The sequence below is a fragment of the Mus musculus genome, chromosome 10 (genome assembly GCF_000001635.26).
Source record: "Mus musculus strain C57BL/6J chromosome 10, GRCm38.p6 C57BL/6J".
NCBI lineage: Eukaryota > Metazoa > Chordata > Mammalia > Rodentia > Muridae > Mus > Mus musculus.
The window spans coordinates 127,377,845-127,634,249 of NC_000076.6; the positions used below are offsets into that span (position 1 = coordinate 127,377,845).

General features: G+C 48.9%; 6 protein-coding genes, 2 long non-coding RNA genes and 1 other non-coding gene across 46 annotated transcripts; 5 read left to right on the forward strand and 4 right to left on the reverse strand.

Annotated features, from left to right (window-relative positions):
• Positions 1–2,487: 2,487 nt before the first annotated feature.
• R3hdm2 (R3H domain containing 2) lies at positions 2,488–121,540 on the forward strand. 29 transcript variants are annotated; one of them, XM_006514153.2, is made up of 27 exons: positions 2,488–2,588; positions 12,467–12,583; positions 22,282–22,349; positions 66,432–66,631; positions 74,148–74,189; positions 74,848–74,934; positions 76,786–76,912; positions 79,806–79,884; positions 80,295–80,354; positions 80,966–81,106; positions 81,623–81,731; positions 84,344–84,439; positions 87,138–87,169; positions 87,287–87,340; positions 93,924–94,156; positions 98,676–98,854; positions 103,849–103,950; positions 106,132–106,374; positions 106,662–106,788; positions 107,018–107,178; positions 107,572–107,726; positions 109,931–110,031; positions 114,725–114,894; positions 117,177–117,324; positions 119,318–119,415; positions 119,697–119,781; positions 120,525–121,535. In XM_006514153.2, the coding sequence occupies exons 4-27, from the start codon at positions 66,467–66,469 to the stop codon at positions 120,863–120,865; spliced, it is 3,135 nt and encodes a 1,044-aa protein (XP_006514216.1). In that variant the 5' UTR covers positions 2,488–2,588; positions 12,467–12,583; positions 22,282–22,349; positions 66,432–66,466; the 3' UTR covers positions 120,866–121,535. The 29 variants fall into 29 exon arrangements, with proteins under 29 accessions (XP_006514216.1, XP_006514223.1, XP_006514221.1 ...); XM_006514152.3 differs by lacking the exon at positions 2,488–2,588 and adding an exon at positions 2,993–3,092 and having other exon boundaries at positions 120,525–121,540; XM_006514160.3 differs by lacking the exons at positions 2,488–2,588; positions 103,849–103,950 and adding an exon at positions 2,721–3,092 and having other exon boundaries at positions 120,525–121,527.
• On the reverse strand, positions 26,440–26,548 carry Gm23819. The gene has a single exon (XR_003949064.1). It is a non-coding gene; the product is annotated as a U6 spliceosomal RNA (small nuclear RNA).
• Positions 121,541–123,772: 2,232 nt separating the features above from the next.
• Positions 123,773–130,979, forward strand: Stac3 (SH3 and cysteine rich domain 3). Of its 7 annotated transcripts, none has more exons than XM_006513640.2 (12): positions 123,773–124,065; positions 124,838–125,005; positions 125,246–125,510; positions 125,724–125,821; positions 126,012–126,072; positions 127,014–127,111; positions 129,382–129,448; positions 129,617–129,669; positions 129,855–129,940; positions 130,102–130,153; positions 130,237–130,374; positions 130,536–130,979. In XM_006513640.2, exons 2-12 carry the CDS (start codon positions 124,940–124,942, stop codon positions 130,632–130,634), a joined length of 1,083 nt encoding a protein of 360 aa, XP_006513703.1. In that variant the 5' UTR covers positions 123,773–124,065; positions 124,838–124,939; the 3' UTR covers positions 130,635–130,979. The 7 variants fall into 7 exon arrangements, 4 of the variants coding, with proteins under 4 accessions (XP_006513703.1, XP_017169429.1, NP_001346680.1 ...); NM_001359751.1 differs by having other exon boundaries at positions 123,842–123,892; positions 130,536–130,974; NM_177707.4 differs by having other exon boundaries at positions 123,873–124,140; positions 130,536–130,974.
• Positions 130,980–131,429: 450 nt separating this feature from the next.
• Positions 131,430–139,310, forward strand: Ndufa4l2 (Ndufa4, mitochondrial complex associated like 2). 3 transcript variants are annotated; one of them, XM_030245154.1, is made up of 4 exons: positions 131,430–131,521; positions 137,555–137,643; positions 138,421–138,481; positions 138,599–139,310. In XM_030245154.1, exons 2-4 carry the CDS (start codon positions 137,564–137,566, stop codon positions 138,653–138,655), a joined length of 198 nt encoding a protein of 65 aa, XP_030101014.1. In that variant the 5' UTR covers positions 131,430–131,521; positions 137,555–137,563; the 3' UTR covers positions 138,656–139,310. The 3 variants fall into 3 exon arrangements, with proteins under 3 accessions (XP_030101014.1, NP_001092259.1, XP_006513897.1); NM_001098789.1 differs by lacking the exon at positions 131,430–131,521 and adding an exon at positions 137,095–137,194; XM_006513834.3 differs by lacking the exon at positions 131,430–131,521 and adding an exon at positions 137,290–137,387.
• Shmt2 (serine hydroxymethyltransferase 2 (mitochondrial)) lies at positions 139,279–144,600 on the reverse strand. Of its 2 annotated transcripts, none has more exons than NM_001252316.1 (12): positions 144,444–144,600; positions 143,074–143,262; positions 142,494–142,573; positions 142,127–142,327; positions 141,786–141,867; positions 141,545–141,667; positions 141,277–141,416; positions 140,948–141,113; positions 140,627–140,726; positions 140,381–140,536; positions 140,181–140,288; positions 139,279–140,072 (listed from the first exon to the last, which is right to left on the reverse strand). In NM_001252316.1, exons 1-12 carry the CDS (start codon positions 144,474–144,476, stop codon positions 139,945–139,947), a joined length of 1,506 nt encoding a protein of 501 aa, NP_001239245.1. In that variant the 5' UTR covers positions 144,477–144,600; the 3' UTR covers positions 139,279–139,944. The 2 variants fall into 2 exon arrangements, with proteins under 2 accessions (NP_001239245.1, NP_082506.1); NM_028230.4 differs by having other exon boundaries at positions 143,074–143,271.
• Positions 144,601–147,628: 3,028 nt separating this feature from the next.
• Positions 147,629–156,715, reverse strand: Nxph4 (neurexophilin 4). Its single transcript, NM_183297.2, has 2 exons — positions 156,532–156,715; positions 147,629–149,119 (listed from the first exon to the last, which is right to left on the reverse strand). Exons 1-2 carry the CDS (start codon positions 156,586–156,588, stop codon positions 148,262–148,264), a joined length of 915 nt encoding a protein of 304 aa, NP_899120.2. The 5' UTR covers positions 156,589–156,715; the 3' UTR covers positions 147,629–148,261.
• A 3,597-nt stretch (positions 156,716–160,312) lies between these two features.
• Positions 160,313–243,304, reverse strand: Lrp1 (low density lipoprotein receptor-related protein 1). Its single transcript, NM_008512.2, has 89 exons — positions 242,774–243,304; positions 234,813–234,935; positions 232,499–232,636; positions 230,102–230,221; positions 227,942–228,070; positions 227,565–227,828; positions 217,441–217,603; positions 217,105–217,327; positions 215,936–216,125; positions 215,509–215,652; positions 214,058–214,294; positions 212,713–212,893; positions 211,711–211,933; positions 210,565–210,766; positions 210,225–210,350; positions 206,769–206,909; positions 206,469–206,594; positions 205,978–206,094; positions 205,537–205,617; positions 203,878–204,045; positions 200,688–200,870; positions 200,144–200,344; positions 198,966–199,211; positions 198,596–198,793; positions 197,440–197,644; positions 197,110–197,274; positions 196,423–196,667; positions 196,128–196,259; positions 195,436–195,663; positions 195,084–195,258; positions 194,905–194,999; positions 194,573–194,722; positions 194,045–194,185; positions 193,562–193,696; positions 191,440–191,571; positions 191,055–191,189; positions 190,745–190,874; positions 190,509–190,635; positions 189,518–189,669; positions 189,304–189,428; positions 188,613–188,990; positions 185,760–185,949; positions 182,611–182,815; positions 182,124–182,316; positions 181,253–181,378; positions 180,987–181,115; positions 180,692–180,811; positions 180,230–180,343; positions 179,568–179,717; positions 179,350–179,472; positions 179,040–179,156; positions 178,764–178,892; positions 178,366–178,488; positions 178,147–178,287; positions 177,810–178,000; positions 177,104–177,287; positions 176,737–176,822; positions 176,420–176,539; positions 175,848–176,035; positions 175,523–175,728; positions 174,867–175,055; positions 174,317–174,465; positions 173,825–173,918; positions 173,101–173,217; positions 172,763–172,882; positions 172,341–172,463; positions 172,064–172,189; positions 171,473–171,589; positions 170,694–170,800; positions 170,471–170,603; positions 168,993–169,112; positions 168,550–168,672; positions 168,156–168,296; positions 167,887–168,021; positions 167,691–167,810; positions 166,575–166,843; positions 165,243–165,421; positions 164,723–164,829; positions 164,341–164,457; positions 163,795–163,971; positions 163,390–163,530; positions 163,106–163,279; positions 162,775–162,936; positions 162,309–162,483; positions 162,014–162,115; positions 161,823–161,887; positions 161,628–161,718; positions 161,389–161,533; positions 160,313–161,246 (listed from the first exon to the last, which is right to left on the reverse strand). The coding sequence occupies exons 1-89, from the start codon at positions 242,841–242,843 to the stop codon at positions 161,106–161,108; spliced, it is 13,638 nt and encodes a 4,545-aa protein (NP_032538.2). The 5' UTR covers positions 242,844–243,304; the 3' UTR covers positions 160,313–161,105.
• On the forward strand, positions 218,370–220,353 carry Gm16217. Its single transcript, XR_003949047.1, has 3 exons — positions 218,370–218,551; positions 218,730–218,829; positions 219,577–220,353. It is a non-coding gene; the product is annotated as a predicted gene 16217 (long non-coding RNA).
• On the forward strand, positions 221,148–228,295 carry Gm51820. The gene is made up of 2 exons (XR_003949046.1): positions 221,148–225,657; positions 226,955–228,295. It is a non-coding gene; the product is annotated as a predicted gene, 51820 (long non-coding RNA).
• Positions 243,305–256,405: the final 13,101 nt, after the last annotated feature.

The window sequence follows — 256,405 nt, forward strand, 5'->3', positions numbered from 1 at the left end:
CACAGGGTATTTACTGACCAGGCCACTATTGAACTTCTGGGCTTTACGAGTACTGTGTGCACAGCCTCCTGAATAGTGTAGCCTGCGGGTGCCTGATACCATGCCTGGCTTCTTCCTGTTATACTTCCCACTAGTCCATTTTTGAGACAGGGCCTCTCTGTGTATCCCTGGCTGTACCAGAACTTGCCATGTCAACCAGGCTGGCTTTTGACTGGCATTGGACTTCCTGCCTGTAGTGGCTATTCCTGGTTGTCAACTTGACTACATTTGGAATGAATTACAATCCAGAATTGGAAGGCTCACCAGTGACCCTTATCTGGAGGCTTGGAGATCCTTATCTGGATCTTAGTTTGGAGATCTTGAGCCATAGTGGCTATGGATTCCAGAAGATTGAATCTCCGAGTTTAAGGAACACACCTTTAATCTGGGCTACCCCTTTTGCTGGAGACAATATAAGGACATTGGAAGAAGGGAGTCTAGCTCTTGCTCCTTCGCCTGCTTGCTGTGTGAGACTGAGTAACTGCTAAATCCTTGGACTTCCATTCACAGCTGCGACTGAACCATTGTTGGGAATTGGGCTGCCGACTGTAAGTCATCAATAAATTCCTTTACTATCTAGAGACTGTCCATAAGTTCTGTGACTCTAGAGAACCCTGAGTAATACACTGCCTCTGTCCATTCAGTACTGGGACTAGTGGCGTGAGCCATCACTCCCCAGCTGCCGCTGTTCAGCTCTGTGAGTGCCCCGGCTAAGAGCAGGCTCTGAAGACAAACTCAGTTTGGTAGCAGAGACTTTGAATTACTCAGCCTCAGGTTCCCCCATCTATTAAACAGATGTGCTAACGGTACATCAGTAATGTTTGAGGGCAACAGAAATGTTAGACACAGAGAGGTACATAGTCTACATTTCCAACGCTGCCTCCTGCCATCAACTTGACAAGCTGGTACTCGATGGGCTTTGAAAAAAAGATAAATTGCCTACCTTTTCACTGCATATAGTGCAGTGGCAGAGCCTTACCTAGCATGTACACATCTCCATACTTAGACTTTGAGAATCCTCGCCACCCCCTACCCGCATCCCCTACACACCTCTGACTCCGCTGAATCGCCTCCATTCTTCCCTGTTCAACAAACGACAAACCCTTTCTTTCTTTCTCTCTCTTTCTCTCTCTCTTTCTTTCTTTCTTTCTTTCTTTCTTTCTTTCTTTCTTCTTTCTTTCTCTCTTTCTTGGGTTTTTTTGAGACAGGGTTTCTCTGTATAGCCCTGGGGCTGTCCTGGAACTCACTTTGTAGACCAGGCTGGCCTTGAACTCAGAAATCTGCCTGTCTCTGTCTCCCGAGTGCTGGGATTAAAGGCATGCGCCACCACGCCCGGCTTCAAAACACTATTTATATTTTTTAAGGCTAGCTGAAAGTTCGCCTGTGGTTTTTCTGAAGTTTGACAATTTTTACCTCGAAGAACGAATTGCTCTTTCTTTCCCCACAGAGCACCAATAATCACTTACAGTGGATTGTAATTTGCCCCCCTCCCCTCGTTCTTGTCACTATCGGTAGAATTCCACCGAGTAAAGACTACATTAAAAAAAAAAAGATTTATTTATTTGTAAGAGTGTCCTGACTCTATGAATGTATGTGCATTACGGATGGTTATGAGCTGCCATGTGGGTGCTGGGAGCCAACCCATTTCTTATGAGCAACAGCGCTGTTAACTGCTCAGCAGGGTCTCCTCCAGCCCCCTCCCCTCCTTCCTTAAGGTTCATAAACCAACACAAAGTACCTAACACACAATCACTAAGTAGATTGATTCTACCTAGAATAGACAAAATGGGGGTGGGTGCATAGTTCTGGCTGTCCTGGAGCTCACTTTGTAGACCAGGCTGGCCTCGAACTCAGAAATCCGCCTGCCTCTGCCTCCCCAGTGCTGGGATTAAAGGCATGCGCCACCACGCCCGGCAAGTAGAGCTTTTTTTAAAAAAAAAAAAAAAAAAAAAAAGCCCCGGCTGTCCTGGAACTTGCTTTTGCAGAGTGCGTTAGGGGAGGATAGAAATTTAAGATGACTGTTCCAAATAAAAGAACTGCATCTTTGAAAGGACATAGGAATGTGATTTCTGACTGATAAATTCGCAAAACAACTTTAATCCCAGCACTGAGGAGGCAGAGGCAGGAGGATCTCATGAGTTCAAGGCCAGCCTGGTCTACAAACACTGTGCGTTCCAATACAGTGAGGGCTACCTAGAGACTCCTCAAGACCAAAACAAAAACCATGAGCTTTATTTGGGGTGCAGGAGTTGCAGTCCTAGCTAGCGGTGGAGGAACCCATCAGAGATCCCAGTCGCAACAGGACTGAGGGGAAAGGACTGGAGAGTCAAGGCTCATCTGGGCTACATAGCGAAGCCAGCCTGGGCTACCCAGTAAGCCCTCCTCGCCCCCTGCCCCTCCCAAGTTACCGCCCTAATTAAAGTCCTTGGAGTGCTGTGCACATGAAGGCTGCAGAGTACACAGCTGGCCTCGGCCAGGAGCTAAGTCTAGAGTGGCTTTGAGAGCGACCTCGGGACAAGCGGGGATTCCGGGGCCCCAGAGGGAACGCGGTGAGCGGGGCAGCGGGCTACGCGCGGGAGCGCGCGCCGAGGGGAGCCGAGGCGGGATCGCGCGCGCCTAAGGGGAGGCGAGGGCGCGCGCCGGCGAGCGAGCGCCCGCGGTCCCCGGGAGGCGCACACAGGAAGCAGGGACGCGAGCGGCGCAGGACGCGCTGACGACCACGCCGGACGTGGTGACGTAGCGCGCAGGCCGCAGCGGGGGGCGGACTCCGGGCCTTTCTTCCCCTTCTGCTTCTCCCCCTCCCCCCTTTTCTCCCTCTCCGGGTTTGGGCCCCTTCTCTTCCCCTCTCCCCCCTCCTTCCCGAGCCCCCTTCCCCTCCCCCGCCCTGCTCCCCTGCCTCCCCGCCCCGGGCCCGGGGAGACCCCCTCCGAGGAGAGCCCGCCCCCAGAAGCGCGCCGCCGCCGCCGGCCGTCGGGGCCGAGCCGCAGCCGAGCGGCCGTGGGCCCGGGCGGCGGGCGGACACCGGGCGCCCTCCCCGCGCTGGCCCCCGTGAGGTGAGGCCACCTCGGGCCGGGGGGGCGGGCGGCGCGCGGGCTGGGGGCGTGGCGGGTGGCGGGCCGGGCCGGGCCGGGCCGCGGCGCCCGGGAAGGGTCGGGCCGCGGGAGCGCGCGGAGCTGGGGCCGCGGGCGGCGGGGAGGGGGCGGCGCCACCTGTGGCCGAGCGAGGGGCCGGGCGGTGTGGTGGCCCTGGGGGCGCCGGAGAGCAGCGGCGCTCGGCGCTGGTCCCTGCCCGTTTGGAGTTCGTGGCTGGACGCAGCTTTGAGTTGGCTCCTGCGGGCAGATGTCCTGGAGCTCCAAGAAGTTGGGCCTGTGCTAAGTTCAAACTGGTGCTTTCTCGTAGGGCTAAACAGCCTTCAACGTCTGTCACCATTAGCCTAGTAACCCGCAGAGACTAGTAACTCTGCCCTAACAAAGTGAACTGTTTTTGCATAATGGTGAGGAGCGACCCAACCACACACCCAGAACCTGCATTAAAACCGAGTGAAGGGGTGGCCTTGTATTCCCCCCCTCCCCCCCTAAAAGGACTTGAGAAGTTGCAGCCCTAGCTCATGTTTGTAGGCAACTTGAAGGCTCCAGGGATGTGACAAGAACCACCATCACAGATTCCTAGCATTTTATTCTATTTCCAGATAGTTAGATCGACAGGCCGGTCACTTGCAGCCTCTTTTCCCAAAGCACTTTTCCTCTCTTCAGTAAAACCCCCACTCCACAAGACGCGGACATTAAGATAAAAGTTGGAGTAGATGTGGAAAGTTGTGAATTAGGTTATTTTATTTCACTTTTTAGATGTAGTTTTCCTCTCCAGAAGCTAATTTCCACAGTGATTTTTAGAACAGAGAACCTTGCTGATGAAATGTCAGCAAAAAATAAACTTAAGAGTTGCAATTCCAGTCTGCTGGTGGTGGTGGTGGTGGTGGTACACTCCTTTAATCCCAGCACTCATGGTGGAGACAGGAGGATCTCTGGGTTTGAGGCCGACCTGGTCTAGGACAGCCAGGGATCACAGCACTAGTGACCCTGAGTTTGAGGCCAACCAGGAGTATAGGGTAGAACTCAAGGTTAACTTGGGTTCTGACACAGTATCCTGTCTCAAAAATAACATCAACAGTAGCAAAAATGAATAAATAAGTAAATAAGCCTTGTGTTCAAATTATAGCGGAGTTCAAATTATAGCAGTGTTTACCTAGTCTGCACAAAGACCTGGGCTGTGGTACTAACACTCTGGAGGTAGAGGCAGGGGGGATCAGAAATTTAAGATCTTCCTTCACTACAGATAGAATTTAAGGACAGCCTGCAATATCCTGTCTCAAAAAACCAAACCAAACCACCAACAAAAAAGAAAACAATTCTTTTTTTTTTTTTTTTTAGTGGAAAGAAATCGGAAGAGGGGATGGCTTCCTGATTCAGGGTTAACCTGCTTGTCCTTGTCTTTGTTAAATTAATAACCTTGAGACAGAGTCTTATTCTAGCCCAGGCTGGCCTCAAGCTCAGCAGTCTTCCTAACCTCAGTGTCTTGAGCTCTGGGATTACATGTGTGCCCTGCTGAAATATACATTATGTCCTGCTGAAAACTGAGTTTGGTTTTTTTTTTTTTTTTTTTTTTTTTGGGTTTTCAAGACAGGGTCTCTCTGTGTATCCCTGGCTGTCCTGGAACTCACTCTGTAGACCAGGCTGGCCTCGAACTCAGAAATTCGCTTGCCTCTGCCTCTTAAGTGCAGGGATTAAAGGTGTGTGCCACTACCCATGAGCCTGTAACACTGCGGTTCTGCAGCACCAGTGTCCCCTGAAGTACACACTGACCACCTGGTTATTGCTAGAACACTCTGGCATGCTTTTGCCCAGAGGCTGCACTTGCTTTGTGTTCTTGGATCACCTCTCCCTTATAAAGTTGCATACCCTGTTCTCTTACCTCTATCAGGGGTTGCTCAAGGGGCCCTCACTTGACATTTCCTTAGCTATCTGCATTGCAAAGGATTTGTGTGATTCCTACTAATTTTTCTGCTGACCTCTTGTCACCTGTCCACTTTCTGTGAGTTTTAGTCTTTTTTTTTTTTAAGAAGGACAGGTTTGTTTTTTTGTTTTGCTAATCGCCGTGTCCTTATCACGTTGGTGCATCACTGTTCAACAGATTCAGTGTTTATCAACTGACTTGGTAAGAGGGCCTTTTGGTGCCCAGTCTGCCCAGGAACTCTAGACTCCTTTGAATCTCGGGTGCTGGCAAGGACTACTCAGCCCGGCTGTGTTCTTGAGTTCTTTCCTTTTAGTGAACTTCTGGCAGGGTTTTGTAAGGTACTCATTGGAAGATAATATTTTCCCACTTCTTGGGATGTTTTCTGAGGAAAAGGAGAAGGGAAAACAAGATCTTTTGTGTGGTTAGTCTCTCTCTTTTCGACAGATTTACTTTATTTTATACGCATGTATTTGTGTCATTACATGCCTGGTGCCTGCAGAGGCCACAAGGGCATAGGATCACCTGGACCTGAAGTTGAGGCAGTTACGAGTTGTCATGTGGGTGCTAAGAACCAAACCCAGTCCTCTTCAAGAGCAACAAGTGCTCTTACTGTCTCTAGGCTGCATGCATGGTCTTTGATCTCCTGTGAGACTCATTCATAACATGCTTTGGTGTCAGAGAGCAGGCTGGTCTCAGTGTGAGTATTCAGTTGATGGGAGGTAATGGTCCTCTGTCTGTGTAGATAACAGTTGAGTTTAAAACTATAAAAGTAGCTTCCTTTAACAGTGGAGGATTTGGTCTTAGAGAGCATTTGGTACCCCCCCCCCACGCCCGCCCCATTCCCCGTCATTGAGTTTGAGAATACAAGAAGCAGGCTCTCTATCTAAGTGCTTTGGGATATGCAGAGCACTTGCCCTATCTCTCTGCTGAAGGTACTCTGTCCATTCTTTCTATTATCTGTGACTTTATTTTTACAAGCAGATAGGAAATTTTCTTAATTTGGTCTTTGTTTTGAGATTCCTTGACATTTTTCTCTTAGGCTTAAAGAAAATCAGACAATGTTGAGATTTGTTAATTATGGAAATAGTAATGTAACTCAGATTTATTTATACTCTGTATAGCCCCGACCAGCCTTGGTCCCTTTTCCTCAGCCTCCTGGGTTCTGGGATTAGGCCTGTATGTATGCCACCATATCTGGCTAGTTTTAATATAATGTAATAAGCTGTTTTATCTTTACTATCTGGTTTGGATGTGCCACTTTGGGTATATTGGTATATTTCATGTCATACATCATTTTGCTGCAGTTTGTCATTACTTATTGTATGTTTATATTATTGTATGTATAGGGTGTGTGGTTGTGGATGCATGTATGGTTGTATGTGGAAGTTAGAGAATAACTGGAGGAGTTGGTTAGTGGGTTCTGGGGATCCAACTAAGACTGTTAAATGCATTTACTGCTAAGTCATCTTGCTGGTCTCCTTCATTATTATATTTTGGACAGTATATCCTGTAGCCCAGACAAACCTCATATTTGCTATGTAGCCGGGGATAATCCTTCAACCTGCATTTCCTTCTCAAGTACTGATGTTATAGCCATGTGCTACTATTACTATGCCCATTTCCTCCCTCCTTCCCTCCCTCCCTCCCTCCCTCCCTCCCTCCCCTCCCTCCCTCCTTCCCTTCCTCCCTCCCTCCCTTCCTTCTGGGCCTTGAACCCAGGGCTTCAAACATGCTAGGCAAGAACTCTGCCAACTGACCTGAGATTTATTGTTAGCAATGATCAAAACCTGCCTTTCATAATCTTCAAAGCACCTTTGTCTTTTCTAAAAGTTTGGTTAGGGCAAGCAAGCTGGATCATTAGGTAAAGGCATTGGCTACAGTTACTCAGGTCTGGGAACCTGAGTGTGATTCCTGGAGTTCACCTAATGGTAGAGAAAGATGACTCTAAGGTGTTGTGCGTCCATCCTCCTGCTGTTAAAAAAAAACAAAACAAAACCAGAAACCAAAAACATTAATGTCATATCACTGTTTATATTAGAAAGAGTAAGTTTGAGGCAGCCACGATAGGACTTTAATATCAGCAGTCCGGAGACAGAGGCAGTGAGACATCTGTGAATTCAAGGCCACCAGGGCTACACAGTGAGACCCAGTTTAAAAACAAAACAAAAAGCACTAAGTTTTTCAAGTGTACAGTTGGTGTTTTTGTTGGGACTGCCTCCTATGGTGCTTGTAAGTGTGTTAGTGTTGCCTCAAGGCAATCCTTGGTGCCTGGAAGGGTGGTTCAGACTCAGGGAAGCTTGAGTAAAAAGGCTTAATAACTAGGGGGAAAGCAATTGAGAGGGAGTTTGAATACGAATTCAATGTTGGTACAATCCTAGGGTAGCTCGCAGCTCACTGTGCAGCAGGCTGGCCTCATACTTAATGTACCTGCTGCAGTTCCCAACACCAGCTTTTCAAATGACCTTGTTTGATTTCTTCTCTGGAATCTTGCTTATGCCGGCACTCTAATACCTACGAGAACTGGTATCTTCCGTATTTTATGGACTGCTGCGTCCCTCATGTCCAAGACTGTTCCTCATACACACTGACTAGATACACGTGGGCATGAGTGAATGAAGGGATGCATACATGCTTGCAATTTGACTGTTTTTTTTAAAAGATTTATGTATATGGATGGGTCTTGTCTGCATGTACATCTGTGTACTAGAAGAGGGCATCGGCTCCCATTACAGATGGTTGTGAGCTGCCTTGTGGTTGCTGGGACCTGAACCCAGGACCTCTGGAAGAGCAGCCAGTGCTTTTAACTGCTGAGTGTTCTCTCCAGCCCTGCAGTTTGGGTCTTCCTGAATCGATTTAGTATACAGCCAGTGATTTGTATTTTAGCAGAGGTCCACATGTTTCTGGTGTCTCTGGTTAGTTGTCTTGGATGACATTTCAGAAACAGCACATGCAGTGGGTCAGTCCCACTGCCCTGATGACCTGACTTAGCAGCTGGATGATACGCTGATATTTGTGTTTTTGTCTTCAGTTCCGACCATGCAGTCTGAGCTCTAGACTCATTTAGTCCTTGGTATTTTAAACATCTCCATTTGACCCTCACATAGTACCTCAGAGTGCGCTATGACCAAAGCAAAAATGCTTTGAAGAAACTAGGGGTGTAGCTCACTTGGGTAGAGCCCTGAGGAAGCCTTGGGTTTGACTTTGATTCATGCAAACAAAACAAATATTAAAAATAGAGTAATAACTTTTGCTGGATGGTGGTGGTGTGGCACATGCTTTTAATCCCAGCTCTTAGGAGGCAGATGTAAAAATATAAAAGTATAATTTTTTTTTTTTTAAATCACTGAGTTTTGTGATTTTTCGGCATGTTGTTTATCTGAGAGAGCTTGGCATGCATGAGGCCCAGCATTCCGTCCTAGGCACCACTGGCAGGAAATGTCAAGATTCTGCTCCCAAGGCAGGGTAGGTGTGTTTCTGGTATCGAACTGGGAGCTTTTCAGGAAGGAGCAAAGGTAAGCCGGGAAGCTTTCCCCATCCTTTCTCTCTTTCTTCCAATGCGTTAGCTCTCGGTTATCTGTGACAGTGGAGGATTAATTAGTACAAGTCTTGTATAAAACAATTTAAATGTTTTGCTTACTTAAGACTGGTTCTTGGTGTGTAGGCATGGGTGACCTGGATGGAGCCCTCTGAATAGACCAGGGTGGTCTATACCTCCTGAATGCTGGGGTTAAAGGCATGTGTCCCCTTCCTGGACCTCTGCTAGATTTTTGTTGTTATTGTTTAAAGGTACATCCTTTTTCTTCATAAGCTGGGCACCGTGGCACTCACCTATAGCTCCCACTACTTAGGATTTAAGACCAGTTTGGGCAACAGATTGAGGCTCTTGTCTTGGAATGAAGGGGGGGTGGATGGAGGGGGGAGGGAGAGGTGGGGGTCATTTTATTTTTATTTTAAAAATTTTCTTCTTTCCTCTCTTCCTTCCATCCTTCCTTCTTTTTCAAGGGGTTGGGGCCAGTGGAGGGGGGAAGAGGGGAGTCAGGATCTCAAAAAGTAAAAAATGTAGCCCTGGCTGTTCTGGAACTCTCAATTTAGACCAGACTGGCCTTGAACTAACAGAAGTTTTCTGCCTCTGCCTTTCATGTGCTAGGATTAAAGGTGTACAACACACCACCTGACCTACTTGGTTTTGTTTGTTTGCTTTTTTGTATTTTTTCTGACAGTTTCATGTAGCCCAGGTTGGCTTGGATCTTGATATGTGGCTGAGGATGACCTTAAATTATAGATCCTCCTGCCTTTCTGCCGTTGGAGTTGTGGGGTTATAGGTATGTGCTGTCACTATTGCTTTTCTTTAGTGCAAAGGAGAAACCTGGGCTACTAAATGAAATAACCAGATATGGTGGCTTACATAGTGAAATCCTATTAGGGAGGAAGATAAATATGAATAAATACATAGGAGCTAGCAATATAGGTCAGTCAGTACAGAGTTTACCTAAAATACTATAATCCTAGCTCTTACAATCTAGAATAAAGTCATATTCTTTCTTAATAGGATTTCACTGTATAAAGCCACCCTGTTAGCTATTTTAAGGTTTATGATTTTTTTTTTTTTTTTTTTTGGTTTTTTTTTGAGACAGGGTTTCTCTGTGTAGCCCTGGCTGTCCTGGAACTCACTCTGTAGACCAGGCTGGCCTTGAACTCAGAAATTTGCCTGCCTCTGACTCAGGGTTTATGATTCTTGTTTCCTCGATAACTTTTTGTTGTTTTGAGACAGGGTTTCATATAGTAGCCCAGATTGCCCTCAGTCTTACTGTGTAATAGAGGATGACTGTGAACTCAGAATTCTCCTGTCTCTGCCTCCAAGTACAGGAATAACCAGTACCTTTATCCCGTGTCCTCAGCATCCATTGATAAGTCTTATTTGAGACTTTTATTAAATTGGTGATTTCAGGAAGTTGATTTTCATATTGTCTCATTCCCTTTACATTTACTAGCTAGAATTGTTTTGTAGGATACCCCTTCTCTGTTTGTTTTGGTGAGTACTCTAGGGTTGATATTTTACTATTATTTTTCTTACTCCATGTGTGTAGTATATGTATGTGTATGCAAGTGTATATAGGAGAGACGATGCCTGGAAAAGATAGCCATGGCCAGTGGCTATACGCCTAAGGTCGTTCTATAGGCCTCTATTCACATGCATACATGTGTCTAATTCCACCAACTGCACACACATCTTAGTGTATGCAGACACCTTATTCCCTTCCCAAATTCAATGTTTTGTAGTCACTAGTGTCAGCATTAAAAGTACTAACAGTATTGACATTTAGAGCTGAAGAGATGGCTTATCAGTTAAGAACGAATATTGTGGGATTGTTGAGATGGCTTAATGGCTAAGAGCGCTGATTGCTCTTGCAGTGGACCCAGGTTCAATTCCCAGCACCCACATGGCATCTCACAAATGTCTGTAACTTCAGATCCAGAGGATCTGGTACCCTTACATAACATGCAGGCAGAACACCAGTACACATAAAAATAAATCTTTTTTAAAAAAGGATGAGAATGTTAAATTCTTCTCAGTTTAGTTAATGGGAGCCTCCTTGGCTTCTCTGTCCTCTTGGCAGCATCAGGCTCTCAGCACCTCCACAGGCACAGACAGCGTGTTTGCCCATTGTTACCTCTGTACTTCACCTGCCCTGGGCCGGCAGTTAATCACTTCTGAAAGAGTCCTGATCTTTTAGTGGGGAGTAGTTCCTTCACAGGGAGATTACTTCCTTTTCTTTTTAACTATAGATGCTGTAGCTCTATAGCACTGGCTATTTATTTATTTCACGTACATTGGTGTTTTGTCTGCACGTATGTCTGTGCAAGGGTGTCAGTTCCTTTGGAACTGGAGTTACAGTTGTGACCCACCATGTGGGAATTGAACCTGGATTCTCTGGAACAGTAGTTAGTCAGTGCTTTTAACCAGGAAGCCATCTCTCCACCCCCTACTTCTTATTCTTAGCTGCCTATCTATTCTTACTGTTTTCATTTGATAACCCACACATTTGTGTGTATGTGTGTGTGTGTGTGTGTGTATCTCAAAACTGCATATTCTGAGATGTACTCAGGCAGTATAGTATCTCAACTAAATTCCTTCATCAGAGGAAGTGAGTTCTAGGTAGTGCTGATGACTTCTTGGGGATGAGCTGTGTAGGGAAGAGGCCTTGTAGTGTTTTCCCATAAGTGGCTTTTGTGGATGGTGTTTTGTCACAGCAACAGAAAATAACCAGTACTTATTTATATGGTGACATATAAGGTAGGCATAAAGTACCGTGTTCCTACTCTTGGTTTTTTGAGACAGAGGCTGTCCTGAAACTCTCCGTATAGACCAGGCTGGCCTCAAACTCCGAGATCTGCCTGTCTCTGCCTCCTAAATGTTGGGGTTAAAGGCGTGCACCATCACCACCACCATCTGACTGTAGATAGCATTTTCTTTTAGGTTTTATTTTAATTTTATGTGTCTGGGTATTTCACCTACTTGTGTGTCTGTGCACCACTTGTGTGCCTGGTCCCTATGGAGACTAGAGAGCATCAGATGCCCTGAAACTAGAGCTAGAGATGGTTGTAAGCTGCCATGTGAGGGCTAGGAATCAAATCTGGGTCCTCTGGATGAGTGGTGGGTTCTCTTAGCACCTGAGCCATCTTTGCAGCATCCCATCTAGACAGTGCTGGTCTTGAACTCCTGATGTTCCTGCCTCAGCTTCCCAAGCACTGGGATTTTGGTTTACTCAGTTCCACACCTGGCTCAGAAAATATCTCAGTTACCACAGTTACTAACCTGTCAGTTGTATGTATTTCTTCCTTTTATATGGTTGGGTGCACTAAGATTACTGAAGAAATAGCTGCCTGGCAACATAAAAGCACAGATATTAAAAGGAATTACATATCTTCCAACTGTTTCTATTGCTTGGTTAAATTTAGAACCATACAGGGCTTTTGTAGAATTAAAATCCCTGGGGATTTTATAGTTAATAGACAGTATTCAGCTTTTCAGAGTTAGGAATAATATATGTAGCTTCAAAATGATTTTTGTACCGTCACTCACACCATTTAATTAAAACACAGAGACCAAAGCTGGGCGTGGTGGTGCACGCCTTTAATCCCAGCACTGGGGGGGGGGGGGGGGGCAGAGGCAGGCGGATTTCTGAGTTTAAGGCCAGCCTGGTCTACAAAGTGAGTTCCAGGACAGCCAGGGCTACACAGAGAAACCCTGTCTCAAAAAACCAAAAACCCAAAAAAAAAAAAAAAAAAAAAAAAAAAAACCACAGAGACCAGTAAAAAGTCAGAACTGTTCTAAGAATTTTAGTTCACTGCCATGTTGCTGAAAGTGGATTAGAGCCTGGATTTGATGTAGTGAAGGATTCTTTTTCTTTCTCAGGTGCATTGCAAGAGGCGACCCTGTCCTTCCTCAGTGTCTCTCAGCAGTAAACCTGATACAGTTCCTAAGATCCCGCCTGGATGGAGGAGCCAGCACCATATCTGTGCTAGAAATCAGGTAAGCATCACACTGGGGCTTACAGGTAACGCTTGTGATGCTTGGATTGTTTTCGGAGTTCATACAGTTTGAGCAGCAAATAACCTGTGTACCTGTACGGACCATCAACATAAGGAAAGGTAGACTTAAGGAGGGGTACTTTGTTTTTTTTTTCTTTTTGTTTTTTTTTTTTTTTAATATTTATTATATGTAAGTACACTGTAGCTGAACTCAGACACCCAGAAGAGGGCATCAGATCTCATTATGGATGGTTGTGAGCCACCATGTGGTTGCTGGGATTTGAACTCAGGACCTTCAGACAAGCAGTCAGTGCTCTTAGCCACTGAGCCATCTTTCCAGCCGAGGAGGGGTACTTTGAGTACATAATTTAGATTAAGTAGAATTTAAAATAGAAAACTATTCTATAGTAAATATCTTTAGTGCATCATTTGGTAGCAGGGAAAGTAATGCTATTATTGCATAGTAAGACATTCTGGGGATGTTTGAAAGTATAAAACTTCATCATAGATTGAGGAGAAAAATTAATGTAAATAGAATGTTCAATAACATGGTAAAAGTAAAAAAAATAAAATAAGGCTACTTTTTGCTCTTTTAAAAGTTGTTATGGGAATGGAGAGATGGTTCAATGGTTCAAGAGCTAGTTGCTCTTCCAGAGGACCCAGGTTCAATTCCCAGTACCCACACTGCAGTTCACAAATGTCTGTAACAGTTCCAGGGAATCCTACATCTTCACACAGACAGACATATATGCATGTAAATTAAAAATAAATAAGTTATTTTTAAAAAAGTTATAGGGTTTGAATGAATATCACAGCAATTAAGATCACTGTCTATTCCTTAAGACCCAGGCTGCTCACAAAGGTCTATAACTCCAGTTCCAGTGGGTCTGACTCCTTCTTGCCCCTGAAGGCAGTAGTGCATGGACAGGGTGCACAGACACACATGTGGCAAACCATGTGTATACATGAAAAGAATAACAATTTTGGAGGAAAGAAACTGAAGTCCAACTAGAAAACAAAACCTATTATGGACAGTAAGAAACTTTTGCTTGAGCTGGGTGTGGTGGTGCACACCTGTCTCGGGAGGCAGAGGCAGGCGGATTTCTGAGTTTGAGGCCAGCCTGGTCTACAGAGTGAGCTCCAGGACAGCCAGGGCTACACAGAGAAACCCTGTCTCGAAAAACCGAAAAAAAAACAAAACAAAACAAAACAAAAACAAAAAAAAAAAAAGGAAACTTTTGCTTATGTGTATTATATTTATCAATATTGAACCCTATTATGGATTAAAACTAAGAAAAAAATTTTAAATATTGATTCATCAAATGTAACATTCTTCTTATATATTGATAATGTCTGTAACTTTGTGTATACATATATGCATAAGAGTGCATGTGCCTGTGCTCACATGTCTGGAAGCCGGAGGTCAACATTGAGTGTTCGATGTCCTATCCTCCTTCCCTCCCTTTCTGTCTGTCTGTCTTTTTTAGGAATTGTATTTACCAGTGCTTGTGTATGTGTACAAACACGTGTAGGAACTTGGGTTGGCCGGCAGAGGGTGGTAGATTCTCTGGAGCTGGAGTGCGTGCTGTTGTGAGGCACCTGATGTGGATGCTAAACAACAGACTTGCATCCTCTGCAAGAACAACAAGCGTCCTTAGTGGGTGAACCACCTCTCCAGCTCCCCTCTACTCACTCTCTCTCTCTCTCTCTCTCTCTCTCTCTCTCTCTCTCTGTTTTTATGTATGAATACACTGTTGCTGTCTTCAGACACATCAGAAGAGGGCATCAGATCCTGTTATAAGATGGCTGTGAGCCACCACGTGGTTGCTGGGATTTGAACTCAGGACCTTTGGAAGAGCAGTCAGTGCTCTTAGCTGCTGAGCCATCTCTCCAGCCCCTCTATTTTTTAAAATTTATTTTTATTGTTTTCAACCTTATTTTTGAGACAAGCTAGGGCTCAGTGTTCGAGCTAGGTTGGCTGCTCAGCTGGTGCCCCGTGTCTGCCTGTCTCTGCCTGGTCAGCTGGTGCCCCGTGTCTGCCTGTCTCTGCCTGGTCAGCTGGTGCCCCGTGTCTGCCTGTCTCTGCCTGGTCAGCTGGTGCCCCGTGTCTGCCTGTCTCTGCCTGGTCAGCTGGTGCCCCGTGTCTGCCTGTCTCTGCCTGGTCAGCTGGTGCCCCGTGTCTGCCTGTCTCTGCCTGGTCAGCTGGTGCCCAGTGTCTGCCTGTCTCTGCCTGGTCAGCTGGTGCCCAGTGTCTGCCTGTCTCTGCCTGGTCAGCTGGTGCCCCGTGTCTGCCTGTCTCTGCCTGGTCAGCTGGTGCCCAGTGTCTGCCTGTCTCTGCCTGGTCAGCTGGTGCCCCGTGTCTGCCTGTCTCTGCCTGGTCAGCTGGTGCCCCGTGTCTGCCTGTCTCTGCCTGGTCAGCTGGTGCCCCGTGTCTGCCTGTTGACTCCAGCACTGAGGCTTCAGAATGAAACACTGTGCCCATATTTATGTAGCTGGTGAACTTGCAACCTCATTCCTCATGTGTGTGCAGTAGGTATGTACCCACTGAATTACCTCCCCAGTTCCTATACCTAAAACAAACAAACAAACAACCCCAAAACCTAACACCAAACAACCAAACAACTTTAAACACAATTCAGTGAGAAAGGTGGGCATTATTTTGTTTATTTTAATTTTTAAAAAAATTATTTATTTATTAGCACTAAGAATCAAACTTAGGGCCTTTTATGTACTAGGAAAACACTACAACTGAGATATCTTCCTAGCCATGTTTTGAATTTTTGCAAATCTCTAATATCTAACCTAACAGACGACATTTGGATTCTCTTGTTACAGTTTGCCTTCAGTTTATTAAGATGCCTTGTTTGGTTCAAGTATATGAAGAAAAGCCAGCCCCAAAGACATGTAGTTGGGGGAAGTCATAGTATTTTAATATCCCCTTCATTAATTAGGAATATTCTTCTTTGATACTGAACCCACAGTCAAGTGGATGAATGGCACTTCTCTTCTTTTTCCCTTCAGTCCCCCCCCTCCCTTCTTCCTTTCCTCCCTTCTGTTGTTTTGAGAGACAAGGTTATGCTGTTGGCCTTAGATTTGTGTAGCTCGCACTTAAGGTCGTCCTGCTTTGGCCTCGAGTTGGGTAATGGCGTGGGCCTGAGGCACATTGTTGGGTCTGAAAGCATTAGTGCAGTTTGGTCCTTGATGACACTGAGGTTTATTTGTCTATCTGGGGATATAGTTCTACAGGTACAGGGTTCTGCTTTACTCAATCTAGGCACTATAGTGATTCATCAAGTAGACTGAATTAATTAGGAATATTCTAATATTCCTGGAATTTGCTGTGTAGACCAACCAGGCTGGTCTCAGAGTCACAGAGATCAGCCTGCCTCTACTTCATAGGTGCTGGGATTAGAAGTGGGCATCAGCACAACTGGCCCACAGCACAGTATTGATTCACTTAATGATTCAGACCTTCCAAGTGTTTGTCCCAATTCACGTGTGTATCTGTGGAGTGGAAGGGTTGGTGTGAATGTGTACATAGGCAGTAGAAGTATTTTCTTTTCTTTATGAGGCCCCCCAACACACATACAGTAGAGGACTGCTGGGTCTGTGTTCATTCAGATGAAGCACCTAACCCTCAAGAGACTGGAGGCCCAGGGAGTTTAGAGGTCAGGTGGGGTGGGGGGTGGGGACGTCCACATGGAGATGGGATGGGGTGGGGAAGGTGGGTGGGGAGGGGTGGGGAATGGAATATGGAGTGTAAAAAATGAATTACAAATAAAATTAAATTAAAAATTAAAAAGATTTATTTTTTATGTATATGAGTACACTGCAGCTGTCTTCAGACACACCAGAAGAGGGCATCTAGTCCCATTAAAGATGGTTGTGAACTATCACATGGTTGCTGGAAATTGAACTTATTAGGACCTTTGGCAGAGCACTCAGTGCTCTTAACCACTGAGCCATCTCTCCAGCCCAGAAGTAGAAGTATTTTATACTTACTCTCGCTCTCTTTTTTAAAAAAGATTTATTTATTTATTTATTTTATGTATACGGGTACACTGTAGTTGTACAGATGGTTATGAGCCTTCATGTGCTTGTTAGGAATTGAATTTTTAGGACCTCTGCTCGCTCCAGTTGACCCTGCTTGCTCTGGCCCAAAGATTTACTTATAAGTACACTGTAGCTGTCTTCAGACATAGCAGAAGAGAGCGTCAGATCTCATTCCAGATGGGTTGTGAGCTACCATGTGGTTGCTGAGATTTGAACTCAGGACCTCTGGAAGAGCAGTCAGTGCTCTTACCTGCTGAGCCATCTCTCCAGCCCTATACTTACTCCTCTGCCAAGTAGAATATTAAAAAGACATGAGTGTGAGCTAGAGCACGGCTGTGGGGTGAAGAGCACGTGTTCATGAGTGTGAGCTGGAGCACGGCTGTGGGTGAAGAGCACGTGTTCTTGCAGAACCTGGATCTGATTCCCAGGGCCCACATGGAAGTTTACAGCTATCCATAACTCTAGCTCCATGGCGCCTACATTCTCTTCTGCTTTCTATAAGCACCAGGCATGCACATTCACAGACTTACACTTAAGCAGAACACCCATACATTAAGTAAACAAGCAAACAAAGAAGCAGTGCTTCTTAAAGAAAGGTGTGAATATGTTTGATGTGATGGTTTATGTCTGTAATCACGCTGCTTGAGAGGCTGAGGCAGGAGGATTACTGTGCATTCCAGGATAGCTTGGGTAACTGTTTCAAACAGTCAGAGGGGGTAAAAAAAAAAAAAAAAGAGCTGAGGGACAGAAATTGCAGCCAGATCTCCTTAGCTGTAAGTTCCATGTTTGCGGGTTTAGCCAAACACAGTTAAACTGCATTCGGAAAATAGACCAGACACAGTTCACCCCAGAGCTTGGGAGACTGAGCCAGGTGGATGGTCCTGAGTTTGCCACCCTAGTCTACATCTAGATGGGATGATGACACGCCCGCTGTCTGCAAAAAAAGCCGAACAAACAAAAAACCAAATGCTTCAGAAAAACAAGTGTACCAAATGTATACAGAATTCCCTCATTATCCTGTAATCAATACAGCATAACAACTAACTGTCTGCATAGTATTAGAAATGATTACAGTTACATAGGAAAGCCGAGTGAGGTGGTACATATCCCAGCATTTAGGAGAATGTAAAGCCAGTCTGGGTTATACAGCAAGACCTTATGTCTCTGCACCCCTCACCCTCTTTTGGTCTATAAAAAGTATAGACCAAAGAGTATGTGTAAATATTAGACTATTTATAGAAAGGTTTTGGTATTTGTAGGAGTTGGAGGTGTTGAAGTGGAGGGTGGAGTATACTGAGAAGCGACTGTGAAATTAATTTTTACTGTTTCATTATGGATACTTTCTTTTCTTTTTATAGTCTGTTGTGTTAGGAATTGATCTGAGAGTCTTCCAATTGCTATCGGGTGCTCTAATACTGAGATAGGCCCCAATGCCAATCCTCGTTTACTTTTTATTTTTTATTAAGAATTTTTTGTTTTGTTTTGTTTTTCAAGACAGGATTTTCGCTGTGTTGCCTTGACTGTCCTGTAGATAGACTGGCCTTGTTCTCACAGATCTGCCTGCCTTTGCCTCCCAAATTGTTTAGGTAGGCCTTGAACTTGCTATTTTTCCTGTTATACCCTTCCAAGTAGTTGGGATTGCAAGCCCAGCTTTGTCGAAGACATTCTAAATTCAATTTCGGTTTGTTTTTTCTTTGTTTGGTTGACTTTTTATTGAAAGTGTAAAAGGATGACAGTATTACTAGTAGGTTTTTTTAAAGACAATGTCTCATGTAGCTGAGGCTAGGTCTCATGTAGCTCAGGCTAGGTCGTCTTGAATTTTTTCTATGTATCTGAGGATGACCTTGAGCCTCTGATTGTCCTGCTTGCACCTCCCCATCCCCAGTACCGCGGTGACCGATGCCCACCGCCATGCCAGGCTTTGCCCAGTGTGGAGCAGACCCAGGCTTGTGGCAAGGAAGCACCTGGCAGCCAAGCTGCATTCCCAGCTCTATACCACGCTGTTGGAGGTGGTCTTGTTATGTAGCCCAGGCTGGCCAGCACCAGTTATCCCCCAGCTTTCAGCTGCAGTGCTTGGGTTACAGGCTAGGCCACCAGGGCTGTTCAGTTTTGGTTTCGGTGCTCATGGGACGCCTGGGGTCTTGCACTTGGTTTAGTGCTAAGCTACTTCCCCGTTAAATTTTGATTAATGTTCCTGCTTTACTTCAGTGAATGAGCCAGCAATGTTACCTATTGTTGCTTTTGTCTATGTGAAAAAGGCAAATAGAAGTGGGCCTATAATTCCAGTGCCTGGGGAGGTTGAAGTAGGAGGATGGCAGGATCAGGGCCAGGGAGGCCAATTTACATAGAGCCTGTCTCAGCATAAAATAGAAAGAGAGCTGGTGAGCTACCCCAATGTGGGTCTGCAGACATGGTTCAGCAATTAAGAACATTTATTCCTCTCTTCAGGCACCAGACACACATGGTGTACGTACATACTCACAGGCCAAACACACATATACATAAAATAAATAAATCTAAAACCAAATACAGCAGTAAAGTGTTTGTATAGTGTATACAAGGCTTTAGAATCAATCCCTAATTCCATCAAGACACAATAAGTGCAAATAACATCGTAGTGTTGATATGAAACTGGTTTGATCTCTTAGGTCTCCTGAGACCTCATCTTTCAAACTATTGTTCTAGAGAGATGTATTGTGTATTCAGAGATACTGAGGTGAGAGAGGAAAAGGCATAGTTTTATTTTATTCTTTTTTTTTTTTTTTGCTTTGTTTTTGTTTTTGTTGTTTTGAGACAGTGTTTCACTATGTAGCCTTGGCTGTCCTGGAACTCTCATTCTTTAGACCAGGCTGGCCTTGAACTCACAGAGATCTTCCTGCCTCTGCATACTGAGTGCTGGGATTAAAGGTGTGTGCCACTATGCTCTGCATAAATTCATACTTTGCAAGTTGGCTGCACATGTTAGTCAGGTGAGAGCATAAGAACACTTGCTGAGCAACATACAATCCCTTCGCTGGCCAGCGAGAAAGCACTGAGTAACTTTAAAGTGTATATAGTGGGGTGTAGCCTTCAGAGACTATAACACATGTATATTTTGCATGGACATTCTTGGCTTTCTGGTGGTGAGGAGGCCAGTGGGAAGTGCTGAGGTTGAGCACTGACTTGGTCATGTAGGCATAAAAGGCTAAGCTGCATGGAGCAGTGCCCGTGGCTGACATGGCCTTCCTGAAGCAGTGCTGACTGCAGTCATCTGTGTGTTGCAGATGCAGGCTGCAACACAGCCACTGTCTCCCCTGAGACAGCCACAGCTGTCTCCTCAGGGAATGCTGACAAGCCAAACATTAGGAATGCTCTAGACTCTTGGGCATGAAGGCACAGGACCATATAATCCAAGCACTTGGAAGGTAGAGATAGGAGGAACGTGAGTTTGAGGCTAGTCTGGTGTGTTTCTCAAAATCCACAGTAGTAAAAACAAAAACAAATAGGAAAAAGATTGTTAACTTCTAGTACCACAGATTAGTATCACCTGCTTGTAAGTTTCACACTAACAGAGTCATTTGTGTATTGTTTGTTCAACCTTGTCTTTGAGATTAATAAATATAGTTTCATATAGCAATGGTGTTTTCCTTATCATTGCTTTATAATAGTTCATTGCATACCCCTACCATATTTTTTTATTTAGTTGTTTCTAATTTGGATTATAATGAATAATATTACTAGGAATATTGTTGTACATGTTGTATAACATTCTTGTTATGTGAGACAAACTCACTTCCAATGGCTATGTAGGCCTTGGAGTATTGTTAGGTTAGTAAGTATTGCCACTTTTCCAGCCATGGTAGTATAGACCTTTAATTCCAGGCGGCAAAGACAAGCAGATCTCTGAGTTCAGGGCCAGCCTAGAACAGAGAAAGTTCTAAGTGAAGAAAACTTAAAACCCAGGCACGGTGGACCATACCTTTAATCCCAGTGCTCAGGAGACAGACATGCAGATCTCTGAGTTCAAAGTCTGTCTACAGAGCAAGATCCAGGACAGCCAAGCTTAGGCAGTGAAGGAATTGGAAAACAGAAAGCTGATGATAATGTAATAGAACAAGGGGGCCATAGGTCCAGCCCTGGCAAGCAGCAGAACTTGGCAGTTTTTGCCATGTGTTTCTGGCTTCAGACTCCAGAATAAAAGGGACTACTGGGACAATTGATCCTGGTTAGCTGGAGCTAAGAAATTAGTGGTAATTAAGAAAAGATCCGCATCATTGAGGTAAAAATCTTCTAGGAAGTGATTTCTGAGAGCACAAAGAAGCTGTGTTCCAGAGTTAGCTAAGGTTGAACCTTATAACGCAGCTGGACTTGCTAATGTATAAATATCACCCAGGTGGTACTGGCTTTGTAGGAATGAAGGGCCATGGAGAGCAGCTGAGGCTCGGCACTGTGAGAGGGCAGGGAAGGCCATTGGTGAAGGTACAGCCTCAGTTGTAAGTTGATGGCCCAGGGCTTAAGGGATCATGCAAAAGAGTTGAGGCTTGGCACCATGAAGAGAGCCTATGAGAGTCTACTGGTGAAACCTGCTTGCAGTGGAAGACCCCAGCATATCAGAGACGCCAGTACTATGGGATGATCACCAAGAACAGCGAGAGCAGTGGAGTGGATCAACCTGAGCTTAGAGAGCCACGGGGGCAAAGCTGGAGAAGTGATACCAGCCCTTTGGAGGAGCCCAGAAGATGGTGTGTGAATCCCAGACATTGAAACTAGCTGTAACATTGAAGTTGCCTTGGAGACAGACCCCAGGATGTTAAAGATGCCAGAGCCATGGGATATCTGCCAAGGAATGCTGCTAACAGAGAATGGAACCAGCCCAGGAAAAGATGTTTGTTGCTGTCAACATAGATGGAAAAGGATCTGAAGGACACTTTGGCAACAGACATGGAGATGCAGAGTTTAGAGTTTGCCCAGCTGATTTCTTGTCTTGCTGTGGGGATTACAGTTAAGTGATTAGATGGATCTCAGAAGAGACTTTGAACTTTGGACTTTTACATTGTTGAGACTGCTACAGACTGGGGGGGGGGGGGCTTTTGAAGTTGGACTAAATGTATTTTGCATTGTGCTTTGGCTATATATGGCCCCCGTAGACTCGTGTGTTTGAACAGCCTGTGGGGGCCAGGGAGTAGAATGTGATGCTTTGTATGTGCTTGGCCCAGGGAGTGGCACTATTTGGAGGTGTGGCCCTGTTGGAGTAGGTGTGTCACTGTGGGTGTGGGTTTAAGACCCTCACTCTCGCTATCTGGAAGTCAATCTTCCATTAGCAGCCTTCAGATGAAGATATAGATCTCTCAGCTCCTCCTGCATCATGCCTGCCTAGATGCTGCCCTGCTCCCACCTTGATGGTAATGGACTGAACCTGTAAGCCAGCTCCAATTAAATGTTGTCCTTTATAAGACTTGCCTTGGTCATGGTGTCTGTTCACAGCAGTAAAACCCTAAGACATACGACTTTTAGAGAAATTCAGGACTAGGATCTAGGCTGTAAGAAATGCAAGCAAAAGAAACTGGGCGGAGGTCCGAGAGGTGCTACTGTGGGTCTCTATTGTTCATGCTAGTCTCAGTGTATTAATATTTAAAGTTGGTTTTAACTTTTTTTTTTTTTTTTGAGGTTAAACTTGTTTCTTAAATGAGATGCCATACCAGCACTGGACTCATGGAGACTGAGCATTTATTCAGGTAATAATACTTAACATTTTTGAGGAAGTTTTTATGTGCCAGGCCGCAAACTAAGTGTTATATTGTCTTTCTCACCTAGTCATCTCATAGCCCTATGAGGCTGGAAATTGTACTGTATCCATTTAATAGACGAAGAATTTTAAATTCAAGCAGTATAACAAATTAGTTCAACTGAGTTTTAAAAAAAATCCTTTGCTACTTCCCAGTGAGAGACAGAGATGACTTGGGGTAGATGAAGTTATTTGTTCACACAGTAAGTACATGAACATATAGTGGTTTCCATTGAACTATTGAGCTTTCTTAACGTTTTCCACTAGTAAATGTGTCATACTTTAATTTCTTAAGAATTTTATTTTTTATGTGTACAAGTGTTTGCCTGCATGTATGCATATGTGTACCATGGATGTGCCTGGTGCCTTTGAAGGCTGAAGAAGGAATCGCTTTCCTTCTTCAGAGTTAAAGATGGCTGTGAGCCATGTGGGTGCTGGGAACCAAACCCAGGTCTTACAGAAGAGCAGTCAGTGTTCTTAAGCACTGAGCCATCTTTGCAGCATTTTAGCTGGTGTTTATAGCCACCTTCCTCTCCTACCACTCTGTGTTTATATGTATTAAGTGCAGGTTTTGCAAGCTGCCCTGTCTGTCCTCCACAGCCTAGGCGGTGTGTGAAGTTTCCATGGTTGAGGGTTGCTTCCAGAGACTTGAAACTATCCTTTGATACGAAAGATTAGAGTTTTTATGAAGTCTTCATTCATTTCCTTTTCCATTTCCACGTTATGTACATGAGTGTCTTGCCCTGTGTCTGTCTGTGCTTCACACGCATACAGTGCTTGAGTAAGGCCAGAAAACAGGGTTGGATTCCCTGGGACCGGAGTTACTGATGGTTGTGAGCCACTATGTGGGTGCTCGGAATCAAACATGGTCCTCAGAAAGAGCATCCAGCGCACTTAACCACTGAGCCACCTCTCCAGGTCCCTCCCCACCTTTTTTGAACTAATTTCCCCACGCAGCTCTTGTCTAGCCTGGATTCAATATACAGATCAGTCTGGCCTCTGACTCACACACCTGCTCTTGCTTCTGCGATTAAAGGCGGGTGCTTTGTTTCTTTTCTTCTTTTTTTCATTGATGACTCTTTTGTATGAAGTCTTAGAATCCATGAGGAATTCTCTTATTCTTTTAAATTTTTATGCATGTATTTGTGTGTGTGTAGGTACATACATGTGTGAAAGTGCATGAGTGTGGAGGTCAGAGACCAGCTTGCAGGCGTGCATAAGTTGCCTGTGGTTTCTGTGGCAGGAGCTCAGGTGGTCAGGACAGTGGGTACCGTAGACTTGGATGTGCCAGCATCCCAGCAGTCTGCTGGGTTTCCCTCTAAGGAGTTTCCTCGCTTAGGTCCCCCATGCTGTGCGTGGAAGGAACAGAGAGAGGGTCTTGCAGTGTTGGTCTAGGGTGTTGTTCCTTAGCACTACTTGGGGAAGACATGGTTCCATGTTGAGTGACTTTACTGTCCTTGTCAAAAACACATTGCCATAGATGTTTGGGTTTTTGTTTCTTTGCTTTCATTTTTTGATTCTTGTTTCTATTGGTCTTTTTTAACAAAAGCAGATCGGTTTTTTTCAAGACAGGGTTTCTCTGTGTAGCCCTGGCTGTCCTGGAACTCACTCTGTAGACCAGGCTGGTCCAAAACTCAGAAATCCGCCTGCCTCTGCCTCCCAAGTGCTGGGATTAAAGGCGTGCACCATCACCACCCAGTCAAAAACAGATATTAATATTTCAAAAATTTTTGTATATATATGTTTGTGTCTCTGTGTGGTTATGTGTACATGAGTGCAGATTCACAAAGAGGCCAGAAGAGAATGTCAAATCCCCAGGAGCTGGAGTTAGAGACATTTGTGAGCTCTCAGCTGTGAGTGCCGGGAACAGGCCTCAGGTCCTCTGCAGGAGCTGTAGATGCTCTGAATCACTGAGCCATCTCCCCAGTCATAGTCTTTGTATGTGTTATATACATACATACATATGTTAATGTATATGTGTACTTTGTGTATGTATGGGCTGTTTGAGTGTATGTGCTATGTGCTCTGTATGTGTATGTTCCTCTGGAAGAGCAGGAAATATTCTTAACCACTGGGTTATCTTTCCAGCCCCTTTCTTTGTTCTCTTGTCTGTCCTGAAAGCCAGTGTCACATTGTTTAGATTGCTGTAGCTTTGTAGTTGTGAAGTCACACAACATGAGTCTCTCTGCTTTGTCTATTAAGGACCCTTGCAGGTGCACATGAATAATTGTAAACATTGTCATTAAAGAAGGAAGATTATATAGAAATATTGGTTTAAGTTCATTTGTGGCTTATAACAATGTGCTGGGTGTGATTGTGCATGCCCATAGGCTAGCCTGAGCCACAAGTTCATTAACGTATAACAATGTATTTGAAAAGTACCAACTCAATAATAGCATTCAGAACCAGTTCAGTTTCCTCTCCTTTTTAAAAATTTTTTTAAAAATTTATTTTTAGTTTTAAATTTCTTTTCAAGACAGAGTTTCTCTGTGTAGCCCTGGGTGCCCTGGAAATCTCTCTGTAGGCCAGGCTGGCCTTGAACCCACAGTGATCCACCTTCTTCACTTCTCAGGTAATGAGGTTAAAGATGTGCACCACCACCACCTGGGTTTCTTCTCTTTGGTTTTGTACTTTTCTTATCATAGATATTATATATTTACATATCCTGTCCTTATTGAAACATGCACAACTATAGCCTTATATAGTTTGGTTTTTTATATAGGGTTGTATTGTATAACTTATGCTTGACTGCTATACTTCTCCTGCATCAGTTCCCAAGTGTTAGGATTATCTGGCTCTAGATGTTGTTGGTGTGTATGTGTGTGTGTATGTATGTATTTTTGGCAGGGTCCTAAGCACTTTGGGTATAGCTTTGTAATGACTTGGCCTCAAAGGTTTCTTGAGCATGCAATGAGATGCTTTTTCTTGCTGTTTCTAAGATTCTCTCCTTGCCTCTGACTTTGGACAGCTTGACAGTATTTATATGCGGGGACCAGTTTTTATTAGCTGGAACTTAGGAAGCTTGCTAGGTATGAGGATTTTTTTCATAAACTTTGATGTGTTTGGATATTTCATTAAATATTCTTTTTGTTACTTTTTCCCCTTCATCATTCTTAGAATTGAACCCAAGGTCTCGCACGTGACAAGACAGCGTTCTGCTGCTGAGCCTGCCCCTGTCCTCTTCTCTGTCCCTGTGGCTCTGTCAGTGTATTTGATGCTTTTCATGGCCTGCCAAGGTTACTCATTTGTCTCTGTTCTTTTTTCTTTCTTTTCTGGAGTTTGATAATCTTTAATTCACGTAGCTCAAGTCCATTGAGTTGTGTTTGTTTAGTTTTGTTTTGTGTGCTTAAATCTGCTGTTGCTTCCCCATCAATGATTTTCTTCATTTCTGTTACTGTATCAGCCCTGGTCTTTGTTGATGGTCTCACTCTGTCATGCAGGCTGGCCCAGAATGTGCTGTGTAGCCTATACCCTGCCTCCCTAGGGTTAAAGTTTGGATTATAGGGATGATGCCATGCTTGCTGCTGCTGCTGCTGCTGCTGCTGCTGCTGCTTCTTCTTCTCTAAGATTATTTATTTATTTATTTAATGTATATACGAGTACACTATAGCTGTACAGATGGTTGTGAGCCTTCATGTGGTTGTTGGAAATTTAACTTAGGACCTCTACTTGCTCTGGTCGGCCCCACTTCACTCAGTCCCTGCTCATTCCAGCCCAGAGATTTATTTATTATTATACATAAGTACACTGTAGCTGTCTTCAGACACACCAGAAGAAGAGGGCATCAGATCTCATTACGGGTGGTTGTGAGCCACCATGTGGTTGCTGGGATTTGAACTCAGGACCTTCGGAAGAGCAGTCAGTGAGTGCTCTTAACTGCTGAGCCATCTCTCCAGCCTCATCATGCCTGCTTCTTACTGTACTCTGTGTGTATGCTCTATATGTTCACCTGTGTGGGTTGTATGTGTGAAGACAGGAGGACCTTGGGTCTCCTCTTTATCACTCACCATCTTGTTCTCTTTGAGCCAGGGATTCTGACTGAACCTGGAACCTATTTCTGTACCCTTTGTGTGTCATACTTGCATAGGGGCCATGGCAGTTTTTCTCTGTATTGTTCTAATTTTAGTATATGTGCTGTGAAGTAAGCACCTATTACTGTACTTATTTTATTTTATTTTATTTTATTTTTTTTTACATTTGTGTGTGTGTGCACAGTGTGCCTGTATGGCATGGCATGTATGTGGAAAAGAGAGGGACATTGTGAAGGAAGGAGTTCTCTCCTTCCAGCATGTGGGTCTCAGGGATCAGATTCTGCTTGTCAGGTGTGGTGTCAGGTGTGGTGTCAGGTGTCAGGTGTGGTGTCAGGTGTCAGGTGTCAGGTGTGGTGGCAGTGCCTTTATCCATTGAGCATCTGCGTGGTCTGTTTCTATATTTTCTAACTCCAAAAATTCAATTGGGTTCTGATTCCTTTTTATAATTCTAACATCATTTTTATTTATTTTATTTAAAAATGTGTATAATGTTTTGCCTATACATGTAGGTCTGTGTACCACTTGCATGACTGATGCCTGTGAGGGCCAAAAGAGGGAGTTGGCTCACCTGTAATTGGAGTTACAGATAGTAGCCAACTGCCATGTGGGTGCTGGGAATTGAGCCCAGATTCTCTGGAAGAGGAGCCAGTGCTCTTAACTGCTGAGCCATCTTATTTACTGTGTTTATTATTGATTGATTGATTCATTCATTTATTTATCTTCTGTGTGTGTGTATGGGGGGGGGCGGCGGGAGGGAGCACACTGTCATAGTCTAGTTAAGTGTTACATCATCGAGTTACATCTTCATCCCTTGTATTCTTTGAGATAGGGTTTCACTATGTAACCTGGGCTGGCCAGGAACTGTCTGTATAGACCAGGCTAGTTTAACCACACACACACAGGGGTGGGGGATAAACTTGTCACATGGCCTTTTTTGAATTTATTTGAAATGCCTGGGCTTCCTTGAATTTGTGGGGTTTTTTAGTTTTATTTTTTGTTTTTATTTGTTTTTTTGGCTAGATGCCGTAATTCTACTTTAGGATAGTATTATATTATTACATTATTTTATGTGTTATGGTGGCTAGTCTTCATTATCAGCTTTTCTGAATTTAGAATCGGCTAAGAAACAGGTGCACCTTGCTGTGTCTCTTAGGTGTTTGTAGAGAGGATTAACTGACAGCAAGACCTGTGCTGAGTGTGGGTGGCGCTCACCTGTAGGCTGGGGCTGAGGAAGAAAAGGAAGATACCAGCCTGAGTGCTGGGAATTCCTTTTTATGTCCTTTTCTCTGTGAGTGAACTAAACTGTTCACCATGGCTTCCTTCCTGACTTAGACCGAATCCTTTGAGACTGTGAGCCAAAATGAACCCTTGCTGGGGCTGGGGATGTAGCTCACTTGGTAGATTGCCTACCTGTGGCATGTGTGAGGCCACCTGGGTTTGGTCTCAGCATGATATAAACAGGTATGACTGGTGCTAGCTCTTGGGAAGTAGAGACATTCAACATCATCCTTGAGAACTTGGAGAATTTGAAGTCAGTCTTGGCTACCTGAAGTTCTGTTTCAAAAACAACAAAACAAACACCCAGTTATATCATTTATGTCAGATAATTTGATCACAGTGATGTGAAGTGACTAATACAGGTACAGTAATATAAAAGAAAACCTTACAGCAGTATCCTATTCTCTCCTAGCTATTGTCCTGTTCTGATCAGACATTTGTACATACCAATTGTATAATAGGATTTAACTAATTTCCCATAAGTAGTTGATTGCCTTTTAAACATATTTAAGTACTGAACCAAAGAAAGGTTTTGTATTTGCTAACGTAAGTATCATTTCTGATATTCTTGATTCTTTTGTATAGATCTGATTTGATATTTATTTAGCCTGTACAGGTCTTGTGCTACTGAATTTTCTGTGCTTTTGTGTGTCTGGCAGGTAGTAAGTATGTATGTATTTATGTATTTTTGAGACAGGATCTCTCTGTAGCACTGGCTGCAATGCTAGGAATGGAACCTAGGGCTCTATGTGTGCCCTAGGTTCTTCCCCCAACACCTCATTATCCTGTATTTTTTCTTGTGAAATAAGTATGTATTTATAGGAAGTTGGAAAAAAAAAACAGTATCCCATGAACCTTTAGTTTCTCCCAGTGTACCATTGCATAACTATAGTTCAATATTAAAACCAGGGAATTGACATTGGTAAACTCTCCAGATCTCCAGAGTTCTTTTAGTTTTTCTTTCTGGAACCATGTGCTGTGTGTGTGTGTGTGTGTGTGTGTGTGTTGCACGCGCGTGTGTTGCATGCACAGAATTTGCAGGTGTGTATGTGCTCATGAACCTTCATACTGAGGCTAGAGGAGAATGCTGGGTGTCTTTTTCTGTTGCTCTCCACTTTATTTATTTATTTATTTATTTATTTATTTATTTATTTATTTAAGACATCTCTCATTGAACCCAAAACCCCATATTTTGGCTGGGCTGGCCAGCAGTGCTCCCAGAATCTATTTGTCTGTCTGTCACAATGCTAGATGGAGTTAGAGGCACACATGACTATATCTAACTTTCATGGATGGTAGGTATTCCAAGTCAGGTTTTCTTGCTTGCACAGCAAATATGTCTAATTACTGAACCATATTCTCAGCTCACAAACTTAGAATTTTGTAAACATTAATTCATGTAACAATGACAGTTAGCATGTGTTGAAGCTTTGGGCTTGGTCCTTAGTACCACAAAAAGAAGACAAAGCTTATTAATAATAATGGTTTTATTACCATTACATAATAACCTGAAAGCAAATTATAGGGGTAAGTGACCTACAAGACAGCAACAACAGAAATCCTTGTGAAGCAAGGCATTATCTCCTACTTTTGCAAATTTCCTTAATGACAAATAGCGTGCAAATTTTCTAAATAACAAAAGCAGCAGTCAGCACTTATTTAAGTGTTTCTAACACTGAAGCATTATACCTATTTTTACACCCCACATGATGGTTACTGTTTGTTTTACAGGAAAAGGAAACTGAGGCACTGCATGGTTAAATGACTTGCTTCACAAGAAAATGTTGGCTGTCACTTTAGTTACTTAATGTTTACAAGCAGCACAAGACCTGGGTCACCAATTGTATCCTACTAACCCTGTTTTTAAGGACATTTGCTAAAGTAATAAGGCTTAGGGTAGCTATTTGAAACTTCACTGAGAGTTTTTAAGTTGTATTTGTGTGGGAAGAGGAACACATGTGCCAGGTGCCTGTGGAGATTGGGCAACTTGCTGAAGTCGTCAGCTCTCTCCTGCCACGTGGGCCAGATACTGACCTTGGCTACAAGGCTGGTGAAAAGTGCCCTTACCAGCTGAGCCCTAAAACTGGACTTCTTTTAAAACGACCTTTGAATCTAATGAAAAGAGCTTTATGTGTCTTCTGTCATTGTCACCATTCTGAGCTTCCAGTCAGTTCCCAGTGAAGAAACCAGGCTGAGAAAGCTCCGCCCTGGAGCTGTGACTGAGGAGGTCATTTCCTTCTCCTGCCGAGTTGGAGACCTCTTCTCTTCTTACCAGGGAAATAGACCTCAAGTTTATTTCTGTTGGTGTTCAAGTTGCCTTCTATCTTAACTCTCACTCCTGAACGTAGCTTTCATGTTTGATTTGAGGGAGTGCTAGTAGACTTCAGTAATTGTACACCTTGAAGCATTTTAGACATTTATATCTATTTCTGGTACATTGGAGCTTCTTAGATTTTGTGTCTCTGTTTGTTTGTTTGAGATGGGATCTCATTATGTAACCCTAGCTGGCCTGCAGCATATATGTATCCACTAACGTCCTCTGTGTATGCACTGTGGCATACACCAAAACAAAACAAAAGCCACCGCCACCAACAAAAGCACCAAACCAGAGCTTCAGTACAGTCTGGCTAGTTGTTATCTTGGGAATCGTTGCTGCTGCTTATACATTAGAACATCAGATAGTCATTCCGTATCGCTTCTCTATTCATGACACACCTAACTACATTTACACTGTGTGTATTACATGCATGTGCCTATATGCTGACACTAGAACATCAGCTAGTCACTGCAGCCTTGCACTTTTGTAGCTAATGATTTAGTAATACTTATCTTGGCAAGACCTAATAGCAGTGGATATAGTTGTTTTATTTGTGTGTTTTGAGGCAGAATCCCATGAAGCCTGGTTTGGCTTCACATCCACTCGAGCCCAGCGTTTTGCACTCTTGGGCCTCCTGCTCTTACTTCCCAAGTGCCGGAGTTGTAAGTGTGCATGCTTGGTTTTGTTTTTCTTATTGTGCCTCACGTGATGTTCTTAAGGTTCACCTTAAGCATATTGCTGCTGACAGAATTTCTTTGTTAAGGCTCCGTGGTATTCCACTGCAGCTATGTGCTACCTTTTGCTTATTCATTTCTCCTTGATGGACACTTTGGATTGCTTCCACTTTTTAGGTATCATGAATAATAGTGCTTGCAAATGGATATACAAATACCTGTCATATCCTGTTTTAAGTTATTTTAAATATATTCCCAGAAGTGGAATTAGGGTTAGAACATGGCTTTGAATAGGAAGAATTGGATGATGATGATGATAACAATGATGATGACAGTGGTGAGGATGAGGCGGCAGCTGCTGCTGCTGTTGCTGCTATTAGACTTCCATGGAGTCCGTGAAGGAAGTCCTAAAATGGGATTCATGGACAGCTGTGTTTGGTTTTAGTTTCTTAAAATTGGCCCTACTTTGGTGTCACCTTTCTGCCTGTAAGAGAGGAGCAGAGTGATTGCAGAGCATAGGATAGCATTGCTTTATCATAGATTCGATGTGAACCAGGCATCCTGCAAACACTTTGGAAATTATTTAATCTCATTAACATGCTATGAAGGAGATTTTTGGCATGCTGCTTTATAGCTCAGTACAATGAGGCATGAGGAGTTACTTGAAATCCTAGAACTGGTATGTGATGGTGTTGGGTAGGCGTCATCCTAATGATTTAAGTTCTGAGCCGGCTGAGGCAGTGCAGTGAGTAGATGTGCTTGCTATAAAGCCTGACTACCTGAGGTAGATCCTTGGTGCTCCTGTGATGGAAGGAGAGAATTAAGTCCCACAGGTTCTCCTCTGACCCCCTTTATAACTGAACGTAATGCTATAACAGCATGCATGCAAACCTACACTGTGCCTTAAGTTTTATCACAAATATGGATATAGATGTCTCCTTCCCTCCTGCCATGGTAAATGTGCTTTCATAGTGACCTAGATGATCAAGTTGGAGTTGTGAAGAGTCTCCAGAATTGTGAGGTACAAAGGGATCCTTGAGGGACACCCACACATTTTGTTTTATCTGTACACCATCCATTATTATTATTACTATTACTGTAGTGGCTATTCCTGGTTGTCAACTTGACAATATTTGGAATGAACTACAATCCGGAATTGGAAGGCTCACCAGTGACCCTTATCTTGAGGCTTGGAGATCCTTATCTGGATCTTGGTTTGGAGATCTTGAGCCATAGTGGCTATGGATTCCAGAAGATTGAATCTCCGAGTTTAAGGAACACACCTTTAATCTGGGCTACACCTTTTCATCTGGGATTAAGGGTGTGGTGTAACACACCTTTAATCTGGGCTACACCTTCTGCTGGAGACAATATAAGGACATTGGAAGAAGGGAGTCTAGCTCTAGCTCTTGCTCCTTTGCCTGCTTGCTGTGTGAGACTGAGTAACTGCTAGATCCTTGAACTTCCATTCACAGCTGTGACTGAACAATTGTTGGGAATTGGGCTGCCAACTGTAAGTCATCAATAAATTCCTTTACTATCTAGAGAGACTATCCATAAGTTCTGTGACTCTAGAGAACCCTGACTAATACAATTACTATTATTATTATTACTATTATACTCACCATTCAGGCTGTGAAAGGTATAGCACAGTGGATATGATTTGAGCAGAGACCCACTGAGGACCCTGGGCTCCTTGGGCAGGGACTTCTGCACTTGCCATAGGAAGGGGAGTCAGCCTTTCTAGGATCTGTCCTTTGGTTCCATTGACATCTTGATCTGTGGTGATGGGCAAGTGAGAGGAGCATCTGTACTGCCTACCGGAGTGGAACAGGGCTCGTTTGCTCTGACAGAGAAGGGTACTAATGCCAGGACTCAAGTCCAGGCCTGTCTGACCACATTGTCCCTTGTCACACTGAGAGAGCTAAGGTTTGTAGAATAGAAAGCTGAGGTCTCCTCTATATGTTGGCAGGCAGGAATGGAGAACAGCTGGCCAGACATTGCCATGCCAAGTGAGCTAAACAGAACATTTTAAAAATCACAGCTTTTACCTTTAAAAATGCTGTTATTTTTTGAGCATTTCCATTTAGTACTTAAAAGAGTTTAAGAATTGAAAGTAAAGCAAAACAAAAAATTCAGTGCATCTTAGCCCAAATCCAACTGGCCTTTGTGTAGTTTAAGTGGAAAGGCACAGTTGTAAACGGATTCAGCCCAATTTCCTTCTAAAGATATGTGAGTATCGTGCTTATTGATCTGTTGGAATAATTATGTATTGGCCTGTGATTTAGGAAGTTTCTTTGGTGCCATTTATTTTGCTTAATTAAAATAAAGTAACATAAGAGAACCAGGTTATTGTTTCTTTCCTATTCTATATTATACTTTTATTGGTAGACTAGTGATCAGTAAGGGTTATCTTGGCTGAGTATGGTGGTGCATAGCTGAAATTCCATTACTTAGAGGCAGAAGGATTGGGAGTTCAGAGTCAGTCTTAGCTATAGTCTGAGTTTGACGCTAGCCCGGACTATATGAAACCCTTTTATAAAATCGAAAAATAGATAAAAAAAAAGTTATCTTAAACAGTCATATAATTTTGGCTGTTTGGGATTGGTTTCATACTTACAATGACTATGTGTACATGTGTGTATATCTAACCTCACATGCATGTTTTATATCTTTTCAAAATTACATTACTACTGTGTTATATCTTTTACATTAGTGTTATGTGTGTGTACGTGGATGGAGGTCAGAGGGCATCTTTTGGAAGTTGCTTTTCTTCTTTCCTATGTGGGTCCTAGGAATTGAGCTCGGGTCATCAGGCTTAGCAGCAAGCACCAGTACTTGCAGAGCCATCTGCCTGGTCCTGAGAAATCAAATGCAGGATGTTTTCTTTGCCATATGTAGGTTTACAAGTGCATTGCAATTCTGCTGCTTTGAGTGGCAGTTTCACCAGCCTCCATTTATTTCAAAGGGCTTGGGAACTTGTTGACATAAAACCATTTTCCTGTGACTCCCGATGCTCCCACCTCGTCTCTTGAACCTCTGGTCTATTTTTAAATCCTGCTGCTGTGTGCTGTATTGCAGCAGTTTTCCTGAATTATTTATCATTGTTTCGAACTGAATGGAGCAGTATAGTTTGATTTTATTTGTTTTCTCTTTTTTCACCACTGCTCATTAGAATCTACATGTCTGTCTTTACCACGGTTGATAGATTTGGTTCATGTTAAACCCCACTTGGCCCAATCCTGTGAAGGTCTCACGTACTGTAGGAAGAGGCCACAGCACGTGTCACACGTGAATGAGCTTGGGTTAGTACTGTGTTCTGCTGGGCCACAGAAGTAGAGACTGTTACACTTAGTTCTCTTCTGGTGATGTTTTTGCTTCTGTAGTTCTTACTTTGATAGTGTTTATTTAAGAGCAGTGGAGAGAAATCTCTATGAAATGCACAGCAGGGAGCTGAGATTCCTTTTTGTTACAGATGTGACCTGGGTGTTTGTAGACCTTGAAATTCCCTGGTGTAGAGATACGGGTTGTGGAAGATTGTTTTGTTTTGTTTGGAAGTGTTGTTTGTGGGCCTGGAAGAAAGATGGGCCTAAAAGTAAGGCCACGGCTCTGGGAGGTGTGGCTCTGAGAGGCGCTTCTGTCTGTCTCTGTCTGAGCCCATCAGAGCTGCTTTTGCACTTTGTCTTCAGTGTGGGTTTCTCCCTGGATCTCGTTTAAGGAAAGGATCATTTTCCTCTGTTTGTACATATTGCTGTTGAGTATTGTGTACTTTTTACAACAGGAACCGGTTGAGCTTTGTAAGCAGAGGGCAGGTCAGTCACTGAACTGTGTGAGACCTTCAAGCCGCTGCTTTATCAGCCTTTGGTGCCTTAAAACAACTTCTGGGACAGTGGGGAATGACCTTTTTTTTAATCTACTGAACCAGAAGAACCCTTTGGGCCTTCTGTTGTTGCTTCTGGTCAGTTGTACTGACCAAGAAACTAGGACCTTACTGCCCTTTACTCCCTGCTGTTAGGCAGCGGTGGCCCTCAGATGTGGATATCCCATACTGCTTGGCAGGACTGAGGATGGCTCTGCTGCCTGCTCACAGATGCCACATTTCTTTGGACCTGTCAGACAAGTTGAACTCACCTTGTTTTCTATTTTCTCTTGTTCCCATTCATTTTCCCTTTGCCCAGACATTTCTATGGCTTCTTAAAAACCAGTTTAGAATCACTTTTATTTTATTTTATTTTATTTTTTGAGCTGTGTAGCTTGAACTTGTGATCTGCCTTAGTCTTCCCAGTACTGCAGTTACAGGTGTATGTACCATGTGATTCAGAATTGCATCTTGTTGTTGTTGTTGTTGTTGTTGAGTGGCCCACGATTCATGCTGCCCAGCAGCTGTTAGTCTCTACATACTCCTCTCCTCTCCTCGAACTCACAGTGCTTGGCCTCATTCCCAGGTTAGAGTCAGCAGAACCAAGATCATAGTTAAACCCTCCTAGTAAAGAAGTTTCTTCAGTCAAATACTGATGTCCACAGTACAGTAAAAAGAAAAACCAAACAGTGAGGTCAAAGTAGGAAACAAAAGTTAAGGTTCTAATTTGAATAAGTATATTAATCAGACTACTTATTCTGGAGTATCATTGTAGTGGAACGAGTAGTTACCTTTCTTTCCTGGTCTAGCCAGTATTACCCATCCTGGCTTGCCCTTTCCAGAATTGAGAAATGAGAATTTGAATGGCTTCAGGCAAGACCAAAGATCATCACAAATGGTATTTACAGAAATGATACAATGTTCATTACTTTAGACATGTATTGGTCATGAAAAAAATATAGCATGTAGCCATATAAGCAAATGACTATTTTATTTTTTTTTATTTTTTTATTTTTTTGAGACAGGGTTTCTTTCTATAGCCCTGGCTATCCTGGAACTCACTCTGTAGACCAGGCTGCCTCAGCCTCAGAACCCTCCTGCTTTAGTTTCCTGAATACTGGAATTATAGAACTGTTCCATGTCTCTCACCACATTTGTCACTCAGAGTGTTAGGTTGGTCTCTTTACAAAAGCTAGGTTGCTGTGCTTTCTCTGAAGGCATTAGAGATGTGCTCTTTGGAAGTATAAATATATTTTGAAGGTCTGAGCAATTTTTTGATCTAGATACCAAAGGACTATTTGTAAGAGTTCAGTGGCCTTCTGTTAATATGGAATTCCACAGAGTGACACAGTATCAGGTCTGTAATCAGTTCCTCATTCTTTAAGTAAACAGTGTGTTCTTGTTTGTTTATTTGAGACAGGGTTTCTCTGTATAGCCCTGGCTGTCCAGGAACTCACTCTGTAGACCAGGCTGGCCTCAAGCCCACAACGATCCACCTGCCTCTGCCTCCTCAGTGCTGGGATTAAAGGCATTTAATCTGTTTAGGTGACTAACTGGTATCCTTGCTAGCAGTTTTTGTAGCCAGTTGATTCTTGTTCACTTTACTACTGGTCAGTTTGTGAGTATAAAGTGGTTAGTCTGAATAAACCATGATACACACTAGAGATTGCACTGGCATTTGATAGCAACATGGTGTGAGAACACAAGTTGGAATGATTTCCCCCTTTTCTAATCTGTGTGTTGCTATGTATGAGCATGATGTAGATGTATGTGCAGATGCATGAACACAATGCAGTGTCCATGTGCAGTTCATGGGATGACTGGAAGGGTCTGACCTCTCTTTTATAAGGAGTCTCGCTTGCTGCTCTGTATGCTGGTCTAGCGGGCCTGTGACCTTCCAGGCAGTCTCCTGTCACTCCCCTTTCATCAGAGGGTCACCATGGTTACACATGTGCTGCCTGACTCACACCTGCATGACAAGTCCTTCACTGTCTCCCCAGCCTCAGAGCTGGACTATGTCCATGTGGCATTTCACCTGGACGAGCTTCAGTAATATCTGTAACCATAGGATTTTAAAGTCTAAGTGCCATCTCATTATGATTTTATAAAGAATTGGTTCTGAGTCATGTGATAATAAGTTCATGTTCAGTTTTCCCCAATTGTGAGCTGTCTTTTCTTTTTTTTTTTTTTTTTTTTTTTTTTTTTTTTTTTAAAGATTTATTTATTTATTATATGTAAGTACACTGTAGCTGTCCTCAGACACTCCAGAAGAGGGCATCAGATCTCATTACGGGTGGTTGTGAGCCACCATGTGGTTGCTGGGATTTGAACTTCGGACCTTCGGAAGAGCAGTCGGGTGCTCTTACCCACTGAGCCATCTCACCAGCCCGAGCTGTCTTTTCTTACTGTTGTGTTCATATGATTTCAAAGATAGTGTCTTAGTTAGGGTTTCTGTTGTGAGAAGACATCGCAAGGCAACTCCTCTAAAGGAAAACATTTCACGGGTGCTGGCTTACAGTCCAGGGTTTATCCATTATCATCATGTTGGGAGTGTGATGGCACACAGGTGGTCATGGTGCAGAAGGAGGAGCTGAGAGTTCCACATCTGGATCCATAGACAGCAGGAAGAGAGTGAATCACACTGGGCCTGTCTTGAGCATCTGAGACCTCTGATCGCACACCCAGTGACAGTTCCTCCAGTCAGGCCTCATGCGCTCCAACAAGGCTGCTCCTCCTGAGAGTGTCATTCCCTATAGGTATATTTTTTATTTAATAGTTTTTATTATAGGAGAGTAGAGTTTTCTTCTTTCTCTCTGTGAGAGCAGGGCAGGGCGTGGAGGTCGTGCTGTGAGTTGAACCACAGAGTAGCATCCTCAGTCCTTTACTTGTGAGTTTGAGATAGGCTCTTGCTAATTTCCTAGACCTTGAACTCACCATGGAACTGTTGGTAGGTGTTGAACCTTTGATACTTTTTGCCTCAGCCTTCTGAGTAGCTGGGATTACCAACAGATTTAGGAAGACTAGAATTCCAGTGTTAAAAAAACAAAAACAAAAACAGTTGGGCATAGTGGTGCTCACCGCTAATCTCAGCACTGGAAAGGATATGTCTGAAGCCAGCCTCAATTTCATAGTGAGACTTTGTCTCAGAAACAAAAACAAAAGAAAACAAAACCCATCAAACAACAATAACAAATGCTGTTTGAAGTGCCCATAATTGCCTATAATTCAGCACTCTCTAGGTGAAAGCAGGATTGCCAGTTTAAAAACAGCTTGAGTGAGCTACATACTAAATTGTAGGCCAGCCTGGATGATAGAGTGTGATTCTATCAAAATAAAGACCCCAAAGAGTTTAAAATATTGCATGGGGCAGGGATGGTGATGCACACCTTTAATCCCAGCATCTGGGAGGCAGAGACAGATGAATCTCTGTGAGTTTGAGGCTAGCCTGGTCTATGTAGAGAGTTCTGGGCTAGACAAGGCCTGGCTCAATCAAAATAAAGAAATAAAACAAAATTTTGTTCAGACTAAATAAAATGTTCGCAAATGATAAATCCAGCTTGTTTTTCACATTTATTTTGTGTGTATATTACATGGGCCTTGCACATGCCGTGGCACTTGTGTGAGGTTGGAGGACAGCCTGTGGAATGTCACTTGGGCTTGGCTGCAGACCTTTACCTGCTGAGCCATCTTGCCAGCACCATAACTTGCTTTGAAATCTTGTAATCTTGCAGGTCTTTATATTCCATATGGGTTTAACAAATTATTCTTTTTTTTTTTTTACAATTTATTTTTACTATTTTATTGTATGAGTGTTTTGTCTATGTGTACATACATATTTGCTTCCTGAGGAGGTGGTAAGCCTCTATGTGGATGCTGGGAATGAAACCTGGGTCTTTTCCAACAACAACAAATGCCCCTAACCACTGAGCCAACTCTCCAGGCCCAAAAATGGTTCTTAAAGAAAGGCACATCATTCAAATATACTGCAGTAGTTCTGTCTTCATAAGGAAGTACTTTGAAAGGAGTGCTCAGACTTGCTGTCTCTGGCCCCTTCCCTTCAGTTGTCACTGTTCGCCTTTGTAAAGCCCTGGTAGTTTCTCTTAGTGTACCCTTGGGGGAGTCAGCCCCCCAAACCCAGATGTGCTTCAGTCCTACAATGTCTAATAGAATGTAAGTGCTCTGGAAGCCTCACATTGTTTAGGAACTGAGGACAAGAACAGCCTCCCTATGTGCAGAGCTCTAGTGTTTTGTTTGGAGACAGGGTTTCACTGTAGCCCAGGCTTTCCCAGAACACATTGGGTAGCATATAGGCTGGTCCTGAGCTCTCCATCTTTCCGCCTCAGCACCCTACCCGTGTTTTCTTTTGGATCCGCAGTTGGATGTGGTCAGATGGAGGTTCTCCTCTCATCTGACCTGTCAGTGACCTGTCAGTTCTTACAACAGTGGGTCTTTTTCATCTCTGAAGCACTTTCTTACTTGGCTTGTAAAACAAGTTTTCTGCTTACATTGAATATTTCTTGGCCGTTCCTGGTTCTTGTAAAACCCCTGCCTTGCTATAGTCCCAGTCTAGCCTCAAACTTGGAATTCTCCTGGCATGGATGTCTACTCTCTATTAGTGAAAACTACCAGACTTACAAAGTAAAATAGGATATTTCAAACTAGCATACCATGTACCCTTTAATAATTATCAATAATCTAATTTTTATTTTATTTATTAATTTATTTTTTGTTTTATTTTGACAGTCTCACTATGCAACCCTGGCTATCCTAGAACTCTCTGTAGACCAAAATGTCCTTTTACTCACAGAGATCTTCCTTTCCTCTGCCTCCCAAGTTATTTTATTTTTTTAGTTCTGTATTTATGTAATGAAGGCTGGACTCAAAGTCTGTATAGCCAAGGATGACCTTGAATTTGGGATCTTCCTAGTGCTGAGATTGCATCATGCCTGTACCACCACACATAGTGTGTACAGTGCTGAGGACGAACCTCGGTGTGTGCACTGCAGGCAGGCGCTCCACCAACCGAGCAGCATTTCAGCTGCAGTTCATGGTTAGTCTAGGATTCCCACACTAGTCTTACGCAGCCTTAATTTTTTTCTTTCTAAAGTTTTCTTTTTTGATGCTTACCCACAGTAGGTGAATTACTTTCTAAAAAGAAATTTTTTTTTTCAGTGCTGGGGATAGAGCCTAGCTTTCAAACATACTAAACAAGCACCCTGCCATGGAACTATATACCCTCAGTCTCTACCACAAAGTCCACGTAACATTTGTATCTCTTCTGGTGGCTCTGGTTTGTAGTCAGTCTTCTCTCTCCTCCTAGATCTTGGCAACCACCAAGTGTATCTGTTGTTTCTATAATTGTTGCTTTTCCAGAAAATCATGTAAATATAATCATATGATATGTTACATTTTCAGACTAGTGTCTGTCATCCAGTATGTCTTTGAGATTCATATACATTGTTACATATCTTAGTAGTTAATTTATTGTTTTATCACTGAGTAAATTTCCATTTTATGAATCACATTTGCTAACTTACTGAAGACTAGGTCTTTTTTTTCAATTATAAATAGAGTAGTTCAAAGCATTGACATACAAGTCTTGCATATGCGCAAGGAGTAGGGTATTTGGTCTGGTTAAGTTCAGAGCGACGGTGCCAGCACAGGAGACTCCAGTCCTCGCTTCACTTGTCTTGTCAGTCTCTACCCAAGGTTTCTGGCCTTTTCAGAACTGAACGCTGTTTTCTTAAATGCTGTTGAGGGCTGTTGCTTTGTTTTAAATTGAGGTGTAGGGGTAATAAGAATGTGCTTGGCATACATACGAAGGTTAGAAAACAACATTTCAGAAATTTGTTCTTTTGCTTCTCCCTTGTTTGAACACGGTTTCCCTTGTGTCCACCTTTCTGTTGCATAGCAGTCCACCACCTTCTGGATGACTCTCCCATAAGAATGCTGGGATTACAGGTGTGAACCGCCATGCCCGTGGGAGTGCTGGGTTTATAGGTGTGAACCGCCATGCCTGTGGGAGTGCTGGGATTACAGGTGTGAACCGCCATGCCTGTGGGAGTGCTGGGATTATAGGTGTGAACATGCCTACCTGGTGCCTTTCAGAGACCGGAGAACATGTTGGATCTCTTAGAACTGGAGTTATTTATTTTATGTATATGAGTACACTGTAGCTGTCTTTGGACACACCAGAAGAAGGCACTGGATCCCATTATGGATGGTTGTGAGCCACCATGTGGTTGCTGGGAATTGAACTCAGGATCCCTGGAAGAGCAGTTAGTGCTCTTAACCGCTGAGCCATGTCTCCAGTCCCAGGTGAGTGTTTCTTAGCTTCTCTTGCCATCTTGACTTTAGCCATAGTAATTTTATGTTGTGACAGATTTTGCTATCTCTAAGGTATACTGCCTCCTGTAGATCAGATATTATTACCACTTTTCTTTAGGCACTTCAAAAGTAGGCCCTAGGGCTGGAGGTGTATAGCTCAGTGAGTACATTCTTAGAGTGTGCAGGGTATGGAGTTAATCCTCTATGATTGAAAGGAAGGGACCAAAGAGGGAGGAGAGAGACTTTGAAGGGCACATTTAGACCTGTTAAACTTGGAGTCACACTTACTTTGTTTATTGGAGGCAGGGTTCTGTAACCCAGGCAGACGTTGAACTGTTTCAGTCTTTAAGAGTACCGGGATTATGGGTGTGAGCCACTGTACAGGATTTAAATTAGAAGTTCCAAGGGTGGATCCCTGGAGATGATGTTCAGGCTCAGGGATTTCCCAAGATGGAGTCTTTACTGGATATGTGGATGTGGTGCCTCACACTTTTGATCCCAATACTTGGGGAGCAGAATTAGGGTGATATCTGCGAGTTCCAGGCCAGCCAAGGCTACATAGTGAGACCCTGTTTCAACAACAGAAACAGCAAAGCAGTTTTTTCTCTGTAGATAGACTGTCCTTGAATCAAAGCACACCTCCTGCCTCCCACAGGTGTAAGCCGCCATTGCTGGCTCTCACTATGTACACTTTATCCTTTCCGTAGTTATTGCTCTTTCCTTGTGGTCTCCTGAGAATTTACTCCTTTATTGTAATATGTTTATCCTTATCCCCTAATAGTCGTTCCTGCCCCCCACCCTTCCTCATTTTATACCTGCAATTTTCTGCTTGGTCTTTTGGGGGGCAATATGGGAGGAGAAACAGATAGCTCCTAGTGTTCCATGCTGCTTATCTTCTGCCTCCAAGTAAAAAATTATTTTACTAAATATAGCTTGCTGGAAAGACAATTCTCTGTAACTGTGTTTGGTCTTTGTTTTACATTTTTAAAGCTGAGCCTGGTAGCTTTTAGGTAAAAAGCATTTCTTTGACCTCAATTATTTTGCAGGTGAGAAAAAGGCAGGATAAATTTAAAAGTGAACTTTTACATCCCCAAATCATTATTCTTCACTAAAAAGTCTATTTTGGCAGCTGAACATATGCAGCAAAAAGGAGCTGCTGCTGCTGTATCTTTAAAAGCTGTCCTCAGAGCAGTGTGGAGGCAGGCATTCCACAGAAGTACCTGAATGAAAGCAGGAAGAGGAGGTGGGGGGGGGGGGGCTCTCCTCTCCTCTCCTCTCCTCTCCTCTCCTCTCCTCTCCTCTCCTCTCCTCTCCTCTCCTCTCCTCTCCTCTCCGTGTGTGTGTGTGTGTGTGTGTGTGTGTGTGTGTGTGTGTGTGTGTGTGTCTGTCTGCCTGCCTGTCTGTCTGTCTGTCTGTCTGTCTGTCTGTCTGTCAGAGCTCTGAGTGACATTCTTAAAACAGCTGGGCCATGGTGCGCTTCAGAACATCTCATAGCAATTAGCTGCAGAAGCAGCAACAAGGATCAGTAGCATTTCATTCAAGGGTGGGGGGGGGGGGCTGGCTGGGGACTGTGGGCGGGGGAAGAGGCACAGGTTTCCCAGAAGGAATTTCTTCCGGCAAAATTCCGGCAGGCAGAACAGATCCTTACAATGAGGTCTCCATTAATAATGTGAGCTCGCTGCTGGTGTAAGTGCAGATCCATCCGGGGTGAGTTTTGGATAATTTTCTTTCTTTAAATAAAAGTCCTTGGACTTCACAGGCTGAGAGAGGAGAGGTGACAAAAATTGGCATTTTAAAATAGCACTGTTGATTTCTCTGTACAATATACACTATGGAAATTCAGTTTTCAAATGTTAAATATTGTGGGGGTTTTCTGGACATTTTCAGAGGCTGTTTTTATCTTTAAAATATTTTAAATATTAGGTTTGCTAGAACTTGTACTGTTTGCTGATTTCTACTTCTTCCATGATTATTTTAAGCAATGCCTCATTCAGATTTTGCTTATGAGAATCACTGTGATTTCTGTTCTCTTTGGTGATGCTGTTGACGCACATTGCAGGAAGCAGGGAATCCCCTATAAATATCCTTCACTGTGTCATTACCCAGCTCTCCCTCCATGCCCGACTGGTGACTGTGCCTCTGTGTCCTGTGTCTTTATGTAACTGTCCCTACTCATCAGATGTGTTAAGGAGAAATATGTCGCCTTTGTCGCATCTCCAGAGCCTTTGTGTTTACAAGCATCTGGGAGAATTTTGCTAAACTGTTTTCCTACAAATGCTGTTTGATGTATTCTCTGGGTTTGCCACTGTTAATTTTGGGTGGCTTGTTTGTTCCTTATAATTGGCTTGTTTTTGTTTGCTGGCTCTGGTTTCTAAAGAGTGCAGAGATGGGATTCCCTCTGCCTCCAGTGACGTATTATTTTGTTTGCAGTCTTTTTCTTCTGTGAGGGAGGGGTCAGAGAGAAGGAAGAAGAAAAATGGATCTGAAGTCTTTGTGACTCGCTGCCGGCTGGGCACCACTGACTGGAGCTGAGGCTGGAGTGGGATGTTTAGCCATAGGGTACCTGTGCTTGTTTCTCCTCACAGCAGGCTTAGACCAGAGTCGGATCGCTGAAGCAAGGTGCTTGAATTTAACCCCGTGAGTGCTGATGCTAATGAATTTTACCTAATTGCTATTTCTAAATGTAGAAGGAAAACGAGCTCATGAAGGTTTTAGAACCCAGAAGCTGTTAATTTAAATTTGAGTTTTGGAGTGTGGGATTTTTCTGTATTTATACTGGTCCTGGTCACTTTGTGTGCTGTTTTCCAGACCTCAAAATAGGCAGTTATATAAAAGTCCTTGCCATTGTAGTTCAGAGTAAAATTTAATTTTGAATCTGTATAGCTAAAGCAAAGGTTAGGAAGGATTTGCGAGGTATAAACCTAGTTGTGAGCTTTAACAGCCCTAGATGGTTAGTTTTGGATTCTATTTGTGCTTTCAGTTCCTTTTAAGCCTGTCCATTTTAATATAGATGATCTCTGAAGGGACCTGCGGAGGTCAGTTTGAAGAACTCAGTAGACTAGAGCCTAGGAAAAGCTAAAGCCGCCTTGTGTATAAAGCATGCATATTTGGATAGCACATGCCAACTTGTTCCTTTAACAACATGCCTGTTTATTTTCTGTCTTGATTTATTTCTTGTTTTGTACTGCCATTATTCAGAATTCTTCGTAAGAAGTGAAAAAAAAACCTAGATTGGGCTGTTTTGCTTAGATATGCAGTTCTATTTTCTGTGGTACCTCAGTAATTTATTATATCCATAAATGTTTCAGACTAACAATTTAACTTTATTTAGCCGGAAGTAGGGTGGAGGAGACAAGGGTAGCTGTAGAGTAAATGAAGAGCAATGGATGCTCTCTCTTCACTGGAGACAGAGGCAGGGCTGCAAGTGTGGTGGTAAGCATGGTTCCACTGCGGCTCTGCATCTTGATATTTCAGCAAATATGTGGGTAATTTCTCATTAGCTTTTCAGGAAACCCCTGTGGTGGACAGCCCTCCTCAGCCGTTGCTGGGAGACTGCTCTGACGTCACTGTCTGCAGCCAGAGCAGGAATAGCCTGTGAGAGGAAGAACTGCTGGGAAATTAAAAGATGACAGTTTTTTAAAACGTGGTTTTCATTTGATTTAGGGGTGGGTAGGATATATCTAAAGCCTTTTTTTTTTAACCGTTTCAGTCATTTCCAAGCTCCCTAAAAAATACCAAAAGATTATTTTCTTTCAACTAAAAGTGTCTTTTTAATTTTGTTTTCTAATTATCAGGGCTTTAGTAAAGGTCAAGGAAAAAAGCTCTTAAAGGTGTTAGAAAAGTAAGATTACAGTTTCTTTTTATCATTCGTGTTCTTTCACTCTCTCCCTTTTGGAGGATTAGGGAAAGATCAAAGCTTTTGTAGAGGGTGATTTAGCATAATTTAAGAATAATTAAAAACACATGTTGGGAAGACATTTTGGCAACACTGACTGTATTGTTTTATATGATTTATTTACTTATCTAATTGCTGAAAAGAGGGTCTCGCACAGCTGGGGACAACCTCAGACTTGCCGATAGCCAACAATGACCTTGAGTTCCTCATCCTCCTGCCTCTGCCCCTGCAGCCCTGGTGCTGCCGGAGTGAGTTCTGGTGATGCTGACAGGAGACCGTTTCTGAACACCTCTTTCTCCTAGCCTCTCCCCTTTGTTAATAGCCTGTTATTAGTTTCACTTTAAGAAAGGGGTTCCTCTGGGTGTGGTCCACCCCACCCCCCAAGTGGATTTCTGAGTTTGAGTCCAGACTGATATACAGATTGAATTCCAGGAGAGCCAGGGCTACACAGAAAAACACTGTCTTGACAAAAAAACAAAATAAAGAGCAAAAAGCATTCTTGTTGAATGTTTGCTCTACCAATTGCTGATAGTTATCAACTATTTTTTTTTCATGTGTAAAATGAGTATAATAGTACCCACTCCCTAGATATTTTTAAGGGTCATAGGGATATGGGCCTTTTCTGTTTGTGAGCTAAGGCTCTAAGGTGGCTCAGTAGGTTAGGGTTTAGGGAGGGCACTTAACTGTCAAATCTGATGGATAAACTAAATTCTAAATTCAGTCCCTGGAACCCATGTGGTGAAAAGAGAAGTCACTTCCACAAGTTACCTTCTGAGTTGCCTACCTAGACACACACACACATTCTCTCTCTCTCTCTCTCTCTCTCTCTGTCACTCACACACACATTCTCTCTCTCTGTCACTCACACACACACACACACACTATAAAGCAAACAAAAAAGACAGTCCTATAACACTTTTTAAAAATTTATATGTGTATAAATACATATACAGAGATATACACTGGGAGTCTTCCATGATCACTTTCTACCTTAAAATATTTTTATTATATTTAAATTTTATGGGCCTGGAGAGATGGTTAAGAGGTGGTTAAGAGCACTGGCTGCTGTTGCAGAGGATCTGAGTTCAGTTCCCAGGACCCACCTGGCAGGTCATAACTATCAGTAACTCTAGTTCTAGGGGAACTGATGCCCTCTTCCGTCCCCCACGGGTAACAGGCACAGGCACATACATAAGTGAATCTTTCTCTCCCTTCCCTTTTCTCCCTCTAAACCCTAATCGTTTTTAAGATAATTTTTATTATGTATATGAGTGTTTTGCCTGCATGTACAACTCTCTACCTCATGCATCCCTGGTTCTGGAGGAGCTTAGGTGAGGTAACTGCAGTTGGAGTTACTGATGGCGGTGGGCTGGGAATGGAGCCCTAGCTGTGTAAGAGCAGCCAGTGCATTTAACCACTGAGCTTTTTTATACATAACATTTACCAGGTCTTATTTATGGACCACCTGTCTAGGGATGGTGCTCCCCATGGGGGGCTAGGCCCTCCCACATCAGGGCAGTTTTTCACTGGCCAATCTGATTTTATGTTATTTTGTGTCTTGTGTGTGTGTGTGTATGAGCACATCTATGCCATTGCATGTGTGAGGTGGTCAGGACAAGCTGTAGAAATCTGCTCTTTCCTTCCTTCTACTATGTTGTCCCAAGGTGCCCTTTTCCAATGAGCTATTTTGCCAGTCTTCTTTTCTTTTCTTTTTTTAATTTATCTTTGTGCACATGTGTGTGTGTGTGTGGTATATGTATGTGTACATGTTCAGACCCACATAATATGCCTGTGGAGCAAAAGGTCCAGATTGTCATATCCTCCTCTGTAGGGATCCATGGTTTGTTTGTTTGAGACTGGTTGTCCATTCCATTTTGTTTTTCTGTTGCTGCGATAAATAACTCTGACCTAAAAGCAGCTTGGAGAGGAAAAGGTTGCTCTCTTCTTACAGTTTACAGTCCATCATCGAGGAAAGTCAGGCTGAAACTCAAGGCAGGGATCTTAGAAGAGACCCATGAGGAAGCGCTGATGACGGCTCATCCGCAAGCTGACTCTTGGGCTCATGCTTAGCTGTCATTTGTATGTAGCCCAGGATCACCTGCCTCGGGATGGTGCTCCCCATGGTGGGCTGGGTCCTCCCACAGCAGTCAGCAATCAGGACAGTTTTTCACTGGCTCATCTGATCTGGGCAGTTCCCCAGTTGAAACTCCTTCAGCTCTGGGCTGTTGTCAAGCTAACTGGAACAGTCTCTCGCTTACTGATTGGGCAGACTGGCTGGTCTGTGAACCCCAGGGTCCTTCTGTCTTCTCCCTGTCTTCTACTTCCCAGTGCAAGGATCATAGGCCCAGCTTTTTTGCATGGGTGCTAGGGATCCAAACTCACATCCTCATGCTTTCCTGACTCAAGCATCTCCTTATGCCTCGGTTCCCAGGTATTTTAAAGACTGAGTTAGCGTTAGCCATCATTCATGATATTTAGAAATCAAATAGGGTAATGCTACCTGCGTTTCCACGTTACTGGGAACTTATTTGTTTCTATGTGAAGCACATATGGAAGTCAGGACAACTTTTGAGGAGTTGGAGTTGGTTCTTTTCTTTCACCTTGTTTGAGGCAGGGTATCTTATTTCTGCTGAACTGTATCAAGCGAGGCTAGCTGGCCCACAAGCTTCTTGAGACCTCTCCTTCTCTGCCTCCCATTTACCTAGAGTATTAGGATTACAGATGTGAGCACACATGTGGTCATCAGGCTTGCACGTCAAAAGCTTTTATCTGCTGAGTCATCTGGTCAGTCATCCTCCCTTTTGGGGGTGGTATGAGGATCATACCTAGAGCTTTCTGCATGTTATGTGAGCTACATCTCAGCCTTCACGTGCAAGCTTTGAGGAAACAGATTTTCAAGCCATGTAAAGAATGCGTTTCTAAAGTAAATTATAAGTATAGAGTGAGCATTTCAGACATGCGTCTTAAGCATCATTGCCAGGTTCTGAGGCACACACCTTTAATCCCAGCATTCCAGAAGTAATCTCAAAGGCCAGTCTATGAACATGCACTCTGAAAGATTATCTTTTCTCCTTTTTGACCATCATTTATCTTTTGGTTGGTTTGGGTTTGTTATTTCTGGTTTTGTAGAGAAACTCACTACATAAGCCTCAGATTTACTGTGTAGCCACCCCAACCTTAAATTCTAAGTCCTCCGACTCCAGCCACCTAAGGGCTAAGGCCAGGTGTCTGTTAGTAGGGAATGCCTAATTAACTTATCAGAGTGGACCAGGCCTCCATGTTCTCCCAGCATTCCGCTGTCCTACTGTTAAAGAGCATGGTTGGCACACCCTGTCCTCTACTCTGAACTCTCCAGTCCAGGGGCTGGGCTGCCCTTCCTTTGACCTTTGGCCTCCTGGCTGCTGTACCTGATCCCTCCCTCTCTCTTCCCTTCCTCTCCTCCTCTCCCCATATGGTTCAGGGTAGTGACCACTCTGAACTCTCTTAGATGTTTGTCCCTCTGGTTAGGTCTCCCTTATATTGATAATAAACTTTCTCCTCCACCATACTTAGGAGCAGCAGCCCTCCCATCCCCTCCTCTCCCTCTCCCTCTCCCTCTCCCCCCTCTCCCCCCTCTCCCCCCTCTCCCTCTCCTCTCCCTCTCCCTCTCCCTCTCCCTCTCCCTCTCCCTCTCCCTCTCCCTCTCCCTCTCCCTCTCCCTCTCCCTCTCCCTCTCCCTCTCCCTCTCCCTCTCCCTCTCCCTCTCCCTCTCCCTCTCCCTCTCCCTCTCCCTCTCCCTCTCCCTCTCCTCTATCTCTTTTTCATCCAGTGTGCACAACCATGCCTGTTTGGGCTTTTGTTGTAGTTTGATTGCTTTATTTTCAGACTCTGACTCGTGGCCTCCTCCTGCCTTAGCCTCCAGAGTGCTGGAGTTCTAGGCATGGGCTCCCTACCATTGTTCTGATTTACATGTTCTGCCTTAGCTCTCCATGTTGTGGGGGTCTTTGACTGTGATAGAGCTATCTCCTTGCTCAGGTGGGCTTAATTCTAGAGAAAATATGGCCATAGAAATGCAGCAGCCACTGAATCACTCTGAGTGGCCCCAGGATCTTGTCTTAAAAACAGTGAAGAATAATGAGCCAGGACAGCAGAGGAGCCAGAGCTTTACTGAGGTGGAGAGGAAGTCTGGCCTCCTGCCTGGGCCCTTTTTATGCCCAATACTTGGTCCTGATTGGCTTATGTAAACAAAGGGTTGTGCTGAGAGCCTTCAGCTTTGCTGAATTGGATGGCTGTGGAGGACTGAGATAGCTCAGGAAGAGCCTGCCATCCACAGAAGAAGTTACTAGGAGGGGGAAGAACCAGGAAGTGAGGAGTTGCTGATCAGCTTAAAGGCCCGTGGTCTTGTTATGTTAATATGTCACAGCCATTTAAAATCTACAGCTCCTGCCTAGCGTGTTGGCACACATTTAAATTCCAGCCCTGAGGCTGAAGCAGAAGGACCTGTATGAGTTCATGCAGGCCTACATAAGTGAGACCCTGTCTCAGACCACAGCACCATTCACAGCTTCTTAGGGAAATCCATGGAGTATGAACTTTATTCTACAGACTCTGCTCTCAAGGCCCAATCTAATATTTATATGCAGAAGGACTTCTGAGCTAAACTTAGAACTTTGGAGCTAAATTTGGCAAGATGTGCAGTTTGGGGCCAGCTGCTGCACCCACTGCAGTGCTGTCTGGGGAACTGGTGCTGCTGGTTGGCAGGTATTTCTCCTGAGGTCAGCCTAGAGCTTCTGCCTACACAGTACTCATCAAGAAGACAGACAACCTGCCAGTTTGTAACGCTTCTTCTTATCCTTATCTGTCTGAAAGAACCTACCTTACTCCTGTCTCTGTCATTTGGACATTTGCCTCTGGTGTCCACCTCTGGAAAGCCATTCCTTCCTTACTCTTCCGGTTGGGTGCTGTGCTCATGGTACTCCTCTTCCTCTGGATATCTGTGAGTGTACTCACTCATAGATATGGCATCCTGTGTATGGTGAGTCCTTAAAATACTGCCACATTTCTTAATACTGCCACATTTCTTAAAATAAACTGATTTGCAGGCTGGGTGGTAGTGCCTAGCATTGACGTGAAGGCTTTGTGTTCACTAAGTATGTACTGTGCCATTGAGGTGCCTTGACCTTCCCTCCCCAAATCCAGAATTTTAAATGGGCCAAATATCGAGCAAAAAATACTAAGCAATCCAACATCCTGTTACCCTTTATCTTCTTTTAGTTTTATGCTGTAACATATTTTAGAAGGAGAGCCTAGCCTTTAATGGCTGAGCCATCTCACCAGCCCACTATTATAACTTAGAGTCTTATTCTTTTGTATCTTTTGAAGTTTTTCTTTTTTTGTATTGCTTACTAACCTATCATAGTGCATTGACAAGAGCCAGCAATGTGTGTAACACTCATAACAAACTCTCTCTGCTTGGAGATTTTAATCTTCCCTGTACCTTCTCTAGTATATATGGAGAAAGAAGAGTTAATTTTTTTAAAAAGGGAAATGAACTGCAGAAAAGCAGGAAGTGGGCAAGTTCATAACTCAGTGGGCAAAAGAGATGCTCACCATTCTGACAGCCTAAGTCCAGTCCTTAGGACCTACATAGTTGAAGGAGACAGTTCTGCCAAGTGCGTGTTCACTTGCACACACACACAAAGATATAGACTAGATGTAGAAGAAAACTTGATTTATAAAAGAGAGAGAGCATGTAGTATTGCCCATGTGTGTTCTGAAAGTTTGAGACCCACTGTAAGGCCTGAGAGATGGGCTTGACCCGGAACAGGTGAAAACATTAGTTCACTAAAGAAGCTGTGTCAAAGTAACTTTTATTCTCCTGATGTAATTGTTGTCTCCAAGGCTTACTGCCTCAGTCTGCTGAGCTAGGCCTGGTCCTGCAAGCTTCTAGCCTCTGTACAATCTTATCTAGGCCTAGAGTGTTTTCATCCTTGGAGACTTAAGGCTGAATAAGCTCACCCTTTCTAGCTCTTTCTGAACTCTGACTGGCGAGTTCAACCCAGTTCTGGCTCAGACTCCTCTTCGAGGCGACAGACTCAATCTGGTTTTTGTTGGTTTCTCCTGAAGTGCTCTGCTTGGCCTCATACTAACTTTGGCAGTCTGTTCTAATCTTCTGGCTCCTTCTCATTCTCTGGCTCCTGTCTTCACCTGTGTTGGGCTTGTTCTCTCTCTGCAACCTGTCTCTGTACAACTGTCCCAGTAAAACTGCCTCCTTCCTTTCCTCCTTCTCTGTCTGCACTGCTCTCTTAAGTAGTCTCTCTTTCCTCTCTCTCCTCATGAGAGTTGGGCAGATCCTATTCTGTGAGATCGATCATTCTTTACCTTGTCTGCCACTCAATTAAACATCACTTTCAAACATGGGTAATTTCCTTCTACAAAACAACTTTTTACCTTTATTGTTTGTCATTAAAGGTGTAAGGCCTGGAGAGATGGCTAAGTGGTTACAAGCACTGGCTGCTCTTCCAAAGGACCAGAGTTCAGTTCCCAGCACCCATATGGCAACTCACAACTGTCTGTAACTCCAGTTTCAGGGGACCTGACATCCTCACATAAAATTAAACTAGAAAGAAAGAAAGAAAAGGAGAGAGAGCATATGCATGAACGAGCGAGAGGGAGGGATGGAGGAAGGAAGGAAGAAAGAAAGAAGTATACTAAGGGCAGGTCTGTGTTCCAACCAAAGGGATTAAAGGTAAGAGCTGAGCCACACCACAACTAGAAACATGTTTTTTGGTTTTTGTTTCCAGTATGTAACACATTCTTGGGGTTCACAGTGTGATCAAATATCCTCAACAACTATGCATCCTTTTTTTTTTCTTAAATGAGTGAAGGAAAACCATTCTATCTCTAAATTTCTTGAATACATTTATCCTAAGCAGTCAGTGAGAATTGCTAATAAAGATTCAAAGGTGTTCATCAAAGAATATTTTACTGTAAAATTGATAGCTGCCTGAATTCACAATATTGAGGAATGGTTAAATAAATTATGGTCCATGTTTTGTGTTGTTTTTTAAGATTTATTTATTTATGTATGTGAGTACACTGTTGCTCTTTTCAGACACGCCAGAAGAGGGCATTAGATCCTATTACATTACAGATGGTTGTGAGCCATCAGGACCTCTGGAAAGGCAGTCAGTGCTCTTATCCAAGGAGTCATCTCTCCAGCCCCCAGTTAACCTTTAGTTAAAGGTAATTTAAACCACTGTGGTGTTTTACATCTATAATTTTAGCACTGAAGAGGCTGAAACAGGAAGATTGCTAGTTCAAGACCAATTTCATCTGCATAGTAGGGCCATAGCTAGCCTTGAATACATAAGATCCTGTCTTTGAAAAATTACAAGCAGCAGATGTAGTGCCTCATGGCAGTAATTTCATGCCAAAAACATGCTTGATGTACCATATAATTACATAAAAAATACAGGATATGAAATCATCCAATATGGATGTCAATTATATATAAATATGGGAATAAAAGCCAGATTATACCTCACTATGTTGCTATTAATAATGGCAATAATAGCTGAATTACAGATTATGGTTGATTTTCACTGCATTTTCTGTACTTGTGTTGATGAAACCGTAGCTAGGTGTGATGCTTCTTGTCTGTGATGCTAGGTCTGGGGAGGCTAAAGCAGGAGAGTTGCAAGTTGAGATCAGCTTGAACTTTATAGTGAGACCCTGCCTCAGGAACCCAAAGGGGCAGTGGCAGTGGTGGTGGTGGTGGTGGTGGTGGTGGTGGTGGTGGTGGTGGTGGTGGCAGTGGTACACACCTTTAATCCCAGAACTTGGGAGGCAGAGGCAAGTGGATCTCTGAGTCTGAGACCAGTCGGGTCTGTAGAGTGAGTTCAGAACAGCCAGGACAACATAGAGAAACTCTGTCTTGGGGGAAAATACACCCAAACCAAATAAACCCAAAGGAGGAAGGAGAATCTTGCTTTCCTTTTTAAAAAATGGTTTTATTATACTTCTTAATTCAATGGATATGTGTGCCGATGGGTGTGTACAGATGAGACAGCCAGCTTGTTGTCAGCTAGTCCTCTCCTCTCATGCAGGGCCATAGATCCAGTCATCGCTAATGAAGTGACTCAGTGCTGTCTGGCCAGCCCTTCCTCCTGATTTTAAGTCAACATCTCTGCATATACATTTTTAGTGTTAAATTGAGGCAAAGGTAATAGTCTGTGTAAATCGAGAGTGCTGGAAATAATAAGTAATAGCTATGTCTTTTTTCTTTTCTCTTCTTCTTTCTTTCTTTCTTTTTTTTTTTTTTTTTTGAGACAGGCTTTGATTTACCCTAGGCTCGCCTTCAACTTGTCCTGAAATTCTGATCCTCCTGCCACAGCTCCCGAGTGTTAGACTAGCGGGTGTCCTGACTTGCCTGGGCTGTGTGGTGCTGCAGTAGAGGGGAACCAGACTCCCTGTGTGCCAGGCCAGGCCAGGCCAGCAGCGTATCAGTGGCTTAGCTGCACTTCTAGGCCTGCTGCCTCTGTCACCTTTGTTATTGTTTTAGCAAAACAGCTGCATGGTCTCAGGAGTAAAGGACAGATAGGATACGAGGTACTATGTTGCTGAGTTGTGCCCAGTAAATTAGGTATATGTGTACTAATGCATTTAGTGACTGAAGAGGCCATAAGAAGGTGTTGGATCCCTCTGGAACTGGAGTTACATTCTGTTGTGAGTCTTAGAAAACAAACCCAGGTCCCCTGCGAGAGTAGCAAGTGCTCTTAACTACAGAACCATCTCTCCAGCTCCTGATTTAGTATTTCAACTAGAGCAAGTTTATTATGAGGTAACCCTATTGTAATCTGAGGAGTATCTCTACATTTTTATATGTTCATTAAATATCAGTCAAAAGAACAACTAGAGGATCTTTTTTTCTTTAGAATTATTTCTTTATTTTATGTACATCTACACAGTATCTGTTCTTCAGACACACCAGAAGAGGACACCAGATCCCATTACAGATGGTTGTGAGCCACTATGGTTGCTGGGAACTGAACCCAGGGCCTCTGGAAGAGCAGTCCTTGCTCTTAACCGCTGAGCCGTCTCTCCAGCCCTAGAGTATCTTAATATAATCTTTGTGCCAAGATAACTTTTTGCTTTTATAACAGTATCGGTGTACTTGACATTGGAGTCTATACTGAAAACCTGTTAAAATAGGGACTGGAAAGGAATTTGCTGCTCTCACAAAGGACCCATATTTGGTTCTTAGCACCCATGTCTAAAGCTCTAGTTCCAAGGGCTGTGATGTTCTCTTCTGGTCTCTGAGAGAACCTGTACTCATGAGCACATAAACCTCATCCACACATAATTAAAACTAAAATAGAGCTTTCTAAATACATAGTTAAAATAGGACTGGAGAGAGAGTTTGGTTGACGAAGTTGTTAACACGCTAGCACCAGAACACACATTAGATCTCCAACACTCACGTCAAAGCTGGTGGAATGGTCACGGGCACACCTGCCTCCTCCGTGCTGGACACAGGAGAAGATCTGGGCTTCACTGGCTGAACTGAATGGAATTTGTGAGATCCAGGCTCACAGAGACTCTGACACAAAAACAAACACAAAAAAGTGGCGAACAATTAGGAATACATCTTATGTCAACCTCTGGCTTCAACATGCATGTTCAACACACATGCATACATGTATTCCTATGCATATGTGCACACAAACAAGTATTACGCACAAAGAGTGTTAAGATAAAAAGATTAATATTTTAATTAAATAAAATTAAGTTTAAAAATTAAATAAAAATTAATACATGTTGTACTATAGTTAAAGAACACATAAAGAACAGTGTGAACTTGCTGAAAATCCGTAAGTTCCAGCTAATTTTAACCCTGACCTGATTCTGTCTAGTTCTCAGCACTCTTGTGACACCAGAAGGCCAAGGGTAAAACCAAATTCTGTTTATTGCACTCTGAGATATTTCACCAATTACTGGTTAATGGCATCTAAGAAACAGGAATGCCTTATAGAATATGCCAGATGAATTATAAACTGTATGCCAGTGAGAGATGTTGGCTTGGCCGGCCGACCGGCCTGCCTGCTTGCCTGCCTGCTTGCCTGCCTGCCTGCCTGTCTTCCTTCCTTCATTCCTTCTTTCCTTCTTTCCCTCCAATCTCCCCTCCTCCTCATGGGATATCTGCAGGTCAAGGAGAAGGCATGGAGTCATATGAAATCTGAAGAGCAAATATGTTATTTTGGCACTGGGCATAGCAGTTTTTGTTTTTTCCCTTTAGAGTAGTGGAGGGTGGTGTAGAAGATCCGGATATACAGAAAAAAAAGATAGATATAATAGAATTCTAAAGACTATAAGAACTGTATTTGAAAATTCGACGGTAAAGGCTTAGGATATGTCAGTTTCAGTTGGAGGCCAGCCTGGTCTACAGAGTGAGATCCAGGACAGCCAGGGCTATACAAAGCAGCCTTGTCTCAAAAACCTCCCTCCCACAAGAGATATGTCAGTTTCCATGCCTGTTACAACATTTAAAAAAAAAGAGAGAGAGAGAACATAAAAAGATAGTAGTCTTAAGTTTATCTTCATGTTGGTTTTCTGACCAATTAGATGCCTGGAATTCTGTCCTGAAACTGAGCAAGGAGAAAACATTTGGGGACTCCAGTGTTGCTTCCATAGAGCACTGCCATTGCTGTCATCCCCCCTGCCCCAAACTGAACTGTTAGGATGCTAGAATGGCAGTGTTTCTTATTTATCAGCAGAGTCCATCACTCAGCATTTGCAGCAGTGTTTGTGGAAACTGGTTTTATTTAAGAGGGGAGGGTAAGCTCATTTTTTAGCTCTTAGTGATAGAGACTGTTGCCATGGAGTCCTGAATCGGATTGGCTGACCTAAGGGCCAATGAAAAGAGAGAACATAAAACGTACCATCATTTAACCTTGAAGAATTTCTTTATTAGGTGATTTATAACATTAATATTGACAAAATGTAGAGTCATGAAATAAGATGTTTCAAAAATGATAAAAAGGTGCTTTTCTCAAACTTTGTTGTTAAATCTGAGTGTTTTACCTGTATATCTTCAGTGTGATCTGATTGGGAGATGAAATCCTTACCTCCCATTTGTAAATTGCACTCCTGCTACAGCCAGAGGCATGTGACAGGGTTATGAGGTTTGGTTTTTTGTGACAGCATTGGTTTGGTTTGCTTTTTCGAGACAGGGTTTCTCTGTGTAAAAGCTCTGCCTGTCTTGGAACTCACAGTGACCCACCTGGCCCCAGGTGCTGGGATTAAAGGGGTATCCCTTTCACCCAGCTGACAAGTTTTAATTCTAAGCATGGCCATGATAGAGCAGAGGTGATTTTTCTCTATATACACTATAATGTTGCTACTGGTATGAGTCATAAAGTAAATATTTGTGTTTTTCCAATGGTTTTAGACCAAAATCAACTTGGGAAGAAAAAGGTTTATTTTATTTTTCTGCTTGCAGTTATCACCCAGAAAAATTGGTCAGGAATTCAAGCAGGCCAGGACCTGGATTCAAAAACTGAAGCAAAGGGCATGGAGGAGTGCTGTTTTCTGGCTTCCTCGCTGTGGGACCATCTGCCCAGGAATGGCACTGCCCACAGTGAACTGGGCCCTTTTGTATCATTAATCAATAAAGATAATACCCTACAAGCTTGCCTACAGGCCAGTCTTAAGGGGGTATTTTCTCAGTTGAAGTTCTCTCTTCCCAAATGACTCTGGCCTTTGTCAAGTTTATCTAATAACTAACCAGCACACTCAGAAGCTTAAATAAAAATCATGAGAAATGGACTTAGATTGAAGAGAAAGATAGGAGACTTTATAAACTTGATTGTCAAGTCTTTAGGTATAGCCTGCATTGACTAAAATGAAGAAAAGGCCTGAAATCTAGGTACCTTTCTGTTCAATACCTTGGTAAGTAAGAACTGAAGTGCATAAAGCAGTGGGCCCAAAATTCTAGAATGTTCCTCAATGGTCACTTTGGAGCACCTAGAACTTGGTTAAGGGATCAGAGTAGCTCGTTAAATTCTTGCATTTGCCCCTCTAATGTTGATTTCTCTGACTGTTAGTTTTCTCATCTGAAAAATACCCTAGTAAAGAGTTAGTTATGTTACAGTGGTATAATCTTTTTAGTAATAATAAACAGAAGGGCTGGAGAGATGGCTCAGTGGTTAAGAGCACTGACTGCTCTTCCAGAGGTCCTGAGGTCAAATCCCAGCAACCACATGGTGGCTCACAACCATCTGTAATGGGATCTGATGCCCTCTTGTAATGTGTCAGTAACATCTTATTAATATACATAAAATAAACAAATATTTTTAAGGAAATGAAAAATATCAAAGTCATAGAACAAATGTAGACTTTGCTTTGTTTTGTTATTTTAAAAATGTAGACATTAAGAGAGAGGGCTCAGCAGTTAAGAGTGCATACTGCTCTTGCAGAAGGCCTGAGTTCAGTTCCTAGCACCCATGTGAGGTGGCTCCTGAACCCCTGTACTCCAGCTGCAGGGATAAGATACCTCTGGGCTCCTCAGGCACCTGTACTCAAACACACACACACACACACACACACACACACACACACACACACACACACACACAATTTTTACAATTAGCTTTTAAAAAATCTTTTAGAAAGTCACTGTAGACATTGAACAGTGTGGACATTGAAGTCAGACAGCGTTGAGGTTCTGGTCTCCTTCCGCTTCCTTATGATGTGCCCTGATCAGGGCTGATGAGTCGGTAGCTGTGGTCGGTAGGTAAGAACTCAAGTGCATAAAGCAGTGGGCCCATAGTCCTGCTCAGTTAGTATGGACATCATTTTCTTTCCTAATTCTGTCAGAAAACATAAGAGTTTGCTGGATATTGTGGCATACACTTTTAATTTCAGCACTAAGAAAGCAGAAAAAAAACCAGCCAAACAACAACAGAAACAAAACTAAACAAAAAGAAGACAGAGGCAGGTAGTGTTCCGTGAGTTCAAGGCTGACCTAATCTACATAGCAAGTTCCAGACCAGCAGGACTCTGAAGTATACTTTACTCCTCTTAACCCCAAAGAAAGAGAATAGAAAGAGAAAGGAAGAAAGAAAATAAGATGGTTGTTGGTGCATGGGCCTCTACTGTTTTATTATTTTAATATCTTTCATTTGTTCTCTATAAAATTCAGACATGTATGCAATGTTTCTTAATAATTTTCACCCCAATTCCCCTCTCTCATTGTACCCCAAGAATCCCCAGCATGTCTTTCCACCTTGTCCCCTCCCCTCCCTACTTGGGGCACCTCCTGAGTCCAGTTAGCGCTGCCTGCTAGAATGCTGACTGACCTTGCTGGCTTGGTCTTTTGTGTGTCTTATGCAGGTAATCACAGCAGCTATGAGCTTGTAGTGCAGGTATCGTGTCCTCAAGGCAGCATTCATAGCCCGCAGCACCTGGATCTCACCTTCCTTCCCGTCTTCAGCAGCGTACCTGACCCTGTGGGAGAGTTGGCAGACGTGTTCCGTTTAGGGCTGAGCGCTCTGTTGGATCTAGAGTTACAGATTGTTATAAATGTCATATAAGTGCTAGGAATCGAACCTGAGTCCTCTGTATGAGCAGCCAGTGCTCTTAACCTCTGAGCCTCTCAGCTGCCTTTTGTTAGATTTGTAAGTTATATTGCAAAGTAGTGGCTTCATAAGTCGGGGTGGGGGGGATGTACATGTGTGTGTACATGCACATATACATACATATATATCCATATGTGTACATATTTAATTTTAGTTAACCACCTCCCACGCCGCCTTCTCCTCCATCCCAACCCCTAAGTCTCTTAACTCCTAGTATCCCACACACACTTTATTTTTTTAATCCTTTGTTCTTATTAATTCCTGAAAGTGTTTCTTTTAAGTTTTCATTTTCTTTCTTTTTCTGGCTTTCTTTGTTTATTGTGGGGGCAGAGGTTTGTGGAGCTCAGGGGAGAGTTTTGCACAAGTTGGTTTTCTGTCTATCATGCAGGTTCAGTACCTTTCTTTACCCATTGAGCTATCTTGCTGGCTTCTTAAGGTTTTTGTTTGTTTGTTTGTTTGTTTTTGTTGTTGTTGTTTTGTGTGTATGTGGGTGTAACGGGAAAATACACAGATCTTAAATTTTCTGTTAATGAGTTTTGGAAGTTATATACTGCAGCTATAAAACCACACTGCAGAGTCTGGAAAACTGTCTCAGTAATTAAGATCTCTTTCTCTCTCCTCTTACAAAGGACCAGGGTTCAGTTTCCAAGACCCCACATGGCTGTACACATCCATCTGTTACCTCCATTTCCAGGGGATCCAGCAACCTCTTCTGGCCACACAGACACAAGACACACTTGTCTTTGTGTTAAACAATGATTTACTTATTTATTTAGTGTGCCTTGGTGCTCTATGTGCATGTCAGATCTCCTGGAACTGGAGTTGCAGACAGTTGTGAGCTGCCATGTGGGTGCTAGGAATTGAACCTGGGTCTTCTAAAAGATTAACTGGTACTCTTTACCACTGAGCCATCTCTCCAGCACAAAAATAGATCTTAATGGGGCTGGAGAGATGGCTTAGCAGCTAAGGGCACTGACAGCTCTTCCACAGGTTCTTCCAGAGTTCAATTCCCAGCAAGCATATGGTGGCTTACAACTGTATGTAATGGGATCTGGTACCCTCTTCTGGTGTCTGAAGAGAACAACAGTGTACTCCATACATACATACAAAAATCTTTAAAAAAACAAAACAAAAAACAACCAAAATCTTAAAAAAAGAAAAAAAAATTACTGCAAACAAAATAGATTTTTTTTGTTGTTGTTGTTTATTTTGGGTTTGATTGCTTTTGTTTTGGAGGCAGGGTTTCACTCCGTAGCCCAGATGGGCCTGAAACTCATGGCAACTGTCTTGTCTTAACCTCCCAAGTGTTCTAGGAATGAGCCACCATATCCAGCAAGATTGTCTGGTTATCAGTCATTATCTGCCTTGCTCTTGCCCCTCATTAAAGCAACTACTTTCTGACCTAATCACCACAGATTAATTTTACTTACTTTTTTCTTTGTTTTTTTTCTTTAGATTTAGATTTTTTATTATTTGTGTTATAAATTTAGATTATTTTATTATTTATTTTTATGAGTGTTTTACCTGAATGTATGTATATGTGTGTATATATACATATAAAATATATATAAATATTTGTATAAACACACACACACAAACACACACATATACACGTACGTGCACACCATGTCAAAGACAGCATCCAGTCTCCTGGAAATGGAGTTACATATGGTAGTAAGAATAGCAAGTGCTCTTATCTGCTGAGCCATTTTCCAGCCCCTCCCTTGTTTGTGGTTTTTTTTTTTTTTTTTAAAGATTTATTTATTTATTATATGTAAGTACACTGTAGCTGTCTTCAGACACTCCAGAAGAGGGAGTCAGATCTTGTTACGGATGGTTGTGAGCCACCATGTGGTTGCCGGGATTTGAACCCCTGACCTTCGGAAGAGCAGTCGGGTGCTCTCACCCACTGAGCCATTTCACCAGCCCCCGTTTGTGGTTTTTTTGAGACAGGGTCTCACAGCACAGCTCAGGTTTACCAGCCTGTTGCTCTGAGACTATAGTTACATGTTTCTTTTACAGCTTTGAAAGAATAATCCTTTCATAGTATTTTCAAAAGATTTTATTTAAATTTTTAAAAATTGTGTGTGTGTGTGTGTGTGTGTGTGCGCGCGCGCGCGCGCATGTTAGCGCAGTGCCTGAGGAGGCCAAGAGAGTTTTCCAGTTCCCTGGAGTTGTAGTTCCAAGCACATGTGAGCTGCCAGGGGCCCGTGCAAAAGCAGCACGTGCTCTTACACAGCCACTGCCCATCTCCACCCCTTAACGTCTTGTTGTTATCGCTGTTGTTTAGATTGCTGTTGTTTATGTATTTGGGTGGGTAGATGTGTCTCACCATATGTACATAGAAGTCAGAGGACAACTTTTCTGGAAATTAGTTCTCCGTTTCTACCTTACTGAGGCAGGATCTTTCTTGTTTCTATTTCTGCACTGCATACTTTAGGCTAGATGGCCTAGGAGCCCCTGACTAATTCTCATGTCTCTTCCTTCCATCTTGCTGTAGGAGTGTTGGATTTACATATATGCATGCCATATCTGTCTATTTTTACATTGGTTCCAGGGGTTCTAGCCTAGAATATGCAGTGCAGCAGGAAAAAACCAGGAAACGGACTATGCCTCAACAGTTGAAAGAGAAGAAAGTTGTGCCTACCCCCAACATAATTTTGTTTGTTTGTTTGCCAACACAGGGTTTCTTTGTGTCACCCTTGATATCCTGGAACTGGCTCTGTAGACCAGGCTGGCCTGAAACTCAGAGATCCACCTATCTCAGCCTCCCGAGTGCTGGGGTTAAAGGCATGCATCCCCATGCCTAGTTCTCTACATAATTATTAAATACTTTGTTATGATCTGGGGAGGGGTCCCCAGGAAATGAACTCATGATGTCACGTTTGACAACGTGAACCTTTCCCTGCTGAGCCATCTCACTGGCTCAATAAAACATTTTTAAATCTATTACTTTGCAGCAGTTTGCTCTTCATATGTGAATGAGTGAAGGACTAGAAAACTTACATGGATTTATAACAGGGGAAGGCAGGATCCTCAGTACCTTGGGCTGTCTTATTTACACACACTTCTCTATTGGACATTGACTATAAAGGAGACAACGAAAGCTAAGCTGATGTGTCCGACAGTACTGCACTCAGGAGGCCAAGGTAGGGCTCACTCCAGGTTCCAGGCCAGGCTTAGGTGCATAGCAGACCCTGTCTCAGAAAAAGAGGCCAAGAAGAGAATAGAAGTGAGTCTGGCTTTCTCTCTGGGTATCCCTATGCAGTGTATTCCCTTTGCATATACAAATAGTTTACAGGGAAGTGCTTGTATGGGCCCTCCTGGGAGCTTCATGTCTTTGGTTTGTTTTAGTTACTGTTACTTATGAGTTAGCCACTTTTTGTTTCTCCTGCCAAAAGTAAAATCTCCTAACTCCTTAATTTTTTGTTTATGTCAAACAAACCATCAAAACTATTTCTGTGCCTCCTATTGGCTTTACAGCACTCTCATTTTAAACACTGTGTTTAATTTGGTGTGTTTGTTTGTGTGCAAGGGACTAAGGACAAGTGCATTTGCACCTGACTGTGCGGATAGAGTGTGAAGGCCAGAGGACATCTCTACCTCCATTCTCTACCCTTTATACCTTTAAGACAGGGTTTCCCATTGGGCATGGCTGTACACACCTTTAATCCACGCCAGACAGATTTATAAAGTGACAACTTGTCTCAAAAAAAAAAAAAATCAGAGAGAGAGAGAGAGAAGAAGGCAGGTTTTCTCACTGAACCCAAAGCTTGCAATTTTGACTTTTGTTGAGTAGCCCCGTGAGCTCAAGGAATATGCCTGTCTCTGCCCCCTCAACACTAAGACATATAGGCATATGCAACCATGTGTCTGGTTTTGTTTTTTTTTCTTTGTGTTGTTTAGTTTTGTTTGAGATATGGTCTAACAAGCACTCTGGCTAGAGTAGCACTTATTGTGTAAACCAGGTTGATTTCAAACTCATACAGACCTGTCTCTGCCTCCCGAGTGCTGGGATTAAAGACTAAAGACATAGGTCACCACAAAACACCTTGCTCATGCCTGTGTTTTGTTGATGTTTGTTTGTTTTTTATGTGGGTTCTGAGTATTTGAAATCAGAACTTACACAGTAAGTACTTATATTCTCTAAGCCATGCTATGTTTCTGCCCCTGTTCTTTCATTTTTAGCCTTTAAAAAAAAGTTAATAAGTTGACTTACCCTTAAGCTGTGACTTTCACTCCCCCGCCCCAAGATTTATTACTAGGAATTCTTATTTGTCAAGAGTATACAGAGACTTCTACACAGAATTACAGGACAAAAATTACCTTCATTAAAGGTTATTTTGGAGAGTAAAAGAATGCCTTACCCTAAGAAATAGTTTTATTGAAGATACTGAGAGAAATATTTTACAATATTATGCCATGCACATTCTTATAATCACGGCACTCACAAGGCTGACACATGAAAACTGCTGCAAGTTCAAGTCCAGCCTGGGCAAGAGAAAGCAGGGCCATGGGCAGGTACAGTGCTGCCCCCTGTAATGGTAGCTCTTAGGAAGTAGGGCAGGTCATCCTTGGCTACATAGAGATTCCCAAGCCCACCTAAGCTAAGCTTTCTAAGTCTTTCAAAAGGAGACAAACTATAAAAGCCGCCCACAGATGGTGGGAGAAGGGAGGAAGTAGATGATGACCCCAAAATTAGTAACTCTTTCAGATATGTCATGGCTAGCACATCGTGTGTCCTCATGGTGGGGTGTGTGTGTGTGTGTGTGTGTGTGTGTGTGTGCACCTGTTCACATAGTCAGGACAAGGTTCTTATTGTAGTTTTTGAAGCAATGAGCATGCATGGGAAATGATAAGAACTGAAACAGTGGTAGTTGAAGACCTGTCTTTAAGAAGCAAGGAATGCTTAAATAAGGAGATAAGATAAAACTGTCTGTTGTAAGGGGTTGACATGGAGGGATAGTTATTCTTGTTCAACACATGCATGTCCTGCTCTGGAGCTGCCGTACCTGTCCAGGGCCAACAGGACACTCAGTCACAATAAATAAGATTTTATTAGTCTGTGTAAATGAGTTGCTCTTTATATTGTGTGTCATCAGACAAGATAGTTATTTAATAACTGTGAGGAATACAGACATGACTGTTGGCAGCATTACTTATGGTGTGCTTTTTTGCTACTTAAGTTGGATATTCATCTACATTCCTGAAACAGTTTTTAGAGGCTTGTGTTGTTCTGATTTGTCCTGGAAAATACATGAATGCCTGTTTTCACAGAAGTGACTATAAAGTGACTTGGAATAGAACAAATGAGGACGTGCATGGCCTTCCAGTAAAGGATATTTGAAGACTGAAAATGTATATTTTCCTTGTTGTTGTTGTTTTGAGACAGGGTCTCACTGTGTAGGTAGCCCTGACTATCCTGGAACTTTTGTAGAGATCTGTCTTGAGTGCCGGGGTTAACGTCATGTACTACTAATGTCCAGCCCTGCATTTGTTTTTTTATCTCTGGCATAGAAAGCTAAATTGGGGCTGATAGGAGAGAATAACAGGAAGATTAATTTTGTCTGCTTTTTAAGGAACGTTTTTCTCAAAAGGAATAGTTTATACTTGAAGGTAAATACTTTGACTTTGCAGAAGGTGAATTAAGCCAACTGCCAGCCTATGTGCTGAGTGTTACTAGAACTTCAGAGACTTCCCTGACAGACGGGGTAATCCGTTCGCCCATCCAGGGCCAGCAGACGACCCAGTTGGCTCAGTAGGAAAGGCACTGCTGCCAGGAAGGGTGACCTGCTTTCTACCCCTCGACCCCACATGGTGAAAGGAGAGAACCAACTTTCACAAGTTATCCTCTGGCTTTCACCAACATTCTGTGGTACGAATACTACACACATACACAAACACATACACACAATAAATTTTAAAAATTTTTTAAGTTAATCATATATAAATATGGCATGATAGAAACAGACAGATAAAATCTCATAGATAGCCAGTGATCAAGAAATACCTTGAGGGTTATAACTTTTTCTACAGAAGCCTGTAACAGTATATCAATGTATATATAGAATATTTTATTTTACCCATTTAGATGAGATTGAGCACATTCAAGGTGGTATGACCATAAACAGTACCTTCCTCCTCTCCCTATCTTGCTCATTGTAAACTTAAAGGTTAAGAAACCCTCCTTCCTCAGCGTCTGGCCTCCCTGGTGCTGAGGATACAGGAACACCATAGTGTATAGCTGTTAACCATTTATTTTCTGAGACGGAGTCTATCTATGTATCCCTGCTGTCCTGGAACTAGCTGTGTAGAGCAAGCTGGCCTCTGCCTTTCAAGTGCTAGGATTGTAGATGTGTACCACTACACTCAGCATCAAAGAGAAATTTTCTGTTCCTAGGCAAACAGCTGTGCAAGCAGACAAACAGTAATCTTGCAGGCGGTTGAAGTTGTATTGGATGAGGCTACCTGTGCTTCTTGAGAACCTTTGGTGTCTGGCCTTTTAAATTGTTTGAAGGACAAGAAACTGACTGGTTGACAACTGTGAAGCATTGCTGAGCATTTGTTCATTTAGTTCAAACTGTACAGCTACACTGGGAGTGTGAGTGGGTTAGGGAAAAACAAAACTACTCAGGATCAAAGTACGCTTCGTGGTCCCTGTAAGGAAGAGCTAAGTGGCTGACCTCAGCAGTTAAGGACATCTGAGCTGTTTGTAGAACACTAGCTTGGGTAACTTTGGGGATCTATAGGAATCCAGTATTTCCCAGACTGTGACAGTAAGTGATAAGATACCACCCCAGACATTTGTAATCTGTGTTGTTGGGAGGCAGTCGATTGAGTGAACCCAAATACTGAACAGAAAAACAAACTAAGATCCTCTCCCACTCCAGGAAGGTCTTTAGTCTGTTTGGATGACACGTGGCTAAAAGGGTCTTCTCTCTGTGCTTACTTTCAACTGCTTAAAAGACACAGGTAAGATACTGTAACTTGTATCATTTAGCTGCTTTTTCACAGTATGTAACTTGAAACTGCTAAGGATTTGTAGTTTGTAGTAGCTATGGCAGTTCTCCCTTTTGTTAAAGAAGGATATTTCTTGGGTAAGTGGAGCTTTGTGATACATTTTTTTCTTCTTTAGAGAGAATCCAGTGATTTAAATAATATAGCTGAAAACGTGAGCACATTTCTGTAGGTAACAGCATACATACAAGGTGCCAAGAACTCGAGGGAATCTCAAAATAATTATGCTGAGGAAGATTGTCTATAGACAGTGCAATTTCATTTCTGTGAAATTTGGGAAAATGTGTGTGGCTACTGATGTTGCTTAGTAGTGAACTATGTACTGGTGAGGCCTGAGTTGGGTCCACAGCACCCCATTGCCAGTATCTAGAAAAGACAGATTAATTTGAAGTGACAGAAAGCAGACCAGATTTGGCCAGGAGTGATGGAAGAGAGGGAGACCTGTGACAGGAGCCATGAACAGTAGTAACAGGGCTTATGTGATCCTGATGGGGTCACAGGTTTTACAGTAGTAAGAGTCCTTATGTCGTCCTGAGTGGTTCACAGGTGTGTTACAATTGTAACAGTGCTTACTGGCTCCGTCATCCTGATGGTTCACAGGTGTGTCAGTATTACAACTCATCAAATTTTTGTTTCAGTTCACATAGGTATCTAGACATGGTAGCACATGCTTGTAACTCCAGCACTTAGAAGGCAGATTTCTCTGAGTCCCAGGGCCGCCTGATGTACAAAGTGAGTTCCAGGACAGCCAGGGTGACCTACACAGTGTGATCTTGTCTTAGAAAAACAGAAAATAAAAGCATAAATAAAAATGAATGAATGAATGAATAAAAGAAATTAATCCAAGGGCAGCATTTACAAAAGGACTTTTTTTTCTAGGTGGTAGAGAGACTCTTGGCAGTGTGTGTATGTCTCTGTGTGGGTCTCTGTGTGTATGTCTATGTGTGTGTTTTAAAAACAAATCTTGCGTGTGCACCCAAGGCTGTAACTCTCATTGCTTGCCTTTCCTGTTTCTCAGAAATCCATAAAAGCTGCTGTACCCTGCTGCAGAACATGTCTAACAGTAACACTACTCAGGAGACTCTGGAAATAATGAAAGAATCAGAAAAAAAACTGGTGGAAGAATCTGTAAACAAAAATAAATTTATATCCAAAACTCCAAGTAAGGAAGACGTCGAGAAGGAGGGTGAAGAGAATGGTCTGCGTCAGGAGACACAGGTAAGGGTTAAGTGTGCCGTGTTCACAGTCCTTGAAGAGACAGAACTGTCAGGATCTGCTGGTGACTGATGTCACCTCTCCCCAGCTTCCCCCAGAGCCAGGCACAGCAGTGCACTCGTGTCCTAGTTTGCTTGTCTTTTGCTGTGGGAAAACACTGAGGAGAAGCAGTTGGGGAGGAAAGGGTTCATCTCAGCTCACAGGTCACAGCTTATTTTCCAGGGAGGCCCGAGCAGGGGCTCATACAGAAACCATGGGATCATTATAGAAGGCTGGCTCTTCCAGCTAGCTTTCTTATATATATATCCCAGGCCCGCCTGCCTAAGGATGCCATCATCCACAGTGTGCTGGGCCCTCCTACATCAATTAAAGCAATTAAGTAAGAAAGCACCTTTAATACCAACACTGGGGAGGCAGAGGCAGCTGGAGGCCAGCATGGTCTATGTAGAGAGTTTCAGGACTGGCAGTGCTACACGAAGAAATACTGTCTTGAAAAAAACAAAGACAAAACACAATAGAAGAAAACAAAAGAGTTCCTCAGACATACCACATACCTCACACCACAGGTCAGTCTGATTAAGGTAACTCTTTAGTTAACGTTGCCTCTTCCCAAGTGATTGTAAGTTTGCGTCAGTTGACAACTGATGCCCACTGTAACGGCTTGCAGTCCCTCAGCAAGCAAAGGCAGAAAAGTCAGGTCAGTCATCTTTGGCTTGCAGCAAGGTCAGGGCCAGGCTACCTGCCCTTTTAGTCACAGAGTCCAAGATGAAGACAAAGAAGACAGTGGAATCTGCCTCCCGCAGGCTCGGACCTGAGCTCGCAGGTTCTCACTGCAGTTGCTGCACTTTGCTCTGATTCTGCCTGAGCCTTTACTGTACATGAGGAAGGGAAGCTCCGCGGCTTTCTTGAGGCACATTGTTAGATATTCATTTTAGTATAATTTGGATTGCTTCCTTCTACACAAAAAGGAATAGATTCTAAAATGGTTTATGAAAAACAGTAACATCACCTACCATAAACTGTATATGGATATAACATTTTTAAATGACCAGGATAGCATCATTTTACATCAAAATGTCTTGAACAAAGACAAGTATGTTTTCTGAGCCTAGTCAGGCAAACCCATTCTTTTCTTTTTTGGGATCCAAAAAGAAGGTTCCTCTATCTAATCCAGGGGGTCCTGTGCTCACAACTAAGTGGCAGGGTTTAGTTTGGTTCCGTCTGTCTAGCAGGAGTCCCTGCTGTAGGGAAGCGGATGCTCATGTGTTTGCTGTGGGGGTAGCACAGCTCGCCTTGGGGCAGTCGGTCAGCATTCTCTTTGCCTTTGTGTAGTCCTGGCTGTAGCCTGCTCTGAGGTCCTGGCTGCTAAACTTCCTTCTGTCAGAAGCACATTGAGCTCAGTGCTGGGAACCTGGTGGGAAGAAGGCAAAGGAAGGGAGTGGACACGGGGAGGTGTTGCCTCCCTTCTCTCTGCTGACTGGCAGAGCCAAGGTCCTGGAGCCCCAGGCAGCATTGCTTGCCTCTGTCCAAAAGGGAGGGGTCTACAGCGTTTCTGGCAGCATCTCCTACCAGTGAGAAGACAGGTGTTTTCTCCATCACTCAATTACTTTGCGACTCAGGGCTGCAACTGAGACATACACTGCACTATACTGGGCTAGACCATAGGGACATCCACTGTAGTGTCCTGGGCCAGACCATGGGGTGGCTATGCTGTACTGAGCACAAGGGAGAACTTACACTTGCACTTTTTATTTGTGTATTTACTCTTTAGTGTTTTTAAGACAGGCATTCATGTAGTTAAAGCTAACCCTGAAGTATGCCCCCCAAAATGCTAGGATTACAGTGCCCAGAACCATCTTGACAGACAGACGGACAGGCAGACAGGGAGACAGACAGACAGACAGACAGACTGAATGAATGAATGAATGAATGAATGAGTGTTTTGTCTGCATGAATAGCTGTGTGTCATCTGCATATCATGTTGTGTATGCAGTGCATGCAGTGCCTACAGAGGCCAGTAGCGGCTGCTTGGATCCACTGGGACTAGAGTTAAACAGTTGTTAGCCACCGTGTGGGAGGTGGGAACTGAATCTGTCCTTTACAAGAGTAGCCAGTGCTCTTAACTACTGACCCATCTCTTTAGTCCCACCAGTGATATTGATTTTTTTTGAGATTTTTATTTATTTTATGTGTATGAGTGTTTTACCTGTCTGTCTGTCTGTCTGTGTACCATGTGTTCTGCAGTGCCTGAAGTGTTGGATCCATTGGAGGTGCAGCATTTGTGAGTTACTCTCTATGTGGGTGCTAGGGACTGAACTCTAGGGAATAGCACCCAGTGCTTTTAACCAGTGAATCATGTCCCCAGCCCTACCAGTGATTTTTTTAAAAATTTATTTTATTGATATGAGTACACTGTAGCTATCTTCAGACACACCAGAAGAGGGCATCAGATCTCATTACGGGGGTTGTGAGCCACCATGTGGTTTCTGGAATTTGAAGTCAGGACCTTTGGAAGAGCAGTCAGTGCTCTTACCTTCTGAGCCATTTTGCCAGCCCCCAGCCTGATATTTTTTAACTATCAAAAAATAAACTGCTGCTGGCTATGGTAGCACATGCCTTAGTCCCAGCATTTAGGAAGCAAAGGAGTCAGATCTTTGTGAGTTCAAGGCCAGCCTAATCTATATACTGAGTTCCAGCCTAGCCAGTGCTATATAGTCTCAAACTGCTAACTGAATGTAGTGAGTTATGCACACCTGTATTTCTAGCATTTGGAAGGTAGAGACTGAACAATCAGCCCAGCCCAGCCCAGCCCAGGCTACATAAGTCACTGCCTTAAACAAAACAAAACAAAACAAACTTTGCATATAAACACATATTTAGCAAGTAATAATTAGCTCAGTGGCTAAAAAGACATTTGACACAAAGCTTGAATTCAGTCACCACTACCCAGAGGATAGTTCTCTAGTGCCCAGTTATGCAGACTGTGCCTTTTCTAGCTAAGCTAGTAGAGGCTTCTTTCTGTGTGGTTACGCTAGTTCTCTTTGGTTACACAAGCCCAGTTTCTATAAATCCTTCATTTTGTGCCTAAGGGTGAGATTGGTCTTTATTATAAGCCTGGGAGATAGAACATTAACTCCAGCAAGAGTCAGATTAGAAGCAGGAGCAAGGTCAATATGGAAGGTCTAGAAACTTGAAGCATAATTTTACAGGACAACTTAATTCACTTAAGCCTTGTCTTCTTTAAAGATTGAAGCAACAACATAGAGAGATGTATTAAAGTTAGACAGCTCCCTCAGATATGTGTTCTGCAGCTGTCTGCTCTTCTCCTGTCTTCCTCATACAGTGTGCCAGGTCTTTCCTGGATGCTTTCCTCTCCATTGTCTTCTACATGTGAATTGTCATTCCCCGCCCATCCTTCCAGAGTATGTGGAGACAGTTTGCCACAGCTCCAAATATACTTCCAGCCTCTAGTGATACCAAGAATGAATTTTAAATACTCAAGACAGATAAGTGATGAATGTTTAATTATATGTTGTCAAGATTACATGAAAGATAATTAAGTGAACTTTTAGATCCAAATTATTTGTTCTCAGGAGACAATTATCTTCTGAAGTCCTGTTGTGTGTATTTCTTAAAGATAGGCAGTAAAGAAAGAAAATTTATAGGTTTTATATTTCATATGAAGCACTCATCTGGTTAAAAAAAAACTTTATCGCAGTAGACAAATAATTTGTAGGTAGTGTTGGAGAAAACCTTCTTACCCACTCTCCTGACTCCTTTTGCTCTGACCAGAGGAGCAGGAGTCACTGTTGCCATCTTTTGGAGGTCTTGTTCCTTTTACAGTCTTTGATCTGGTTACTGACCTTGGGTCCCCTAGCAATTCCTTAGGACGCCTCTGTCCTCTTGTGTTTCTCAACATAGAGAGACCCCTTCCTCTGCTCAGCTTCTGTGTCCCTCTCACTGCAGTCTTCCCAACAGTCTGACTTGTGCCGTCAGGGAAGTCTCTGTACAGAGTTGAAGCTGAAGAGATCGAAAGAGAGGAGGTGTTTTTACTAGGGCCATGTGATGTGCATTTTGGGAATGAGTTATTCAGAAAAGTTTTTACAGGGAGATTTAGTGATGCAAATTGCAGACTCTGAGATTCTTTTTAGAATGAGCAAGCCATCAATGTAACACATACTAAACTCAAGTGTTAATAACCATTAATAACTAGCCAATTATGGCCTCCTGATTGGGCTATCTGCCTTTATATTTATAATATCTTTGGATCCATCTGTTCTGTTGCCTGACACTAGGTCTCGTCTTCTCCATCATGTGACCCAGGCCCTAACTCCACCATTGCTCCTGTATTTTATGCTTCAGGATTATCTGGTGCCTTTTTTCCTGTTATAAATGAGAGTTGAAAAGTCTGAGAAAAGCGTGATGGTGCATATGCCTTCTGCCTGGTACCTAGTACCTGATAAGTGTTAGGCTTTAACCTAACTATTGGCTATTCTGTGAAAACTATGCATTATGAGAAGTAAACAGAGTCACACATTGTTAGTAGAGAATCCATGCACTTTGAGAGGCAGTTAGCTGCACTACTGTATAAAGAGTATAAGATGAACTGTAGATATACTATACTTATAGATATACTTAGTGACATGGTTACTGTCTATACTTTTAAAGATTTAGAAGCATCCTAATGGTATGTATAATTAAAAGGTTGCTGAAAATGAACTGTAGCATAGCCACACAATGGAGTGCTATGTATCAGTTACAAAAACAGTACATCTTCTGTGGAATGATATCTCTGAAAATTAGTTTATTCATAAAGCTCAGTATAGTGTATACAATTGATTTTTTTTCAGTGTACATATTTATAGTAAGCTTATATGCATAAAAGTCTATGAATAAATTTTTAAAAATCCATACTGATTGACTAGGAAGGAGCCAGGTCAGCTATATATGGGACAGATTTGAAACTACTCAGTGTATAACTCTGTTACATCTTTTGAACGTTTGTACCGTCTATGTGTATTGCCTGTTTGGAAAGGCAGTAGACAGCACTGCTTTGTGTGTGTGGACACCCCATCCTCTCTTGTTGCCACAGGCTTTGCCACTGATCAGTTCTACCTCATTTCTTACCTTTTCCATTCACCTACCTAATTCTCCATTTTGTGGCAAGTTGCTTAACTTGTAAAAACAAAGAGAAGAGAAATCCTTACCTTACCAAGAGCACGCTGATGAGGACACTTCTCTCTTCTCTCTCCTCCCCAGCCTCCAGCCTCAGTTTTTTCTATACCGCAGCCTCTTCCTCGGAGCCGGAATTCTCGTGTGCTCAGGAATCTTAACAAGGGCTTAGTTGTTTGCACTGCATCCTGCCTCAGGGTTCTTCCTCTTCCTCAGCAGATGTTCTGCACAACGCTGTCTCCCCTGTGTTCTGTATCCTATCACTCACTACCCCCCATGCTCTTAGCTCTTCTTCCTGTCTCATTCCTTCTCTTATCCAAAGAAGCTATGTGACCATCACTGGACACGTAGCACTAGGAGAATTCTCTTGTTTTAAGAAGGGAAGCATTGCTCAGGTGGCAGAGGCAGGGGGATCTTTGAGTTGGAGGCTAGTGAGTTCTAGGACAGCCATAGAGAAACTATTAAAAAAAAATAGCCAAAACCAGGGCAGTGGAGGGAAGAAGCATTTGGAGAGAAGACTCCCCATTTTATTCCTTCCTTCTTCCTTCCTTCCTTCCTTCCTTCTTCCTTCCTTCCTTCCTTCCTTCCTTCTTCCTTCCTTCCTTCCTTCCTTCCTTCCTCCTTCCTTCCTTCCTTCCTTCCTCCTTCCTTCCTTCCTTCCTTCCTTCTTCCTTCCTTCCTTCCTTCCTTCCTTCCTTCCTTCCTCCTTCCTTCCTTCCTTCCTTCCTTCCTTCCTTCCTTCCTTCCTTCCTTCTTCCTTCCTTCCTTCCTTCCTTCCTTCCTTCCTTCCTTCCTTCCTTCCTTCCTCCCTCCCTCCCTCCCTCCCTCCCTCCTTCCTTCCTTCCTTCCTTCCTTCCTTCCAAGATTTATTGATTATATGTAAGTACACTGTAGCTGTCTTCAGACATTCCAGAAGAGGGAATCAGATCTTGTTATGGATGGTTGTGAGCCACTATGTGGTTGCTGGGAATTGAACTCAGGACCTTCGAAAGAGCAGTCAGTGCTCTTAACCATCTCTCTCTCCATCTCTCCAGTCCTCCCCATTCCATTTCTACAGCTAGAGATAGGACAAGTGTTCTGGACACAGCTCAGAAGGCGAAGGTGGGGCTGGAGAAATGGCTCAGCGGTTAAGAGCACTGACTGCTCTTCCAGAGGTCCTGAGTTCAATTCCCAGCAACCACATGGTGGCTCACATCCATCTGTAGTGAGATCTGATGCCCTCTTCTGGTGTGTCTGAGGACAGCTACAGTGTACTCACATTCATAAAATAAATAAATATTAAAAAAAAAAAAAAAGGCGGCGAAGGTGCTTGAGGGGAAACTTGTTGCCAAGTGTGACACCCTGATTTTGATCCCTGAAATTCAAGTGGTGGAAAACCACAGACAACTCTGGCAAGTTATCCACTTACTGCCACTATATTCCACACACACGTGCACATACACACAAAATATAATTAAAATAATGTTATTGAGACTGGAGGTAAGAGAACTAGATGATTTTCCAGAGGACCTGGGTTTGATTTTCAGAACCTACATGCTGCTCACAGCTGTCTACAATTACAGTTCCAAGGGATCTGATGCCCTCTTCTGATGCCCATTCATACCCAGGCACGTGTGCACAGATGTACATGCAGGCAAAACACATATACAAATAACAAATAAAGTAACTGGATTTAGTTGCATGCAACTGTGACTCCAGGGCTTGAGAGGTTGAAGCAGGAGAGTTGCAAGTTCAAGGGTAGCCTAGGCTACTTAGAGACCCTGTCAAATGAGGAAGCAAAAGAAGGAACTCACTTGGTCCAGTGCCTGACTAGCATGCACTTAGTCCTGAGTTTGATCCCTAGCACAAAATAAACCAGGTATGGTAATGGATGCCTGTAGGATTCAGACATTCAAGGTCATCCTCACATATATTGTGGGTTCAAAGCCAGCTGGAACACATGAGAGAGAGGCATGAGGGATCATGTTTCACTTCCGCTATAGAGTAAATAGACTGCTTTGAGCAATCTTATGAGGAAAAAGTGCTCCATGCTCTGGCAGTGAGTACAGTCAGGAGAGGATCCCATGCTTTGTCTAAAGCTTTTATCAATATGTAAAACCTTGGAAATTATTTTCTTCTGATTCTTCATCTTCTTGATGAATGGTGCTTCGACAGTAGATATATAGGATCTATTCTATATGACAGTTGCTGGAGTTGGAACGGGGCGGTACCACTCCAATCCACTTTCGACTTCCTGTGGTGGCATTTAAAGCCAGTTAGTAATTAGTGTGTGGTTGTTAGCATGCGTTGCTTATAAATATTGATTATCTGCACCTTTCCTATTTTCTAATTAATCCTCTTCCAACAGAGACGGACATCCAGTCATGGCCATGCCAGGAAAAGAGCCAAGGTGAGCATTCTTCCTCTGTCACTTACTTTCTGACATGATCCATTCTGCAGTTCAGAAGTGTGTGTCATTGGAGCCTGGCTTGTTCAGGTTAAATAGAAGAAAAGCTTTCTTGCTGCCTTTTGTATCTCAATCTCAAGGGTACATCACACAGAGTATGTGAATGCTGTTACATGCACATGTACATACATACATCTCCTACTGGAGAGTCTGGTTTGTTCTCTCCCATTCAGGCAGTCTATATCTGAGCCTGAAATGACACCTGACAGACCCCAGGGAGCCCGAGAGTGTTTGGTATTGTTCATACTGAGCTGCTGGCTTCTCTGTGCACTCAGGGCTTCTATAGAATGGCTGTTTGTATGAGTATTAATATTCACCAAATTCTCCCCCATGCTAACCTGGTCTACATAATGAGTTTCAGGGCAGCGAGAGCCACAAGGCTAGACCCTGTTTCAATTTTAAAAAAATAAAAGAAAAAAAGAACAACAACAACAACACTACTTAATAGAAACTGCAACTAATAGAGTCTAAGAAAGTGTTTTCTAAACATTCACCAAAGGGGTGTGTGTGTTTGTGTGTGTGTGTGTGTGTGTGTGTGTGTGTGTATGAGGTGTAGTTTTTGATGTTTTGTGCTGTTTTGTTTGTTTTGTTTTTTTTTCAGTCTAATTCCAAACTCAAGTTGGTGCGCAGTCTGGCAGTCTGTGAGGAATCCTCCACTCCATTTGTCGATGGGCCACTAGACACCCAGGTAGGTCCTCTACAAGCCTGTGTGCTGTTTATTCTGAGCATGACAGTGGTTGGGTAAAGCATGGTAGCAGCCCCAGCATGGACACTGGACCTAGAAATCAAGAAACAAAGTGTTATTTTATTTTGAGACATGGTCTTATGTATCTCAGATTAGCCTCAAACTCTATATGTAGCCAAAGATGACTTTGAACTTTAGATACTCCAGCCTCTGCATCCCAAGTGTTAGGATTATAGACCTGGACCACCAAGACTTACATGGAGGGACTGGAGAGATGGCTCAGTAATTAGGAGCACTGGCTGCTCTCCCAGAGAAACTTTACAGTTGTGATTCTCAGCACCCACAGGACAGGTCAGAACTATTTGTAACTCCAGTTAAATACAGATAGTCCAGAGGATCCAACACCCTCACATACATACACACACAGGCTAAACCAATGCACTTAAAATAAGAATAAATACATCATTAACAAAGAAACAAAGAAAAAGGCTCCTGTGGTAATCTACCATGGTGACAGTGGGGATTTTGAGTCTTCATGTCTTGCTCCCGGGGCAGAGGACCTGGGGCTGAACACATCCTTCCTGACACTCCCTTCCCACCCTGTTCTTGCAAGGAGAGCCAGAGAGCTTCAGCTGTGACTTCTTTTCTCTTTCTTTCTTTTTTTTTTTTTCCAAGACAGGGTTTCTCTGTGTAGCCCTGGCTGTCCTGGAACTCACTCTGTAGACCAGGCTGGCCTCGAACTCAGAAATCCTCCTGCCTCTGCCTCCCGCGTGCTGGGATTAAAGGTGTGTGCCACCACGCCCAGCTCCAGCTGTGACTTCTGACAGGAAAAGGTTGCCCTCTGCTGTCAGTGGAACAACAACAACAACAACAGCAACAACAAAAAAACCCAAAGTAATTAACAATAGACAATAGACACTCTTGTATAAGATAAAGTTAGGGCGGGGGAGATGATCCAGTAGGTATCTTAGTTGCACAGCAACTCTTACAAAGCAAAGCATGTAATTTGGACTGGCTTACAGTTCAGAGGGCTAGTCCACTGTCACAGTGGCAGGAAGCATAGCAGCATGCATGCATTCAGGGAGCTGAGAGTGCTACATCAGGATCCAAAGACAGCAGGAAGTGAGCCACTCACTGGGCCTGGCTTGGTTCTTTGAAAACTCAGAGCCTACCCCTAGTGACACACTTCCTCCAACAAGACCACACCTTCTCATCCTTTCAAATAGTGCCACTCCCTGGTGACTATGAGCCTATGGTGGCCATTTTTACAGTACAGTGGGTAAAGCCTTGTCATGTAGGTATGAGGAGCTGAGTTCATATGCCTACCATATGTGCTTCTATAGTAAGAGGCAAAGACAAGAGTCTCTGCAAGGCAAAGGCTAACTAGCCTGGGACAGACTACTACACACAGCACCCTATCTCAGGCAAGGTTCTCTGACCTTCACAAGTTTACGGACACACACAAACATGAACACACATATGCACACACACATATATACACACACTTTTTTTTAATGAAGTAAAGATAAATCTTTCCTCCCAAGATTTACTAACTAGATTTTGAGGGAAACACAAAAAGAGTTTGTTTGTACAAAGATTGATTTATTTTACGTGTGTGAACATTTTGCCTGAATGTCTGTCTGTGTGTCATGTGCGTGCCTGATGCCTGCAGATGTCAGAAGAGCCGTCAGATCCTCTGGAAGTAGCATTACTGATGTTCTGAGCTGCCCTGAGAGCCCGGGAAATGCACACGGGCTTCGCCATCAGAGCAACGGCTGCTCTTAGTTAAGCCGAGCCGGAGAGCTTCAATCTGTTTCCCAGCTTTGATTCTATGCCTCTTTCCTTTTGTTTAAGGATATAATTCAACTGCACATCAGCTGCCCCTCTGACAAGGAGGAAGAAAAGTCCACAAAAGATGTCTCTGAAAAGGAAGACAAGGACAAAAGCAAAGAAAAGGTCCCAAGGAAGATGCTATCCAGAGGTGAGGGCTGTCCTTTCATCCAGCTTAGCTTTGGCCCACAGTGTGCTGTCTTGACTGTCTGTGTGTCTCTCCCCTCCTTATTTGTTTGTTTGTTTGTCTGGGGGGAAGGTGTCTTATTTTATTTTTATTTTGTTATTTATTTTTGATAGACTAGCTCTTGCTGGCTTGGAATTTACTATGTAGACCAAGCTTGCCTTGAACTCATAGATATCCTCCTGCCTCTGACTCCCAGTGCTGAATTAAAGGCATGCACCACCACTGCCAACATCTCAATTTCTTTTAAAGATTTATTTTATTTTATTTTATTTTATTTTATTTTATTTTATTTTATCTTATGTGCATAGATGTTTTGCCTGCATGTGTATCTGTGCACTATGTACATACCTGGCACCCAGGCAGCCCAGAAGAGGGTGCCAGTTCTCCAGGGGCTGGAGTTACAGACTGTAAAGAACCACATGTCGTATGCTGGGAGTCAAACCCAGGGCCTCTGGAAGAGCATGCAGTGTAACTGCTAAGCCATCCCTCCAGATCCTTCTCTTTAGTTTTGAGTCAGGGTCTCATGTAGGCTACCTGGCCTATAACTTGCTCATTAGGTGAAGATGACCTTGAACTTATGATTTTCCTGCCTCTACCTCCTGAGTCCTAGGATTACAGGGGTGTGCCACTGTGCCTGGTTTTAATGTGGTGCCCTCTACCAGCTAAGCTACACCCACAGCTCACTCTCTCCTCTGCTCTCCTTTTGTGCTAGGGGTTGAACCTAGCCCTGGCACATGTTAGGCAAGCAAGCACTCTACCACTAAGCTAGATCTCCACCCATCTATTACTTTGAGGCCTAATCTCACTAAGTTTCCCAGGCTGTCTTTGAATTTAGTTTTTAGTCCAGACAGGCCTTGAATTCTCCTGTCTAGCCTCTGGAACAGCTAGCACTTAAAATCTACAGTGTTCTTTCTTTCTGTCTTGACACCCTGAACCTACTGCAGTTCTGTGTCTCCTTCCTGCATGGTTACCTGGAGGAGTCACTAACTATATTAAGTACTTTTTTGCTTCTTTAACCAGTCTTGCTCAGGGCCTTACATAGCACGGCGAGGTCTGTCAGGACTGACACGTCCTAGAATAGGGCAGCGTTGTCAGTGCTGGCTGTTTATGCTCCAGGACAGACGGCGGTGTGAGTAATCACACTATCTATCTATCTATCTATCTATCTATCTATCTATCTATCTATCTATCTATCTATCTATCTATCTATCACACTATCTATCTATCTATCTATCTATCTATCTATCACACTATCTATCTATCTATCTATCTATCTATCCATCCATCCATCCATCCATCCCATCCATCCATCCATCCATCCATCTTCCTTCCTTCCTTCCTTCCTTCCTTCCTTCCTTCCTTCCTTCCTTCCTTCCTTCCTTCCTTCCGGAGCAGGGTCTCATGTACTTTGGGCTGGCTTTGACACTCTCTCCTTCTGCCTCTATCTCCTGAGTACTGGGAAAACTGTGCCAGTTTAAGGGTGTTGAGATCAATCCAGGGCTTCATTTAGGTTAAGTAAGCACTCTAACAACTGAACAGCACCCTGCCCTGTCATGTTATGGTTTATAATACAGATCCTCTTTTGCTTATTAGACTCTGGTTTTAAAGATACAGTCTATAAAAATTATCATATTTGAGGTGGTGTAGCAAAATAGCTCCGTGGTAAAAATGTTTGCACTGCAAGCCTAACAACCTGAATTCAATCCCTGGAATCCATGCAAAGATATAAGGAAAAAAGTGACTACACAGTTGTGGTCTGACCTCTCCCTGTACCAGGGCTTGTGTATCTACATAACCCCCCAAACACACACACACACACACACTAACCATAAACCACACATGCTATACACCACACATCACACACCACACATACACTCAAAATTTTTTAGTCTTTGAAAAATTGTATTTGACAAAGCAACTAAAGCTGCTGACAAATTTCCTGAGATTTTGGAAAGTTCAGCTGTGATTTCCCTTAGCTGTTTCCATTAGTAATACAACCTGCTTCATCCTGACCAGGACACTCAGTAAATACTTACTAATGTGAAATAGCATTTACTGTCATATTGACATAGTACTGTAGCCCAAATAGACATCCTTCTGTTGTTGGACTGTGTGTGTGTGTGCATGTGTGTGGTGTGTGTGTACATGTTCATATGTGTGGAGGCCAGAGGTTGAAGTCCGGTGTCCTTCTTTTGCCCTCTACCTTATTATATTTTTTTACACATATTTCTGTGTTTGTTTATTTTTTGTTTGTGTGATATCTATTGTGTGGAGATCAGAGACAACTCTCAGGAGTTAGTTCTCTCCTTCCACTGAGTAAGTTCTGGGAATCAAGTTCAGCTCACCAGCTGTGGCAATAAGCACCTCCAGCCCTGAGCACCTCCCCAGATTCTCCACCTTCTTTTTTGAGACAGTTTCTACACTGAACCTAGAACTGATTGAACCAAACTTACTGGGTAGTGGGTTCCACAGAGCTGCCTGTCTTCACCTCTGTTCCCAGTGCTGGCTCAGCTCTCATGAGGGTGCTTGGGGTCTGACTGTGCCCACCAAGCTGTTCCCTCAGCCCATAGCTTCTCCTTTTGTTGTTTTGTTTTTTTTTTTTTTTTTTTTTTTAGCAATACTTGGGATTGAACCTCAGACAGTACACATGCTAGATCAGTGGTTTATCACAGCCCAGTCCTTGATGGGAGCCTCACAGAGCTGACAGTAAATGCCATTCAGGGTTTCATGCTGAGACCTTTAGTTTAGTTCTAGTGTCCTAGTTTCATAACATCTGTGTAGACAGTGTCTTTTGTTTAAAATTAGATACCATGAAAGCAGTTTCATTTCTTTTAAATTTCTTTTGTTTTGGTTCTAGACTCCAGCCAAGAATATACCGACTCCACTGGAATAGATCTACATGAATTTCTTGTAAATACACTGAAAAAGAACCCAAGGTAATAACATGATTGGTGTGTGGGGAAGGGGGTGGGGGCAGCGGGACTCTGAAGCCAAACAGATTCCCTCCAGCATGTGCTATTATTAGAATATAGAATGCCCACTGCTTCTTAATTCTTCTAAAGTATTGTTTTTTATTTTTGAAGTATTTGGAATATTGTCACATTGAGATTTCTGTGTTTTGACGAGTTGACAACAGTGTTGTAGAAGAAGAGTATAATGACTTAGAGCGTAATGCTTACGTGCTCACTGGTTAAAGTTCTACAGGAGCAAGCGAGTGACTGGTGGATGAACAAAGTCATAGCTGCATTAGAGCCCTCTGAGTCCTGGGTGGGATGAGAATAATGTACACATTCACAAGCATAGAGTGTGTTTATATGAATTGCTTGTTTTAATCTTGTTTAAACAGGGACAGAATGATGCTGCTAAAGTTAGAGCAAGAGATTCTGGACTTCATCAATGACAACAAGTAGGTTTCTCTGATGAACTAAATGCACTTGGGAGGAAGTGGGGACAGCCTAGGGCATCAGTCTTTCCTCAAAGGAAGAATGTATGGAAGTAATTACTCCCTGGGAGAAAGAATTTGGGAGAGGGGCTGGAGAGATGGCTCAGAGGTTAAGAGCACCAACTGCTCTTCCAGAGGTCCTGAGTTCAATTCCCAGCAACCACGTGGTGGCTCACAACCATCTGTAATGGGATCTGATGCCCTCTTCTGGTGTGTCTGAAGACAGCAACAGTGTACTCATTATATATATAAAATAAATGATTCTTTAAAAAAAAAAAAAAGACAGAGAAAGAAACAATCTTGAAAATTTAAACTTGAGCCAACAAGAGTTTATATTGTTTTTAGCAGCTAGGTTTTTGCCCCAGATATACTCTTCCCCCATTTTCCTTTAGCTGACAACATTCAGATGGGTGGAAGCGAGGCCTTAGGTAGCACCACGCAATGGGAACAAGCAGTGTTGCTAGGGGCTGGAACACATTCATGTACAAAATATGGTCTTCCACTACTAAGAAGAATTAGTTGGCTTCTGTTGTTGCTGTCTTCTTTTACTTTTCATTACCCTGCTATCCCTTCAGCAACCAGTTCAAGAAGTTCCCTCAGATGACCTCATATCACCGGATGCTATTACATCGGGTAGCTGCCTACTTTGGGATGGACCACAATGTTGATCAAACAGGGAAAGCTGTCATCATCAACAAAACCAGCAGCACGAGGATGTAAGGAGAGACCATTGATTGGACAGTTCTCGTGGGATAACCAGCAAGGATAGAAGAGGAAGATAGAGAATCCGAGGAAGGGGGAGGGTATCTCATCAATTCCTACTTCTGTGAGATATTAGAGATAGATTCTGATTAGAGATAGTTCATGAAGACTGGCCCTAGCTTCTGTGCACCTTGCATAGGCCAGACACAACCTTGAATGAAGAGGTGTTACACCAAAGAACAGACATCATGTAGTGGTGTGCACCTGCAATCCTAGCACTCAGATCGAGGCAGAAGACTCAGGAGTTGAGAGCTACTATACAAGTTGCTGTCTCAATAAAGGGGAGGGAACGTCACACAAAGATTTCACTTGAACCTTCATGTGACCTTTTCACTTTTGTGGTGATTCCTAACAGCAAAAATTCTCTTGAATAGAGATAAGGAATTTAGGAGAAGTGTGTGTAGAAGTTCTTCTCCCTAACAAAAAGGTCTTTTTCCTTCCTTCTTTTCACATTTCTTTACAAATCTTAGCCCTGAACAGAGGTTCTCAGAACATATAAAAGATGAAAAGAACACGGAATTTCAACAGAGGTTCATTCTCAAGAGAGATGATGCCAGTATGGACCGAGATGATAACCAGGTGAAGAATGGAAGAGGGTGGGCCTATAAAGAGAGAAACTGGGAAGGGAGAAGGATTTGGGGGAATGGAAAAAATTGAAAATATCTTAAAATGGAAAACTACACAGCGCTGTTCTCCTGAGTTGTTGGGGCTTCCCACTGAGGACTGGCTACAGTTGCCGTGCTCAAGGCCCCAGAGAGACAGGGTGCTGAGGTCTCATTTGGCCCACAGCTCTTTAGGTTTGCCTCTAACTTGTAACTACGTTTCATTTTGGACAAACAAGGTTTCTCCCTGTGTCAGCCTTGATGTAGCTGACTTCAGTGTCATCTCTTTGCTCAACCCCTCCCTGTCTTGCAGAATTTACACTGGGAGCTACCAAAATAACCAAAAGTTACTTTATCCCATTTCCACTCTTCTAGCCAAGGGCTGGCCTTAAACTGGCAAAGTTATGGTCTAATTTAACCAGTTACAGAGGTGTGTCTTTGATCCCCTTTGATAAACTACTTCATCTTTCCCAGCTCCTTTCACCATGGTGAGTTAATCTGACTTTGAGTGCTGGGAACTCAGGTCCCTTTGGATCCACTCCTGTGGAACTAAGCAGTAAACATGCTACACTGTCCTATCCCCTCACTTACGGTGGGGCTGGCTGCTGTGCTGACCTTTGTCCCTTTAGGTAGCAAATGATTGAGGATTAGCTTTCTTAGCTAAGTGGGGAGCTTAGAGTTATCCTACATCTGCTTGGCTGCCAAAGGGAATTAGATTTGAAGAGTGTGGTCAGGTAGAACCAGTGTGAGTCTTGGTGAGGAGTAGTAACCATATAACAGTACCTCATGTCTACAGTCACACTTGGGTTTCATGAGATTCTATGTGGTCTTGAGACCAGGACCTTGTTGCTTGCTACTTGAATATGAAAGGGAGTCCTTTTAAGAAAGACACCACTATCTAATGTGGACAAACACGCTGGGTCTGAATGAAAGCAAAGAAAACTACAAAAGACAAATTTTTGTAAAACAAGAAAAAGCCTTTCCATCCTGATGCCCTTCTCTACATTTCCCCAAAGCCCCTCTTCATGGATCAGGAAGTACTCAGGCCCACAGGCGCATTGGAATGGAATGGAATCTGTTTCTACTGTGAACTTTTCCTCTCACAGCTTCAAGCTTGGTCCCTAGTAGAGTAGATTCTGTGTGCTTTCTGGCTGTGGTATTAGTAACAAACATAGTATTATTATTTTATTGTTTTCCCTGAGCTGAGCTTTGGTTTAAACATATATGTTATCTCTTTTAATCCTTTCCACAACCCAATGTAAATGGGGTTACTAACCCCACTTTACACATAAAAATGTTGAGTCTACCAGATGTTACGTTACTTGCCTGAAGTAAGTTTACTGGGAGTCTGCAGCGGGATTCACCTTGATGCCCAGTTATGCTTTCTACCCTGCCATGGGTATGCTGTGCTCGAAGCTGGGCAGCTTGTCGAGGGCCTTGTGTCTCCTTGTAATACAGCTGATAAACACATTAGTAGAATACAGGATCCAAAGTGTGTGGAGGACAGTATCTTATCTAATTAGATCTAAGACCCTAGAAGTCTGGAGCTGCCTTTAGAAACAGGTAAAGAGAGAGAGAGTTTTGGCCTAGAACAGTGGGTTCCTCAGAGATTCATCTGGAGCCTCTGACTGAAGGTCAGAGTTGCCTGTAGTGTGATGACATTGAGTAATGGGTTCCCTCTTGGAGCTCCTTGCCTTTGTGGTCACGTAGAGAAGGGTTCTGTTACACTGGCCCAGGACAGGGTTCACAAAGAGCATCAAGAGGAAAAATGGTGGTGGGAAGCTAGGTGGTGGCTAGCCAGAGTGGTCATTTGCCCATCCAACATTGGTCTGTCACTCTGTCAGAGAACATGAACGTCTCTCTGTCCCCCGTCTCCTCCTCTACCCTTGCTGTCTTCCTCTCCTCTTTTCACTGTGCCTCATTTATCTGTTCCTTTCTCTGCTCATTTCTTTCCATTTGTTCTCTCTTTCTCTCCTGTGTTGCGCTGTTCTCTTCGTATTTCTGTCTCCTCAACTCCCCTCAATTGCTGTAATTAAGATGAGAACAATGCTTAGTCTTTGAGTGAGTGAGAATCTCACTCTGGAGATTCTACTAAGTCCTGCTTGACTTGGGTTGCTAGGATGTGGCAGTAGTGACTGAAGAAGGGTCCTGCTCAGTGTAGTTCTGTAACCCTCCTCTGTGTTCAGCTGTGCTAAACACTTACATCTGTGCCCTTTCAGCGTCCTTCTTCCCCTCACTTGCCCTCTAAAGCACTGTTGTTTATTTTCCCAGGCTGTTTTCTTGATCTTTACTGACTGAGCAGTACCTGAGTACCCCAAGGAATCGACCCAATCCTTATACATAGTTGTTGTTCTTGATATTTGGGGTTTGGGGGAGGGTGGGAAAAGTCCTCTACCATCCAGAAAAGCTGATCTCCCAAACTGCATGGTCAGATGTGCCCAGTGGAAATTTTACTTTATTTCTTTATTTTCCTTTTTTTTTTTTTTTTATGGCAACTGTAAACTTTCCCAGTTTCTCTTCCTTGCTGGTGTGCAGTGAGCTTGCAGTACGAGGAGAACTTAACTAGCTTAATTCTGCTCACCGATCTAGATGAGAGTTCCATTGCAGGATGGAAGGAGGAGCAAGTCAATAGAAGAGAGAGAGGAGGAATATCAAAGGGTCCGAGAGAGAATATTTGCCCGAGAGGTAAGTGTAGCTTCTGAGAGTTGTCAGACCATAGCTTTTAGCTCTTAATCTCTGGCACTGTGAATGGAATGAACCCTCCATAAATGTTGCTGGGTCTTTTGTTTCTTTTTCTTTTCTTTTCACCAACATCGGTCAGTCCAAGATTTGACCTCTAACCCTGAGCGTGGCTTCTTGAGAAGCTGCAGGGTTTCACTTGTGTTGGAATACATTCTGCTGTGTGCTATACAAAGAGAGCCAAGACTTGGAGTGGCTGAATTTGGTAACTATGACTAGACTGGAAAGGGAATTGGTTTTGGCAGAGCTGATGAAGGGCCCTAAGTCTCTCCTGCCCACTCTCCTCCCACTCGCCCTTCCAACTCCTGCTGTCTGTTCTACACATCTTTGCTTCTCAGGAGAAGACTCAGATTCCATACAGGCTCAACACACATCTTGTTTGGCCAGTTTGTTTTTAGGATATATTGATGCTTTCTTTATTAAAGGGCTGTTCTGGCGGCATCCTCTACAGGTCCCACAGTCCCCAAGCACAGGACACTACTGGGACAGGAAGCCCCCTCTTCCTGTATTTCTTACCTTGCTCCTAGAACAGGAGTGGCTTTATGGTCCAAAGGGCAACAGTCAGCCAGCTTAGGTAACTTTATCTTTAAGAACTGTGGGCCATATCAAATGCACTTGTGACCCTGTGTCTAGTTGCCTTTGCCTGTTAGTCTAAGAGATGTAGAGCAGGATTGCAGGGACAAGTTAGATTAGCAACAGAAGAACAGATCTTCAAAACACGTGGACCCAGACAGAGTAATATCTTAGCAACAAAGGAGGTTTAAATCATGTGGATGGACACTGCTCTCCCACCGTTCCTCTGTTCTTCTTCTTTCATCAAGACACCGCTCCCATTTTTATATCACACACAAACGCACACAAAACAATGTGTGTGTCTTTTCATCATCACCTCACTCAGAAAAATAATGGTCTCCACTCCAGAAAAAATGTTTGTTCGTTGTCTAGACAGAGAGCCAAGTGCTTTTAAGAATCCTTATGGAAAGTGGCACACAACAAGCTTTCTGGCCTAGGATTCAAGAGGCAGTCTTCTTACCTTCTATTATATAGATTTCCATTATGAGTCAGAAAAGTCTGTCCTCCAAATTATTCCTACTCAAGAGACTTCAGCACATTACCTGCAAACCAGGTGGGTAGAATGAGAGGAGAGATGTCACGGTTATGGCCAGGATGACCCTAAATTGTGAATAGAAATGCTTATGTCGTACTTGCTATCTTTTAGGCATTTCTTGTAGGTTAACTTATGTCATCTTCACAACAGGTCTGTAAAGTAATTTTAATTATTTCTCTCACTTTATAAAGAAGAATCTAAGACACAGAGATTTGGTAACAGCCTAGCATAACAATGCTAGTTAACCAGAGTGCTGGTGTTTGCTGTAGACTCTGGCGCTAGTGTCCATGGTCACAGCCTAATGGAAGCTACCTCTTGATAGCGTGCTCTGCTCTGGACTCTTAGATGAGGTAGTACAGCAGTGACAGCATAGCTGACTGTGTGTGTACTCCCCAGCCTCACTGTGTCAGGCCCTGGCAGAGCCCTGTTGTCTGAAAGCACAGATGGCTTCTTTCAGGGCATTGAGCTGGTTGTCACCGTAATGGGACGTAGCTACCTACAGCCATAGCAAAGGCAAAGTTAGTGCTTCTCTCCCTTTTCTTCCTGATTTCTAGTCTCTCAAGCCTCTGCTAATACATGTATTCTTTGTTAAATCCTTGTGGATTTATCACTTTTGTTTCAGTATTTCCTAGCTCTTGTAGTAGAGGCCTCGGGAATGTCAGAAGATCTAGATGAGGAGAAATGGCCAAAGCCCACCACCCTCCAAAGACTCCTGTGGAGAGGAGCCCGCCCAGTCAGAGGGAATGAGGAAGGGTAGAGTGAGGAGGACAAGGACAGGCCCGGAAGAACGGGAAGTGCCAAGAAGGGTGTTCGGATGGAAATGCTGCTGCTGCAGCCTTCTCTAGAGCCTGCGCTGCCCTGTGCAGAGCCTGCTGTGCTCAACAGCTGGACGCCCATCCTCAGTGCCTTTCCGAAGGTTTGGGGTCCACCACGGGGCTCACTTCACTCAGCTCAGTGGCTTTGTCAGAAAATGATCCTGGTGGAACTGTCTCAGACTTCAATGTCCTCCTTTTTTTAGGCCCTAAAAAGTATCTGCATCCCCAATATCTCACCTATGATGGGACTCAAGGCACAGCGCCTTTCATGTGGCCAAACAAAGGGCAGAAAGAGAAACAGCCACTGAGGTTAATTTCCAAAAAATGAAGTTTCCTTTTCATGCCCCCTTCCTTTGACCGTGCTTGAGATAACGTATGGCAATCATCACACTCAGTTCACTGCTAGAGCAATGAATGTAGAGCTGGGGTAGGGGGGGTAATGAGGCTTGTGGCTTTCCTGTCCCTCCTCTGACACTTCTCCCCTTACCCACCTGCATTTTAAATGCTGTGGAAAGGCTAAACCTGCCAAATGTTTTCACACGACAGGTGAGAAACTGGTCTGGGGTAAGGCGGTGTGGGTCACCCTAGCCTTGCTCCCTCCCTGTTGATGGGTGAGAGTTTGGGTTTGAAGAGTATGAGTGTTCATAGCATCGTGGACATCCTTTTCTGTTGTGCCTTATTATTTTCTTATGAGTTATTTTCCGTTTTCTCCTCTATCTAGACCGGCCAGAATGGATATCTGAATGACATCAGGTTAGTACAGTCACTCAGCTTGCTTTCTGCCTGCTGCTTGGCTCTATCAGGGAGGCTAATAGAATCCTATAATGATGCTACTCTTGTTTTGTTTTGTTTTTTGATGTTAACCAACAGACTCTCCAAAGAAGCCTTTTCTTCTAGCTCTCACAAGAGAAGGCAGATTTTTAGGTACCTGTGTGTGATCTATATCTCTCCTTTTTATTTTTAATTTTGTTTTGCTGTAATCTTTTCAGTGGAGTGAGTGAGTTTGCTCCATGCATGGCTGCTTGTGGAATAATTAAATTTGTAAGTTTTGCAATACTGGATTCTTTTTTTCCTTTTGGGAGAAAAAGGCTCCACCTCAGTGACTTTATTGTTGCCAGTGTCACTGGGTCTGGAGTAGACGGGGAAGGGGACACCAGCTGTGTGAGACAGGCCGGGCCAGGCAGGTGCTGCTCCCCACCCCCTCCACACTCACTCACACACACACACACACACACACACACACACACACATATGGGGTAGAACTCGGCACTTTCAAGAGGTTCAAACATACACATAAGGTAAAGGATGGTTCTGTAGATTGCCTTTGCTTAGTCTGTGGAAAGCTGTGGACAGCTGATATCTGAACCTAGAACAGGGACTGTTTTGTGTCTCTAGGAAAGATAATATATGCACATATATAAATACATATATGAATCTGTGTGTGTGTGTGTGTGTGTGGTTTTACCTTGAGACAGTATAATGTCCCAGAGAGAATAGGTGTGCATTAGAGTGGACCTAGAGAATGTCCTTTACTGTCTGTTGCTTACCCTTCGTCATGAGGAGAGCTCCTGTTCCTCGCTGTACTAACTTCTCCAGTACCCAATACTCTTACTTTTTAAACAAAACAAACATCATAAAATCTTGCATTTTAACCTCTCATTCCCGTTCTGAGGGATAATATAGGATGGATGTGAGAGGAATACTTTATGCTGGCACCAACTCACTGTAAATCTGTTCTCCTGATTTACCAACAGGAAAGCTGCAGAGTGCAGAGGGCCTGAGTGTTTAACACCATATCTCAGTACTAACTGAGTGCGATAGGAGACTCAGAATATAGGTCTCACTTTAAAGCTCTAGTTGTCCTCACCTGTTGGCCTTGCTGAAGCTGAGATGCTCAGTGGTTGCCAGTGTGCGCCACTCCTACAGAAGGCCTTAGCTCCTTTGCAACATTCACATCAGGCGAATCGCAGGGGATCGGATGACCCCTGGCCTCCACAAGCAGTGACACTCCACACAAAGATACACACATACGTATCAATAAAAATAAATCTTAAAAGGAAGTGGAAAAAGGAGAAAGACATCCCCCACTGTTAGCAAGGATAGAGAATTTACATTTTTAAAAAATTTTTAAGATTTATTTTGTGTGTGTAAGTGTCTATGCACCACATCCGGGCAGTGCCCACAGAGGCTAAAAGAGGGCATTGAATTCTCTGGAAGACATTACAGACACTTGTGAGCTGCCATGAGGTCCTCGGAATCAAACTCAGGTGTTGTGGGAGAGCATCCAGTGTTCTTAACCACTGAGCCATCTCTCCATCCCCCTCTGACTCTTCTTTTTAGACAGTGCCACCTTGAAGTCCGTCTGAAAACCAGAGGCTGAGTGGGCTTTGCACTGTTGATAGTACCAAAGATATGTACAATTGTCACATTTAAGAAAACACAAAATTCTGCTAGATAGTATATACTGTGTAGTCATAATTATCCCCGAGAACAGTGCCTTTCTTAGATCTGCTCAGCTCTGTCTTACCCGGTTCAACTTTCTCAGTGTATTGACCTGATGAACTGGTTTTTATCAGAAGAAACCGAAGGTAGAGATGGAGTAGTGAGCCCCAGTTTCTGTGGCTGTAAGTGGCGAGGCCGAGGCTGATTCTGTCCACTGTTCTTTTATTGTCCCACACCAGCTCCTTTCAGACAGCCCTTCTTCCTCTCAGTTCTATTTGAAGCCTAATTCAGATTCACTGCTAAGAGTGATGTTTCCTGGGAGCATCAGGCTACACCAAACTGTGCAGATAATAGCTTGAAGAATTGGGTAAGCAGGTGCAGCCCTCACCTCTCCGAATATTTTTTTCAAAGCCTGAAAAATCAGACTGTGTTTTTGATTAAAGACCTAGGTGAAGACCAGTGAGATGGCTCAGCAGGCAAATGCAGCTGCCACCAACCCTGGTGACCTGAGTTCAGCCCCAGGAGTCAGGTGGTGGAGGAGAGAACTAGCCCCTGGGGGTATCCTCTGACCTTCACACACAGATATAAAAAATGACTAGCAATTACAAATAGAAGTGGGACTAGAACAATGCCCAGCAGTTAAAAGCACATAGTGGGGGCTGGTGAGATGGCTCAGTGGGTAAGAGCACCCGACTGCTCTTCCGAAGGTCCGAAGTTCAAATCCCAGCAACCACATGGTGGCTCACAACCATCCGTAACGAGATCTGACGCCCTCTTCTGGAGTGTCTGAGGACAGCTACAGTGTACTTACATATAATAAATAAATAAATCTTTAAAAAAAAAAAAAAAAAAAAAAACAATGGAGGAGCTGCTTTAATTCTCCTCCTTTTAAAAAAAAAAAAAAAAAAAAAAAAAAAAAAGCACATAGTGATCTTGCACAGGTCCCGAGTTCAGTTCCCAGCACTTACATTAGGAAGCTCAGAAATGCTTATCGTTACACCTTCTTCTGGGCACATAGCAAGCAAAGGCTCCCTGCTGACACCCACATATACACATAACTTAAACAACTGGGTATGGTGGTGCACACCTTTGATCCCATTATTGGGGAAGAGATAGAGTCATGGCCAACATGGTCTGTCTACATAGTGAGTCCTAGGACAGCCAGGGCTGTAGTGAGACCCTGTTTCACATAAATGAATAAATTAAAAGAAGAAACAAAGATGTACGAACAAGAGAATTTTTAAACCTGGGTTAGGTGCTGGTGATGTGATTGAGCTGGGGAGGACATACTCAGTATACCAAGGACCTAGGGTCAGGAGCAGTGCAAGAATGTGGGGATCGTGGTACACACCTGGAATCCCAGCACTCAGGACGGGGAGGCAGGGTGGTCAGAAGGTCAGGGTCATCCTTGGCTGCCTAGGTGGTTTGAGGCAAGCTTGAGCTGCATAACCCCCTGTCTCAAAGAAGAAGAAATGTAATTTAAAATGCAGATCCTGGACTGACTGCTTACCCTGTTTTGGATCATAGTCCAGAATATTACTAGTAAAACACCATACATTTCTGTCTATTTTATGTTTTTGAAAATACATAATACACCAAATTTTATCATCTACACTGGCAATAACTAGCAACTCCCCAGTTTTTTGGAAGTCTTAGTCCATTGATAAATAGGCCACCATTATCAAATGCTGCCCCTTCTATAACTCCACCATTTCTCAGACCCAACAAACTGGACTTCTTCCTATAAAAAAGTAAATTAAATCTACTTTAAAACTAAATCAGAGAAGCTCAGTTGGTAGTATGAACCTACATGTTGGTTCCTAAGATGTATGTATGAAGCCCTGGATTTGATCCTCATGCTACATGAGCTGGGTCTAGTGCCACACATAGCTGAATCCCAGCTCTAAGGAAGCAGGCAGGAGAATCCTTGGCACATAGCAGGCTTGGGGCCTGACTGGACTACATACCACCCGTCTTGAAACAGCGACAGAGATCGGGGCTGTGTTGGCCTAAATTAGCTCTGGTTCTATAACACATGGAGTGTGAGTGTGTTCTTTATCCTTATCCCATCTCTAACATACACCCAGCCCAGTCACTCCTCACAAGGGAATTTTAGTGGTTCTCCCAGGTTGCCATATATTTAGTGATATGATTATTTATAGAGAAGGAAACCGATCTGTTTTCTCTCTAGCTTCTCTATCAAGAGAATAATGTATTAAACCATCAGACAATCCACGTTTGAGTGTTTGGTGTAGGAACTGCTGTGGGAACTGGATAGGTCCAGAAGCTACTTCCTAAGGCACGTAGTTTAAAGATGCCTCATTATCCACCTGCCGCAGGTACCAAGAGAAAGTAAAGGACAAGTTATCCTGATAAATGCAGTCTTTTAGTTGAGAAGAGCAATAGAGTCCATGCTCTAGTGTCTAATGAGCAGCTTCATCCATTGGCACTGCCAGTGACCTACACACACATTGTTGAGATAGCTACTGGCTCTTGCTTCAATCCTGCTTCTATTTTGAACAGTCTCTGATTTATGTTTGCTTCCTTTTTTGCTCTTGGCATCCCGAGAATAAAGATGAAGCTTTAGAGAAAACAAGACTATGGTACAGTCCCTTATTCTAGCTCCATATAGAGAAGCATGAGACTCTGTATACTTGGGGTAGCAAAGAAGAATTGGTATATTGCTAATCAGTCGTGCCAGCATGTTGTTAGATCTCCATGGCATGGTTAATAGAAACCAGAAATGTGACCGCCAGCCACTTGTGGCACTCATCTGCAGTCCCAGCTCTTGGGAGGCAGAGGCAGGCGGTCTACAGAGTGAGTTCCAGGGCAGCCAAGGCAGGATGGTGGGATCCTGTCTGGTGGAAGAGACGGGGCAGGCAGGAAACAAGCTAGCTCACTCTCAAAATAACTGTGCAAAGGGCCTTTGGAGCTAAAGCGACTGGGATAGCATTTTCTATTTGGTTTTGGTGGGATAATGATGAAAAGAAGGAAATCAAAACTACTATGATTTACTCACCAGTATATATACCAAAATCTTGGTGATTGTTGTCATGTGATTCCCCCTGTAGTAGTTGCTGGGATGAAACTAAAATGAAGGAAATTGCTGAGCCTTGCATGCTTTTAGTAAGAAGCAGTAAGTGCTCTGGAGAGGGGCTAAGGGGATGGTTCCGTCTGTACAGTGACTGTGCAGTCATGGAGATCTGACTGTAGAACCCCACACCTTTGCAAGAACTGGCCATGACAACACACCTGTAGCCCGTCCTAGGAGTGGGCTGGAGACAGGCAGAGCGGCCATGGGGCTTATTGGCCAGCAGTCTAATGGAGTGCATTAGTTATCCAGGTTTGCTGAGAGCCATTGTCTCAGAAAATGAGGCAGAAGGTGGGGAGATGATCAGTGAGGAAAGACATCAGCCACCAAGCCTGAGAGCCCGATCCCAGGATTCACATGGTAGGAGAGAGGCACCCACACCTCAAGGTGTCCTCTGACCTACACACACACGGATACATGGACACACGGACACACGGACACAAAATAATTGAGTAAAATGTAATGAAAACATTTCAAAAATACTAGAACCTGATCAAGAAAACTACACATGTACTGCACACATGTTCATACATACCCACATGCATGCACACATACACACACACATGTACACACAAACACAAAACTCTATACAACTCACAAGAACAACAAAGAAAAATCAAAATTTGATTCCCAGCATCCGCACGTGTTGGCTCACAGCTGCCTACTCCAGGAGATCCTCTCTTGTTGGCCTTGGACGTCTGTACACGCACAGACAGGAGCACAGATACACAAAAATGAATCTTTAGGGGCTGGAGAGATGATTCAGCACTTAGGAGCACTGGTTGCTCTAGTAGAGGACCTGAATTCAGTTCCCAGCACCCCGATGGCTGCATATGACCATCCTTAGCTACAGTTCCAGGGGATCTGATGCCCTCTTTGGGCTTTGTGGACACCAGGCTCATATGTTGTATACATACATTTATACAACCAAAACATTTTATACACACTTAAGTACGTATCTTTTTAAAGGCAAGATAAAAGTTTTCAGGTCGACAATGAGGCATACTGCCATTTCTAATCACAGGCAATCTTTTTTTGAGATAGGGTTTCTGTTTATAGCCCTGGCTGTCCTGGAACTTTCTCTATAGACCAAGTTATCCTCAAACTCAGAGAGCCACCTGCCTTGACCTCCTGGGTGCTGGGGTTAAAGGCATACACAACCAATACCCAGTGCAGACAATGCTTTTAATGTTGGGATAAGCCTGCATTCTACAACAAACGAGCAGAAGAACCCCTTTCTCAGTAGCTCTGTGCCTTACTCAAGGCAGTAAGGCCGTAAGTTAAGTGCGGTCAAGCCCCTGTCCCTTTCTACCAAGTCCCAAGCATATTTGATCTTCCTGACATCAGTCCTTAGCAACTGTGGCATCTGTTGTTCTCAGAAACCAAGATAAAATTTCCACAAAACAATTTGGACAGTCAGACTGCTCACTGTAATCTTCCGACCCCTGGAAAGATACCACAAGTAGTTCCTCTGCTGGCTTAGATGCATGCTGTTTGGAAGGTCTGTGGGATTTATCCATGTCACTGGCTACTCCCACTTTCTACCAACAGTTAACTTCTAGGAGTCCTCTCATTTTAAGAAGTCCCAGAAGTTGCTGCCACCCTTCTGTTCCCCCCCACCCCCATTTCCTGCATGTGTGAGGTCCCTGCGGGGTGTGGAAAAGAAACCACAGTCAGTCTTAGTACTGTGTATGTCGCTTCCCATTTGCCTCGGGTCACTGTGTTGAAGTAGCTGCCAGTGCGCTGTCTCTCAGATTTGCCTCTGTGCTCTTTGTTACTGCACTGGACCTTGTTCTGTCGCTCCCATCAGATCTTAGTTGGCCAACCAGCAAACATGAAGTCAGTGTTCACACCCCTTCCCCTCTTCTTTAATAGCAAGAGAATAAAAAAGGAACTCTCTCTCTCTCTCTCTTGGCCCTTCTGCTGAATTGGGGGGCTGGGGGGGAGGTCCTCTGACCACTGTGGTTTCTGCAGGGGAAACCGGGAAGGGCTGAGCCGTACCTCAAGCAGCCGACAGAGCAGCACAGACAGCGAGCTCAAGTCCCTGGAGCCACGGCCTTGGAGCAGCACAGACTCAGATGGCTCTGTCCGCAGCATGCGACCTCCTGTCACCAAAGCCAGCAGCTTCAGTGGAATCTCCATCCTCACCCGAGGCGACAGCATTGGCAGCAGTAAAGGCGGCAGTGCAGGCAGGCTCTCCAGGCCAGGTACCACAGCGGCTCACCTTTCATGTCACACCCTCCCTTCTTGCTTGTCTTTTGCAAAGTATCTAGTAACAACTGTAGGTGAAACATCTGGTGCACTGTAGTCACTTGGAAACTTAGCAGCATTACCAGAAGACAGGAAATCTGACTTCCTGGATCCCATTTTTTTTTAAATCTGTCCATCTGTCTGTCTGTTAGGTTTTTGTGGGTTGGTTGTTTGTTTGAGACAGGGTTTCTCTATGAAGCCCTGCCTATCCTGGAACTCACTCTGTAAACCTGTTGTCCTGAGTGCTGGGGTTAGAGGCATAAGCCACCATGCTTGATGCCATTACTCATTCTTTTTTCTTTTTCTTTCTTCTTTCTTTTTTTTTTTTTTTTTTTTTTTAATGTATATGAGTACACCATTACTCTCTTCAGACACACCAGAAGAGGGCATCAGATCCCATTACAGATGGTTGTGAGCCACCATGTGGTTGCTGGGAATTGAATTCAGGATCTCTAGAAGAGCAGCTGGTGCTCTTAACCACCTAACCATTTCTCCAGCCCGCCATTACTCATTCTTAAATCTAGTTGCTTCTTTGATTTTTTTCTTTCAGACTTTGGAGGTTTTTTGTTTGTTTGTTTGTTTGGTTTGTTTTGTTTTTTGTTTTGGGGGGTTTTTGGAAGGAAAAAAGGAAGGAAGGAAGGTTAGTTGGAGTTTAGTTATTTTGTGTATTTTCTGACATAGATTTTAGCCCAGAGCAAGGTTACATGGTAAGATGTACTTTGATTCTGTGCCCCATGGAAAGAGAAAGTGTAACAGTTTATAACCAATCAGCAGTAGCTAGCATGCCAGAACTTACTGGACACATCCTGCTACCCCTGCTTTTTTGGAATGTAGTCGCTAGGAAGAAGTGGAGCTTCAGGGTGAGAATGACAGCCTGTCGCCACCGCTCAGTGCGCCGGGTTGCCCTCTGTGCCTGCTGTGGTCTTACCATGTGACTTCGGCAACCTCGACATCATTGCCCCTGAAAGAAAGTCATGAGTCCCACACCACAAGAACTATAGGTCTCACCTCCAGCAGGCACCCGTCGTGGTGAAGCCTTTTGCTTCTGTTAGATTTCTCTGCCCATCTCTGTTATCCCCTTTTCTAATACCACTGCCTCTGCTTTAACTAGGCCCTCATTTTATTAAATTATGATATTAGCTCCATGACTATCTCTCCGCTCTGTTCTAAGCCATTTTCAGAGCAAATTTACTAATCTAAAACACAGATGTAATCACTTTCAGTCCCCTCCTAAAACTGTTCATGTTAGAGCCGAGTAGATAACTCAGAAGGTAAAACTCCCACTGTGTAAGCAATGATCACCTGAGTTTCCTCTCCAGCATCTGTAAGAGCATGCTCTTAACTTTTTCTTTTTCTTTTCTTTTTTTCCTCCAATAATTTAATTTTATATTCACTTTATATCCCGATTGCAGCCCCCCTCCTTCCAGTCCCACCTTTATAAGTCCTTTCCCCCATTGCCCCTCCCCTTTTCCTCGGGGAGTGCCCCTTGGGTATCACCCCATCCTAGGACATCTAGCTGCAGCAGGACTAGGCACATCCTCTCCCACTGAGGCCCAACCAGGCAGTTTAGTTAGAGAAAAGGGATCTAATGGCAGGGAACAGAGTCAGAAACAGCCCCTGTTCCAGTTGTGAGGAGAAACCACACGAACACCAATCTGCACATTGCTACAAATATGTAGGTGGTCTCGGTCCAGCTCCTGCATGCTTTCTGGGCCCAGATTAGTTGATCCTGTAGGTCTTCTTGTGATGTCTTTGACCCTTCTGGCTTGTTCAATTCTATCCTCAACTCTAGAGTCCCCAAGCTCTGCCTGATGTTTGACTGTAGGCTTCTGTACCTGTTCCATCTGCTGCTGGATGAAGCCTCTCAGGAGACAGCTATGCTAGGCTCCTGTCTGCAGACAGAGTAGAGTGTCATTAATAGTGTCAGGGGTTGGCTCTCTTATACGGGAAGAGTCTCAAGTCGGGGTATTCATTGGTTGACTATCCCTGCACATCTTGTTAGGCAAGACAAGTTTTGGGTTGAAGGTTTTGTGGGTGAATTAATGTCCCCCTCACTCCTCTGGAAGTCCCACCTGGCTCTGGTAGGAATCTCAGCTAGGATTACCCCTATAGGCTCCCCATACTCCCCTCCCAGAGATGCCCCCCACTGATTTCCATTCTCACTCCCAGCCCTGGCTGTGCTCCCTCCCCGTAACTGATTGCCATCCCTGTTCCCCTCCTCATTCCCTCTCCTACTCAGTTCCTTCTCTCCATCCACCTCTCCTGAGTGAGATTCTTGCATCCTCCCTCAAGATCTCCTTATTACTTAGTTTCTTTGAGTCTATGGAATGTAGCATGGTTATCCTGCCCTTTATGGCTAATGTCCACTTATAAGTGAGTACATACCATACATGTCTTTCTGGCTCTGGGTTCGATTCTAAGCAAGCACCCACATGGTGACTCACAAACATCTATAAATCCAGTTTTGTTTTGTTTTGTTTTTTTAAGATTTATTTATTTATTATATGTAAGTACACTGTAGCTGTCTTCAGACACACCAGAAGAGGGAGTCAGATCTCATTAGGGATGGTTGTGAGCCACCATGTGGTTGCTGGAATTTGAACTCAGGACCTTCGGAAGAGCAGTTGGGTGCTCTTACCTGCTGAGCCATCTCTCCAGCCTATAAATCCAGTTCTAGGGAATCAGATGCTCTCATTTAGTCTCTTTTGGCTCTAGACACAATGTATGGCACAGATAAATAATGTTCAGGCAAAACAGTCACACATAAAATACAATTACTTACAAAAAATTTTTTAAAAGTGAGCCGGCCGTGGTGGCGCGCGTCTTTAATCCCAGCACTTGGGAGGCAGAGGCAGGCGGATATCTGAGTTCGAGGCCAGCCTGGTCTACAGAGTGAGTTCCAGGACAGCCAGGGCTACACAGAGAAACCCTGTCTCGAAAAACAAAAAAAGAACAACAAAAAAAAATTTTAAAAAGCTAAGCATGATGGTGTGCACTTAACAATCCCAGCACTGGGAAGAGAGAGACAGGGGGCTCTCCAAGGCTCACTGATGAACCAACATAGCTGAGCCAACAAACCCATAAAGCAAGGTGAGTGGTTCCTGAAAAGCAGCATCCATTGCTGACCTTGGGGACACACACTCTGGCACGTACATGCGCACACATTCTTGAGTTCATGGTTCTACATCACCGATAAAAACGGCATGGTGGAAGCTTGGGAAGCTGAGGCTAGCTTTTAAAAACACATTCTTCTCCAACTTGCCAGCCATTTCTTGAATATGACATTAGCTTTGTCCCCTTTCAACCTGATAAGCTTTTAGTTATCACTCAAATACACCCCATCTCCTAACTTCCCTTCCTCTACCCTCTGGGGGACTCCTGCTTCCTCAGCTCCTCTCTCAGTCTCTCACTCAGCTTTGGTGATGGCACTACCAGTTCTCTATCTTCTTACCAGATTTTAGGAGCTAGCCAAGGGCCATACCATAGCTCATTACAGAATCCCTCTTGCATAGTATATAGTTGGTAAAAGTATGTGGTATGCTGAGCCAGAATAAACCCTATTCTCTTTAAATGTGTTGTGTGACTATGCAGATGCCTTAGTGAGCCTGGAAATGGGAAAACCTCCTGGGTAAAGGTGGTGTTTGTGGGGTGGGTATGGATGCTGGAGGATGGAAGTTGTTTTCTTAGCAGCTTTCATAAAGGATGGTGTCACACAAGTGGGGAGGCAGTAAGGAGAAGGCAAGGTCCCATAGTGGACAGGAATCTCTGAAGCCCCATGTTTTAAGCCATCCTGTTACGAGACACAGACTGACTTTAGACACCGCAGGGGAGGTGCTTCGGCAGCTTCACATATGTGAGCAGTCATTTGGTTGGTTGGTTTTTGTTTTTATTGTTTTTGTTTGTTTGTTTTTGAGACAGGGTTTCTCTATATAGCCCTGGCTGTCCTAGAACTTACTATGTAGACCAGGCAGGCCTCTAACTCAACAGAGATCTGCCTGCCTCTATCTTGTGAACAGATTTCTCAACCTTTCTAATGCTGTGACCCCCTTAATACAGTTCCTCATGTTGTGATGACCCCCATCCATAAAATTATTTTTGTTGCTATTTTATAACCATAATTTTGCTAGTTATGAATTGTAGTTTAAATAGCTGATATGTAGATAGTAACTTCTGTGAAAGGGTCGCTTGATACCACCCCCAAAAGGGCTTGCGATCCACAAGTTGAGAACTGCTGCTCCAGAACATTTTGTTCAGTTCTCAAACCAGCCGTTAACATTCAAGGTGTTTTCTAAGCGGTCAGCAGAAAAGCTGCAATACAGCTCTATCCTTGCGTGGATCTGTGGCAACTGTGGGGAACTGGGAAAGAAAGTGAACAGAAAGAAAGGGCAAAGAAAAGTAAAATCCTGCAGCTGGGCCCTCAGAATTCCATTTGCGCATTGTATTTACAACTTGGGGCGGGTCTCCTCTTTGCCTTAGGCATGGCACTAGGTGCCCCAGAAGTGTGCAACCAGGTCACCTCACCCCAGTCTGTCCGGGGCCTTCTTCCTTGTACTGCCCAGCAGCAGCAGCAGCAACAACAACAACAACAACAACTTCCTGCTCTCCCACCCACTCCTCAACACCAGCCACCCTTGAATAATCACATGATTTCACAGGTGAGTTACTGCTCAAGTGTCCAGCACCCTTTGTTCCAAGTCAGTGACGCTCAGGCCACCATGTCCCTCATGGAAGCAGCCTACGCCTGCCTCCATTTCTTATTTGTTAATTGTTGGGAGGGCAGGACAGGGGCAAGTGTTTTGTTTGGCTGAGACATTCCTTTTGTTGTTGTGTTCTGTTGAGACAAGATGTCATGAAGCCTACATTAGCTATAAAGTTTAGGCTGGGGGCAGCCTAAGCTGATGTCCTGATGTCCTCCCCTAACTTCTCAGATGCTGGATTGCAGATGTGCACTGTCACACTTGGCTAACCTGAGAACTCTGTTGTATATTTATTTCTTCCTCTTCTAATGAGACAGGGTCTGTCTGTGTAATCCTGGCTGGCCAGGAACCGAGTCTACCTGCCTTTGCCTTCTAAGTGCTGAGAATTGAAAGGTGTGTGCCTGGCAGTTGACCTCTGGTTATCTGAGAATTTGTGGCTCTTTTACTCCAAGTTGTGTTTCTGCTGCACCCTTTAAAATCCTCTGTAAATTAACAAAGTCATTCTGCTCACTGTATCTATGTTGAAACTTAAAATATCACAGGTCCAGGCCTCTCAAAGGCAGAGACCAGCCAGGTGGCATGGCACATGCTGTAAGTCCAGTCCTGGCGAAGCTGAGGTAGGGGCGTAGGCAGGGCTGCAGAGTGAGTCTGAGCTCCGTGAGCTGGAGAGCAAGAGCTTCCTTTAAAGGCAAAACTTGCTGGGCAGCGGTGGCAATTGCCTTTAGTCACAGCACTCAGGACACAGAAGTAGGCAGATCTCTGTGATCAAGGCCACCGTGGTCTTCAGAGTGAGTTCCAGGACAGCTGGAGCTACACAGAGAGACCTTGGTTGATGTTGCTGTTAACCAAGGTTTGAGAAATCTTGTGCTTCCGTGCAGACCGTGAAAGCCATCAGCCTGAGTCAGCTTTTCTGTCAATTGAATCTTAATATTCTGAGCAGAGCACTGTCCTGTAAGCAGAGCTCTTCATGATTAGAGTCCCATATCTAACCTCATATCCTTTGTAGTCAGAAGCCCTTTCATGTCTACTCTTCACTCCGTCTTTACGTTGTTTTACCTGCCAGGCTGCTTCCCTCCCTGCCCAGTCCAGCATGGCATCTCTAGGGCAGGAACCCTGCCTGCAACTCTTACTGCAACCTGATATGCTGTGTTTGGTTGATATCCATGGGAGGTCTGCCCTTTTCTGAAGAGAATTGGAGGAGGAATGGATGGGGAGGGGTAGTGGGGAGGTTGGGAGTAGGGACTGGGAGGAGAGGAGGGAGGGGAAACTGCAGATGGGATATAATAATAATAATTAATAATACTAATAATATTTATTATTGTTGTTTTGTTTTGTTTTGTTTTTTAAAGAACCTGGTCAGTATGAACTGGAAACTCAACTGGGAGGATCCCAGGATGCCCTGTTAGGTCTTGTTCATACTAGCTTAGGTCTCTGCTAAGATGTGCACTTGGGTCCGTTGCTCTGCCTGTGAGTGGGTAAAGTGCTCCTCTTCCAGCTGCCCTGCCCCCAGCCTTCCATGGTGTTTTGTATGTCCATCTCACTTGCTAAGGTCCCAGCGTTCTGTAGTCTTTTTCTCTGAAATGTGTATATTTTAATAGTCTTGCTCCCCCTTTTCCCTCTTAGTCTTTTGTCTTTTCCTTCTATCTGACATCTACACTTAAAACACAGCAAGAATTGAGAAGGGGTAAAGAGATAGAAGAATGACCATTTGGGACTCATGTTTTGAAGTAAATGGCAAGTGATAGGCTCTAAATTCCAGCCTTCTCCTCCCCCTGCTCCTGGATTCTGCTGTTCAGTGGAAGGGCTGTTGGTATGGAGTGTGGTGTTGGGTTCGATGCTATAGATTGGGGATTCAAAGGTTTCTGTTCTCTCTGGAGGTCAATCATAATCACAGACTCCCAAACAGTCTGACCCTGGGGAAGTTGGGGGTATTTATTTATGGGAGCTGTTAACCTTACCATCATCTAATATTTGTTCCTACTTTACCTTTTCTTCCCACAACCTCTCCTACTTCAGTTCTTTTCTTCGTCCTGTTGTGGTGTTGACTTCACCCCGAGGCCTCTCCTTCCTCACCTCCATCCCTGCCTTCCTGTTCTCCTTGTCATTTTGTTCTCATGGCTGTCTGCACTGTGAGGCTATGAAGTTGCACAGAAATAATCACTGTTTGGTTCCTCAAGTAATATAGCAGTGTAGAAATGAAGGAAGAGACCAAATCAGTATATGCTACTGTGTTCTAAAGCTTTTAGAAAACTTTGGGAAAGGGATCAAAAGGCATTTGCCCAGTCCCAGACATAGTGCTGGCAAAACAAGACTCTCACTCTTCTTGGGACACTTCCTCTCACTAAGCAGAAATGACCCTCCTGCACCAGCGATGCAGGTGACACCAGGGGGGGGGGGCAGTGAAGGCTCAGTGGCTGGGTTTTGTTGAGTTTAGACTGGAATGAATGTTATAAAGGAGCCCTGTTAACTCTGTAGCTATAGTGTCTCTCTACACATCCCAGAGCTATCATGTATCCCAGAATTCACCAGTAGGTGGCAACAGATGTCCTTTTGGTTTCTGAGACCAACCAAGAAAATAATGGTAGAATAACCCAAACCAAACTAAACCAAACCACCAACAACAACAACAAAATAGCAATGGCAATATTGGAGAGACAGTTCAGTGGGAACGAGCACTAGCTGTTCTTACAGAGGACCCAGATTTGATTCCTCCCACCTACATCGTGGCTCACAACCATCTGTCGTTCTGGTACCACGGGAACAGGTACACTCCTCTGGTCTCTATAGTCACTAGAGACACAACTGGTACATGTTACCCAGGCAGGCAAACATTCATACACATTTAAAAAGAAGTGAGAGGGGCTGGAGAGATGGCTCAGTGGTTAAGAGCACCGACGGCTCTTCCGAAGGTCCTGAGTTCAAATCCCAGCAACCACATGGTGGCTCACAACCATCCATAATGAGACCTGATGCCCACTTCTGGTGCATCTGAAGACAGCTACAGTGTACTTAGATATAATAATAAATAAATCTTTAAAAAAAAAAAAAAAAAGAAGTGAGGGCCGGGCAGTGGAGGCGCACGCCTTTAATCCCAGCACTCGGGAGGCAGAGGCAGGTGGATTTCTGAGTTGGAGGCCAGCCTGGTCTACAGAGTGAGTTCCAGGACAACCAGGGCCACACAGAGAAACCCTGTCTTGGAAAAAAGAAAACAAACAAACAAACAAAACAGTGAGGTCCTCCTTTACCGTGGCATTTCCTGTTTAAAGGAGTCAGAAGAACATTGGCCCCCACTTCCTTCTCCTCACACCCTCCCCAGCCCCACAGAGCATCTTTATTATGTAACTCTGGCTGTCCTGAACTCCTGTACAGACCAAACTAGCCTCCAACTCAGGCTGCCTCTGGCTCCCAAGTGCTGCAGTTAAGGTGTGTGCCACCATTCCTGGCTCACTCTCCATTTACAACGCACACATGTGTGGAAAATGAGCTGGGGTTTTTTGTTTGTTTTTTGTTTTATTTTGTTTTGTAATTACTATTGTTATATACTATTCAGTTTAGAACTTTTCACATGTCAAATTCCCTTATTTACTGAAGCACAATTAATCCAAAATACAAAGAATTATGGTCACACATATCTATAGTGTGGTTTCTGAAGTTTGCAATGAAAACATGCTTTATTCACACTTTGAAATAAGCATTCCTCCTAGAACAGCAGTGTAGCATAACAAATTGTTTGCAGTTTAGTGAAAATGAGCTGCTCTGCCACTTCACTGTTCAAAAGGCCCGACCCAGGGTAAGTCCTCCCCCAAGAGGTCTAAGAAAATAGAACCTGCAGCGTTTGCAGCTCACGTTGGGCAGCTTGAACAGCAGTTACCTTTAGAATGCCGTTGGCTTATAGGGTGTCCGTGGGCTGAGCTAACTTTCCAGGCTACAGCAATGTCCCTCTCCAGGACACCCGGGATTCTCAGTAACTCTTTAAAACTCTAGATGTCAGATCCTCTGCCAAGGTCCCCAGTCCGTCCCCTCTGGGTTCCAAGCCATAGCTTTGATTTCGATGGGCCATTTGATTTCTCTGTGGCTTGGGGTTGAACCAGAGCCTTGCAGTGCCAGGCAAGTACTCTGCTCAGCTGCACCCCAGCTCCACCCTTACTCTCACTGCTGTAATTAGAAGTTACCCTATCTCTAGGAATTCTGTCATGAAGCAGCGTCTCCATGTTCCTTCCCTCTCCCTCCTGACCACTCTCCTAGCTCACCCTCCTGCACCAGGGGCTCCAGCTGGAGAAGTGATGAAGTGATCCAAAGGACTGGACAGGAAGACGGAAGGAAAATAGTTAGTTGATCTAGAACCCTGTGTGTTCTCAGTAGACAGTCTCCTTCCTGAGGCCAGTGAAGGGATTAAGGGATAAAAACCGCGGGCTTCTGGTTGTGCTTTCCTCCGAGTTTGCCCCATTCGCTCATGAGGGCATTTTCATGTTGCCCTCACAACTTGAAGGAACACAGAAAATCATGACTCAAGAATCTACTGGTGGTTTGTTCCTCTTCCTCCCTATAGAGGGAGATGTCACTTCCTCAAGGAGAACTAACTGCCCTTGGGTGTACACAGTAGACCTCAAGTGGGCATTTAGGGGATGTTGGCGGAGCTCCTTAGTGATTGTGTGCTCAGCACAGAATACACCCTGGGAAGGCTGTGCTTGAACTCACGTTTAGACCTTGCCCCTGAGAGCCCCGAGATAACTCACAGTTGCAGAGTTTAAGTGGCAAATGGGGCAGGGGGTATACTGGGTCTCTTTTGAGAGAGATGTGGAAGTCACAAGCTATCCCGGGCTTGGCGGGCAGCCTGCTCAACGGCCACGTGATTCATAAGTATGTCTTGTATGACTAATGTGTTCCTCCCTTCCCTCCGCCTCCCTTTATGCTTTTCTCTTCCTCTCCACATGCCGCTGTGCTGCCCACAGCCAGTCCCGGCCCTGCAGCCCTCTCCACAGCCGGTTCAGTTTTCTCCAAGCTCCTGTCCCCAGGTCCTTCTGCCAGTCTCTCCGCCCCAGCAGTACAACATGGTATAACGACCATTTGCCATTTTGTCTTGTCCCTGTGTGGCCTGTATCTGTGGGATGTCTGGGTCAGTCTTTGGTGGCCTTGCAAGCATGTGGTGCTTTTGGAAGAGACATAGAAAGCTGTTTCTTGAGGGACCAGCACAGCATGCAAAAGCTATTAGTGAGTATAGGACAGGGATGGCGAGCTCCTGAGTGTGCGGAGGGATCTCACTAACCCAGGCCCTCAGCTCAGCTCTCTGTGTCCTTCATGTCGCTTTCTCCCAGTTTATTCTGTACAGAATTTTTCTCTCTGATTTCCTTCATTGCAGACTTCTCAGGTACCAGTTTTAAAATGTTTACATCCTACCTGTCTCACCGTATGTTTATGTTCTCTTCAGATGCATATACATGCTGTGTAGATTGTTTGTAAAGTAACTATAGTGGTGCACGCCTTTAATCTCAGCCCTTAAGAGGATGAGGCAGAAGGACTGCCCTGAGTGCAAGGCCAGCCTAGGCTACATAGTGAATTACAGTCCAGCCTGGGTGAGAGTCATATCCTGTCTCAAAAATAGCAAAGATAAATTTTTAAAAATTAAAATAAATTGTTTGCATACTAAATACAAATCCTTTGCAAATCTTATTTCCCTCATAGTTGATTACTTCACGGTGCTGATGAACCCTTCCTTTTTTTACTTTATATTAATCACACCTCTCTGCTTTTTCACTAGAATCCCCTTTTTTCTCCTACCTCTTATCTCCATTCTGAAAAGTGCTGGAATATGGACCTCAAATTAATCTGCAGTCTAGTCCTCTTGTCATCTATTCCTGACCACGAAGGTAGCAAAACAGTTCCTGAGAGCAGAGTGGAGCTCAAGGGCCGCATTGTCTTTTGGTTTCTAATATTTTCTTTTGGAAAAGAACTACTCTGATGTGTGTGCTTGTGTGTTTGTGTGTGAATTACTGTTCAGAGCACAGGAATCAGAACAGGAAGCTAAGAAACTAACCTGTCACCACGAGTGAGACACACACCCTCACTCTCTCGTGCTTAGGGAAGGCAGCTGAGAGAAAAGGCAATTACAGCCCAGCCAGCCAGCCTCTCCCTCTAGTTCAACCACTCACCCTGGCCTCCTTTCTGAGGTGAGAATTGGAAGTCGTTTTTTAAAGGGCAGGAGAACTCTAGGCTAGTGTCAAAGAACAAAGGTGGAAATGACCTGGGAAGGGAGTATGGAGACAAGCAGCAGGAGCGAGCCCACAGTTCTTGGCTGTGGAGTTACAAGAGCCTTGCTGTCTGTCCGTGGTCTGTGAGGGTGTGTTCTATAAGAACAGGATTTGTGGCAAGGCAGAAGCATGAGGAATACTGGAAACAGAAAGAGTTGTATACCTAATTCTTGCTTGTCCTATATTCCTTTTGGTAGGTGCCCCTATCTCCTGAGGAATAACTCTAGTAACAGCTTTGATCAGAACAGCCATTGTTACCATTTCACAGAGAAACTGTTTCTAATAACCATAGTAACTAACAGCTGTGATCAGGGTAGGCATTGTTAACATTTCACAGAGATACTGTATTTCTGGGTTTAGGCTTCCCACAGCTATCAGTTTAAAATACCATGTCATAGTCTTGAGGCATGTATTTCTCACAGTACAGAAACCAGACTATCCACAAATGGTATAAGGAATGCTGTAGAACAGTGGTTCTCAACCTGTGGGTTGCAACCCCTTTTGGGGGTGATGTCAAATGACCCTTTCTCAGCGGTTGCCTAAGACCATTGGAAAACTTGCATTGTAATATACTTGTATTACAATTCATAACAGTAGTAAATTTTACTTGCAAAATTATGAGGTAGCAATGAAAGTAATTTCATAGTTGGGGGTGGTCACTACACCATGACAAAATGTTGTTATTAAAGGGTAGCAGCATTAGGAAAGTTGAGAACCTCTGCTGTAGAGCATGGTGTTTCTGTCTTTCTGTTCTTGGTTTTGTTTATTAGTATATTTGAGACAAGGCCTATGTAGCCCAGGCTGGCATAGAACTTACTATGTAGCTGAAGCTAATCTTGAACTCATGATCCTCCAACCTCTACTTCCCAAGTGCTGAGATTACAAGCGTGTGCCACCCCATCTAGCTCTGTCTGTCTTTCTGTATTGAAGCCAAATGCATGAGGTTTAACACAGCCTCGGTCCTTAAGTCCCCTACTCTCTCAACAGGCAGAAGACCTCAGCAACCCCTTTGGACAAATGAGCCTTAGCCGCCAAGGTTCTACTGAAGCAGCTGACCCCTCCTCGGCTTTGTTCCAGCCCCCACTTATCTCCCAGCATCCTCAGCAAGCTAGTTTCATCATGGCTTCTGCAGGACAGCCCCTTCCCACTTCCAATTATTCCACTTCTAGCCATGCTCCACCTACCCAGCAAGTCCTGCCACCCCAAGGCTACATGCAGCCCCCTCAACAGGTAAAGAGCCCTCTCCCCAGCTGTTAGTCAGTGCATCAGTTGTCCCACATCAGCCCTTTCTTGCTCTGGTCTAGACAACTGGAAGCATGCTGCCCTCGTTGTCTGCTCTGCAGTCTCCTTTCTGCACAGCAGTGGTGGTTTATTTCAGACCTGTACAGTCACCCTATACTTGTGAACCCAAACTATCTCCATTTATAAGTTTCTGATTATCAGCCCTTGAGGCATTTAGTAAATTTGGAAGTGTTGCAGCTGGATTAGAGACCTCTTACATCTGTTTCCTCTCAAAGATCCAGGTTTCTTACTACCCTCCTGGACAGTATCCTAATTCCAACCAGCAATATCGACCTCTGTCTCACCCGGTGGCCTATAGCCCCCAGCGTGGTCAACAGCTGCCTCAAGCATCCCAGCAGCCTGGTAAGGAGGGTGCTGTTGTAAGACTGCAGTGCCCAAGGGGAACAGGCCTGGGGAGAGAGGCTTCCCATCTGCGGAGTTAAGGGGAGCCAGGGAGTAGAACTATTAACTTTCTAAGAAGGGGCCGGAATCTATGGGGTAGAGCAGGGGTGGAAAAGGAATGGCAGTGAGAGCTGTGGGTTGGCCGCCTACACATTCACGCTGACGTCTTCTGTGCCTTGACCGTCCTTAGGCTTACAGCCCATGATGTCTAACCAGCAGCAGACGGCTTACCAAGGCATGCTTGGGGTCCAGCAGCCTCAGAACCAGGGCCTACTCAGCAACCAGAGGAGCAGCATGGGAGGCCAGATGCAAGGCCTGGTGGTGCAGTACACTCCACTGCCTTCTTACCAAGTGGGTGCATTCTGTGTTTGCAGAGATCACTGAGTCCTTGTGAAGCGGAAAGGACAGGCTCCCCCTGTCATGCAGGCTTAAGACTCCAGTACTGAGATGTCATCTATTTCCCTTCTCAAAGCAAGCCCAGAGAGTCTGGAAGGATTTAAATTGTGGTTTTTATGCAGTCATATAAGTGACTGTGTGCTCAGGAAACAGTTGAGAGGAAGTCAGAGCTCCTTCATTGTGTCTGATATCTCAGGGTGTTGTTTAGGGAGAGAGATTGGGGTGGCTTTGTGAGTGTTTGGCAGATGAGGTCTGCTGGAGGGGACTCCTGAGCCGTGTGCTGGCCCAGTGATGAACACCCGTGGACGAGCTCAGTGAGATGACCCTGATTACACTTTTCTCCACCAGGTCCCTGTGGGCAGTGACTCACAAAACGTGGTCCAGCCATCCTTCCAGCAGCCCATGCTGGTTCCTGCCAGCCAGTCTGTGCAAGGAGGCCTCCCAACAGGAGGTGTGCCTGTGTACTACAGCATGATCCCACCAGCTCAGCAGAACGGAACGAGGTAAGGACTGCTGGAGAGCCGGGGCGCATTTCCCATTGACCTTTACCAGTCGCCATGCCATCCGTTCGTCTCCACTGGTCTAAGAAACCCAGTGTTAACCTCAGCCAGTCTCCTGGACAGTGCATATATACAATCTCAGTAGCACTTGAGAGGCTAAGACATGAGGGTCACAACTCTAAGATCAGCCTGGACTGCCTGGTGAAACCCAGTCTCAAAAGTGTGTGTGTAGGGGTCAGTCTCTTTCTCCTCACTGATTTACATAGAGCTTTGCAGCAAGAACTGCCTGCTTCTAAGACACCAGTTAGAATGACCCCAGTATTTGTTAGTTAGCCAGACTCAGAACTGCAAGATGGGGACTGATCATCAATAAAACAGCAAATTTTACAATATACATATATAATCTTACTATAGAAAGAATGAAGATAGGTCATGGCTAATAAGATCATTGGAGTAGAAGAGACATCCTGGAAATAACCTAGTATACTACTCTAGTTTTCTAAAACTGTTTCTTTTTTTTGGTTTGGTTTGGTTTGGTTTGGGTTTTTTTTTTTTTTTTTTTGGAGTTTCTGTTTCTTTGTGAGACTTTTTGGTTCTACTACACAAGCTAGGCTGACCCTGAAGTGCATCTTTCTACCTCAGCCTCTTGAGTGCTACTGAGATTATAGTGTGTAGCACCATTACTGTTTTCTTTGTTTTGTTTTGTTTTGTTTTTCTTGATTTATTTTTAGAAACAGGGTCTTTGCTCAGGCTGGCCTCAGATTCATGGCCCCTGATTTATGTTTGCATAAGTCACCATGCCCTGGCATTTGCATACTCACACTTGTTCTCTCTGTCTGTCTCTCTCTGTCTCTGTCTCTCTCTCTCTCTCTTGTGTGTGTGTATGTGTTCATTCATGTGAGTATATGCCATGGTGGGGTGGTATACTCAAAAGGCAGAAGTGAACGTTGGGCCCTATAGAACTAGAGTGGCAGGTGGGTGAGCTGCCTCAAGTGGAGCTGAGAGTTGAACTTTGCTCTTTTGCTCTTCTGAAAGACCAAAGAGGTTTTTTGTTTTGTTTTGTTTTTTGGGTTTGTTTGTTTGTTTGTTTTTGGTTTTTTGGGTTTTTTTTTTTTTTCTTTTCTTTTTTTTTGGTTTTTCAAGACAGGGTTTCTCTGTGTAGCCCTGGCTGTCCTGTCCTGGAACTCACTTTGTAGACCAGGCTGGCCTCGAACTCAGAAATCCGCCTGCCTCTGCCTCCTGGGTGCTGGGATTAAAGGCATTTATAACCACACCCACTTCTTTTTTTTAAGATTTATTTTATGTATGTGAGTACACTGTAGCTGTACAGATGGTTGTGAGCCTTCATGTGGTTGTTGGGAATTGAATTTAGGACCTCTGCTAGCTTTGGCCCAAAGATTTATTTATTATTATAAATAAGTACACTGTAGCTGTCTTCAGACGCCCCAGAAGAGGGCATCAGATCTCATTATGGATGGTTGTGACCCACTATGTGGTTGCTGGGATTTGAACTCAGGACCTTCAGAAGAGCAGTCAGTGCTCTTTAACCTCTCAGCCATCTCTCCAGCCCCCCACTTCTTTTTTTTTTAAGTGAAGAAATCCAAGCTAGGAATCTTAACACACCTACATAAAGTCACAGAGCTTGATAGAAGTACACCTGAACTACAGTTAATGTAGATCTATTGCATCTCTGTGTGTGCATCTCCAGTGTCATCTGTCTACTTGTGTGTGTATCCATGTTGTTTTGAATGTTGCAGTGTTTTTCTCCTGCCTGTCTTGAGGGCATCCCCAGTGCTGACCACTGTGTATGCACCCTCAGGCATTCACCCTTTAGTTCCTTCTACTCCTTCCTTCTAGTACTGTGGTTTGGCCCTGACTTGATTTAGTACTTCTTTGTTTTTAAAACATCTGTATATGTACACACATATGTATGTTTGGTGTTCCATATTGTTAGGAAGAGCAAGTGCTGCTAACATTCCATATTTAGTGCAGATTAGCAGCTTCCTAATTGAAAGATGATCAAGTACAAATATATATAATTAAGTTTCAACTGATGAGTGATTTTAGAAATTGCCTGGTAAATTGGTCTGGGAATGGCTTGTGGCTGCCTCTGCTCCCCACAGGGAGGCCGGGGCAGCAGCAGCTGTCTGTCAGGAGCTGTGTTCCCCTCCGTTCGTTACACTCCTCTCTTCTCCCTCCCTTCCCAGCCCTTCTGTGGGCTTTCTGCAGCCTCCTGGCTCTGAGCAGTACCAGATGCCTCAGTCTCCCTCTCCCTGCAGCCCACCACAGATGTCACAGCAGTACTCAGGTAAGAGCACAAAGAATCTGGGGTGGGCAGGGGCACTACTGCAGAAGAATTCAAAGGTGGGCTGTGATCTCATCACAGAGGCCTAAGTCTTCACTACACAGTGGAGTGCACACCTTGATCCTGCCATTCAGAAGGTAGAGACAGGACGGCCATGGCTCCTTGTGCCTTTGCTGATGTGTATGTGCATATACTCACTGTCAGGAAAACCTCTGTCTCTTTAGACAGGTTGTCTCTTTCTCTTGGGAATGTAAAAACAAACCTGAGAAACGTTTTTTAAAGCATCGTAGATCGGTTCAACAGATTTCAGTGAGTGCTCACATGCACTGTGGTGTCTTTATTCTGACTACAATCTATTACAAACTTTAAGACTTGAGAGTGAATTTGTACTGGAGATTACCATGGTCCATGGTCCCAGGTCTGGAACTTCAGGCTTTTGACTTTGTGCACCCTGTAAGCCACATCGTCAGTCACAGGTCTTCAGGAGACTCCGAGTTCTGTCCCTTTCTGTTCAGGAAGGAAATGGCTTTAATTTAAACAGCTATAGGACTATTCAAAAGAGCAGGCTATGCCATGTGAATACATATGGCATGTGACCCCCTAAGCTGTCTGCCCCCAGCACACCAAGGGCAGTTGCCCTTGTCTGTTTCTCTCTCAGCACTCCTACACAGCCACACAGCACAGTTAAAGAAACTTCAGGACTTTGGAGAAGAAATCTAAATTCATCCTCGGGGCATCCCCATTCCGCTCTGTTGGATATGGGGGATGTGGATAGATCTTCTCCTCTTTTGGTGACAGGGAGCCACTGGCTGGTTTTCCCATTTAGAATGAAATGCTTTCACCTAAGATGTTTTGTGCTTTGCTCTTAGATGCTTTGGGGCAATTACAGAATTAATCTTGCTCATAAGATCTATTTCACCTTTAAGGTGAAATGACTTCTTTCTGGTTTCATCTAGGCCTAATGGAGATCTCTCACAAGCTACGGCTTTAAATCCATCCACCCTTTTATTACATGAGTGAGCTCTCTAGCTGCCTCTTCTGTCTGCCAAGGGCACTTGGCCTTGAATGTCCCAGTGGAATATGGAAATTGTAGAAACCAGCTCCCAAACTTGCTGTATACTCTGCCGGTACTTGGCACCACATGCATTTTCTTTGCTGTTCCGATCAGTGTGTGCATGTGCATGCCCGTAAGGATGTGCTTGTGTGGGTGTTGACCTCCTTTGTGATACTTCAGTATACAAAAGGTCTTGGATCAAAAGCAAAGCCATAGGAAATAATTGTGTATCGCTTACTTGGTCTAGTGCTAAGCCAGCTAAATCATGTTTTGTTCTGGAGACGAGTAGCACTGGAGACCTAGGCTCGGCGTGAAAGAAGGAAGTAGTCTAGACTTCCCAGACCAAGGAAACATCTCCATCCTCTGTCCTCCTTCTGCTTAGGAATTTATCCCAGTTACATCTCCTTTCTTCCCTAAGCTGACCCCACAACATCTGACAGTCTTGTGCCTTCCCTCAGTCCTGCACATCCTAACGTATGACATGATGTTCACATAACCGCTGATATTTAAATGTTTACTGTCTGCTCACAGGAATTAAAGACATTTTTAAAAAGAAACATCTTCCTTTCCAGTTTTCTGTTAACTCGGAAGATAGATGGCAGGGATGGCCTACAGAGGCCACCTCACCTTCAGGGGACAGTCACTCCACTCTCCTCTCATGGAGCAACGTGGTCACTTTTCCAAAAATAAAGGCAGGGATTAGGATTGGCTGTTCCTGGAACAACCGTTGTGGTTTATTAATACCTTTTTGGAGTTGCCCAGTTCGTCTGAGCCTTCATTCTGCAGCTGCAATGCTACATATAACTTTAACTCCAGGGAATACTTTGTGTCCACTAAAATGGTGGCTTACAGGTCTCCTGAGGTTCATAGGAGACCCACACAGACATGAAATGACAGTGACACCTATACATAGACCCGAGCAGCGCAGCCGTGCACACACGGCGCTGTACAGAGCGAACCTCTCACACTCACTGCCTCAGCTTTGAGGGTTTCTGAGACAGAATATTCTCCTCTGCTTCAGGAAGGTCTTCCTCTCCCTGCCAAAACGGGAGGGGCTGGGGAGCTAAGTACTGGCTCTGGCCTGTAATTTTGGCTTCGTTTCTTTTTCATAGATTTGGTCCCTGCTGGTGAGGAAGAATCCCTATCAGTTTTCAGTTTTCTTTCTCAATGATCTTAAAAAAAAAAACTAAACAAATGAAACCAATTCTGCCAGACATAAATGTCGTCTGCTTGTATTTATGTGGTTTGCTCTGCCCAATCGACCTTTCTGCCCAGGTTTAATGATGCCACTTAAAAAGCCATTCACACGTCCCCTCTCATTTCTTAGCTCTCAAGCTGAAATTGATTTCCTTACGCAGCCCCCTTCTCCTCCTTCCCACTGCTCTCAGCCCAGGCTCCTTCCCCAGCCTGACGAGAAGGAAGCGCTATCCCTGGGCAGTGGATTTTTTTTAATTGCCATGTCCATTAAAAAGTAGGGACAGTTCAGCTGTTAGCAGACACCACCTGCTTTTGGCTTGAGGAAGAGAAGCATAAAATCAGCTCATCAGTTGAGTGGTGTCTGTGTCCTCGGTTGAGTGAAGGAACAACGCTCCAGGCTGTCGGGGGAGGACTGAGTGTGGGGAGGAGTTCAGAACAGAGACTGAAACCAGGACTCTTCTGGAGTTAGAGAAAATAATGTAAGGATTTTGTGCTTTTCCTCCCATGGAGCCCCCAGTAGGTCCTATGTGTGCACGTTGGCATTAGGAGGTGGCTCCTTTGTCCTGCTTATGCTCTCATCGCACAGACTGGCACATACCCCACCTTTCCCAGCCCAGGGCGATAGGCTTCAATTATGAGCTGCCTTCCAGAAAAGCTGTAGATTTGATTATTTTCTCGTTGGGCCCTCGGGTTGCAATGAGGAGTTTGAATAAGGTCAGTTGCAGTGTTGATGGTAAAGGATGTTAGAGCGGGTAGAGCTGTTAGGATGGGGAGGAGCGTGCCCGGAGCAGCTCTAGGGAGCAGAGAGTTGTTCTGGATGCATAGTGCACCGCAGCTGTGCAGTTCCGGTGGCCCTTTCTGTAAGCCACACTGATGGATGCCCTTCCCCTATGGTGCAGTGGATAGGAAGACAGCAGCCTATTGAACTGGGTATTTGTGGTCTCTGGTTTGGTAAAACCCTAGAGGGGTAGAGTACACAAATGGGCCAGAGAATAAGCTCAGTCCTCCTGTGTCTCCTGACCAATACAACCCGAGTGAACACTCACTCAGCATGGCTGGTCTGGCTGTACCGTTTCCCATCATAGCACAGTGTGGGAGCAGCAGCAGTGGCAGCCCTGAAGCAGCAAACGTAAAAACGGCAGCATTGCAGCAAGCTTTTGGGATAGTAATCCCGGCTCCCATTTCTCCACCACCATACACACTAGCTCAGCCTCAGCAGGAACACAGCCTGGCAGGTCAGATGCTGGCACTCATGCTGCCTAGTCCCAGTGTGGAGTCAGAGCCCCGCCTGTTCCTCCCAGCAGGGACCGTCCATCAAACTGCTTCTCCCTGACTCTTTACCTTCTTTTTACCATAAAGATTAGACTTAGTGTTCTTCCCCGGTGTGCCCTTTTCCTCCTCCACTGGCTGAGTAGAGGAAGTAGCCATGGCTGCCAGCACCAAACCTCACAGTCATATCCAGTCGGGCCCTGGAGTCTGCCGGTATAGGCTTCAGTGCGGCTGTTCTCCTTCTGGCGACCTGCTTCAGAACCCCCTGCTTCAGTCTTCCTACCGCTGGACCCTCCCTCCATCATCCTATTTACTTAGCCAGTGCGTTTACAGGGTGGGCTCCACAGAGCACTGATCCTATCCCAGCACCTCCAGGGCACAGTCCAAGTGTCCTACCAGGATGTACCTCAGACTCTGCTCTCAGCTCTTCCTTTAATGTCTGCATTGTTAATAGACTGTCCGTGATCAGGCTTGTTTACAGTGTCCAGTATAAGCACTGGCACATAGCAAACATGCAGTAAATGTTTGTTAAATAAGCTCCTTACCTCTTAGCGGTTTTCCCACAGTATGAGTATCTTAGCACCTCAAAATTACTTCTCTTTTTCTGAATATGACTTGTGCCCTCTGCTTGAGCTATTCTCCCACTTAACCACGAGTAACAAACAGTGCTTTGTAAGGTGGTCTAGTGATGCTGTGAGCTTCCCTCTTCTCCCGAACAATAGATTTTGCTGTCATTACCACATTCCTTCCCAAAGAAACTTGCACATACCTCCAGCCCTGGCCCATGACCCAAACCCAAACACAGATCAGACAAGCACTGTGCCCAGACATTTCAGCAATCTGACCTGGGTGTTTGGTAACGCTCAATTTGGACAGAATGGAGTAATTGTTCTGCCAATCATAACAAAATGTCCCTCAGCAGGTAAAGGACAGGAGAGCACTGGCATCTGGTTCCATTTCTTCTCCACTCAAGCCTCTACTATGTAGGGGTGGAGGGCTGAAGCTGGGGTGAGAATCAGAAGCCGAGTCAGCAGCCGTTTCAGATTCTTGGCAGGACACAGTTAGAATGGCCCTGAAACAAGTGGGTGGATTTGCTTGCTGGCTTTTCCATTCAGAGATAACTCTACGTTCAGAATAGTTCGAATACCCAACCACTGATTTCCTCCTGCTACTCAGGAGTGTCACCTTCTGGACCAGGTGTGGTGGTCATGCAACTGAATGTCCCTAACGGACCCCAGGCCCCCCAGAATCCATCCATGGTCCAATGGAGTCACTGCAAATACTACAGCGTGGAGCAGCGTGGTCAGAAGCCTGGAGACCTGTACAGCCCTGATGGGAGCCCCCAGGTAGGCCCAGCCCTGGTCATTTGTTTCGTTTGGTTTGGTTTTGAAACAGTGTCTCACTATATAGCTCTAGCTGTCCTGGAACTCATTATGTAGACCAGGCTGGACCTCAAACACTCAAATTCACAGAGATCCATCTGCCTCTGCCCCTTGAGTGCTGGGATTAAAGGGTGAGTCACTATTCCCAGCCCAACCCTTGTAGGCCAGGTTCTTCTCAGGAAGAATCTTCATGTCATCAACCAAGCAGCCTCTTTTACACATCTTTCTCCAGATGTTTTAAGGGAGAAACATGAAAATACCAAAGTGAGTCCTCTCTCAAGGAACCCAGTTATAGAACAGTTGTAGACCACGCCAGACATGCTTGGAGCAGAGTCTGCATGGGCCAGGGATGAGTGCTGCTCAGCAGTTACCACAAGCTCTGGGCTGGAGCAGGCGGCATCTAAAGAACCCCAGGTTGACCTCCACCCTCCACAAACTCGCACATATGCAAACACGCACATATGCAAACACGCACGCACACAAACACGCACGCACACAAACACGCACACACACAAACACGCACACACACAAACACACGCACACAAACACGCACACACACAAACACACGCAAACACGCACACACGCAAACACGCACACACGCAAACACACACACACAAACACGCACACACACAAACACGCACACATACAAACACGCACATACACAAACACACACACACAAACACGCACACACACAAACACGCACACACAAACACGCACACACACAAACACGCACACACACAAACACGCACATACACAAACGCACACACACAAACACGCACACACACAAACACGCACACACACAAACACGCACACACACAAACACGCACACACACAAACACGCACACATACAAACACGCACTCACACAAACACGCACATACGCACACACGTACATATGCACACACGCACATATGCACACACGCACATACACACACTTAGGGGCTCCTGGGTTAAAACTTACAGAGTTTGACTCAAGGTTTATTTTTCTTGCACATTGAAACACAGTAAAAGTTTGGGGAAAGGTTTCCAGTTGGCAATTATCACAACAGAGCTTTAGGCTTAGCTACATAGAAACTCCCTAGCAAAGTAGCAAAGCACCCGTGACCTCTACAGTGAGAGTGAGTTCTGCTGGCCGATAAATAGGGCCCAGGAGGAAGGATTGTAATAAACATAAGGATGGTGTCTTAGGGTTTTACTGCTGTGAACAGACACCATGACCAAGGCAACTCTTATAAGGGCAACATTTAATTGGGGCTGGCTTACAGGTTCAGAGGTTCACTCCATTCTCATCAAGGTGGGAGCATGGCAGCACCCAGGCAGGCATGGTGCAGGAGGAGCTGAGAGTTCTACATCTTTATCTGAAGGCTACTAGCAGAATACTGACTTCTAGGCAGCTAGGATGAGGGTCTTAAAGCCCACCCCACAGAGACACACCCACTCCAACAGGGCCACACCTTTCAATAGTGCCACTCTTTGGGCTAGGCATACTCAAACCACCACAGGTCGGTTTTGTTGAAGGACTCTTTCTTAAGAGCAGGTTCCATTCACTGAGAGACTAAGCTCAAGACAAAAGTCTAAACACTGCCCAGGGTTTGGGGGGATTCACGAAGGATGACTCCATAGAATAGCAAAGTTCAGGGCTGGAGAGATAGTTGAGTGATTAAGAACACTAACTGCTCTTCCAGAGATCCTGAGTTCAATTCCCAGCAACCACATGGTGGCTCACAACCATCTGTAATGGGATTTGATGCCCTTTTCTGGTGTGTCTGAAGAAGCTACAGTGTGCTTGTATCAATAAAATAAATCTTATAGAAAGAATAGCAAAGTTTGTGAGGTCGTCAGACAACATCCACTCCAGCCTTCTGGGAAACCAAGCATCAGTCATTTTCTAAAACACTTTGAAGAAAATAGGCCTTCATGTTTACTAATTCTGGTTCCTCCAATGCTTTCTCTAAGCTGTGCCTTCCAAACACACACACACAAGCAGACACAGAAAAAACAACTAACTACAGGGTAGGGCTGTTGGTATAAGTGGGTGGTTCACTGCTTGCCTCGCATACGTGAAGTCCTGGAAGTAAGAATAGCACACAGTAGCACAGACTGGTCAGGACGCAGGACGGCAGCGGGAAGCAGTGGTCTGACCTGGGCAGTGCTTACGAGGCCGCTTTGTCTCTTGACAGTTGTGACTTGGAAGCTGCGGGACATAGAAAGGATAATGTGTGTTTGTGATATGTGTTCTCTCTCACAGGCCAACGCACAAATGGGCAGCAGCCCCGTCACATCTCCTACCCAGTCTCCAGCACCCTCTCCTGTCACGAGCCTCAGCAACGTCTGCACTGGACTCAGCCCCCTGCCTGTCCTCACACCATTCCCCCGGCCTGGGGGTCCTGCACAGGGTAGGCAGTCAGATGAAGAGGGGCTGCTCTGGGGCTCAGCATTCCTTTTCCATACAAGGTGGAAGACTAGAAGATAGCGACAGGCAGGGAGACAGGACAGAAGCACATCCTCTGACATCTGCTGAGGCAAAGGACACCCGCCTCTCCTGCTGCTCCTCTGTAACTGACCCCAGTCCTCCTTCACAGACTTGGTATTAACTAGGGAATGTGAGGCTGAGTCAGAAAGGGAGGGGCTTTGCTTTAAGATTGTTTCTCGCAGGGCAGTGGTGGCACAGGCCTTTAACCCCAGCACGCAGGAGGCAGAGGCAGGCGGATTTCTGAATTCGAGACCAGCCTGGCCTACAGAGTGAGTTCCAAGACAGCCAGGGCTACACAGAGAAACCCTGTCTCAGGGAAAAAAAAAAGGTTATTTTGCTAGGCATGCCTTAGGAGGCAGAGGCAGGAGGATCTCTGTGAGTTTGAGACCAGCCTGTACGTTTTGAACTAGATTCATACGCAGTTGTGAGATGCTAATGTGAGTACTGGGAACCGACCCAGGTCCTCTGCAGGACTCAGTGCTCTTGACTGATGAGCATCTTTCCAGTATCAAGAAGAATTTGATTTCTAAACAGGCAACAATGAATTTCAGTTACAACACCTGGGTTACAGCTCCAGTACAAACTTGCTGATGTTTAACAAGTTACTTAAATTTATAAATAGACCTTAGTTTCCTCATCTGTAAAATGGGGTTAGGCATACTTAAGATGGAAATAGTCTTATTGCTTTTTGCTTTGACTGTTACAAGTAATCTAAAAGTAAGATTAAGATACTGTTTAAGAACTTCAAAAAAAGCTTTTTTTAAAATTTATTCATTTTATATAGGTGAGTACACTGTCTCTGTCTTCAGACATACCAGAAGAGGACATCAGATCCCATTACAGATGGTTGTAAGCCACCATGTGGTTGCTGGGAATTGAACTCAGGACCTCTGGAACAGCAATCAGTGCTCTTAACCGCTGAGCCATCTCTCTGGCTTGTTTAAAAACTTTAAAAATACTCTGAAATAAGACATTTGTGAGTAGTAAGTTACACAGTACTTTTCTGTCACAGGTGTTGCTATAAGTGCTTTATAGGCTGTGTTCAGCCAGCCGTCCAACAGCAGCACATGGGGACTCTCTCAGTATTGAGTTTCCTGTTACACAGCCAGCATTTCTGACTGGGCATCAGGCTCCAAGCCTGTGTGCGCTCTTGTCCACTCAGGACTGCCTCTCATGAGTCAGTGAGGAGGAACACTCATCAAGCTCACTCTCACTTTGTATCCCAGACTGGCTTGGAATTCACTGTGTGTAGTCCAGGCTAGCCTCAAACTCATAGCAATCCTCCTGCTTCAGCTTCCCAAGTGTAAGAATAACAGACACGTGCACAAAACTTTTCCCTGGCGGGCTGGTGAGATGGCTCAGTGGGTAAGAGCACCTGACTGTTCTTCCTAAGGTCCAGAGTTCAAATCCCAGCAACCACATGGTGGTTCACAACCATCTGTAACAAGATCTGACGCCCTCTTCTGGTGCATCTGAAGACAGCTACAGTGTACTTACATATAATAAATAAATAAATCTTTTAAAAAAAAATAAACTCTTCCCTGGCAATTTACATAGGGTCTACAGTAGAGAGTATGCATATGGATCTAATAGTCCAGCTTAGAGTTTAGGAAGGGGCACCGCTCTTTGCTTGTTTGTGTCATCTTGTTTTTCTGAGGCACGGTCTTAATATGTAGCTGTGGCTATCCTTGAACTCTCAATGTAGACTAGGCTAACCTTGAACCTGTAGACATCTGCCAGCCTCTGCTGAGTGCTAGGACTAAACATAGAAATATAACCCTTAAATCAGTTCCATCATAGAAAAGGTAGGACTGGGATGCACTGCTGTTGGTCTCCAAAGCCCCAGAGTCTCCGAACAGACACGCTGTGTGCCATGAGGTTCGAGCTGCTGAGGAGCCATCCCTCTCACTCCTTAGGTGACGGGCGCTATTCCCTACTGGGTCAGCCATTACAGTACAATCTGTCCATCTGCCCTCCCTTGCTCCATGGCCAGTCAACTTACACGGTGCACCAGGTAAGCCTACCCCCTCAGTCCTGAGGCACCAGACTCCCCTCTCATCTGGGCCCCTGCCTGTGAGCCATCGGCTTCAACCAGCTGAGTGGACACGAGGAACCACAGAATGGACGAAGCAAAGAGTACCCTATTCTTGTGCACCCTGATTCTACCCGGGGTCTAACGTCCTGGCTGGGCGGGGTCCCCAGGGTGGTGCTACTCCTCAGTGTCTAGGGCAGATGGTGGGGCACTAGGCAGTCAGCGTTGTTGACCTGGGGTGAGAATTTTATTGGATGTTGAAGGGACAGAGCGGATTGAAGCACGGAAACCGGGGCAAGAGACAAGCACTGAAATCTGCCTCCACTGACCTGGGGACAGCAGATGTTGGTAAGTCGCAGACATCCAAACCCCCGAGGGAAATGCCCTTCATCGCCATCCCAGTACAAGTGCGAAGGCCAGCTGGGAGTGGGGAATTGGAGTCTTGTTTGCTCCAGAGCAGCAGAAGGTAGAGATGAAGTGTCTGTGTCCCGGAGCCAGCCGTGCAGGGTCTGGAGACAGACCTTGAAAGACATTTGGAATAGCACGGTGTGGGTGCCTACGCCTCTTGTTAATCTGCAGCCTCCTAGAAGCCCTCCTGTCCCTAATCTAGGGCATCTCCCCTGGGTCATCCGAGGCCTGACTTGGGAATCTAGGAGAGGGGCTTTCCTCCTCAGGCCTTGGGATACCGCAGTCCAGCTGTTGCCTAAACGAGGCAGGAGAGGATGGACAGGAAGGATAAAGGGAGCCTCTGGGTGGGACAGGAACTACAGATCATACTTCAGGTTGAGCTACTGCCTTCATTAAAGGATGACGCTCTGTGAAGGAATGGAGTTGTAGGTGCAGCTCAGAAGCCTGAGATTCCAATTCTCAGCCCCTTCTTTCTTATTCCTCTAGGTTAGGAGAAAGGAAGGCTCATTCCATCTTTCTGTCTGCCCTCTACCCTACCTTATCTTGGTGGGGTTAAGTTAGGTTGATCTGGGGAGGCTACGAGGGACAGGCAGGACTTTGGAGGGTTTTTTGTGTTTTTTGACACAACCAGGCCACTGTCCAGTCTTTCCTCTCACAGCCATTTGTCTCTCCTTCCCTTTCAGTGCTTGGAAGGGTGCTGGAGGTGACTGACCTCCCTGAAGGAATCACCCGTACGGAGGCTGACAAACTCTTCACCCAGCTTGCCATGTCTGGTGCCAAGATCCAGTGGCTTAAGGATGCTCAGGGGCTGCCTGGTGCAGGCGGGGGGGACAACAGTGGGACTGCTGAGAACGGCCGCCACCCGGACCTCGCAGCCCTGTACACGATAGTGGCTGTGTTCCCCAGCCCCCTGGCCGCCCAGAACGCCTCCCTTCGCCTCAACAACTCTGTGAGTCGCTTCAAACTCCGAGTGGCTAAAAAGAACTACGACCTGAGGATCCTGGAACGAGCTAGCTCTCAATAGCTGGGGGAGGGGAGGGGCTGGCACAGTGGGAGCAAAGGCCAAGCACAGGGAGCCAAGGCGGACGGACAGACGGATGACTGGCCCAATTCCATTATGGCTGAAGAGAGAAGCAAACAGATTCTTACACTGGCATGGGACTCCCTTGCCACGGTTCCCCCTTTTCCCTGGTTGGTCCCCTTCTGTCTCCCCCTCCTTCCCATCTTCTATCATTTTTTAAATCTCTTCTCCCACCATGAAATTAATTTCTTTCATATTTTTGGCCGAGTAGAATTGAGAGGCTCTGCCCTCCCCTTTTCCCATTTCATCACCAGCCCAATCTCCCTCCCCTCTTTTGGTCTTCATGAATATATTTATATGGACAGAATTAAGAAAAATAAATTGATTTCCCCATTCGTTCACTTTCCCCATCTCGTCTCCCCAAACCCCACAGAGTTAAAACTTGGGACTCCCCTCATCCCTAATCCATCCCCAGAGCACTTGTATATTGTTTGTTTGAGGTTTGTGCCACAGTGACAGACACAGTATTTAATTGCACATACAGATGTTTGCTGGGTTCACTGTAAATTTTATTTAATCTGGTTTTTTGTTTGTTTGTTTGTTTGGGGAGTTACTTGGGGGGAGGTTGGTTTTGTTTATAAATATAAAAAAAGCAAAAAAACCTGTCACTGGCCATCAGTCGCTGTTTGTTTCACTGTTTCTCTGTTCGTGTGGGCTGGGTTAGAAGCCCTGAGTAGACCCAGTTCCACAGCTGCTGAGAGGGGTTTTTATAGGTTAAGAAGATTTCCCTAGCATGTGCACATGTTTTTCTAACCTTTTCCTTCCGGCCTCTCCCCTCCCCTGTACACAATTCTCAGCAATGGATGAGTCTCTGAATTATGGTCTATGGTTCTCACACTCGGCAAACTGCTCTTGATCAAGCTCGTTGCTTCTCAGCGCTGGGCCTTTGTGTCTATATCAGAGGTTTCTTCTTGCTCATTAATTCTAATATTCATTACAGCCTGACTACTGAGCCGGGCAAGTCCAGTCCAGAACTAGGTCAGGATGCTGGCCTCATTCCTGTCCATCTGATCTTCTGAAAACCTTCAGGGATGGAGACCTTGCACCTTTAATCCTTAAAAGCTTAGGCTTGGGTTCTTGGCAGGAACACAAATGGCAGTTACTTATAATAAAAAACACCTGAACTTGCAGTGCCAAGGTGGTCACTCACCAGTCCCTGTCCCCGTCCCCTGCAGTTGACAGAACTGAGACTCGCAGATCACCACTTGCAAGGTAGAGCTGTCTAGAAGAGAGAGTTTCCAGGCTGCTGCCTCAGTGCCACAGCCTGCTAATCCCAGTACTCAGGAGGCAGGAAGGCAGACAGACAGACCTCTGAGTTAAGACCAGCTTGAACATACCATGTTCTAGGACAGCCAGGGCTACATAATCAGAATAGAGAAAGCTGGGTCTCCCAAGATTGCAGCCGCCCCCTCTTCCTTTTCATTCCTATGCTGGGGCTGTCTGAGTGTGTGAGAGGTGGAATTGCAGTTAAAATGGGTAAAGACTCTACAGCTTGGCTGTCTCCTAGGTTTACAGTTCTCACGGGGAAGGGAACATTCTTTACAGATGAGAAACACTCACCATGCAGCCATCAAGATGGCTCAGTAGGTAAATGCTTGCTACCAAGCCTGAAAACCTGAGTTTGATCCCAAGATAGGCGGAGGAAGGAGGGAACTGACTCTGGTACGTTGTCCTTTGACCACATGTTAGAGGGCATGCCCCAGTAAGTATACACACTTAGTATAGCTTAAACGATAAACGAAAGTATACTTAGAAATAAACCTCATTACAGAAGGCAGCTGTGGGCTGGCGAGATTGGCTAGTGTGTAAGCCCAGTAGCCTGAGCCCAATCCCTGGATCCCATGGGATGGCCTCTGACGTACACACACACCTGCACTCACACACATCCAGACAGACAGACGAGAGAAGGACACAGGCAGCTGTAACCTTCCCAGGGTTAACTATACAGGGACCGACCTGACTCTTGTTAAAAAGGTTTATTTTTGTTTTATGTGTATAGGTGATTTGCCTACATGCGTTTAAATATACAGCGTGTCTGCGGGTGTAGGTCCTCTGGAACTAGAGTCGCAGAGCTCTGTAAGCTGCCACGTGGGTGCTGGGAACTGAACCCAGGTCCCCTGGAAGAGAAGCTCTGCCATCTCTCCAGCCCCATAGCTTTTGGGTTTTGCCACCATCTTTTTCAGTAACATACATTCTCTTCATCTTAGGGACAGGATTTTAGGCGAAAGGGGAGAAAAATGCACCCGTGCACTTGAGAAAGCACTGCATTCGATCAGCTGCCAGTGAGAAAGTCTTTCGTGGCTGACAGAATTCTGAGTCACATCCTCTTCTCAGCTCCCATCCCTTTCCTAGCCTGAAGTTTTGGTGTTAGCTAGGCATGGTGGCACATACTTTTAATCTCAGCACTCAGGAGCTAGGCAGAATGATCCCTTGAGTTCAAGGCCAGCCTGGTTTACAGAGCAAGTTCTGGGAGAGCCAGGCCCACACAAAGATACCTATCGGGGTGGGGGAGGCAGGAAATAAAATCCAAGAACGTGATTGAAATGAGCCCAGGGAGGGTAAGATTGGAACGGTTATTTGAACCTTAAGGGGAGAGTATGGGGGGTTCCATTATCAGATCTAAAGTCCTTCACGTGACTGCGTCTTGAACAGGAGTGCCTTTCCTGCTGTGGGTATAGCTTGGCAGTCTAGCCACATAGTTAGCATGGCAAAACCCTGTTTTCAATCCCTGGTACTTGGAGTGGGGTGCTACTGTATTGGGTAGAATATGCCTATTCCTGATAAGCCAGAACTGACCTGCTCTGTGTAAACACTCGGAGAAGAGCTGTTCTGGGGGGCGGGGGGGGGGGGGGATGGGAGGAGTCAGGGTCGAGCCCTGCCCCAGACCTCCTGGTTCCAATTTCTCCCTGTCAGCTGTGCTCTCAGCTGTCCACTGTCCTCCAGCCCTGTCACTTCAGCTCTGCCACCACGGTGAGAGGCTCCAAGGCCTACCTACTAATACTGTCTGGGTAGCTGGTGTGGGTCCAGAAGGTACCAGAAAGGGGGCTTACCTCCCTGAAGGAAGAGGGCTAGCCCTCCCCAGCAGCACCATCAAGGTCTCAGAGACCCCTTTCCACAGTGAACTGACTTAGGGAGTCTGGAAAGTAAGTCGTCTCTTCATTATCCTTTCATTTCTTCTAACCTGAGTCTGTTGGGCTTCTTCGTCTCTCTCCTCACCTGTGAGTAGTTTGGGGTTTTGAAGTGAAATTGTCCTAGTTCAGGATGAGTGAGGATTGGAGAAGGGGGTAGGGTGTGGTGGGGTCCAGGGAATGGAGGGGTAAGGGAAGGGAAGGCTCACATTACTCTGAAAACCTAAAATAGCTGAGGCCTGAGGCAGGCCAGGGAAGAACTAGGCACAAGGCCCCCAAGGCTCAGGAGAGAGGTAGGGGAGGACAGATCTCTGGACACACCTTCAGACACGCAGACGGGTTAACCGTGTTAACCATGTTAAACCTCCTGAAGCCACTAGAAGATGTGTATCATCGATCAGAACTACCTGTAGGACAGCTGTTCTCAACCTGTGGGTCGCATAGCAGACGTCCTGCATGTCAGATATTTATATTTCAATTCATAACGGTAGCAAAAGTATAGTTGTGAAGGAGCAGTGAGATAATTTTATGGGTCACCACCACACAAGGTACCACAGCGTTAGGGCCACAGCATTAGGAAGGTTGAGAACTGCTGTAGAAGAACCTAGAAGACAAGCCTTGAGTAGCATGTTGGATTTGTAGACTCTGGGCTTGCTCCTTGATGTGGAAAGTATCCGTGTAAGCAACTGACTGGGGAGTCTTTCCTCTGTTGGACATTTCTCGGGGGACCTCCATAGAATCTCTTCATAAGCTCTGCCAAAGCTGTCTAACCAAGTTTCTCCCAAAGGCTCCCCTTCGAGGGCCACCCTACTGTGTGCAGCAGGACTGCTGGAATAGAAGAACAGCAGACAGAGATTAGAACTCATAGCGGGGCCCAATCTCTTGTAAGATGACAGAAAAGGAAGTGGTGGAGTCCCCTCAGCCCCCCTTTCCAGGAGAGACTCCGCAAAGTGGGGTGAGTCTGGACCTATGTCCGCTTTTGGGGGGAGCGGGGTCCAAAGGGCTGGGAAGCCATCACACAGCCTCTGAAGAAAACTACTCGGATTGAAACCGCTTGTGTGCGTCTCATTTATTATTGGGATAGCCAACACCTGCAACACCCAGCCCCCTAATACCAGGGACGTTGCTTTCCCATGATTGGAAAATGAGACCATGACTGTCATTTAATGATGGGTTTCCTTCACCCCTCCCTCAGCTACAGCGACTGAAGCAGTTATTCAAGAAGGGCTCTCCAGAGACAGCTGAGATGGAGCCTCCCCCAGAGCCCCAAGCCAATGGAGAGGCGGTGGGGGCTGGGGGTGGGCCCATCTACTATATCTATGAGGAAGAAGAGGAGGAGGAGGAAGAGGAGGAACCACCCCCAGAACCTCCTAAGCTCGTCAACGACAAGCCCCACAAGTTCAAAGATCACTTCTTCAAGAAGCCCAAGTTCTGCGATGTCTGTGCCCGGATGATTGTGCGTGAGTCTTGGGGAAGCAGAGGCAGTAGGATGGAAGTCTCACGGGGAGGGACAGGACCAAGGAGAGGTGTGTCTGTATAGACAGACTGGCAAGATTCACCCTATGAAAGCGCTGAGGTTGACAGTAGAAGGCAGGCAGGCCAGAGCTGAAGTAGCCACGGGGTGAAGGAAGGGGGGCATCCAGAACCTCACTCAAACGTTCTCCCCCTTGAAGTCAATAACAAGTTTGGACTCCGCTGCAAGAACTGCAAAACCAACATCCATGAGCATTGTCAGTCCTACGTGGAGATGCAGAGATGCTTCGGCAAGATCGTGAGTAGTGAGGCTCCGGGGAGCAGGAAGGGAAGGCACGGGCAATCAGGTCCTCCTTTCTGGCCCCTAAAGCCACTCCATACATCTCCTGCTTTACCTTACTCTGAGAGGGGCTGAGCACTCACTCGTGGGGGGTGGGATCCTGGACCCTGCCTTGCCGCTTCTAATGTTCTCCCCATCCCGCCTCCAGCCACCTGGTTTCCGTCGGGCCTATAGCTCCCCACTCTACAGCGACCAACAGTACGCTGTCTGTAAGTACCCGTACAGGATCCGAGGGAGGGGTGCAGGCCTCCAAGGTGGTGTCATACTACCCGTTTAGGAAAAGAAATTCTGAAACAGGGTCATTCTATCTCCATAGCTCTACCGCAGTCTAGACTTTTTACAGCCATTTCTGGATACAATGGTTAGTCCCTTGGTTTATAGCCAAGAGATGTGAATGAGCAGGCCAGCAGTACAGCTCCTTTTAAACCATTTCTAAGCAAGAACAAGGATTAAGTCTGTTTTTACCCTGTTGCAGAGTGATTCCACGTCCAGAGGCCAGCTCAAGAGCTATGGATATCCCACCCCACCCCCCAGAAAAAGGTCCTAATCTGGCATGCCTTCAAAGTGTATTCCTTGAGGTTGAATTGATGGTACAGGCCTTGAATCCACACTCACAAGGCAGAGGCAGGCAGGTCTCTCTGAGCCAGGGCAACACAGCAAGGCTGACTCAAAAAAGGAAACACAGTGGCAGGCCTGTGTTCAAAGTTCATGTTTCTTTTGGTGGTCACAGTGTTCAGGGTGGGTGAGGGGCTGAAAACTGGCTCAGATGTATTTGGCAGAGAAGCTGGATTCTGCGAAGAGTGTAGGTACAAACGAACCTGCCAGCGGTAGCGCCTCAGCTTGCACACATGCCACTTAACCAAAGAGAAGCAGGGTAGTAATTATCCCAGCCATGTCCCAACTCCCGAGAAACTTACCAACACAGTCTAGTACTCTGTCTGGTCCCATCTCCAGGCATTCCCAGTGGTGGTTTAGAGCCCTTAACCTCTAGGTGTTACACAGCCGGCCTTTCCCTCTCCCCTCCTTCTCCAGTCCCCCAACAAACCCTGTGAGCACTGGCTGAATCCAGATAGCCCTCTGAGAGGTCTCTCCTCCAACCCCTCCTCGGCCTTCCCAGTGATGTCTCTCTTTCTTCCTCCCATCCTACCAGCTGCTGCCAATCGCAATGACCCCGTGTTTGAAACCCTGCGCGTCGGGGTGATCATGGCAAACAAGGAACGGAAGAAGGGGCAGGCAGATAAGAAAAATGTGAGCGCTGTAGGCCCGCACAGAGGCTCGTTCCAGAAGCTCCGTGGGTCAGGTCATTTCCCCCGTAGGAAAACCGACAGAAACTATGGGTCCTCTGCCCCCAGATGTTGCGGCATAGCCAGACAGAAACATTGCTGTGTGAAATTTTAGATTTGTGTGTGTGTGTGTGTGTGTGTGTGTGTGTGTGTGCACGCTTATTCATCTCACTGTGGGCCTCTGCATGGGCCCACATCCTGCCATAGTGCTGAGAGTATAGGTCAGTGGTGGACTACTTGCCTCGTGTGCACACTTGCGTAAAGCGTCCTGGTTTAATACCCAGTCCTGAAAAACAAACTGGCTCCTGACATACAGCATGCCTCCTTGGCTCCCTTCTAAAACTGAGAGATTGCCACTGGAGGCTGGGTCCAGTCCTTGGCATTACTGCGTAGCAGGCAAGAGTTTACATTTGGAGAAGAGAATTTGCCACCATGTGGTTGCTGGGAATTGAACTCAGGATGTCTGGAGGATCAGTCAGTGCCCTTAACCTCTGAGCCATCTCTCAAGCCCTATGAAAGACTTTCAAGCTTGATAATGCTGGAAATGTGTTTGCCTGGACAAGCAATTAATTTCTCCCCAGACAACCTTATGAACTAATATGAATGGTGTTAGTTAAGTCAATTCCAGTTCTGGGGTCTATGTGGGCACCAGGCATGCACATGGTGTACAGACACCATGCAGGGAGAGCACACGTACACATAAAACGAAGATAAAACCTTAGGGGGAGAGCAGCAGCCCTCAGCACCACCTTCTGCCAAGCCCCTCCCCTTTTTGAATGGAGACCAGTCTCCTCATAAGTGGCCATGATCTTGAATGTCCTCTGGTCCTCTCGCCTTCACTTCCCAGGTAACACATGTCACCACACCCGCTTTGTGTGACTACAGGGATCAAAGCCAGGGCATCATGCATCCTGGGCAAGCATCTAGCAAGTGAACTACACCTCTAACACACACTCCGTCCCATCTGCTCTGAGGGCCTTGCTATACAGCACTCACTTTATAGGCATAGCCTTGGATTCATGATCTTCCTGTCTCAGCCTCCCGGGGTCAGAATTGGGCTTGCACCACCTTGCCAAGCTTTAATGACTTGGAACCTCATAAGAGACAATTTACTTTCCTTGGATGGAAAAAAAAATCTTATCCAGCTGGGCAGTGGTGGTGCCATCCCAGCATTTGGGAGGCAGAGACAGTCAGGGCAGTTCACGGCCAGCCTGGTCTACAGAGTGAGTTCCAGGACAGCCAGGGCTACACAGAGAAACCCTAAAACAAAGCTAAAGATCTGATCTCAAAATGGTCGATATACAGCTTAGCTGCAGATAACAAACTTCAGTCAGTTAGTTACCTATGAATGAATGACACTGCTGTTTCGTAGATTCTGTTCTCATCAGGGAAACGTGAAAAGTTGTTGCCTTAGGTCAGGTGAGGTGTGCCTGTTGTCCCCGCACGGGGAGCTGCAGGCCAGGGGATCAGAAACCCAAGGTCAGCTCTGGCCAGGTAAGGAGAGGACAGCTGAGCTGATGAGACAACCAAGAGAAGAGGAGAAGGAGAAACCTGTGCGGCCACATACACACCTTTTCTTACACACTGGGATATAATTTTAAAAAGATGTATTTATTTATTTCATGTATGTGAGTACACTGTCTCTCTTCAGACACACCAGAAGAGGGCATCCGATCCCATTACAGATGGTTGTGAGCTACCATGTGTTTGCTGGGAACTGAACTCAGGACCTCTGGAAGAGCAGCCAATGTTCTTAACTACTGAGCCATCTCTCCAGCCCCACACTGGAGTATTTTTAAGCAGACAGTATAATGAAGGGCCTGAAATCTGAATCATAGGGGTAATTTGAAAGGACTAAAGATTACCGGGGAAGAGAAGCCAGAAAGCATATCTGCTGTCCTTGGATATTTAAAGGGACTGTGTTTGCTCCACATTTAAAGCTCCAGACAGTAAGTCAAGACAGATAGATACAGATATTCTTTAAATCACATGGGCTGTATTGTAAGGTAGTGAACTCCCCGTCATCAGCTATCTTCAGGCACAATACGGGTGGCCTACCTGCCCGCATGCTTCAGAAGAAATCCCCGAGTATCTTCTGGTGGTTGGAGTAGATACTTTCTCCAAGTACACTCCAGAGCTTGAGTTGCTCTGCTACTCCCTGGCCTGCCTGGAGAGGCAGCTAAAACACAGGATCCCAAGACAGCCTGTCTCTAACTCTAGTGTCCCCCTCTCTAGCCTCTGGCAGCCATGATGGAGGAGGAGCCAGAGTCAGCCAGGCCAGAGGAGGGCAAGTCACAGGATGGTGAGTGTCACTCATCTGCATCCACTGGGATGGGATGGGATGGGATGGGATGGAGGGTTTAGCTGCTGTATAGCAGCAGGTGGAGAGCAAAAGGCTGAACCTAGGGTGAGGGAAGTGATGGATGCCCTCCTGGAGGCAGAAGCAATTTGTCTATTTTTCCCATCCAAGGAAACAATGCAGAAAAGGACAAGAAGGCCGAGAAGAAAACTCCTGATGACAAAGTAAGTCCTTCCTCCCTGTAGAACCCTGGTCCTCGTCCCAGCCAACGTCTGACATCACTCACAGCTCTTCCCATCACCCCTGACCCACCCTCCACACTGAGACAGACACACAAACCGATGCAGCCCTCTCATCCCGGGAGAGGTAAATCGGAGTCTGGTAACTCATCGCTCTCTTGCACCTCCAGAACAAGCAGCCTGGCTTCCAGCAGTCTCATTACTTTGTGGCTCTCTATCGGTTCAAAGCCCTGGAGAAGGACGACCTGGATTTCCCGTGAGGAGCCTTCAAGGGAGGCGGGAGTGTGGGGAGCATCGAGGAGTAAGAGATGAGCTCTCTGTGGGAATGGAGGAGGGCAGAAGGGCGGGTACCCCGCAGCACAGCCAGGCACGGGCATGTGACTGTAAATCACAGAGAGGGTCTCCTTTCTATCCCAGGCCAGGGGAGAAGATCACAGTCATTGATGACTCCAATGAGGAGTGGTGGCGGGTAAGACGTTGCCACCGCTAAGGTGGGAGATGGGCAGTCTAGAACCTGAGATCTCCAGCGTAGCCACTGCCTTCCTTCTCTAGGGGAAAATCGGAGAGAAAGTCGGATTCTTCCCTCCAAACTTCATCATTCGGGTGCGGGCTGGAGAACGTGTGCACCGCGTGACCAGATCGTTTGTGGGGAACCGCGAGATTGGACAGATCACTCTCAAGAAGGACCAGGTATCTCGGGAACCTTAACCCAATGCCAGGCCTGGTCGTACCTCTCCATCCATGCACCTCAGAGGGAGGCCCTAACCCATCAGTATGTACGACCCTCCCCAACGTCCCTGCGCTCCTCTTCTAATTTTTTTTTCCTGTTCCTCAATCCTTTAAACCCCTAGATCGTAGTGCAGAAAGGAGATGAAGCTGGTGGTTACGTCAAGGTCTACACCGGCCGCAAGGTGGGGCTGTTTCCCACCGACTTCCTGGAGGAGATTTAAGAGTACTGGTGCCTGCTGGCGGGAGACACCCACTCCTCGTTCTGGGCGGGGCCCAGTGCGAGCTGGGGAGGGAAGGGGCAAGGGGAGGGAGTACTGGATGAGGAGGGTCGGAAAGGCCCACCAGAGCATAATGACGTTTCTGGGGAGGGTCTGGTTCCCACCTCTCTCCCCTGCCTAGGGCTCCGGATACCTGGTGCGCTGAGCAGCCTGCACCGATTAGGCCCACACTTCAGGTTCATCCAACTTTCAAGAGCTTGGGGGTGGGGGTGGGGGAGCATCTCCATAAGGAGGGGCAGAACTGTCAAATGTTTCGAATTTATTAAAGTTTTAACAAAAGTTAGAAAAGTTCTGTTTGTTTGTTTGTTTTTTAACTGCGGTCGAAGAGAAGGCCTGCGGAGGAAGGGAGTATAGTATGTTCCCTGGATGCTCCACCAAATTGTCAGGTTTTGAAAATCCAAGGCTGGTGTGAATAGTCAGACTTGCTCTCGCTAGACTAGGCTAGGCTTCTGCTGGAAGTGAAGAAAAAGCCGGACTGGAATCTCCAGCCCAGTGCCCCCGTGGTTGGGAAAATAGCATGGCAGAAGTAGGTACGTCCGCTAGACCATGCCCATTTAGCCCTTGTAATTCTGAACCTGGCTCAGAGCCCAACTTGGCCACCAGGGGGCGATGCAAGATCTCAGTTGGAGAGAGAGGGATGGGGAGGGGCTGGAGGGGTGGCTAAGGGGAGAGAACCGGAGACACCAAGCCTGAGACCCTAGGCCTGGGAGGGGGTGGGGTGCGTGCCGTCTCCATGGCAACTCTTCCTCTAGTCCTCCGGGAACAGAGCTAGCGAGGCCGGGGGGCCTAACCCCTCCCGCACGGCCCCTGCCCCAGCCCTTTTCCGACAGGTACGGAGTGAGAGGACGTTTGGCAGACAGCTAACCGGTTTTAGCGGAGACCCCCCCTGCGGCGCGCCGTATGCAAATGTTATTATTTGCATATGCAAATATGCAAATGTTCCGGCCCTGGTCAGGGCGGCAGGTGGTGAGGAGCGGGAAGGTGTGCGGAAAGGAGCAGAAGGAGATGAGGAGTTTGGGGACCTAGGAGCCGACCATTGAGAAGCAGCTTGGGGTGGTCGCTGGAGTGGGGCAGGCGGAGGGTCTTGGGTTTGATAGCGGGTGGGGGAGGGTCGGCCTGGCCAGCCAGAAGCTTCTCTTCTACTCTATGGGTTGTCTGCCAGGACTGAGGTTGGCACCGCCTAGCAAGGTTGGCAGCGGGAGCCCGGGCACCATCTGCTGCTGGAGGAGGGGGGAGGGCAGAGGCTCAGCTGGGCTGGGAAGAGGAGGGCCCCGGGACGGGCACCCCCTCCCCTTCCGTACAGAAAGACGAGGTGTGCTGGGGGTAGGGAAGCACACAACAAAACTCGCTGCAAAGCCGGGTTCAGTTTCTTGTTCCCTTCGCCCTTGGTTGTCAAGCTCAAAGCCTGGCTGTGTGAGGGCCAAGACCTTAGAGGAACACTCGGATAGTCCCCCTCTTTATCATGATTGGACTGGAACAGGAGCAGATCACAGGCACAGGCACACACCCCCAAAACACACAAGTCAACCTTTTGCCCTATCCCTCTTGGGAATCTGCCTACCACAAGTAAGGCGAGGGAAGACGAGGACTCTGCCTGTAGTCATCAAGAGGTCTGAGGGATTCCCAATCTGAGCCCCCCCAACTGTCAAGAGCACCCCCCCAAAATACTGAAGCAAAACCAATTTACTGCCTCATTGGGCGGCAGTGTTGATGTAGGGGTGTCGTGGAACAGGGAGAGCGGCTGTTCTCTCCCTATACTTGCAGGGTGCCCCCCCTTCTCCCTCGCCTTACCGAGCCGGCAGCTGTCCCTAATTAGAGCGGCGGTTTAATTGGATTTATCAGCAGTTAATAGGAAATTAAGCAAAGGGCCCGAGAGAAGGGGGGCGGGAGGAGCCAGGAGACAGGCTGTGCTTAACTGGAAGGAGGGATGCTGGGGGTCCCAGGATTAGAGGACACTGTCTTGATTGAACCCTGTGATCACACCTCCCCCTCAATATCCTGCCAGTTGAGTTAGGCCCTGACCAGTCCCAAGAGAGGGCAGGAGGTATGACAGGGACACTGTTTGTCCCCAGTGCCTCCCACTCCCACAAGCCAGCTGCCTGGTGATGGATGATGCTGCCACACTCTGCAAAGGTCATAAGTCTAGGCCAAGGAGCAGACTGAATTGAAAATAGATCAGAGGAAGGGTATTACAGGGTCCAGGCCACGGTGAACACTCCCCTCCTCCAGGTTCTTATTGCTGTTAGAGAGAGAGAGAGAGAGAGAGAGAGAGAGATCTCCTTCTTAGATGAATGGGCAGCATGCCTGAGAAGGTGAGGGACAGACTGACTGACCCTGCCTTCAACCTTCACCTCACCTCAGCTGGGACTCCTGGGGACCTCTTTATGGCCCTTGCTTCTGTCCCACCAGCCACCGCGCTCCCTTTCAAATGCTTAAGTTGGGACTGGGAGGGCCTGATGGGAGTGTTGCAGCAGGAACCGAAGGAGGTCTGCACCTGAAAGCCTGGGAAGGAAGCTTGTGGGCCAATCAAGCTGGGGCCACGGGCTTCTGAGTCCACAGCCCCAGGCAGCTCCTGTCACCACCCCCTCATTACACTGCTAAGCTAATGTGGGCTAACAAGGCTTGCTGGGGGGACCTAGCGACTTCTCTCACACACGCAACCCCTCAGGGCACAAATGGCAGCGCCTGTGTGTGCAGAGAAGGACTTCCTTCTCTGTACTACCAGGATATGATCTATGTGAGACTGGGGGTGTGATGTGTGTCTGCATCCCGACTCCAGATGTTCCTGTATGTGTTTCCATTTTGTCAGTTCCTCTGGGTCTATACTGCCCAATTTGTGCACCCCCCCCTCCCGGTTTCTGTGATTCCTGTCTATAAGTCCCAGGGTGGCTAGGTGTGTTGAACGTTCTTTCAAATAGGCTTTGACAGGCATGTCAATCTGTCTGTGCACTCTTTGCTCTGGATGTGTCCAGGTGTGCAGACATCACTGCCTCCAGGAACGTATGTGTGAAAATCAAGAGCCACTGCTGGTGTGTGTGTGTGTGTGTGTGTGTGTGTGTGTGTGAGAGAGAGAGAGAGAGAGAGAGAGAGAGAGAGAGAGAGGCTTGCGTGTGCATGCGCTGCTCTGGTGCCTGCTTGCAGGTGTGTGTGTCTCGGTGACAGTGCGTGGGCGTGTGCCTGGGTGTGAGCTGCGCGGCAGCAAGTACCCGAATGACAGTGACGCCCGCGCCCGCGCGCGTTCCCGTGCGCGAGAGCCTCTGATTGAGTCTCCCGCCCCCGCTTCTTTCTCTCCCCATTTCTATTCCTCTCTCCTTTCCCGGCCGGCTCGCCGTCCGCATCATCTCCATCCATTATTGAAGAAACAGCCGCGTCCTCTCCAATCACATCAACACCCCGCCCCCTCCCTGTTCTGCTCGCCCCGTGGCCCCTCTGGCTGCTGGGGAGGAGGGGATGCCCAGGCGTAGCGGGAGCCCTGGGCAGAAGTGGGTTCATGACCCTGTGCCCCGGTCTGGGCAAGGCACCGGGACACCAGGGTCCCTGGCGGTGAGCGCTTTGCATAAACAGATGGCGCGGCGTCTTTGTTTCGCTTGCTAGCCTGCTTGCCGCCAGGCTCCTGGCTCCACTTGTGTCTGGCTGATGCAATCATGATCATCTCAGAGCCTCAGGACCCAGCGCCCTTAATAGTGGCAGCGGGGGTCAAGGGCCCGAGGGGCTCCTGAGCAGATGCAGAGCATTGTGGCTTCCCTCTCGGGCGCCCTCTCCAGTACCTCAGCTGCAGCGGGAAGAAGAGGCCGCTGCCAGGTGACAGGAATGTGAAGGAGATGGGAGGGGACCCTGAGCAGCGCCCCAAGGTGTCTGCGGGCTGTTCTGTTGGCTTGCTGCAGCTCCCTGGGGACAGGTACTAAGCCACAGAATAGAAATGGGAGCTAAAGGAGAGAGAGAGAGAGAGAGAGAGAGAGAGAGAGATTTGCAGAGACCACAGCAAGGGAGAGAGATGTAGAGGGAAGGAGAGACTGCCAAGAGACCCGACACACAGGACACACAGATGCAGAAGGACTAAGCTAGGCCGAGAGCAGAGTTCCAGAGCGGCACAGACAAACCTAAAGACATGAAGCTAGAGACAGTCTGAAGAAAGAAGCAGAAAGAATTAGGGGGCTTAGGGGAGGCCAAGTCAGAGGGAAGTCCACCGGGTAGTGCTAAGACAGAGAGGAAGTCCCAGGTGTCTGAGGCTCCAGCCTGAACATGGATGCCGTCGGCGCCTGGCGAGATAGAGTCTTCCTCGTCCCATCTATGTCGTCTGGCCACGCCAGAAGAGAGGTATTGAGAGTCTCCAATACCTCGATGGCACGAGCGAGTAAGCTACCAGGCACAGACCTGTATGTACACTCCAGACTTGACTTGAACAAACACTGGAAATGCAGAGCAGGCGCTGGCCGACAGGGGGAACCCGAGACCTCTTCCCCGAGCCTGAGAGCGGCTCGGCCTCTAGAGGGCGCCGGCACCCACGGACCACCGTAATCAGCTCGCTCCGGAGAGCACAGCTGCATTTGACTTGCTGCGCCGCCAGCCACGCGGATTAGTATCCTGGAGCGGTTTAGAGTTGAAGAGTCTGGCCCCCTTGGGACCATGGGTCGCTCCTAATCCTCGGCTAACGACTCTCGCTTTCCCTCACCTACTGGGCCAGCATGGCTTGAGTTATCGTAGGGGGAAAACGCAAGGAAGGAGGTGGGGTGAAACCTGGAACCCCAAAGACCACAATCCAAACATGGGAACACACAGGAGGGGAGGGGGCCTCACAGAGACCCCCAGATCAGGAGCATGCAAAGCGTCGAGAAATCGTGGAAAAGAAAGAACAGAAGCGCCAGTGTAATAGCTGAGTTTAAGAGCGGACTGGAGACCTAAGGGAGGAGAAACAGTGGAGTTTCCAGAACAGAAAGGCTCTGGGTCCAGCTCACCAGAACCAGGCAAGCGAGGGCCAAGAGCAAAGGGGCATAAAGCACGGGCCAGATGTCCCTCCCAGAGTCCTGGCTCCCCAGCTGTGCCACAGACCACCAGATGTGCAGCCCAGCTGGGCAGCTGCTGGAGCTTGAGCTCCAAGATTGGTATTTAGCACCACCACCACCACCACCCCGGTAGCAGTCCAGGCTTAGAGGCGCTGGTGACAGGACACACCCTCCCTGGCCCAGCCCTAGAGGTGGGGACGCTCAGGAAGGGCCCTGTTCTGCTCTAGGCTCTGACATCCCATCAGCCCCCCTCCTCTACACCCACCCCCTCCCCCACACACGTCTCAGTGAGTCTCTGTCTCTTTGTTCTCGCCATGTCTCTGACACTTTATCTCATTATCCGCCGGAGGGAGGCGGAGAGCTCGGACCCCGCAGCCTAATTACAGCAGAGCTTGTCAGCTCAAGGGGCGGGCGAGGTATCGGTGTGTAGGAAAGGGAGGGGCCCCTCAGAAAGGGTTGTCTCTCTCCCTGTACCCCAGGGAGGCAGTGGCGGTACACAGCTCATCCCAGCAGGGGTCCACCATAGTACAAGTTCTTTAGGAGAGAAATGGGGGAGCATAGCAGAATCCAGCGGCAGGGGCTAATCGAGAGGGGTGATAGAAATTAACATGGAAGCGAGGAGAAGAAGAGGCTCACTTCCTGTGTCCCCAAAACCAGTCCTCCAAAGACAGCGGGTGGATGGGGAAAACTTCCTGCCCGGGCAATATAGCATATACCTAATCCCCCACCCCCTTCCCACCGGTTTTCAACATCTCTTCTAGTTTTCTATGGCTGCTTCCTTAATTCGGAGCTCTTCTGCTAGTCCCAAAGCCAGAGATGAGTATGGTGGACTCCTCGGAGGGCTCTTCCTTCCTCATCTCAAGCCCCTAAATTGCTACAACTGTTGCCTTATGCCTTGAGCGGTGCAGATTCATACACCTGCAATCTCCACCTCTTGACTACTCCAGGCCAACCACAACCCAGCAAAACCGCCCAGACCAAGAGGGGCTGGCAGCACTAACTTTGCTCACGTGCCTCTTATACGCGAAAGGCCTGCTAGCTCCAGGAGTGTAGACAACGTACTGTGCATGCCCCCACTGTTCCCTGCTCCCTGCAGTGGACACTCCACATCCCCACTTTGTTAGAAGGCTGTCTGCTTGTCTGTCCCACATCTGGATCCCCTTTCAGTCTCTGGAAGCCAAAGAGGTTCCTCCCTCAGATACCCAAAGACCCAAGTATAATGGTGTCTCCTGGGCCAGGGTTTCCCTTTCAGTAAGAGAGAGTTGGGAAGGAGGAACCTCAAGGCTCCGCAACAACTTCCAGCCTGTTTTGGATCTGGAACTGCAGGGAGAAAGCAAGCTGGGTGGAGCTGGCGGGGCTAGGCTGACCCCTCCCTGATGGGGGGCGGGACCCCAGGGTGAGGAATAGAAGAGATCCACCTAGAAGACCAGACACTGGGACAAGATGGCAGGAACTAGTCTAGGGACCCGCTTCTACCGGCAGATAAAAAGACACCCTGGGGTGAGTTCAGTCCTCAGATCTAATTCCCCTCTTGTCACCCTGCCTCTCAAGCCCTCCCCACCCCCACTCCCCCCATCCTGCTTCCTGTCCGGTTTCCTTAGTGTTCCCAAGTTTTCCCAGGGACATTCTATGTCCTCTCTCTGCAATGTACTCAATGTCCCTGCAACCTGCCTTGGACAGGATCACTGTAAGGGTAAGGGACAGCATGCTGAGGATGTGGCTGTAGGTTTCAGGCCCCACTCCCAAAGGGAAGGTGGCATCAGACCTTGAGTAAAGATAAAGGGACAGGAAGAAAACTAGGACAGAGTGAGTGGGAACTGAGCAGAGTTCGGACCCTGAGAGTGCCTGGTTTTTCTGCAGCTCATCCCAATGATTGGCTTCATCTGCTTGGGCATGGGCAGTGCCGGACTCTACTTGCTGCGACTTGCCCTGCGCAGTCCTGATGTCTGGTAACAACAGGTCTTGGGAGGCAAGAGGGCAGGGGTCCTGGGTGGAATAAAATGGTCTAAGGTGGGACCTTAGACCTAGAAGGACCCTCGGTCTGTGTCCGTCCTCATTTCCACTGCCACCCAGCATTTCCCAGGGTTGGAGTGGCCCCTGACCTGAGAGACCCTCACCTCCCATCTGGACCACCTGGTGGCTCACTGTCAGTGGCTAGCCACGTGGGGCAGCTGGAATCCCAGCAGCTCACCACAGGGTTGCCATGGCGACACATCTCTACTGGCCATGTCTGGTGGCTTTTAGGTACCTCTATGCCTGACCGGAAGTGCTGGATGTCTGGCAGTGTGGGACTCCTGAGGGTCTTTGGTTGTACTGGGACTTTGTGTCCTGCCAGAAGCATCAGGGGGGTCAGTCCTTTGACAAGCAGAAGGCCAAAGCACCACCCACTCTGATCCTGGAGTCTGAGGTGCACCCACTGAAAGTACTGTCCTTCAGGATTTCTGCCTGACTCCCAGGACTCTGCCCTGAGCGGTTGGGTGAGGGAGGCTAACCCTGGGCAGTCTATAGGCTAGGTTGTCATTTGGTCATCAGCTGCCATACTTCTTGCCAGCACCTCCCAGGGATGGCGATGACAACGACACTCACTCCCCCTTCTCTGTCAGTCTCTAGGAAATGTTCTCCCCTCCTCAGGGTAGGGCGCCAGGGGTGGTGATACTGAGGCCATGTTTAATGCCAAAGTCCTGGTTCCCAGAAAAGAAACTTTAACCTTCCTGTCCTGTTCACAGCTGGGACAGAAAGAACAACCCAGAGCCCTGGAACCGCCTGAGTCCCAATGACCAGTACAAGGTAACTGTAGAACCAGTGTTTCCCCTCTCCCCTCCCGTCCTAGTCCCTAAGTCAGTACCACACACAAGACAGAGGAGGTAAGAGCCGCTCTTTCAACTCTCTTTTCCCTCTCCACAGTTCCTTGCCGTTTCAACCGACTACAAGAAGCTGAAGAAGGACCGGCCAGACTTCTAAGTCAGAGATCTCCACGTAAATCACTCTTTCTGCTCCCTGCCCCAGACCCTTGGGCGTCTGTCTAGCAGCATCAGTCCAGCTTCTGCTTAAAGGCCCGATTCCCACGCAAAGGGGAGGCCGCCCCGCCCCCACCCGCCTCCCTTGCTCCCAGGAGAGGAAAAAGCCTCTGACCCTCAGCTTGAGTCCCACGTGGGGGAGGGGACTCGACTGCAGACGACAGTTGGGGTTGACCCAAAAACCCAAGCCAGTCCCCCTCTCCCCCTGCCGCTCCCTGCTCCTCCTGACTGGGTGTGGCGCAGGCTACGTGTTGAGCGTGTCCGACGTGTGCCAGCAGCAAGCAGGGGCCCGAGTGCCAGGGACGTGGCAGGCCCCACGTTTGTTTTGACAGAGTTTTGAGCAGGGTTCAGGGCGGTGTCTGCCCAGGCTCGACTGGGCTCGTCCTGGGTTCCCAGCCTGACTCGGATGGGGTATCTCTGCCATGCAGTGGGCTTCTTCCCTGCCCAAGCCGGCAGCCTCCGGTCAAGGACAGCCCTCCCGCCTTGCACCTGGGCAGTCTTGTGCCTTTCCCCCACCCCTCCCTTCCCTTGCTTCTCTGTCCCTGGGGATCAAACAGAAGCAGCCGTGGGCAAAATACAATTTCATTTAACAAATTGAATTTGCTGCGCCTGCTAATCACGTCTGGTGTCGGCTCTGATCAGAGAGGAGGCTACAGCCCCGGGGGTCCTGGTGGTGGTGGGAGGGAAGGAGAGATACACGTTGAGGGAGTAGAATCGCTGGCTGGCCCAGGGGACCCCTCCCACAGTAATAGGAACCCTGGGCAGGTTAGCATTTTATTAGATAAAAACAGGAAGGAGGGCGCTTACCCACCCCCTCTTCCCCAAGAAAGAGCGGGAGGGGAGTCTGTAACACTTGAGATGTAGTGGGAGGGTCGGGGTGGAAAGCTGAGGGCGAAGTCGGGTGTCATGGTGCAAACCTATAACCCCAGCACTTGGGAAATGAAGGTGGAAGGGTCAGTTCAAGGCCACTCACAGCTAAGTGAGACCCCCGTCTCAAAAACAAGTCGGATGTCAACTGGGTGCTTCGTGTAGACACGGTTAAAGATCAGAAATCTCAGCTACAAATTCTGGAAGGGAGTTTATGCCTGGCTCTTGCCCTAAATGGAAGGCCTCCCTCCCTCCACTAAAACCCAGAGAGGAGTGACATCTCTTCTATGGTCCAGGGAGGCGGGAAGAAAGGTAACTTCCGGGTCTGTGGGCTTCTGACCGACCGCCAGGTGTCCTCAACTGTCCTCAACGTTCATCAAATCCAGGCATGGGGAAGCCCCTGGCAAACTGTTCCACCTGTTGCCGGAGGTTGGCCAAACGCTGGCTTGTCTCTGGGTCTTTGAGCAGGAAGGATTTGAAATCCTGGAGCTTGGCTGAGATCGGTGGGAGAAGTTGATCAGAGGGCTGCTGGGCGGGGCCAGGAGCTAGGGTGCGGGGAGGCGGGTGAAACTGGTTGACCAAGGACCTCTGAAGCTACTCACCAGTCTTGCGCTTCACCTCCAAGCCAATGTTGACTCCCTCATCGATAAAATCGACGACTCTACGGAAGTCGTCCTCACGGAACTGGCGAGAGGTCAACGCGGGGGCCCCTGGGAGAGAGAGCAGGAGACAATTAGCATAGCCAAGATACAGACAACCCCAGTGTGGGGGACCCTTCCCTCCGCAGACCCCAGATTCTCACCAAGCCTCAAGCCCCCCGGAGTAATGGCGCTCCGGTCTCCAGGACAGGTGTTCTTGTTGGCTGTGATGGAGACGAGTTCCAACACGCGTTCGGCTCGGGCTCCATCCAGGCCCTTGGGCCGCAGGTCCACCAGCACCAGGTGGGTGTCAGTGCCACCTGAGGGGGGACAGTGACAGGGGACTGCGGTGTCCTGGCCCTCTGCTTGAGGCCACAAAGGCCTAGGCCTTCACCCACCCCCTGGCTTACCAGACACCAGCGAGTATCCTCGCTTGAGCAGGGCATCAGCCATGGCCTGGGCGTTCCTCAGCACTTGTAAGGAGTACTCGCGGAACATAGGGGTGCAGGCCTACAGAGGAGAGATGGTAGCTCCTGCTGTTTGTCGCCGCAGAGCTGAGTACAGGCCCTGTCTTGTACTGAACAAGGAGGACTCCATGACCCCGGCTTTGCTGACTCCCAGTTTAAGCTGTTTCCCTTCCACGAGCCTCGGCTTTAGGTACAAGGAAGTAAGGAAGCAAAACCTCTGGCCCAGTGCACCCCGACACAAGGGGAGAGCGTTCCCCCCCCCACCTGCTTGAGAGCCACGGCTACTGCAGCAATGGCGTGGTTGTGGGGGCCACCCTGTAGGGATGGGAACACAGCGAAGTTGATTCGGTCCTCAAAGGTATAAGGGATCTCTTTGCCAGTCTTGGGGTCTACGGTTCGTACTCCCTTCCGGTAGAAGATGAGCCCTGACCTGTGTGGAAGATGCATAGTCAGGCTCTAAAAGGAAGGGCAAGTGACAGGGAGAGAGGAAGACGGATGACTGGCATAGGTGCTCAGAGGATCCACGGGTCCCCTCAATTGGGTTTGCGGGGGGGGGGGGGAGGGAAGAAGGTTTAACCCCAGGGAATTCTGACCTGGCCCCTCGCAGTGTCTTGTGAGTGGTGGTGGTAACAACATCCGCGTACTTGAAAGGGGAGGGGATCACCTTGGCAGCCACCAGGCCACTGATGTGGGCCATGTCTGCCAGCAGGTGTGCCCTGACCTCATCACAGACCTGGGCAGGTAGAGAAACAGGTCACAGCCTGGGGAAGACCGGGATGGGTATACACAAGGCAGGTGTCCTTGCCTCGCCCCGCCCCCCCCCCCCATAGAGGAAAGCTTGATTGGCAGTCCCTCACCAACCTCTCTCATGCGTGCATAGTCAATGAGGCGGGCATAGGCACTCGTGCCAGCTATGATGAGCCGCGGTCGGAAAAGCCGAGCGGTCAGCGCCAGCTGGTCGTAGTCGATGAGGCCAGTTTGGGGCTGGACACAGACAGATAGCCAGCTAAGGCCCGGAGCTAGAGGCAGCTCAAGCCCCTCCCACTGGCCGAGGAGAGCGGACCATCGGGGCCAAGTGCCCAGCCCCTGGAACACTACTTACATTGAGCTTATAGGGCATAGACTCGAAGAAAATGGATGTGGCGGAGATCCGCTTGACATCAGACATGTAGCCATGGGTGAGACTAGACAGAAGGGAGATCTCAGAGTGATGTAGCCTGACTTAACCAGCCACCCAGCAGACCTGTCCCAGAACACTGGTTCTAGCTCGCCTCACCGCCCCCCCCCCCCCCCCCGCGTTCCCCTCTGGCCACCCCATGCTAGGTGCTCAGTGTAACATGGGACAGTGTGGCCCATCTTCACCGGACCTGACAGGTACTCATTCACTCACTAACTCCTGTCTTCGCTGCCGGCAAACCCATCGTTCCGCCCACTCATACTCACTGGCCCCCATCGGGCAGGTCCAACCCCATGATTCGATCATGAGGCTGCAGAAGGGCCGTATAGGCAGCCAGATTGGCTGGGGACCCTGAGTATGGCTGCACATTGACTCCCCACTGTGCCGGATCCAGGTCAAAGGCTTCCAAGGCCCGGCGCTGGCAGAGCAGCTCGATCTCGTCCACCACTTCCGCTCCTCCGTAGTATCTGCCGTGGAAGACGGACCGTACGTAAGGGCGCAGAGAGAGCACCCTTGACCAGCAGCAAAGGACTGGGCAGCCGCTGTTCAGTAAAACTAACGGGGCTCAGGGAGGTTCCGCCACTGGGGTTGCCATCCCTGCTGCTGCCCTCCAGCCCTCTGGTCTAGCCTCACCTCTTGCCAGGGTAACCCTCCGAGTACTTGTTGTTGAGACAGGACCCCAGGGCCTCCAGCGCAGCTCGGCTGCAGAAGTTCTGGGGTGGTGGGGGGGCAGTGTCAGAAGGCAATGGGGTCTCCCTTCCCCTGGATTCCCACGGCCCCGCCCCTGCCAGAGCCCACAGGCTGCAGGGGTGAGACGGGATACGCCAAAGGCTCTGTGTTCCTCGCCAGACATGGGGCGGGACCAGAAGCAACATTCTCAGAAACTCGGCTGCCATGACGGGTGGCCCCAGTAGGGCCGCCTGTCCACTCAACCCGTGCTTCCAGGTTCCTCTTTCTTCTGACGAGAGAAGGAGGTTAAGGAAGAGATGAGGACGCTACATGGCTCTAGAAGCTTCCCAATGCTCAAGCCCCATAAACTGGTCCTGCCTTATGCTTCAGAGGACAGTATAGAGAAGAGGGAAAAGGCCCAGGAAAAAGCTCTTTTGAATCTGACAGGGAGGCGTGGAGAAGTCACTACCGTGACCGCAGGTGACGTGGTGTTCCCTGCGCGCACCGTAGCTCGCGCTCTTTGACCCATATCCTCACGTCCTACCTCTGAGGCGATGAGCTCCAGGCCGCGACACTGTCTGTCCTTCTCCCTCTGCAGAAGCTCCCACATCTCAGGGTCACTGTCTGATAAACTCTCCTGGCCCGTCCAACCTCCAGCTGCTTCCCCAGCCTGCGTCTGGGCCACCTTGCTGTGCTGGGCCCGGGCAGCCATGCAGACCAGCTGACCACATCTCTGCAGAGGCTCAGGGCAGAAAGGCCAGGGTTAATTAAAAATTGTCCAGATCTCTTCTCCCAGCTGCCCTCAGTCATGGGTACAGATCGAGCCCTCTGGCTAAGTACGCAGCCTGGTCCGGCCAGCAGTCAGTGCTCTCTACCCCCACTTTCATCTTGAATAGCAAGTTCTAGAGTCAAAGGTTCAGATCATTATCCAAAGGGCAGTTTTGGTCAACTCTAACACAACGCATCCCTAATCACCCTGAGTGACTCTGCAAAGTCACAGAGCAAAGCTTGTGCCCCAGAAGCCCATGTCCCTCCAATTCAGGTGAGAGACACTGCGATTCCAGAGTCTCCCCACACACAGGAACAAAATGACCATCCTAAGGTCCTGGCTGCTCTTGTGGGGGACAGCGGTTCATCTTCCAGCACCCACAAAACAGCTAACAACCATCTGTAACTCCAGTTCCAAGAGATCTGATGCCCTCCTCTGACCTCTGTGGGTACCCAGGCATGCACGCAGTGCACACACAGTGCAGTTAAAATATTCATAAACATAAGAGGTGGACTTCCTGCAGGGCCTCCGGACATGAATACCTCCATGAGAGAAGATACCAAGCTAACAGGGCTTAACACCAGAGGCTTTTAAAGGGTGGTTTCCAGAGCAACCTTTAAAAAGTAGGAGGATAGACTTTTAAGCAGTTCTTGGAAAGAGTTGTGTACTGGCGGGAGTTGGGGTAGGCTGAAGGTGTTTGCCCAAAATCTTAATTTTATCTCACACTCACAGACACACACACACAGCACCTCGCTACCTCCTTCCTGCCCACACAGCAGCAGGACCCTTGCGTGATGAAAGTACTGAGGCTCGGTTGCATCATCTCCATAGCTCAGAGCTGGCGGGAAAAATTCAACTAGCGCATCGAAGCCGGGAACCCCACTTGTTTGCTAGGATATTGTTAACACAGCGTCTGCGGACCTTTACCTTAAGAGTCGTGTCAACTGGGTGACTACAAGACCCTACCTAGGTCGTCTGATCGCCAGAACTAGGGGCCCAGCCACCGCACATGTGCTGTCTCAGGGATTTCCTGGTTAAGCATCTGTTCCCCGAGGCCCCAGAACACGTGCAGCAAGGAGCCAGGAGAACCCCACTTTGGGTGGGCCTTTCCACTGATCATCCAGTAAACAGAACCCTGTTCTTACCCGAGTGGTCCGAAGCAAAGAGAAGGATACCATCGCTACAGGAGGCACAGGAGGACTAGCCACTAACTCTGTATCGGTGTAGTACCGGGGTCGAAAACCAGCTGCTCTTAGAACGCGTGCGCGAGAAAATTGCCCCCGTGAAGTTCGAGTGAAAGAGGCGTTCCCTGCGCATGCGCAGTACTGGGTTTTTTTAAAAAATTGCCTTCTGGGAATTGTAGTTTTTTACTTTGCTCTTTCCCATCTATACAAGTCCCGGTATGGAGAGCTTTGCCTGAAAAGTTCTTAGACTTAAAGCTCCTCCATGTCCTTTCTTGAAGCTCTTCAGAGTTTCTGTTTTGTTTTTCCTTCCGGTTTTCCAGGCAAGCGCTTTTTGGTTTGTTTGTTTGTTTGTTTATTTTCGTGTGGTTTATGCCTACCAAGCATATCTAGCATATGGTTCTCAGGGAGATTTAAAACATATTTAGAAGATAAATACACACAGTGAAAGCAGATATAGTTTGAAAGGGTAAAAGACTCAAATCCTTGCTTTAGGATTACAACACAAAGTCCTCCGTTTCTTCCAATGTTAAACCATGACATTGTCATTCCAGTACTAGGGAAGTGGAGACAGAGAGATTGAAAGGTCAAGGCTAGTAGCCTCAGCTACATGTGAAGTTAGAGGACAGTGGACCTCAGATGAGCCTGTCACACTTTGCCCACTCCAACACAAAGAGCTTGTAGAAGGGATTAAATGAAACTTCGCATTCGGACGCTGGCTCCGGTGGGTTGTCCTCTTCCCCTGACTCACAGCCTGCCTCCTCTGTGTCTATCCAGCTGTCAGGTGAGAGCAGAGTAGCCATCCCTCCTCTTCTCACACGGTTTGCATTCGTTTCTTATTTACATCTCCCTTACTCCCCAGCAGTCGCCCACTTCTTTTTTTGTTTTTGTTTTTTTTGGGGGGGGGGTTGTTTTGTTTTGTGTTTTGTTTTTTTGTTTTTGTTTTTGTTTTTTGTTTTTGTTTTTTGAGACAGGGTTTCTCTGTGTAGCCCTGGCTATCCTGGAACTCACTCTGTAGACTAGGCTGGCCTCGGACTCAGAAATCTGCTGGCCTCTGCCTCCTGAGTGCTGGGATTAAAGGCGTGCGCCACCACCGCTTGAGGACATCTTCTTAAGGCCTCTGCTCAGAGACACACAACCAAACCTCTTGGGGATTCCAGGAAGCAGTGGTTTTGAGAACCATTGGCCTCTGATAGCCATTTTATACCTTTACTCATTCAGTAGACATTTAGCCATGCCTTAGCCCTGGAGACACAAGGGGCTCACTAATAGTGACCCAGACAACACGAAACACTTCACTTTGTTCTCTTATACCCAGATAAGAGGGAGGGAGGGAGGGAGGGAGGGAGGGAGGGAGGGAGGGAGGGGGGGAAGGGGGGAAGGGAGGGGGGAGGGATGGATGGAGGGAAGGAGGGAGACAGAGACAGAGACATAGCCCTGTGAGTCAGGTTTTGGTGGTGGTTTTTGGGTTCAGTTTTTTTGGGGGGAGGTGGGGTGGAGTTGTTTTTTGGTTTTTGGAGACAGGGTTCCACTGTATATCACTAGCTGTCTTGGAACTCTCTGTGTAGACCAGGCTGGCTCAAACTCACAGAGCTCTGCCTGCCTCTGCCTCCCCAGTGCTGGGACTGAAGGGGTGTGCCACCACTGTGCTCACTGTGAGGTCTTTGTTCTGTTTCCTTTTCAGTGCTAGAGATAGAATCTAGGGGCTTATGTATGTATGCTGAGTGTTTTGTTTGTTTAAAAGACTTATTTACTTCTTTTATGTATAAGAGTACAATCTTGCTGTCTCCAGGCACACTAGAAAAGGGCATCAGATCTCATTACAGATGGTTGTGAGCCACCATGTGGCTGCTGGGAATTGAACTCAGGACCTTTGGAAGAGCAGTCAGTGCTCTTAACCGCTGAGCCATCATATCTCCAGCTGTTTTATTGAGGAGTTGCAAGTGAGGAGACTGAGGCCCAAGTCCACTGATTTCAGCCACTTTAAGCATTTCTACCTGGATCTCACAGAAGGCCTGAATGTCTCTTGATGCTAATGTATTTCTCATGACAGCCTGGCTTCTCTCAACAGGCCCTGAATGAGGCAATCACTGGGTTCTTCCTCCCATCTTCCTTCTCTCACACCACTGGCTCCTTATCCTTCCCACATGTGTTTGATTATTGAACCTAGGGCCTTGTGCATGCAAGAGCTACATCCCCAACTCCAGATGTTTGTGACCGGGTGGGGTCAGATCCATCTCTTACCCAGAGTCTGAATGAGCTGTAGGCAATCCTGTGGAGGACACTGCCCTCTTCTTTTCCCCGTGGGCACCTTTACCAGGGACTCCAATGAAGTCAGGCTTAAGAGGAAGAGACTCTCTGTGCCTCAGCTTGTCTGCACCCCCCAAGCCCCAGTCAGGGGGTCCCAAGGGGAGGGGGGCTGCTGAGCTGAGAACTACTAATGAAGCCGCAGCCAATTAACGCCCGGGCCAGGGTTGGGGGCGGATAAAATTAGCAGCCAAGGCTGCAGGAGGGAGCTGAAGGCGGGGGTGGAAAGGGTGGGCAGCTGGCTGAAGGGGGCTGTTCGCTAGCTAGCGGCTACCAGCAGGGACTCCGCCCCGCCCTCCAAACCTGCGTTGGTCCCTTCCCCCATTACCTCGTCCCAATGCTCCCTCCCGCATCCGTCTGCAAACTCAGCGCCCACGAAATTAGGAAGGAAAAAGAAGATCGATGACTCCAGATGCTGCAAACACCGTTCCCCTTCCCTCCCAACCTTCCCCTTCCCTCCACCCCGGTGGAGCTTACCAGGTTGTCAGCGCTCTGCCTACGCTGTCCCCGCTTCTCCACCCCACTCAAGGTCTTAAACCTCCTTTCCCCTAACTCCCCCAAACAGACTGCCGGAAGTCCCACCTCAGGTCTAATCCCCATTCAATCTGCCTTCACTAGCGTCTTCCCACTTTAGCTAATCCCCACCTGGGCAGACTCTAACCCATTGGTTGCTCACTCCTTGATCAGGTCTGAAATGAAGCCCAGGGTGCTGCGTCTGCTAGTCTTTGACTCGGTTTCCCCAATGGGCGGCAAGGTGAGGTGTCCAGGCTAGCTTCTGCCAGACAAAAATCCACACCTGCCCGCCCCGCTTTCCTACAAAGGTCTTAACACAGGCGAGTATTGGATTTCGCTTTATTTTGTTCCCTCCCCGTCTGTTTTGGCGTTGAAAAAAAAACAAAACAAAAAACAAAAAACACCGAGAGGAAGCAGCCAGAGAGGGCAGGTGTAGCCGGACTGAGGGCGGGGGAGGGAAGGGGTGGGCAGAGCACAAGGGCCAGGCAGAGCCCCCTGATCAGGACTTTTGCTTTAGCAAGGTTAGGAAGAAGGCAGGACTGACATGGGGCACGCAGAACGGGAGAGGATTGGATGGGCTGGGCGCTTTTAGACATTTACAGTCTTAGGGGAGGGGAGGACCAGGGCTTGGGGAAAGAGTGCCAGGCCAGGAGCCATTAATACTGCGGCGTGGGCAATACGCATTCGTAGGGAACCCTAAGAAGACCTCAAGCCCCACCTATCGTGGGGCTATGCTCTTGCCCCTGCAATTTACCGTTTGAAAAAGACCACCCCAGCCTCAGGGACACTCGGTACCACAAGGAAATAGAGGGCCACACTGGCTGATAGTCCCGGGGAAGGCTGTTTTTCTCCACCATAGTGGAAGAAGTGGGGGCAGTCACAGGAGCACGGGGTATACAGGGAGGGGTCCCACCTAGTGAGACTGCGATCTGGTGGGAAGCTCGGGGCCCAGGACAGGGGCGTTATCCAAAGTAGGGGTGCTCACTCTGGAAGTTATAGTCTGGGCACACCTTCTGCACCAGTTTGTAGTCAAAACTGAGGAAGGAGACGAAGATACAGATGACTTTGAAGGGCTTGGCGCAGAGCCAGGCGGCCTGGCTCTGCGTGTGCTCGGTGAAGCACACCTGCGACGGGTCGTACAGGCACGGGCGGTGCTTGCGAGCGCGGTTTGTCTTCTCATATTCCACGTGGCAATTAAAAGCGCGCGACTCTTTGGCCCCAGGAACTCCTAGCGCGCTTCCGAGTGGGCCGGCAAGTGCGCCCCCAAGGTTGCTCCCCAGCCCCTGCCCCGCCATCCCCAGAGGGGGCCCCAATCCAGGAAGCACCCCTTCAAGTGCCAGCGTGGACTGTAGAGGGTGGGAGGCAGGCCCAGGCAACCAGACGCCCCCGAACTCCACACGCTTGGAGGGCGGCACGATACTGACGCTTAGGTTACCCAGGCTGGACGAATTGTGACGGAAGTACACACTGAAGGTACCGTTCACATGGTCCACGATCTTGCCGGTCACCAACAGCGAGAACTTGAGGGTATGCACACGAAAGTAAAAGTCCCCCCAGCCGAAAATCTTCTTGGCTCGGGCCGCTTTAATGGATGGCTTCCTCTTGGTGCGCGGCACGGACGGGCCACCGGCTGTCCCTGGCTTGGCCAGCGCCCCGGTGTGGTTAGCCGGCCAAGCCCAGCTCCAGGAGCGCGCCATGCCCAGGCCCTCGGAAGATGCGGGCGCTGGGAGCTGCTGGCCGCGGGCGCCCCCTCCGGCCATGGCGGGACGCAAGTCTAGGTACTGGGGCCTCCCGGACTCCACGATCTGGCCACAGACAGCCTGTGTAGGAAGAAAGAAGAGAGACGCTGGCTGGGCAACCCACAGCGGTGGCTCAGGAATGTGTTCTGGGGTCAGACACTGAAGCCCTTTCAAGCTCTGTGATCTTGGTCAAGTCACTTCGTGTATCCAGACCGTAGCTTCTGTACCTGGGAAGTGACCTGATGGACCCAGGGTTGTCACAGAGCTTCAGGGTGGGCGCCAAGACAAAGCTAGCTTTGGTGTGGGTGGGGAAAGGTAGAGTCCCTTTCTGGATAGTCCGGCCTGTAATGGTCTCAGTGGTGGGCCTGACAACCAACTGAGACCCTTGTAAATCCCTAACACCCGGCATCGGTGGTAAAGAGATAGGAAGAGCTCTATACTTTATCTTTCCCGGAGGGGCCTCTAAGAACCAACTGAACAGACAATCCCAGACCATGGGTTGAAGCTTGCAGAATAAAGGGCACTCCCCCTGTCCCCAACCCTTTGGCTTGGAAGGGCTGGAGGAGTCACCCTGCCCGCCCATGGTGCTGGCCTGTCTCAGGTGGCCGGGGATCTGGGAGACAGCACTGATGCTGATACAAGATGGATCGAGAGGCGGGAGCGGCTGGGCCCGGGCCGGGCCATCAATTATCTTGGGGTGTGTGTAGAGGGGGTGGCCGAGAGTGAAGGAGCAGAGAGCGAGCGACGGGAGAGTGAGAGGAAGAAATATGGAGATGCCGCTCTGGCACAGGGAGTGGGAGGGAGAGGAACAGAGCGCGTCAGAGTGTGTCAGTCAGCCCGCACTAGACACCACCGGCAGTGTGGCCCTGACAGCTGCCTGCCAGTCCCTTGGGAGAGGCAGTTCCATGTGTGCCTGGGGTGGTTGTTATCCCGAAACGGTTGTGTATATGTGTCCATGTGTTCTGTCTGAGGTGGCTTGTACATATTCAGTCTGTAAAGGCTGTGTGTGGCTGTGTTGATTCTCTGTGTGTATGTGTCTGTGTGTCAGCCTGAGGAGGCTGTGTGGGTCCCATCTGCTCTCAGTGGCTGCCTGTCCATTGTATATTTGTGCCTGGATTACCTGGGGGTGGGGTGGGTGGTGGTTATCTGTCTGTTGTGATGTGTGAAGCTGTGTGTCATTGTGTGGTAGTGGTATGTGTGTGGCTATGGTATCTGTATACCCATATATGCAGGGTGGTTGTGTGGTTGTCCAGAGGTGTCACTTTTCTTGTGAGAAGCGCTGTAGCAGGGTCTTTCTAAGGGTGTGTGTGTGTGTGTGCACAATGAGAGTAGCCTGTGTTCATACCACATGAGTGTGTGTAACACACACACACATACACACACACACACACACACACACACACACACACGGCATGTATTTTCCTACCAGCGACTTGCAGGCTGAGGATAGACGGGTAAAGGATTCTGAAGTACAGGTGACCCCTCCGTTTGCACACACCCAAGTCTATATATACACTGTGTCCACAGAGGACAGGAATGGCCGAGCTGGGCTAGAATCTCTACTGGCTGGTCTCCGTCCCCGCGATGCTGCTATCCCGGGTTATTAATGCTGCCGCCATCCGCTCGTCATACATATTTATTGCCCCCCTCATTTCTTCTCCTATCCAGCCCTCCTCCCACCCCAGGTGAGGGCGGTGGAGGTGGCAGAGAGTGATTGACTCACGCAGACAAGCTTGAGCTGGCATCTTACGCCCAGAGGGTGTACCTGAGTAGGGCCAGGGACAGAGGCTTAGGATGGAGATGGGGGCAGGGAAGAAGCTGGGGAGGTGGAACTGAACCCCCTGGGGGGTGTTAGAGGTAGGATTGGGTGAGGCTTCAGGGAAAGCCAAAGGGTGGGTCTCTCCCCCTCCCACTCTGGACCAAACCCCAGTAAAGTCCTATTTCCAGCTGGTCCACCCCCCACCCCCTGCCCCCAAGCGCTCAATGCTAGGACATCAAATGTCTCCAAGCTACTACTTCCTAGGACATCCTAGTACTTTCTGCCCTGCACCCAATCCCGGGAGGGACCTGCTCAGGGCTGGTAGGCTCAGTCTCTTCAGAGGAAGAGATTGGGGGTGGGGTGGGGGTAGGGAGTGAGGTTTGACAGGGCAGAGAGAGGTGCCAGGATGTCCCCCCACCTCTGATCCCAGACAAATTGCTGTCTCTGCTTCTGTGATCCTGGCAAATCCCTGGGCTTTGGTACCCACAGCCCCCACCCACTGCTGGAGTGAGCTAAGATAAAAGGGAAGAGTTGGGGAGAGAGGCAGCTGAAGCGACCTTGGGGGTGGGAAGCTCGGACCGGGAGGGGTGAGAGTCTGGAAGGAAACGAGCCGAGAAATGGGAACACGGAATAAAATAAAATAAAATCCTCCCTCTGGCTTCCTTGATCGCTCACGCTCACTCTCCCTCTCTAGCTCTCCCTCTCTCCCTCTTTCTCTCTCTCTCTCTCTCTCTCTCTCTCTCTCTCATTCTCTCTCTTTCTCTCTCATTCTCTCTCTCTCACTCTCTCTTTTCCCCAATCTTTTCTCAATCTCTCTGTCTCAGTTTCTTCCCCCACTCTGTCTCTGATTTCCAGTTCTGGGGAGCACCCCCTTTCTCTCTTTCTGTCTGTCTTTCTGGTTGTCAGTTTCCAGTAATGGATATGGGGGAGGGCACAGGAAACTCAAGGTGGTGTGGGAGCTCCTTTTTGCCAGAGCCCACCCCGCAATGACTGAGGGCCTGAGCTGGGTGTTGACCAAGGGGGACCCCCCCCCACTTGAAAGCTAGTTTAATTAAACTAATTGGGCGCAGTGACATTTGCAGAGGGGAGAGGCTAGCATGCTGGCTGTCAGCTGGGGTAGGAGGTGGAGGTGTGTGGTGGTGGTTAGGGGGGCTTCCAGCAGACTCCTTCAGGCCTATTCGGAAGGAACTCAGCCAGGAACACTTTGCCCCAAGGCAGCAGGCCCACGCACCTGAGGGGGAGTTGAGGCCACCTCCTGATGCTAAACAAACTCCATGAAGGCTCTTTGGGGATAGAGAGAGAGAGAGAGGATCGTGCTGTCAGGCCCCCTTAGCCGCATTGCAGGGTGCACTCCCCAGGGGCCTCCAGACTAATCCGTTGCTTCTCTTTTTCCCTTTGGGTCAGAAAGAACTTACAATTCATCAGAGGAAGACAATAGTTTAGGCCCTGGTTGGGGAAGCAAGCAATAGAATACAGAGTCCCTGCAAGTTGAGAGTCATCTCTGCAGTCAGGTCAGGGTGGGGTGACGTCTGGCTGGGAGCTGGGAATAAAGCTGTATGTCAGGGTGTGGGTGGACAAGACAGGACGGGCTGAGGTGAGCATTAGGGCACAGATGGTCTGGGGCTAGGGTTGGGTAGGAGCATAGGATATGAGGATGAGGCTCCCACAAGGATAGACCTGGGGACAAGAGTGGAGAGATTGGAAATGATGACCAGGTATTAGGCAGAGACCTAGAAGGCCTCTGGTCAGGGGACCAGAAGATGGAGGCTAGGAGCTGAAGTGGGGCAGTCATGGTCAATGACAAATGGACTCTGGAGACTGGCTGGCATTGAAGATGGTTTGGGGAGACAGTCATGGGGGCAGGATGGAATAAAGCAGAAAGGGAGGAAGGAAGATGGCTTTTAAGAAGAAAACAGGATGCTGATGGATAGAGACCCAGGAGATAGGGTAGGGGGAGCCACTGGGGGGGGGGGGGCTGGCATGGGAAATCTCGGGAACCAGGAAAGTGACAGGCAGTATGGAAACAGACAGGAGCTTGAGGACAGGTATTTGGAGGAGACAGGAAAAGGCAGAAGGCCAGCTTCAACATCAAGTTTGGGAGGGGGTCAGGCAAGTGGAGGCAAAGACCTCTTCTACAGAGCAGGGGTGAGGGCCTGCTGGTGAGGTGGGCTCTGTCCTTGGGCCAATCGCCCTCTCCTCCGCAGCCCCACCCTCTCGCCTGCCCGCGGCCTGCTGCGCAAGGCTCACCGTTATCTGAATTTTGATTTTATTTTATTTTATTTTATTTCCTTGCTTCCTAGAGCCGGCGCGGTCCCCCCGGGAATGGCTGCCCCCCGCCCCCCGCCCCGCGCCTCACTTTATTATTGCAATAAATGTGCCTATAAAGGCGCCGGCTCCAGGGCGCGGTGGGGGGGGGGGGAGCCGCGGAGCGGGGATGTAATTTCCCGAAGCCTGAGCCGTAGGGGGAGTGGGCGGGGTAGAGGTGGAGGAGGGGCGGGCAGGGGAGAAGGGGAGACTCGCCAATTTCCAGTGCTCAAGGCCGCACTCCCAGCTCCCTATCCCGGTTCGCTTTTTCTACTGTACATCTTGGGAGCCCCTTTGAGCTTGAACCAGAAAACCTCTCATCACAACCTGACCCTTTCTCTGTTAACCTTGTCCCCTTGCCCACGCCTATCCTTGGTTACAGGGTTCTCCCTATTCGAAGTTCCCTAGCGCCTTGCCAATTAATCCTTAGTGACCCCTCCAAGGGTCCCTTCACCTACCTGCTGGCTTATCAAGGTTTATCTTGCCACTCTCTGACCATGGGTCCCTGACCCCAGTGACTCCTCTTTACCTGCTGTCTGCTTTCTTATCAAACATCTTCACCATCGCCTCCTTCTAGAGCTCTATCTAGCTCCTCACCCAGCCCAACCATGACCCCCTGGAAATTCTCCTTTCCAGTGGCGCCCCTCCCATTCAGGATGTGAGGTTTAGCTGCAAGCTCTGGCCCAAGGGGGCTGTCACTTTAGACTCCATCCTCCAGTATCCCTGGCCCAGCTGCCGCCCCTGATTACCCCCAAATCCCAGCCAGCAGCGCTGGGACCAAGCCCAGGCTGTGCGTGCCTAAGTGGCCCAGCCAGAGATTAGTTAGGGGGCTTGAGGAGGGTAAGGAGGTAGGAGGTGGTGGTTGGCACAAGGGTTGTGGCTGGTCTAGACCAAGAGAGAGAGAGAGAGAGAGAGAGAGAGAGAGAGAGAGAGAGAGAGAGAGAGAGAGAGGTGTAGCTGTAATCCTTCCCTGAGGCAGGATAGAGCTGAAAAGTCCCACAGGACCCCCGCCCCTGCCCTCCCCCAGCTAATTAGTAATTAGTGATTAGTGATTAGTGACTATTGATCGCCTGCTGTTTTTCCCAGTAGGCAGCTGCTTTGGCAAGGGGCAAGGAAGACAGAGATACGGAGGGAAAGGAGGTTGAAGATTGTATTGGAAAGATCCTGAGCAGCCAGTCCAGTCCAGAAGTCAGAGCCCTAGATGCAATGGAAACCAGGGGAACCAGAACGTGTGAGGAGTCTCAGGAGCTGGAAAGTAGAGGAAGAAGCAGAGAAGTCCTCGGGAAGGCAGGGCGGGCAGCATCGATGGTCAAGATTTCCCCAAGAGCCATCTCAAGAGCTGTGCCCATCAAAAGCTCAACCCAGTGTCAGCTTTATCTCATGCTCACTCCCAATTCTGGCATCAAGATATCCCTGGACGCAGGCACACTCAGGAGTGCACGTATGCGTTCACAATCAGGTGAGCCCTTCTGAGGCTCACAATCCGTGATTGCTGGCACTTGAAGCTATGAGCACACTCCCAGACCCAGATTCACAGGCAAAAAAACAGATGTGTTCCAGCATGCAAATACATCAGAGACCCCGGGGGGTGGGGGTTCTGTGCATGTGCACACGCCCCACTGTTTTTCTCCTAAGTCCATTGGAGAACAGATTTCCTTACATGACCCTATGCAAAGTAACAGGTATTCAGAAACCAAACATAAACATAGACCCTCACATGTCCACAGGCTGGACCAAATGCCAGATAGGCACTTCCCTGCTGATTCCGACATAGCCACCCCACAGCTGCAGCCTTCTCACAGGAAGACAGATTCCCATCTCTCCTATCATCCTCATGCTTACTCTCCCTCAAGGCTCTACCAGATGTTTCCTTCCTCTTCAGGGGGCAAAGGAAATTAAACCAGATCTGTCCACAGGGGAGTTAATTTGATGCGAAGAGAGTGGAGAAGGCTGGTGGGGGTGGAGGGAAGGATCAGGGCAATGTATCCTTCCTTCCTCTGTGACCCCAGGCCTTCACATACTGTGGTTTGTTTGGGGCTGGACCTTCTCCTGCAGTCTCCCTGGGTACAAACCAGGCCTCAGGTTCAAAGAAAGCTCTTGCCAAAGGCAGCATTTTTCACACTAGGGGGCTATTTTCTTTTCTTTCTTTTTTTCCATCCATCCATCCATCCATCCATCCATTCGTTCATTCTTTCTTATTTATTTATTTATTTATTTATTGCCCAGTTTCCGTTCTCTCAAGGTCACTAGGCAGATAGGCTTGGGAGAATCCAAGGGCTCTACTAACTGGCTCACTGGGGCAGTGTCTACCCTATTGTAGTTATGAGGACACCACACCAGGCCTGGGGTCCAAGCGTTTTGGAGGAGAATTACTGGTTTCTCTTAAAGACTGGGGATTGAGGTCCAAGAGTGAGGGCTTGTGGAGCCAACTGGTTGCCCTTAAACTGGGTAGGTCATAGTTGAGAAAGGAAGTTGGGGGCAGAGTCTAAACTACCCTTGTGGGTCACACTTCAGGGCACAAATAGATGGCAGTGCTTTGAAGCAGGCACAATCAACCATGCAAAGACAATGTCTCCACCATGGCATGCCAACATAGACATTCACCTTGGGTCCCAGTGCCTGGATTCCCTGGACACATGCATACAAGGGCTGGTTTTAACCCATACACTCCATGTCCGCACTGTGAGCCCATATGGGCTGAAGATCTCAAGGCAAGAGTCGGGCAGGATGAGCTCTGGGCCCTTTTAGCCTTTGGGTCTTCACCCAGAAACCCCAGGAAAAGAGACAGTGAGAAGGGTGGGGGCAGGAAGGAGATGTAAGGAGAGACTCCCCTCCCAGACAACAACCACCAGGCGTGAGAGGGGGGTGTGTCTGTGAGGTTATGCAGGGGAGATGGTGTCTCCGCGGGAAATGGGATGGAAGATTGTAGCCAAGTTCAGCCCTGCTGGTGTGGGTCCGTGTAAGCGCGTGTGCCTGGATAATGTATGCTCGGATCGCAGAGCTTACCTGGCATTGTGACAAGGAGAAGAGGAATGGGAAGGTGGAGGGTGAGAGGTGGAAGGACAGACAGACAGACAGAGGGAGGCAAGCGAGGTAGGTGCGGAAAGAAGGCTAGGCTAACACCCGCTGGCTTGTCTGTCTGTCTCGCACTCCTTCTCTGTCTGGCGCACTCGCGGGTCGCGCTTCGTCCCCTCCCCCCGTCGCGCCTGAATCCGACTGGAGCCGGGCCTCCACCCTGCACCTTCTTCTAACCCTCAGCCAACTTGCTGGGTGCATGCCAGTCCTAAAGCGGGCAGTCTGTCTGTCCACGTCCCCCACGACGCACAAAGTTGGGACGCTTAGTCCTGGGGGCGGGGCGGACGCGCGGAGCCCCCTGGCATGCAGTGTTCTTCGTGTCCCGGACCCCGCACCTTGGCTCTGCCACCCTTACCTTCCTAAGGAGCCAAGGACCAAAGAGCAAGAGGAGCCATTCCGGGAGCAGCCGCATCTTCCCGAGCGGTCGAGCGGGTCGGGCAGGGCGGGTCCCGAGTCCGGCAGGACTGGGCTCAGGGTGAGGGACGCCGGGCAGAGGGCGGCGGCGCGAGCAGCGGGAGCGGGCGGCTCGGCCCGCGGACTGAGCGCGGAGCGGAGCAAGGCGCTGGGGGCGGGGCGCGGGCGGGGGAGAAAGTTGGGTCTGAGTCGGGCGGGCGGGGTGGGGGGGCGGGGCTCCGCGGTGCTCCAATCCCGGCCGCGCCCCGCGCGCCCCCTCCCGCCCAGCTGGGGGCAAGGAAGGTGACTTTCACCGTGACACACCCTGGACACACCCCTGGCTCAGGTGTGAAGCTGGAGAGGGGCAAGGGGTTTGGGGAGCAGCACCCCAAAGACGCCAGGTCTTGGGGCAGATGAGGGCTACAATAGGGCGTGGGACTCTAGGCCCTGAACTGTGAGCGGGAAGGGGTCGTCGCGGAGCATGAGTTCCCATACACAGGCTAGGGAACGCAGCAGGACCCTGTCCTGTGATGCCCGAGGTGGATGGGTGGGGGGTGTTTCTATAATCCTGGCAGAGGTAGGTCTAGGGCAGTGATCCGGACAGGGACCGAGGTGAGGGCGGGCGGGGCCTCGGGCGACTAGCACTGAGCGCGGCGCTGACGGGGATGGATGGGCGCCCCGCGGCTCATTCGGCCTGGAGATGAGAATCATTGATCACGGACGGAAACCCCATCACGTCTGTCAATAGGGCTGACAAACGGCGCCCGCCGCCCTGTCCCCGCCCCGCGGCACCTCTGCGGCCCCCGGACCCCTTGGCTAAACCGGCTCTTTTAAGTTAGCCCCTGATCCGCACTGTTGACCCTGGCCTGATCCAGAGCACCCTTGTTTGGTGCTAGGCAGGAAGTCCTCAGTGCCTTCTGCCCCTCTTGGTACGAGCCCTGTGCTTTCTCTCCCACAATCCCATCTTCCACTCTCAGCTCTTCTCATCCCGTCCCCTTCCCTGTCTATCTCTGTCCTTGTCTCTCTCTGTCCCCAGCTCCAGCACGGTCTCTGTTCTCATCCTCAGGGCTGTTTCTTCGTGTTTCCTCCTCCCACTGGTCTTTCTCTCTCTCCCCTACCCAGGGAGTCTTCAGCTGTCAGCTGTTGCTATGCGCTGTGTCTGAGGCTGAGTAGGTAGTATGACCAACACCTAGACAGCAAGAGATAGGACCATGCAAAGAGATGAAGAGACAGACACACATCCCAAGGTGTGTCTCCAGTCTTACCCCACTGTAATAGTACCCTGCTACACTGTAGCAGTGAGGCCACTTCACATACAGACCAGCATACACAGAGGCACATAAGCACACAGAGACGGACACACATGATTTATACACACAGTAGCATACAGTGATATACAGAAACAGCTAGGTACCCAAAGTACCTCTTGCCTTGACAGAGGCAAATACCCACAGGGACACACACACACACACACACACACACACACACACACACACACAGGCAATCTGAAAGACAAGCCTAGGGATATGAAAATAACAGACACACAGGAAGTGACAGACACTGAAAAGAGGGTCAGGGAAAGGACAGGGGTGTACTTGGTGACACTCAAGGAGACAAAAACCAGGGAGCAGCGATTTGGGGTGCAGTCAGGGCTGAACGAATAAAGGCAGGATGAGACAAAGTGTCAGGGACAAGGCCAAATGGCTGGCCAGGGCTGACCCTAAGCAAAGGAGCTGCTTTAGTTCTGGGTGAAGGCAAAGGGTGGTCACACATCCTGGGTGCCTAGAAGCCCACGGCCAAAGTATCTATCTGTAGGAGACCTGACCCTCCCCATCACCATCGTTTTAGCTAATCTCAGGCCGTCCAATTCTCTCAGAGATTACAAGTGCATGCACACATACACACATGTGCACAGTACTTATCTCTGGGTCTTTGCCTCTGTCCCTGACTCTTTCCATCTAAGAATATCTGCTTTTCAATCTGATCTGAATCAGTCAGTGTCCTTTTTGGTTTTTGAGACTCCCTTGCATTTGGCTTGGTTGAAGATAGTGCACCCTTCTGGTCCTGGCCAGAGAGGGAGGGTGCTAACGAAGGGGTAGGCTTTCTAAAGCAGCAGTTGGGGGCCTGTCTTGTTCTACCCGAGATCTTGAGGTGACAGGCAGAGAATCAGTGGCTCCGGGGGGGGGGGGGGCTACAGATGCAGGCTGGCAGAAGGAAGGGGTGGAGAGGGTGGGATTACTGGTGGTGGGGAATGAGCAGACTCTGGGGGAGGGAAGGAAGATGGCTGACAGAGGGTAGAAGGGTCAGCGCAAAATAGCCCCAGGGAAGGAAGTGAGAGGCTGGGCTAGGGTCCTCGGCAGCAGGTGCATAATTAGTGTGGGGAGCTTTAGGATAAGCAGTGTTACAGCAGTGTAGACGCCACCTGGTGGCCAGAAAGAGCCACAAGTCAACATTTAAGGATCAACAATGACCCCCCCCCAACCCCCACCCCCACCCCCATTTTATTCCCAGCAGGATCGCTCATCCCAGAGTCATAAGGAGTCTGGAGGAGCAAGGAAGATCTCATAGCCGGGCTTCAGGGATGAGGTTGGAGATAAAATTGATGATAGAAAAGGAGGGTCTTGTCTTTGGATGTTCATCTACCCATAAGCTTCCCCGAGGGGAGGATTCAAAGGAGAAATACCCTGGGAGGGTCAGAGATGAAAAGCTGGACAGCTCCTTTGGGAGGCATTGTTTGCTGCTGTTAGAAGAGCAGGGTTCTAACCCTCCCCCAGTCCTGGACAGTGTAAAGCTGCATAGTCTTCCGCAAGGGGTTCATTCCCCTTTGAAAGAGGTTCAAGGAGATCTGGAACAACTAAGATAGTGTAAGTCCTTTCCTGGTCAACTCCTGGAATGTCTGCAATGTTTGTTGAGAGAGAGGCATATGTCGGAAGCTGATGGGCAAACTGAGCCTTGCTGGCTCTCCTCCCCTCTATCTCATCCCCTAATGCAGGTATTTAATTAAAAAAAAAAATTCTGTGTTTGCCAAAGCGTACATATGGAGGTCAGAGAATAATTTTACGGAGCTGGTCCTGCCCATTTTTTTTTTTTTTTTTTTTTTTTTTTTTTGCTGTTGTTGTTGTTGTTTTTCGAGACAGGGTTTCTCTGTGTAGCTCTGGCTGTCCTGGAACTCAGAAATCCGCCTGCCTCTGCCTCCTAAGTGCAGGGATTAAAGGCGTTCGCCACCACTGCCCGGTGGTCTTGCCCACTCTTACATGGGTTCCAAGAGCAAACGCAGGCTACCAGGCTTGCAAAGTCAAGTGTTTTGCCCACCCAGCCATTCTGCTGGCCCAACAGCCAGGGTTTTACTCATAGGTCATAGAGTGAGATGTCAACATTTCAAAAGGAGCATGGAGCAGACCTTCCTAAAGGCCTTCATTACCCAGTGTGCTTTTTTCTAGGGTGGCATCTCACTGTGGGGCCAGTGTAGGGCAGGAGAACAGTGAAGCACATGTCTGAGTCAATGCACTGGGGCCGGGTGACACCAGATCCTACCAGTCACATCATAAGGCTCAAGGTCATACACTGAGCAAAACAGCTCTTCCCTGCCATAGCAAGACAGGAGGATGGAGTGGGGCTGGAGACGTGGACCTTAGGATTCTCAGGCCAGCCTCCAGCATGCAGCAATGCTCCCTCTGGTGGCTGGAACAGGCAAGCACAGCCCCAGCTCCCAAATTCTCACATTAGCATGCAGACACAGTGGGTTTCTTTTCTTTTCTTTTCTTTTTTTTTTCCTTTTTTACAATTTTATTTATAACAATATCTGTGTTATTTAGTTGTAAAGGAATTCAGCAAAAATTATTAAAACGTTCACGTCCCCAAAATGGGGCTGCCCGCTTGCCCTTCCTTGGTGTGCCCCGACTCTTCCTGGCCCTCAGGGGGATGGGAGGCTTGGGGGACAGTTACCAAAGAATGTGTTCAGCCCTAGGAGCCACAGAGGGGGCGCTAGAGAGGGGAGGGCCTGTCTGGAAGGGATACTGAGCATGGCCATCTGAGAGGTGCCCCTGAAAGTGGGAGCTGGGGTTTGGGGTGACTTCCCTCAACTAAAAGACTCCTTCCTCAGCTAGAGCCAAATCTTCCAGACAGGGTCAGCAGAGGACTCCACCTCCCCTGAACTAACCCCAGAGAGCCAAGGAAAGGAAAGCTGGGACACGGAGCCCCGTTGAGTGTCTTGCACAGGCGTGGTGGGGAGGCCGTGCCGCCAGCTTCCAGGGGTATGCTCGGTAGGGAACATGTGGACTCCTTCATACCTTTGAGCCACAAAGCCCTCCCCGCCCCCTCAAGGCAGCATGGGGGGGATACTGAGGAGCAGGCAGGAAGGAAATGCAAAGAGATAATACTGTGCTTGCTCGCTTGCTCGCTCACATATAAAAAGTAATTCCTTCATTTTTACATTTGTACACCCGGCAGGGCCGGAGAAGGGCCGGCTGGGGAGGGGGTTCATTGAAAGACTCATGTGGCAGGGGGCTTTCTGGGGACATCCGTCGGGGCAGGGCCCTATGCCAAGGGATCTCCTATCTCGTCTTCAGGTCCCCGGCCCAGCAGTTCTCGCTTCTCGTCCGTGCTGGCCAGGGAATGGCGGCTGCCGTGGCCCCCCATGTAGAGCGTGGCATACACTGGGTTGGTGAAGTTGGTAGGCTGGGAAAAAAAAAGGTTCATATGATTAGAATACCCCAGCTCCCACTTCTGTGTAACACCTCTGGTTGCCTTGATCACCCCAACCCCACCCCTCCGGCCTTTGATCCTGTTCCAGAAGCCCCTTCGATGGCCTCTGGCATACCTTGTCAGGGTCAAGGGCAAAATCAGCATCCAGTAGGCCCCCGACATCATCGGGCTCTCCACCTTCATACATCTTGTAGGTAGGGTTTCCAATTTCCACATTCATGGCCCCATTGGTCATCCGCTGGTGCTGGAAGCCCTTAGCCCTGGGGAGAGGCAGGAGTCAGGGAACCGTGATGTTGGTAAGGTTATCGGATTGTAAAATAACAGCCAGAATTTCTCAGACTCCCAGTGGCTCACCCTCGGACTCGCCGCTTATACCAGAACACCACGCCAGCCACCAGAAGCAGCAGGAGAAGCAGCAGCAGAGGGATCAGGATGGAGGCCATATCTGGAGAGAGAAGTCGGGAAACTGAGTCTGAAGCCTAGGGAGATGGGAGGTGTAAGGCTCTTCTTGCTCTATGTCGTGGCAGCCCTGCCCTCCCCACCACTTACGCCCAGGCTGTTGCTGACTAACAACCTGCTCCTCGCACCGGGGTCCTGTCATATGGGGCGGGCACCTGCAGGCAAGAAAGCAAAACTCAGTGGGTGGGCATCACCTCCACGACCATTTTAGCTGCAGGAACTAGGAGGTCATAGGTCATATTGTTCCTTTGCTCAGATTTGATGGGGCGGGGCCAACTCACTGGCACTCAGGCATCATCTTGCTGTTCATGGTGCAGGAGCCACCATTGCTACAGTGATCGATGCAGGTCAGACAACTGGGGGCTACCCGGCCATCAGTGCAGCTGTGGAAAGGAATCAAAATCTGGAGCTGGGGCTTGCAGAAGGGTATCTGGGATGCTAGAACAGGAACCGGGCCAGGAGGGGCAAGATAGGGGCGGGGCCGGAAGGGCCCGGAGAGGGGGCGGGCCCAGGAGGGGCAGGATGGGGCGGGGCCAGAAGACAGAGCAGAATGTGGAGGCAAGACCCCCCACTCACTTGCATGTGACATCTCCGGTCTGCTTATTGACCACACAGGCGCCTTGGAGACAGCGACTACACTTGTTCACCTCACACCTTGGTCCCTCAAAGTAGACGGTGCAGCGACATTGTCGGGAGCCATCAGCAGCCATCTGACAGGTGCCAAAGTTCTCACAGAAGCCAGAGCACTGCCCTGTGGTTGGGAGTGGAGAGGAAGTACCTTATGCAGGGTCCAGGACTTATGAATAACTCCCACCCACTCCTGAGCCTCCTAATGCCCTGTCACAGACCCCAGAACACTAGGATGACCCTAAGCATTCCTTGTGTTGAATGCCTGGAGGCTTAGGCAGATGCGCCAACATGAGAGGCAGCACCCACAGCCTGGGCTTGGCTCATCTGCGTACGTCTTCCATCCTCTCAACCTGCTCCTTTGGGTTCTTTCTGGCTCCCCTCTTCCTTCCCTGGGGTTGAGGTGAATACTCACGGTACTGGCAACGGTCGCCCAGGAAGCCAGGTAGACATCGGCACTGGGGCTGGTTGCCCTGGTTGACGGTGCAGGTGCTGTTGTTAGAGCAGTAGCCTGCACACACCTGTGCGGTGCATTTGGGGCCCGTGAAGCCAGTGGGACAGCGGCACGTGGGCATGCCTGGTGGGAGAGGATCTGTGAGTGGGACCATGGCACTGGGGACCACCTGGGCCTATAGCAGGGATCCTAGGCACCTTGACGAACAGATGGGGTTGAAGTGGATGCTGGAGGCGATAGAAGGGGCCAGGTGAGGATGATGGGAGAGGACCATCCCTGGTTGGGGGCATACCAGATGGGGAAGCCGCACAGGTGCCTCCGTTGTGACAGTATTCCCAGCACTGATCCAGCTCACACTTATCGCCTGTGTAACGGGGCTGGCAACGGCACTTGGGCTGCCTCCGAGCATTGAGGAAACAACTACCACCATTGAAGCACTGCAGAGTGCAGGTTCCAGGCCTAGGGGCTGCAGTAAGAGCTCATCAGAGCATGGGAAGGGGAAGGGGGTCAAGGGTAAGGGGAGCCAGAGGCTATAGGTAAGGGATCCTCAGGTACCCAGGAAAAGGGCATGCATACCATCTGGAGGGGGTGTTGGAGAGGGCACAGGCACACAGGTGCCATTATCCAGCCTCTTTCCATTGGGACAGGTGCAGACAGGCCCGCTGGGGCTCAGCAGACACAGCCATTCACATTTCTTGCGGTCACAGGGGTTGGTCACTGTGGGTGTTGGAAGGGGTCGATGTTGAGCAGTGTGGACTTAGAACATTTTCCTTTTTTTTTTTTTTTTTCCAGAGACATGGTTTCTCTGTGTAGCCCTGTCTGCCTTGGAACTCACTCTGTAGACCAGGCTGGCCTCAAACTCAGAAATCTGCCTGCCTCTGCCTTCCAAGTGCTGGGATTAAAGGCATGCGCCACCACTGCCCGGCACCCTCCTTATCACTGACCCACCCTGCCACACCCCGGGTTTTCCCTCTGATGCACCTTCAGGCTGCTTGTGTTGATGGTAAAGGACTACATCAGAGGCATGGCTCAGGCCCCCAGTTAGGTTGATCAAGGGGCTGTGTCCAAACTTGTGGATCTTGAAGACACGATTATTGATGTAAGTGACTCCGTAGATGTAGTCTTCAAACACATCGATGCTGAAGGGGTGACTTAGGCCTGGGGTGCAGGGACAGCCAGGTTAAGTCACTACAGGCGCCTGGGCCCTGGACCCAGTCTTTAAGACACCTGTCAGTGTAGGCGTCTCAGACCTAACATATCTAGAACTATCCCTGCCACTGGCAAATTGTCTCATCACCCCCAAGATTTCTGGGGCCATGGGGGACTTTAGCTCTCTCTCCCTTCATTTACCCTGCTGACCCCACACAACTTGATACTTGTTGGTAGAGTGAATAAAATGGTCAGGTAGGCGCAGGCTCACGGGCTGGCTGGGTGCCAGGCTTCTGAAGAGACATCCTTGAGCTCAGTGAGAAGCCTGATGATGATGTTGGGGACCATGATGGGAACCAAGCCTGCCAGCACCCTCACCTCGTTTGCTGTCAGCAGCCACAATGGGGTCAGTGCCGTTGAGCCGGATGCTGCCGATGACCGAAAGCTTGGCATCTGCCCAGTAGAGCCGTTCATTGTGATAGTCCACAGCCAGCCCTGGGGTGAGAGAATGCTGTCTGTCAGAGATCAGCTTCTGTCACGCCAGGCTGGGCGCAGAGAACAGAGCTGACTCTGTCTGGTATCCACGGCATGTATCCTACCCGGCTCATAGGATCTCTCCCAGCCGCCCATCCGGGAAGCACTCCCATGGCCCTCGGCCTGATCTGCTGGAGATTGCCCGCCCCACTGCACGCAGGGGTGACTTCTGAAGCAGCCATGATCAGAGTCTGCCCCTTCCACACCCTACCCCTGCCCCAGGGACCTGTAGGCCACTGAATGTTGTCTTGCACGAGAGTCTCCCGAAGGGTGCCATCCATCGCTGCTGTTTCAATCTTGGGGTGGTTCCCCCAGTCTGACCAGTACATGGTGCTGGGAAGGGAGAAATGAGAGTGGGTTGGATCCCAGGGCCAAGGAGACAGAGTGAGATGGAAGAGAGGGCACCTGGCCTGGTGTGGACGCTCCTGGGTATTGTGAGGAAACACCCTGTCCCCTTCAATGAGCCCCAGGAGACAGCTGCCGACCCATGCTAGCATCATCTGCTCTAACTACAATGTGCTAAGCCAATAGCATCTGAATGGGCAGGGCTATGCCTGCAGGGGGTCCCAGATCTTGGCTGCCAGTAAAGCTATTCAACTGGGAGTCCCCGACAGAGGCTTTAGGAGGGCCAGGACTGGAGAAGCCTAGCAGCCTGAGGTCTCTGCCCCCTGCCTGTGGATGTCGAGCCTACCACCTGTCTTGAGGGACACCAGCCCAGATACCTCCCCCCCAGGACCCGTGCCCACCCCCTCAGAGGGTCCACCACGATGGCATGGGGCTCATCAATCATGCCCGAGATGAGCGTCTTGCGGTTCTCGCCCTTCATTTGCGCCACCTCAATCACGTCTCGGCCGGAATCGGTCCAGTACACATTCCCGGCCACCCAGTCGATAGCGATACCCCTCGGCATCTTCAGCCCTGAAATCTAAGTGGGGTCATATGTTCAGCGACTGCCATCTTCTGTCTCCCTGATTGTCACCCCCATTCTCCTTGGTCTGCCCACCTGTTCTTGTCTGTCACCCCACACTGACGTGACCACAGTTTCTAGGTTCTTTTGCTTTTGAATAGGTCTCTCTCATAGCCCAGGCTGATCTGGAACTCACTGTGTAGCCTAGACTGACCCTTTTCTCTTGCTCTTCCTTCCTCTGCTATGAATACAGCTGGAGTTACAGGCATGCGCCACCATGCCAGGCACATTTTCATGGTTTTCTAGTTAATTCTCACTTTTAAAAAGTGGTGGGGGCAGTGAAGTGGCTCAGTGGGTAAAGGTGCTTGCTGCCAAGCTTGAGGACCTAAGTTCCAATCCCTGGGACTCCTGGTAGGAACAAAGAACAAACTTCAAGTTGTCCTCTGACTTCTACATGTGTGCCGTGGTATGTACATGTGATTCACACACACACACACACACACACACACACACACACACACACACACACTCAATGTATTAAAAAAAAAAACAAAAAAAAAGCAGTCTGAAGCTGGGAGTGTAGTTCATTGCTAAAGCAGTTGGCTAGCATCCATGAAGTCTTTAGTTCAAATTTAGCACAAAACAAAACAAAACAACAACAACAACAAAAAAAACAAAACAAAAAAACCCAAGCAGCCAGATCTATAAAGAAGCTTAGAAGACTAGGTATTATTATATCTTCATTGTTGCTGAGGATCAAGCCTAGGGTTTCACACATTCCACCTCTGAACTCTACTTAAGCCCAGGAGAGCTATTATTCATTTTGTCAATAAAGTAAAGCCCACGCATTAAGCAAGTTGGCCAGTACTGACTCAGAGGTATCAGAGTAGGCTATGCTGCTGAGTGCCAGAGGGCATCGTATCCCATTGCAGATGGTTGTGAGCCACCACGTGGTTGCTGGAAATTGAACTCAGGACCTTTGGAAGAGCAGTTATTGTTCCTAACCACTGAGCAATCTCTCCAGCCCCAAATACTACTTATTGCTCTGGCTGTTAGCTGTGCCTAGCAGGCTGACCTGACCACTCCTGTCTTCTAGTTTTCTGCCCTCTCAGCCCCTACACTCTGTCCTGCGGAGCTCTTCCACCCCATCTCTGACAGGCTGGATGCTTACATTGAGGTGGGTGACACCCCGGTCGATCTGCCTCCGGTGGCGGTTGGAAGTGGTAGGAGGGGCGGCAGGGGGCAGGCTCCTGTAGGAGATTGTGCCCGTGTGCCAGTTAGTCCAGTAGACACGGCCGGCCTTGACATGGACATCCATGGCATCTATGCGGACACTCTCATCGCCCTGGAATGTCTGCTCGTAGGCTGAGTGGGGGTGGCCCGGGAACAAGCTGCGGATCTCGTTGTCATCCGCGATGTATAGCACCTGGTACTCGGAGCCTGCCGGAGTGAGAGAGACCACCTATCAGATGGGCTTGAAAGGTAGAGGTGAGAACCCAGGGCCCGAGTTCCATCCCTGGGACACATTTGACCAAGACCCTGTCACACTACAGTAGCCTCCGATCTAACCAGACCATTTGTTTTAGACAGAAGGGGATGTTTCCGGTGTGGGTGGAGCCAATGGCAGATCCAAGGGCTCTAACCTGTGCCCCAAGCTGATCCAGACTGACCAGACCCTTCAGAAATCTGTTCTTCTCTTACCTGCTTCCTGATAGTTCCAAGAATTCTATCTTGTGGTCTCTGGTTAGCATGTAGGTCTGCTACAGACTCTGATAAGTGCTGAAGCGGTACAGAGATGTGGAGGATATGTGCAAGGCATGAGAAATGTATGTATACATGGGAGTGTGTATATGCATACCATGTACATGTACGGTGTGAGGACATATGAAAGGTGCAGTGCTGTGTCAGGGCATGGAGGGAACATGCAGGTGGGTGCATGTGACTGTGAGTCGGACTATACTCTCAATCTAGGAGAGGGGAGGGGACACTGTGTGCCACACAGGAGTGTTGCTCTCATAGAACTTCCCCAGAAAGCCAGGCGGTACCTTCTACCTTTCCTGTGCTTTGCTTTGCTCGGGATGGCATCCCGGTGTACCTTGAGTCTGGGCATCCAAGTCTGAGCAACGAAGTGCCATTGGGAATGTTCCACTCCAGGCCAGCTCCATTTTATAGCTGGTGTGGCCCGACCCTGCCCACCCTTCCTTCTGGCCCTGCCCCTTCAGGCCCTTCCACCCTTCCTTCTGGCCCTGCCCCTTCAGGCCCTTCTGGCCCTTCCGGCCTCTAGCACCTTCAGCTTTGCAGGTGTTGTGTGTCTTCATGAAGTTGCGGGCACAGCTGCAGAGGTGGCCTCCCTTGGTGTTGTTGCAGAGCTGAGAGCAGGTACCAAAGCGCAGGCACTCGTTGATGTCTGGGGGTTACACTGGGCGTCATGGGGGAGTCTAGGAGCTGGGGTTCCTGCCCCATCTCCCATCCGGCTCTCCTACCCTGGCATCCGGGCTGGCCCGGCACAGTATGGAAGCCCGAGCGGCAGGCACAGTAGGCAGCTTTCTCAGTGCGCACACAACGAGCTTCGTCCCCACACATGCTGGCATTGGTGGCACAGCTGGTCAGCTTGGGGTCTGTGGAGGACAGATGGTGGAGTCCTTCCCCTGAGCCCGGCCCCCTGGTTTTCCCCTGAGCCCTGCCCTCTGGTTTTCCCCTGAGCCACACCCCCTGGTGCCCACCCACCCTCTGCTCTCAGGTCTGGTCCTACCGATGCTGCAATCTTCTTCATCGGAGCCATCGCCGCAGTCATCGAACATGTTACAGCGCAGGGAGGATGATAGACAGCGCTGGTTTCGGCACAGGAACTCCTTCTTGTCTTTGCAGTGGGGGTTCTGGGCCGTGGGGGGCTCTGGGGAGGGGAGAGGCTTTAGGCTCTGGATACAGAGCACACTACCCGTACATCCACAGAGACTTCATGAACACAGGTGTGTCCTGGCTGCTCGCCAAGCTGAGGGTGTGTGTGCTGACCTTGCAGACTCAGGGCTCCAGGAGGCCACCCATACCTTTCCCAAGGGCTCCACTCTTGCCAGATTGAAAGCCTTATAGCAGTCTGCTCCCCAGATGCAGGTCCCCTCAGCCCCGGCTCATTGCCCTCAGCTCACCACAGTCCTCCTCGTCAGTCCCATCTCCACAGTTGTCCACGCCATCACACTGGCGCCCAATCCACAGGCAGACTCGGTCATTCTTGCAGCGGAAAGGCCGGTTGGGAGGGCAGATGAACCGGGCTGTAGAAGCCAGGAGACAGAGCCACAATCAGTGTTGGGGGCAAGTGGTAGGGAAGAGCTGGCCACTGGGGAGTATAGAAGCCAGGTCTCCAGCATCCTTGCTGTGGATGACCCCTAATCTTAAATCTAATTTATTTGTATGAGTACACTGTTGCTGTCTTCAGATACACCAGAAGAGGGCACCAGATCCCATTCCAGATTGTCATGAGCCACCATGCAGTTGCTGGGAATTGAACTCAGGATCTTTGGAAGAGCGGCCAGTGCGCTTAACCTCCAACCTCCAAGCCATCTCTCCAGCCCCCCGCCTCCCTACATCTCACCGCATTCCTCGGGGTTCTCATCTGAGTTGTCCCCACAGTCGTCCTCTCCATCACACTTCCAGGCCAGCGGCTTGCACAAGGTGTTGTTACATTGAAACTCATCCAATGGGCAGGTCCTCACTGGGTGCAGGGTGAACAGAGGGGTAAGAATGAATGCAACTGCGGCTGCAGGATGCTGTCTGTCACTTGCACCGTGGGTGGGACTGAGGCCCGGGGGTCATCACAGAAACTGTCACTGAATCAAACTCAGTCGTCTTCATTTTCTGCCCAGTGGGCAGAGGGGCAATGTGCTTCCTCTGGTATTTAGGGGGAGGAGAGGCTACTTGGGGCAGTGTTGACAGGGGTTTAGGATGTTCTCCTTGAGTAGGTGAGGTGGGACACCCGAGTCTAGTATAGTCTGTGGCAGGCACAGATGTGCGGCAGTTTGGAGACTTAGCTTTGGTTGCTACCATCAGCCCATGGGGCAGAACCAGAAGGCTGCCTTGCAGGTGAGACCCCTGCTTCTCTTCTGACAGGTGTCCACTGACCCCTCCAGTGGCTGAGCCCAGGCATGTTTGGCTAGAGCAGCCCCTGACTCACCGCCTGCCCCAGGGAAGGAAGATGAGTAGGAACTGGCCTCTTAACACAGGCAACTGGGTGGGAGGTGGAAAAGGCATGGGTGGACCTGGACTACAGGCGTCTGCATGATCTCTACCTAGCTAGCCTCCTTAGCAAGGTTAGAGCACCGCTGATGTTAAATCTGTTACATTGTACTGTACTGTATCACTTTGTATTGTATTGTATTGTATCACTATGTATCATATTGCTAAATACTGGTCCTGGTTGCCCCCAGGGAGCAGGAGATTTTCACAGGGACCCAAGTGATGCTAATGTAACCTTGTCCCTCAAGTTATCCCTGATTGGTGAATAAAGATGCCTACAGCCTATAGCTGGACAAAAGAGAAATAGGTGGGGTTTCAATTCCCAGGCTGGGGGTCTGAGGCAGGGACCACCAGGAGAGGGAGAAGATGCCATGGGGTAGGTGAGTCATGAAAACATGTCCAAGAGGGCTCACCAATTGGAGTTAAGAGCTGCTCAGATGGAACATGGCAAGTTGTATCTCAGGGTTATTGATGGGGAAGTAGATTCTAAATAGCTTAGAGGGTGGATATCTGCCTAGCTCTGGTATATTATTGGCTTGCTATAAATATAAGTTTTGTCTTTTATCTGGGAACTGAGTGATTAAAGGAGGGTAGAAACCCCCAGTGAGATGAAAAGAATTAGTACAACAGGGTAAAACCTGCATAAAATGCACACGGAGTGAGCCTGAGTCTTGTCTACTGCTCCAACACTAGGTCTATGCCTGGCTTGCAGTATATGCTTAATAAGGGTTTGTTGCAGTACCAACAAATGGCTGAATTAAAAGATTAAACTGGGCCACACAGTGGGCTGGGGAAGGCAGGGAGGGTGGAGGCACCAGGATGAAGGGGCTCACTCACCCCCAGTGCCACAGGCTTCCTCGTCACTGCCGTCCATACAGTCAGCATCCGCGTCACAGCGCCAGCGCAGGGGGATGCAGTGGCCACTCTTGCACTGGAACTGGTCCATATCACAGCGGGGGGTGCAGTCTTTCTGTGGGCATGGGGACCAGCAGCCCAATCAGACCCTTGGGGTCCTGCCCTAATTCTTCCGAGACCACCCCTTTCCTCGAGCTCTCCTCACCTCGTCTGAGCCGTCGGCACAGTCATGGTCCCCATCACACTTCCAGCGCCCAGCGATGCAGCGGCCATTGGCACAGGAAAACTCACTCTCAGAGCAGGGCCGAGGTGCTGAGGAGAGACAGGTCCCAGCAGGGTGGGCACAGGGCATCTCCAGCCCTCAGAAATACTAACTCCCAAGCACAAGGCTCATCCCTACGTCCGTCTGTGAAGAGGCCACAGCCGACTGGTGTAATGATTGAGACACTCAACCAATGGCGGACAGTGTTTAACTGGCTGTCCTCACGAGACTGGCTGGGTCAGGAGGGTACTCACACTTATCCTATTAGGTACAGACACATGGGAGAGGGCACGGGTCCCTGGTCCTGTCCTTAGGACAGATCACTTAGGGGAGGGAGGGGAGAACAAGACCACCGAGACAAGCGCCAGGTCTGGGGAAGAGGCCAGTTAAGGACGGTGGGCAGAAAAGCACAGCACAGGGATGGGCGGGGCTCCAGGCAGAGGCAGAGCTGGCAGGAACAGGGGTACACCAGAGACACCTACCTCTGCAACCCCAAGAGGACAGTGTGAAAATGGAGAGAAACATGAGATGAGATGAAATGTCACAAGCTCAAGTACAAGGACATAGAGTAGGGTAGAGCGCGGCTGAGGGGTGCCTGACCCCTTGCCCTTGGAGGCCACCCTCTTGCGCGGGGTGGGGGTTAGAAGGGGTGAGGTGCTGAGGAGGGAGATGCCAAGGCCTGGGAAAGGAAATGATGGGGCAGGGTAAGGCGTAGGACATACTGCAGCTCTCCTCGTCCGAGTTATCTCCGCAGTCGTTGTCGTAGTCACATTGCCAACGGCCTGGGACACAGCGGTTGTTTTTGCAGCGGAACTGGTATGGCTCACAGGTGCGCTCATCTGGGGGAGGCAAGATGTGGAGGCAGATATTGGGGCGGTCAGGGGTGGAGTGGGCGGCAGATGTTAGAGTCTAGGGTAGACAAGTGAGACCGGCGGCAGAGAGAAGGTGGTTATTGCCCCCCGAAAGAGATTGCTCTGGGGCTCAGGCAGTGATAATTGCCGTGTGGTATCTACAGGAGGTTCTGGGGAAGGCCAGCAAAGTGTTTGGGGAAGGCAGCTGATTTGGGGGGGTGGGACAGGTGAACAGGAGGGTAGAGATTCTGCACAGTTCTCTTCTGAGGGGCAGAGAGGGAGAGGAGCAGGATTCAGAGGTGGTGGGCACTGCAGGGGAAGCTTCCTTCCCGTGTCAGCTCTATGGGGTCCACAAGAGCCCCACGCTGGGTCACGTCGAGGCTCCGCCCAGAGAGGTCAACCACTGAACTTCTTTCTACCCAGAACCCCAAACACCCATCCTCTCAAGATGGCTGGGCTTACCACACTCTTCCTTGGGCTCATCTGAACCATCCCCACAGTCATCTTCTCCGTCACACTTCCAGCGCGCGGGGATGCAGCGGCCAGAATCCTTGCAGCGGAACTCATCCACTCCACAGGTCATTTGGGCTGCAAGGCATCGGCATGGGTGAGGAGGAGTCGTCCCCACCAGAGAGCCACTGGGCAAGGGTACGGCAGCCGAGGGAGGGGTCTGTCTGCCTGGGTAATGGAGCCACAGAGGCCGTGAGGAAGGATGGCCCAGGGGCGACGGACAACTCACTACAGTTGGCAGGCTCATCACTGCCGTCCACACAGTCATTATCCCTGTCACAGACCCAGACGCGAGGGATGCAGCGCTTGGTGATGGAGCACTGGAACTGGTTGGGGGCGCAGGTCACCTCAGCTGCAAGATGGAACAGAGAACGAGGACCTTACCCTTTATCTCCTCACAGCTTTGGTCCCCCACGCGCTCCCCAGAAAGCCTGGCCCTGGTCTCAGTCAGGAAGGAATAGATTATCCCCAGCCTGGATCTGCAGACTGTCCATACCGAGCACAGTGTTTTTACGAGCAAACCAGGAAATGTCCAATGTGACTGATGTCCCCCGCTAATAGAGCTAACTCAGCGCCTCTATGGGAAGCAGTGGGCAACAACGGTGTGTGCCAGCTACGTCCCCCACCCACTTCCCAGAACCTGGCACATACGGCAATCCCGCTCATCCTCGCCGTCCCCGCAGTTGTCCTGCCCATTGCAACGGAAGATGCCAGGAATGCAGCGGTTGGTGTTGGTGCACTTGAATTGGCTGGGCAAGCAGACGTGAATGTCTGGGAGAGGGAGAAGGAGAGGGAGAGGGAGAGGGAGAAGGAGGGAACTCAGGGCGGGCAGGCAGGTGCCTCCCTGTCCCTTGTAGAGGATGGGTGGACTGCGGTCCTAAGCCCAGAAATGTAGCCTAGAGAGAAAGCTGCTGCAGGCTGGCACATCCTCACTCTCTGAACCCCCAAGTGCTGCGGAAGGAATGGTTGGTATCTAGGCAGCTCCTTACCGCAATTGGCCTCATCACTATTGTCTTGGCAGTCATTGTCCCCATCACAGATGAAGGCAGGGTTGGTGCAGATGCCGGTGGAGCACTGGAACTGGCCTGGGCGGCACTTGAACTCGGCTGCCGAGAAAGGAGACTCAGTGTTAGGAGTAGGAGATGGGTTCAGCAAGATGGCCTGGTGGGTGTTGCCACCTAAGCCTGATCCTCAGAACCCAGTGAGGAAAGAGAAAGCCAATTTCTGAGAGTTTTCCCCGGACTGTCATACATTTCACCACAGCATGTGCATGCCTGCACTGGCAAATGCACACTGCACACATGCAGGCACTCAGGCACACACACACACACACACACACACACACACATACACATACATGCAGGCACACACAGACACGCACTCACATGGGCACACACGGCACACACATACACATGCACACACAGATATACACATACACACAGACACACATTCACACAGACATACGTGCACACACACATGCACACGTAGGCACATCCACAAAAGCACATACATGCACACACACATGCAGGTACACACATGTACACAGACACACAGACACATAGGCACACACACAAATGCAGGCACACACATGCACACAGACACACACACACATAGATATACACACATGCATGCACGCACACACTAAAAAAGAAAGAGCAGGGAGCAAATAGGCCACTGAGGTCTCCATCCCTTGGGGGCGTCGAGGACACTCACGACAGTCTGGAGGCTCGTCTGAGTGATCCCCACAGTCGTCCTCCGTGTCACACTTCCACCAGAAGGGGATGCACTTGTCATTTTTGCACACAAACTGGAGGACAGGTGGGCAAGAGGGGTTGGAAAGGGTATGAGGAACTCAGAAGGCTTTCTTTCACGGGGTGGAAACGTTTCAGGGACATAGTGGGAGTTTGTGGGGTGGCAGAGCTGGACAGAAAGCAGGGCTACAATGGACCTAGGAAAGCCAGACAAGGGGGTGTCTGTACAGGGAGAGCATGGGAAGGCGAGGACTCTAGGTCCTCCTGAGATCAGTATTAGAGGTGTTTATAAGGTGGCAGTGTACAAGGATTGCCGTGAGGACACAAGAGGTAGGCAGGAAGTGTGCGGGTGTCGGCATGCCAGAGGTGCAGGCATTAGTGGGTGCCGGGAAACAGGAGTGTGGGGTCAGGGGATTGGGGTGTTGCAGCATGGGCATCTTAGGAGGAACTTCACCTGGCTTGCTGTGCAGTTGGACACACAGGTACGGCCATCGCCACCCAGATAGAAGTTGGTGGGGCAGGCGCATTTATGACCACCCCCAGGGGACAGCAGGCACAGGTTGCTGCAGCCACCATTGTTGACTTTGCAGGGGTGATTGGGCACTGCCAGGAGAAAGAGGTTGAAGGGTCATGGCTGCCCACTGGCTTCTCTGACTGTGAGGGTGGGTCCTGCCGGGAATGGTTTCCAGCCTTCTAAAGGATGTCTGGCCTCCTTGGTACATCTCTATCCTACCCTGAATATGTCTGCTTTCAGGGTTTCCTCTGATGCTCTTGGTCCACACTCACTAATCTCTGGGCTCTCTACTACTTTAGGGCCTGGCTGTCAGAGACCCCACATTGAGCCCAGGGCAGACTGAAGCTGCTAGGGGACCTATAGCCTCTGTAAGTTCGGGACCCAGCAGGAACGCTCAGTCAGTGCCGGGGAGGGAACCTGACCCTGGCTGAGAACAGGCCTTTCATGCTTGGACTAGGCTTGCCACTCCCCCCTTTTTCTGCTCGATTACCATCTGGCTGGCGCAGGGCGTGGAATACATGTAAGTCCATGGGCCGGTGCAGGGTGCTGATGAGGAGTGTTTTGTTGGCACCCGTGGTCTTGTGGGCCCGGTTGATGGACTTCGTTTCCCAGTCTGTCCAGTAGACGTAGTCTTCAAATAGGGTCAGCGCAAAGATGTGTGGGATGTCTTGGCTCAGCACTATGGGAGACACAGCAGTAGTGGGCACCGAGTACAGGCTAGGTTCTGTGCCTACTTGTCTTCCTTAAACCCCATCACAACCCTGAGATGGGAATGAATCCCAGGTCCTGATGCTTCTACGACTTCCTAAGGCTCAACAGCGATAGCTGTCCAGCAGCCATACCACTGCTCTGGAGTAGGTCACAGCTTCTCTCAGGAAGTGTGAAGCACAGGTGTTCTTCAGGAAGTCCTCATGTGCCCACCCCTCAGGCCATTATCCTGAGCTGCACAGGGGATAGCCCTTGTTCCTCTAAGGAGCTGGATTGAGGCCTGGAGTCTGGGCCCATCCCAGAGAAGTGCCAGGGTATTGAAACCCCAAGACCTCTGGGTTGTGGTTTCTGCACACTTTGCCTTCTTGCCACCCTAAACCCTTTAGATCCCTGCCCCCCAGGTCTGCTGGCCTTGGGCAGCCTCTCTAGCATACGGACCAACGTGACGGTTGGAGCCATCCAGGCTGGCGAACTCGATGTAGTCCTCACGGGCGTCAGCCCAGTAGATGCGTTCCGTGACGTAGTCCACGGTCAGGCCATTGGGCCATGTGATCTTAGTGTCCACGATGATGCTGCGGCCAGATCCATCCATGCCAATCCGGCCGATCAGTGAGTGGTCACCCCAGTCTGTCCAGTACAGGTACCTGGCAGGTGGGGAGCAGTGAATCCTAAGAGTCTAGAGACTGTTCCCACCAGGAGCCTGCAGGTTGTCCGGGCTTGGGTGTTTTCTAGGGCTCCCCCAACCCCTCTGCCCACCACTCACCCATTCTGTACATCCACTACCAGAGCTCTGGGCTCCCGGAGGCCAGAGCTGACCAGCACTGTCCGATAGGCCCCGTTAAGCTTGGACACCTCAATGGTATCTCTGCCCTTGTCACACCAGTACAGGTTGCCACCCACCCAGTCCACAGCCAGCCCATCTGGGTTACTAAGGCCCGTCCGGTGCAGAACCTGTAAGGAACACAGGGAAGGAGGAGCTGGTGGCACCCTCAGTCTCCGGGGCATGGCTTCTCCACTCTCCTGACCGTAAGTGGCTATCACCAGGAGCTCCAAGCAGGGGGTCTCTGGGGCCACCCACACACGCCTAGAGCACACAGAACTCAAGGGAAGGCAGGAGGAGTCTCCTGTGCTTGCATACTTTTGAGTTGAGAGGAGGGGAAGGTGAAGCGAGCAGAACGTTTCTGTGGCTCAGGGAGGAGCAGGGCGAAGCAGTGTTGACAGGTGTGAGAGAAGGGGAGACTCTTTTACAGCAAAGGACTATGGGGAGGGTGTGAGGCTCGTCAGCGGGGCCCTGGTGTGCCTGTCAGCCGACACGGGGCAGCCTTCTGTTTTCACCTGCACGTTGCTGCCGTTGAGGTGCATCCTGCGAATCATGCTGCCCTGGGTGGTCACGTCCGTCCAGTAGATCATCTGCTCTCGGTAGTCAAAGTCCAAGGCGACCGCATTGTTCAGGCCCTGGGTTTGGGATGGGGACAGGGAAGTCAGCTGCCGCAGGGGCACATGTGTATCTGGGGAAGGATGTCTGGAGTCAGGATGTGGCTGGAGGGAGAGGGAGAAGGAGACAACCATGGCCTGGCGGTGGGAAGAACTGGGGAGGCCATACTGGGCCCGGGCAGTCAACAACGGGTGTAAAGAAGGCTTGGTTTTGGCACCTGCTTAAGCAGTGTGTAGTTGGAGCCGTCCAGGTTGAGCTTCCGCAGGTAGTACCGGTTGGCAAAGATGAGAAATGGCTCCTCATCTGTAGGAGGAGGGTCTCGGCTCAGCTCCAAGCTTAGGTATATTCTGGCAGCTCTGGTACCCCAGGCTATCTCCAGCAGCCCTGGTCCCCCAGGCTATCTCCAGCACCTCTGGTCCCCCAGGCTATCTCCAGCACCTCTAGTCCCCCAGGCTATCTCCAGCAGCCCTGGTACCCCAGGCTATCTCCAGCTACATTGTATCAAGCCCTCTCCCTACCTGCCACCTGCTGCCCAATCCCACAGCTGCCTGAAATACATCTCACCCTCCAAGTGCCCGTCTCACCGGTCACAGCTTTGCAGCTGTGGGGGTCACCGCCACGGGGTGCATAGCCCTCCACACACAGACACTTGTAACTTCCGTGGGTGTTGATGCAGAGCTGGCTGCAGGGGAAGGTGGTGCTGCACTCATCCAGGTCGGCACAGGTCCTGCCATCGTCCTTTAGCCGGAAGCCCGGGCGACAGCGGCACTGTGGGGGGTAAGGGATGTGCAGCTGAGGAAGCGGCTGGAGTCTATGCTTCTGGGAACCAACGACGCCTAGAGGCCCTCAGGAGGGCTGGGGGAGGCAAGTGACACACAGACTGCAATCTGTGCACCCTGTCCCTCCGAGTTTTCCTCATGTGGCTGTCATTCTGTCTTGGTGGCTTCCCTAGCCTCCTAGTCCCTCGATGTAGCTTAGTGCTGGCTAAGGCCTTTTATCATCTCTATTCACTTCCTCGGGGGTTTAAATAGCCTCTCTGGGGTGATAATTCTTCCTCCAGGCCTGGCCTTTAGCTTGAGCTCCAGAGCAACATATCTACTTGACAACCCACTCTCTTCTCACCCGTGAACACAGCCCACTGGCTCTGAGGCTCTAACTGAAGAGGGACTTCTGTCTGCCCTGCTATGTCCTCAGAGCCTAGTATACTGCTGGCAGAGTGGGTTCTCAATAAGTACTCGATGGAGGGATGAGGGGGAGGAACAAAGGGCTCTGGTCGGATCCCCTGAGTACCTTAAAGCCTATCTTGAGGTCCTCGCAGTCCTGACTGCAGCCACTGAGCTTGCGGCTGAGACACTCGTTGACATGGCACCCGCGTTCGTCTGAACCGTCCCCACAGTCGTCCTGGCCGTTGCAGAGCAACGCCTCAGCCACGCAGCGCCCGCTGCTGCACAGGAACTGTGATGAGGCATTGCATTTGTGCTCTGTGGAGGGTGGCGGGAACTGGTCAGTGGGATCACAGAAGAGGAGGAGGAAGGGGCAGGGAGCCATCTAGAGGCCAACATGGAGGGTGGTGGGAACAGGTCAGTGGGGTCACAGGAAGGAGAAAGGGCTCCACCTAGAGGCTGACCTGGGCTGGTGCAGTGTGGGTTCTTGGGAGCCTCATCGCTGTGGTCGTGACAGTCATTCTCCCCATCACATTCCCACTGACGGGAGCTCAGACAACGCCCATTGGCACAGCGGAATTCATTGGGGCCGCAGGTTGGGTACTCTGTGGTGGGGGAGGGGATGATGAGGCTGGACCTCCAGCACGGCTAGGCAGGGCTACTCCTCCAGTCACGGGACTCACCACACTCAGGGGATTCATCAGAGCCATCAGCACAGTCACGGTCATGGTCGCACACGAAATGCTTGGGAATACACAAGCGGTTCTGGCACATGAACTCACGGTCATCACAGGTGCTGTTGTACACTGGGGATGGAGGCAGAGTCCCTCCTCAGGCCTGCCCTACTCCTGCCCTGCCCTACTTACTAGCTGTTGATAGTCACTCCCCCACCCCCAATCCTAAGTTTCCTGCAACATGAGTGGTAGCAATGGGCAGAATGGGAGGGGTCTGGATCTGTGATCTCCTTAAACGCACGGCTCCCACTGAAGTTCTTCCTACCCTTGACCTCATTTGCCAGTGTTTGCAAAGCAAGGCTGCGAGGCTTGATGCCCACCCATTCCTCACGGCCTCTCCCACTCACGGCAGCCAGCAGTGACACTCTCATCCGCGCCATCGGTACAGTCCTTGTCGCCATCACAGAGCCAGCGCTCAGGGACACACACGTGGGTGCCGGGACAGGAGAAGGAGGAGGGGCCACATGTCTTGCCTTCTGCATGAGGGGCAAGGAGACACAGAGAGACTCAGGAGGGGACAGGGCAGAGCAGGCAGCCGTGATAACATGGCCCACTGGTATATGGACCCTTCTTTAGGGGGTAGGACACTGACCGCCCTGAACCGGATTCAGGCCACTGCTTACCACAGTGAGCTGCCTCATCGGAGCCATCCCCGCAATCATCGCTACCGTCACACAGCCACTGCTTGGAGATACACCGGTGGTTCTGGCACTCGAACTGTGCCTCTGAGCAGAACTTGTCTGGAATAGAGGAGAAAGTAATAAGAAGACAAGGAAAGGCAGGGCAGGTGAGCGACTCATCACAAACTGAAGAAGTGACTCTATTCTGGAGTCTGAGAGGATGAGACACAGTGGAACCCAGGTGTCTCCCCGTGTAGGGCGCTTTCCATAAGGACTGTGAGGTGGGAGCTGGGTAGGGTCCCAGGGCACTCACTGCAGTGGGTCTCGTCCTCGCCGTTCTCACAGTCATCCTCCTTGTCACACGTCCAGCTCATGGGGATACAGCGCCCGCTGGGGCAGGCAAAGTAATTGAGCGGGCACCTAGGGCGCTTCACACCTGGGGGTAGAAGGGAGATGTGAAGACTCTGCCAGCCATGAAGACACTGCCAGCCCCGGGTCTCCCGTTCACCCGGCGAGCTTCCGCTGGCCAACCTGGACAGTCACGTTCATCGCTGTAGTCTCCACAGTCGTTGGCGCCATCACACACCCAGCTAGGTGCGTAGCACAGGGATGTCCGCTCGCACGGCTGGAAGAGGACACCTTTCACGCCCAGGCGGAAATAGCTGCTGCAGTCTGTGGTACCTGGTGGAGGGAGGGTGGGTCAGTGGGGTCACGAGAGAAGAGGAAGGGCAGGGCGCCACCTAGGGGCCAATGTGGAAGATGGAATAGAAGGGGTGGTGAGGGTGGGTGAGGGGTCACACCTAGCTCCTTCTAAGACACACTATGGGAGCAATTGCTGGCCCCATGTTAGACTTATGGTTTCAGATTTGGTGCCTGCTGCCCACTGACTCACTACCTCTATGGAGGGAGAAAAAGCAAGGTCAGAGAGGATAGAGGCTACTATTTGGGGCCAGGGGGGCTGAGAGGAAATAAGGCAGAACAGCCTGAGGCAGGAGGGACAGGAAAGTAGGCAGGAGCAGGCTGTCAGTCATGGGCCAGCTGTCAGTCATGGGCAGGCTGTCAGTCATGTGCCAACTGTCAATCATGGGCAGGCTGTCAGTCATGGGCCAACTGTCAGTCATGAGCAGACTGTCAGTCATGAGTAGGCCATCAGTCATGGGCCAGCTGTCAGTCATGAGCAGGCTGTTACTCACTGCAATTCATCTCATCCGAGGCATCCTCACAATCCACAAACTGGTTGCAGCGACTGGAGTTCCCGATGCAGGACCCATCCCGGCAGCGGAACTCACCCACACCACAGGCAGTCTCTAGAACAGGGCCCACCAGTACCATCAGGCCAGTGTCCCTCTGCAGGGCCAGAAAGGCCCAGGACAGAGTTCTCGCCTGTCCTCAGAGTGCCTGGGGACAAATGCTCAGCCGGAGTGAGGACGGGGTACAGTCTGAGACTAAAAACCAGGGGTGAGGGCAGGGGTGAAGCAGGGGTAAGGCAGGAGGCTAGGATGAAGCTGGGATGAGGCAGGGGTGAGGCAGGAGGCAGTGATGAGGCAGATGGCTGTGGTGAGGCAGGAGGCTAGGGTGAGGCAGATGGCTGTGGTGAGGTAGGGGTAAGGCAGGGGTGTGGCAGGGTACTGGGGGTGAGGCTGGGATGTACTCACTGTTGCAAGGAATCTCATCAGAGCCATCCCCACAGTCATCCACCCCATTGCACCACAGCATGTTGGATACACAGCGACCATTGTTACACTGGCGGAAAGTCTTCTTGCAGCGGCGTGAGTCTGTGAGGGGAGGGTGTGCGTGGTCACAGCAGGCATAGGAAGGGGCTTCTTTCCCCCCTCCCCACCAATGACCGTCCCTTCCTAAGGTCCAAGCTCTGCTCTTCATGAGCTGAGGCTATGGAGCTGGGTCACATGGCACAGGGGACTGGGGGAGGGGCTGGAGCAGGGCCCTTACTGCAGTAGGAGGGCTTCTCATCGGACTTGTCCTTGCAGTGGGAGACGCCATCACAGGTGAGGCTGAAGCTGATACATTCCCCATTGGCACACTCAAACTCATCTTGTGCCCGACAAGAGGAGTTCACAGCTGCGGAGGGAGAAGGTGTCATGAGTTGCGACCTAGCCTGAGTCCAGCCTTGTAGCCTGGGCTGGAGTCTGGAATAAGGGTCTCTTGTGCTGACACCCCACAGCAGCCCCTGTCCCAGCTCCAACTTGCTTCCTCACCCCGGCAGGTGAAGTCCTCCTGGAGGATCCGGCCCCCTCGACAGGAACAGTTGACGTGGCCTTGGTGGGTGAGCAGACACAGATCCTGGCAGCCTCCATTGTTGATACGGCAGGGGGAGAGTTCACCTGAGCAGGGGTGGGAGTGGGGGGACCGAAAGCTGAAGAGGGTTCCCTGGCCCTGTACACTCCCAAATTGCCCACCTAACATTCCAGAGCTCTGCACGACCCCAGCAGCCATGGGGGTTCACAACAGCGGGGAGAACCTCGCATGGGGTGGCATGTGGACACTGCACACACACACACACACACACACACACACACAAGAGAGGGCCAGGTGTAGGTATGTATGTCTATGTGCAGGCTGGGGGAGGGGATGATAGGCTACACCTGGTATGTGGGTATAAGGTAAGGTTTAGGGTGTAGGTGGCTCTGGGTAGATGGAATTATTAGGCTGAGTGATAGGATCTCCTGGGATGGGGACGAGCCTAGGGTCATGAACAGTACGAATGCATGTGCATGTGTGCATGTGTGTGTGCGTGTGCGTGAGCGCATGCAGTTTTGCATGAGATGGACCTGAGTATATCAAGTCCATGTATGTACACAGGTGTCTTGAGGGAGTTGGGTTTGAGAAATGTTGGGGCCTTAGGAGTTTCTGGGTGCCAAAGGTATGTAAAGGTATTTGTCTGTACAGAAGAAATCCTGGGAGAGACAAGACTATCATATATGTATTATGCAGTCACAGAGATCAGGAGAGACAAGACTGTCATGTGCACATGTGTGCAGTCACAGGGAACAGGAGAGACAAGACTGTCGTGTGCACATGTGTGCAGGCAGAGATCAGGAGAGCACTGCGGGTGGTAGCCCCACTCACAGCTGTTGGTGTCGTTGGCCACGGCGATGATGCCCATGGGTTGCTGGGGAATGTCCACCCGAAGCAGCTTCATGTCGCTGCCCACATACTTGTTGGCTCGCTGCACAGCCCGCCGCACCCAGTCAGTCCAGAAAATGTGCTCTCCGTACACCGCCAACCCAAAGGGGTGGACGGGCTCCGACTTTAGGATCACCTGATGAGACAGAAGCACCAGCGTCTCTGCATTCGAGCCCCTCATCGGTCTTAACAGCACAGTGAGGGGAGGCAAGAGGGCCGTGGGAAGTCACAGACCGTCTGGGAAGGATCTGGCTTCGTCTTCTCTCTTTTCTAAGTGTTGTCAGAACCACGCAGGGCAAAGGCTACCCACAGTTAAGGACTCGAATGGGACCTCTCACCGTGTCCTGGGTCTCCCTGTCTGGTGCTCTGCCCTGACTTGGTTCCCTCCACATCCCCACCCACCCACCCACCCACCCACCCCTACACTCACATAGCGGTGGGAGCCGTCGTACTCGCAGCGCTCGATCTTGTCCAAGGTGGCATCCGAGAAGTACAGCTTCTCCGCCCGGTGGTCGATGGCCAACCCATTGGGCGTGCGGATGTCCTTCTCAATGAGGGTCAGGACGTTGGCTCCGGATAGGGCTGCCCGCATGATGCTTGGATGGAGCTCGTTCCAATTGGTCCAGAACATCAGGCTGATGGGAAACGGGCAAAGGGATCAGGAACCTAAGGAGTCAACTAGAACCCAGGATGAGCCTCACAACCCGAGAGCCACGAAAGCCAACATAGCCTCGGTGCCTGAGACTAGCCCAGCCAAGGCACTGAGTTACTGCACTATGTGGCTAGATCTGACTGTGTGTGCCCACAGTCACGTACTGCAGTATGGGAAGGGACCATCTGCATTTGCTGAGACTGGAGGCTGTGTGGCCAAGCGAGTCAGCTCCCAGCCCCAAGTCCTGGCTCCACCACTTTCCAGCCAGGTAGGCTGGGGGGGGGGGGGGGGGGGAGTAGTAGGTTGCCTACTTTAGGCAACTTGCCCGACCACTCTGACTGACCTATTTTTCTATTATTTAGTGGGGGATAATATTGCTGCAGAGGTTGTAAAAACTAAGTACTGTGTATTCATCTCAATGAGAGTTTTCCATGTATTTACTGCTAACTGCTTTCTCTGTATCAAAGCTGGCTCTTTAACAAACTACCCAGGAAACTCTTGCTAAGTATTGACTATTTCCTTGGGCACATATGGATTGTACCCTCAAAAATAGTTTTCTGGGGCTGAAGAGATGACTCAGAGGTTAAGAGCATTGGCTGCTCTTCCAAGGGCCCTGAGTTCAATTCCCAGCAACCACATGGTGTCTCATAGCCATCTACAATGAGATCTGGTGCCCTCTTCTGGCCTGCATGCATACATGCAGGCAGAACACTGTATACATAATAAATCAATCTTAAAAAAAAAAAACAAAAAAAGTTTTCTTCACAACATAAGGACATGTGAACTTAAGGCCAAGCCATGCCCCACTGTTTGTGGAGTGGTGCTAAGGGCCTGGGTGTGGGGTGGGGAGGATCAAGCACAGCACAGCGGCAGCAGGGTCGCCCTTGGACAGCTTGATTCATTCACTTGACCTGGGGTGGTGAACCCTTTGCACATGTTCCTTTGAGATGCAGCAAAGAAAACAGAAACAGTTTCAGAATAGACCTGGCCACCGTGCCTCAGCCCCTCCCTTCTCTGACCTCACTGATGAACTTGTAACTTGTCTGTTTGAACTTGAACTTGTAACTTGTCTGTTTACCCCCTTCGTTCTCTTCTCTCTCTAGGATCACCAGCCTGGGCTTGAGGTTCTTTACCTCCTGATCCTCCTGCCTCCACTTTCCAAGTGCTAGGATTACGGGAACATGCTGCCATACGTGTGCCAGGCTAACCGTCTGCCAGATGAGCTACATTCCAGCTCAACCACAGCGTAACGCTTGCCTCCCTCTTTGAGGCCCTGGAGACCCATTCCTCAGGGACAGGATCGGCCTGTTGTTGTTTATGAGACCGAGTTTCCTGTAGCTCTGACTGTCTTGGCACTGTCTCAGTAGACCAGGCTACCCCTGAACTCAAGAGATCTGCCTGCTCTGCTTCCCCAATGCATCACACCACACACAGGACTCTTTATGGATGGAGGTGGCGACCCATTCAGCCTGTCCTGGGGCAGCAGCTGTAGCATGCTTTCTCTCTCTCTCTCTCCCTTCTTCAGATAGGGCCTGTTGTATCCCAGGCTACCCTTCAACTAGTTACATAGCTTAATGACCTCAACTCCCACCGTTCCTACATCCACCTCCCCAGTGCTGAGATTATAGTCATGGACCACCTTGCCTGGCCCGAGTGCTGTTTCCTGGCTTGTGCAGCCTGGCTTTACAGTGATTTCCACACTCTCAAGTCCAGCCTAGACCACACTCACAGCGGAGCACCAAATTGACTTACATGGGATGTACCCTGAGTTAAGAGTTTGGCAAAGCTGCTTTGTGGGATGGTGGGGTGGGGGAGGGGAGGCTTCCTTGGGGCAGAGGGTCAGCAACTAGAAATACAGTGGACGTTCTACCTGTCCAACTATCTGATTTCCAAGGACACTAATGCTTCAGTGAGGATCAGGAGGAGTATGGCTGGCTGGCTGAACCACTATCCTGACATACTGGCTCCTTCCAGCTCTCTCCCCTAACCTAAGACAATCTCAGCCCTCTAGTCACCCCTGAGCTGCCTCCCTGATGACATTCTCCCAGACTTCCACAGGGCAGGTCTTTGGCAGTCATGAAATCCTCCACCCTCTGCCAACCAGTCCATTCTCTGTGTACTTGGGTTTTTTTGAAGCCACTGGCTCTGGGGCTCTAGAGAGAGAGAGAGAAAGAGAGAGCACTTTCCTGGGCTCAGCCAGGAGGGACTTGGTTGAAACCGAGGATGCCTCTTTTAGAATGGCAGAAAAATATCATGACAGCCCCTCCCCAGAGGCTCTAGGCCCAGGAAGGACAGGCCCCAGGACCAGCCCAGACAGGTGAGGTCACCAAGGCTGTGGCATTGCTTTAGTTTCCTAGTGAGGCTGATAGAAAGCATTCTGATTCCAGCTGAACTGGGGAGGGCAGGTCGCTCAGACGTGAGCCAGGACTGCTATGCAGAGGGTGTGACTCACTAGTAACCTGCACATCAAAATGAAGAAAGACAGGGTAGGCAGGACAGGTAGACCAGACTCCCTGCCTGCTCAGGCTAGCCTTGCCCAAATGGTGGGCAGTCCCGTTGCTGTCCTGTTTGACCTTTTCTTGCTTTTCTCACTTTGGGGCCTTGTGCTCACAACTGCCTTCACAATGCCTCTTGGTCACTGTAATAAGACCTCTGCTCAGCAAGGGGTTTGAACAGGCCCAGCCCATATCCTCAAGGTCAGTGAGCCTTCGCTGAAGCTTTGAGTCCCACGGTACTGTGTGATGAATGCCAGTCACAAAGCCAGAGGCATCTCCCACGGCCCTCAACCTCCCTTCATTTCTGACACTTGTATTAAGCAGCGCCCTGAGAGGTGATGCATCTCACTGAGGCCAGAAATGGTGGGCCCTGCCTGTCCCCTTTCTGTTCCCGTATGACATAGCTCCCACCCCCCAGGCCCAGCAGCTCACTTCTGGCACTCATCCAGCACAAAGGCTCTCGGGTGGTCGTCTCCGGACATGGTGATGACTGTCTCCCTCTCGAAGGCCCCTGGGCGAGTCTGGTCCACGGTGTGGCGGGTGATGGTGGATGTGGTGTAGCTTGTCCAGTACAGTGTGTCCCAGCCACGGTGATAGGCCAGGCCTTCCACAGAGCCCACATCTGTGAAGAGACAGGAACAGCTGTGGGTTGAGAAGGGCCAACCAGCAGAAGCAGAGGGGCAGCCTGGTAGGTGCTAAGGGCATGACTGGCTCCCCTGGAATTGTGGGAACCGGGAGTTCCTCCGAGGGCTCTTTGGTCAGACTTGCCAGGGCCCCAGGGCCCCTCACAGAGCCACGTCACACCACCTGCGTCATGATCCGTGGCACCTTCCTTCCTCTTCTCTTGCCCACCCCCCACTCCCGGCCTATGTGTGGTCACACTCTTCAGAAGTGGAGTTCTGTTTATTCATGTATGGGGGAGATTCCGGCTAACTGAATTCTACTATTCCTCTGGGGCCAGACTGGAAAGCTTCCTGCTTGCAGAGGCCTTGAACTGGAATTTTTTGGGGGGAGGGGGAGCATGGGGTGGTCGAGACAGGGTTTCTCTGTGTGGCCCTGGCTGTCCTGAACTCACTCTGTAGACCAGGCTGGCCTCAAACTTAGAAATACACCTGCCTCTGCCTCCCAAGTGCTGGGATTGAAGGCGTGCGCCATCACGCTGGGCTGAGCTGGAATGTTTTATAAAGCAGATGTAACTAAAAAGACAGAGCTGAACAGTGCTGTGAGCAGCAGCCAGCGGAGGCTCCGGGGCTCCCTGGGGCGTGTCTATGTGACTGCCAGAGGCGGAGCACACTGTAGGACGGACAACAGAGAGCGTGATAGGAGGGGCTGGCTCCCAGTCTCTCCTGATGGAGCTGAGATTGAGAGTATCCAGTTTAGGTGCTGGGGCTGGGCCCAACGTCCTGCACATGCTGAGCACGAGCTCCACCAGCCCTCAGACGCTCCATTTTTAGACACAGACAGGATGTCGTAGAGAAAGTGTGCCAGGAGACAGAAGGACAGAGGGACAGGTCTATTCTTTTCTATGCAGTACCTAGTCAGCACCTGGCTGGTCTGAATGGACCTCCTGGATGAAGAGAGGAACAAAGGAGGAATGGGAATAGACCTTGGGTAACACAGTGCTCACCTACCTAGCATGCACAAAGCTCTGGGTTCAAGTCCTACCACAACATAAAAAAAAAGGGTATGGTAGTGGCGCACACCTATAATCCCAGATGACCCCAGTGCTGTGCAGGCAGGAGGATCAGAAGTTCAAATCAAGGTTATGTGTGGCTACAAAATGTTTCTTAAAAAAGTAAAGGAGTGGGGCTGGAGAGATGGCTCAGAGGTTAAGATAACTGACTGCTATTCTGAAGGTCCTGAGTTCAATTCCCAGCAACTACATGGTGGCTCACAACCATCCGTAATGAGATCTGACACCCTCTTCTGGAGTGTCTGAAGACAGCTACAGTGTACTTATGTATAATAAATAAATAAATCTTAAAAAAAAAAAAAGAAGTAAAGAAGTAAAGAAGAAGGGGGTGGGGATGAGATGGCTCAGCGGTTAAGAGCACTGACTGCTCATCCAGAGGTCCTGAGTTCAATCCCCAGAAATCACATGGTGGCTCATAGCCATCCAGAATGAGACCTGATGCCCTCTTTTGGTGTGTCTGAAGAGAGTGACATTGTACTCATATACATAAAATAAATAAATCTTAAGCCTTCCGCTCCGGGAAGAAGTGGGGCTGGAGAGAGGAGGAGGAGGAGGAGGAAGAGGAAGATGAGGAGGAGGAGAAGAAAAACAAGAGGGAGAAAGGAGGAGGAGGAGAAGAAGAACAAGGAGGAGAAGGAGAAGAAAGAGGAGAAGAAGAAGAGGAGGAGGAAGGAAGGAGGGAGGAGGAGGAAGAAGGAAGGAGGGAGGAGGTGGAGGAGGAGGAGGAGAAGGAGGAAGAGGAGAAGAAAAACAAGAGGGAGAAAGGAGGAGGAGGAGAAGAAGAACAAGGAGGAGAAGGAGAAGAAAGAGGAGAAGAAGAAGAGGAGGAGGAAGGAAGGAGGGAGGAGGAGGAAGAAGGAAGGAGGGAGGAGGTGGAGGAGGAGGAGGAGAAGGAGGAAGAGGAGGAGGAAGGAAGGAGGGAGGAGGAGGAGGAGGAGGAGGAGGAGGAAGCGGCAGCAGCGGCAGCAGCAACAGCAGCAGCAAAGGGAAAACCTGAAGTGGTAAAAGGCAGTGCTGAGTGCTGAGACTCTTTCTGGTGACAGCTCTGTGGCTTTCACAGCTCTGGCAGGGCCACTGGCTGCCAGGCTCAGCTTTCATGTGCACACCCCTGAGACCCTGACTCCTGAGTTCAGGGTAAGAAGCTCGCTGGATCTGCTGACTCCCACTCAGGGAGAGTTGCACCTGGGCCCGTGTCTGCTGCCTGTGCTTGCATATCTTGGTGTGGAATGAAATCAGTGCAAGGAAGGAAGAGGCCTCCTTCTGGCTCCATGTAAAGGACAATGTGCAGGTTACCACAATGGCAGTGGATCCTGCCAGCCCCGTAGGTCAGTGGTCCTCAACCTTCCTGGTGCCTCAATCCTCTAATACAGTTAGTTCCTCGCGCTGTGGTGACCCTAACTGTACATTTTTCCCGTTGCTACTTCCTAACTGTAATTTTGCTGCTGTTGTTATGAATTATAATGTATTTCTGATATGGGAAACCCTGCCTTGGGGCCCACCCAGCATGTGGGTTTGGTTGGTGCCTGTGTGTCCACACACTGACAGTCCCCCATCGCCCCACTGTTTATTGGGAGGACTCGGGCTTGGCTTACTTTCCACGATGGTGGTCCTGCCCGAGCCATCGTCATTGATCTGCTGGATGTTCCCAAAGTGGATGTCACTGAAGAAGATGCGGTTAGGGGTCCCCGGGGAGGTGCCTGCTCGGTAGTCAAAGGCCAGGGCGATGACATTTTTCATGTGCTCGGGGTCTTCAAAGGGCTGCACCGGTGCGTTGAGGTTACGCTCATCCGACAGGTGGATGCTCTTGAGGATGGTCCGCTCTGAGTAGAGCAGGTAGCCAGCGTACTCTCGGCATGAGGCCCCGTCTTCTGCCAGCATCCCGTGGGCACAGGCACAGGCTCGCTGTCCGCCACCCCGATACAAGCAGAGCTGCTGGCACCCGCCGTTGGCTACCGCGCACACATTGGTACCTGGGGGCAGAGAGCATCGGAGGGTAGAACATCGGAAGGTAGAGCATCAGAAGGTAGTATGGTGTATAGCATAAAGAGAGGCTCTTTGGTCTCTCTGTCCTCGGATCAGTTGGAAATTTCAGCTGATCCCTGCTTAGCTATGGTATCTAATATCTTGATCTATCCCGCTCAGTCCTAACTCCCTGCCCCCAGCTCTTGTGAATCACTGGAAAGTGCCCTGGAGGCTCTGACTGATTTCCTGCCTTGTCCCTCTTCCTCCAAGGTTCAGCTGTCCTTGTTCACCTTTCTGGCCTGGCCCAGAGCCCAGCCTTACCCTTCTGCCTGTCCCTGTTGAAGACCTTGATGTCTTTAAGCTGAACACCAATGCCTGTCCTCAGAGGCACGGAGTCTGTAGCATTGTCTTTGCAGCCGCGCTTGATGGAGCCATTGGCGTGAGTTCTGGAGAAGGGAAAGCCGTGTGTAGGGTATGTCACTAAAAAGCCAGAAAGGAGAAACCCATGGGAGAAGCAGGACCCAGCCCCCCTCACCTGTCACTCCAGTAGATGAAGTCCTCAAACACGGACACGGAGAACATATCCATGTTATTGCTGGACAGGACCACCTCCCGGTTCTCGCCCGTTTCCAGGTCGATGCGCTCGATCTTGTCCATCCGAGCATCACACCAGTAGAGCTTGCCGCCCTGTGGACAGATGTACCCAGCTCACCTTGGGGCTAACTCCTGCTTTCCAGTAGGGATCGGCTCCATGTGTAACCACACTTACTGTGTGGACCACACACCCTCACTCTATACTTTTTAATTTATTTATTGTTACTGCCCTCATTTGCAGCATTAGAGACTAGTCCCAGGACCAAGCATGTTAGGCAAATATCATGTTAGCTTCTTATCTATGTATCTATGTATATCTATGTATCTCTATGTATCTATGTATATATCTATTTACCTACACCTATGTTTATTATCTAAAATCTATCTATCTATCTATCTATCTATCTATCTATCTATCTATCATCTATGCATCTATATATGTATCTATTTATCTATCACCTATCTATTTGTCATCTATCAATCTATCATCTACCTATTTATACATCTACCATATATCTATTATGTATCTATCATGTATCTATCTATCTATCTATCTATCTATCTATCTATCTATCTATCTATCTATCAATCTATGTATCTATGTATCTATCTATCTATGTATTTATCTTAAATTTTTGAGGTAAGATCTTACTGAATAGTCCAAGATGGCCTCAAACTTGAAGTAATCCTCCTGTCTCAGCCTCTTGAGTGTTAAGCATATGCTACCACACCCAGCTTTCTCATACTCTACTTCAGCATGACCACCCTCCATCGTCTTAGGGCAGATTACTATTCTCGGTGACAAATGGGTTAAAGGCTGCCACCACCCTCCCTGGTCCACGTCTAACCCTGATGGTTACCACAGGGAAACTGATAGGGAAAGGCTCAGAACTAGGGTTATCGCCTTCATCAGCTCCAGGGTGTATCCGTACCTGATAGTCTACTGAGATGCCATTGGGCCAGCTGATGCTGACATTAACCAACACCACTCTCTCTGTGCCATCAAGGCGAGACCGCTCAATACGTGGGTAATGACCCCACTCGGTCCAGAACAAGTACCTGTGGGTAGGGATGGAAGTGGGGGTGAGAGTCCATCCCACTTAGAAGCTGGGCCTTGTCAGACTATACTGTGGTCAAGAGATCTAAGCCAGCTTGCCTAGCTCCTTACCCCTTCTCTGGGTGGACAGTGATGGCCCGAGGCTTGTCCAGACCCTGGGAAATGACCACATAACGAAAAGAGCCATTGAGCCGGGCAACCTCGATGACATCGAAGCCCTGGTCCGTCCAGTATATGTTGCCTGAGGAGGGAGTCAGTCGGTGGGGTTCAGGGAGATTGGTAGGGAGCCTTGTACCTGGTCCCCTTCCATCCAAATCTTCCCTGTAGCTCCCATTGGCTTCTGCCCATACCTTCAGACTTTACGTCCCCATGGCCTGTGCCTTTCCCCCAAAGCCTATTTTCCTTCTACCATTCATTTCACCTGCGATCCAGTCCACCGCGATGCCCTCCACACGGCCAATACCGTTGGTCACCACATCCTCTCGCCATGTCTGGTCACGCTTGGCCCTGCTGATGGTGCTTAGGCCCATATCCACCCAATAAATAGTGTCATTTTCTGGAAGCAGAGGGGCAGACATGAGAATGCCCCTCAATGCAGAGGCAAGGCAAAGGGTCAAATCACGAGGAGGGTCAGGATAGCACCGAATGGGGGCTGTGGGTGCCGGGTGCTTTCTTGGAAGTGGGGAGGCAGCAGGAAGGAGTGAGGCAGCTGCTACAGTCAGTACAGGCAGCCCTTCTAGGACTTTAATGTGTCACTCCCATAAACTACTGGGGCATGCTGACTAATCCCCGGGACAATAGCTCACCGGCATGGAAGTCGATTCCGACAGCCAGTGAAGTTCCGGACACTGGGACCAGGGCATCCGACTTGTCATTGGGATCTAGTGGAATCCCCCGAATTCCCTCATGTACAGAGTACAGGAGAAAAGAGCCCACACCTGCAACACAAAAACACTTTAAGCATGAGCCTTGCTGACAAAGCTAGGTTCCTGTCACCCTCAAACTGCTTTTCTCAGCTTCCCCTTTGGCAGTTTCTTCTACCCATCTCCTGAACCTCTAAACGCTCACACCATGTGTGAGGCCCGGACCTTGGACAGGAGATGGCAACCTAACTGGCTTCTGAGAGCCCCAGCTCTGGGAGACCACCTGCAGAACCACTATTCACCACAAGAGGGCAGAAAGAGACTTACATTTCTTTCTCAGCACCCTGCCCCAGTCTTCCTTCCAAGGGCCTCAGGGGAGGTCGCAGCAGACAACCAGAGCAGCAAGACTCCAAAATCTAGATTCCCAGTTTGGCACTTGGTCTGACCTTAACTTTCTCATTGCCCTGCCTCTGCTCAGTTCCAAATCCTTTCCCAACATAAAGTTCTCAACATCCTGCTTGCCCCTGGGTCAGTCTTCTTTCCAGTTTTCCTGTTTTTGAGAAGGCACTGCTCTCTATGCATCCCAGAATCCTCCCTGACTCCCATCCCTTGAATACAATGTGTGCCCCAGTGAATCCCTCCATTAAGCCTTGGTTGCTTAAACTCTGTGAAAGAAGAGGAGGAAGAGGAGGAGGAAGAAGAGGAAAAAGAGGAAGAGGAGGAGGGGGGAGGAGGAGAAGAAGAAGGAGAAGGAGAAAGGAGAAGGAGAAGGAGAAGGAGAAAAAGAAGAAGAAGAAGAAGAAGAAGAAGAAGAAGAAGAAGAAGAAGAAGAAGAAGAAGAAGAAGAAGAAGAAGAAGAGACGACCACCACCACCACCACCACCACGTGCAGACACTAAAAGTCTCCCAAAATATGCTCAGTGTACTCAGGGTTCTGAGGAGCCAAACAGTAAAAACACAATGTTTACATGTTGCTCGGCCCAGGGTTCCTTTCTGTAACACCCACCCACATCAAAGCAGGAGGTTTCTGGCAGAGCACTTTGGGGAAAAGTGCTGTCCAAGGGCAAGCTTGTAAACCAGCAGGCTCTTGTGAAGTGCCTCCATGTCTCATCCCTTCCTTGCAAGCCAGTTGAGTAGCCAGGCCTCGGGCCTGCCTCCTCACGCACACACTCCTAATACTCTCCTAACTGGTCTGACTGCCTTGGTTCCTCCCTCCTCCATTCTGCAAGCCTTCTGCCCCTGGGTTAATCTCCAAACACCACTTTCTAGGCACTCCTGGCTGAGAACCCGCAGGTCCCCACCCTAGCTCAAAGCCTTATCACAGTCTTCCCACGCTGCCCTCGACAGGGCTCAGCGGCCCTGGAACTTGACTTCTCAGCTATATTTCTTGCCTCTTTTTTTTTTTTTTTTTTTTTTTTTTGATTTATTTATTTATTATATGTAAGTACACTGCAGCTGTCTTCAGACACTCCAGAAGAGTGCGTCAGATCTTGTTACAGATGGTTGTGAGCCACCATGTGGTTGCTGGGATTTGAACTCCGGACCTTCGGAAGAGCAGTCGGGTGCTCTTACCTACTGAGCCATCTCACCAGCCCTATTTCTTGCCTCTTATGTAGCATGAGTGTCTGTCTCCAAGGCGTGCACACATAGCTGGGATTTAAGTCAGGGCTCAGGGCATGTTAAGCACACCCTATTGTACCACCAACTTCTCTCTTCAAGGTACCAAGCATCAGATTCTACCCACTCTATAAACCCAGGGCACAGCACAGGGCACGCCTCTTCTGCCAAGCTGGCCTGCCTCTGTCAGCCGCCGGTGTCTATCTCACCAAAACCTACTGCAGGTCCTGAACAGTCACTAGCGCTTTGTGGTCCGGCTTCTCACTATGCTGGCCCCACTTTCTGGCTCCAGCTTTTGTCCGCAGTACCCAGAAAGGGGCACTGGATAAGCATTTAGCCCAGAAGCCTCCTGGTAACACACGATGAACACCATCTTTCTCAAACGCATAATGTAGCAATAGGGTAGAAGGGGTCAAGGCTGGACAGAGAGGAAATGCCGGGAACTGACCCTCACAGGCCTGCTGTCCGCTCCGGAGGCTGTAACCGGCTGTACACATACAGGAGCGAGTCGTCTCTGATGTTGGCAGGCAGAGCTGGGAACAGTCTCCGTTGTTGACACTGCAGGGGTTGGTGCCCTCATGCTCTGCGGGAGGACACAGGAGTGAAAAGAAAGGGTGAGCCTTGGTGGGGGACAGGCTTGGGCTGCTCAGAGAGGACAACAGTCACTGGATTCACCCTGGACCTGTCAGGGTCACACCCAACCCAATTCTTAGGTCTCATGTCTTCTTAGATCCCTGGACCTTCTGGCCAGACTGAGTCTACATTTCACACGAGTGGGGGTAAGGTAAAAAGCCCTCCCTCTATGCCCTCACCACCCCCCCCCCCCGTTCTGGAGGCTGCTCATGGTCACAGCCCTGCAGTCTCTCTGCCACCCCTCATCCCTCCCGCCGCAGACCCCCTCCACACACCACATTGTGCGCCCACTGCATACCTAGCTGGATGCTCTCGTCATACACCTTCATGTGCATAACCAACGTGGTACTGTTCCGCAGCACCACGGACCCAGAGCCATCGGCTTTGTTGCACGTGCCCATCTTCTCTGACACCTGATCTGCCCACCACAGCTTGTCCCCTGGGGCAACAGGAGGGAATAAGACTCTTGGGAAGGCTCTTTCCTAGTCCTCTTTTTCTTTTAAATATAGATTTTTTTTTTAAATTAAGATTTATTTATTATATGTAAGTACACTGTTGCTGTCTTCAGACACTCCAGAAGAGGTCATCGGATCTAATTGCAGATGGTTGTGAGCCACCATGTGGTTGCTGGGAATTGAACTCAGGACCTCTGGAAGAGCAGTCAGTGCTCTCAACCACTGAGCCATCTCTCTAGCCCCCCCAGCTCTCTTGCAGAAGTCATTAGGCTTGCAGGGGGTGGAAAGTGGCCTTCAGGATCTCCCCCATCACCTGTTCAGCTGTGCCTAGCCTGCTCTCCTTCCATCCCTCCTTCCACCCGAGCCCTCACCCATGATGGCCAGGGCAGTGGCCTTGCCCAGCTGGCTCCGCATGGTGTCGATGACCTCCAGCTCGCTCCCATCCAGATTGCAACGGTTGATTGTGTGGTTCCCAGAGCTGATCCAGTAGAGTTTGCTCTCAGGGAAGTCAATGGCCAACCCTGGAAGAAGAGTGGGTGTCAGAGCCATGGAGCCCTCCCTGAACCTTGTGGCTCTGGGACAAGGTATAGTGAGAGTAGGCACCAAGCTGGAAGCTGGAAGAGGCCTAAGGCACCAGAGAGACACTAGGAGCATCTCCTAATGGAGCTAGATGCCTGCAGGAGCAAGAAGGGCAAGTGCATACCCACAGGGCCCTTCTGGCCACTGAAGAGCAGAGTGTGGTTGCTCCCATCCATGTTGGCCATGCTGATGTTGTCCCCATCAGTCCAGTAGAGCTTGCTGGGAAAGGAACCAAGAATTGGGTAAGGGTCCTCCCCTCCCCTCCTCACACAGGTGCTCCCCAACCCTGGGCTGCAGACTGACCCACGAAGCGGGTGGACGACCAGGCCGTGGGGCTGCTCCAGGCCCTGCACCACCGCATTCTTGAAGGAGCCGTCCAGCCGGGCCACGTTAATCTGCTTCTTGTTGGTGTCGTAACTTGTCCAAAACAGATTTCGGGAGACCCAGTCCACAGCCAGCCCGTGGGCGTTGGGCAAGTCTGGGGGCACAAATAGGGAGTCCGTGGTTGGTATTTGCAGGGTATAGGCTGAGGAGAGTGTGCTACCTGGGGAGTGAGGGTCAAGAAGTAGGCTAGAGATAAGATTTGGAGAAGGAGTATCAGGACCACAGGGGATGTGACTGGTATGAGCCTTGGGGTGGAGGGCAGGGCCAGAACCTGCAGAGACAACGGTCTCCACGCCAGTGCCGTTGATAAATGCCCTTTTGATGGCTTGAGTCCGCACATCAGACCAGTAAACTCGCTGCTCTCGGGCATCATAGTCCAGCACCGTGACATTGTCGATATCAGGCACCGTGAAGGAGATGATATAATTGTAGTACGGGGCATCCAGGTCCACGCCCCGGATCTCCATCTGACGTGCGTACAGCAGGAACTTCTTAAACTCTGTGGGACGCAGGAAAGTCATTGAAGGCAGTCCCTCGCCTTCAAGTTTCTCACCTACCTAGGTTAGGTGTCTCCCCTGAATCCCCCTGCGTGCTGTTGGCCTTTTGCTACGATGATGGTCCTCAGCCTTCCTAACGCTGTGACCCTTCCTCATGCTGTAGCCTCCAGCCATAAAATTATTTTCATTGCTACTTCATAACTGTAGTTTTGCTATACTTATGAATAGTAAGATATCTGGTATGTGACCCCTGTGAAAGGGTCACTTGATACCCCCAAAGGGGTCGAGACCCACAGGTTGAGAACTGTGAAGAGACTGTGTCAGATCTTGGCAGTTGTGGCTCTTTCCTCCAGCGCTAGCAAGTTTTCAGAGCCCCTCCTTCCAGTCATTCCTTTGCTTAACAGCAGGGACCTCTCCTTCAGCCTCAGTTTACCCGTAACTGTTAGAGGAGGAGATGGCTTCCTACCATAGCAGGTGGTGTTGTCCTTGTGCAGCTTCATGAGGTGGGGACAGGCGCAGGAGACGGTCCGGTTGTAGTTGATGAGGCACAGATGGGAACAGGGGCCCCGGCCGCCATTGGCCTCACATGGGTTTGGAGCTGGCCCAGAGAGAGGAAGCAAGAGCATCCTGGGATGTGTTGATCCCTCCCTGGCCCTTCTCACCCAGGTCTCATCCCCTCCTCACACCCCATTATCCCAGCACCTCCCCCACGCCCATCCAAGGGCTGGTGGCTCCTCTTCAGTCGCCTGAAGGCCCCTTACCCATGGGCTGCCGGGAAGGGTGATACACCTGCAGGTCGAAGGGCTGGGTGTTGGTCCTCTGTACCACGGTGACGTTGTGGCCAGTCCACTTGTTGGCCTTAGCCAGTGTATTTGTTCGCCAGTCGGTCCAGTACACCTCCCCACCGTACAGTGTCACGGCAAATGGGTGTGACAGGAACTCGTGTCCCCGAAGCACCTCCATGTGGCCGGAGCCGTCATACCGGGCTGAATAGATGGCATCTGACCTGAGGGTGTAATGGAGGGGTCAGTGGGGGTCTCAGCAAGGTGCCCTGCCAGGTGCCCACCTTCCCTCATCCTCACAACTCAACACACCAGGGAACTCCCCTTCCCAAGTCCTGCCTGGGACTGAAGAGAGAAAGCAAGGTTGCATGGGTTGGGATCCTAGCCTTATGCCCTCCCCAAGGGAATCTTCTAGATTTCCTTCCCAGGGCTACAGTTGGCGTTTGGAGCTCCAGGGTGAGTTAGGAAAAGGCACCTTCTCTTTGCCCTGGGCAGGCAGAGCCCTCAGCAGAGGACACGGGGTATGAGAAGAGCGGAGGGTAGATGGATGACTGCAGGTTACAACCCTGCTCCTTCTCATCTGTCAGTTCCCCTCCCCCCATCCTCCTCTTGGCTTCATCTTTCTTCATGCTGGTCCTGTCCCTCCCCTGCCCGGATGCTGCTGACCTAGCATCAATCCAGAGGATGCGCTTCTCCAGGTAATCCACGGTGAGCCCGTTGGGCCAGCCCCCAGAGCCTGTCTCCCGGTGGATGGTTCGGCGGCCAGCCCCACTCATGGACGCAGCCTCGATTCGTGGCAGGCTGGCATCCCAGTCTGTCCAAAACAGAATCCTAGGGAGGGAGGGAGGAAGGGAGGAGGGCCAAAGATGGGGTGGTCACACAACAGATAAGCTGGGGGAGTCAACAGTACCAAGAAGACAGGTGTCCCTGGCCAGGCTGAACACAGAGCTACGGAGCGGGGGTGGGTAGGGGGTGGGGGTGGGGCAGAGTCCTTACCCATCCCGAGGGTCCAGAGCGATGGCCCTCGGGTGCTCAATGTCACCCGCCAGCAGAGTGGTTCGGAGGGTTCCGTCCAGCTTGGCCACTTCGATCTGGTCCAGGTTGCTCTCCACCCAGTAGATGTTGCCTGCAATCCAATCTACAGCCAGGCCCTCTGGTGTGGCCAAGCCATACTGAATCACCACCTCAAAGCTGGTCAGGGCTAGGAAGAGAAGGTTGCAGGTGGTTAGAGACTCCTGGGCCGGGGCTTGGCGAAGGCATGGATCTCAGGGTCCCTCAATGATCCACCTTCACCCTGACACCTCTGCCCAGAGAGCTGAAGGGCCTGGCTCCCACTCTCCTCTCCCAGGCCTCTTTCCTCCTGGGAGGTAGGTGGGAAAGGGGGCTCTTGGAGGAGGGGGTGAGGTCAGCCACTTTGAGTATGTACTGTTCTGAGGTGGGGTAACCTGGGCAAGGAGGTCAGGGCTGATGGAAGCTTCTGGGAACATGTTTGGACATACTATAAGGATGATGGAACGTGCTAGAAACTACCCATTGAATGTCCTGAAGACACTCTACACTAATGTGTCCGTGTGTCTTATTATTTTAGAAACTGTCATGTGACGACAGCTCAGTTTACGTAACTATTCTCCTGAGGACGGACATTTGAGATGTTTCCAAGTTTCTTTTATAATAAACAACACAAACTCCTCTATTAAAACATGTCTCTTGCTTGCCTCTGCTCAGGGACCCTCCCTGACACACAACTTAAAACTATCTGTCTTGATCACTGCTGTATCCAGCGCAATAGATGCTTAATACTGAGCCTGTGTAGCTCAGGCTACCCCGAGACAGAGGTGGTCCATCCCTACATGGCATTTTCCTTCTAAGCCCAAAATTCCAAGACTGGGGAACCAGGCTTCAGGCCGTTCCAAAGAAAGGGTGATCATTTTGTTAATTATCAGGCAGCAGCAATGCTTACGATAATTACGGGGCATCAGGCTCTGAGACCCACAGCAAAATCCAACCCAATTAACTGGGGGAGGGGGGGCACACGGGGGATGGGCAGCCGAAGCCTCAGCTCCGGGGCCACCTGAATCTGGGCCCGTGACCCTGAGTACCCAAGTGCCATCTGTGTACAATCCTGGCAACTCTCCCAGGCCCAAAGAGTCACCTCCGTTGTCCAGGAGTTTCCCACGGTAGATCTTGTCCTCTACCACGTCGGTCCAGTAGAGGGCACTCTGGCTGAGGTGGAAGTCCAGGGCAATAGTGTTGCGCAGGCCAGGCACTAGGACGCTGTAGTCCCCCTTGTGAAGGTCAATGCGCCTGATCTCGTGGCGGTTGGAGAAGATGATGAACGGTTTGAAGGGATCTGGAGGGAGGCAAGTGTTCAGGTCAGCGAAGGGCTTAGAGCCACTCACTGTGCCACCCTGTCCTGGGATATACATACAGCGTCCCTGCTAGCCCTGGCCTTCAGCCCACTGTAGCTCAGGCGCGTGACCAGGCCTGCTTGGCTGGCTCACCTTGACCCCACTGCGTCTTACCCAGACTGCGGCAGCTTTCCCCGTCAGGCTCCAAGACCCAGCCCTCGTAGCAGGAGCACTTCACACTGAACTTGTTCTGGTCACACTTCTGGCTGCATTTGAGGTGCTTGGCACAGTAGCTCTGGATCTGGCAGGTGTGGTTGTCAGAGCCCAGCTCCATGCCCAGAGGGCAAGAGCACACGATGCCTTCACCAGGGGCCACTGAGCAGTTGTGACTACAGCCACCATTATTCAGAGAACACTGGTCTGGGGGACAGGAAAGAGATAGGGTCAAGATCTGGGAGGAAGCAGGACATGGCCCTGCCAGGCCTTCACATTTTTTTTTATCCTGTTCTGAGCCCCGGAGCCCTAACCACAGCTCAGCCCTGCTGAGCCTCTGTCTCCTTCCCAGTCTCTCTTAGGATCAGGATTGGGACACTAGAACCTGACACCCAGGACCATCATCCTTTTTCCTTACCCCTGTGTGCTCTCGATGCCCTCACGTCGATGGCTGGGACCTGGGCATTTTGCCTCCTCTTTGGGAGGATACTCAGGTCAAGGCCCTTTCTTTGATCCCTCCCGATTCACGTGTGACACAGGGCAGGGTGCAGAGGGGAATGCCCTGACCTTCCCAACACGCCCCACGGTGGCAATTTCTGGGCCAGCCTCAGATGGCTGTACCCTTCACTCCTCTTTCCCAGAAGTCAGATGACTTGTTTGTTCTGGGACGGTGTGGTTTGCTCAGATCTCCTCGACCCTCCTCACTCATTCTGCACACGTTGCCCATTTCCGGGAACCCAGTTAAATTCCCTCCTCCAGAAGTCAGCTCAAATCATGCCTCAACCCTGTGCCTCACCCCCAGCCTGGCCTCCCTTTTCAGTGGTCTGACTGAGGGTGTCTGACCCAGGTCAGGAGTCTTAACGGCTCCCTCCCTGCCCTGCCTTCAGAGTGGGATGGCCCTGGATTAGTTTATTTAAGGGCTCTGTGCTTCTTCTTCCTCAGTTGGTGGCAGACAGTGGCTGTCTACCTGGGCCACTTTGTAAAGTAATTGTTACAGGAGTTGTCACCTCAGGCAGGGCCAAGGCAAGTCCTAGGTCAGTGCCTCCTCTGCCCCAGATCATTTCCTATAGTCCTACCCTGGACAAGACCTCCCCTCTCCCCACTGCTGGGCAACCCCAGGCCCTGCATGGGCGCCTCACCACAGAGCTCGCCCTCATCCGAGCCGTCTCCACAGTCATCCTTGCCGTCGCACAGCTTGTCAGGAGGCAGGCAGACAGAGGTGTTGTTGGCGCAGGGATGGGAGGGTGGCCTGCAGGCCAGGGCCTCACAGTTCTCCTCGTCGGAGTTATCTTCACAGTCGCTGTCGCCATCACACACCCACGCCTTGCTGATGCACCGGGCTGAGGGACCAGGATGGGGACAGAATGAGGAACCAGGCCTGGAGAGTGGAACTCACTGTGCCCTGCCCAGACCCAGCTAAGAATGTCTTCACTGAAGTGCTTAGGAGCCCACTGTAAACCTTGAAACCTTTTCTGTCAAACCCACACAGCTAACGAAGAAGGTGCAGAACCTGCAGAAGGTGCCGGTGCTCGATTCTGGCCAGGGTTTGGGTTCCCGGGGTCTTTCATACAGACTCTGGCTCTTTCTTGCCCTTTCCTCTACATAACACCAAGCCACTGTTACATCCTCAAGATGGCCTCCTCCTACTCATGAAGCTCCCCGCCCTGCTCTGCCCCCTCTCACCGGAGTCCTTGCAGCCAAACTTGACATTCGGGTCACAAACATGGGTCACGCCCTCACAGCTCTTCTCATCGCTGGAATCCATGCAGTCGGTGTCCCCGTCGCAGCGCCACCTCAGGGGGATGCACAGGCCATCTAGGCGGCACTGGAACTCATCCGAGTGGCAGCCACCAGGAGGTCTTGTAGCTGGAGGACAAGGGCGGGGGGTGGGGTGTGCATCAGGAGGGAGAGGCACCCTGGACAGATCTCTGCCACTACCTCTGCTTAGCCTAGATGCTGAGCCAAGTAAGGATGCCCTGGGTGTCCCATGAGCCTGCCGATAGCCAGAAAGCTCTAACTCATCGAGAGACTCAGATGTTGTATCTTCAAGGACCCGGGTGACCCTCTTATCTAACGCCCCTCCTCTAAGCTTATGAGAGTAACTAGCTACATATTCCATCTGTCAGGGCAGAACTCAAATACATCAACCTAACCGTGTTTCCCTCACTCCCTGCACACTCTCTGTATACACCGTCCCTCCCACGTGCCTCAAAGACCAAATCCTTTCTTCAACATAGCTTAGAGTCTAGTGGAGGGGGGTGGACCTAGGCTATGATTGCAGGCAATGGCAGGAGTTTAACAGTGCCAGCCTGATGAAATGACACGTCAGGCAAGACGGCCTCAGCAGGCCCCTGAGCAGAAACCTCCTCAGCGGGAATATGAATTGAAGAGTGAGCCACTAAGATACGTGCAGCTGCACAGCCAACAGAGGAGCATCCTGTGGGAAGATTCCAGATGGGACAGCAGAGGCAAAGTTGGGAGGGAAGGGGCAGAAGGCAGAACATGGATCAGAGATGGGTGAAGGGCCCAGAGGTCTCAGCACCTTTTTCACGTGTGCAGAGAGCTTGTGAAGCCTGAGGGCAGTGTCGGGGCACAAGATCACTGACCCATTGGGATCTTCCTGTATCTCACCTAATCCTGTAGGCCAGTGGCATAGTGGAAATGCCACCCCCCCCAGTGTGAGCATTGATGATCGGGTAACTGGGGTGGCAGGGTGTGTCCATGTCTCAACTCTCAGCAGCTGCCTATAACCTGACTTCCTTCCCTGGGGGGGGGGGCCTGAAGTTCAGCGTAAGGTAATTTCCTTCTGGGGTTGTTTTCCAAATGTACCACCCATCTTCCAAAGTGCCTCCCAGGTCAAGCCTCTGCCCAACTGTCATTATGCTATTGGAAGCAGCTGCTTTCGGAGTAGCCCCATTTCCTTGTCCCTGCACGAGGCATCTGCCATCTAACCAGCCTCCCACTACCCCCATAGGAAGCCTTACACTTTCCTATACAGGTACTGAAATCACCTGCAAGCCCACTTCCTCCTCAAGGTACTGGGTCATGCCAGCTCAGAACCACAGGTTAACTATCACTGCCAATCACTGTCCACAAGCCAGGTCCCACCCCTCCCATCTCCACCTAATACTCAGATGCAGAGGAAGCCCAGATGCAGAGGAAGCCAGATCTACTTGGCTTGTTGGGCAAGGCCTGCATTGCTTCACCCATCTAGGAAGGAATCCTTTCTTAAACCCCCTAGTCCTTTTCAGAGATGGTCCTGAAGACTGAGCTTCCTGTGACCCTCTTGTCACTGCCTCTCAGCTGAATGCGTAGAGTGGCCCATGGCACTCAGGACGATGCTAATTCTGACGCGGGGACTCCTAGCTGGAGGCTCATGGGCCATGTACGGCTTGCAGAAATATTTTGACCCATAAGTAAACTATCAGTTGTCATGAACTGAAGTGCGATTCCTAAAAAGATGCTCAACTCCGCATGCCACCTTGTTTGGCAAATATGTCTCTGTACATTAAAATCACTAATTAATAGTATTAATGTTCCTATAAAAAATGTAGGGGGCTGGCGAGATGGCTCAACAGGTAAGACACTGACTGCTCTGCTGAAGATCCTGAGTTCAAATCCCAGCAACCATATGGTGGCTCACAACCGCCAGAAATGAGATGTGATGCCCTCTTCTGGTGCATCTGAAGAGAGCTACAGTGTACTTATGAAAAATAATAAATAAATCTTTGGGCCGGAGCAAGCAGGAACTGAGCGAGTGGAGTTGACTGGAGTGAGCAGAGGTTCTAAAAATTCAATTCCCAACAACCACATGAAGGCTCACAACCATCTGTACAGCTACAGTGTTCTCATATACATAAAACAAATAAATAAATCTTAAAAAAAAGAAAAAGAAAAAGAAAAAAGTGGACCCAGGGACAGACACATTTAGGGAAGAAGCCACATGAAGATGAAGGCAGGGGCAGGGTAGTGTGTCCAGAACAAAGGAAGACCAGAGGTCTCAGAAGACACAAGGATGTGTTTTCCTTCACAGGCTGGGGAGGAGCCAGCCTTGAATTCAGGACAGTTTGCTTTTCTACCTCACATGCTGTGTGGAGCACGGTTCTGTCATCTACGTCCCTCGCTTGTGGCACTATGCTACAGAAACGTTAGCAAACTGATATGCCAGTGTCAGAATACAGTACATTTCACAGGGGGAAAAAAAAAGGCATTTCTGTCTTTTCTTAAAGCCAGACCAAACTTATACTGATCCTCTTTTTTTCTCGGCAGTGACGAGGCAGAGCTAAGACACCAGCGCCCTCAGAGAGGACCTGTGCCCTCTGGGAAACTCAGCCTCTCCCAAGAGGCCCCATGGGCACTGGGTACTGTCCGTGGTACTCTTTCTTCTTTCTTTCTGAGACAGGGCCTTCTACCCTAGGCCAGGCTGACCTACTATCTGTCAGTGATCGATCCTCCTGCCTCAGCCTCTCGGTGGTGGGATTATTGGTGTGAGCCGCCATGCCTGACTCCCTGTCAATCCACAGCTCCCAGAAACATCCTGTGTCCTGATAACCACTACCATGTCAGTGCTAATTGCTGAGAAAACTCAAGAGGCCCACAGAGATGAGGTAACTTGTCCGAGGCCACTCAGATAACAAGCTGCAGAGCTGAAGCTGAAATCTAAGGCCACCCAACAGCCAGGCCTTCAATCGTAACAGTGCGTGCCAATGATTCGCCAGCAACCTTCCTCTCCTGGGGGACTGGAGCCTCCTCAAGGACAAGGGGCAAGCATCAGAGATCTCAGGGTGGTAACAAAGCCATCTCGGGGTTCTTGGATGGCGACAACAGTGGGGTGGGTGGCTGGACAGGCTGGATGCTAGTCCAGAGTGCTCACCCTGGTTGGTACAGTTGGCGTGTGTCTCGTCGCTGTAGTCCCCACAATCATTGTCCCCATCACACGTCCAGTGCTCGGGGATGCATCTGCCACTGTTGCACTTGAACTGGGTACTGGAGCAGGAGTGACTGCAGCCGGCTTCGTCGCTGTTGTCCCCACAGTCATTGTCTGGGCGAGGGAAGAGGGGGAGAGCCAAGGATGGGTTCAGCAGAACAGCCTTTCTGTAACCCCAGCTTGGCCTGCTTAGCCCCCTCACTCCCACCAGCAGCCCGCCCCACCCCCCACTGAGAAAATAACAGACAGAAAAGACAAACAGAAACTGCATAGACTGCAGCATGCACCATGGCCCACAGGGTGGGGGAGGCAGTGGGTGGGCTCCAAGAGGCCCTTCCCTGAGTCTCAGAGAGTTGGGGGTGGGGACATCCTTTGCAGCAGGATATGGGGACAGGATTGCCTACTTTGGGGGGCTAGGGAGAGGTTCCTGATGGTTTGAAAGATGAGGGGTGTGGGGTGTAGGCGAGACTGCTGGCTGGAAAGATCTTTACCCAGCCACACACTGAGCTTGGGCATTGCAAGACACTGGTGCAGGGTGCAGGCTCCCAGAGGCTAGAGGACTATTCTTCTGAAGTAGGTATCTGGGTGGACATCCTGGCTCCTAAGCCCTAGGGTAACTTCCCTCTGCACATACTGACAGGACTCTCAAAGACAGAGCACTCTCAAAGTGCTCTCTGAGTGTAGTGTGTTCCTGCCCACTTTTAACTGGCTTTGACTTTCTTCCCCCAGGTCTCAGCCTCCTCGGGGCCACCTCTGTCACCTCTCTCCTCTGAACACCCTCCAAGTTCTCTCCTGCCTCTGCCTCTTTTGTCTGTGTGTGTCTGGCAGCTCTGGGCCAGGGAACCTAGGGTGCTGGGAAGGCTGAGGCCATCTGGGGCTCTGGGGTGATGGTGCATGTGCCTCTATGCACTGACCGGCAGGCTCAGGACAGGTCTTTTCGTCAGAGCCGTCCCCACAATCCTTCTCTGAAACACAGAAACCGCCAGGGCAACCATTGGCACTCGAGACACGGCACGGAGGAGGGAGACATGGTACAGACCCAACCCATCCTCACATGTGAAGCAGGGCTGGAGATCCTGGGGCAGCACATTGCAACACAACACAGCAGCACACCAGACAGGACAGAGTCCGAAACGGCACACACAACCACCACTTGCATGTGTGCTTACACACACCGTGGTCCCTGTGGCTCAGGGCTGACATCACCTGGTCCGTGGCTGACCTCCAGGTGTGCTTCCAAGCCTGAGACCCAGAGCCTGGGGCATGCAGTAAAGACCCCAAGAGGCAGAGGGCATAGGGAGAAGAGGCTAGGCCCTGGGCTTTGTCGCTCTGCCCTCACTTAACTTTCCTGCCAGAGGGTGGGCAGCTCTGCTCTGCTAAGGCAGGGGTGATACAACCGCAGGGACCTTCTGTCCACCTTGGTGCCCCATGGTATTTCTGTCTCCTTCCTGTTTCTCCTAGCTAGTAAATCTCTCAGGGTTTCAGTGTACCACAGAGAACCCCGGCTCGAGTCTAAGATCTTGCCTGCCTTCTCTGAGGCCTGCCTGGCTTCTGGCTTTCCTAGGAATTACAGTAAGAGGAGGGAGGTACGCTCTTAGCTCTTACCGTTGTCACACCGCCAGTTGATGTTAATACATCTGCCATTGTTGCAGGTAAATTGAGTCAGGGGGAAGCAGGTGGGGTAGGCTGTCAGAGAGAAAGAGAAAGGACAGTCGAGTGGGGCCCTCAAAGTCACACGTTCTCACATTGAGAAGCAGGTGGTGAAGGGGACACTTCCACAAGCAGGAGCCTCTAGCAGAGTCAGATGGGGCAGAGGGGCTCGCTGGAAATAGCTCATTTACCCCTGCTAGGCATCATCACAAACCCCGAGCGCCCCCCCCCCCCAATGTGATGGTGGTGCTATTATCCCCTGCTGCAGACAGAACTTATCAAGGCCACAGTGACAACTTACTCAAGCCTACCAGGTACACACCTCCAGCCCCAACCCGTGATCTGCCCCTCCCCTCTGCCAGCTGGCCAGACTTTCTTGCCTGCCGTGCCCCTCACCGCATGAGGCTGACTCATCGGACCGGTCCCCACAGTCATCATCCAGATCACAGGTCCATGAGATAGGAATGCATCGGCCACTGGCACAGGAGAACTGGTTGGGTGGACAGGTGCGGGCTAGGGGGGAGGGGCAGGTGCAGAAGTTCATCATCTAGCCCCTCTCCTCTCCCATCGTCCTCTGCACCACCCCCCACCCCCCATTCTGTTTGAGATGTTATTCTCTAGTGTCCCGAATCACACTGGTGCCGCCTGACCCCATATCCCAAGGGATCTTTGGGGTTTTTGGGAAAAGGCTCCATCCGTGGTTTTTCCTCATCTCCATCTAAAGTTAATCTGTTCCCCTGTACACCCAGTCCTGTTGGTCTGTCCATCCTGGCAGGGAATGGAAGACCCCCATCTCCTGCCCAGGGTCCCTTTCCCTTTGCTCTGGGTTCATGGGCTCTTCTGTCTTCCCAGGCCTGGCTCCTGGACTACCGTGCCCGAGTCCACACCTGAGCACGTGGCATTGGATTCGTCCTCGCTGTTGCCACAATCATTATCCCCATCACAGAGCCAGCGGTTGGGGATACACCGGTTGTTCTCACACTTGAATCGGTCCGAGGGACAGGTGTGTTGATCTGGGGTTTGGGGGAGAGGTCAGGGGTCAGTGAGAACCGACTCTCTGTTCTCACGGACACATATGCAGAGTCCCACTGCCCTGTGCAGGCGCACATCCAGTGTCCCACTACTGGGCAGTGGCACACATCCAGGGTCCCACTGCCCGGCCACCCAGGATGGGAACAGTGACTCACGGCACAGTGCTGGGGCCTCATCGCTGTTGTCCAGACAGTCGTTGTCTCCGTCACACTTCCAGCGCTCCTGGATGCAGCGGTTGTTGGCACAGGCAAACTCGCCCGGCTGGCACTGGGGTGGGGGCACGTAGGATGGGTTCGCTGTGGGCACCACAGGAGTGTGAGGGGTAAGGTCAGACCCAGGCCACGGGACAGGCGCTAAAACCCCTGTACTTCTCTTCTGATTTACTGTTTTCTCCGTGAGCAGATTATTCGGTTCAATACGGTAAGGGGGACTACACCCTGCCCTGGCAATGTCTGTATCTCCCTGTGGTCTGAGAGTAAAATAGTTCTACAGGTCACAGAGATGTGCTTGGTCCACTGCTGACTCTGAACGGCCCCTAGGTGTCATCTCAGGAGCCCCCAAGATCCTGTCCTGGACTTGGTCTTTCACAAAGCCATTGACTCCACCTGGTAAGTAAACACAGATCCCCAGATCTCTGCATGCTCCACTCTTCCCATCCCCAGCTGCAGTGGTACCTCTCCATCACTGTCTGCCTTAGCATCTAAGCAGACCTTTGGTGTAGTCACCTGAGCTTTGCATTCGCTTTTCTCACCCAGTTTCTAAAACCTCTGCAGGGTCCCATGGGTCACCAACGCTCTCTCCTCTACTCCGTGGACCACAGGGCCTTGAAGGTGGTATGTGTGCTCCTTGTTCCGCACAGCCGCTTCTTAGCTGTTTTTCCCTTCCTTTCTAGAAACCAGTGCTGACCTGCTCAGGCTGCTTCATCAAGACTAAGGATGCTCTGCTCCTGGTCCACTGCCACCTTCTCTACAACCAGTCCTGGCTCTGTTTGTTTGTTAATTTTTTTTTTTTTTTTTTGTATTTTGAGACAGGGTTTCTCTGTATAGCCCTGGCTGTCCTGGAACTCACTTTGTAGACCAGGCTGGCCTTGAACTCAGAAATTCACCTGCCTCTGCCTCCCAAGTGCTGGAATTAAAGGCGTGTGCCGCCACACCCAGCTGTTTATTTTTATGTATATGAATATACATAGCTGTCTTCAGACACACCAGAAGAGGGCATCAGATCCCATTAAGGATGGTTATGAGCCACCATGTGGTTGCTGGGAATTGAACTCAGGATCACTGGGAGAGCAGTCAGTGCTCTTATCTACCGAGCCATCTCTCCAGCCCCTTGCCTCTATTCTTAATGATGTCAGTGTTCACAAAGACAGTTCCAGTGCCCTGGCCTTTCACACCCTCTGCTTCTCCCAGCCCTCTGTCTTGTTCTCAACAGGACATTGATCTCTACTGAGCCTTTTTTTTTTTTTTCTTTTTTCTCCCTTTTGTATTTCTGTTTTGAGAGCAGATTTCATTATATAGCCCTGACTGGCTTGGAACTCTCTGTGTAGACCAGGTTGGCCTGGAACTCACAAAGATCCACGCACCTCTTCCTATTGAATGCTGAGATTAAAGGTGTAGGCCACCACATCCAGCTACTGATACAGTTCACTCCCAGAACTGTGATAAAAAAGTTTATTCCAGCTATGAGAAAGTGTAAGTATGTGATCAATACAAAAGGGTTAATAAATAAATGGGGTCAGACTTTCATATCGGGATGCCTGTGTTAACTTGGACCTCAGTTTCAACCCTTGTAAATAAAAAAATGCTGTCCCCACAGAGACGTGTTAGAGGACAAGTAAGCTACTACATGGGAAATTCTTAAAACCACACATAATGTATGCTTAGTGAATGTTGGCTGTGGTTATAAAAAAAAAAACCCAAAAACCAACACACATCAGCAGAGAAATGGCTGAGTCAACAATGGAACATTTACTAAACGGTACAGTTTGGCCACTAAAATCGCTGCTTAGCAACGGAAGCAGGGGCCAGAAGAACATGCATGCAGCAATGCCCTTTTATGTAGACATAAATGCACACAGACATATTGGGGAGGAGTCCCCCCTAAAATGGCATCAGGGCCTGGTAGGATGTTTTTCTGCACAGCACATTTATTCATTGTTACAATGAATTGTTACATTGTTACAATGAGTACCTACTTTTTTTTTTTTTTTTTTTTTTTTTTGATTTTTCAAGACAGGGTTTTTCTGTGTAGCCCTGGCTGTCCTGGAACTCACTCTGTAGACCAGGCTGCCCTCGAACTCAGAAATCCGCCTGCCTCTGCCTCCCGAGTGCTGGGATTAAAGGCGTGTGCCACCACGCCCGGCGAGTACCTACTTTTATTTTAACCTTAATTGTGTGTATGGTGCTGGGAATTTGACCTAAGGCCTTACCTGAAGGCCAGCATCCCTAGAACCCTTCTTATGTTTAGGAGATCAAGGCTATTTAAATCATGATCTTAGGGCCTGGAGAGATGGAGAGGCAGTTAGGCACACTGGCTGCATTTCCAGAGGACCCAGATTCCATCCCCAGAACCCACATGGTGGCTCACCACCCTCTGTAACTTTAGTTCCATGGAATCTGGCACCCCCTTTTGCCCACCCACTATGGGCACTGCATACACATGGAACACAGACATACCCGCAGGCAAAATACCCACCAAAAAGTAAAAACTAATCAATAAAATCATGAATGTAAGGAACTGAAGGTGTAGCACGTTGGTGGAGTGATTATCTAGTGTATATGAGGCACTGGGTTGATCCTCAGTACAATAAATAAATAGTAAGGATAAAACAGAGAATACTGTGGCGGGTAAGAGCCGAAAGAGGCAGGAGATTCATGTACACACTGGATGAGGGCTGTGTATAAAACAGAACTACCCACCTAGGGAAGAAAGTACCTCGTGTGACTTACCACATCATATTCATGTTCACTGGTTGGATCAGGGTTTTTATTTCTCCTTATTTCCTTTTTAAATTTTTGGTTTTGAGCTAGAATATCCATGCTGGACTGGAACTTATAATCCCCCTGCTTCAGCCTCCACAGTGCAGGGACTCTAGGCATGTATACCTTACCCGGCTAATTTACAGAATTTTTCCAGTTTTACTTTTGATTTTTTTTTTTTTTTTTTTTTTGACAGGGTCTTATTCTGCAGCTCGGGTTGACCTGGAATTCTCCAGGCAGACCATTCTGGCCTTACGTTCACTGACATCCACCTGCCTCTGCCTCCTGAGTGCTGCTGTTAAGGAGTAGTTCCAGCCTATAGTGTTCTGAAATACTGTTATTTTACTGTAATGATAGCCAAAGCTAAAATGAGTTAAGAATAGTTCCTTTCTTACTCGCTGTCTCGTTCCTCATTCACTTGCCCCATCTTCGTGCCCTCAGAACTACCCCACCCCCAATCCTCCTTTAGCCCCAGAGCCTTCTCTGAACCCTATCCCTTGCTTCCTGTCAGCATCTCAGGGCCCCCTCTTTGCTTCCTTAATCTCTACTGGAAACACAGAGAACTCCCCTGCCCTCTGCCATTCTTCTGCTGGAGCTACCTTCCCACCCTTGTGCAAGCCAGGCCCCTCATACCCAAGCAGGTGACACCATCTGTGTCCAACACCTGGTCCTCGGCACAGGCACACTGGCGGCTCCCGGGGGTGGCGAGGCACAGGCTGCTGCAGCCTCCGTTATTTACCCGGCATTTGTTGGTACCCACTGCAGGAGAGGGCAGGAAAAGGATGGGGAGGCAGGGTCAGGAAAGGAAAAATACACAAAGTGAGGAGACCAAAGAGGAAGTCGGGAAAGGAAGGTTGCGTTGAAAGAGAGGGAATGGAAGTGAATGGGGAACAGAGGCTTCTGGGAAGTCTTTGACATTAAAGCCAGGGGTCCCACCCTACCCACCCGCCATCCCCAGCCCATAAAGGAGCACCTTGCTGCTGCTGCGCGTCGTACATTCGGATCTCAAAGATAGGCGGTCTCTCGCTGCGCAGAAGGGTCACAGTGGGCGGTGCGCCTGCCACGCCCCGTTCCAAGCGGTAGACGCTGCCGCTCCGGTACTCGGTCCAAAAGAGGTAGTTGCCATGGTGACACAGGCCGAAGGCATGATTCAGTTCAGGACCCTCATATACAATCTAGGAATGGAGGTGATGTTTCTGAGGAGAGGAGGGCAAATAGAGATTCCCAAGGGACAACTAGGGGCCCTGGTGGTGCTGGCTCCATCAGGTGACTCAGAAAGGACACTGTCCATACGGACCTCTCATAAGGCTGTTCAATATGTCATTTATGTGTTTCTCTCTCTCTCTCTCTCTCTCTCTCTCTCTCACACACACACACACACACACACACATGTATGAACACACATGTGCACTTGCGCACACACATACACCAACATTCAGCCATTTATTTCTCTACCTAAGCAACATTTATTGGGATTTATTATGGGCTGAGCTGTGATGGGTACTAAGAGCACCATTGTCCTATGGAGGGCATATGTAGGTAATCTGTGGGAAGAGGGACCTGGACACAATCTTCAAGAGAAAGAGAGCCAAGAAGAACTAGGGGGACTCCCAGGAAGCCAAGGCTTAGGGAGCAGAGGCCTATGATGTTCTGGAATAACAAGCTGTCTAGTGCAGCTTGTTCATAGAGTGTTGAGTTGTGGGGAGTAGGAGACACAAGATGGTAGAGGTGCCCAGAGCTTTATTGTGAAGGGCCTGACACACCAAGACAGTTTGGCCCATATACCTAAAGGCAAACACAACTCATGAACCAACGGAGTGAACAAATATGCATATATGCTACCCCTTAGCACCTTACATGTTGCTGCGTGACTACCCTGAAGTGTGTTATATGTATGTATGTGCACACGCACAGAAGTGCACACACAGGTGTGCTTGTGGGCAGCCATATGCAGATAGACATCCTCAAAGAAGACAATATACACAACATGAAAACATACATTCATAGAGTAGCCATGTGTAGACCTGTAAGAAGCACGAAGCCCTACACACACAGACATGTACATCCTCATGGAGTTTCCATAGAAACAGGGTTAAACAATGCACACATGCCTGCCCACCTTCCGGTCTGTGCCATTGAGCAGTATGGTCTCAATTCGGTCATAGAAGGCATCCACCCAGTAGAGGCGTCCGGCTGGGATATCCAGGCTTAGCCCATTGGGCCAAAGCACTGTCTTGGAGGTGACAAAGATATCTCGGTGTGAGCCGTCCATCCAAGCCCTCTCGAGCCGCCCTCGCCGACTGTCCTTGGGGTCCTCCTCCCAGTCTGTCCAGTACATCCACCTGTGGGCAGTGACTGGTCAGCACCACATGGTCACCCTTGTCACAACAGCTTCTGTTGTGATTCTAGGCACTAGGTGGTATCTAGGTGGTATCCAGAGTTCCTCCCAGGGGTCTCTCTGAGCTATTTCTCTCTAAACCCCACATCACAGCAACTCAGGCCACCATGAATGGCTACTCTAATTGGAGCATGGCTCTGGCATCCCAGGATGCAGCAAAACCAAGGTTCCCCATCTCTTAGGAGCGAACATCCCAGGAGAAACAAGTTGTTCAAGAAAGTCGTGTCGGAGTGATAAAATCAGGAGGAAAATTAAATGTGAGTGGCGGAGAGAATCTAGGCAGCAAGTTTGGGTGAACAGGGATGGGGTGGGGGGCTTCTCTGAGACCCAACGCTGACAAGAAACCAAATGTGAGGTATCCGGGAGTTCCAGACAGCAAAGGATGGGACAGGAAGTGGTGGGTGAGGGAAGGAAGGCAGGTGCAGATGTTGGCAAGCAAGAACTGTGCAGACCCAAAGGCTAGGGCGGCTTGGAGCCAAGGGGAACCAGGAGAGAGCTCTGTAGTGGAGCGGCAGAAGCAGACTTCCGGTTGCGTACCAGGGTTTTGTTTTCCCTCCTCAAGACAGACGGACAAACACACGCTCTCTTTTCAGGCTCCTTTTTCAGGCTCCCGTTCCTGCCTCTGCAGCCTGCCTGCCTCAGCCACGCCCCTGGCTTTGCCGCTTCCCTCCCCAGTCCTCTGAGATGTACATGCATCCACCCCACGCCCAGGGACAGACTCACCCATTGAGTGGATCCACTACAATGGCCCTGGGGTGTGTCATCTTGCCCTCAATTAGAGTCTTCCGGGTCTGAGCGGCTTTCTCCAGCCTGGCCACACTAATGGTCTTCTTGGGGCCATCATCAGTCCAGTAAAGATTGTCTCCCATCCAGTCCACGGCTACGCCCTCCACATTGTGGATGCCTGTGAGGGTGTAGAGAGCGCATGGGGGTGACCCTTGAAGGACACATGACACAGAGAGAGATGGTGGCCAGGCAGGGGGAGCAGGAGGCATGTGGTGCCCTGAATGGTGGGCAGATGGGGGAGGGAGGGTGGGGCAGAGGTGGGGGTGGGGATGGAGACGACCCTTTCAGATGCCACATCTACACTGCATCTACGATGCCACATCTACATTTTGAAAAACAGCATGAGGCAGCCAGGAAACTACGTGACTAAGGGGAGCTCTCAGATGAGGGCATGTCTGGGCCTGTGCTTAGGTGGACAGCCGGGGCGATATGCACTGGCTCTTTGCTCCAGTATGACGCCACCATCCTGGGCCTAAAAAACCTGTACTCACAAAAATGAGTAAATTAGGAAGTGAATTTTCCCTTAGCCAAAGGCTTTATCTAGTGTCCCTTAAATAGCAGTTCCCCTGTACAGGGGTCCCCAGTGTCTTCCTGACAGGAGTCATTCTTGATTTCCACACAGTCTTATGATTGCTGACTGCTGAGGTTCTCTGAGCTGCACAGAGGGTGGGGAGCAAGCCAGATTGACTGGTTAAGGAACCAGATCTTGGGGCCCCCAAAAACAGATCTGAGGTATAAAACACACACAGCTCAGAAGCCCTCAAGGGGAACGGCTCCACTGCACAGTGGCCCTGCCAAAGTAGGTCAGAGGGAGAGACAGACACAGAGTTCTCAGGCCACAGAGAGGTAGAGATATCCGTGGCCATGAGATCCAGCTGCATACATTCTGAGCATTTACACTTGTGGATGAGCCCTGTCTGACATGGCAGGCCCGGCTGTGATTCAGGGCCTATGGCCTCTCCTGGCTGTATGCTGTACACAGCTCCAGGGCTCTGAGCCAATGGCGGCGAGACCCTGAATTTTCCCAAGGGCTGGCCAAGGCAGCCCTCACTGCCTAACACATCCATCCATCCTCCGACTCTTTTTGGCTCAGCCAAGAAGGGGGTCACACAGGGGTCAACCTGTCTATCCCCTCATCTCCATGCCAACCAGCCCAGCCAGCTTGTCAGCAAGGACTCTTCATACTGTGAGGGAGCAATCTAAGCCTCTGATGTCTTCCTGTCTCAGGCGCCTCATCCCCCAGGAGCTCTTCCCACACACCGCCCACCTCTGACGCCCTCACCATCCTTCAGGATAGTCTCTCTCTCCGTGCCATCAATTTTCTGGCGGCCAATGAGGTAGCTGGTGGTGTCAGCAAAGTAGATGAAGCCGGTCTCGGCGTGGAAGTCCAGAGCGCGTGGATTCATAAGGTTCTCGATGGGGATCATGTGCTCATCTGGGACCTTGGCCCCCATGTCCATGCCTCTAATGATGCCTGGTCGGCCCTTGCCATACACGAGGAACAGCTCATGTTCAGGTTCTAGGGCAAGTACAAAGGGCACAAAGTTACACAGACACACATGAACTTGCGCACACACACACACACATGCATACACACACAGACATACATGCATATACACACAGACACACATGCACTCGCTCACATACACACATGCACACACACATACACACATGAACTCGCACACGTGCGCGCGCACACACACACATGCAGACACACAGACACACATGCACTTGCTCTCACATACACACAGAGATACACATGCACTCGCTTACACACACACACACACACACACACAGATACACATGCATATACACACAGACACACATGCACTCACACACACACACATGGATACAGACACACACGCATACACACAATGCACACACATGTATGCGCACATTCACACGCACACATGGTCACCACCCAAATTGAAATCTGGGTCTGAGGTGCTATAGTGCGTTGGCTGGGCTGGGTCAGGAGATCTGGAGCAGACAGGGCTATGAGTCACTCCCAGAAGACACAAGATAACATGCTCCACTCTAGTCCTAGAGCCGCTGTGTCATGGGGATTTGACTCAAGCAACTTTTCATGGAAATCGGAGTGCTTTCAGAGCACGTTGGTATCTGGTCATTCTACCAGTCTGTCACCATCTTAACCTAAACCATGTCACTCTGACCCACACCATGGAAATAGCCACCTGGCTTCTTCCCTCCTGCCCAGCACAGTATAAGCGTACACAGGACGCACCCAATCACTCATCTTCTTTCCACAGTGGTCATAAGCTCCTCATCCCAGTGAGAAATTCCCTTCATTTCCCTTTACTCACACCACGACACCTTACCCAGCGTCTCGGCAGACCACACCCTACACTGGCCTCAGGGCCTTTGAACCGTAAGTTCACTCCTCCATAAATGATCTCTCAGCAGTCACACGGTTGGCCGCCTCACTTCATCAGCAGAGAGCTTGGCTTAGATATCACATCCTCCGACTGTCCTGACAACTCCTCTGTCCCCCCACACCCTTCACTGCCCGAACGGTGTCAAACACCCAGTGTGTGTTTGCTGAACACTCGCAGAATGAGTGATCGTGTGCTAGATATATCGCTGCTCTTGGGTGTGGGCCCCTTATGTCTCTGCCCTTCGTTTCTCTGCATCTAGGCAGAGGCAGCGGGTTACAGGGGAATGTCTGTGGACCCACCCCTACCCCCAGCAGGCCCAACTCTCCCTGATACTCACTCTTACAAGACTTCCCATCACTTCCCAGGCTGAAGCCAGACCTGCACCTGCAGGTCCTTGCCTTGTGACTGTTGGCCAGGAGGCAGATGTCGGAGCAGCCACCTGGCTTCCCGTACTGGTCATTCTCACAGGCGTGACTCCGCACTGGGGGCAGAGGAGAGAGCTGTCAGCACCCTTCAGGGGGCTCTGCTCGGGTCAGATGGGGGGTGCTCTTTGCTCTTGTCCCATTTTAGGACTTTGAAGCCCAGAACTAGTATTCACCGCCTTGCCACAACCCAGGCATAAGGGATTCCGGTCGTGGAGAGGCGAGGAGAAGTAGCTTGGGGAAGGTGCCTAGAAACACTCTCAATTTGAAAGAGATATGCAGAAGAGCAGACAGTGCTGTTGGGGTGAAGCCGACTGTGGAGGTGCCCTGTTGACCGCTTACCTCGGGGCTGGCGTCGCTGGTGGTAGATATGCAGGGCACCACCCTTGTCCACACGGGTGACGACCTGGTACTCAGTACTGTTGAACCGGTTCACTCGGATCACGCTCGTCTTCTGCTGCGTGTTGGCATTGTCCGAGTTGGTGGCGTAGAGATAGTTCTCAAACACGGTCAGGCCGTACAGGTGCTCGATCTGAGACGGCAGGCAGCGTCGGTCAACAAGATGAAAAGGCTGCTCCCTTCATCCCCCATCGGCCTCCGCCTGCCACCCAGACTCCCATCACCTACGTCCGAACTTTCCCCGCTAGTTTTGTTTAACCTGATGCTAAACTTGTGTGTTCTGGAAATTTCTGTTTGTCCATCTCCTATTCGTCCTTCACAAAGTAAAGAACTGGAGTTTTCAAAGAGATGCTATTCCTTTCTATACTCTGCCTCTGTGGTGACACTGCTATCTAACACACCAGATGTGCTGATCACTGGACCATCCTACCACCGAGGACAAGAAAAAACAATGTCCCTCGCAGAATTAAGCTCCTTGCAGACCCTTTGAGAATTTGCAGATGAGTTAAACTCGGGCCCTAACCTCCCTCCCCAGAGAATGCTCAACTTGACTGCAGCTTTTCTGGAGACTGAGGGTTCTCTCGTGTCCCAAGGAAGCCTACAGGGGCCAGCTGTTTCCATTTGCCCAAGATAAGGAGTCTGCTGTGAGATTTTTCAAGGTTAGGACTGGAAGAGTTCCACTCAAAGCCCCGGGCATGGCTGCACACGCAAGCTACTCCGGAGTGGACGGTCTGCACTGAGCAGCAGGACCTCCTGGCTGGGTTCGAGCGTTGTTCCCAGTTGTGTAACCTCTGGCAAATTACCAAACATCTTTGAACCCCGCTTTTGTCAACTGCCTGCTCATCTCCCAGGGGTTATTTTAAGCCTCAAATAAGAAAAAGGGAAGTAAAAGGGGTGTCTTTAAATGACTGCTCCCATCAGAATGGGAAGCCATAGCCTTCCTCTCTGACACATTCCTGCTGGCCCCTCCAGAAGACATGGGCTGGTTAACTCTGCTCTTTCCACACTCACTGGGAGCCCTAGAGATCAAGTCCCCCAAAGGACTCCCCGTCAGCAGGAGGCTCTGGTGGTTGGTCTCCTCAGAATAACCTCAGACAAAGCAGCCCCCTCACCAGGATGCCTTGGATGATGGTCTGCCGACCCTTCCCTTCGTAGTCTACCACCTCGATGTAGTCTAGGTAGGCGTCCGCCCAGTAGACGAGGCGGCTGACCAGGTCCAGGGTGATGCCGTGTGGAAACACGATCTTGCTATCCACCAGCTTGGTGCGGTTCTGTCCATCCATGTCACAGCGCTCCACCTTTGGGATCTGCCCGTAGTCAGTGAAGAACACCTTCCTGTGGGTGCACACATGATAAATGGGGCGCAGGGACCAGGATCCCCCACACACTTCCCACTACAGCTTCTGCCTCCTCTTTCGAGAGTGAGAATGCCAGCCCGACACTCTTACCCCATGGCGGGGTCCAAGGCGATGCCTTTGGGGTTGTAGAGTTCCAGGTCCAGCAGAGTGACACAGGTGTCCCCGTTTCGGTTACAGACAAAGATCCTGTCGTCAATGTCGTCGACAAAGTAGAAGTTTCCCGTCAGCCAGTCGATTGCCATCTGCTCCACGTCTGGAAAAGGAAGGAGAGAGCTATGTGGGACAGGCCCACCCACAGGCATCCGTTCCTCTGGTGAGCTTGCCTTCTCTGCGACCTAACCCTCCTCAGCCACAGCCAGCTGCAGCCACCTTCCCCGGAGCTCTTGTGGGTGTTCGCAGCGGATACAGTCACACTTTGACATTCTTTATGTTTCCAAGTATCTGGTCTCTCCAAATAGAAGTCTCCAAATAGACTCAACCCCCTGCCCCAGCCCCCATCCTAGGCTCAGGATTGTCATAAGCAGGAGGGACTAGGTAAATATTGGCTGGCTGACTGACTGACTGACTGACTGACTGACTGACAGGATCTTCCGATTCTAATCCAGTTTTCATCAGGAAAGTGCTATCTTGTAGTGCCAAGAGGCAGGAGGTCAGGCCTACCAACTCACCCTGATATTTTCTCTTTAACCTGCTTTCTCTTGAGAAAAGGGTGTCCTAACTAACCAAAACGGCACATTATCTTTGGTTTGGGCCTGATTTATATTCGCTCTACATGGTAAGTCTAATTATTTCATACTAACAAGAAGTACCGGCTGGAAGCTGTGCATGTTGCATAAATTTAAAGAAAAAAAATTACTGGGAAGTAGAATGTTCATAAATGAACTCAGCTTGGGAGAAAAGTATTTCAAAATATGAAGTTCATACAGCATGACCCAAGACTGGTGGCCCCGAGGCTGGGGAATCAGTCACATGAGCCAAACTCCTTCTTCTTGCCTTCACGTCCCCGTTTCTTCCATGTTAGTACTTAATTCCCTCACACCCCGAGGAAGCACAGAAGGAATGAGAACTGAAGTACAGAGAGTCCAAGAGGAGGCGAAAATAGGACCCTGGAGATAAACCAGGAGACAGAGAAAGAGGAACTTCTGATGGTACATGGCAGCTACCACAGTCATTCTAAGCCATGAAGGGCCACAGGAGGAGGGTAAGCCAAGGACTGTTGGAAGTCTGGGGATAAGGACAACTGTTGGCAGCCTTCCCAACACAGCCCAGGCTTCCATGCACCCCCCGCTGGCCCCTTTCAAATACACTCTCAGAAGAAATGCCACTTGCAGACCTGAACGTTCCTAAGGCAGAGACTTTTATCTGCACTGTTTCAACAGCAGGTAGCCAGCCGTCTTTTTACTGCCTGCCTCTGGCTGAAGCTCGGCCCACACTATCAGGACTCAGCCCTGTAGGGATGACTCTGCCACACAGCTACAGGTATAATGATGAACTCTGCTCAACCCCTCCCTAACCCCCCTTCCTCCCCACAGGGATCCAGGAGCTGTTTCTTAATAGTGGGAGGGGGTGCAGGGAATAGGAACATGTCATCCAGGGAAGTTGGCTGGCTGGGACGACTGACTCAGAGTCACAGGACTGAGGACAGAGGAGCGAGCGGGGGAAGTAGTCACTGAAGGCTCACATAAATGGCTTCCTCTTCAGGTCCCCTCTGGTAAACCCCACCCTGAGACAACTGGAGAAAGAGGTCATAGGGATGAGGTATTACCCCTACAAGTGCTGACACATTCCCAAACCCAGCTACTCTGTCCTCTGGGTTCCCAAGACTGTTCCATTTTGGGGGGCAGGCAGGGAAGCATGAAGAGGACAAGGGTCATAGAGGCAGAAAGCTCAATGCAAGTGCTCTCTCTCTCTCTCTCTCTCTCTCACACACACACACACACACACACACACACACACACACACACACACACGAGTCACCATAGAGAAACCAGATTAAAATGAAACCCACTGGGCCACCTCCAAAGGAAACTGAAGTCCCAAAGTAGGGACCTTCCTGTGGCCCCGGGCAGCTAGCAGGGCAGCCGAAATCAACAGGGCTCTGTGCCCTTTACTTGGTGGGCGCTGCGGGGGTCTGGGGGGCCACTGGCATGTGTGCAAAAATCATCCGTCAAATCTGTTTTCCTTAGCACCAGCTGGCACAAATGGCTTTCTCTCCAACTTCCTCAGGCTTCCCTGAGTCACTGCCCAGCCCTAGGACTGGCAACACCCTGGCCCTGCTCACCCATCCACCCTTGGCAAGAGGGAAAGAGGAAGAAGCCTGCAGAGAGCTGGTGCCCTGCTTCCAGATGCTGCTCCATTCTCAGGCCAAGCCTCAAGATGGGGGGAACCTGAGTGGGAGCCTCTCTCCTGGCTTGCGTTCCCTCCCACTTCTGGGAAAGCAGGGCAGTGACAGTCCCTGTTCTCATGTGTCTGCCCTTGGCTGGGCTCCCCTCACCTCCCCAAAGACCAGGCAGGGTCCCATTCAGCAGACCTGACTGTAAGGAATTGGCAAGAAATGACGTCCCTAGCCAGCCTGGCCTCCCCTTTGGTATTTTTGCAGCTGGAGATTATTAGTCTCAAGCAAAACTCCTTTGTTATCCAAGCCCACTCCACCACATTATTTTCCTCTCTCCTAAAGTTCAGCTTCCTCTGTTCCTCCCCACACCCCATCCCCAACCACAGGCCACTACTCTATAAAGCTGTGTTGAGAGACTTGGACATACTGAGAAGGGATATCGTTCACCATTGCCTATCAGTCTCTGAGATACGGGCCTTGGTCTTATAGCCTGGGGTTCAGGTGGAGCCCTGGGCTTTTGCCTACAGGAACTGCATATTCCTGCTCCACAAACCTAGACTGGCTATGGGCATAACTGGCATGACTGGAAAGCTGGGCCTGATGACAAGATTTATATGTAACGCCAGCACTTAAGAGGTGGGGGAAGAGGGTCAGGAGTTTAAGGCCAACCTTGACTACACACAGTGAGTTTCAAGGCCAGCTGGGGTGACTTGAATTTTTGTCTCGAGGCTGGAGAGATGGCTCAGTAGTTAAGAACACCTGCTGCTCTTCCAGGGGACCTGGGTGTAGCTCTTGGCACCTACATCAGGTGGCTCACAATTGCATGTACCTCCAGCTCCATGGCATCTGCACACACACGATGCACATAAACTCACACAGGTGCGTGTATAGGCACATGATTTTAAAATGAACAAACATATCTAAATCAAACAAACAACAAACAAAATACATCCGCCCAACCAAACTAAACCTAAATAAAACAATACAGCAAAACCCCTGAAGGGTAGAGGTTCCCTCCGTGCCCCCGCACTCCCAGGGCTGACTTGCCCTCCAGAGGAGCTCTGGTCAAAGGTTCTAAGCCCTAAAACAGGAGCAGCTCTGATAAGCCCAAGGAGGAGGAATGTGGTGGTGGTCTGGTGGTAGAGTGGCGGGGCCTCTAGCAGAGCGGGGGAGGGGTCTGAGAAGGATAAATGAGTCAAAAGGTTAAGACCACAGCCCGATGGCGTCCTCAAAAAGGACTTTCAGTTCTAGGCCCTAGAATAGACCTGGCGAGTGTTTACAAGTGCTGAGCTCTGCTTGCAGCCCCAGTCTCATCATGCTGCGCACACATCCATCTCCGGTCCTTCTCACCTTCTCCATCATCCACATTGCTCAAGAGAAATTTCTTAAGTAGTGGGCTGCTTTCCCAGAAACACAAGCAGACTCCCAAGATCCTAGGTTCAGTTACATGGTTCCGGTCACTTTCTGTAAACTCAGGAGATCTGGGTGCAGGAAGGGAGTCTCTATATCTTTTTTTGTTTTGTTTTGTTTTGTTTTGTTTGTTTTGTTTTTTGTTTTGTTTTGTTTTGTTTTTGAGACAGGGTTTCTCTGTGTAGCCCTGGCTGTCCTGGAACTCGCTGTGTAGACCAGGCTGGCCCCTTGAACTCAGAAATCTGCCCAGCACTGGGATTAAAGGCGTGCGCCATGACGACCGGCAAGTCTCTAGATACATCAACACACCCAAAGATTGTAGAACACGCACCACGTCCCTTGAAGACGAAAGAACTCCATTTCTACATTAGCTACATCCCCAGGGAACACACTTGGTTCTGGTCCTTATTTCTTCCATGCTACTTCCAATGCTGTGCTCTGCCCTGGGTCCAGCTGGGTTCTGAGCACTGGTAAACCATCAGTAAATGGGATGGTACATTTGGGGCATGTAGCCCATGACCACTCCATACGTGTCACCTCTTCCCGAACCCCAGTCTTTCCTACCTTCCCTTTCGACCTGTGACCTCCCGAGTTACGGTGGCCAACGGGGTGGGCGTGGGCACTGAAACTGGTGTTCTTATTTCACACTGACTCTGTTGAGAGACTCTCCCCACAGAACGGAGCTTCCCTCAATGGAAGGAGTTCCCCCTACATGGAGGAACTTCCCCCTATGGAAAGGAGCTTTGCCTGCACAAAGGAGCTCTCTGTGCTGGAACTTGACCGACTGAAAGGGGCCTCTCCGTGTTACAGGCTCCAGTGACCCCAGGAGCTCCTGGCGTTATGAATTCCACCTGACTGCAGATGCCGCAGGTCAGGCATTATCTTTACATTTCCTCCCCGGTGCCAGACGCACACTACGCACACGTATTGATTGGCTTAACAAATATTTACTGAATACCGAATCCTCCCTCTGTTGTCCTGGAGCCAGGGCATCCTTCCCCCTTCTCTTCCCTGGCCTTGGAATGCCGAGGACATTGGCAGAGGACAGTTTGCAGTCCCACTGAGGGATCTGGCTAGTGAGGCGAGCCTGGCAGGTTTGACTAAATAACACGGCCTCGTGTTCCTGTTTGCTACCAAATCCTGACTTCAGCTCTTGCTCATTCTACCAGCAAGTCCAGAAGTTATCATAACTTCTTCCCTGACTACCCTTCCTGCCCCTGCTTATACACCCAGCCAGAATTCCCATGGATGAAATCCTGGTTTCTGCTCTGCCTGACTTACGGTCTCTGCATGATTGAGAAATTCTCACTGGGCTCTGAAATGTCTGTCTTGCTTAAGTTACTTCCTCTGGATTGAAAACAGGGAGGACAGAGCTGGGGTAGGCTGGCTTGGGAGGCAACTTCAAGGAGACAGCGGGGGAGGAGAGGACAAGGCTGGATCTGGGCCCGGAGACACAGAGCTGGTGCGGGCCAGGAGGGGAGAAGCAAGAAAGTGGTGTTAGTGACTAGGAAACCGAAAGGGGATGAGAAGCCAAAGAGCTAGGGTGCAGGGGTCCTGGGCCAGCGGATAGAACGGCCAGTCCTCCACAGTATCAGGACACCCCGTGGGAGTCAGAAAGGCGAAAGGAGGGAGGTGCCTTTCGTGTGTGAACTCTGGAACAGTTCCGTTTGGGTGTTTTGTGTAGTTTTCTTGTTCGGATAGAGTACCGCCGTGTAACTCAGGCTGGCCTGGAGTGGACTAACAGTCTTGCTACCTCTGCCTCCCATGTTGGGGCTGCAGGGATGAGCCACGAAGCTCGGCTTCTGAAGTGTTCTATACACAGCATGAGGCAGAGAAAGGGGAAAGGACACACACACCCCCACACCCCTTTCAGTTGATCGCAGACACAGAGGGTCTTCTATTTGCCTGCCCTCTAGAAAAAGCACCACCCTATTTCCTGTTGAGATTTTTAAAACACATCTACTCACTCCACCTCCCAAAAAGGTGGAGAGGAGGGAAGAGAAGCAAAGTTGGTCAACTGGGCTTGGATGGAGACTTGTTTTGCAACCCTGGTGCCTGCAACAGACAGTCCTTTTTCTAGGTCTTCCTAGCCCAGGCAGGACGTCCCAAGAAGGAAACCCCTGACACCTGTAAACCCCTCCAGACTCCCCCGTCTCATACAGCACAACGCAAAACAACTTCGTTAAGTGGCATTTCCTTCCAGGCCTCTGTTTGCAGTGTCACCTTCCCAAAGCCTCATCCTCCTTAGAATGGCCACATCCTCAGGCAAGGAATGGGGACACGCCAGAGCCCTTCAGCTGAGGAAAGGAAGGGTGGGGTGAGCAGACTGAACCATCTGTCCTGCTCGGAGCACTTAAGGGGTTAAATGGGAGGGCCATTTCTGGGCTCTGGGAATATCAGGCCTGTTGACCCTCTTGGGATTTAGTTTCAGAACTTTAGTCTTGTGTGAATCACTTTCAAAATATTTATGTCTATGTGTACACAGTTTATGGTATCATTTATTTACAATTTTATATACCACAGATGAAAAGCTGGTCATGGTGGCTTACACCTACGATCTTGACACCTGGAAGGCTGCTGATGGAAGAGGACTACTGTGAGCTTGAGGCTAGCCTGGGCTATAGAGTTTTAAAAAAATTAACTAATTAGGGATGGAGAGGCGGTTCAGTCAGCAAAGTGTTAGGGCATCGGTGCCAGAGGACCCGTGTTCTATTCCCATCATCCACTTTAAAAAGCGAGTCGTTGCTAGACACGGTGGCGGCACACGCCTTTTTAAGCAGAGGCAGGCAGATCTCTGTGAGTTCCAGGCCAACCAAGGCCATACAGCAAAACTTTGTCTCTAAAATATATTTAAAAGGTGAACCCAGTAGTGCATTCTTGTAATTCCAGTACCAGAGAGGCAGAAACAGGAGGATACTGGGGTACTGCTGGTCAACCAGTCTACCTCAGTTGGCAAGCTCCAGGTTTAGTGAGACCTTATCTCAAAAACTAAGGCAAGAGGGCAGGGGCGAAAGAAGGGATCAGTGATTCAGACACTTGCTAATTTGCAGTAACTACACCCAGAGGGTGGTTCACAGCTATCTAACTCCACTTCTGAGGGATCTGCTACCCTTTTCTGGCCTCCTTGGGCACTAGGCATGCATAGATACATACATGCAGGCAAAACATTCATACATATGTAATAACAATTTAAAAATAAGGCAGAAGGGTATGGAGGAAGACACCTGATATTGACTCCTGGATTTTGCACGAATGTGTACACACACGCCATCTACACACAAGTACACACACATAACGTGCACCAAGAAAACTAATAATGCAATCATAGTATAGGAAATTTCTAATGAGACTATCAGGTAAGAACATAACCGCAAAGCTGAACTTTACAACTGGGGACTCAAGGCAGGAGGGAGCAGAAGTTGAAGGCCAGCCTTGGCTGTGTAACAAGTTAGAGGTCAACTTGGGCCGCACAGGATCCTGCCTTAAAAATACAAAACAAATCCTGTTAAGAGGGCTGGTGAGTTGGCTCAGTGGGGAAACTGCTAAGCCTGATTCCCTGAATTAAACCCCCAGGACCCAAGCAGTGAAGGGCTCTCATATGTTGTCTTCTGGTTTCCACATGCGCACCATGATTCATGTGTGCACGAATACACACACACACACAAACACACAGAGAGTAAAGAAGTTAATAAAATATAAAAAAATTAATAACCTTTAGCAACACTTTTTTTAAACTTGTACATGCTGAAATGAACACTACGTCTCTGGAGAAGGGATGACGCTTAAAAAGAGAGAAAGTACTTATTTCCTTATTATTTTTCTTGAGTAAGGATCTTGGTGTACTTTGATGTGGGCTCTAGTGACTTCTCTGTCCTCACCTTCAACCCCATGAGTCTCTTTTCCCTTTTCAGTCCTGGAGATGGAACACAGCCTGCCATGAGCCACTCTCCCAGCTCACTCCCCTTTCTTTTCTGGCCTCACCCGTTCAGGTCTCCCAGTTCATTAGGCAGAAGAGAAGGTGGGTCTGGGCTGTAGCTGAGGTGGGAGAAGAAGACAGGCACACCAATCTAGGCCAGTGTGGCCACGCATGGGGCTATGGAATTAGCAGACTGTGCTGTCTGAGGGAGGAGGTAATGGGCCTTGTGTGGGTGTGTGGGTGGCTGGGGAGCTCACAGGGCTCTCAGGATGCCGAGCAGACCGGTCCCCATGCTTCAGGACCCATGTGAACAGGGCCCCCTTCCCAGCTTCCTTCCTTCTTTACATTTATTTCTGTTTGCAGAGGTCTCTCTGAGGCAGGCTTCCCCCATCTCCCCGCACCAGTCGGATGTCCTCACTGGCTCCCCTCTTCTCAGTCATAAGATACACACCCCAACCTTCTGACAACCTCCTGACCCCCTCCCCACCCTCTTCCCTACCGACTTAGGTATGTTCCCAGGGGTCTCACAGAGGTCCCAGTCATGGGGAAGGTTGGGAGGATCTGGCTGCAGGATGGAAGGCAGAAGGCAGTGGATTTTTCCTTCATTCTCCAGAGAACTAACTATAGAACAGCAGCCCCTGTGCAGGTATGTAACCGGGGCCCCTGGAGCTCCCTGACCCCAGGGAAGGCCTCCTCCTGAGGAAGGGGATGTACCAGGGGTGGGGGAGGGTGTTACAGAGACACTTCCGACATCCTCAAGCCAGGGCCCATAATTAGTTTGTGGGATGTGAGCAAACCACCATCCTCAGGGTGACAGCCAGACACTCTGGCGTCAGGAGTGGGGGTGGGGACGAGGTAGGGAGGGACGGGAGCTGGGGCAAATGGAACCCAATCATTCCTCCTGAAAGGATTTTCTCCAAGCACCTTGGTCGCTTCCAGATAGAGTTCCTGGACTCTGCCCCAGAGGCCCAGTGAAGTCCTGAAGCCTGGTAGGCAAGGCAAATCTGTTTGCCAAGGGAGGGGTGTCGCTACCCAAGGTTACTTCCTGCTTCTTTGGGGAAGAATAGCCAGGCCAGGGCAGAAGTTGAGAAGGTTCCCAGGGGGCACATCATAGCCACCTACCCGGTATACCCATGTCTGGCCCCGAGGCAAGGCTGCCATTGCTAACCCTCTTTGCCCAAGCACGCCTGTTGAGTGGGATGGTGAACTAGAAACACAGGCAGGGTAGTTGTCTCCAGTCTCAGCACACAGGGCTCCTTGAGCTACCTATCCCAAAGGTGTCTGGCAGTTCTCTGCTGTGCGCTCCAGAAGGACAGACACCCAATCACAGGTGAACCTTGGACACTGATAACTGCAGAGCTAGAGGTTGATGTCTGAGCAGTATCCTGAGGCCACAGAGAGGAAGATTTGCTCTGTTTTCCACCATCGCCCTCTCTCCCACCCCTGAAAGGACCCTCAATCAAACTGAATCCTTTATAACCTCATGGGACCTTGGCTTTCTTCGAGGGAGCCTCACAGGCCTAGAAGAAGAGCTTACAGACCTACTACAGGAGCGGGGATCTAGCCAGCCGTAGGATGCCTGCTTAGCATCTGTCAGCGAGCACCACCAAACCAAACCAAACCAAACCAAACCAAACCAAACTAAGAACCAAAGGCTATAGGATCCACAGTTCATTGCCCTCAGCCTCATTAGCAAGGCAATCTTTACCACCAGTTTGCACTTTATCAGATCTGGACAGAGTAACAACAGCCCATTACGCAGTTTAGGGAACTAAGTTGTGGTGGGGAGCTCTGGTTTACTCAAGGTCAGAGATCTATGTCTGAGGGCTGGGGACAGATCAACCACAGGCCAGACCCCTCCCGGCAGCCCTGTGTGGCTTTTCGGGGAATGTGACTCGGCCAGCTGTTGACTCTGAAGCAATTACTGTTTGTTTGTGTAACAGCACGAGAGGGGATCTGCACCCAGCCATGCGTGAGTCCAGCCTGTGACACCCTTCCTCACGCTTAGACAGCAAAGTTGCCTCGGAAGAGAAGAGAAGCCTGCATGGGAATGGCCAGCACATCCTAAATGCTCCAGTGGCCCGTGGTTCGTCCCTTCGTCTCATTGACTGCCACAGACAGGAAGTAGGCTCAGGGACTTGGCACCTACCCAACAGCAGGACGTCCTTTCTGGCCATACTCCTGAGGGTAACAAAATCACATGGAAGCCCAAAGCAAGCCAGGCTCAGGCTCCTCTGCCCTCTGCTACTTAACAATGTCCGTCCTTCCCCAGCCCCCCTGCAGATGCTTCTGTATGGGAAAGCCCCTCTGCATCTAATGACACTCTGCTTTCAAAGACGGGACAGTCCCTGGTCTCTGGAGAGTGACCATTCGTGGCCTTCTCAGTTGACACTTCTCCGCTGAGGCATCCCTTAGCCCTGAACCAGAAATGAAAGAGCCGGCTCAGAGTGAAAAGGAAGAATAGCCATCAATCTGCTCCTGTGTGCAAGGAGCACAGACCTGGTCTCAGACTCTGCCCGTCTCCCCCGCTTCCCTGCCCTCTGAGTGACTCACGGTGCAGGCTGAGGGAGATGTTGATGGTATGCTCATCCACAAAGCCCTTCAGGCCAGGCATCCGGGCACACTTGAGCTGTGTCTGGGCAGCACTGTCCCCAACGTGCACCCAGCATACGGTCTCATTGGCATAACTGAAGTCCATGGCCGTGGTTTGTCGGGTGCTGGTGGGTGTGATGGTAGACACTTGGGCCCCACTCAGGTACGTAGCTAGGATGTTCTGAGAGTTGGCAATCAGTAGCACTGGCGGCCGATCTACTGGCTCTGGGGATGGGACAGAGAAAGGGCAGTTGGGACTTGTAACCGTTGAGGCGACTATTCACTGGGGAGCCGCATTGCAGGTCCCCGGCTCTGTGGTCACTGGCAGACCCACTCACCATTCTTGGCCTTGCAGGAGCGGTTGTCCGGTTGCAGCAGGTAGCCTTCAACACAGCCACATGTGAAGGAGCCATCTGTGTTGGTGCAAAGCTGGCTGCAGGTGCCATACACGGAACACTCGTCAAAATCTGCCCAGAGAGAAAAGGAAGAGGAGATGTTCATTCTAGTGTAGCACAGGTGCCCCGAGACACCAGCAGACAACTGGCGGAATCGATTACAGTTCAGAAGGTGCAAACCCACTGCCCGGCAAACAGTTTTGGGATTTTCTGGGTCATGCGCACTGACAGTGATTTGGAAAACATTTCTTGGATAACAGATGGGGCAGGTAGAGAATACAATGATGAATTTGAAAACAGAGCTGCATTACTGTCTTCATGAAACTTGCATTCTGGTGATAAACGGAAGGTTGGTGTTATGATGAAGGGAAAGCTTAAGTTAGAGGAGATGGGATAACAGAAATGAAAGACTGTGGTACATACAGTAGCAGCAGGGTGCTCGCCTGACACATGCAAGGCCCTGGGTTTGATCCCTAGATCTGCATTAAAAATAAACGTCACGGGGGCTGATGAGATGGGTCAGCGGTTAAGAGCACCGACTGCTCTTCCAAAGGTCCTGAGTTCAAATCCTAGCAACCACATGGTGGCTCACAACCATCTGTAACAAAATCTGATGCTCTCTTCTAGAGTGTCTGAAGACAGCTACAGTGTACTTACATATAATAAATAAATAAATAAATAAATATTAAAATAAAAGTCACAGGGGCTGCAGAGATGGCTCAGTGGTTAAGAACACTTACAGCTCTTTCAGAGGATTTAGGTTCTGTTCCCGGCACCCACGTGGTGACTCACAACCATGTGGAATACTAGTTTCAGGAGACCCAATACCCTCTTCTGACCTCTTTAGCCACCAAGTCTCCATGTGGTACCACACATACATGTAGGCAAAACACTCATATATACAAAAATAAATAAATCTTAAAAAAATACAGAAGAGACCTCTAGACGTATGGCTCAATGGTTTAAGAACACCGGTGCCCTTGTCAAAGACCCAGGTTCTATTCCCAGTGCCCACATGGTAGCTCACAACCATCCCATAATGCTAGTTCCAGGGGATCCAACACCCTCCATGGACATTAGGTATACTTATGGTACACAAACATATATATAGGTAAAACACTCGTACACGTGAGAGAGAGAGAGAGAGAGAGAGAGAGACAGACCAAGACACACATACGGAGAGACAGACAAGACAGAGACACACAGAGAGAGAGACAGAGAGACAGAGAGACAGAGACAGAGAGAGAAAGGCAGAGAAAGGCAGGTCACAAGAGTATGATTTAGAGAGGTCAGAGTAGCTGCATCAAGAAGGTAGATTTGTGCAGACTTGGGGCCATTTAAAACAGAAAAGTTCGCATTGGGAACATCTTACTCATCAACAGGGAAATGGCCAAGTAAGCTGTGGTCATAGATTCACGTCACAGTGGTTTTTTTTTAATGAATGAGATAAATCTCTACATACTACCAGGGATGGGGGGCGGGGAAATCCCTGGAACACGCTAAAGAGAAACACTGTAAGTGATACCCACAGTGTGGCATCACTTACGGAAAGAGAACACACACACAAGCAATACTTCCAATTAGATTTTGGTGGGGGCGGGGGGGGGGCGGGAGAGGAGGCTTGCAGTAGGGCAGCACACACATGACTAGGAGGTCTGCCCTCCAGGAAGAGGGGAACAGCATTGGAATTGAAGAAACTTTGCGAAGGAGCTTTGTGTTTTTATCTGTAAAGCGTGCGTGATCTACTTTTTGGAGAAAGGGTTCCTTCTGCAGCCCAGGTTGGCCTGGAACTCACAGGAATCCACACACCTCAGCTTTCCAAATATGGTAGTTACAGGTGCAAGCCATGCCGTCGGGCTAATGTTTCACCGTTGACAGCAAAATTCACGTGCTAGCTACAACTTTTGGAGGCATGTATATTAAGGGTAGGCTGAAAGCAATGCTGAGGGCTTGTAGCCACACTATGTGTTGACTGCCTCTTGGACCACGCCATCCCCTGTTGTTGTCCCCCCCCCCCCCCGCCCCGGCCCGGCCCTGCTCCAGCCCACCTTGCAGCCAGCCTCCTCATGCACACACCCTACCCACACAGTCATGTTTACGCACCTTTGCACGTCTTGCCATCTGCCTGCAGCTGGAAGCTGCTGTTACAGTAGCACGTGGGCCCACTGGGTGTAGGTACACAATGGTGTTGACAACCCATTCGAGAACAGTTGGCTCGGAGCTCTGCACGGGACAAGAGAGACACTCAGGCCACCCTGAGACAGCAACTACCCCAGACACACAGCCACCCCAGGACAGCAACCACCCTAGACTCACAGCCACCCCAGGACAGCAGCCACCCCAGACCCACAGCCACTCCAGGACAGCAGCCACCCCAGGACAGCAACCACCCCAGACACACAGCCACCCCAGGACAGCAACCACCTCAGACTCACAGCCACCCCAGGACAGCAACCACCCCAGACCCACAGCCACTCCAGGACAGCAGCCACCCCAGGACAGCAACCACCCCAGACACACAGCCACTCCAGGACAGCAACCACTCCAGACACACAGCCACCCCAGACACACAGCCACCCCAGGACAGCAACCATCCCAGGACAGCAACCACCCCAGACACACAGTTATCCCAAGACAGCAAACCCCCTCCATTTCCAGTCACCCTTCACAAACTGCATTGAAGTAAAGGCCATTGTATCTGAGAGCGAGGGGGCTGAGGAAGCAAGTGCAGTATAGTATTTTTGCAAAGCCCAGAAGGGGCCAACACGGCAGGTACAGGGTCACAGCCAACTGTGGCTTGTCACCCGCCTCTTCCTGCCCCAACACTCAGTATATCTGTGTCTACCCTAGGATGGGTTCTGGGATCCACAGGAAGGGACAGTGAATCTTGTCCCTTTTGTGTGCCTTGTGTTTGTACCCAAAGGGAGTTACTACATCAGCTCCAGCTGAGGGTGAAGAATGGACAGACACATGGTTGCTTTTGTCTTCTGGCCTAAAAGTACTCTTCTAAGTCAGCTTTGAGTTCTGGGGGCCTCGGAGGGAAGACCCAGAGTCCAGATGGAGGATGAAGAGGGGGAGTAAAATGGATTCTTCCTTCTGCCATGACCCACTTCCACAGGGGAGACAGAAGGGGTAAGACGGGGGCAGGGCAGGGAGAGGTACGAGAACAGCCCCCCCAAGACCAGCGACCCAATTAAGGGCTTGTTGGGTCTGGGCAACTAAGCCACAAAGACCCCTTTGTCCAAGTGCCCCATTCCTCCACACAGAAGAGAACAGCTCAGAAGCTAAGGTGTTTAAGGCGCTAAGCCTGGCAGGAGGAGCTGGGGTGGGGAGGTGGGCCTCGGTTACTCCTTCTGCCCTTCTCTGACCAGAAAGCCCAAATGTACCGCCTTCGCTGTCTTTTGCCAAGGAAGAAAACATTGCCTGCTGTGGAAAATCTAGAAAAGATTGGTTTGGGGCTGGGTGGCGGGGGTTGGGGGACTTCTCTAATATTGGGGGAGGTTCAAAGTCAAGTTTTTGTTTGTTTGTTTCTGTAACTAAAAAGGTATTCCAGAAGGAATTGAACCTGGGCACACACTGTTGGCTAAGCTTGGTCACGGGGCTGAAGTTATCCCTAAACTTAATTTCTGTATCTCTTTCCAGGATCTCCAGATGAAATCAGCCAAAAAGAAAGGAGGGGAAAAATCCCCCACAAATTCCCTTGCTCCACAGTCCATGCCGGAGTGAAAGGATCCAGATGTGCCGCCTCCCACAGGCAGATGTTTTCTGACATGTGTATGACATACGACACTGGCCGCACCCCGACTCCCATGACTGTCTTCCTCAAGGTCTGTCAGACGTTGCTTGCTCCAGGCCCAGAGCCCAGGGCAGAAGAAAAGAGGCTACTATTTCTCTAAGAGCTAGGCCTGAAGCTTTGTCACTACCCACACCATGGGTTCCTCTCAAGCTGCTACACAGCTAAGAGGTATGACTTATCACTAGTGTTCCCTCCTCAGACTAAACTGCCTCCCCCAGCCACCAGCTCTGAGAATGTATGGGCTGCCGGGAAAGGAAGGAGCAGAGTGGCTTCCGGGCCCCTCCCAGATTTGCAGTTCTGGAGGGTCACAAACTCTCCCTCTGTGCCTATCCCCAGCTCTGAGCACAGCACCTCCAATCCTCTGTCAGGAGTCAGATAGGAAAGCTTTTGAAGGAGTCCACAATTAAAAACAAACAGTATAAAAATGCTGAATAGTTGAGAACGGACTTGAAAAGAGGCAGTGACTTATCTAAGCACACACAGCCAGAGGAAAGTGGTCAGTCAGGCCCACGGCTGAAGCCCTTAGGGCTCTTTGATCAATCTCCAAGCCCAAAGGGCCGGGCAAGCCTGGGCATGAGAGTAGAACAAGGTCTCATACACACTAAAGCTCAAAGATGGTCCTCGATCACAAACTGGTCATCCCACCAGACACGGAGCCAAGAGATCTTGTATTGTTGGCACAGGAGAGTATGGGGAGCCCTTACCTCGGCAGTGAGCACCCTCGTCTGAGCCATCCATGCAGTCCTGGATCCCGTTGCAGAGACGAGACATGGGGACACATAGCTCAGTCCCCAGACAACTGTGCTCATTTGGCGGGCATCTCTGGGCTTTACTCTGTGGACCTGGGAGCAAACAGAAGTGACGGCATGACCAGGCTGCCTGGGGTGGCTGTCTAGTCGTCTCTGTACTGGGTAGATAGATTTAATAAGCCAAGATTGGCATTTCAGATAGCCATACATTCTAGATCTCAAGAGGTTTAGGGACTGGACGGACCCTTCTACATATAGCTGCTCACAAGAGTAGCCACGCATCTGGGGACGGCTGTGCAGAGGGGAGAGCTAGGGCCTACTCCCAAACCACGCTTAGGGAACCTCCAGCCTCAACATCCTGTAATCGGGAGACAGGCAGAAGGCAGAAGTGAAAGATTTTGATGAGCGTTAAGGAAACATAGTCCCTGGCAGAAAGGAGCTCAAATGATAAACAAACACAAACCACCTTTGTATGGTTCTCAGAGAGCAGAGCTGGGTCTACAAGTGAGTCAACTCATGTACACAGCACCGGCCATATGTGGTTCTCAAATGCTGTGAGTGTGCATTAAGTTAAAACTACTTATAGGGGTTGAAGAGATGGCTCAGCGGTTAAGAGCACTGGCTGCTCTTCCTGAGGTCCTGAGTTTGATTCCCAGCAACCACATGGTGGCTCACAACCATCTGTAATGGGATCTGATGCCCTCTTCTGGTGTGTCTGAAGACAGCTACAGTATACTCATATAAATAAAATTAAGTAAATCTTTAAAATTGCTTATAAAATATATACTAGTTTTTGATATATCAAAGGAGGGCAAACGATCTCTAATAATTTCATACAGATAGCATTAGTATATTGAAACAATATTTTAGGTGTCTTTGGTAAAAGCACTCAAATTAATTTTTTTAGTGTGGCTACTTGGAAATTTTAGAACCGTGTATGTGACTTATACTATATTTCAATTCAACAGTATTATTCTAGACTTGCAACCCAGAGCAAAGATCTACAAAAGGATCTGGAGAGGTCCAAAGTTGTGGCCTACTGACCACATCCCTCTTAATTACCATGGTAACCAGGTGGAGGGACGAGAGGGTAAGACAATGGTCCCAACAGGCAAGGTAGGAGAGGGTGTGTCTGTGTGGGTGGAGCCCTACTGGCACTGCTTGTGCAGGGAGTGGCTTGTGGGCAAGGGAGTTTCCATTTTGTGACCCTGCCTGGGTTTGTGTGTACCCCTGTGTCCACGTGTCTGGGCGTCTGTCAGAGTGTTTCTTTGGCCACTCTTGGGAGCATCCACATGGGCTATATAAACCTGTCAGAACCTCTGTCGGGTCAGTGGGCCAGATGGGGCTATGTGATTCTGTTATTTGGGAATTATCTAAGATGAGATTTGTAGGAAACAGAAAGAAGAATGAACAAGAGTGTGACCCAGCCCTTCTCCTTGGTTTTCTGTCCTTCCATCACACAGGCAGGGGGTCAACCGTGTGGAGAGGAAGTAGTTTAGCCAGGAGGAGGCTACAGGTCTAATACCCCGGCTCCTACTCACCCAGGGCAGGACACTGGGGTAGGGAAGAAAACAGGAGCCTTCATTCCCACCCTACATGTTACCCTTGATAACCATGGTTGGAGGTATGGGAAAAGGGCACAGATAGGACCAGAGCCAGATGAAGCCCTGAGCATGCTAAGACCTTGGCCAGGATTGGCCATGTGGGGGAGACACTGGGTGGAGACCCCAGGACTCTAGGGTCTTGGCAGCAAGTCTTCTACCCTATGAACCATTCCCCATCCTGGCCACTGGATGGGTGAAGGCTGGGTGGGGACCTTTCTCCCAGTTTAAACAGCTGCCTCTGATTACACCACTTATTGGGGGCAGGGGAGGGGAGGGTGTCGGGAAGGGCACAGGGGTGGGGCTTCTGGTACAGGGCAGTGGCCTTTGGCCTGGGACTAAGGGCAGCAGGGTACCTGGCAAGACCTGGAGGCTGCTCAGTGAGCACCAGCCAGAGGAAATGCTCGAAGGAAAGGGTGGCGCGGTTATCTCCCCGAGACAGAGATGCAGCCCCAGAGGATACTGTCCCCAATAGTCTTGGGCACGTAGCAGCCAAAGGAGAAATCCCAGGTGCTGCTGCTACACACACCAGGCACCCTGCAGGCACTCCGGAGAAGCGGCTACACTTTTAGCTGTGTCACGGGCAAATACAAGCACAGAGCAAGGTCCATGCTAGGCTAGAGATGGCTGCTCTTATCTGGAGAGAGCAAGCCCGGGAAGGTACTCACAGATCTCAGGGGCTTCATCAGAGCCGTCGGGGCAATCTCTTTCACCGTCACACCGCCAGCCCTTTGAGATACAGGTGATTTGGTCTCTGCAGGCAAACTGCTTAGGGCTGCAAGTTTTAGGGGCTGGAGGCAAGGAAAGAAAGGGTAGATGTCAAGGAAGGACAGAAGTCAACTCTTGGACCCTGGGGTTTCCTAAGGCTCGTTCTTCTCCAGCATCCATCCTCTCTATACAGTAGGTCTGGAACACTGGAGGAGCCAAGAGGATCTTATCACCCCTTCCCAAGTTTTCTAGGTTGTCTGTACAGCATGTCCCTCTACCTCCTTGCTGTTTGTCACCACACCAGACACCAGCACCCCTCACCCTGCCAGGGATGATGGCGGGGCAGGGCAGAGCCCTCTGCTGTGCCTTTCCTCCATGTTCCTCTTGTTCCCACTGACAGCCAGCAGCTGGCCTTTCCTAACCTCTGCTTCTGACCTCAGGACACTACTGGCCTCTTGACCTATATCACCCAGCTCCTACTCCTTACCACTGGACCCCCAGATGAGAACTGGGGAGCTGCCCTTGGCACACAGCGTGGCCTGGAGATGTTATCTGCAGAGGGCAGCTGGGCAGAAACTTCAGCTTTCGGGGGAGTTCTCTGGATAAGAAGGATCCATCAGAGGCAGGGTGCTGGCTGGCTTGATCTCTAGGAACTAACTGGGATGCCCCTCACCTATGGAGTGATTATATCCATAGGGACCACCTGGTTCTAATCCCTTTCATCCCCCAGTGAGGAGCTACACCAAAGACAGCTGGCAGTCCTGGGAGCCTCAGACAGTGATAAACTAGCTCTTTCTGTGTGCCGTCTTATTTAGTCTTCCCCACAAGTTGATATGAGGGAAGGCTAGCCCACAGTTTCTGGGCCAGACCTGCCCAGGATTATAAAGTGACAAACCAGGACTTACTCAACCCAGTTCAGCCAAATCTGCATTTGTTGTTTTGTTTTTCCTTTCTTTCTTTTTAAGTTTTACGTGTATGGGTGTTTTGCCTGCACTGCTGTCTGGGTAGCACGCTTGCCTGGTGCCTGAGGAGAGCACAGAGGCACCGGATCCCCTGGAAGTGGAGTTAGAAACAGGTGCGAGCTGCCTTTGCATGGCGGGATTTGAACTCAGGACCTCTGGAAAAGCAAGCGGTGCTCTTAACCACTGAGTCATCTCTTTAGCACCAGGGCTCTAGGTTCTTAAAGAGTGCAGCCCTCACCGGGGAGGCAGCCCATCTGTTCCAGTCACCATGTCCTGCATGGGGTGGGGGTGGGGTCTTTCAATCCACACCAGAGCAGGAATCTCCTCTCCCAGCTTCTATCACCTTTTCTCCCGCTGGGTAAAGCCCGGTTCTGTTTCCCTGACACAGAACTGGAGGCCGGTTTTGTGCCAGGCACTGAACTAGGCACTGAGATGGATCCAAAGGCCATGGACCCCTCCAGACCTACAGTTCCTGGGGAGACGACACAGTACTAACTCAGGCTGAGACAGGAGAGTAAGAAAAGTGTGTCAGGGCTCCGAAGGAGGGAGTCTGATGGCCACACTGAAATGTCCCTCTCTCCCTCATCCCCAGCTCTGGCAGAGGGGACTGTACCCAGGCCCCTGGCCAGCATCAGAGCTGAGTTCAGGAAACACATCAAGGAAGGCCTGGCCAGGCCCCCTTGGAGTCCCCCTCCCTCCCTCCCACCCTGATCCGGGAATAAAGGCCCCTTGAGGAGGTGGATAATGCTGAGTTCATTGCCCCACTGGGCCAGCTGTGAGGTCTTCCCGGGGAAACAGCCCTGCCAACCTAGTTAGCATGCTGGAGACCATCGCTTCCTCTGGCCAGCCAGGCGGCCTGAGGTGGGAGAGAGGGACCACAGTGGGATTCAGAGACAGATGGGGGTGTTTGGAGTTCAGAGCGGACCCCCTCCCCAAGATACCCAGGCCAATGACACGTCTTCCCTCTCCCACCTGGGGCTGAGCCCATGCCCTGACACTCCCAGTGTGGCAGAACTCACAGCCAGGGCCTGAGGTCACCGGCTGGTCGCTCTGACCTCCTCTGTCTTCCGAGTCCCAGCCATGGATCCCCTCCTTTGGCCCTCACATGGTTCCCCCACTGTCCCCCCCCACCCCCATTTTTGGCCTGAATTTGACAGAGGAAACAGCAGCTGGCAAACTCCAAAAGCTGAAATGAGAGATTCGCAAACCAGATGTGCTCTTGTGGAGGGCCGTGGGGGATGGGCTCCCTCCCTCCCTCCCAGAAAGGAAGAGGAGGGCTCAGACCCTATCCTGCACCATCTCCTTAGGCCCAGGGGCAGAGGGTGGACGGGGGTGGTGGTGGAGGGGGAGGTTGTGGGTCTCTCAGGAGAGCCAGGATAGCAGAAGGAGTGGAGATAAGTGAAAGGACTTCCTGTCGGCCATGGTGGAGAAAGCCCTAGGAATTTTGAGTGAGAAGGCTGAAGCCTGTCTTTGATTTCCTTCAGGGGGAGAAGGAAAACACATAACATAACCTACTTTGGGGCAGTCTCCACAGCCAAGTGACGCTTCCTCCAGGCTGGGAGGGAGCTGGGAGGGAGTGGGATGGAGGAGGAAATGTATAATCTCTTTAAAGGCCAAGCCAACCTAGATGTCCTTAGTGGAGTCTTGTGCATCTGAACTCCACACTCAGAAAACCTGTCTTTGTGGGTCAGGAATTGGTGACCAACCTCTGGTCCCTGCCCATCCCCTCACCGTCCCCCACACCAGATGGCAATGAACATTCTTTAAAAGTGACCACTAAGTGCCATACACAGATCTGAAGCCCTGGGGTCCAACTGTCAGGCTACGAGATGCTTGCCAGTGGCTATCCTACAGAGAACCCTGAGAAAGAAGAGGTAGGAACATCGGTCCCTGTCAGAGGGAGGGCAACAGACATTGTTCAGACTGGGTAGCCTCTGGGGAGGAGGGCATGGAGGAGTGGGGTAAGAATGGGACAGAGGAGGGCTGGGGCCTAAGGGAGAAGCTGGAGAGAGGGAGGAGGGAGAGAGAGCTGAAGGAGCACGGGGACACAGGGGCGTCTGTTCTCAGCTTTGCCTAGAGATGTGACCGCCATGCTAACTTAGCCAACACCCTGCCCCTCCCCAACCAGGCACCCAGCCCAGCCAAGGCCCCCAGGGCCACCAAGCTGGAGCCAGGCAGGCCAGGAGGTGTGGGGTTGGGTGTGTATCCAGACACAACACAGACCCCACTGCCTGGCTCAAGCCTTGGCTATCTCTTCTGTCCCACTCTGGGACCTTGGGGTAGGGTGGTGGCAGGAGCCAGAATGCTTGGCTAGGGAAGGGGGAGAAAGTATAGTCTCAGACAGAGACTTTCCAAAGAAGCAGTGCCTGCCCTTCAACAACCCCTGGGAGCCCCAGGCATTCTTCCTGAAGGACAGGAGACAGAAGGCTGGAACAGCAAGAAAGTGACCCTGGGCCACTTGGAGAGTGACAGGGTAGAGAGAGGGCTAGGAACCCTCTAATAGGTCTGGGGACATTCTGTAAGAGAAACCGCATGGCTAAGCTAAGAGAACAAGCAGAGCTGGGGACAGACTGCAGGAATCTGAGCTTTCAAATACTTGAGGAGAGCCAGGCAGGGAAGGCCTCCTGCCCAACACAGAGCTTTCCCCAAATTTTATGTATTTTGGGTGTTACCAGTGGCTCCTTCCTGCTCAGTGAGGTTCAGACACATTTTTGTCATTCCTGAGTCTGAAACCCTGCTCTGCGGCCTGGGACAGATGGACAGACAGGGTGGCTTGGACCGCCAGGGGAAGAGAAGGGTCTACCCTTCAATCCTGAGTCAATATTGACTCAGCAGGACATCAGCCTGACCCACGACCCTGTCTCTTCCTTTCCCCCACAAATAAAATCCAGATCCACTGGAATGCCTGCGGAGGTCAACCTCTTTCTCCCAAGGCTGAGTCCGTTATTGGCCCTCCCCCATGCCCACATGGCCTGCGCTCACCGCTCACTGGTGGTAAGGACCTAAGCTCCTGACCTGTTCTCTAGGTCTTTTCCATTAGGAGGAAGTTCTACTAGAAGTCTCACCTCCTTTTTTTCTTTCTGAAATACCTCCAGTCCTCCCTTTTAGCCCACAACAACAACATCAAAAAAAAAAAATCAATTTTTTTTTCATTTTGTTGTTGTTGTTCCAGAAATATGTGCCCTAATGACACTTCCCAAAATCAGTGAGGAGGGTTAGGAGAGAGGAAGTTGGAGGGGACCATCTGGGTCCAGGAAGGTAAGGGACAGGCAGGAAAGCCCAGGAGAAATACCACTACCAGTAGCTTTCAAGATCCAGGGGACTGCACAGAAGTCAGACTTAGACAAAAGAAATTAAGACAGTGACTGAGAACAATCAAAGCTGAAAGGCTGCAAAGGGTAGGAACCAAGAGGGCCAGAGACACAGAGCAGACACACAGCAAAGCAGACAGCCAAAAAAGACAGGAAGTGGGCTCAGGGCAGAGGTTGCCCAGAGGGTGACACAGCTCTCCTGGGGTGAACCCAGAAAATGACCCCCTCTCCCTGTGACAGAGTGGAGGGCAGTACATATCCTGGCTTTGGGAGACAAAGTCCCAGCATCAGAAACATTTTGACTAATGGGAGTCCAGGTTAGAGGCTGCTGTCTCTAACAGAGTGGGAGGGTGTCTCCCCCAATCCCCACACAACACACATGGAAGTCAAACTCTTCAGCCAGGGAAGTCAGGGCATGGGATTGTCATCTCATGGGAGTGTGATGAAGAATCCCTTCTCTCTGCCCCTCAGCACCTTCTGGGAGGCTCTGCGCTGGTGCCATGAGGTCGCAGCACGGGAAACACTCCAGAGCCAACTGCTTCCTTCTCCAAACAATGCAGGATCCTGCTAACCAGGCTGAAATCTGGGACAGAACACAGGAGGCGGGACCAGGTTCCCTGGCACAAGTCACCACCAACTCTGGGACCCTTGCATGGTCCCACTCAACAGCCCAGGTTCCCCAAGGACAAGCAAGCTCTCCTGCTCAGACCTGGATCACAGGCAGGGTAAAGAATCCAAGGGGCAGGGAAGACCCCCAGAAGAGAATTCAGGGTGTGTGTGAGAGAATACATTTTTGGTTTGCAATTAAGAGTAAAATGGGGATAAGGAAGGTCTTTGCAATAGTAAGCGATGGCTGGTTGATTTGGGTTTTGTTGGTACAGGGGACAGAATCCAGGGCCTTAAGCATGCTATGTGTGCCCTGCCACCCCGTCCCCCACCGAGCTGTGCCCAACCCCAGGAAGGGGTTTGAAGAGGGTATGAGTTTGGAAAGGATCTGACTTAGGGCTGGGCCTGGGGTGACAAGGTTGGAAGGCCCAGTAAAGGCAGGTGATAGAGAATAATAAAACAAATAAAAGCACAGAGAACAAGAAAAAGAAAAAAGTCTTGTGAAGTAGCCCCCAACATCAAAATAATAGCCCCAATGAATTTCCTACACGTGCCTGGCTTTGAAGAAGGGATGTTTAGGATTTGGATCTGAACAGGGGGAATAGAGAACTGGAACGTTCTCCAGGAAGACAGGAGGCTGACACTTCAACCTCATAACTCACATCAACTGTCCACCTTTCCTAGCAACTACTAACATGCCGGCTCACGCTGGAGAGGAGAGAGCTGGGGAAAGAAGTCAGCTGTCTTCCCTGAGCTGGCTGCCTGTCAAGTTCCTCCACCACGAAGTGTCCCATCTCAGCAGGGCTGTCAATGATCCTTCTCTGCCTTTTCCATCCTCCTTGGCTACAAATGTATCCAAATGTGTCTACCAGGAGGAAGTGAAGCCTCTCACCCCATAAGGCAAAGGACTCCCGGATGAGTTTCAGACACAGAGGGAAGAGAGTATGGGGCGGTCCCTAGAGTTATTCCTGAGCAACAGGAAGGGCAATTAGAACTGTTAGGTAGGTCGAGGCAGAAGGGTCCTTCTCTAGAAAGCCAAGACGAATGTTCAGTGTCTAGAGGGCTTGGCTAAGAGCTCCAGAATGCACGGGGTCTACTTTTCTACAGGTTCTCTCTTCCTCCCCAGGAGGTAGTCCTTTCTCTCGGACTGTATTTCTTGCCAGAGATGGAACAGGGGGCATCCCGTGCACTAGGACAAATACCCTACCACTGACCTTTATCCCAGCCCTGAGAAACTGTGTGCAGAGCTGAAATGAACTGGAGACTTAGAGGTACGCGGCTAGAGACAGTTAAGGGGAACGTGTCAGAGTTCCTCATTCAATGACCACCTATCAACTTAGCCCAGCATTTAGGGTCTTGGGGGTTCTGCTTCCCAGGACCCAGCACTGAATGAGCCACACATCTCCACGGGCATCTTTCCCTTCTACCTGATTCCATCCACCCTCCTCCACAGGGCTTCTGGCAGGTCCATTTCTTGCTTAATACATTTTCTTCCCAAAGCTCTTTGCCTCAGTTTCCCTTCTTCTCCCATCCCAGCTCTGAGACCAAGAAGAAAGCACGGGATGACGTTAGATGTGAAGGACAGAGGGTGGCTGCACAGGCTTGCCTGACAGGGCAAAGTCTCTTTCCTCATCGCAGGCAGAAAATTAGGGGTGGCAGCTAGACAAGACAGTCCCCGACATGACATGACTGAAGGCCACTGAGTAAACTGTTTTCCTGGGCACAGCTGCCTCCTGACCCTCTTGTCCTCCTCCCACAACTGAAACAAGTTAGAGACAGGGGTGGGGGAGGATACATAATCTAGTTTCAGAGAAAAACTTTCCCAATCCCGGCCTGGCAAGCTCTTGAAGGCAGAGGAGGGCTGTAAGATGCTACGAAGCTGTTGTCCTCAGTGAGAGGCAAACCTGACAGGAAGTCACAAAATCTCACCCCTTCTCAAGTTAGGGACCCAGCCCAATTCAACCCCATGACCCCAGCGTGAAGCCTGGGCAAGTCTTGAACTGGGGACTCATGGAAGAGGAAAAACAGCTGACAGAAATAGGGACGAGGGGCATGCAATTCCCCCAAAACAACACAGCAGCCCAAACCTAACTAATATACAAAGTGTATGTATGAAGTGAGACAGGGCTGGGCTTTACACATTTACTAAATGAGCAGGATTGGGGGCATGGTCATAACCCCCATCCCAACCTCCAACTCTCCTTCCAACCCAAACTGTGATCAAGCCTGAAATCGGGGAGACAGAGCTTCCTCTGAACCCCTCCCCAGCGTTCCAGACCATTCTCCAGTCTCTTCCAGAATGATGACATCTGACGTTTTTCCTCTCATCTTAAAGCTCCCAGGAATTAAGAAGGGAAAGCCAGCCATAAGCGTCACCAGACCCCTCCATCCCTCAACCGGGCTCCTGACTGAGGCCCTCAGCGGGGAGCTGCTCACTTCGGAACCCAGGCAGGCAGCCCAGGATTCTGGACCCGGGCCTCCATGCCTGGGATGCAGGGCTCATTCCACACCCAAACAGGGGGCCCTGCCTATCCCCACCCACAGCTTTCTCGGCCTGCCTGCCCTTTGGCCAGCAGGGCACCCCTAGCCGGCTTTGCCTTCCAGCCTTCAGAGTCCACTGCAAAAGGCCCTCCGCCCCCTTTTGCAGCGGTACACAGCAAATCCGGATTCCTTCACAATTCAGATGGGGGTGGGGGGGCGGGAGGGTGGAGGATGTAGGGGAGGCAGAGGCCCTCCCGTACCAGAGATAGGAAGAGAAGGCCTCTTAATCCCAAGATCAGAAAAAGGGGGAGCCCTCTTTTCCTACCCAGGCCTCTGGTCTTTGTCTGAGCTGGGGGGCCCTGGAAGCATCATTTGTCCCAGGCTCCCATCCCCCAAATCAGACCCCATCCCCGCCCCCAGTCAGGCCTCTGCTGTGTCAGCTGGACTGGGATAACAAAAGGCACCCCCTCCCGCGTCTCCCTTCCCCATCCAGACGCAGGAGTGGGGGTTGGGGAGGGGGAGCCCCCAGGGGTCCATGGGGGCCGCCGGAATCTCACTCACCATCCATAGTGGCCCCGGAGACCAGAGCTGAAAGCAGCGGCAGCAGCAGCAGCAACGGCGGGGTCAGCATGGTGTGGGCCGATGCAAACAGCAGCCCCCACCCTCTGGTCCTGTTACTTCTTGTCCTCGCCCCCCCCAATTGGGGGGTCCCCCTTTATCTTCCTCTCCCCGACTCTTCTATTCTTATCCTTTCCTTAAGCAAAGCGAACCAGGGGCATAGGTGAAATGGTACAGTTCCGAGCCCCCTGGGAAGGGCCTGCTGACGCGGGTGCGCCCCCTGCCCCCAAATTCGAACCCTTCACCCCTGCTTTACTCCTCGCTCCTCTCCCCCTCCCAGGGCGAAGCTCACAGCCCCATCTCGGAGCCGCCTCTGGCTGCAAAAATGCACAATTGGGAGGAGGCGGGGTGGGGGGTGGGGGGCGTGGACCCGATGGGGGTGCCTTGGTAGGGGCCTGATGGAGCACTAGGGGCTCCCCCGTTTCCGCCTCCTCAGTGCACTGGCCTGGAGCTCGCACCGCTGCTCCCCTGACTGAAGTGCCGCGGGGGGGGGGGGTGGGGGGGAGGAGGGAGGGGGGTGTTCAGAGGGGAGAGGGAGGGGACAGGGAGAGGAGGGAAGGAGGGAAGGGGCGGGGAAAGAAAAAAAGAGGTGGGGGGGGGGGGAGAAAGAGCTACGCGGCAATCCTGACAGTGCGCATGCGCTGATTTGGCGCGCTGCCCTGGGGAGGGGGAGTCGGAGGCGCTACAAGCTTTGGAGTTCTGGGAAGCGGTCCGAGAGTGGGAGTCCCCGGGCACCCTGTCCTCTAACTGCGTCTACCTCATCCCAGCGCTCCCTAGAGCCGGTAGAGCCAAGGGTGGGAATGGGGTAAGGGGCAAGGAGAGCTGCGCTCTAGTGCCTCTTTAAAACTCTATGTCACACCCCAGGATTTCAGATCCCCTCAGTGGGGTCCCGAGCCGCTGTCTAGGCGGAGGCCTGATTTCCTTGGGGAAACCCAGACAGTGCCTCCCTAGCCTAGGGTGGGGGCAGGGGTGGCCGGTCCGCCGGGAAGGTGCGGGAAAGGCTGAGCTTTGATTTGGAGACTTTGTAAGAACCGGTCTGGGATTGGGGCCTGCGTCCTCAGGAGGCGGAGTGAAGGAGTGGCCACATGGACCCGCCCCCACCTCGCTCCAGGGCTCAGAGTAAACAGGGACACCCGCGGGGACACGCTGCAGCTTGTCGGCCCGCCTTGGGCTCAGGGATGGAGCCCACCTTAGTACCCGCCCAGCCCTGCTCGCCTGGCACGGGGCGCAGGAGAGGCAGGCTCTGGTTTGGAGAGAGGTGACTCACCAGAGGGTGGGGTTGGGGTAGAGCCATCCCCTTTCGCCCTGAGAGGTCAGGCTCGATTTTTTTTTTGTTTGTTTGTTTTGTTTTTGATACCTTCTGACTGGCCTCCCACCAAGTCAGGGTTTCAGATGCCAAACTACAGGGAGTTGGAATGAAGGACTCCAGAGCTCCGCTACCAGACACCAGTCCTAGGGGGCTGTGTGCTGAGTGCCGGACCTTTGTCCCCAGTCTCAGTCGGTTTGGGAACGGTACTCTGGAGTCCAGAAAGCATCGGGCGGTTCCTAGGGCCGGCGAACGTGCTTCCGGCCACTGCCCTCTTGTGGGCGACGTTTGAAGACTGTAACCCTTAGTGTCTGACTTTCTCTGTGACCTGAAGTGAAAGTTCTGGAAAGCTCAGCAGGCGACATCCCTGGCTAGAGATGAACTTTAAAGACCAGGGACCAGTACACTAACTCCACAGGAGTGACCCCCACACACACTCCAGCCTGTCACTGGCAGAAAATAGACTTGTCCATTAATGACTGAGAGCCTTTCTTCAATGAGAGCTTATGCGGCTCACGGACAGGCTAACTGTATAGTCTCCCAGGCTGGACTCTCAGGATCCATCTTTCCTCCGTCCAGTTTCCAGCCTGTGCTCAAGTAGAGGCCTGATGTCTTTCTTCCTTTTGAAATATACTGAAGGTTTCCTCCTCCTCCTCTTCCTTCTCCTCCTCCTCTTCTTCTTCCTCTTCTTCCTCCTCCTCCTGTTCCTCCTCCTCCTGTTCCTCCTCCTCCTCCTTTTTTTTTTTTTTTTTTTTTTTCTAGCACAGGGTTTCTCTCAGCAGGGGTGGTCTGTTATTCTTTTATCCAGCTTCCATGGCCTAATACAGTGCCAGGCCCAGGCATGGAGTCACTAAATATTTTTAGTGGATGCTCACAGGCTTCTGCTAGGTCTCCACCCAATATTGTGGTCCAAGCAAAATCTGGTTGAAACTGACCTCAGGCAACGTTGACAGGGAAAAAAAAAAAGATATCAATAGCTACCATGCAGCTTGTAGCCTGAGAAGGCTAAGAGCCTGCCGCTTGGCTTACACAGATGAATCTTCTTCCTGACCTTCTCACCTCGCGTCTCTTCCATGGACCTGTCCTGGGTATTTCCGATAACACTCATCCTTTTATTCTTTGTCTCAGTGGCTACCCTTCAAAACAACAACCACATTAAAAAAGAAAAGAAAAGAGAAATGAAGAAAAGAAAAAGGAAGAAAGAAAAAAGAAAGAAAGAAAAGAAAAGAGACGTGGGGCTGGAGAGATGGCTCAGAGCTCTTGCTGTTCTTACTAAGGTCCTAAGTGTCCAGCACACACATTGGGTTGGCTCATAACTGTTTGTAACTCCAGCTCCAAAGGGTCTGATGCCTTCTTGTGGCCTCCATGGGGACCTGCACACAGGTGCACACTTCTACACACAGATATGAATAAAAAAAATTTTTTTAAAGACTATTTTATTTGGGGGCTGGAGAGATGGCTCAGCGGTTAAGAGCACTGCACTGACAGCTCTTCCAGAGGTACTGAGTTCAATTCCCAGCAACCACATGGTGGCTGGAGACCATCTGTAATGGGATCCGATGCCCTCTTCTGGTATGCAGGTAGATGAGCAGACAGAACACTCAGGTTAAATAGATAGATAGATAGATAGATATTTATACAATGTTCTGCCTGTATATATGCCTACAAGCCAGAAGAGGGCACCAGACTACATTACAGATAGTTATAAGACACCATGTGGTTGCTGGGAATTGAACTCAGGACCTCTGGGCGAGCAGCAAATGCCCTTAACTTCTGAGCCATCTCTCCAGCCTCTAAAAAAAATTTTTAAAAGATTTTTGTTTTTATTGTTTTTAACTATATTCATGTGTGAGTATGTAGAGACCTAAGGCATCAGGTCCCCTGCTTGAGCTGACGCCACCACCACCTAACTTGGGTGCTGGGAACACAACTCTTGTCACCTGGAAGAGCAGGTTCTTAACCACCAAGCCATGCCTCCAGCACCCTTGCCACCTCTTAGGAAGCCTCTTCCAAGGACTGGGATGTAGTTCAGACCACTGAGCACTCACCTGGCATGCACAAAGCCCTGAGCTCAAAGCCTAGCACTGTATACTGTATGCAGTAGCACGCACTTGTAAACCCAGCACCAAGGAGGTAGAGGCTAAAGGAGCAAGGTGGAGAATCAGAGGCCATCCTTGGCTATAGAGAAAGAGCTAGACCAGCCTGTGCTACATGAGACCCCGTCTCAAAAGAGGGTAGAGGAGGGGGCTGGAGAGATGGCTGCTCTTCCAGAGGGCCTGGGTTCCATTCCCAGCACTCGCCTGGCAGCTCACAGCTGTCTGTAGCTTTACTTCCAGGGATCTGACACCCTCACAGACAAACATGCAGGCAGCACACCAATTTACATTAAAAAAAAAAAAAAAGATGTGTATACCCACAGTGGGCATGAGAAAAGGTGGTGGTAGGGGAATACTAGTAGTTTAGGCTGGAATTGTAACAGAAATAATGGAAATTCAACAGGACGGGTCAAATGTGAGATCTTCCGTCAGCCATGGCGATCCAGAACCTGCCCTCGGCCGCTGTTCTGGGCCTGTGCTATCTATTGAATACCAATGAATGTATTTTAATTTATTTTCTTTCTTTTTTTAAAATGATTTTTTTTTGTTATTATGCATTGGTATTTTGCTTGCATGTCTATTTGTGTAAGGGTGCTGGAGTCCCTGGAACTGGAGTTACAGACAGTTGTGAGTCTCCATGTGGGTGCTGGGAATTGAACTCAGGTCTTCTGGAAGAGTAGCTGGACTATTAACCTGCTAAGCCATCATCCCTCTAGCCCCATGTTTTTATTTTTATTAACTTTGCATTACAAAAAATGGTGATACTTAATTATTAGTAAAACTTGTAATATAAGAAAATAAACTTGTCACTTCTCTTTCCTTGTTTTTTATTTTGTTTTGTTTTGTTTTATTTTGTTTTGTTGTTGTTGTTTGGTTTTGATTTTATGAGACAAGGTTTCTCTGTGTAGCCTTGACTGTCCTGGACTTGCTTTGTAGACCAGGCTGGCCTTGACCACACAGAGACCCAAATGCCGCCGCTTCTGCCTCATGACTGCTGGAACTAAAGGTACGTCATACCATGCCCAGTTAAACTTGTCACTTCTTAAACTCCCACTTCTGGCCTCACCCTCAGATAAACCACTAGGAATATGCCTTAGAAGTGTCTTCAAGCTGGGTGGTGGTGGCGCACGCCTTTAATCCCAGCACTTGGGAGGCAGATTTCTGAGTTGGAGGCCAGCCTGGTCTACAGAGTGAGTTCCAGGACAGCCAGGGCTACACAGAGAAACCCTGTCTCGAAAAAAACAAAAACAAAAACAAAAACAAAAACAAAAAAAGAAGAAGAAGAAGTGTCTTCAAGGAAGCCTGTTTGTTTTAGCGGTGTACAGTTACAAATAATACCCTTTAAAGTCACAGAGGAGCTGGTATATACGGTTTCATAGCTTACGTTCTTCACCTTAGCTTGCCTTGAGCTCATTCCACGCTATCTGTACAGACCCAGACCATGTTTCATATTAACCTCCTGAAGCTCCTTGATGGCTGGGTGCTTAGTTTGTCCTGGTATATGAACAGCTGACATTGGCTTTGTGAGAAGGCAGAATGCTTATCTCTCTCTAGCCAAGCCAATCGTGACTCTGTTCCTCTGAAAAGCTCTGCTGTTATTCCCGAGCTACTCAGAGAGCCAGGCATGGTGGCACGAGCCTATTTTCCAAAACCTCAGGAAACAGAGGCAGGAGAATCAGAAGTTTGAAGACGGTTAGGGACACAAGGGGGCTTTCCACACCAGCCTGGGCTACCTGGTAAAATCCTATCTTAAACAGAATAAATCTCACTGGTAATCATCATGGTCTTGGAATCTAGAGTTTAGCACTTAATTTTATGGATCCTTTGTCCACCACCAGACCATAAACTCCTTTAGAGCAGAGACTTTTTCCTCATCTCTTTTAATGCCCCCCCCCGATGCTCCCCTGGCCCCTTCCCATGTGCATGTGCCTACCCCCCAAGCCTTAGCTCGTTTGTTTGGTTTTTGAGACAGGGTTTCTCTGTGTAGCCCTGGCTGTCCTAGAACTCACTCTATACACCAGTCTGGCCTCGAACTCAGAAATCTGCCTGCCTCTGCCTCCCAAGTGCTAGGATTTTTTTTCCTCAGCCTCAGCTCTTGATTGACTGGTGAGGAAACTGGCTGCACCAGGGATGTCTGCTGGGTAGAGGAGAAGGATGAGTGTGAGCATCCTCTCTGTAGGATGAGCCTATAAACATCTTCTCTCTGTGGTGTTACTACAATGTTCACTATTCATTTTCTCTTTGTCTCTCAGTGTCTTCTCTCCTCCACTTTCCTTAAGACGGCCCCTCTTCATACACTTTGAATTGAATTATAATCTATAACGGGAAAAATCAAGTAAGAATTTTCTGAAGTTCATGACCAGGCTGCCAAGAATGGTGATAGGCTCTCAAAAAGCTGTTTTGGGAAAGGATATCCTCCTTCACCAAATTATTAACCATTTTGCTTTTTGCTTTTGGGGGTGGGGTGGGGGGGGGGCGAAGTATAAGAGGGCCTGGCACAGGGCATTTGGGAGGCAGTGCTGAGACAATCAGGCCACTGGCTATTGCCACCTAGTGGCCAGTTCAGGAAGTGTACATAGGAAGGGATAGCTCTGAAAGGTCTAACTTCCTGATGCTGCCACCCTGTAATCCCACTCCTCGTGCTGTGGTGACCCTCAACTATGAAATTATTTCCATTGCTATTTCATAACGGTAGTTTGCTACTATTATGGATCATGAACATGTGTTTTCTGATGGTCTTAGGCAACCCCTGTAAAAGGGTCATTCAACAACCCTCAAGGGGTCGCGACCCACAGGTTGAGAGTCACAGAAGGTGGGGAAAAGAAAGGGACAAACACTTATTAAAAAATTGCTGAGGACTGGAGAGATGGCTCAGAGATTAAGAGTACTGACTGCTCTTCAGAAGGTCCAGAGTTCAAATCCCAGCACCCTCATGGTGGCTCACAACCATCTGTAATGAGATCTGGTGCCCTCTTCTGGCCTGCAGGCCTACGTGCAGGCAGAACACTGTATACACAGAAATAATTTAATTTTTTTTTTGCCATGGAACAGGCCTTTACAGAATATGGAAGCCAGGCATAGTGACCCGTGCCTTTAATTCCAGTGCGTGGGAGGCAGAGGCAGGCGGATCTCTGTGATTTCAAGACCATTCTGTTCTACATAGTGAGTTCCAGGACAGGCAGAGCTATATAGTGAGACCCTATCTTGAAAAAAAACAAAACAAGGGGGTGGTGAGATGGCTCAGTTGGTAAGAGCACTGACTGCTCTTCAGAAGGTCCTGAGTTCAATTCCCAGAAGCCACATGGTGGCTCACAACCACCCATAATGAGATCTGATGCCCTCTTCTGGTCTGAAGACAACTACAGTGTACTTATATATAATAATAAGCCTTTAGGCCAGAGCAGAGGGGTTGACCAGAGCAAGCAGAGGTCCTAAAAATTTAATTCCCAGCAACCACATGAAGGCTCACAACCATCTATATAGCTACAGTGTACTCATAGACATAAAATAAATAAGTAAATCTTTTTTTAAAAACACACAGAATGTGGATACCCACTTAAGTCTCATACCACTTTGTGGCATAGGTGTTCTATACAGTTACAAGACTAGGAAATAGAGACTCAAAGAGATTACAGAATCTGTTCCAAGCATCTATGCAGATGGGAGACCAGATTTCTTTTCTCTTCTTCCCTTTCCCTTTTCCCATTTTTCCCTTCTTCTTTTCCCTTCTTCTTTTTCCTTTTCCCTTTCTTTCTTTCTTTCTTTCTTTCTTTCTTTCTTTCTTTCTTTCTTTCTTTCTTTCTTTCTTTCTTCTTCTTCTTCTTCTTCTTCTTCTTCTTCTTCTTCTTCTTCTTCTTCTTCTCTCTCTCTCTCTCTCTCTCTCTCTCGACAGGGTTTCTCTGTGTAGCCCTGGCTGTCCTGGAACTCACTTTGTAGACCAGGCTGGCCTCGAACTCAGAAACCCATCTGCCTCTACCTCCCGGGTGCTGGGATTAAAGGTGTGCGCCACCACGCCCGGCGAGATTCCATTTCTTTACTAAACATTTCTTATGTGCCCCAGCATGATGATAGGCCCCTCGGGTCAAGGGTTAAGAACAAGGACACTGCCTTTCCAGAACTTACAGGTTAGTGGGGATGCTCAGTCAGGTAACTGGCTATTATAACTCAGACATTTTATGTCTGCAGTGAAGTTCACAGAGGAGGCCATGGGAATCAGGGGGAGATAAGAGCTCTAGCTAAGGGGTCAAGATAAAAGAAGCTAATGGTCTCAGCTGAAGTGGCAAAAGAGGAAGGGGATGACAGGCGATGACCTGAAGAATGTGTGCTTTAGACTAGAGACAGACAAAGATGGGTACGAGGAAATTTAAGCTTAACAGAGTAAAATGGCTGGAGAGATGGCTCAGCAGTTAAGAGCACTGACTGCTCTTCCAAAGGACCTGAGTTCAACTTCCAGAAACCACATGGTGGCTCACAACCATCTGTAATAGGATCCAATGCCTTCTTCTGGTGTGCATGAAGACAGTGTACTTAAATACATAAAATAAATCTCGAAGAAGGAGGAGGGAGAGGAGGAGGAAAAGGAGAAGAAGACAATGGAAACTTTGGTATAGCTGAGTAAGATGTTGGGGGGCAGGAGTGGAAGAAATGGTGGAGAAAATATCAGGAAGGCAAATCACAAAGGACAAATTTAGCAATGCAATGACTTCATTTTTGTCTAAAACTTAAGTAAGGGAACCAAAAGAGAGACACTAGGAACTGGAATCAAAGATACTAATGGCTAGCCAGGCATGGTGTTAGTGGTGTCTGCCCTTTAATCTCAGCACTCCGGAGCCAAAGGCTCTGAGTTCAAGGCTAGCCTGGACTCTCAAGTGCTGCAATTAAAGGCATGCACCACCACTGCCTGGCTTGTAATATATTTTTAAAAATAACATTCCCAACATTTGGCTGCATATTGTATCTTAGTGCTGAAAGCTGCTGAATCTCACAGGGACTGGTAAGCTACAGAACTCAAGGCAGTGTGGTCCTGCTACAGGGATTCACAGATTCATGGGACAAAAATAGACTTCACAGGCTATTTCATTTTTAAAATTAAAATTCTATATACGTGCATTACTTTTTGATTACGGTTTTGTACATTTTGATCCCAGGAATGGTTTTCATTTTATTATTTTCCTTAACGCAGCCTCTGCCAATTCCCTCTAAATCTTTCAATATAATAAAAGCAGATAATATTCGGTTTCTCTCAGTTCCTTCAAGTTTACCAACTCTGCACTGAGCCCCCTGCTCCCTACCCTGTGTCCCTCTACCATGTGCCTCAATGCCAGCAAGGCAGAACGTCCGTTCTTTAATTCCTCTTCTCCATTGATCTGGGACATCACTTGGCTCTGGGATCTGTCTGGGACCAGAGTACTGGAGGCTTCTTTGCAGAAGATGGTATTAACTGAAAGTCATAGACTCAGAAGTGATGCAGGATGGGTTCAGTGTAGTCTGTCTCAGCTCTGTCCTTTGGATACCACTGTCTCTTGACTGGATTCCAGGCTTCTCCCGTAAAGGTGCTTTGTTAGTGAATTCTGTTTCTGTGAAGGGATAAAAGGTGAGACTTCTGGGGCTGGTGAGATGGCTCAGCGGGTAAGAGCACCCGACTGCTCTTCCGAAGGTCAGGAGTTCAAATCCCAGCAACCACATGGTGGCTCACAACCATCGGTAACGGGATCTGACTCCCTCTTCTGGAGTGTCTGAAGACAGCTACAGTGTACTTACATATAATGAATAAATAAAATTTAAAAAAAAAAAAAAAGGTGAGACTTCCTGCTGTGCCAATCTGCTGACATCACTCCAAAGGGCTCTCCTCCTCCTCCTCCTCCTCTTCTTCTTCTTCCTCCTCCTTTTCCTTCTCCTCCTCTTCCTTTCCCCTTTCTTTCTTTCAACAAGTATATCCCCATGCCTCACCTCACACCAAATGCAAAATCTAACACAAAGTAACTGTAGACTTAGAACACCAAAGCTAATCATGAAGCCTTTGAGAGAAGACACAATGTTGACTTCCGGGCTTTCTGTCCCTGTGCACATGGATACACACAGGCAAGCAAACAAAAGCCTGTCTTTGTAATGGAATGCTGTCTGACAATGTAAATGAACCAGGACCACATGCAACAACATGCATGGGTCTCAAAACACACTGAATAGAAGATATCAGGCCCGTCCTCTGTTAGCCCATCTCTCTGAATTCCCATGAATCAGAATGGATCCATGGATTTAACAAGAGCCTCCTGTCAATTAAGTAACAACCTTGCCACTAAGCCAGACCCCATGATTTTCATTTTAATAGGACTTTGTGTCTCATCACCACCACATGGAAGTCATACACAAATAAGATCTCACCAGAAGGGTTGGAGAGATGGCTCAGCAGTTAAGAGCATTGACTACTCTTCCGAAGGTCCTAAGTTCAATTCCCAGCAGCCACATGGTAGCTCACAACCATCTGTAATGGGATCCGAGGCCCTCCTCTGGTGTGTCTGAAGAGAGAGAGCTACAGTGTACTCATATACATTAAATAAATGAATAAATCCTTTAAGAAAGAAAGAAAGAAAGAAAGAAAGAAAGAAAGAAAGAAAGAAAGAAAGAAAGAAAGAAAAGCAGAGCATGCAAGGAGATAGAGGAGCAGGGAGCTGCTACAGGGAGAGCTGGGTGGAACCTGATGCCAAATTTTAGTATTTGGGTTCTACTCTTGAGATCACATCATGGAAAAAAAGAACAGACTACCAAAAGTTGTCTCCTGACCTAACATATGTGCCAGGGTACATGTGTGCTCCTCCTCCAACATACATACACACATTAAACAAATAGATAAAAATCTAAAAATATTAAAAGTGGCTAGGTGTGGTGGCACACACCTTTAATCCCAGAACTTGGGAGGTAGAGGCAGGTATATCTCTGTGAGGCCGGTGTGGTCAACATAGTAAGTTCCAGGACAGCCAGAGTGACATAGTGAGAGATTGTCTCAAAAACCAAACCAAACCAAACCAAACCAAACCAAACCAAACCAAAACATCAACAACAACAACAACAACAAAATAATTGAAAAAAAATCAGAGGCTTGAAAAAAAAGATGAAAAAAGGTGAAACCCAGCTTGGAAGCTCACTTTAAAGTGACCTGTGTGGTCGGGCAGTAGCTCAGTGGTGGAGCATTCGCCTTAGCTGCACAAAGCCCTGGGTGTAGGCCCCAGCACTAGGGAGTAGGGATGGCATGGTGGTTTGGAAAAGAACGCCCCTTATATACTCATCTTTGAATGCTGGTCTGGGAAGAAACAGGAGGTGTGACCTTGGTACAGGAGGTATCTGGCTGGGGGATGGGCTTTGAGATTTCAGAAGCCCATGTTATTCCCAGCATGCTCTCTGCCTTGTGGTTGTGTCGTAAGATGTGTGTCTTCAGGCACTGCTCCACTGTCATGCTTGCTTGTACACAGCCATGCTCCACAGCATGGCAATGGTAGACTGTCAGCTCCCAATAGCTTCTTTCTTCTATAGGTTGGCTTGGTCATGGTGTCTCCTCACAGAAAAAAGTAACTAAGACAGGTCATGACTAGCTAACTTTTGGATACTCCAGGAGATAAAGATTTGATGGAGCTCATGGTCCTTCATTCTACCTAGAGTATAAAACATGTGTGACATGAGCCAGGGCACTTGGGTTGCATTGGCGGGTGAGGCAAGCAGCTGGCTGTGTCATGAGGTGAAAAAGGGAAGATGTCAAATGTGAAAAACTTTCCCAAGAAGCTTGGCTGCACAGGGCAACAGAGAAAGGCAAGACACTAATTAGAGGGCTGGAATTTCCTCGCAGAGGCTCAGTCTTGACCACAGCTGGTTCATCCAGAGATGCCTGGCTTTGCCCACCCACCCGGACTGACTGCTGCCCACAGTAAGTGTTCGATTGCCCGAGGGTTCTCCCTGGAGCCCTGAGCTCAGCTGACCCCACCATTGCTCACATCCTGTCAGCCTTGGCAGGCCTTGATGGGTGTCCACCCTTCTGCACTAAGCCCAGCGCTTCCTCTTCCTAACCACAGCTCACCACTTCCCAGCCCCTTTCTTGTACCAAGCCCTGGGCCACTCTGCTGCATTGCTTGTTTGAAATCGGGTGCTTCCCCAAGGACCTGCTTCCTTTAGTGAGATCTCCATTCTTCCAAGACCGTAGTGGTAGGAACATGGAGATGCAGCCATTCTGGGTTCTGTGTACCTCCATTGGGGTTTCAGTTAGGGCTGTGTTTAGTATCGAGTAACAGAACGCCTGATGAAAGCAGACTGAATGATGAAGAGCTGTAGAATAGCTGCAGGTGAGGTAATTCGGTGCTAAGCTGAAAACCTGAGATCTATCCAAATGACCCACAAGGTGGAATAAGAAACCTGACTCCCGTGGTTGTCCTCTGACCTCTGACCTCTGCATCTGCACACACGCACACACACACACATATACACACATGCACATGCATGCCCACAAAGAAGCATACACATGCATACACAGACACACAGAGAAACCACACACACACACACATACACATACACCTGCACACTCATGCCTACACAGATGCACACACATGAATGAGTACATGCATGCATACACACACACACACACACACACACACACACACACACACACACACGTGCACACACTGCCTTAATAGCAGAGAGTTCTGGAGCAAGTCCAGACTAGCTAATTCATCAAGGGCTGCTTACACTTTCACATTGATACTTTATCCTCTGTGACTGGGACGATCACAGCCACTATACGGCTGCAGCTATCCTAGGTGTTCCAAGTGGGCGGGCACCAAAGATGGACAACATCTCTCCTAGAGAGTTTTCTAATTGATCAGGCTCCAGTCACTGACTAGGGGAATGTAAATATCCTGATTGCCTAAACCAGTTACATGCATTCCCTGATCACCTGGGACGGGAGTGACTGTAAAAATCTGGACTTTGCTAGCAAGGGAGAGAGGGTTTGGCTCCCAAGTTGGTGCAATCAGTGATTGCCTGAGAAGTTTATGATTCTCTGTCCTTACAGGAACTCCCGGACAGCTTGTCCTCTTCAGAACTGCAACCGTGGTTATCTTGAAGTGCCTCTGTTTGCTAACTAGCCTGACTCCCTGGAGGAGTATAAACACTCAACAAGTGTTTGTTGAACTCAGTGGAGATGGGTGTCTCAGAGCTAAATTTGATTGATGGCAGTTTGATGTTTCTCTGAAGGTGGGGAGACTTTGAACATGACTGAGAATGTAGAACTACCATAGTGAACAAGCCAGAAGTTGGGGAATAGGAAGACTGAGGGATGATAAAGGGAAGAAGTGCCTGACAGGGCAGAGAGCAGGGCCCCTCTGGAGATGATGATGGCCCACTCAAGTAATCCTAGCTAAAGCAGAGAAGACAGGAGGCCAGCCTGGGCTACACAGTAAGACCATTTCAGAAACCAAACAGCAGCAAAAAGAAAGCAGGGGTCCTGAGCATTTACCTTGGGCAGGAGAGGGGCCACCCCTCAGAGCCTGCATTGGTGACGTTTGTGTCTACTGGTAAGGAGCAGGCAGGACACTAGGAACATTCCTGGATAACTTTGCCCTTCTAAGTCATGATCACATGTGATCGTGTGGAAACGAGGGTCAGAGATGTCAAGGGGCCCCCAGTGGCTTCATCTCACCCCTTAACACCCCCACAAATTCCAGACCACTACCCAGTGCTCCTGAGCTGTCTTGTCTGTGAAACGCACTCGGTTCCCTCAATCAATGCATCGATGAGGATAGTGGGTTTTTCTGGAAGCAGAACACTTTACAGGAAACTATCCAGGAATGTGAACCTTCAGAGAATTTGAAAAGAAACGACCCCAGTGAAAGGTGTGTGTATGTAGAGGTCATAAAGGACATAAGATTGCATCTGTGTTTTCTCAAAATGTACATTCCATCAAGCTAAGACATCAATCAGCGTTGTCTCGTCCAAAGGACAGTATGAAAATAATGTCCAAAAACACTCTCATGATAGAAGTCTGCCCTTCTCCCCACTGGCCAGTATGTAACCCATGAGCCTTGTTTGTTTGTTTAGTTTTGTTTTTCGAGACAGGGTTTCTCTGTGTAGCCCCGGCTGTCCTGGAACTCACTCTGTAGACCAGGCTGGCCTTGAACTCAGAAATCTGCCTCC

Bases quoted from the DNA above. Each gene is read 5' to 3' on its own strand.
- R3hdm2 (XM_006514153.2), top strand. From the start codon at position 66,467: ATGTCTAACAGTAACACTACTCAGGAGACTCTGGAAATAATGAAAGAA. The intron at 114,895-117,176 runs GTAGGCCCAGCC...TCTCTCTCACAG, and splicing joins GCCCTGATGGGAGCCCCCAG to GCCAACGCACAAATGGGCAG. The intron at 119,782-120,524 runs GTAAGTCGCAGA...CTTCCCTTTCAG, and splicing joins CCTGGGGACAGCAGATGTTG to TGCTTGGAAGGGTGCTGGAG.
- Stac3 (XM_006513640.2), top strand. From the start codon at position 124,940: ATGACAGAAAAGGAAGTGGTGGAGTCCCCTCAGCCCCCCTTTCCAGGA. The intron at 126,073-127,013 runs GTAAGTACCCGT...CCATCCTACCAG, and splicing joins CGACCAACAGTACGCTGTCT to CTGCTGCCAATCGCAATGAC. The intron at 130,375-130,535 runs GTATCTCGGGAA...TTAAACCCCTAG, and splicing joins TCACTCTCAAGAAGGACCAG to ATCGTAGTGCAGAAAGGAGA.
- Ndufa4l2 (NM_001098789.1), top strand. From the start codon at position 137,138: ATGGCAGGAACTAGTCTAGGGACCCGCTTCTACCGGCAGATAAAAAGA. The intron at 137,195-137,554 runs GTGAGTTCAGTC...GTTTTTCTGCAG, and splicing joins AGATAAAAAGACACCCTGGG to CTCATCCCAATGATTGGCTT. The intron at 138,482-138,598 runs GTAACTGTAGAA...CCCTCTCCACAG, and splicing joins GTCCCAATGACCAGTACAAG to TTCCTTGCCGTTTCAACCGA.
- Shmt2 (NM_028230.4), bottom strand. From the start codon at position 144,476: ATGGTATCCTTCTCTTTGCTTCGGACCACTCGG. The intron at 142,574-143,073 runs GTAGGACGTGAG...CCACCACCCCAG, and splicing joins TGGAGCTCATCGCCTCAGAG to AACTTCTGCAGCCGAGCTGC. The intron at 140,537-140,626 runs GTAAGCCAGGGG...GTCCCCCCTCAG, and splicing joins AGGATACTCGCTGGTGTCTG to GTGGCACTGACACCCACCTG.
- Nxph4 (NM_183297.2), bottom strand. From the start codon at position 156,588: ATGCGGCTGCTCCCGGAATGGCTCCTCTTGCTCTTTGGTCCTTGGCTC. The intron at 149,120-156,531 runs GTAAGGGTGGCA...CTTCCTACACAG, and splicing joins GTCCTTGGCTCCTTAGGAAG to GCTGTCTGTGGCCAGATCGT.
- Lrp1 (NM_008512.2), bottom strand. From the start codon at position 242,843: ATGCTGACCCCGCCGTTGCTGCTGCTGCTGCCGCTGCTTTCAGCTCTG. The intron at 211,934-212,712 runs GTGAGTCTGTCC...CACTGCCCACAG, and splicing joins GTAGTGGATCCACTCAATGG to GTGGATGTACTGGACAGACT. The intron at 170,604-170,693 runs GTGAGGAGAGCT...CCATGCCCACAG, and splicing joins GTGCCGACGGCTCAGACGAG to AAAGACTGCACCCCCCGCTG.